General features: G+C 47.3%; 2 protein-coding genes and 2 pseudogenes across 11 annotated transcripts; 2 read left to right on the top strand and 2 right to left on the bottom strand.

Moving 5' to 3' along the window:
- The first annotated feature begins 42,842 nt into the window (after positions 1 to 42,842).
- On the top strand, positions 42,843 to 163,739 carry WWC3 (WWC family member 3). Of its 7 annotated transcripts, none has more exons than XM_089904808.1 (24): positions 42,843 to 43,454; positions 83,958 to 84,067; positions 87,656 to 87,859; positions 98,714 to 98,790; positions 99,943 to 100,022; positions 112,842 to 112,971; positions 116,035 to 116,181; positions 119,823 to 119,896; positions 131,986 to 132,228; positions 135,104 to 135,193; positions 136,011 to 136,576; positions 141,780 to 141,900; positions 142,782 to 142,856; positions 143,559 to 143,645; positions 144,742 to 144,934; positions 145,863 to 146,027; positions 146,445 to 146,596; positions 147,723 to 147,888; positions 154,950 to 155,114; positions 157,184 to 157,276; positions 159,066 to 159,198; positions 159,235 to 159,293; positions 159,476 to 159,567; positions 161,007 to 163,739. In XM_089904808.1, exons 1-24 carry the CDS (start codon positions 43,171 to 43,173, stop codon positions 161,071 to 161,073), a joined length of 3,573 nt encoding a protein of 1,190 aa, XP_089760934.1. In that variant the 5' UTR covers positions 42,843 to 43,170; the 3' UTR covers positions 161,074 to 163,739. The 7 variants fall into 7 exon arrangements, with proteins under 7 accessions (XP_089760934.1, XP_089760933.1, XP_089760932.1 ...); XM_089904807.1 differs by having other exon boundaries at positions 159,440 to 159,567; XM_089904806.1 differs by having other exon boundaries at positions 159,066 to 159,293.
- On the bottom strand, positions 103,089 to 103,653 carry LOC115804217 (V-type proton ATPase subunit G 1 pseudogene; annotated as a pseudogene).
- A 3,981-nt stretch (positions 163,740 to 167,720) lies between the features above and the next one.
- On the top strand, positions 167,721 to 248,042 carry CLCN4 (Cl-/H+ antiporter 4). 4 transcript variants are annotated; one of them, XM_022559807.2, is made up of 12 exons: positions 167,721 to 170,226; positions 203,127 to 203,281; positions 207,262 to 207,361; positions 211,584 to 211,771; positions 220,185 to 220,307; positions 226,743 to 226,949; positions 227,056 to 227,136; positions 228,111 to 228,656; positions 230,069 to 230,255; positions 230,747 to 231,145; positions 237,774 to 237,990; positions 244,801 to 248,042. In XM_022559807.2, the coding sequence occupies exons 2-12, from the start codon at positions 203,138 to 203,140 to the stop codon at positions 244,889 to 244,891; spliced, it is 2,283 nt and encodes a 760-aa protein (XP_022415515.2). In that variant the 5' UTR covers positions 167,721 to 170,226; positions 203,127 to 203,137; the 3' UTR covers positions 244,892 to 248,042. The 4 variants fall into 4 exon arrangements, with proteins under 4 accessions (XP_022415515.2, XP_089760937.1, XP_089760938.1 ...); XM_089904811.1 differs by lacking the exon at positions 167,721 to 170,226 and adding an exon at positions 171,596 to 171,668; XM_089904812.1 differs by lacking the exon at positions 167,721 to 170,226 and adding an exon at positions 177,782 to 181,614.
- Positions 205,530 to 205,651, bottom strand: LOC115804221 (U4 spliceosomal RNA; annotated as a pseudogene).
- Positions 248,043 to 256,810: the final 8,768 nt, after the last annotated feature.

Raw genomic sequence — 256,810 nt, 5'->3', positions numbered from 1 at the left:
AAATATACATAGAAAACTATACCACCCAATTAATCACTACTCGAATTCGATCGATGTTAATTGTTGCCATTTTTACTTCAGATATTTTGAAGAAAGAAAAGTTTACAGGTAGGGCTGGAGGTCCCCATGTCCAACTAACTTCTCTCCTTCCATCCCCAGAGTCACCTCTGATCTGAAGCTGCTGCTTATTTTTCCTATCCTTCATCTCAGGCTTTCATTACAGAACTATGTTCTGTAAACAATATAGTACTGTCCTGAGCTTTTAAATTCTACACGTAAACGCAATCACCACGGCATGTCCTACATTTGCTTAACATTACGATTTACCCCCTGTTGATTTAGACCTAGTTGATTTTAACTGCTTTAAGGTATTATAAGTTATAAATAGGACTTATTAACACATTCCCTATCGATAAGCCTTTAGGTGGTTTCTAATCATTGAGTCTCACTGCTCCTTTGATGGGGCAGGTGCGCACAGCTTCTCTAGCTGTTTTATACCTAGAGAAGAATTAAGTTTGGGACTCCAGCAGAGGAATGGCGGGTTCGAAAGGGTCATCCCCTTCAGCTCTACTGGCTACTGCTGAATCACACTCCTGAACTACCAATTTTCAATGCAGCGGGTCGTGAATTAGTCCCGTTTCCTCACTTCCTCTTTGTGGTAGGAGGCATGGCTTTAAGCATCTCGGACGTTAAGCATCTCTTCATGGCCACTGGCAACAAGGTTTTGTCTTTTGTGAATCCATTGCCTTTGCTTACTACCTGCTTGGGTTCTTTACCTTTTTCTTACCGATTTGTCCAAATTGTGTATCTATGTCTGATTGAGACCGGGTGTCTAGAGGAAGCACGTGGCATGCACAAACCGGGTAATTTAAGGAGAGCTTGGGCTTCCCTGGTGGTGCAGTGGTTAAGAATCCGCCTGCCAATGCAGGGGACACGGGTTCGAGCCCTGGTCCCGGAAGATCCCACATGCCACGGAGCAACTAAGCCCGTGCGCCACAACTACTGAGGCTGCGCTCTAGAGCCCGCGAGCCACAACTACTGAGCCCACGTGCCACAACTACTGAAGCCCACGCGCCTAGAGCCCGTGCTCCGCAACAAGAGAAGCCACCGCAATGAGAAGCCCGCGCACCGCAACGGAGAGTAGCCCCCGCTCGCCGCAACGAAGACCCAACGCAGCCAAAAATAAATAACATTAAATAAGGAGGGCTTAATACAGGGACTGTTGACAAACGCACGGACGGGCTGGGGACAAGCACCGAGGGACAGTGCAGCACCCGAGCCGGGCAACAGTGGGTGGTGCTCACCACTTCCCACCTCAAGTGCCAGGGCCAGTGTGGGCGACCACTCTCCCTAGCTTCCCGGGCGTTTCCGTGTGGATGGGAGGACAGCAGCCAGCCCAGAGAGCTGGAGAGAGAGAGCAGCTAGGACAGACGAAGCACGTGGCACTCCCGGAGCCATCCGGGTCCCTCCGCCTTCTCCTTCTCAACCGGGAGAACTCTGCTCGCCTTCCAGGGCAACAAAGCTGCAGAGCCTCCGGCTCAGGCCCTGGGAGTTTGGCTTGCATCCCAGGGAGAGTCACCTCTCCGCGGGAGAGGAGGGCGGGCCAGCAGCAGCCCTGCTGACAGCTCGGCTCCTAACTCAGGGCTCCTGTGCTCTGCCGCGTCCCCACCACGGGCAGGTGATGGCGCTCTTGTTCCGTCGCCCCGTGGGAACCGGGGAGCTGGGTGTCACGTCAAGACACTGCTGGGGCTGCCGCCTTTTGCTGTAATGAAGTCCGTGTCTCTGACCAGGGCTGAAGGCCAGGCAGGCTGACTCGTGAGCTTGCAGGAGGGTAACATCACAGCGCCTTCGCACTTTCTGACTTGTCGGGGACGAGCAGAGCCCAGGAACTGAGCTGTAAGCCTAGGAGCTGAGCCCTGGTGGAGGGACGGGGCCAGCTCCCTCCGCAGGGCGGGAGCCAGGGGGTCAGTCCACACCGCCTGCCTTCTCCCCTCCCCCTGAAGCCCCCACCGGGAAAGCAGCGGGGATGTTAGGCGTCCGGCATTGTGGACGGTTTTGCGCTCCGCAAACTTCTCTTGGAATGGGGTTTGCCTTTCCCTCCATAAGCATGGTCTGTCTGATATTGATTTTTTGCTATGTGTTCAGACTTGCTTTGGGTCCTTTTACCAGGGCCGTATTTGTATTAGTAAGTGCTCCACGTGTGTACTGACTGGCTGTTGTGTGCCGGCTTCGACGAACGCCCATTAGCTCAAGAGAAACAGTGACAATAATAGTGAGTCACTGGAGCAATGTCGGGGGTGGGGCTGGTTTAAAAAGAAAACAGAAACGCAACCACAGTCCTCGACAGTAACAACAGGCCAGAGGGCGGGCGTTTCCATGAGAATATTTGGGGCTGCAAGTGTCAGAAACCGTGACTCATGTGGATCAAACAATAAGGAAAGTGGACACTTCCATCTCTTTTAATAGAAAGTCCAGATGTAGCTGTCCTCAAGGCTGGCTGAATCACCATCTTCATGATGTCACTATGCCTGGACTTCCACATTTCTCTTTTCTACCATCCTTTGTACTAGTTTCATCAACACGTTTGAAGCAAGACATCTGCAGCAGTACCTCATCCAAACTTGTCAATGTCAAGAGGAAGAGATAAATAATATTGTCCTATGACTCTGGGTTAAAAAGAGGGGAAACTTCTCCCAGAAGTCTTCCCATCAGACTCCCCACCACACACCCCCGTCACCTAGCAGCAGCTGGCATTGGGTCACACTGGTTTTCCTGAAGACGTCACCAACGAGGCAGAGGTTAAGAACGTCAATCATACTGAGTTGATTCTTAGGGCAAGAGAAGGAGTTGGCTTTCCCTTCAAGAAACACGCCGCGCAGTGCAGGGGTGGATACCTGACCAACATTTGGATTCCCTTAGGTAGACTGGAGAGTGAGGGGAAGCTGGGGAGGCAACCCAAAGCCTTCAGTACTACAGGCGGGGCCAAACGAAAGCAAACTCTCACACCTCAACAGAAAAAAACAAACAATCCAACTGGAAAATCGGAAAAGATGTGAAGAGACATTTCACTGAAGAGGATATACAGATGCCAAACACGTGAAAAGATCTTCGACATCATTAGCCACTTGGGAACTGCAAACTGAAAGCACAATGAGATGTCATTACACACCTACCAGAAAGGCTAACATTTAAAAAAGCATACTGACACCACCAAATGCTGCTGAGGATGCGGAGAAACCCGCCTAGACATCTGTAGTAGCGACACGGAACGGTACAACCGCTGTAGACCATGTTGCGGCAGTTTCTTAAAAATCTAAATATACACTTACCATTCGCCCCAGCAGCCCCACTCCAGGGTGTTCCCGAACCAGGCTTGTTTGTCCGAAGCGCAGCGAAAGCCGAAACGCTGAGCCGCCGAGGTCTGCGGCAAAGACAGGGTTTACTCGCAAGGTAGCCAAGCGAGGAAACGGGAAAACTAGCGTCACATCCACCTCCCTGAAGGCAAGGGCATAACTAATAAAAAAAAAAAGCAGAGGGGGGCTTCCCTGGTGGCGCAGTGGTTGGGGGTCCGCCTGCCGATGCAGGGGACGCGGGTTCCTGCGCCGGTTCTTCGGGAGGATCTCACGTGCCGCGGAGCGGTTGGGCCCGTGAGCCATGATGGCCGCTGCGCCTGCGCGTCCGGAGCCTGTGCTACGCAACGGGAGAGGCCACAGCGGTGAGAGGCCCGCGTGCCGCAAAAAAAAAAAAAAACCAAAAAAGCAGGGGGGTGTGAGGCGTGGAGAGCGCAGGGAGCACGGGGGGAAGGTGATTAGAAAAAGGTGCGGGAATTGTCCGGGGCAGGCGTAACTAAGCTACAGGGCTCTGCGGGGTCAAAAGGTCACTCGCGCATGCCCAGTTGGAGGGTCGGTGGTCCTATCCAGTCTTAACCAGCTCCGCTCTAACTAGACACAGCTGATTCCAAGTTCCCGGACAACAAGTCGGGCAAACATCTTATTGTTTAGGCTACCTGCTGCTTGGAGGGCAGGCAAGTCCTCAATTAAACAATTAAAACGACCTTGGTTACTGAAGGCAGGTTACAGGTGAAATGGAGTGAACTAACGGTTACCCACTGTTTCGTGGGCACTAATCCCAGAGAAATGAAAACCTGTACACAATTATTCAAAGCAGCTTCACGTGTGATAGCTAAAAACTAGCAACGGCCAAAAATGTTCTATGACACGTGAATAGTTAAAGTGTCGTACATTTATACCATGGAATATAACTTAAAAGTAAAAACAAGGGCAAAAATGAACTATCGATCCATGAAATGCCCTGGATGGATCCCAAGGGCCCTATACGCTGCATGAAAAACAAAATCCCAACAGTTCCATATAATGTAACCCCATTTATATAATATTCTTGAAATGACAGAATTATTGCGATGGAGAAAAGATGAGTGGTTGCCAGGGGTTAAGGATGGTGTGGGGGAGGGGACTGGGATTATAAAGGGGTAGCAGTAGAGAGATCTCTCTAGTAACGGAATAGCTCTGTATCTTCATTGTGATCACACAAATCTGTACACGTGATGGCACAGAACTATACACACTTTGTACCAATGTTAATCTCCTGGTTTTGCAATTACATAAGATATAACCATTGGGGGCTTCTGGGACGGTGGCAGAGTAGGAAGCACCAGGGAGCTGTCTTCCTACCTAAACAACAGTTGCCTTGGCAGAATCTGCCTGATGTAGCTATTTGGAACTCTAGTATATGGAAGGCTTGCAACTTGCAGTGGAAGGCTTGGAGGGTAAATTGTGGTTAATTTCGGTCACCTTCCGCTCTTAGTGCAGTAGCAGCTAAGGGTTCTCAACCCGGAGCCCTAAGGCAGGCAGCTGAGCAGTGTTCCTGGAGCAGCTTGCACAGAGCCTGTGGGAGCAGAATGGATAAAAACACTTTATCCAACTATATGCTGTCTATAAGACTCTCACTTTAGGTCCAAAGACACAAATAGATTGAAAGTGAAAGGATGTAAAAAGACAGCCCCTGCAAATAACAAACAAAAGAGACCAGGGGTGGTTCTACTAAGAGCAGACAAATAGACTTTAAATCAAAAAAAGTTTACAAGAGATAAAGAAGGGCATTATATATTAATAGAAGTTCCAACAGAGCAAGAAGATACACCAATTATAAACATTTATGCACCTAATGACAGGCATCAAAATAGATGAAGCAAAAATGGACAGAACTGAACAGAGAAATAGACTTTTCTACAATAACAGTCATAGACTTCAATACCCCACTCACGATCATAAAACAACCAGACAGAAGACAGCAAGGAAATAGAGGACTTAAAGAACACAAAAAACCAACTACATCTAACAGAACACTCCACCCAACAACAATGGCGTACACATTCTCAAATGTACATGGAATATTTTACAGGACAGACCATATGTTAGTCCACAAATTAAGTCTCAGTAGACTTAAAAAGACAGATGTCACACAAAGTATCTTCTCTGACCACAACGAGATGAGGTTAGAAATCAATAAGAGAAGGAAAACTGGAAATTTCACAAACTTGTGAAAATTAAACAACACTTTTAAACAAGCCACGGATCAAAGAAGAAATCGCAGGGGGAATTAGAAAATACTTGGAGACCAGTGAAAATGAAAACACAACATACCAAAACTTATGGGACACAGAAAAAGGGAGAAATTCACAGCTATAAATGCTTACACTGAACAACAAGAAAAATCTCAAATCAACAACCTAACTTTACAACTTAAGGAGCTAGCAAGAACGAACAAACCAAATCCAAAGCTAGCAGAAGGTAGGGAACAAAGATTAGAGCAGAGATAAACAAAATAGAGAATAGAAAAACAACAGAGAAAACCAATCAAACCAAATGTTGGTTCTTTGAAAAGATCAACAACATTGACAAACCTTTGGTTAGATGACCTAAGAAGAGAGAAGATTCAAATTATGAAAATCAGAAATGAAGTGAAAGTGGGAACATTACTACCGACTCTACAGAAATAAAAATGACTATAAGAGAGTACTACAAACAACTGTTCACCAACAAAATGGATAACTTACATGAAACGGACATATTCTGAGAAACACAAAACCTACCAAGACTCAATCATGAAGAAACAAAAAATCTGAATAGACCTATAAACAGTAAAGACGTTGGGTCAACAATCAAAAATCTCCCACCACCACCAACAAAAAAGCCCTGGACCTGATGGCTTCACCAGTGAATTCTACCAAATAGTGAAAGAACTGATACTGTCCTTCTTAAACTTTTCCAAAGAAAACTGAAGGAGGGAAACACTTCCTACTCATTCTATGAGGCCACAATTGTCCTTATAGCAAAGCCAGAAAAAAGACACGACAGGAAAACTGCAGACCAATATCCCTTATGAACACCGATGCAAAAATTCTCATCAAAATACTAGCAAATTGAATTCAGCAGCATATTAAAAGGATTATACACCATGACCAGTGGGATTTATAACTGGGATGAAAGAATGGTTCATCATATAAAAATCAATCAATGTGATACATACACCACAGTAAGAAAATAAAGGGGAAAAGCACATAATGATCTCAGTGGGTGCAGAAAAAGCATTCACCAACTTCAATACCCTTCAATGATAAGAACACTCAAACTAGGAATAGAAAAACTCTGCCTCAACATAATAGAAGCCATATATGAAAATTCCACAGCAAATGTCATACTCAATGGTGAAAAACCCAACGCTTTTCCTTTCACATCAGGAACAAGGCATGCTGCCTACATTCACCACTTCTATTCAACAAAGTACTGGAAGTTCTAGCCAGTGGTATAGGATGTGCACTGAGTCACAGAAGACGTGTGTGTGTGTCTGTGTTTGCGTGTGAGTGCTGCTATAGGCGGTTCATTGGGTCACAGTGAGCCATGTGTGAGTGCGTGTTTGTGTGTGTGTGTGTGTGTGTGCTGGTATAATCTGAGCACTGAGTCACAGTGAGCTGTGTGGTGTGTGTGTGTCTGTGCTCGTATGTACTGTGCTTTTAGCCACAGTGAGCCGTGCGAGTGTTTCTGTGTCTACGCTGTTATAGGCTGACCATTGAGTCACAGTGAACTGTGTGTCTGTGTGTGTGCTGGTATAGGTTGTGCATTGAGTCACAGTGAGCCGTTTGTGTGTGTGTGTGTGTGTGTGTGTGTGTGTGTGTGTGCTGGTATAGGTTGAGCATTGAGTCATACTTAGATGTGTGTATGTGTGTGTGTGTGCTGGTATGGGCTTTGCATGGAGTCACTGAGGTCTGTGTGTGTGTGTGTGTGTGTGTGTGTGTGTGTGTGTGCTGGTATAAGCTGTGCATTCAGTCTACACTGAGCCGTGCCTATGTGCGTGTGTGTGTGTGCTGGTATAGGCTAAGCATTGAGGCACAGTGAGCCGTGGAGGGGGGGAGTAGTAGAGTCTGAGCATTGAGTCACAGTGAGGTGTGTGGTGTGTGTGTGTGTGTGTGTGTGTGTGTGTGTGCTGGTATGGACTGTGCACTGAGTCACAATGAGCCGTGTGTCTGTGTGTGTGTGTGTGTATGTGGTGGTGTAGAGTGTGCACTGAATCACACTTAGGTATGTGTATGTGTGTGCTGGTATGGGCTTTACATGGAGTCACTGAGGTGCGTGTGTGTGTGTGTGTGTGGTGCTACAGACTGTTCACTGGGTCGCAGTGAGCCGTGTGTGTGTGTGCTGGTATACGCTGTGCATTTAGACACAGTGAGCCTTGTGTGTGTGCGTGTTTGTGTGGTCTGTGCTGGTACACACGGTGAATTTAGTTACACTGAGGTGCCTGTGTGTGAGTGTATGTGTTGGTATGGACGGTACACACCGATAGTCAATTAATTTTTGACGAAAAAGGCCAGAATATACAACGGGAAAAAGTCTCTTCAGCAAGTGGTGCTGGGAAAGTTGGACAGCTGCATGTAAATCAATAAATTTAAAACACACCCTCTCACCGTACACAAAAATAAACTCAAAATGGCTTAAAGACTTAAACGTAAGACATGACACCATAAAACTCCTAGAAAGGAGCACAGGCAAAACGTTCTCTGACATAAGTTGCACCGATGTTTTCTTAGGCCAGTCTCCCAAGGCAATAGGAATAAAAGCAAAAATAAACAAATGGGACCTAATCAAACATTCAAGCTTTTGCGCAGCAAAGGAAACCATTAACAAAACGAAAAGATGACCTACAAAATGGGAGAAGATATTTGCAAACAATGCAACTGAGAAGGGCTTAATTTCCAAAATATATAAACAGCTCATACACCTCAACAACAAAAAAGTAAATGAACCAATCAAAACAGGGGCAGAAGATCTAAAAAGACATTTCTTCAAAGAAGAAACACAAATAGCTAATAGGCACATGAAAAGATGCTCAAAATCACTAATTATCAGAGAAACGAAAATCAAAACTACAATAAGGTACCATCTCACACTGGTCAGAATGGCCATCATGAAAAACTCTACAAATAACAAATGCCGGAGAGGGTGTGGAGAAAAGGGAACCCTCTTACACTCTGGGTGGGGATATAAATTGGTACAGCCAATTTGGAGAACAGATGTGGAGGTTCCTTAAAAAACTAAAAATTGAATTACCATATGATCCAGCAATCCCACTCCTGGGCACACACCCAGACAAAACTCTAATCCAAAGAGATATACATGCACCCCTATGTTCACAGCAGGACTATTCACAATAGCCAAGACATGGAAACAACCTAAGTGTCCACTGACAGATGAATGGATAAAGAAGAGGTGGTACATGTATACAACGGACTAGTACTCAGCCATAAAAAAAGAACAAAATAATGCCATTTGCAGCAACATGGATGCAACTAGAGATTATCATACTGAGTGAAGTAAGTCAGAAAGAGAAAGACAAATACCATGATGATATCACTTACATGTGGAATCTAAAATATGACACAAATGAACATATCTACGGAACAGCAACAGACTCATGGCCATAAAGAACAGACTTGTGGTTGCCAAGGGGGAGGAGGCTGGGGGAGGGATGGCATGGGAGGTTGGGGTTAACAGATGTAAACTGTTATACATGGAATAAACAAGGCCCTACTGTAGAGCACAGGGAACTATATTCAGTATCCTATGGTAAACCATAAGGGAAAAGAATATTCAAAATGAATGTATGTATATGTATAACTGAATCACTTTGCTGTACAGCAGAAATTAACACAACGTTGTAAATCAACTACACTTCAATAAAAAATAAAATAAAATGACCGAGAGAAAAAAAAAAAAGGATTGGTGTATTTTACTCTGTGTAAAGTTTACATTCAAAGAAAAGCACTGTAAACAAATATGGCTCACTAGTTAATGCCATGCTTGCTGAAATACTTAAGGAGACATGTACTGATGTCTGCAATTTACCACAAAATGCATCAAGGGATAAGGTGGATGGGGGCTTTCCTGGTGGCACAGTCGTTAAGAATCCACCTGCCAATGCAGAGGACACGGGTTCGAGCCCTGGTCTGGGAAGATCCCACATGCCGCGGAGCAGCTAAGGCCGTGCAGCACAACTACTGAGCCAGCGCACCACAACTACTGAAGCCCGCGTGCCTAGAGCCCGTGCTCCGCAACAAGAGAAGCCACTGCAGTAAGAAGCCCACACACCACAGCGAAGAGTAGCCCCCGCTCACCGCAACTAGCGAAAGCCCGCGCTCAGCAACAAAGGCCCAACACAGCCAAAATTAAAACAAATAAAATAAATTTTTAGAAAAATAATGAAAACCAAGATGCATATGAAGCATAATTCCAACTTTAAAAATATGAGCTGAAGTATTTACAGTAGGCAGGACACTGAAGCAACCTAAGTGCCCATCGACAGATGAATGGATAAAGAAGATGTGGCACGTATATGCAACGGAATATTACTCAGCCATAAAAAGAAACGAAATTGAGTCATTTGTAGTGAGGTGGATGGACCTACAGACTGTCATACAGAGTGAAGTCAGTCAGAAAGAGAAAAACAAATACCGTAGGCTAACACATATATATGGAATCTAATTTAAAAAAAGGTTCTGATGAACCTAGGGGCAGGACAGGAATAAAGACACAGAGGTAGAGGATGGACTTGAGGACACGGGGAGGGGGAAGGGTAAGGTGGGACGAAGTGAGAGAGTGGCATGGACATATGTACACCACCAAATATAATATGGACAGCTAGTGGGAAGCAGCCGCATGGCACAGGGAGATCAGCTCGGTGCTTTGTGACCACCTAGAGGCGTGGGATAGGGAGGGTGGGAAGGAGACCCAAGAGGGAGGGGATATGGGGACATATGTATATGTATACCGGATTCACTTTGTTATAAAGCAGAAACTAACACACCATTGTAAAGCAATTATACTCCAATGAAGATGTTAAAAAAAAAAAGTGAGCTGAAAAAAGATGGGGAGCAAGTGGGCTAAAATATTAACTGTGGTGGAATTAAACATGGTTTTGATTCACTTTTTCATCTTCCATGCACTAACTAACCAAGTTCTCTTTTTCCGATATCCACATGCTAGGTTCTCCATAATAAAAGCAGTATCACCTGCCCTCTTGCCCAAGGGAGAAAGGCCCGCTGGGCAGCAACGGCTCCCCACTTGTGCTCCCCTCCTGTGACCGCGGCTTTGAGCACCTGATGCGGCCCCCAGAGCGCTCTAATCACAGCTGTAGAGATGTGTCCTCGTTGGCTTCACACGGATGACCAAGCCTACGGCTGACTTATCTGATTTGGTTCCCAGGTTCCCAGCCCCACCCACCCTGTCTTCATCTTTGCCCATCACGGGCGCTAACCCCCTCCCAACTTCTTCCAACCACACCCTCTAGCTTCCTAGCGTCTTGTCGGTTATCTGAATTTCTTATTTTAAGTCATCTTTGTGCAGAAGCTAAAAAGGGAAACTTTATACAATTTCCTATGTAATGATGTAAAATCCCTGCATGGCAAAAATAAATAAGAAACTAACAAGGAATTATGAAAAGACGATTGAGAAATACTTGGAAGATACAGGACAAAGGGCCGATTCACCTACTTTATGCAGAGCTCAAAATCAAAAGTTAAAAAAAGAAGATGAAAAAACCCAATAGAAGACAAAGATGAAGTAAGCAAAGGGTACAAAGAAACACCAATCACCAAAAAGCAGGGGGAAGTGTTGAACCTCACTGGTAACAAAAGAAATGAAAGCCCAAACAAGAATGGAATGTAATTTCTTAACCTTGCAAACTGCCGAAAGGTCAATGAAAAAGTTGGATAGCCTCCAGTTTGAGGATGGGCGATCGGAAAACGAGTGCTCATGCGCTGCTGTGAAAGCATAAAGTGATGCAACTTTCTGAAGGGCAACTTGACCATCTCTAGTAAATTTATAAATGCATGGAGCCACTGAGCAAGAGCCTGTTTGGAATTTCTATTGTAGAAATATTTATAATTTCACCAAGATTATATATAGGATGTTCATCGCAACCTTTTTTCAATAAAAGTATGAAAGAAAGAAAGGACAGAAAAAGAAAGAATGAACTTGAAGCAGTCTCCGAACAAGGGTCAAATTACCAGGCATTTGTAAAAGTAGAGGCTTGAAGATAGGTAAACAAAGCAAAAATCGAGTATCAAAACCAAATTCTAGGGACTTCCCTGGTGGCACAGTGGTTAAGAATCCGCCTGCCAATGCAGGGCACACGGGTTCGAGCCCTGGTCCAGGAAGACCCCACATGCCACGGAGCAACTAAGCCCGTGCGCCACACCTACTGAGCCTGTGCTCTAGAGCCCACGAGCCACAACTACTGAGCCCGAGAGGCAAAACTACTGAAGCCCGCGCGCCTATAGCCCGTGCTCCGCAACAAGAGAAGCCACTGCAATGAGAAGCCTGCACACCTCAACGAAGAGCAGCCCCCCACCCCCGCTCGCCGCAACTAGAGAAAGCCCGCGCGCAGCAACGAAGACCCAACACAGCCACATAAACAAATTTATTTTTTTAAAAAATGTCTAGGTTAGCACTCCAATAGCAGAAAAGCTGACTTTATACTGAACGAACTACTACACCCTCATCTTGTTTCTCTCCCCTGCCCAGGAACTCAGAATCCTGAGCTAATAATAAAGTGAGATTATGGGTGAGTTTTTCCTTTCTTTGTATGTTTCCGGGTACTTTAAGTTTTTTACATTGCACATGTATTTATTTTTAATAAAGCTATATAGTTATCTTTATCAACATGTGAAGAACACATCTGCATTTTATAAATTGCTCTACGTTCAGAAGCATTCTTCTATTTCTCCATCGGAGGGCAGCATAAGCACAGGAAATAGCAAAAATAATTTCAAGGCGTTCGGTCTGAAATTGAACGCTGCTCTTCAGCTGTTCATTTTGACAGGCTCCTGGTACAAATTAATCATTAGGTTGTTTATTTTTCTGATAAGTGACTATACATTCATTGTAAAAACTGATATACTGGAGAAAAGACAATTCACCTCTAATCAGGGACCATGTGGCATTCATCTCCACATGTCTATGTGTGACGAAAAGAGGAAGGTACATCTTTTTTTTTTTTAAAGTCTGCTGACAAAAAGTCCCCCATACAACAATTTTCTAATCTACGCTTCACATCAAATGTCCCTTGAGCACTTCCCTGCTTCCCTAAGTTCTCTGCCATGGTGGTTTCTAAAGGCCGCCTGGTGTTCCAGTCTGTGGACTCGTTGGACCTTGCTTCCCTGATTTAAATCGGTCATTTAGGTGTTTTAACTGTCTTTAAAGTATTAAAGATTTCCCATGTGTAAAATATACATAGAAAACTATACCACCCAATTAATCACTACTCGAATTCGATCGATGTTAATTGTTGCCATTTTTACTTCAGATATTTTGAAGAAAGAAAAGTTTACAGGTAGGGCTGGAGGTCCCCATGTCCAACTAACTTCTCTCCTTCCATCCCCAGAGTCACCTCTGATCTGAAGCTGCTGCTTATTTTTCCTATCCTTCATCTCAGGCTTTCATTACAGAACTATGTTCTGTAAACAATATAGTACTGTCCTGAGCTTTTAAATTCTACACGTAAACGCAATCACCACGGCATGTCCTACATTTGCTTAACATTACGATTTACCCCCTGTTGATTTAGACCTAGTTGATTTTAACTGCTTTAAGGTATTATAATTTATAAATAGGACTTATTAACACATTCCCTATCGATAAGCCTTTAGGTGGTTTCTAATCATTGAGTCTCACTGCTCCTTTGATGGGGCAGGTGCGCACCGCTTCTCTAGCTGTTATATACCTAGAGAAGAATTAAGTTTGGGACTCCAGCAGAGGAATGGCGGGTTCGAAAGGGTCATCCCCTTCAGCTCTACTGGCTACTGCTGAATCACACTCCTGAACTACCAATTTTCAATGCAGCGGGTCGTGAATTAGTCCCGTTTCCTCACTTCCTCTTTGTGGTAGGAGGCATGGCTTTAAGCATCTCGGACGTTAAGCATCTCTTCATGGCCACTGGCAACAAGGTTTTGTCTTTTGTGAATCCATTGCCTTTGCTTACTACCTGCTTGGGTTCTTTACCTTTTTCTTACCGATTTGTCCAAATTGTGTATCTATGTCTGATTGAGACCGGGTGTCTAGAGGAAGCACGTGGCATGCACAAACCGGGTAATTTAAGGAGAGCTTGGGCTTCCCTGGTGGCGCAGTGGTTAAGAATCCGCCTGCCAATGCAGGGCACACGGGTTCGAGCCCTGGTCCAGGAAGACCCCACATGCCACGGAGCAACTAAGCCCGTGCGCCACACCTACTGAGCCTGTGCTCTAGAGCCCACGAGCCACAACTACTGAGCCCGAGAGGCAAAACTACTGAAGCCCGCGCGCCTATAGCCCGTGCTCCGCAACAAGAGAAGCCACTGCAATGAGAAGCCTGCACACCTCAACGAAGAGCAGCCCCCCACCCCCGCTCGCCGCAACTAGAGAAAGCCCGCGCGCAGCAACGAAGACCCAACACAGCCACATAAACAAATTTATTTTTTTAAAAAATGTCTAGGTTAGCACTCCAATAGCAGAAAAGCTGACTTTATACTGAACGAACTACTACACCCTCATCTTGTTTCTCTCCCCTGCCCAGGAACTCAGAATCCTGAGCTAATAATAAAGTGAGATTATGGGTGAGTTTTTCCTTTCTTTGTATGTTTCCGGGTACTTTAAGTTTTTTACATTGCACATGTATTTATTTTTAATAAAGCTATATAGTTATCTTTATCAACATGTGAAGAACACATCTGCATTTTATAAATTGCTCTACGTTCAGAAGCATTCTTCTATTTCTCCATCGGAGGGCAGCATAAGCACAGGAAATAGCAAAAATAATTTCAAGGCGTTCGGTCTGAAATTGAACGCTGCTCTTCAGCTGTTCATTTTGACAGGCTCCTGGTACAAATTAATCATTAGGTTGTTTATTTTTCTGATAAGTGACTATACATTCATTGTAAAAACTGATATACTGGAGAAAAGACAATTCACCTCTAATCAGGGACCATGTGGCATTCATCTCCACATGTCTATGTGTGACGAAAAGAGGAAGGTACATCTTTTTTTTTTTTAAAGTCTGCTGACAAAAAGTCCCCCATACAACAATTTTCTAATCTACGCTTCACATCAAATGTCCCTTGAGCACTTCCCTGCTTCCCTAAGTTCTCTGCCATGGTGGTTTCTAAAGGCCGCCTGGTGTTCCAGTCTGTGGACTCGTTGGACCTTGCTTCCCTGATTTAAATCGGTCATTTAGGTGTTTTAACTGTCTTTAAAGTATTAAAGATTTCCCATGTGTAAAATATACATAGAAAACTATACCACCCAATTAATCACTACTCGAATTCGATCGATGTTAATTGTTGCCATTTTTACTTCAGATATTTTGAAGAAAGAAAAGTTTACAGGTAGGGCTGGAGGTCCCCATGTCCAACTAACTTCTCTCCTTCCATCCCCAGAGTCACCTCTGATCTGAAGCTGCTGCTTATTTTTCCTATCCTTCATCTCAGGCTTTCATTACAGAACTATGTTCTGTAAACAATATAGTACTGTCCTGAGCTTTTAAATTCTACACGTAAACGCAATCACCACGGCATGTCCTACATTTGCTTAACATTACGATTTACCCCCTGTTGATTTAGACCTAGTTGATTTTAACTGCTTTAAGGTATTATAATTTATAAATAGGACTTATTAACACATTCCCTATCGATAAGCCTTTAGGTGGTTTCTAATCATTGAGTCTCACTGCTCCTTTGATGGGGCAGGTGCGCACCGCTTCTCTAGCTGTTATATACCTAGAGAAGAATTAAGTTTGGGACTCCAGCAGAGGAATGGCGGGTTCGAAAGGGTCATCCCCTTCAGCTCTACTGGCTACTGCTGAATCACACTCCTGAACTACCAATTTTCAATGCAGCGGGTCGTGAATTAGTCCCGTTTCCTCACTTCCTCTTTGTGGTAGGAGGCATGGCTTTAAGCATCTCGGACGTTAAGCATCTCTTCATGGCCACTGGCAACAAGGTTTTGTCTTTTGTGAATCCATTGCCTTTGCTTACTACCTGCTTGGGTTCTTTACCTTTTTCTTACCGATTTGTCCAAATTGTGTATCTATGTCTGATTGAGACCGGGTGTCTAGAGGAAGCACGTGGCATGCACAAACCGGGTAATTTAAGGAGAGCTTGGGCTTCCCTGGTGGTGCAGTGGTTAAGAATCCGCCTGCCAATGCAGGGCACACGGGTTCGAGCCCTGGTCCAGGAAGACCCCACATGCCACGGAGCAACTAAGCCCGTGCGCCACACCTACTGAGCCTGTGCTCTAGAGCCCACGAGCCACAACTACTGAGCCCGAGAGGCAAAACTACTGAAGCCCGCGCGCCTATAGCCCGTGCTCCGCAACAAGAGAAGCCACTGCAATGAGAAGCCTGCACACCTCAACGAAGAGCAGCCCCCCACCCCCGCTCGCCGCAACTAGAGAAAGCCCGCGCGCAGCAACGAAGACCCAACACAGCCACATAAACAAATTTATTTTTTTAAAAAATGTCTAGGTTAGCACTCCAATAGCAGAAAAGCTGACTTTATACTGAACGAACTACTACACCCTCATCTTGTTTCTCTCCCCTGCCCAGGAACTCAGAATCCTGAGCTAATAATAAAGTGAGATTATGGGTGAGTTTTTCCTTTCTTTGTATGTTTCCGGGTACTTTAAGTTTTTTACATTGCACATGTATTTATTTTTAATAAAGCTATATAGTTATCTTTATCAACATGTGAAGAACACATCTGCATTTTATAAATTGCTCTACGTTCAGAAGCATTCTTCTATTTCTCCATCGGAGGGCAGCATAAGCACAGGAAATAGCAAAAATAATTTCAAGGCGTTCGGTCTGAAATTGAACGCTGCTCTTCAGCTGTTCATTTTGACAGGCTCCTGGTACAAATTAATCATTAGGTTGTTTATTTTTCTGATAAGTGACTATACATTCATTGTAAAAACTGATATACTGGAGAAAAGACAATTCACCTCTAATCAGGGACCATGTGGCATTCATCTCCACATGTCTATGTGTGACGAAAAGAGGAAGGTACATCTTTTTTTTTTTTAAAGTCTGCTGACAAAAAGTCCCCCATACAACAATTTTCTAATCTACGCTTCACATCAAATGTCCCTTGAGCACTTCCCTGCTTCCCTAAGTTCTCTGCCATGGTGGTTTCTAAAGGCCGCCTGGTGTTCCAGTCTGTGGACTCGTTGGACCTTGCTTCCCTGATTTAAATCGGTCATTTAGGTGTTTTAACTGTCTTTAAAGTATTAAAGATTTCCCATGTGTAAAATATACATAGAAAACTATACCACCCAATTAATCACTACTCGAATTCGATCGATGTTAATTGTTGCCATTTTTACTTCAGATATTTTGAAGAAAGAAAAGTTTACAGGTAGGGCTGGAGGTCCCCATGTCCAACTAACTTCTCTCCTTCCATCCCCAGAGTCACCTCTGATCTGAAGCTGCTGCTTATTTTTCCTATCCTTCATCTCAGGCTTTCATTACAGAACTATGTTCTGTAAACAATATAGTACTGTCCTGAGCTTTTAAATTCTACACGTAAACGCAATCACCACGGCATGTCCTACATTTGCTTAACATTACGATTTACCCCCTGTTGATTTAGACCTAGTTGATTTTAACTGCTTTAAGGTATTATAAGTTATAAATAGGACTTATTAACACATTCCCTATCGATAAGCCTTTAGGTGGTTTCTAATCATTGAGTCTCACTGCTCCTTTGATGGGGCAGGTGCGCACAGCTTCTCTAGCTGTTATATACCTAGAGAAGAATTAAGTTTGGGACTCCAGCAGAGGAATGGCGGGTTCGAAAGGGTCATCCCCTTCAGCTCTACTGGCTACTGCTGAATCACACTCCTGAACTACCAATTTTCAATGCAGCGGGTCGTGAATTAGTCCCGTTTCCTCACTTCCTCTTTGTGGTAGGAGGCATGGCTTTAAGCATCTCGGACGTTAAGCATCTCTTCATGGCCACTGGCAACAAGGTTTTGTCTTTTGTGAATCCATTGCCTTTGCTTACTACCTGCTTGGGTTCTTTACCTTTTTCTTACCGATTTGTCCAAATTGTGTATCTATGTCTGATTGAGACCGGGTGTCTAGAGGAAGCACGTGGCATGCACAAACCGGGTAATTTAAGGAGAGCTTGGGCTTCCCTGGTGGTGCAGTGGTTAAGAATCCGCCTGCCAATGCAGGGCACACGGGTTCGAGCCCTGGTCCAGGAAGACCCCACATGCCACGGAGCAACTAAGCCCGTGCGCCACACCTACTGAGCCTGTGCTCTAGAGCCCACGAGCCACAACTACTGAGCCCGAGAGGCAAAACTACTGAAGCCCGCGCGCCTATAGCCCGTGCTCCGCAACAAGAGAAGCCACTGCAATGAGAAGCCTGCACACCTCAACGAAGAGCAGCCCCCCACCCCCGCTCGCCGCAACTAGAGAAAGCCCGCGCGCAGCAACGAAGACCCAACACAGCCACATAAACAAATTTATTTTTTTAAAAAATGTCTAGGTTAGCACTCCAATAGCAGAAAAGCTGACTTTATACTGAACGAACTACTACACCCTCATCTTGTTTCTCTCCCCTGCCCAGGAACTCAGAATCCTGAGCTAATAATAAAGTGAGATTATGGGTGAGTTTTTCCTTTCTTTGTATGTTTCCGGGTACTTTAAGTTTTTTACATTGCACATGTATTTATTTTTAATAAAGCTATATAGTTATCTTTATCAACATGTGAAGAACACATCTGCATTTTATAAATTGCTCTACGTTCAGAAGCATTCTTCTATTTCTCCATCGGAGGGCAGCATAAGCACAGGAAATAGCAAAAATAATTTCAAGGCGTTCGGTCTGAAATTGAACGCTGCTCTTCAGCTGTTCATTTTGACAGGCTCCTGGTACAAATTAATCATTAGGTTGTTTATTTTTCTGATAAGTGACTATACATTCATTGTAAAAACTGATATACTGGAGAAAAGACAATTCACCTCTAATCAGGGACCATGTGGCATTCATCTCCACATGTCTATGTGTGACGAAAAGAGGAAGGTACATCTTTTCTTTTTTAAAGTCTGCTGACAAAAAGTCCCCCATACAACAATTTTCTAATCTACGCTTCACATCAAATGTCCCTTGAGCACTTCCCTGCTTCCCTAAGTTCTCTGCCATGGTGGTTTCTAAAGGCCGCCTGGTGTTCCAGTCTGTGGACTCGTTGGACCTTGCTTCCCTGATTTAAATCGGTCATTTAGGTGTTTTAACTGTCTTTAAAGTATTAAAGATTTCCCATGTGTAAAATATACATAGAAAACTATACCACCCAATTAATCACTACTCGAATTCGATCGATGTTAATTGTTGCCATTTTTACTTCAGATATTTTGAAGAAAGAAAAGTTTACAGGTAGGGCTGGAGGTCCCCATGTCCAACTAACTTCTCTCCTTCCATCCCCAGAGTCACCTCTGATCTGAAGCTGCTGCTTATTTTTCCTATCCTTCATCTCAGGCTTTCATTACAGAACTATGTTCTGTAAACAATATAGTACTGTCCTGAGCTTTTAAATTCTACACGTAAACGCAATCACCACGGCATGTCCTACATTTGCTTAACATTACGATTTACCCCCTGTTGATTTAGACCTAGTTGATTTTAACTGCTTTAAGGTATTATAAGTTATAAATAGGACTTATTAACACATTCCCTATCGATAAGCCTTTAGGTGGTTTCTAATCATTGAGTCTCACTGCTCCTTTGATGGGGCAGGTGCGCACAGCTTCTCTAGCTGTTTTATACCTAGAGAAGAATTAAGTTTGGGACTCCAGCAGAGGAATGGCGGGTTCGAAAGGGTCATCCCCTTCAGCTCTACTGGCTACTGCTGAATCACACTCCTGAACTACCAATTTTCAATGCAGCGGGTCGTGAATTAGTCCCGTTTCCTCACTTCCTCTTTGTGGTAGGAGGCATGGCTTTAAGCATCTCGGACGTTAAGCATCTCTTCATGGCCACTGGCAACAAGGTTTTGTCTTTTGTGAATCCATTGCCTTTGCTTACTACCTGCTTGGGTTCTTTACCTTTTTCTTACCGATTTGTCCAAATTGTGTATCTATGTCTGATTGAGACCGGGTGTCTAGAGGAAGCACGTGGCATGCACAAACCGGGTAATTTAAGGAGAGCTTGGGCTTCCCTGGTGGTGCAGTGGTTAAGAATCCGCCTGCCAATGCAGGGGACACGGGTTCGAGCCCTGGTCCCGGAAGATCCCACATGCCACGGAGCAACTAAGCCCGTGCGCCACAACTACTGAGGCTGCGCTCTAGAGCCCGCGAGCCACAACTACTGAGCCCACGTGCCACAACTACTGAAGCCCACGCGCCTAGAGCCCGTGCTCCGCAACAAGAGAAGCCACCGCAATGAGAAGCCCGCGCACCGCAACGGAGAGTAGCCCCCGCTCGCCGCAACGAAGACCCAACGCAGCCAAAAATAAATAACATTAAATAAGGAGGGCTTAATACAGGGACTGTTGACAAACGCACGGACGGGCTGGGGACAAGCACCGAGGGACAGTGCAGCACCCGAGCCGGGCAACAGTGGGTGGTGCTCACCACTTCCCACCTCAAGTGCCAGGGCCAGTGTGGGCGACCACTCTCCCTAGCTTCCCGGGCGTTTCCGTGTGGATGGGAGGACAGCAGCCAGCCCAGAGAGCTGGAGAGAGAGAGCAGCTAGGACAGACGAAGCACGTGGCACTCCCGGAGCCATCCGGGTCCCTCCGCCTTCTCCTTCTCAACCGGGAGAACTCTGCTCGCCTTCCAGGGCAACAAAGCTGCAGAGCCTCCGGCTCAGGCCCTGGGAGTTTGGCTTGCATCCCAGGGAGAGTCACCTCTCCGCGGGAGAGGAGGGCGGGCCAGCAGCAGCCCTGCTGACAGCTCGGCTCCTAACTCAGGGCTCCTGTGCTCTGCCGCGTCCCCACCACGGGCAGGTGATGGCGCTCTTGTTCCGTCGCCCCGTGGGAACCGGGGAGCTGGGTGTCACGTCAAGACACTGCTGGGGCTGCCGCCTTTTGCTGTAATGAAGTCCGTGTCTCTGACCAGGGCTGAAGGCCAGGCAGGCTGACTCGTGAGCTTGCAGGAGGGTAACATCACAGCGCCTTCGCACTTTCTGACTTGTCGGGGACGAGCAGAGCCCAGGAACTGAGCTGTAAGCCTAGGAGCTGAGCCCTGGTGGAGGGACGGGGCCAGCTCCCTCCGCAGGGCGGGAGCCAGGGGGTCAGTCCACACCGCCTGCCTTCTCCCCTCCCCCTGAAGCCCCCACCGGGAAAGCAGCGGGGATGTTAGGCGTCCGGCATTGTGGACGGTTTTGCGCTCCGCAAACTTCTCTTGGAATGGGGTTTGCCTTTCCCTCCATAAGCATGGTCTGTCTGATATTGATTTTTTGCTATGTGTTCAGACTTGCTTTGGGTCCTTTTACCAGGGCCGTATTTGTATTAGTAAGTGCTCCACGTGTGTACTGACTGGCTGTTGTGTGCCGGCTTCGACGAACGCCCATTAGCTCAAGAGAAACAGTGACAATAATAGTGAGTCACTGGAGCAATGTCGGGGGTGGGGCTGGTTTAAAAAGAAAACAGAAACGCAACCACAGTCCTCGACAGTAACAACAGGCCAGAGGGCGGGCGTTTCCATGAGAATATTTGGGGCTGCAAGTGTCAGAAACCGTGACTCATGTGGATCAAACAATAAGGAAAGTGGACACTTCCATCTCTTTTAATAGAAAGTCCAGATGTAGCTGTCCTCAAGGCTGGCTGAATCACCATCTTCATGATGTCACTATGCCTGGACTTCCACATTTCTCTTTTCTACCATCCTTTGTACTAGTTTCATCAACACGTTTGAAGCAAGACATCTGCAGCAGTACCTCATCCAAACTTGTCAATGTCAAGAGGAAGAGATAAATAATATTGTCCTATGACTCTGGGTTAAAAAGAGGGGAAACTTCTCCCAGAAGTCTTCCCATCAGACTCCCCACCACACACCCCCGTCACCTAGCAGCAGCTGGCATTGGGTCACACTGGTTTTCCTGAAGACGTCACCAACGAGGCAGAGGTTAAGAACGTCAATCATACTGAGTTGATTCTTAGGGCAAGAGAAGGAGTTGGCTTTCCCTTCAAGAAACACGCCGCGCAGTGCAGGGGTGGATACCTGACCAACATTTGGATTCCCTTAGGTAGACTGGAGAGTGAGGGGAAGCTGGGGAGGCAACCCAAAGCCTTCAGTACTACAGGCGGGGCCAAACGAAAGCAAACTCTCACACCTCAACAGAAAAAAACAAACAATCCAACTGGAAAATCGGAAAAGATGTGAAGAGACATTTCACTGAAGAGGATATACAGATGCCAAACACGTGAAAAGATCTTCGACATCATTAGCCACTTGGGAACTGCAAACTGAAAGCACAATGAGATGTCATTACACACCTACCAGAAAGGCTAACATTTAAAAAAGCATACTGACACCACCAAATGCTGCTGAGGATGCGGAGAAACCCGCCTAGACATCTGTAGTAGCGACACGGAACGGTACAACCGCTGTAGACCATGTTGCGGCAGTTTCTTAAAAATCTAAATATACACTTACCATTCGCCCCAGCAGCCCCACTCCAGGGTGTTCCCGAACCAGGCTTGTTTGTCCGAAGCGCAGCGAAAGCCGAAACGCTGAGCCGCCGAGGTCTGCGGCAAAGACAGGGTTTACTCGCAAGGTAGCCAAGCGAGGAAACGGGAAAACTAGCGTCACATCCACCTCCCTGAAGGCAAGGGCATAACTAATAAAAAAAAAAAGCAGAGGGGGGCTTCCCTGGTGGCGCAGTGGTTGGGGGTCCGCCTGCCGATGCAGGGGACGCGGGTTCCTGCGCCGGTTCGGGAGGATCTCACGTGCCGCGGAGCGGTTGGGCCCGTGAGCCATGATGGCCGCTGCGCCTGCGCGTCCGGAGCCTGTGCTACGCAACGGGAGAGGCCACAGCGGTGAGAGGCCCGCGTGCCGCAAAAAAAAAAAAAAACCAAAAAAGCAGGGGGGTGTGAGGCGTGGAGAGCGCAGGGAGCACGGGGGGAAGGTGATTAGAAAAAGGTGCGGGAATTGTCCGGGGCAGGCGTAACTAAGCTACAGGGCTCTGCGGGGTCAAAAGGTCACTCGCGCATGCCCAGTTGGAGGGTCGGTGGTCCTATCCAGTCTTAACCAGCTCCGCTCTAACTAGACACAGCTGATTCCAAGTTCCCGGACAACAAGTCGGGCAAACATCTTATTGTTTAGGCTACCTGCTGCTTGGAGGGCAGGCAAGTCCTCAATTAAACAATTAAAACGACCTTGGTTACTGAAGGCAGGTTACAGGTGAAATGGAGTGAACTAACGGTTACCCACTGTTTCGTGGGCACTAATCCCAGAGAAATGAAAACCTGTACACAATTATTCAAAGCAGCTTCACGTGTGATAGCTAAAAACTAGCAACGGCCAAAAATGTTCTATGACACGTGAATAGTTAAAGTGTCGTACATTTATACCATGGAATATAACTTAAAAGTAAAAACAAGGGCAAAAATGAACTATCGATCCATGAAATGCCCTGGATGGATCCCAAGGGCCCTATACGCTGCATGAAAAACAAAATCCCAACAGTTCCATATAATGTAACCCCATTTATATAATATTCTTGAAATGACAGAATTATTGCGATGGAGAAAAGATGAGTGGTTGCCAGGGGTTAAGGATGGTGTGGGGGAGGGGACTGGGATTATAAAGGGGTAGCAGTAGAGAGATCTCTCTAGTAACGGAATAGCTCTGTATCTTCATTGTGATCACACAAATCTGTACACGTGATGGCACAGAACTATACACACTTTGTACCAATGTTAATCTCCTGGTTTTGCAATTACATAAGATATAACCATTGGGGGCTTCTGGGACGGTGGCAGAGTAGGAAGCACCAGGGAGCTGTCTTCCTACCTAAACAACAGTTGCCTTGGCAGAATCTGCCTGATGTAGCTATTTGGAACTCTAGTATATGGAAGGCTTGCAACTTGCAGTGGAAGGCTTGGAGGGTAAATTGTGGTTAATTTCGGTCACCTTCCGCTCTTAGTGCAGTAGCAGCTAAGGGTTCTCAACCCGGAGCCCTAAGGCAGGCAGCTGAGCAGTGTTCCTGGAGCAGCTTGCACAGAGCCTGTGGGAGCAGAATGGATAAAAACACTTTATCCAACTATATGCTGTCTATAAGACTCTCACTTTAGGTCCAAAGACACAAATAGATTGAAAGTGAAAGGATGTAAAAAGACAGCCCCTGCAAATAACAAACAAAAGAGACCAGGGGTGGTTCTACTAAGAGCAGACAAATAGACTTTAAATCAAAAAAAGTTTACAAGAGATAAAGAAGGGCATTATATATTAATAGAAGTTCCAACAGAGCAAGAAGATACACCAATTATAAACATTTATGCACCTAATGACAGGCATCAAAATAGATGAAGCAAAAATGGACAGAACTGAACAGAGAAATAGACTTTTCTACAATAACAGTCATAGACTTCAATACCCCACTCACGATCATAAAACAACCAGACAGAAGACAGCAAGGAAATAGAGGACTTAAAGAACACAAAAAACCAACTACATCTAACAGAACACTCCACCCAACAACAATGGCGTACACATTCTCAAATGTACATGGAATATTTTACAGGACAGACCATATGTTAGTCCACAAATTAAGTCTCAGTAGACTTAAAAAGACAGATGTCACACAAAGTATCTTCTCTGACCACAACGAGATGAGGTTAGAAATCAATAAGAGAAGGAAAACTGGAAATTTCACAAACTTGTGAAAATTAAACAACACTTTTAAACAAGCCACGGATCAAAGAAGAAATCGCAGGGGGAATTAGAAAATACTTGGAGACCAGTGAAAATGAAAACACAACATATCAAAACTTATGGGACACAGAAAAAGGGAGAAATTCACAGCTATAAATGCTTACACTGAACAACAAGAAAAATCTCAAATCAACAACCTAACTTTACAACTTAAGGAGCTAGCAAGAACGAACAAACCAAATCCAAAGCTAGCAGAAGGTAGGGAACAAAGATTAGAGCAGAGATAAACAAAATAGAGAATAGAAAAACAACAGAGAAAACCAATCAAACCAAATGTTGGTTCTTTGAAAAGATCAACAACATTGACAAACCTTTGGTTAGATGACCTAAGAAGAGAGAAGATTCAAATTATGAAAATCAGAAATGAAGTGAAAGTGGGAACATTACTACCGACTCTACAGAAATAAAAATGACTATAAGAGAGTACTACAAACAACTGTTCACCAACAAAATGGATAACTTAGATGAAACGGACATATTCTGAGAAACACAAAACCTACCAAGACTCAATCATGAAGAAACAAAAAATCTGAATAGACCTATAAACAGTAAAGACGTTGGGTCAACAATCAAAAATCTCCCACCACCACCAACAAAAAAGCCCTGGACCTGATGGCTTCACCAGTGAATTCTACCAAATAGTGAAAGAACTGATACTGTCCTTCTTAAACTTTTCCAAAGAAAACTGAAGGAGGGAAACACTTCCTACTCATTCTATGAGGCCACAATTGTCCTTATAGCAAAGCCAGAAAAAAGACACGACAGGAAAACTGCAGACCAATATCCCTTATGAACACCGATGCAAAAATTCTCATCAAAATACTAGCAAATTGAATTCAGCAGCATATTAAAAGGATTATACACCATGACCAGTGGGATTTATAACTGGGATGAAAGAATGGTTCATCATATAAAAATCAATCAATGTGATACATACACCACAGTAAGAAAATAAAGGGAAAAGCACATAATGATCTCAGTGGGTGCAGAAAAAGCATTCACCAACTTCAATACCCTTCAATGATAAGAACACTCAAACTAGGAATAGAAAAAGTCTGCCTCAACATAATAGAAGCCATATATGAAAATTCCACAGCAAATGTCATACTCAATGGTGAAAAACCCAACGCTTTTCCTTTCACATCAGGAACAAGGCATGGCTGCCTACTTTCACCACTTCTATTCAACAAAGTACTGGAAGTTCTAGCCAGGGAAATTAGGCAAGGAAACATCCTTCCAAATTAGAAAAAAGGATGATCTGTATTTGCAGATGTTATGATCTTATATGGGCATACACTGGAGATATTGCAGGTTTGGTTCCAATCCACCACAAAAAAAGTGAATATCGCAGTAAAGCCAGTCACATGAATTTTTTGGTTTCCCAGTTCGTATGAAAGCTGTGTTTGGGGACTTCCCTGGAGGTCCAGTGGTTAAGAGTACGCGCTTCCACTGCAGGGGGCCCGGTTCGGTCCCTAGTCGGGCAAATAGGATCCCACATACCATGCGGCACAGCCAAAAATTAAAAAATTTTTTTAAGTTATGTTTGCACTATACTGTAGTGTATTAAGTGTGCACCAGCATTATGTCTGAAAAGCAGTGTTACATACCTGAAGTGAAAAATACTTTGTTGCTAAAAAAAATGCTATCATCTGAGTCTTCAGTAAGTTATAGTAGTAACATCAAAGATCACAGATCACCATGAAAATATTATAACAATAGAAAATATTACCAGAAATATTAACAGAAATATTGCAAGAATGACCAAAATGTGACACAGAGACACAAAGTGAGCAAATGCTTTTGGAAAAATGGCACCCATAGACATGCTTGATGCAAGGTGGCCACAAACCTTCGAATACCGCATTATTGTAAAAACGAAAACAAGGCAAAGTGCAATAAAATGATGTATGCCTGTATGTAGAGAACCCTAAAGATTCCACCGGAAAAACCTGTTAGAACTAATAAATGAGCAAAGTAGCAGGATACATAATCAAGACACAAAAATCACTTGTATTTCTCTACACTAGTAATCAGTGAACTGAAAGGGAAATTTACAAAAACAATTCCATCTGCAAAGACATCAAAAAGAATAAAATACTTAGGAATTGATTAAAGAGGTGAGGAACACGTGCAATAAAAACTACAAGACACAGCTGAGGGACATTAAAGAAGACATGGGTAAATGAAAACACATCCCACGTTCATGGATTGGAAGACTTAATATTTTTAAAACGTCCCACCCCCTCCCTTGGAGTGCCCACAAGAGACGAAGTTCCTCACTACCTCTTTTGGGAGGATGAGACCTTTCCCTAGTCCTCCCTTTCATAAAGGAGGCAGGAAGTTCTTGTTCTAGCTTTATGCAGGGGTGTCAATTCCAGCCTCCTGTCTTGGTGGGCCAATGTCATGTCTTTTATTTCTGTGCTGGTATTAAAACCGCAGCTCCTAATGGTGAGGGTCTATATGGGCATACATTTCCATTCTGACCCAGGAAAGTGATGCTTCTCTCTAGCTAGTCGGTGTATTTCATATTTGTATCATATTTTATACAGCAGTCTGTGTATTTGTAGAAATATGAGGAGCATGGGGTGCATTACGTCAATCCACCCAATTGCCAAAACTGAAAGTTGGAGTCTGCTTCCAATTTTTCAATATTATAAATAATGCTATGAGGAATATCTTTGCCCATTAATCTTCATGCACATCTCTGGTTATTTTCTTTGGATAAATGCCTAGAAATGGTCAAAGAGTATGAACGGTTTTAAAGTATTTGATATATAATGCCCCACTGGCAACCTCAAAGAATGCACCACTTTACATTCCCTGAGAATTCCTGTTTTCCTGCACCCGCATCAACATTTGGAAACTTAAAAAAAAAAAAAAACCATCTGCTTGGACTAAACACATAGCGTAAAAACAGTATTTTTAAAATTTTAACAGGTTAGAAAAAAAATCAAAGAATAAAATAGTGTGACATGAGAATTCTATGAAATTCAAATTTCAGTATCAATAAAGACAGCATTTTATTGGTACACAGCTAGATCCATTCGTTTACACGTTATCTATGTTGCTTTCAAGTTGCAATGGCAGAGGGTAGTTGTGACAGATCTATGGCTTGCAGTGCCTAAAATATGCATGGAAAAGGTTTGCTGACCCGTGGTTTAGATAAAATCCGCCTATACACAAAGACATTGCGGTGTCATCGTACACTGATACTAACCATCCCACACCAAATGAACTACAACTACACACAACAGAGTGAATGACTCTCGCAAACATAAAGTTGAGAAAAAGAAGCCGGAAACAAAAAATTACATGTAGTATGCATGTTCCTGATAGAACGTTGAGAAACAGGAGTCAGGAGAGTGGTAACCCGAAGAGGGTCAGTGTAGTAACTGGAAGAGGCCAGGAGGGGGCATCTGAAGTGCTGATCTGGCTGTCAGTCTGATGCATGAGTTTGGTTTGTAAAAATTCTTGGAGGTTTACACTTAACGATCTGTGCACTTACCAGTCAATAAGTTATGCTTTAACACAAATTTTAGAAAGAAAAGAAGAGTGATGGGGGTGGGCACTGCTTGGCCACATCTGGGACCATAGAGTTACATCAGAGCAGGCCAACTTGTCTTTGGTATTTTCTCATTTTCTGTTTTTATCTCTTCTTCTATAGCTCAGTTTTCCTTGCTTTCCTCATCACTTTTCTCCTCCTGCTTTAGGGGGAGAAACTCCTCTTAGGTTGGCAGATCTATTCTGTGATGAATAGGAGGTAAGCGGCTGTTAGACAGGTCCGTGCATTTGTCACAAACATTTATTGCTATGTGACAAATCACCTTCAAGATTAATGGCTTAAACAACAATATTTTATTGTTTGCTCATGATTCTGTGGGTCAGGCAGGACTCAGCGAGGGGATTCTTTGGCTGCACGTGGCATGGGCCACAGTCATGCACGGGGCTGCGCAGCTGTCTGGGATGGATGGTGCAAGAAGCCTTACCTCCCAGAGTCTGGCCCCTCAATGCTCCTTTCCACATGGTTCTCCTGGGCTGCTGCACGGCGGGCTCAAAGTCATCAGACTTCTTACATGGTGGCTGACTCCTAAGAGCAAGAACGTTGAAGCACCCGTTCTCTTAAGCCTGGGGATGGAAGTCCCAGAACTTCACTTCTACCATATTATATCAGTCAAAGAAAGCCATGCGTGTGCTCATTCTAGAAGACAGGAAATATTGCATGTATGTGACGATGTCGTAATAAAAAGCAAGATAAATAAGCTAAAAATTTTTTTAAAAGGAAGAGGGGAAATGGACTCCCTTCTTGACATGAGGAACAGAAATGCATTTGTGACCTTCATTAATCTACCCAGAACTTTATCTAGGGTGATAGTAGCTGAGTTGGCTGGAGCTCACCACACTTCCTGGAGCTTCCGGGGTGCTAGGGCCTCAATGGATTATGATACCCCCCACCTCTTTCCATATCATGGGAGACTTCTGTCCAACTATTACTGTGACATGTTCATGTTCCAGTCACCCAAGTGCCATTTGTGAGAACTCAATATACACACATAAGTTAATAATTTGTAGAGACAATTTACAGAGTTAACTGAATTGCAACTTGTCATCTTTTCATTTAAAAGAAATAAATGGAACTATGTCGTCTGCTGAGCAGGAGACTCAAACAGCACAATATCACTGCAACAGTGATTACTGTTACCTGAATTCTTGTGTAGACCAATGCTTCGTAAACGTGAACGTGCGGAGGTCCGAGTGAGGCCAGATGGTGCTGCTCTGTGGACCACAGAGTGTGACTCTCACTGTGGTGGGCCACGATTAGACCACGGTAGAATTCAACCAATCAGAGCTCAGTACCTTCCAAAGCACGTACCGGCTGCAAACAGGGTTATTTGGACCCTCCATCAACACTCCTTAGTTAAACTGGCATAGAGTTAAGCTGGCCCTTTATAAGGAACATAAATTAGTTGGTTGGGAATGAAATAATTTATTCAGATGACAACCAATCACACACTCATGCAAATCCATAAATGGATGAGAATATGACAAAGGCAGAAAATTAGATTCAGAATATGTAAAAAAAATACGGAAACAAGCATCTTAGGAGGAATGCATTTTGAATCATATGAGAACTTATCAGCTCTATGCAGGCTCTGGAGGGCTGAGCAAGGTTTCTGAGTTTGGGTGGAATTTATTTGGTAAACAATATTGGTATTTGATCATATTATTGGCACAGGGTTGCAAAGATGGACTTGTGATTTTTTTTTAATGTAAGCACAGTAATTTGGACATTGTACAGCCCTTCAGAAGTGATTATAGCCCTCAAAAATGGTGTGTGTGTGTGTGTTTGTGTGTGCACAAAAAAAGATCTACTCAGTTTACAAATCTGATAGTCAACTTATTTAAGTTATAAGTTCAAATGCCTACTTTTCCCTTAACTCTTTTTTTTTTTTTTTTTTTGCGGTACGCGGGCCTCTCACTGTTGTGGCCTCTCCCGTTGCGGAGCACAGGCTCCGGACGCGCAGGCTCAACGGCCATGGCTCATGGGCCCAGCCGCTCCGCGGCATGTGGGATCTTCCCGGACCGGGGCACGAACCCGTGATCCCTGCATCGGCAGGCGGACTCTCAACCACTGCGCCACCAGGGAAGCCCTCCCTTAACTCTTTTTCTAACATTTTTTATTAAAGTGTAGTTGCTGTACAATATTATATAAGTTACAGGTGTGCAATGCAGTGAGTCACAGTTTTTAAAGGTTATACTCCATTTATAGTTATTATAAAATCTTGGCTATATTCCCCACACTGTGCCATATATCCTTGTAGCTTATTTACTTTTCTTGGCGGCGTCCCACAGCTTGTGGGATCTCAGTTCCCCGACCAGGGATTGAACTTGGGCCACGGCAGTGAAAGCCCGGCATCCTAACCACTAGGCCACCAGGGAACTCCTCCTTGTAGCTTATTGTATACATAATAGTTGTACCTCTTAATCCCCTACCCCTATATTGCCCTTCCCACCTTCCCACCCCCCTTGGCAACTAGTAGTTTGTTCTCTATATCTGTGAGTCTGCTTTTTTTGTTGTTATAGTTTGTTGTATTTTTTAGATTCCATATATAAGCGATATCATACAGTATTTGTCTTTCTCTGACTTTTTTCACTTAGCATAATAACTTCCCAGTCCATCCATGTTGCTGCAAATGGCATTATTTTGTTCCTTTTCATGACTGAGTAGTATTCCATCGTATATATATACCTCATCTTCTTCTTTTTTTTTTTTTTGTGGTACACGGGCCTCTCACTGTTGCGGCCTCTCGCGTTGCAGAGCGCAGACGCGTGGGCTCAGTGGCCATGGCTCACGGGCCCAGCCGCTCTGCGGCACGTGGGATCTTCCCGGACCAGGGCACGAACCCATGTCCCCTGCATCGGCAGGCGGACTCTCAACCACTGCGCCATCAGGGAAGCCCCCTGATCTTCTTTATTCATTCATCTGTTGATGGACACTTAGGTTGCTTCCATATCTTTTTTTTTTTTTTTTTTTGGCTGTGCTGGATCTTAGTTGCGGCATGTGGGATCTTCTGTTGTGCCGTGCGGGCTTCTCTCTAGTTGTGGTGTGGGGGTTTTCTCTTCTCTAGTTGAGGCTCTGTAGTTGTGGCACGTGGGCTTAGTTGCCCTGTGGCATGTGGTATCCTAGTTCCCTGACCAGGGATCGAACCCACTTCCCCTGCATCGGAAGGTGAATTCTTTACCACTGGACCACCAGGGAAGTCCCTTCCATATCTTGACAATTGTAAATAATGCTGTTATAGCACTGGGGGACATGTATCTTTTAGAATTAGTGTTTATGGTTTTGGGGGGATATATGCCTAGCAGTAGAATTGCGGGGTCATATGGTAGTTTTATTTTTAGTTTTTTGAGAAACCTCCAAACTGTTTTCCACAGTGGCTGCACCGATTTACATTCCTACCAACAGTGTGAGAGGATTCCCTTTTCTGTACACCCTCCCCAGCATTTGTTATTTGTGCTCTCTTTGGTGATAACCATTCTGACAGGTGTGAGGTGATATCTCCTTGTAGCTTTTCCTTAACCTTTTAAGTTCAGCCTAGAAAATTGATTATTCTTTTTTAAAATTCATTTTTAAGTCTAGCAAATAATAGCAACCAATTTTAAGAGGACTTTGGAAAATATTTGATTCCACTTGCAAACTCAGATAATTGAACACTTTCATGAATTTTAAAGTACATTTAAAACCCTTAACACATTACACCCAGTTCCCTTTTTAATCACTTCAATTGTCTCAATTAACAAATACATTCCCAGGTATGCAAATATCCTTAAAATCTAATAAATTAAACTTATAAATATAGTAAAATTTAAGCTCTTTTAAAATATTCCAATACTATATAGTTTTCAACTAAAATCACGTTTAGATGAATTACCCAATTATATATTTTACAGTGGTTTCCAAAACTCAGAAATTCTTTGAAACTTTACAAATGCATAAAATACCAAATACGCAGAGATTCCTTCTTTACCCCAAATATGAATCCTATATTTTGATTCTCTTAAAAGTTTCTGTACTTTTCCCAAATCCTCCTGGAGCTGAGAGATTCGTTCCATTACAGATAGTAATTACCATCCCATGACTGAGCCTGCATACATTCCCACGATTTGGGCTGCCCCTAGCTAGATTCTTGTCAGTGACCCTAATGGGACACTTGAAGCCTATAAATGATTGTTATGTCCAGGATGCTATACTTCACGGGAGGTGCTCTCAAGACCCTGACTCTTAATTTTAATTAAGCTGTACACATTACTGAGTCTTCCATGTACCCCATGGACATTTGTAGGACTGGCAGCTTTATCCTTGATTGGATTTTGCAGGTCTGTGGTTCTCAAAATATGTACTTTTCTCTCTGGCTCTAAAGACCTTTGCACTAGAGGAATCCTAAGATATGTAAATACCCTTTTATCTGCAAATAAGATCTTTGGAATCCATGGAATCTTTCCAGAGGCTTTGATCAGATCGGGTTTGGATTTTAGGGCAAAATTGTCTCATAGGTTGGTGGTGTTTTCTTCCCTAGAGGCACATCAGGTCTTTGGTGTCTGTCTTCTTGTGATTTCAGCAGGAACACATAGTTTTTTTGATATTCCGGATTATATTCACTTTTGGATATAATTCGGTGACTAAGCTGTGGTCACCGAATTTGAGGTCGTCTTATTGATGAGAAGGTGTAATGTATCTTATTAGCAAGCTAATTGTTTATTCATTCAAAAAATACTTCTTAATTTCTTGCTCTTTGCAGATACATTGTGGAGAATATAACGTGCGCTTTTCCTTCTGTTGCTCCTTGCCCAGGGTTGCTCAACCTCAGTACTAGTAACATGTGGGGCTTGGTAGATCTCTCGTTCTCTGCGTTGTATGAGGTTTAGCAGCCTACAATACATGGTCTCTACCCACTAGATAGATTCCAGTAGCACCGCCTCCTCCCCCACTACCCTCCCCGACCTTACCTCCTGTCTTGACAATGAAAAAGGTCTCCAGGTATTGCCTGAAAAAGAATATATATATATATATATTCTAAAAACTTTGCTGTACGACAGAAATTAACACAACATTGTAAATCAACTGTACTTCAATAAAGTAAAACTTTTTTTTTTTTTTTTTTTTTTTTGCGGTACACGGGCCTCTCACTGTTGCGGCCTCTCCGGTTGCGGAGCACAGGCTCCGGACGCGCAGGCTCAGCGGCCATGGCTCACGGGCCCAGCCGCTCTGCGGCATATGGGATCTTCCCGGACCGGGGCACGGACCCGTGTCCCCTGCATCGGCAGGCGGACTCCCAACCACTGCGCCACCAGGGAAGCCCAAGTAAAAGTTTTTTAAATGTCTCCAGATACTGCCAAATCTCCCCGGGAGGCAAAATCACCCCTGTTGAAGTATGCAGAAATCATAACCGGATGTCTCTGTTTTGAACAAAAAAATGTTGGTAAATGTCGATCTGAGATACCTGGTAGGCAGAATAATCCCCCCGCCAAAAGATGTCCAGACATGTCCTAATCCCCAAAAGCTATGTTTCCTTACATGACATATGTTACTTTACATGGCAAATGGAAGTTTGCAGATGTGATTAAATTAAGGATCTTGGGATGGGAAGATTGTTCTGTATTATCCAGGTGAGCCCAATGTAATCAAAAAGGTCCTCATATGAGGGAAGCAGTGGGTCAGAGCCAGGGAAGGAGAGGTAAGATGTAAGCTGAGGTGGAGGAGGGACATGATTGCTGGAAGGGGCCATGAGCCCAGGAATTCAGGCAGCCGCTAGATACTGGGAAAGGTAAGGATGCAGAATCTCCACTAGAGCCTCCAGAAGGAATGCAGCCCTGCCAACACATTAATTTTATCATGATGAGACTCATTCTGGACTTCTAATGAATTTCTATACTTTCAAGTCACCATGTTTGTGGTAATTTGTTACAGCAGCTATAGAAAACCTATAGACATAACACCCAAAATTCAGATTCTATCCACTCAGCTGTTTTTATGGCATTCCAATGGAATTTTCAAAATTTTTTATTATGGACATTTTTAAGCATATATGAATTGTAGAGGTTTTATGACGACCCCCATGACCCATCACCAGCTTCAACAATTATCAATTTACGATGACCTTGTCTCAAATCTATTCATTCCCACTCTCCATCACCCATGTTATTTTTAAACAAATCTTATATATAGATCCCATTTCCCATAATTATTTCCAAACGTGTTTCTAAACTATATGCCCTATTTAAAAAAAATAACTGGAATACCATTATCCAACCTAAATTTTAAGAAATAATTCCTTAATATCATCTACTACCAGGGAGTGTTTACATTTCCAGTTGCCTCATAAATATCACAGATGTTTTTTTCCAGTTGTATGAAGCAGGATTCAAATACGGCCCACACCGTGCTGCTAGTTCCTATGTCTCTTTAGTCTTTTTTTTCATCTACAGGCTCCCTTTCCATCTCTCCGTTCCCCCCCCCCCCGCCTTAGAGTTTATTTCTGAAAGAAACAAGGTCATTTGTTGGATATCAGCTGGGATTTTGCTGATAGCATTCCCGAGATGTTAACTATTCCTCTGATGTCTATATTTCCTGGAAGCAGGTAACCAGATCTACAGGCTTTGATCCCTCGATACAGGTTTGACTTTTTGACAAGGCTACGTCATAGGTGGTGTGTTTTTCTGAGGAAGCACATCAGGTCTGATCCTCTATCTTTTTATGATCTTAGCAACCGTTGAAGCTCAGCGCCAGGATCCAGTCAATCCCTGGGGAAGGGGTCTTCACTCTAATTCTGATTCCATCACTGCTTCTTTGGGATTAGCTGAAATGTTTCCATAAAGAGACATTACCCTCATCTACAGGTTGGATACCCAGTGGTCCAAGGTAAATCGGAACTTTGTGCAGCACATGGTAAAACTGGATACTTCTGGTCTACGTTGGATGTCAGCTCTTACTGTTTACCGAGTCAAGCATGTCATACCTGGGGCTCCTGGGTTTGGTGGGATTTCTGGAGGCGGTCATGGAAGGCTTCTCTTTTCTGGGATTTCTTGGCACTGATCAGGACACTTCTATAGATTTCAGTCTTGCCTGAAGCAAAAGCAAGAGCCTAGGGACAAGTTTCCAGGAGTATTAGTTTCCTAGGGCCTCGGTACGCCAAGTACCACAGACTGGGTGGCTTGAAACAATAGAAAGTTATTGTCTCATGGTTCTGGAGGCTAGAATTCTGAAATCAAGGTGTCAGCAGGGCCATGCTCCCTTTAAAGGCTTTAGAGAATGGGACTTCCCTGGTGGTACAGTGGTTAGGAATCCGCCTACCAATGCAGGGGACACGGGTTCGAGCCCTTGTCCAGGAAGATCCCACATGCCGCCGAGCAACTAAGCCCGTGCGCCACAACTACTGAGCCTGCACTCTAGAGCCCGCGAGCCACAACTACTGAGCCCATGCGCCACAACTACTGAAGAACGTGCGCCTAGAGCCCGCGCACCGCAAAAAACAGTAGCCCCCACTCGCTACAACTAGAGAAAGCCCACGCGCAGCAACGAAGACTCAACACAGCCAAAAATAAATAAATATATTAAAAAAAAATATATATATATATACACACACATAAACACGAGGTGTTGCTGCCGATCTCTGCCATTCGTTGGCTTGTAGACATATCACTCCAGTGTCTGCCTCCATAACATGGCCTTCTTCCTGTGTGTCTGTCTCCTCTCTTCTTCTAAGGACACCAGTCATATTGGGTTAAGGGTCCACCCTACGTCAGTATAACTTCATCGTAATATAGCTAATTATATCTGCAATGACCCTATTTCCAAATAAGGTCACATTCACAGGTACTAGGGATAGGTACTTGAACATATTTTGGGGGGGACATAATTCAACCCTCAACACCAAGGAGCCCAGGGCGTAGGAGCAGGGGACGTTCTTCCTGCCAGCAGTATCATGCTGACGTTGGAGAGGTAGCTGGGCTGGCAAAGAAGTCCTGGGGAACAAGTGGTGTGATTTGCTGGGACAGGGCCTCTTTCCCCAAAATGATCTTCTGTGCTATCGCTGAAAATTACTGTCCCTTTGGAATGTTCAAAGGACACAATGACTAGAAGTCAAAGGTATGGACAGGGCCCTGTGCTCTGAAGGGCTTGTGCTTGTTTTAATTGTCTACCATCTTGAAATTATTAGTATTTTTTTAAACAAGGGGTCTGCCGTGGTCTGAACGTTGGTGTGCCCCCCAAGTTCATGTATTGAAGTCCTAACCCCCATGTGATGGTATTGGAGGTGGGGCCTTTGGGAGGTGCTTAGGTCATGATGATGGAGCTTCACGAATGTGATCAATGTTCTTTTCAAAGAGACCTCACAGAGCTCCCTAAACCCGTCCACCATATGAAGACGCACTGGATCATGCTGGCACCCTGATCATGGACCTCCCAGCCTCCAGAACTGTGAGAAAGGAATGTCTGTTGTTTATAAGCCGCTCTGTTTAGGGTGTTTTGTGGAAGCAGTCTGAAAAGGGTCCCGCCTTTTCATTTGGCACTGCAAAATGTAGACAGCAAACTGTGTAGCCAGTCCTGGGTGGGGATACCAGGCAGGGGAGAGGCAGAGGAAACAGGCAAAAATCAAACATTGCTGACAGCATGGTTGGCTCGGGGCTGCCTTTTGCCCATTTCTACTTCTGTGCCAGGTAAGCCAGGCTGAAGTTCGCGGAGGCTTGGCCTGCGGTTGAATGACACACAAATGCAGACTGTTAAATATGCTTCTCATGCAAAGCTGAGTAGCGCTTGGCACCTCTTAAATGATAAAGAAAGCCCTATTGATTATGGAGTTGAGTAACGGAAACACTAAGCAGATGGCTCTCTGAATCAATATAGTAAAATCGTTTTTTTAGATGCCCGCACCCCCGCGCCACCCCCTTCCCTGTGTGTAACATAGCGCTTCACAAACCAATGCGTCCGGGTTGGCCGTTTGGATGAGTTCCCCCGCGATGCTGATGCTGCCGTCCATGAATCACTCTGCGGACATAAAGAGTTGTAGAAACACAGAGCAACTGGTTATCAAGTCAGGAGGTGTAATGGGGAGTTTACATGTCCACCTGACTGGACCACAGGGTGCCCAGATATTGGGTCAAACATTCTGGGTGTGTTGGTGTGAGTGCTTCTGGATGAGAGGAAAACTTGAATCAGGAGACTGAGGAAAGCAGATGTGGTGGGTCTCATCCAACCCGTCAAACGCCGGAGTAAAACAAAAAGATTGACTCTCCTGTGAGTCAGTAAGTAAGGGGGAACTCCTCCTGCCTGACTGATTGCGCTGGGTCATCCGCTTTTTCCTGCCTTTGGACCTGAAGTGAAACATCAGCTCTTCTGGGGTCTCCAGCCTGCTGGCCTTGGACTGCAACCATATCATTGGCTCTCCTGGGTTTCCAGTTTGCTAACTCAACTTTTCCTTACTCAACCTCCATAATCACATGAGCAAATTCCTTATAATGAATCTTGGTATATGTATCCTATTGGTTCTGTTTCTCTGGAGAACCCTGACTAATACAGAGGTCAGATGGGATAGCTGAGCTTTGATCTCAGGGCTGATGCTTTTTAGCAGTGGCCAGATCACATTGGCCTAGTTACTTACATTGTCTGGGCCTTGATTTCCCCACTAAAAGCCTAGGTAGAACAAATGTTACCATCAATTACACGTGTATTACAGGGCTTCTCTACATCAGCACTGACATTTGGGCTGGATAATTCTCTGTTGTGGGGTTGTCCTGGGCCCTGTAGGATGTTGAGCCGCAGCCCTGGCTTCTACTCACTGGATGCCCGTAGCAAACATCTCCAGGTGTTGCCAAATGTCCCCTGGGGACCACAGTCGCCCCTGGTTGAAAAGCACTGATACATAACAAACATCTCGGGGTTGTTGTTTCAGGATCTACCGACGTTGCCTGTGTTCCAAAACTGTTCCATTCATGCTACAAAAGGGACTAATTTATAATGCTGGCGTCATCAAATGTTAATAACCCAGAGACTGCTCATTTCTGTGTCAGATAAATCCGCCTTCCTGTTTCTGTAAGCCTGAGACTTCCAAGCTGGTCTGCTTGGCTCTTAAAGCAGAGGTCTGCAGTTGAAGAATCTGTTTTTCCAAATCCACAGGGGACCAGAGTCGTAATCCTAAACAGGAGAGAACCCAGCCAGGAGGAAGCATCGTGTAGTATGCCGGCTCATGGCAGCTGTGTCTTCTGAAAATTATGGTTTGCCTGGAATACATTTCCATTTGGCTCATTACCATTTTGTGCAACACAACCCAAGGGCTGGGAAGGAGAAGTAAAAATATAGCTTTGGGAGGGGAGACCTGGAGAGGAAGCAAGTGGGTGACAGCAAATATTCTAAGTTTGGGAAAGAAATTGGTCTTACTTTTTTTTTTTCTGAAAACTGAAGTTTAATAACCCAGGTACAAATGCCGAGTCCGCCTACAACATGACAGCCATGAACCAACGCCAAGGGCATTGCTGTACGCGAAGAAGCCAACACACAGCAGAATAAAGCACTAAAATGACCAAACAGACGGCCTGGTTTATTCACACAGCTGACTCTTTCAGAATACTCTGTATCTCTTTGGAATGGAAGATCAGGACATGAGAAAAACCTCATCTCAAAACTGCACAAATCTACTCAAGTCAAGGAAGTCCCACTTGAGAAAAATGCTCCCAGTCTCCCCGTCCACACTCAAAAGCCAAACAAGGGCGTTTCCGATCACAAGTCAAATAAGTGTCTAAAGTTGAAGACTTAAAGTCGGGGAAAAAAACCCTCAGGGAATAGCCCCACCCGCCCGCTTTTCGTTCCTGAGCCTGGGGAGAGGTCTCGGGTTAGGGATCTTGGCATTGCTCTGTGCCTCTGCAGACCCTAAACCGGCAAGACAGGAATTAGCCAGAGCTCCAGTTGATCTTCTCTGCAGCTTGTGGATTTGCATTATTTAAATATATGGGAAGCGCCCATAATTGAGTAACTATTCCAGCATTTAAAGAATGCCAAACAATGAGCCATTTCTTCTTCAGACCCACTCTGGCCCATTTCCGTTTTCCTCTCAGCACATTGTGTAGAATTACCCACTGTGTCACTTCCTGGAACACGCGATTGTTTATACAAGCAGGCAAGACTTCTCCAGCAGTATTTATTTCTCTCATTTTCGACATGACGATTGCAGCCCTCCCGGTGCTCTCTTTTCCAGAAGCTTCCCAAGTATTGAATGTGGATAGAGGCAATTTTGTACCTTCCTTGCTAACTCAAGGTTATCCTTTGGGAAGAGAAGGCGGAATCCGAGTAAAAATCTTCAAACTTTGGGCATGCTTGCCTGGCGTGCAAGGAGTGTGTTGGATTTACTCCTTAAGAAGCATTTTAAAGAAAATATTCTGCAAGCTCCACTTGAGGGCATTTTAACAGTTTGCGCAAGGGGATTCCCCAAAGGGTCTGCAAGGAGAACAAGTATCAATATTTGCATCTCCAGTACCCAGGGCCTAAGTGGATTTTTCCTGAGCTGTTTTTCCATCAGAAATCTTGGTGGGAGGAGAGGTCGCTACAACGTTTGTACTTTTCGTTGTTGGCAAGGCTGTGGTATGAATATGGAGGCAATAAAGAATGCATAATTGTGCCTTCGGCTCAGACGAAAGCCTCCTTTCCCTGCAGTGCTTTGTGTATGCTTGTGTTTTTCAGTCCAACATGGAAAGCCCCACTTGACTGTGAGAAGGACAGGCCTTATTCTCCCTAACAATTAACACACGCACACAAGACTTCCCAATATATGGCAAAGCTGGGGAGGCAAGATTCCCCTCAACCCCCCCACCAACTTCTCTACCATCCCAATGCCCCGCACAGGTCTTTAGGGACCATCCGTTTCTGCCTGGGGCAAACATTACAAGGGAAGATGGAGGCCTCGGTCATCCCAAGTTTTGGTCTCTTCCTTTTGTTGGCTCATTTTAGGAAGACAAATGCGGCTGGCCTGCTTCACTTCTCTGACTCAGAGAGGTCCAGGGGCCGTGGGTGGGCCTGTGGATAAAGCCTTTTCAGTGAGGGGCTTCCGTCTGTCTCCACTGGCACGCCGTGTGACATTTCTTCCCAATTCTCCTCTGTTAATGTGCAAATGAAGTTAGGACTATGTGTAGATGTCGTCACGATGGTCAAACGGTTTATATTTGCTAAATGCTTGGAAGAATAAGCACAGCAGACTCTCTGGGGTCAGCCTCCCTAGAAGCAGTGCTCAAGGAGGGGTAGTTCTCATGCAAGTGATGGATGGGGGTAGGGGAGGCAGGCTAGAGAGGAAAGGAGCTAGCAAAGCCATGGTAGCCCAGGTGGGGGCCCTGGAGGGTGAGGTGCACTACACTTTGTCCCACCAAGGCCAGGGGTCTGGTCTGTCATACTGCAGGAGCAGTCCTGGGACCGGGGGGTTGGGGGTGGGGGTGGGGGTGGGGGTGGGGATGGGTGCGTGGGTGGGGAGTATCACCTCTCAGACATCTGTCAGCCAAGGGTAATCCTCTCAGAAGGGTGTGCGCCCCAGCCAGGGAGATCTGGGTGAGGTGCCGTATCTGCTAGTAAATCAGCAAGTATTTGGTGACTGCGGCTACACGTGCCAAGGGGCAAGGGCTCAGGACTCGAGAATCTAAGGACCGGAGCCTCAGCTTCCTCATCCAAGCCATCTTCCTTTCGGTCTCACAAGGCCTCCCCTGAGTTCCCGGTCTGAACTGGCACCCTGGCTTGGTTTGTAGACAAGCCACAGTCCTAAATGCCTATTCTCGGTTTAGTCCCCGACTTGCGGGCTGGGGGTGCACAGACTCTTTCCTGGTCTCTGCAGCATCCCAGCGCCCAGCACAGTGCCTGCCTATGGTAGGTCTGCAGCCAGTCTGAGGAGTCCAGAAGATCTCGTCCTCAGGGAAAGGCCCAGCAGCACTTGCCTCTTAGCTCCTCGTGGGGTGTAGCTTCCCCCACCCCTTATTCTTTATCTGATACTTTTTCATCTTGCCTTTCCTTCTGTGAGTCCTTTGACGTGTGTGGCTGTTCTCTCTCTCTGTTGAGGTTGGCGTCACTCCAACGCACTCCAGCCCCATTCAGGATAATTTTTAGTGATAGCGCCCAGATTTGCGAAATTCTGAAAGGACAGGATGCCTGGCAGGGAGGGCGGGATTGCAGCTTCAGCCCAGCCATGTTGGGTGGTAAGGTGACTGCAGCGTGGGCAGGGAGAGAGGGACAAGGCAGTGGCAGCTTCCTTGGTAATAAAGCATGCCGATCAGAAGGGAAGATGTCAGGGTAGGGACACTCAGCACTTGGGCATCTGGAACATGCAAGATCACAAAGTATTTGCTTTTTTGATACGCTCCATCCCTTTCCCTTGGACATTTAATAACTGTGCATGTGTGACTAAAAGGACTCCCGTGGTGGAATTTCCGGCATATGATGTTCGGGTGGGGGCAGATTCTTGGGGAGCAAGGAAGTTTCTGTGTTGTGGTGGGAGAAGAGGAGGAAAGGCCTCCCTCGGATATGTCCCAATTACAGTCTCCATGCCTTCACATTCTTTTTTAAAACAACTTTTCCCCTTATAAAAGTAATATAACCCTTTTACAAACAATTTAGACAGTAAATACAATAATTAAAAAAAAATCATCCCACTGAAGGAATGCAAACTGCTGTGAGCATTTGGGGAGGTTTTCCTCTAGTCTCTTCCCCTATGTAGCTAGATATGGATTGCTGTTAGGGTTTTTATCAGATCTTTTTGTATCACGGTAACAGTGTTTTAAAACCTCCCTGATACGTTCCTGCACTTCCCAGCATTAAGTCTTGTGGCCGGGGATCTGGAACATGAAGTAGTAGCTGGCAGATTTGGAGGAAGAGAGAGCCCCATCTTTGGACTTCAGTTTCTCCAGCTATGAGATGTGAGTGGAGCATAATTACCAATTACCATAGAGGTTTCATGTTTTAGGAGCTGACCTGGCTTCCGCCCGAGCAGTGGCCTATTTGGGTCTCCACTCACACTGTTGGATCCTCCAGACTGGAAGATGCAAGAGCTCAGGGCAGGTCAGGGGGCGTGGCCCAGAGTGGGGACTTCGGATCAGCCCTGCTGGGGCTCTCCTGGCAGGGATGAGAAGTGCCCACCTGCCCAGCTCCCCACTTCCAGGTGTGTCCTCCAGGTCCTACCCAAGAGGACCGGCATCGGGTTCCTCCTCCAGCCACGGAGCCCCCTCGGCCTCCCTTCTGGGGACTTACCCACCCTCGCGGGACCATCCTGGGTATTCGGGAGACCCAGGGCGCAGCTCCCCTCCCCCACCAAGTGGGCAGAGAGGAGGACCCTAGACATCCAAGGCCTGAGAATGGGTGCAGTGAGGTGACCGCCCTCTCCCCCGGGAATTGTTTGGGCCCCAAGAGTCAGCCCCCGGCAGGCCGCGCCTGCAGCCCGGGTGGGGCGCAGTCCTCCCGGCCCTCCTTCCTCTCCGCGGTGGCCCGGGGGCGGACGGACGCGGCGGCGCCCATCCTGGCTCCCGTGCGGTTTCCCGGCGAGGCCCAAGGAGGTGGTGGAGCGGGAGAGAAGAGGGAGGAGCGCGCGGAGCAGGAGGGGAAGACGGAAGAACACTGAGCGGGGTTGGGGGGGGTGGGAGCAGCCGGCTGGGGAGGAGTAATAGAGCAGCGGGCGGGGGTGGGGGCTGGGGGGCACAGGAGCCAAGAGACGAGGAGCCCCCAGGAGAGACAGGAGGCGGAGCAGCCAAGGGAGATTGAAGGGCTTGCAGCAAGCGGGGGAGGAGCCGCCAAGGGAGAAGGGGATGGGGAGGGGCGGGCCACACGCGGGGCGGGGCCTGCGTAGCCCCGCCCCTACCGGGCCGCGCCGAGGAACGAAGATGGCCGGGCGCGCCGCGGGAACTGAGGGGCCGCCGGTAGCGGCTGCGGCAGCTCTGGGGCTGTGACTCCACGAGCGGCGGCGACTCGAGTGACCCAGGCGGCGCGGGCGGCGGCGCGCAGGGCCGGGCGGCAGGCGGGCGGCAGGCGGGCGCCGGTGCGCGGGCACCGGGCGGAGGATGCACCGGGCGCGGCGGGCGGCTCCCCGCGGCCGCCCCCGCGCCCCGGACGCCTGGCCTTAGTGCTGGCGGAGGAGGCGGCGCGCGTGGGGCGGCCGGGCGGCGGCGGGGCCCGCGCCGTCATGCCGTGGCTGAGCGGCGGCCGGCGGCGGCGGCGGGGACAGCCGCGCGAGGCCCCGCGGGAGTCGCCTCAGCCCGCGCAGCCCCCGCGGGAGCCGCCGCCGCCCGCGCCCCCCGCCGCGGCCCCCGCGCCCCCCGCGCCCTCCGCGCCGCCACCCCCACGGGCCCGGGAGAGCGCCGAGCTGCCGCTCCCCGCCGGCTGGGAGGAGGCGCGCGACTACGACGGCCGCGTCTTCTACATCGACCACAACACGCGCCAGACGTCGTGGATCGACCCCCGTGACCGGTAAGGGGGGCGCGGGCCCCGGCCAGGATTAGGGCGCCCCATACCTTGGGCCCAGGGAGAGGATCGAGGACCCGGGAGGCCTCCGGGTGTGGGCGAAGATCGTGAGTCCTCCGCGCCCGGCGAGGATCCGGGCGCCCCCATCCCCGGACCCCTGGCCGAGGATCGAGGCTCCCCCTCTCCCGGCCTCGAGCCCCAGGAGTGCGGAATCCCCGGCCTCCACCGCGAGGCGGACACTCTGACTTGGTTCCCTCACGGCACCCGCTGACCGACGCCTGGGAGCTGGGCGCCTGGAATTTCCTCTCCAGGGGCTGACGGATGGCCCTCTCTTCCTTTTTCCTCCGCGGTCTTGCCCATCCCTGTCGGGCCTCCGCGGCCCACCGCCACCCGGCTATGGCCCTACAGGCGCCCCCGACCTCGCGGTGGCCAGATGAGCTGTCATCTTGGAGCACAAACGTGCGCCCCAGCCTCGTGGTGTGGGTTCCTTGTCTGGCGGGCTGAACCTAGTTTCCATTCGAAGACTGTGCCAGATGGGACACTTCAGGGATTCCCGATTCTTTGGAGTAACCATCAAACTTGTGACGGTTACTCTTTAGCGCCTTAAAAATGGAGTTAAAATTCTGATTGAAAAAGCCTGTGTACTGCGGTCAGAATGGGCTATGATTAGACCCATATGCTTTTGGAATAAAGGGAAAACAAGAGTTGAATTTTAGGTTTCCTTTTTGTGCAAGATCCGAGTAGAGCATTAAATTGCCTTATTATTCACGTAAATAAATCCTACGGAGTGAAAAACGGATGCTTCTAAAAGCACCAGCAGATTACGATTAATTAAGTTCATGTAATGACTTCTTCGTTAACTTTTTGTTCGATTGTCTGTTGGTTTCAGTGGTTCAAATGCTTTTGGGGAGAGGCATTTTTTTGTGGAGTTGGAATTCTGTTGAAACCAAGGGATTACAGTGATGATCTGATATCTTGTCCTATCTGGAGCAACTTCTTTCCACACTGGGCCTGAGTGCCAGAAAGGAAATACTGCAAGCGTCCCAGTGATTTTGAGACTTGAAAAGGCCCAGCGTGGTGGCAGGCTCCTGCTTCCTCCTACCTGCACTGGAAAGGCAGCGCTGCATGGCACTAGCGTTTGAAAATAAACCTTTGGGGAGGGAAGCTGCTAAATTATTGTTTGAAGATTTCTCTGGGTTCAGATAGGGAAAAACAAAGAAAGGCAAAAGGATCATGGTTCCCTAACATTCTCTTTGAACATGGCAAGCTTCTGGACTCAGAAACTTAGAGAGATTATAGCACAGTTTATTGGCTTAAAAAGATGCATAGTTATTTTGAAAATCAGGTGAGATCATATTATAATTTTAACCAAAGGCTAGAGCCACAGCTGTCTGATCAAGCCTTGGATGGTTCTGGAGTTGGTAGAACTGCTTGGAATGTGGTGCCCTTTTATGCTGTATGTCTGTTAGAAATCCAAACAACTGGAAAATGAACCAATTAAAAAATACTGTTTTGCTTAGAAAAGGCAAAGACTCATTTTATGAGGGTAATATAAAACAGTTGTGGTTACATTGGAGTGTGGATTCATGATGAAAAGTGTAAATGTAAGAGTTTCCATTTTAATGGTACAACCCAGGCCATAGGTGAGCAGACCCCACAGAAGACAGCTTGTAGAATCTTCCTTTCCATGTATTTCATACACATTTCCTATGTTCCTCTTTCCAGAAATCTGTGTTATTGAATGACATTTTATACATCACTTATGCTACAGGTTTTTAAAAAGCCCTGTTTCTAATGCTAAAATTGTCGGTGGAGTGAACAAAAGTGGACATTTTACATTTTTGTGTAAAGTAAAAACGTGTACACTTTTATGAGACACTGTTTTTATAGTTAGTGAAAACTCAGCAGGGGACAGCTTGCACTTCAACTCCCATAATACCTTGCCCGAAATATGTATGGAATGCTCAGCGAGCCACAGACATTTAAGTGGAGTCTACGGAAGGGTGTAAATGCTGTAATAGTCATTCTTCTTCTTTCACAACAGAACCCTGATTTTTATAGGTGACCGGTTATCCTTTAAAGTTGTAATTGATTTTTATGATTTTTATGATATGGAAAAATCCGTGTGTCAGAGCACAGCATTTTCTCCATGTGCATCTGACAGTTAAACCCTTTTTGAGTTGCATTTGATTCACGACTGGAAAATGGTATTCAAAAAATGAGGACTTTCGGGTTTCCCTGGTGGCGCAGTGGTTGGGAGTCCGCCTGCCGATGCAGGGGACACGGGTTCATGCCCCGGTCCGGGAGGATCCCACATGCCGCCGGGCGGCTAGGCCCGTGAGCCATGGCCGCTGAGCCTGCGCGTCCGTAGCCTGTGCTCCGCAACAGGAGAGGCCACAACAGTGAGAGACCGGCGTACCGCAAAAAAAAAAAAAAGAGGACTTTCCCCAAACAGCTTCCAAATGGAGAACTGTCAGGAGAGGCAAAGAAATAGGTTTTTAAGGAAAATGAAATTATGGAGGAATAGATGAATGTAGTCGGTTAGGCGAAAATTGTTGCCGACTGAAAACATCATTTCCTATATAATTTATTAAACCTAATAGCATAAAATATGCTGCCATAAGCAAGGTTACCGAGGGCCAAGGTTTGTAAACAAACTCTTCTAGAGTTTTATAGTAATTCCATTCAATGTTGTATTTAACAACATTGGGTCTTGCCAGCTCAGGGTGTGTTGGTGAATTACTGTAGCTGTACTTTCTTTTTCAAGTTACAACAAAGAGGTTGCAAACGTGAGGAGACATCTTTACAGATGTGGCTACAGATGTGTAAGAAAAACCTCAATATTTTCAAAACAGAATTTCTTTAGTTGGAGTATGAACCCACCTTCGGTTTAAATTCACTGTGTCTGCAGATCAGTACTGTGCATATAATTTTCGTGGTTAGTTTTCTGGGAATCATACCCAAAAACTTCGTTAAAAAATATAAAGTTGGGACTTTCCTGGCGGTCCAGTGATTAAGACTTCTCGCTCCCAATGTAGGGGGCCGGGTTTGATCCCTGGTCAGGGAACTAAGAATCCCATGTGCTGCATGGCACGGCCAAATAAATAAAAAAATAAGATTAAAAATAAAGTTAATTCACCATTTTTGTGACTGGTAGTTTCTGTGTGTGAGTTGTATGTGGTTTACATTAGTGACACATATGTGTTCCACATACATCAACTCAGAGTTCAATGGCCACTTTATAAAAAGGTATTTACCATTTAGGTGGATAATATGGGAAGAACTTTTTTGCCTCTTTTGGAAAAATTCAGTGCCTTTGACATGTATATGTCTGCTTCTTGCAGGGTTGTATTGATATTAACCTATAGGTGGACTGACCTGTTGAAACTTAGTGTTCTGTTTCCGATAGCTCAGTTGGGGTTGTACGTTACTGGAAATGCCAACCTCGAGCAGTTTGAGTGGTGGACCATGTCACATTTGAGATCAAAGCAGAGTATTAAATGATCAGGATGATGGTGGAAGGCCCAGACTATATCATGACAAAAGATTTTAGGGATCCATTTGTTCACGAGATGGGGTTTGACCTGCGCCACATGGAGAAATTCTGTGATATATTAAAAATCTTTTGAACAGGCTGTTGCTTTAAGGAGAAAACAATCCATGGTTCTGGAATTTGCCAGGTTGGAGCCCCACATAACAGGGCCAGATGGCATCATTGCTACCTTCTTGGAACCTTTATTCAGTGTTAATTAATAGGAGGTTTACTATATTTACCCCGCAGAGTCTATTTTGGGATTATATAAACTTTCTGATAAGCAAATAATGATTTTTCCATTTTTCATTCTTTGAGATTATAGGTAGTCTCTGTATACATGGGGCAGTGTCTTGCTTTTCAGGCTATAAGGAGTGGGCTTCTGTAAGAATCTTCTTCCATTTAGATGATCAACAACCACTTCTTGGTTTGTTCTCCGTCTAATACCTTTCTTTCTTTTCTTTTCTTTTTTTTTTTTAAGAGGAGTGAATGGAAAAGTCATTCATTTCCAAAAATAGCTCCCGGATGTTTGGAAATCTCTAAGTTTCCTTTTCTTCCCTTTCGCTCTGATTTTGGAAGTGGAAACTGTGTTTCACCTCTGGTAGGTTCTAGTGCATAAACCGTTGGGTCAAGTGACATGTTAAAGGTCACCGGGTGAGCCCGGTGAGCTGCTTCTAGCCTGGGTCCTTTTGCTAATTGGCTGCCTTTACAGTAAATTCAGTAAAATTAATCTGATGGCATATAAGCAGAGCTAAAATTTCCTGAGTTCAGTTATTCCCATTCAAATCCAGTAAAATGAAGTAATAGTTATAGATTCTTGGCCTCCTGTGTGCTGGGATGGTGGATGGAGACCAAGTTTGTCTGGGAGATGGGAGACACATAAAATGGAGACAGTGATGGTCACCAGGCACCATTATCAGGTGGTGATGGCTTCAGAGAAAGGAGGGCTCACTGGAGGCTGGGGGTTCTTTATCCTTGTCCATCATCTCCTAGGTTGAGCATTTCTCGTGCTTTCTCAGTGCTGGGGCTGAGAAGGGGAAATGTGAGGGAAGTGCTGCGGAAGAGGAAGTGCTAGGTGCGTTTGGAATAAGAGAGCAAACCGTTCAGTTTGACTGACCCCGAGTCTTCGTGTACAGCAGGTCAGGCTCGGGCAAGACCACGCGTGGCTTGAATCCTCCAGCTTTGTTCTTGGAAGAGCCAGGGCCGCTTCCTTCAAACCCCTCATCTTGTATATGAGGGCTGTAGCCAAGGCGTGCGCCCCACCGGCTGTGGGAAGGACAGGGACTTGAGCTGAGTCTTCTGACCCTGATGCAGTGCTCTGTCACGTACGCCACCCCACTGCCCAGTCCCTACTCAGTTTAAGCATACCGCCTCTGTTCATTTGTTCATTCGATCACCCATTCATTCGTTCAGTAACTGTTGCACAGCCTCTCCATCTCAGGCACGCTTCCGGGTTCAGGACTCCAGTGGTGACCACCAGCAGACAGGTCCCTGCCTCCATGGCGCTCACACGTGCCCGTGTCCTCTTCCCTGAGGCCTCACCGTGCTGTTCCTGCCTCCTGTTCTCCCCGCTGGGATCCCTTGGGTCTTAGGACCACGTGGAGTGCTTATCGTGTGCCAGGCACTCTAGGCACTTGGTGGATGCTCTCCCTGAAAGCCCACGAGGGCTGCATGAGTTGTAGGTGGACAGGTGATGGAGCTGAGGCCAAGGGGGTTGACTTAGTAACCGCGCTTCCCAGAGCCAACGAGGAGGCATCTGTCTGACTCCGGAGTTGAGCCCAAATCCACTACCTAACCTGACCTTCCTTCCCTTGGCTAGGTAACCGTGTGCCCGTTGTACTGTGTTATACCCACTGGTTACTTTTATCTTATATTCACTGTTGTTTGATATTTAACAGACACCTCCCCCCCGCCCCGATAGAATAATGGCCCACCAAAGATGTCCATGTCCTAGTCTCCTAAACCTGTTAATAAGTTACCTTCCAACACAAATGGCATTTGTAGGGGGGATTAAGTTAAGACTCTTGAAATGAGGTGATCATCCTGGATTATCTGGGTGGGCTCAGGGTCATCAGAAGAATCCTTACAAGAGGGCAGCAGGAGGGTCAGAGTCAGAGAAGAAGATGTGACAGCAGAATCAGATGTTGGAGTCATGTGGCCACGAGCTGAGGAATGCATGCAGTTTCTGGAAGCTGCGAGAGCCAAGGAGGTGTATTTTTCCAGAGCTTGCAGATGGAACACGGCCCTGCTGACACCTTGATTTTGGCAGAATGAAACTGATTTTTGACTTCTGACCTCTAGAACTGTGAGGTAATAAATGTGCGTTGTTTTAGGCCACCTGGTTTGTGGCAGTTTGTTACAGCAGCAGTAGGAAACCGATTCGCCCCATGTGTTGTTCTCCCAGAGACATGGAAGCATGTGGTCAGCTTGGTGTCCGTTGATAACAGCCACGCTAGCTGGTATTTGTCGGGCGCTCAGGGGAACTGCGCCGGGCGTTTTATATCCGTTCTCTTGTTGCCTCCTTACGCACTCCTGGGAGGCCTGCACCTTGTGGATTGAGCTTGGAGTTTCACTCACGTTAGGCACCACGTCTTGTTTGTTGAGCTAGCCAAATATGAGTGATGGACAGGGTGGAATTCTGAGAGAAGAGGCCACTTGGAAATTGTCGGAGGTTTCAACAGATACCGACGGGCCTAAGTTAGAGATATCTGGGGCACTAGGACTAGAGAAGTCAGGAATTATATCAGAGAAATTGTGAAGGAGACAAGTAGGGCACAGGACTTAGCTGATGCTTGAATTAAGGCACGTGAAATCAGGAGCGGGGTGGGGGGAGGGTGCCAAAGGAATCTTTCCGACACCTTAGGAGTAGCTGGGACTCACCAGGGGCCAAGCTGAGGCCTCCTATTAACCCCACTCATAAGCCTTCACTGTTTTTGCCACCGTTGTTGTTGATGGTGTATGTTCAGTGAGTCGGTTACATAGAGAAACATGTGGAGTCATTCAACTTACTGTATTGCTGACAGGCAGTGTCCTAAGAGGTATCCAAACTGGGCAGGTGTTACTTGAGAGCAGGGTTTCTCTGCCCTGGTACTATTAATATTTGGGGGTGGGTAATTCTTTATTGTCACACTGTCATGTGTAGTGTAGCATATTTCGCAGCATCCCTGGTCTCTACCTAGTGCCTGCCAGTAGCACACCCCTCCAAGTCATGACAACCAAAAGTGTCGTCCGACATTGCCAAGTGTCCTCTGGGGGCCAGATGGTCTGATGGAGACTCGCTGAACTCCTTCTATCTACCTGGTTGCAATGATTCACATTTAGGAGCTGAATTTGTTTCGAGCAGATTGGTGGTTACTAAGATGTTCCATAACAGGGGGTAAGACCACAGAGACCTGCTGTCTGTTTTTTCCATGAAGAACGGACGTTAAACATATTTATGTGAAAACCCCTGAATTTACTAACCATGCAAATGGTAATACGAGTACATGAAACTTTGGGAAAGTAGTATGAATGTATTCTTCAATTTGTAGAATATTCTCAATCAATGGGTAGATACTGAATGTCGAGTGTATACAAGTGTGTATGCAGTGGAACAGAAGAAAATTAATCTTGGGACTTCCTTGGTGGTGCAGAGGTTAAGAATCCGCCTGGCAATGCAGGGGACACGGGCTGGAGCCCTGGTCCGGGAAGATCCCACATGCTGCGGAGAAGCTAAGCCTGTGCACCACAACTGCTGAGCCTGTACTCTAGGGCCTGCGAGCCACAACTACTGAGCCCACGTGGTGCAACTGCTGAAGCCCGCATGCCTAGAGCCCGTACTCCGCAACAAGACAAGCCACCACAATGAGAAGCCCGTGCACCACAGCAAAGAGTAACCCCCGCTTGCCGGAACTAGAGAAAGCCCGCACACAGCAACGAAGACCCAACACAGCCGAAAAAAGAAAATGAATCTGTTAACACTTCAGTGTTCTGCAGTAACCCAGAGAGAGCTGGCCTGGCCTTCTGCATGTGTGTGTCTGCGTGTGTGTGTGTGTGTGTGTGTGTGAGAGAGAGAGAGAGAGAGAGCGTGAGAGCGTGAGAGCGCGCGAGAGAGACGGGGATCAGGTTGCCTGGGATGCCCCCAAGAGACATCCCCATCCCTCTGTGGACAAAGGAGCCACCGGTGAGAGGATGGCCTCTGCCTTTGCTCAGAAGCTCTAGAAAGATGGGGCAAGGGCATCCTGAAAAGTTGCTTGTGGAGCTGTAGAATCCTCAACATTTTCCATCTGGAGGGCCCTCTTTTTATTTCCTTAAAGCTCAAGGGGTTCAGGGAGGGAGAGGGAAAGAAGAAGGGAGCTGGCTGGGCCAACCCCTGGGGGACAAGCCCCACAGTTCAGTGGGTGGGACATTGAGCCAGGCAGAGTTCTCCTGAGCGGCTCCTGTGTGCCAGCCTCAGTGCCGTCAGGAGATCGGACACTGCCCCAGTGAGTGTGACATTTCCAGGCCACCTGGAGCTCGGGCAGGACACCAGAGAACCACTGCAGGAGGTGAGCTCCGTCCTGTGCAAAGGTGCCTGTCTGCAGTGTGGGGCAGCCCTCTAGTGTATGGGTCAACTGGATTTGTCCTGAAAATTACCCTGGTTTTTAAAAATTGAGATATGCTTCACATACCATAAAATGTGCCATTTTAAAGTGCCCTACTTAGTGGTTTTTCATGCACTCACAAGGTTGTGCAACCGTCACCACTGTCTAATTCCAGAACATTTTCATTGCCTCAAAAAGAAACCCTGTGCCCTTTAGCAATAACTCCCATCTCCCTCAGCTCCTGGCAACCACGAATCTGTTCTTTGTCTCTATAGATGTGTCTGTTCTAGACATTTCATGTACATGGAGTCGTGCAATCTGTGGCCTTCTGCGTCTGGCTTATCTCACTCAGCATCATGTTTTCGAGATTTGTCCGAGTCGCAGTGTGGATCAGGGCTCCATTCCCTTTCATTGCCAAATACTGTTCCCTGGTGGGGCTGCACCGCGTTTTGGAAGCCGCCCTGAAGCGCCCTCCCTGTCCAGGTGTCCTTGCAGAATCTAGGAAATAGCTATGTCTTTAATTCCATGATGTCAACTCCCAACCGTTTTACTCAGAGAAAAATGACCATTCATAGGTTTACAGTGTCAAGATATAAACACGACCTCGTGTACTCCGTGAAAAATACGAGGTTTCAGGCTTGCTGTGATCAGCTGTTGTCTGTCCTCAGTCTGTCTGATGCTTGTTTTGGCTCCTTGAGAACTTGGAGTGGTCTTCCCCACTGGGGCTGTGCACAGTGGCCGGGAAGTTCAGGAATGCTGACGCCTCCCCACATGGGCCAGGTAGCCCCGAGTTTTAAGCTCCCCTGGAGATTACAGTGTGTAGCCAAGAGTCACAGTTTTGTGCCAGGGCTGGTGGAGGAGTGAGATATAGGAGGTGCTGATGTTTAACAGAAGTGGAGATGGCAGTCTCAACATTGCGAGACTTGGTGCCTTTATTAATTTTTCTCTGCAAATTGGACAAAGACGGTCATCTGTCTGATTTTGAAGGAGGAGAAGGTGCCCTCGTCCTTGGCTCATTGCTAGCACGACTGGCAGACTGGCAGGTCAGGGACAAGGCCAGGGTCACACCCAGCCAGCTCGCCGGGCTCCAGTCTCCAGGAGGGGGCCTGGCATTCAGAGAGCAGTTCAGGGATGGTCTGACTGCAGCCACCCATGTTCGCATCCTCCCCTCCTTTCTTCTTCTGTCTGGAAATGCCCCTCGCACACACTGGCCTTTCTCTAAGAGAAACTTAAAGATTGTAAAGAGGGGGTGATACTGTCCTGACAGTAGGCCCTCTGAGGCCTGTTGTACTCATTTCTGAAGCTCAATGCACTTCATGTGATTAATCAACTGATGGATGCAGCCAGAGGAGCAAGAAACTTAATAAAAATTAATTGTTGGACATCCTGGTGCCCAAAAAGCTGCCTGATTGAGTTTTTCTTTGCAAGCAGCTGTGCTTCTCTCCTGAAGACCCCACTTTCGAGTCTCTGTTGGCGCTGTGCTCTGATGCACAGATGTGCGTGGTCCTGACGGTGGATGCCCTTTAAAATGTTCAGACCCACAGGGACCTGGGGTGTTTTTCTATTATACGGGAACCCACTGAAGCTAGAATGACACAATGTGGAAGTATGCAGAACACAAGAAAATCCCTGCCTGCCCCTTCCCCGGCTAACCAGCATTATAATAGCTTGCTCTGTGGCCTGCTCGTCCCTTCTCTGCACCTCTGCGTAAGTATATGCGCAGAAGCCCGGATACTTGTTTTGGAAGTTTACATGAATGGGATTTTGCTATCAATTTTTTTTTCTGTGACTTGCCATTTTCATTTAACAATATGTCTAGGCACTCTTTCCACCGTCAGAATGTACAGATCTACCACCATTCTCTAAAAAACCTTGTTTTTATTGGGATAAAAGTCACATAACAAAATAACTCATTTTAAAGTAAACAACTCAGTGGCATTTGGTATATTACCAGTGTTGTGCAACCACCGCTCTGTCCAGTTCCAAAACATTTCCATCACCCCAGAAGGAAACCCTGTGGTCATTAAGCAGTCTCTCCCTGCTCCCCTCTCCACCCCCAGCCCTGGCAGTTGCCAAACCACCAATCTACTTTCTGTCTCTATGGATTTGCCTGTTGCAGGCATTTCATATAGGTGGAATTCTATATTCCATATTTCATATCTCTGTAGCTGTATACAGATGGCCTTTTATGTCAGGCTTCATTCACCTGGCCTAATGTTATTGAGGTTCATATGTGTTGTAGGGATCTGGTTTTGTGCTTTTGCTTCTTGGTTTAATGCAGAGGACACACCATCATGTGATCCTAACTGAGGGCAGCCGTGCGAACTTTGCCCACGGAAGCAGCTGTCACCCTTTAAGAAAAATCAGTTGAGGATCAAAGAAAAGAGATCAACTTAATTTAGCTTTTAGTTTGTCACTTTAAGAGAGCAGTATAAAATATTTCACATTCTTTCTAAAATTAGGAACAGGTAGCCAGAAGCGAATATATGGTAGGATTTTTATTAATCTAGATGCTAAGTCTGTGCCAGGCGCCATGGAGGGTAACACATAATTAATATCGCCTAGGCCTTTTCCTCAAGGGGATGAAAATGCAGCTGGGAAAACAAAAAGAACCTACATGAAATAATAGGCCAACAGTGCAGCGGTTACCAGCCTGCTGCCGAGGGAGCAGGGGTGGCTGGTGGGGGGAGATGGTCAGCCCTGAAGTCAGAAGATACAGAGGGTCCAGGTCCGCTCCTGCACCTGCACCTGCAAGTCCCCACATTTCCTTGTGGCTGGATTTTCTTACATGTACAAGAAAACAATACTTGTTGTCAGTTGACGAACTGATGCTTGTTGAGTGTAAACTGTTTCCCACATGTGATGACTGCCCCTGGGAGATCTTAGGACAGGGGTTGGCAAACAGCGGCCTACAAGCTGAATCCCGCTGGCCACCTGTTTTTATACAGCCTGCAAGATAAGAATGGGATTTTCGTTTTTAAATGGTTGAAAAAGAATCAAAAGAAGAGTAGTATTTCATGAAAGTTATATGGATTTCAACTCTCAGTGTCCACAGGTAAAGTTTTATTGGAGCACGGCCACAATCGTGCAATTAGTTATTGTCTTTGGCTGCTTTTGCGCTATAAGGACAAAGTTGAGTCTCTGGACAGAGGCCATGTGGCCCGCAAAACTGGAAATATTTACTGTCTGGCTCTTTACAGAAAACGTTTGCTGACCTCTGATCTTAGGAGAATACAGGGTCTATTCAAGGTAACTATTAGTCACTGGGGGTGGGGTAGATGGGGGCTGGGATGGGGGACACAGGATAAGAAGACCCCAGCGGGAAGTTTAACCAACTAGAGAGAAGGGGCTCAGAAAGATAAAACCCAGCGGGGGACCCTTTAGTCAAGGAAACCTAAATAGAGACTTCTCTCCTCCCCCTGAAAGGCTGCTGCATCTGTCATAAGACAAGCAGGGAAAGTTAGATTAGATTATTTAAACAACATGCCAATTAAGACTACAGTTGAGGGATTTCCCTGGTGGTCCAGTGGTAAAGAATCCGCCTTATAATGCAGGGGACGTGGGTTCGATCTCTGGTCGGGGAACTACGATCCCACATGCCACGGGGCAACTAAGCCTGCATGCCACAAATACTGAGCCGTCGCGCCTCAACTAGAGCCCGTGTGCCCTGAGCCTGTGCGCCACAGCTGGAGAGAGAAAACCCTCGTGCCACAACTAGAGAGAAGCCCGCGCACTGCAATGAAAGATCCCTCACACCTCAACAGAGATCCCGCGTGCCAGAACGAAGACCCGACGCAGGCAAAAATAAATAAAATAAATAAATAATGAATAAATCTTAAAAAAAAAAAAAGACTACAGTTGACTCTTGGGCAACTTGGGTTTGAACTGCATGGGTCCGCTGGATTTATTTCAGTAGTAAATACCACAGCACAGAACTGTGGATACGGAAGAACTGTGGGTACAGAGGGCTGACTATAAGTTATATGCAGATTTTTGACTTTCTGGTGGGTGGGCACCCCTAACCCCTGTGTTGTTCAAGGGTGAACTGTACTTTATAATAAGAAGACAGGAAAATAAGCACTTTTAGAACGATTTTCATTAAAAATACACAGTTAATTCTGGGGATCTAATGTACAGCATTATGATTATAGCTAATAGCACTGTATTGTATACTTGAAAATTGCTAAGAGAGTAGATCTGAAATGTTCTCACCACAAAAAAGAAATGGTAATTATATGATGTCACGGAGGTGTCAGCTAACCCTACTGTGGTAATCAGATTATTGCAATATATAAGTGTATCAAAATTAGCATGTTTGTGCACCTTAAATTTACACAGTGTTATATGTCAGTTATATCTGAATAATACTGGAAAAAAATACACAATTAAGAAGCTAAGGTTCAAAGGTACAAAACGTTTTAGTTCCTGAAGAATTCGGGTATAGGGACTCTCATTCTTTTGTGCTCCTAGGTAAATGAGGCTCCCCTCCCCTCATCTGTGCTTTAGGAACTTGTGTGGGTTTTTTTTGTTTTTTGGGGTTTTTTTGCGGTACGCGGGCCTCTCACTGTTGTGGCCTCTCCCGTTACGGAGCATAGGCTCCGGACGCGCAGGCTCAGCGGCCATGGCTCACGGGCCCAGCCGCTCCGCGGCATGTGGGATCTTCCCGGACCGAGGCACGAACCCGTGTCCCCTGCATCGGCAGGCGGACTCTCAACCACTGCGCCACCAGGGAAGCCCACTTGTGTGTTTTTTAAAGGCCAGTTACAGGAGTTGTGCATGTGCACATATGTACCTGCTCAGAGCTGCTCTCCACCTCTCCCTACAGACTTGGCAACACAGAAAGACCCCATGGGACTGGTGTCACAGGGAAAGCCCTTCATTAACCTGCTCCCCTTCAGAGGAAACCGAGAGGTGCTCAAACCCCGTTCCACTGTACCATTCCAGGCAACACAGTGCACAGAATGAAATTGGTAGGACTCCGTTTATGTAGCATCCCTGAAATAAGAAAACTATAGGTAGAGGATGGATCAGTGGTTGCCAAGGATTACGGGTGGGGGACAGGGGTGGGTATGGCTGTAAAAGAGTGGCATGAGGGAGGCTTGTAGTGGTGGACCGTTTCTGTATCTAGAAGCTACACACGTGATAAAATGGCATGGAACTACACACACACACACACACACACACACACACACACACACACACACGGAAGCACGTGAACTCTGAATAAGCTGTGTGGATTGTTCCAGTGTTGGTTACCTGGTTTGGGGTTGTACTGTATTTATGCAGGATAGGACCTTGGGGGAAACTGGGTGAAGGGTGCATGGAACCTCCCTATACATTTCTTTGCAACTTTCTGTGAATCTAATTATTTTAAAATGTTAAAAAGGAAATTGGAAAATGAAGGAATCAAGCAGAGATCTAGTTATTCATAGGTTTTTAAAAAAAATTTTAACTACCTCCTTTCCTTTAACTCACTTATTTACATTTTATTCTGCTTTTTCTGTACAGTACCTAGCACATAGCAGGTTCTCAATAAACGTTTGTTTCATGTAATTATGCCTGTAGAAACAGGTTTTATTTATTCATAATGATAACCTTGTGTTTCTGTATTTCACTTTCTTATATATTCTAGAGTTCTCAAGAGCAGTGCCTTCTTGCCAACTGTCAGAGCCCCTGTTTTGTTGGAGTGGCCACCCTTGTCTTGACTCAGGGAATGTGACCCTCTCAGCAGCTCCTGGTGAAGTCTTGATGGCTCTAAGCCAGTGGTTCTCAACTAGGGGTAATTGCCCCCCCGCCCCAGGGGGCACTTGGCAATGTCTGGAGACGTTTTTGATTGTCACAACTGGAGGTGGGTATGGGGTGCTACTTGCATCTAGTGGGTAGAGTCCAGGAACGCTGCCAGATATTCTGCAAAGCACAGGATGGCCCCTACCACAACAAAGAATAATCCAGCCCCAAATGTCAGTAGTGCCTCAGGTGGCCCTAAGCCAGTCATAGAGCAGCTAGGCCTGCGGTTGGCGGAGGCAGGAGCACATGACCCAGAGCTGTCCAGCGAGCTGTGAGGGGAGGTCTGAGACAGGCATGGTTGAGCAGAAGGCTCCTTGTTCCCATAGACCTACATAGAAGTAACTCCCGCCAGTTAATGTCGTGTCTCCACCTAAACCTGGAGCTGGGCAGCCAAGTTGCTGCCGTGAAAACCAGCAGGGAGCTGCTGAGAAACCGAAGGTGGTGGAGTGGAAAGGCTGCATCTTTGTTAAGGTGGGTGGGTAGACATAAGGTTCTGGAGCTGCCTGCCTGCAGCAGCTTTTCATATGTGAAATGTAAAATAGCAAAGTCTCCTTATCTTTTAAAGCCAGTTGAATTGGGGTTTCTGTTACTTGCAGCCGGCAAAGGCATCCTCACTTCTGTGTCTCTATCCCCTGTTGCCCTGTGTTCTCGCCACTGGCGTTCTTCTTGGAGGTAGAAGCTGCCACTGAACAGCTGTGCTGTCGTTTATTAAATATCCCTCTGTTTTCGACCATTTAGATTATCCCTGATCTGTATGATTATATAAGTACTGTAGTTATTATGCTGCTAATGTGCAGTTATTTTCTCTGTAGTGTTTTGTTTTTTTTCCATATTTGCCCTAAGAGATCTAGGCATGGGATAAATGCAATCCAGTGGTTGTTGATTTGCTGGAATACACTTCTATTTTGGAGTGTTTTAGAATTACAGAAAGGTTGCAAAGATAGGATAGTTTTCCTCACTGTTACTATTTTATATTAGCATAGTACACTTGTCAGAACTAAGAAGCCTACCTTGATACGTTACTATTAACCAAACTCCAGACGTTATTTGGATTTCACCAGTTTTTCTACTAATGTCTTTTTTACTACTACAGTGGTCTTTGGAACTGTTAAATTGTTGATGTTTATATGGTTGAATTCTAATATTTGTTTTTCCTTCATCTCTCTTTTGTGAGTATTCGTGTGTCCTTCATGCATTTGACAGACTTGGTAGACGTGCTCTGAGGCTGGGTTGAGTGCAGGGACTCTAAAGCACTGGGATCACTGGCCCCAGGAAATTGGACCCAAGGTAGAGGTTCTGACTTTGGAAACACGCGCAAGCACACAGAAGCTTGCATATGCTTTCAGGAGGATTGCAGACCTCTCGAAGCCCATCTCTGCTTCCTGGAATAACAGAGGCTTCATTTGAGAAGGGCAGGCGCCCCCAGAGGTGCCTGCCATGCACACTATGCGTGTCATTGACATAAGGGATGCATGCGCATGTGTTTGCTAGCACTAGCCCAGGTACATCATACAGCAGCCATTGTACAGTGATTTGTGGAGAACCTTCCACATGCTTTCTCTAACTCTTCCCAGCCTCATACCCAACCCGGCATTAAACTGTGGTGTGCAGTCACTAGATATCAGCCCCAAGTACTGGATAGGTTTCACATGAAAAGGGAGGTGATGGATGAACCTCAAAGACACTGTGCTAAGTGAAAGAAGCAAAAGACAACACGTTGTATGATTCAACTGATACACGATGTCCAGAAAAGCCAAATCCATAGAGGTAGAAAGTGGATTAGTGGTTGCCTAGGGCTGGGGGTAGGAAAGGGGAGTGACTGCTAATGGGTACCAAGGGTGTGATTGGGATGATGGAAATGTTCTAAAACTGGATTATGTGTTGCACAACTAAGTAAATTTACTAAAAATCATTGAAATTACACATAAAATGGGAAGATTTTATGGTTTGTAGATTATACCACAATAAAGTTGTTTTTAAAAGTCTTTTAAAGTGACTCTGTTTTTAAATTCAGGTGGTTGCCTTGTCTTGATAATTGGACAGACCAGGCTATGTAAATTAGACTTGGCAGCCTCTAACCGTGCAAAAGGCTTCTGGGCTTCTTAAAACGTTCATACAATTGCCAGGGACACTTACCAAGAAGCCACACGTTAACATTGCCCAGGAGTTTGGCCAACTGGAAGGGGAGAGTACTACCATGTTACAACCTGGTAATCATTACTAGGTTAAAAATATAGTTGGTTTCATGAAGGAAACTGCCTCTCATTCAGAGGAATTTATCTTATAGAACAACTTAGTAGCACTGCTGTTTGTTTACAAAAGTTGATGTGATATCTGATTATGTGGCAGCCTTTGGGGTAAAATGAAGTTTGTGGATAAAGGACCAATTGATACCTGGGACTTTCAATATCAGCATTTTTATCTTTCACACGTTTTTGAAAGAACCTCTTAAAATTGTATTATATGCTTTTTATTTCTTTTTGGATATACTAGAATGTAACATTTTCGGGACTTTCCTGGTGGCGCAGTGGTTAAGAATCTGCCTGCCAATATAGGGGACACAGGCTCGAGCCCTGGTCCGGGAAGATCCCACATGCCACGGAGCACCTAAGCCTGTGTGCCACAACTACTGAGCCTGCACTCTAGAGCCCGTGCTCCACAACAAGAGAAGCCACCGCAGTGAGAAGCCCGTGCCCCACAACAAAGAGTAGCCCTTGCTTGCCGCAACTAGAGAAAGCCTGTGCGCAGCAACGAAGACCCAACACAGCCAAAAATAATTAAATTAATTAATTAATTTTAAAAAAATGTAACATTTTCTTGATAGTTAAGGTTTGTATGAGTGAACATGGGCATTGGTATGTTCTTGGAATGTACCAGTAACCACACGGGCCACCCGGATGTGGTTAGCCTTGATTTTAGGCATGGATGGTCTTGAGTCTGACTCGAGGCTCTGCTGTTTCACCTGTGCCCTAAGGCAGCATTTGGACTCTGTGAGCCTTGGTTTCCTCTTTTCAGAAAACGGGGACACTAAGGTCAATGTCTAGTGTAGTAGACACTCATATTTTCATTGTTCTTGTGGTCGTACGGAATAAATAGTCATTCAGCTTAGTGATTCTTCAAGGTCTTTTCTCTTCTACCTGTCAAATTTTCCTCCCTCCTTTATGTCACTTCTGCTTCTGAATTGCTTCCTTAGTTTCTTCCTACTTGTGTAGCACTGGAGACTCACCAGTGTAAAGAAGCAGTCAGAGTGCGTGGTGACTGTTTTTCCTCTCTGCTTAGAGCTGTTCTTTGCATTCCCTTGGTTTTGTGGCTGGGTACATGAAGTTGCTGGAAATGACATGTTATGAACAGATTAGAGCAGAGCCATCATGCTTTTTGGGTAAAGGGCTAGATAGTAAATATTTTAGGTTTGGCGGGGCCATAGGGTGTCTGTTGCAACTGCTCAACTCTGCTGTTGTAGCTCAGAAGCAGCCATAGGCAATACCTAAATGTGGATGTGCCTGCCTGTGTTCAATAAAAACCTATTTACAGAGACTGGAGGCAGGCTGGATTTGGCCTTTGGGACTTAGTTTGCTGACTTGTGATCGATGTCATGCTTGTTTGTGTGCTGTGTTAACACCACCAAAGCGTTTGCATCTTCAGCTTTCATTGTAGTTTGTATTAGCTAGGATGCAAATCTGAAAAAACCCCAAACATGTACAGAATTATTGATTTCCAGGTATGGATGTCATCGTGTTCCGGAATTTGGTATTTGTAGTACTTGGTGATGTTAGAGGTTTTACAAATTCACGTCACGTGATTAGACCTTGTTCCATAATTAATAGGCACTTAATACTGGACAGATAGTAAGAATAAGAGAAGTTGATTCAGGGTCAAGATCTTCAGCTATATCTTCTTGGCTACCTTGTGCAATACCTACAAGACAGTTTTCATATGTGTATTAACAGCTTTTGGATGTACATTTAAAGGCACAGGTGAACTTACTTTTGGGTTGAAGTTAAGTTTACCCAAATCATTGTGCTGTTTGGTCTTGAAAGGGAGCTGTCAGAACGCATGTCTATACTGATGCCCCTGGAAAGTCCTCGCTCTTGCGGGGCTCGCATGCCAGTGGTGGGATATGGGAAAGTTGCTAAAACGGGGTTAGGAAGGTGGTGAAAGACGTTAAGTCACTTCAACAGTTAACTTAAAGATTTTCCTAGCAGCCGGTGCCCAAAGCTGTAAGAGAGATTCCCACCCCAGGCTCTCGGATTCCACTCCAACAGTGATTCTCAGCTAGGGGCGACATCTGGAGACTTTTGTTTTTCACAACTTGTGGGGAGGGCTTGGTACTGGCATGTAGTGGCCTGTCTGCGTCACCCTGCCTCTGGATCCTTGTGGGCTGGGGGAGTGCAGGGTTCTGCCAGCATCGGCACAAGGAAGCCGGGCCTTTTCCCTGGACTGTCCTCAGCTTTGCTGACGGGGCTGCGAGGAATGTCATGAACGGGAACCGCTGTGCAGCAGATGTGTTTCGTTTTTGTTATTTTAGCAGTTGAGGGGTGTGTTTAAAGAGTATATCTTTAGAGAAGATTTACATATGCTTTGGGAATGCCCATACAATGTTGTAAATTCTTGTTTTAGAAATGAATTTTTAATTATTATTATGACTAAAAAAAAAAGTGAGTAGTTACTTCCTAATGGTTGGGTGGTTTGGGGTCTAAAATGATGAGGCTGGAGTCCACAGTGGCCAGCTCTGCAGAGCTCTTTCACATTGTGACTTTTCCTCAGGAAAGGCACGTAGCCGACCTGGCAGTGCTCTGCTGGCCGTGGATAGACGGACTGCTTCAGGAAGCATCTCACATAAATCATTCTGTGATTGGTCCGGCCCAGGTCAACCCGCGATTGCCATCTCATTCACCTCAGCAAGACACTGGAAGCCAAACCATCTCCCCTCCAATATCATAAACCTCCAGGATGTCACCATGTAGATGGCATTTGACGAAAATGTCAAGGATTACCAAGAATAGCTTCTTGCATTTCCACGTACTTAAGGGAGAAGGACAGAGCACCATTTGCATTTTAAGTGCCACCTTGGTGGCCAGAACCAATAATTCCCGTTTGAGCAACTCTCAGCTCTATCTTGGGGCTTTAGACATTCTTTCCATTTCAAAATAAGAACTCATGTACTTACTTTACCTTGAAAATTATTAATAGAATTCTTTTTCTTATGCCATTTATCACCTGGCTCCTTTAAAAATATGGATCAGTATAAAGTTTTATGTAAACATGTAACTGATAAAATCCTTGTTTTTCCTGAGTCATTGTCAGCATCTCAGTTCTAAATCCAGTGCCAACTCAGTAAATATTTGGAATCCAAAGTCTGCATTTCCTTCAGCCGGGCTAACTTTTATTTTGTTATGTAAAGTAGAGAAACATAGGCTTTCTTTCCGTCTGTTTGGGGTGCTTAGTAGCCACTCTTTCATTGGTTGGAGTGGGTGGCATCCCTTTTTTTGCACCAGTGGAAATAACACCCTAGCATATCATTTCGGGGAGGAGTGCTACTTTTCCCATTTTCAGTAAAACCATGTGGATTAATCCCAGGCAGGTTGTGGGGCAGGAGGAGGAACTAAGTTCTTCCTGGTTTTTCTGCCGTCCTGAGCTGCGAGGTTGGTGTGTGGCCTGCTCTCCAGACTTGTGGGTAGTTAAAGTCAACTTGGATTGCACGGGAGCTCCTCACTGATTGTGGACCAGAAAACACAAGCACGCCTTTGTGTCTTTCCTCTCTTTCCCGTGATCTTTTTTATGTTTCACTGGTGTTTGGTTGCTTTACCTCTCCACCTGGAGTTAAAAGAGGTGCCTTGACCTATTCCAAATTACTAAAATAAACAAAAATTGGGAAATTTTCCGAGAAGCAAACCAATGACATAACGGTACCACAGGCATACGAGTTACTGGAATTGGTTTTGTGAAACAGTTGGCTGGTACTGTTTGCAAAGCTGGGTTTTTTTCTCACCAAAAAGGTAGCCCTACGTAAAGTTAATTGTTCCCGTATTAAGTTCTTTTTTTCCCCCCTTGAAAGTAAAGGTGAAACAGAAGTGTGACCTTTAGGCCATTGTTCTTTTGATAATCAGGCCTTAGACTTACTGGAAAGATGGATCAAAGTCAGAACTTTCCAGAAGCAGGGAAAGAAAGGTGCTGGCGAGTGTTAATTGTAGTGCAGTTTGTTTATAAGGGAGCAAATGAATACTACGTATGGTGGTCCCTCCATGGTAACTCCTCCACTCCGGTGGAATTGTGCAATGACACAAAACGTCACCATCTCCAGTCAGGATTACTGAAGCCAGATTTCTTTCTTTTTTAAAAATATTTATTTATTTATTTTGGCTGCATTGGATCTTAGCTGCGGGATCTTTTAGTTGTGGCCTGCAGACTCCTTAGTTGCGGCATGTGGGATCTAGTTCCCTGACCAGGGATCAAACCTGGGCCCCCTGCACTGGGAGCATGGAGTCTTAGCCACTGGACCACCAGGGAGGTCCCTGAAGCCAGATTTCTGAAACACCTCCAGGAACCGTCACAGTGAACAGCATTGGAACATCAGAGGCTTGAAGCCACAGGCACCATGTCTGTTCCGAGGGGGGTCTTGCACCTCACACGCTCCCGCAAACATTGCAGCCTGAACGTGGGCCGTCAGCAGTCAGGCGGCCGGGTCCCTTCTGCCTGATGACATCTCTGACCACGGAGTGCCAGCCAGCTCAGAGTTACATCGTTCTTTCTTTTGTTGAGCTGGCCTGGGGGGCAGCTTCAGTTTCACCTTTCCCTCTGGTCCTTGTCAGCTCTCGTTAGGGTCCATTAACATTTGCCCTTATTTGGGTGTCCATAATGAGCACACCACGGTCCGGTGATGTTGAGGTCACCTCTCCAGTTTGTTTTGTGTTCATCTCTGCAGACTACACTCTGGGTCCGTCCATCATTTTGGGGGCGTGATTTTGAATCCACACACTGTCCTGGTTCCGTTGTTTTTGAGTGCCTCGTTGCCATGATTTTGTCATTATTTTCGTTTTTCTGAATGTTACACATCTATTTATGCTGTTTTAAAAGGCGTAGTTTTGGAACTTCCCTGGTAGCGCAGTGGTTAGGAATCCACCTGCCAATGCAGGGGACAAAGGTTTGAGCCCCGGTCCGGGAAGACCCCACATGCCACAGAGCAACTAAGTCCGTGCGCCACAACTACTGAAGCCCGCGCGCCTAGAACCCGTGCTCCACAACAAGAAAAGCCACCGCAATGAGAAGCCCGCGCACCGCAACGGAGAGTAGCCCCCGCTCGCTGCAACTAGAGAAAGGCCGCGCGCAGCGATGAAGACCCAACGCAGCCAAAAATAAATTAAAAAAAAATTTTTCTAAAATGCATAGTTTTTTCAGAGAGAGGGAGGGCAGCATGTCATACCCTTTACCCATGATGAATATAGCATCAGGTAAAACCCTGAGGTCTTAGCCACAGAAATGCTCTCGGTTTTATACTAATTTAAGGTGGTATATATATGTATATCTCCCCCCCAGGATATTCTGATCAGCAGGGCCCAGGAAGCCCCCTGATATCCATTTTCTTCCCATTTTTAAAGATTGAGGTGAAATTCACATAACATGAAATTAACCACTAACCATTTAAAATGGTTAATTCAGTGGCATTTAGTACATTCACAGTGTTGTGCAACCACTGCCTCTGTCTAGTTCCAAGATATTTCCATCAGCGAAAAGAAAACCTTATACCCATTAAGCAGTCACTCCCCATTCCTCCCTCTTTCCAGCCCCAGGCAACCACTGATCTGCTTTCTGTCTCTCTGGTTTGCTGATTCTGGACATTTCTCGTAAATAGAATCATAGAATGTATGGTCTTTTGTGTATAGCGTAATGTTTTAAGGCTCACCCATGTGGTGGCACGGATCAGGACTTCATTCCTTTTCAGGGCTGAATCCCATTTCATTGTACGGATAGAGCACATTGTGTTTATCCCTTCCTTTGTTGATGGGCATTTGGGTTGTTTCCAACTTTTGGCTCTTGTGAGTAGGGCTGCTATGACACGCATGTACAAGTGTCTGTTTGAGTATCTGCTTTCAGTATTCTTGGGTATATACCTAGGAGTGGAATTGTTGGGTTATATGGTAATTTGATGTTTCACTTTTTAAGGAACCATCAAACTTTTTTTCCACAGCAGCTGTACCATTTTACATCCTCACTAGCAATGCATGAGGGTTAGTTTCTCCACATCCTTACCAACACTTGTTATTTTCTGTTGTTGTTTGTCTGTTTGCTTTTTTGAAAAAACGACCATCCTCGTGGGTGTGAAGTGGTATCTCATTGTGGTTTTGGCGTGCATTTCCCTAATGGCTGATGATGTTAAGCCCCTTTCCATGTGCTTTTTGGCTGTCTGTATATCTTGGAGAGATATCTGTTCAATTCCTTTGCCCATTTTTTCATTGGGTTGTTTGCCTTTTTGTTGTTGAATTTTAGGAGTTATTTATATGTAACGAATACTGGACCCTTGTCAGGTATATGATTTGCAACTGGTGTCCGTTTTTGAGAAGTTCTCCTAGTGAGTTCAATTAGCAACCAAGCTCAGGAACCACTGATCTGGACCAGTGATTCTTGGGGCTTCCTGCAAAACACCTGGGAAGCTTTCTGAAAACAAACAAACGCAGCCCCTTGGCCCCTAACCATGGGGTTCTGGTAAGCCCCCTTTCCCGCACAAACAAACAACTACCTGGTGAAACAGTAGTTTAGCTAAGGTGACTGACGACCTGACTGAATGGTTAGGTGTCATCAAAACAGAGAATCCAGCAGCTCCATAAAGGATCAGCCGGCATCAGCTCCCTGCTCCCCTTTCTCCAGAATGTTCTGTGCAGAGCATCACACTCACTCACATTACAGGATGGCCTGGCCTCCCTGGAGTACCACCAAGACTTGCCATGTCGTCAGGCCTCTCAGGAGGTGACATGTCATCTGCCTGTTTCTCCTGTGCCCATGGTAAGGGCACCTCAGCATTCGTGTGTAAGATGCTGAGCTGTGCGCTTACTGTTTCGTTTTGGTTTCTTCTGATGGGGAGAGCACGATTGGTGCTTGCATGCGGTGTTTCCGCTTCAATCACGGTAATGTGGAATGTTGCGGTTTTCCACTCTGAAGAAAGTATCATCAGTCTGTTATCCCCCTACCTCATGACCCTAATTCCAAAGGAGGCTGAGGGCTTGGCTCAAAACTGAGAAGGTGGGATGGTCGTGGGATGGTTGGTGGAGCTTTCTAGTCGAAGTTCTTATCTGATAGGAGGCTGAGCATGGGGGCAGGGCAGGGCGTGCTCCCTAGGGCTCTCTGTGTCATAGGAGTCTCTTCCGCTGACCTGGCATTGTTTCCCACAGCATCCTGCATCACCCTGGTGGGTCCCTTCTCGCCCCTGGCTTCCCAGGGGCCGAGGCCCTGCCGTGTTCTTCCTTCCTGTACCTTCTGCTGCATTGTGCCCCCTGGCCTCCCCGGCCCATGTCTCCAGCTGGTCGAAAGTGACTTACTTCCATGCACACTTTGGCAACAGCGTAGGGACTCCTAATTAGAACGGGTTTTGATGGGCAGAAAAGCAGAAGAAAAAGGTCACCTCAGAGGGATTCAGTTCCATAGAAGTGCGCATGTTTTATTAAATTCCAAGTTAGGGCACGTGGTATATTTTGCTGGGCAGTGTTTATAGGATCATTTTACTTAAGTGCCGCATCACATTCACCCTTAGAAAGAAGGCAAAGGAAAGTCTGTTTCGAATAGTCTCCTGGTCAGCTGTATGTCTCATGCTTAGCACGTGCTCTGTGTACCAGTTTTAAAAATTGATGACTGTTTTAGAACCACCATCTCCCTCTGAAAGAGGAGAAACTGACCGTGGGATGAGCGTGGCATTTTACTCTTTACCACACACAGAAGCGTATCGTCGTGAAATGTTTTTAGTGCATGTATTTGGCTGGCAGTTTTCCGTTCTCTCCTCTTTCCCAGACTGTACACTGTCTGGGGCCTGCCCTCATCCCTCGTGTTTCCCAGAGCTTTTCTTGCACTTGCCGAGTGGCAATGCCATCACCCACCCCTGGGCTGAATAAATAATTATTTGATTAGAGTTCTAAAGGCTCTTTAAATATTCTAGGTGGAATTCTCAGTTTGAAAAGCAGATGCTGCTTAAAGTAACTGATCCTGTGCTTCCCGTATATAGTTCCTGACTCCTCTCACCTCCCATCTTCCCTCTCTGTGGAGGTGCCCCCGTCCCCCAGGGGCCGGATGACTATTTACTTGTGAGAGCTTCACTTATACGAGTTGGCTCAAGCCAGACTTCAAGTTATAATTATCTAAAGAGCATTTAAATCTACTACTGCTCGTGCTCCCCCACAGATCAATGAGGTCCAGCTTCCGGGGTGAACCCACACGTCCCTGCTGATTCTCCTTGCAGCCAGTGTGGAAATCCACTGTCGTACGCACCCCATCTTGTTCACGGTAATGAATGAGTATTTGTTGATGATTTCAATCTCATCATAAAACTCGGGCACATAAGCCTTGACGTGAGAAACCAGAAACACTGAGGTTTGTGAAGGGGAACGAAAGGTCGAATAGCTAGCTGTAAATGCCGTTGTGTTATTGCTTTGGAGCAGTGACGGGGCCTCAGGGTTTGATGTTCTGCTGAACCTAAAAATCACATATGTTTATGTTGCATCGCTTCCTACTCTGAGCTTCCATCGCCCTCTGTGTGCCCCTCCCATTGAGGGAGTTTGTCAGGTAGTGGCTGTTTGTTATTTATTTGCTCCCTGGCTGAGCTGAATTCCTGGAGGTTAACTCCTGGCACTTGGCATCTCAAATAGCTTTCCTGTAGTGAGTATTGAAACAAATGAATAGCCCTTTACAAATTTCTTAGAGCTTCTCCTAGGGTGGGGTCCCCAAGCTCTCTTATCCTTAGCCAAGATTACCTGCCTGCAACCACAAGCATCGTTTATACCAAGCCTCGTGCCTAGCTCTGCGTGGCAGGAGCTCCCTGTGCGTTCCGTCTGTTGGCTGGGCCATGCTCCAGGAAGGGTTTGCCCACCTCTGCACCTCACCTTGGTGTGGTGACTACAGCCTCAAACACCTACCGGCGCTGGGCCCCCAACCAAACTGCCAGATGTCAGAGGTCACAGGGAGTGGTGGGGACTGTGGCATGCTAGTGAGTGGCCCTTCTTAAGGGGATGGCCCTCATCAGCTTTAGCCGTTTTTGTCTTTGGGGACTCTTATCCCCACGTGCCAGCTCTTCCTATTTCTAAGGGAGTTGGAAATTCAGGTATTTGAAATGAAATCTGCTGAGGTTAAATGTTGGAAATCCACTGGGGTTTTGGTAGAATATCTGAGGGCCGACACTGCAAACCGGATAGAACACAGCTGCAGGCTGAGTTGGCTCTGGGACAGCCTTGGAGTCACGTGCTTCCAGCTCTCACTGTCTGGTTTGCCCTTCTTCTAGACAGAGAGAAGCAGGAATCCGGGGAGAATTCAGTGATGGCCGCACTTGTCCGATGGGATCATGGGAAGAGGAGAGGAGAGGAGGCCGCTTTGGGTTCTGGGTAAACACTCTCTCATACAAAATGGCTTATTTTATTTGTATAGACATCCCACAGTCCCCTCCAGCTCTCTACCTACAGTTACTGTTGTGTTTGAGTGTTTTCTGTATCTAGTCTTTTTTCTTTTTGTAAGTAAAGAAACCAAAATGCAGTGATATATCAAGTAATTTTATAGCCACCCTTTCTCCCTGACCAGTAACCAAAGCCCTTCCAAGTTATTCCAGTGTCTTATTAAACACACTTTAAACATTATCCCAGGTAGACCTCACAAGGAGGAGAGTTCTGTTTTGCTGTTTGCTCCCTTGCCCACAGTGCCTGAGCAGAGCCTGGCGTGTGGTAGGTCCTCAGGGACTAACTATTACATGATTGTTGGTGGGCAGTAATTTATTGGGTCCCATCCGTATTGTTGGCCATTTGGCTTGTTTCCTTTTTCCTGTTATTGTACCTAGTACTGTGATGCCCCTCTTTATACATTAAGCTCTTCACCTATTTTAGATCATTTTTCATAGGTGTTGCTATTGACATTTGGGCTTGGGTGATTCTTCATGGTGGGCTGTCCTGTGCACTGTAGGATGTTTAGCAGCATCCCTGGCCTCCACTTACCAGACTCAGTAGCACCTCCCCTCCACCCTTGTGACAACCAAAAATGTCTCCAGACACTGCTAGGTGTCCCCGGGAGGCACAGTGTCCCTTGGTTGAGAACCACTGTACTAGTGGGATTAGTGAGCCAAAGTGTCAATGTATTTTAAGATTTTAAACCTTAAAATACATGCTGCTCGGAGAAAATACTTCAGTGAGCTGTTGTCCGCTGCCTCTCTCTACCCCATTTCACCCAGCCTCCTTCCCCTGGGAGATCAGCATCCTCCCACTTCCCTGTGACTCTGGAGCAGTGCCGTCCAGTAGAACATTCCGTGATGATGGACATGGTCCATGTCTGCCCTGTCCAGTATGGCAGCCACTAGCCACATACATTTCTTGAGTACTTGAAATGTGGCTAGTGCAGCTGAAGAATGAACTTTTAATTTAATTTTAATTAATTTAACTTTAAATAGCCAGATGTGACTAGTGGCTTCCTCAGTGGACAGTGCAGGAAAGCCCCTCTGTGTGGCACCCCCAAATCACCCACCCTTTCTCAAAGTAGCCCTGATGAGAATCAGATCAATAGCAGGTTTTGAGGTGACTTCTCCTTGGTTGGTGTTTGGTCACTGTTGAGTTCAGCTCCTTCTTTTGTTACCTTCCAGCATCCCAGTTAGTGAGGAAAGCAATCTAAGGAAATAAAGCCTAATTGAGATATGAAGGAACTGGGCTGCCCTCTGGCCCTCTAAGCCTGCCTGGAATGTGTTTGCCTATAAATCCTAAGGGGCCTGATTTGGGAATTCTGACTTGCAGGAGAGACCCGATAGGACGGAGTTTTCCCTTAACTCAATCCGTTTGTTTCCTACTTTTCTAGAAGTTTCTTCCCCACTGGCCTATATAGATGAATTCTTCACCTCTTTATCCCTCCCTTTCGCCCTCCATTCTTCTGTCCATCCTTCATCCATCCCTCTGTCCACCTGTCCATCCCTCCATTCTTTTGTTCATCCTTCATCCATCCCTCTGTATATCTTCCCTCCTCCCTCCCTCCCTCTGTCCCTTCCTCCCTCCGTCCCTTCCTCCCTCCGTCCCTTCCTCCCTCCCTCCCTTCCTCCCTCCCTCCCTTTCTCCCTCCCTTCCTTCCTTCCATTGACCCATCTACTGATCCAACTGTTTATCCGTCTATCCATCCCTTCATCAATCCCTTTGTCCATCCTTCAGTCCATGCATCCCTTCCTCCATCCATCCTTCTCTCTGTCATTCTTCCCTCCATCCTTCCAGCTCTCCCTGTCACTCCATCCCTCCTTCCATCCATCTGATCTCAGTGCACTCCTGCTGTAGGGTCAGGGTCTGTGCCAGGTACTGGGGAGGCAAGACCTCTAGGATCCTTGACTTCGTGATGTGCACAGACTAGTTGGGGCGTCTGAAGGCACTTGCCCTTCGATGAAGATTCAGAGCAGAGTCTTGGGAGCAGGATTGCCTGGGCTCGCGGTGAGGTAGCCTCTGCAGGGAAAGGGGGCTGTGGACGCTTGGAGTGAGAAGTTGAGTCAAGGTCACTTCAGGGTTGAGAGCACTGGGCTGGTTTGGGAGAGGATAACAAAGACAGAAGGCCTGCATCATTGCGGTCTCATTCTCTGTGATTGGATTGCTGGGCCATGATGTCCCAAAGCCGGACAGGCAGAGCCCTTTAGTCTTCCTTGGTTTCTGGTCCCGGGAAGAACTCCTTCCTTCACTTGTGTCCCCTGTGCCATCATGAAGCAGACCCCAGGCACATGAGGGGAGCAGTGTTCCAGCGATCGAGGGGCCAGTCCCATTTACCGTAAGAGTGCTCTTTGGTGACAGTTCTGAGCTCTGCCCAGGTGGGCTCAGGCGCCGAGCGCTGGTGGCTTGGTCTTGGGGATGTGCACCGACAAGTTTGACAGAACAGATGTATTTCAGAAAAATCGCAGGTTACTTGTTCTAGGTGTTGCTTTCCGTTTTGGACACAGCAGCCAGCGGTCCTGCCCAGCCCAACGACCCCTGCTCCCCCGGCCAAGGCTCCAGGGGGGCGCGTGCAGCAGCTGTTGGTGTCCCTGTCAGCAGGGCTGAGGGGACGGTCCCACGGGCCTCCTGGTGGTGGGAGGAACCTCGGGAGAGGGCTGGAGCGTGGGTTCTGAGGGAATGAGCTGGAGCCCAGCCCGCGGCCGTTCTGGGGGCCTGCACGTGCGTTTCAGTGAGGGCACTTGAGAGGCTCGGTGTAGATGTTAATGGCCTTCTAGAGGCTTTAGGGTGCAGAAAGCTCAGCCAGAGTGGCGGGGGCGTGCGGATGCTGACCGCTCTGGCTTGTGGCCACGCGGCGGGGAATTTCCAGTCGCTGTTGTCACGCAGTGTATTTACTCAGCTCCTCCAGGTGGGAACCTGGCCTCTTTTCAGTTCTGAAGGAGAGTTTGGGGCTCGCTCTTAAGCCACTTCAGGGGGCTGCCCAAGTATTGTTACCCACAGTCCTGCTCTGAGGATGTTTTAAACAATTTTTATGACTTGATATTGAGCAAAATGACGGAGTCCCTGCGCCAGTGCCTGCAGTTTGGGGGGCAGCTTCCTACGTTACAGGACACCCTCACTCGAGCCAGTAACACCCAGCCTGCCTCGCTCGTGCCTGTGGTCCTCGCCCGAGCTGGCCCGGCAGGGAGGCTGCCGCAGAGGCAGCGATGACCCGTCCTGCCTCCTTGGAGAGTCTCAGGGAAGCCCTGCGTTGTAGAACCTTTACAGTGAGAATGAGTTTCCCGTCGGGCGGACCCACGTTAGTGCAGAGGTGCCTCCCAAGACCTTAAGCTCACCACCTTCCTGATGTCACATAGAAGGGAACGCAGCAGGGTCCCGGAAATAGCAGAAGTAGTTACTCCTGTTACCCTTCCCAGAGCGTTCAGCTCAGGTGTCCCCTCGCCATCAGCACCGGCCTGGTGAGTGGCTTCACCGCGACTCAAGGACCTGCCCCCGTCACTGAGGCCCAGCGCTCCTCGGGCCTCGACCTTTCCCGCCCAGCCTCTGCTCCCCCTTCCTGCTGTCCACTTTCTCTGTAGCCCGAGGGACCTTCCTCCGAAACAGATCTGATGCCCGCGCGCCCGCCTCCATTCCTCAGGCCTCCCTGCCGCCTGCAAACTGCAGCCTTGCTCTTTGTCAGGCCGGCCGGCCGTGCCTTCAGGGGGCGGGGCGGGGGGGAGAGGCTTCCTTTCGCCTCACCTGTTCTCACCCCCCCTGCGTGAGGCCTGGGCAGGTCCCCTGTCCTCCCTGGGCAGGTCAGAAGCGGCCTTGGTGCTCCTCTCTCTTGGGCCTTGAACCCACCGCCAGTGAAACCGGCCCTTCCTCCAGGAGCTGTGTGTGCTCTCTCCCTGGTGCCTCTTCCCCTGGGCAGGGAGCTTTGGGAACAGGGTTCCCGAAACTGGACTTCCCGGACAGGCAGCATTTCGTGTATATATGAGGGCAGCATTTTGGGTATATGTGTAAACATGTTTTTCTAGGGAGGAGATCGATGGCTTATCTCAGATTCCCAGAGAGATCCAAGACCTAAAAGAACCGCGAGCACTTGCCATTCCCTGCATCCTTTCCTGGCACGTTTCTTCATCAGAGCTTGATGGGTGTCTGAATGTCTTAGATGTTCAGGCATTTTCCCCTCTGCTTTTGTTCATGGATTCAGATGGCGATATATGCAAAGAGGCGTCTGTAAAGAATGGAATTCTCATGCCCAAAAGAAAACAGATTAAGTGACTGCTAAAAAGTGGTGTGTATGTCTGGGTTTTTTTGGTGGGGGGAGGTAATTAATACAAAAAAGGGCGGGTGATAAAATCCTTTAGCTCTTACTCTTACAGGCCTGGCACAGGACTTCTGCAACTGGGAGCAGTACGCAGGGGCGAGCTCGATCTCGGCAGCATTTGCGAAGCTGAAACTGAGATCACAGAGCCGAGTTCTGTGCCGTCTCTGCCACTGTATGCCTGTGTGCCGCTTGGCTGAAAGGATGGCCAGACTGTTCCGGGTCGCCTCCCCCTGTGATGCCATTTCTAAAGAATGTTATTGTTGGGCCTCTTTGCTCTCCTTGGCCAGTGGTGTTTTCCTCTCGTATTTCAGTTGAACTTTCTTCTTCCGTCAATTGTTACTATTTCTTTTTTTTTTTTCCCCCCGAATCCTTTCTTAAAACCTCCTCTTTTAATTTTTAAATATCCCTTCCTGTCTGTGATATTCAGTAGTAAGTTAAGAACCAAATTTTTATAACACTGTATTTTATTCTTAAAGGAGTATTTTAAGTCTCTCTTCTATTGTTTTGGCCATACTAAAAATAAGAAGATGGCCATTAACTTCCCAAACTGTACTCTCCTCTGAGTAATCATCATTAGCAGTTTGTCAGGAGAGTAAGGAGGATAAAAATTATTTAAAAGCGGAATGTGGTGCGTATATGAGTATCCTTATAACAGTAACACAGCATCTTTATTTCCGCTCTTTTCCTCAGGGATGGTGGTTCCTGCCTCACTGGCAGGAACCCTTTCATTTTTGCCTGGAATCCCTCCTCTGAGCTCGATGGGAGTGCAGAGAGCCGCTGGTGACCCGAGCAGGCTTCTCCCCCCTGGTCTTGCCACTTCTTAGGTGCCCGTCCCTGAGCTCAGTTTCCTCCTTAGGTAAAGTGGGGGTGGTTATGAGGGACACACCTTTTTAAAATTGTCGTGCTGATTAAAGAAGTTTCTCCCGTCCCTCTGAGCACAATGCGGGCTTTGCCTGGGGGGCTGGCGGCTGTGACTGCACACTTTCAGCAGTGTCTGCAAAACCTACAGGTGGTAGGCGGCAGCCCTGTGCATTAAACACGGTGGTTCCTGTGTGACTGGATGCAGCCACCTACAGGTATATCCTGCCTGGAGCGTTGCCTTGCCAATTACTGCTCCGGAAAGTAGGAGACCATTCTGTATCACATGTGCAATGGAAAGAAAAGTGTCATGACATAGCATGTACGTTCTACCCTTGTGAGGTATGATGTGCTCCAGTATTTTCTTTTTAAACCGAAACACTGATTGGGACCTACTCCATCAATTTCACTGCTCACTAATGGGCTGTGGCTGTAGCATGAGAGCGTGACGTAGAGTAACGTGACAGATGAATACAGAGGATTGGGAATGATGGTTTAGAGAATGTTTCAATATGTGTCCAGCTATTTGGAAGACGTCCAGGACATTGATCAGCCATGACTTAGAATTTGTGGATCAACATCGCCAGATGTGTGTAACAGTTTGACGTGAGTGAGATGACAGTCACCTACGTCCTTGGATTTTTTTTTCTTCTCCCCAGTGTTTCATATGACTTGGAGTCCTGACATTGTTTCTTCCTACTGTAAATGAAGTACTTATTAGGAATCGCAATGTGTGTGTGTACTTTTTTTTAACACAGCTTTTAGTAAGGTGTAATTTACATCCCACAAAACTCACCATTTTAGTGTAGTTAAATGAGTTTTAGTAACTATATGCAGCTGGACCACCATCACCAAGATGTTCGGTTTTAGAACATTTCCATCTGCCGTCCCCCACTTTCCCACTCTGGTCCCTGATAGCCACTGATCTGCTGGTCTGCTTTCTGCCTGTGTATTTTGGAATGCCTGCTTTTCTGGTTCCTCTTTATAAAAGGCGGGTTCCGGAAGTCACACTGTCCTGGGAGTTGTTGTTTCTCCACCCACCCATGCTGAGAACCGCATTGGCTGGGGTTCTCCCTAGTGGCTAGTCGGCCTGGTCGGGAGCCCAGGGAGGAGGAGCCATTGGGGTCCATTGGGAGGGGGCTAGGTTCTGAGGGCTGGTCTGTGCATGCTTGGGTGGGCGCGGGGGCTTGGAGGGCAGCTGCGGAGTATTGGAAGGCCCAGAGCTGACTCTGGGTCTCCTTGGGAGGGCCCTCCAGCCTGCACTGGCTCTCATTCCTTAGCGCTGTGCATCCAGGATGCCATTCGTAATGCGACAAGCCCGCCTTTCCTATGGCGCTGGTAAACAGATCTCGAGCACCTGTTCCTCCCGTCCCCGAAGAGGAAGCGATGCATCCGTCACACAGCAGCCCACTTTCTTGGATCCAGTCTCTCAAGCCTCAGATCTGCACACCTGCTCATGAGCGTATTCTGTCGAGGCAGAGACGTGTGAGAACAGCTCTGGAACTGCCGTGGACATGCATTTGGTGGCAGGCTCCATTCGCCCTTAATCGGGTCTTGTCTGTGACTCACCCTGTGTGTGCAGCTGAGCACCTACTGGGGTGCGCCCTGGAGCTCTGTGGGGGCAGGTCAGAGCGGGAGGAGATGCCATTCTTGCCCAGAAGGAACAAATGCTACGGGAGATGCGATGTGAACAAATAACCACCTTCTACTTAGAGTTTTAATAACTGTCCCAGGAGGAGAGAGAAAGTGCTGAGGCTGGCCCAAGAAAGGACAGCTTACTTCCTACTGGGGTGGGCTGGGTCTGGACAGGAGGAATCTGGGCCAAATCTTGGAAGACGCATCAGGATTTGAACAGGAAGGGGGCGGGAGGGAAGCATGGGAAAGGGAGAGAACGCTCCAAGTTTGGGAATAGCTGTTCCCGCGGGGCTTGCTGGGAAGGCGGATGGGCAGCCAGGGGCGGAGGGAAGGGAAACAGTTCCCTGCAGGATGTTTTGTGGTCTTAGAAACCTGACTCTTTCCAGATCCCCACCAGGGACTTGTAGAAGACGGTGTCTCAGGCTGGATGTTTCTTAAGTGGTCTCAGTCTCAGCCCGTGGACTTTGCCGTGGTCCTTCGTAGAGTCGGACTGTCAGAGAACGAGTTGAGGTCCCGGAGCTGTGCTGTCCAGCGCGGTAGCTGCAGCCAGATGGGCAACTGGGCGCTTGAGATATGCGAGCCCAGCAGGAAGTGAGCTCACAGCGTAAGACACACGCCGGCTTTCAGAGACTTCATACCAAAAAAGGATGTCAAATATCTCATTTATAATTTTTATAATCATTACATGTCAAGTTGATAGTATTTTGGATGTACTGTGTTAAATAGAAAATATTATTAAAATAATCTCACCTGTTTATTTTTACCCTTTTAAATGTGGCTACTAGAAATTTTTTTAAAATTAATTAATTTTTGGCTGCGTTGGGTCGCCGGCTGCACGCCGGCTTTCTTTTTTTAGTTGCCACGAGCGGGGGCTACTCTTCGTTGCAGTGCGTGGGCTTCTCTCATTCCGGTGGCTTCTTTTGTTGCAGAGCACGGGCTCTAGGGCATAGGCTTCAGTAGTTGTGGCACGTGGGCTCAGTAGTCGTGGCTCGCAGGCTCTAGAGTGCAGCCTCAGTAGTTGTGGCGCACGGGCTTAGCTGCTCTGCGCCATGTGGGATCTTCCTGGACCAGGGCTCGAACCCGTGTCCCCTGCATTGGCAGGCGGATTCTCAACCACTGCGCTACCAGGGAAGCCCTAGAAATTTTTTAGTTAAGTATGTGGTTGTCACTGTAAATATTTCTATTGGACAGCACTGCCCTAGAGAATTCTTTTTACTAACTGGGCTGAAGTTTGTCTTTATTTTAGTCTAAGTTGTATCATTAGAGCCTATATTTGAGGTGAACAAAGTGTTTTCATTTATCTCAGGATTGTGCACTTGATGGGCTTGATGAGAAATTCTTTTTCTGTCATTTTCAAGGTGGAAGACCGTCCTGGGTGAGGTGCTCAGGCAGGTGCCTGCGATCGGCTGCCCCTCTGGCTGTGGTTTCCTTTGGGTGGTAGACTTGCATCTTGGCCTGTGGGCAGCTTGTTCAGCCCTGCATCCTAGCATCTCAATCCCAGGCTTTTAAACTGTGTTCCACTTGTACAGTATTATTCTGCTACATCAGAATAATACTGACATTCCCCCAGTTTTTAGAGGAAAAAATAGCATGGAAGGAAAATGCATGTTTATGGAGTACGTAATAAGTCCCCAAAACCTTGATATTGGTTACAGCCTTTTAGCCCTACCACCCCATAGTAAAGATGAGAAAACTGAGGCACAGCCAGACAGTCATTTGCCCAGGCTCATCCTCACTAGTAAGTGCTTATAGTTGCCTCAGTTGGAAGTTTTTCCTCCCATGATGTTTTTACAAGTTGTTGCAGTATCTGTCCATTGTCATCGTGATTCAACAAAGCATACACTGTACGACTTTACACTTTTTCGGTTCACCAGTGTCTGGGATTACCCTGGCCTCCTTTTGGTAAAGAAAATGTGTTCAGAACCAGCGTTTACACATAGACACAGAGAACAGAGTACTGGTCACCAGAGGGGGAGGGGGTGGGGGGAAGGGCTAAATCAACGCATGTCAACTGTATGGTGACGGATGGAAAGTAAATTTTTGGTGGTGAGCACGCTGTAGTGTATGCAGAAGCCGAAATATGTTGTACACAGGAAACATATTGTTACAAATCAGTGTTACCTCAATTAAAAAAAAAGCCTCACCATTAGAAAGATTGTATATCATCCAAATAAATTCATTTGCTTTCATGGATTGAACAAAAAGAATCAGTGCTCATGCTTTGCTCTCTTCTCTCTGCTCTCACCTTCTGCTGCCCACGTTTACTTTTCTGCAATTCAGGGCAGTCAGTGTCAGATATTCCAGCCCCTGAGCGTGGCCGGGAGGGAGGACATGGCTTTTGAGGCACTGGACCATCGCCGCCGGCTCCACCCGCTGTCAGCCCTGCAGTCTAAATAAAGGATCTTGCAACGGGGAGGTGATCCTGGATGATCTGGGTGGGCCCAGTGTAATCTCAAGGGTCTTTCTGAGTGGAAGAGGGAGAACCAGAGAGATGGCATCCTGAGAAAGACTCTACCAGCCGTGGCTGGCTTTGAAGATGCAAGAAGCCGCCGCGGATGCCAGTAGTCTATTACAGACACTGGTTTTAGTTCACTGAAATCAATCGGACTTCTGATCTCCGGAGCTGTAAGATGACAAATGTGTTGTTTAACGCCACCAAGTTTGTGGCAATTTGTCACAGCAGCATGAGGAAACTAATAGTGTCTGAAGCAAGTCTGTTGGAGGTTGAGGGGGAAGCAGGAAGGGGAGTGGATGGAGCTGGTCTCCACGCTGTAACTGAAGAGGCTGCACCCAGCCAGCATGACCCCGTGAGGTTGGTCGGATCACCCCCATTTTTTTTTTTTTTAATGTTTATTTATTTATTTGGCTGCACCGGGTCTTAGTTGCGGCGTGCAGGATCTTTAGTTGTGGCCTGCATGTGGGATCTAGTTCCCTGACCAGGGATTGAACCTGGACCCCCTGCATTGGGAGCGCGGAGCCTTAGCCCCTGGACCACCAGGGAAGTCCCCACCCCCATTTTAAAGATTAGGAAACTGAGGCAGGCCCAGAGAGAGAAGGAATGACTCATGCAAGGTTTCATGGAAGTAAATGGCTCTCTGGGAACTGTTGCTGGCTGAGATGGCCCAGTGCCACTTCTTAAAGAGCCCCGCAGGATGCAGCAGGCAAAAGGGAACAAAATGAAGCCCGTGTCTGTGTCCTCCAGCATTCTCTCCCTTCTTGTGGACCAATTCTGGTAAGAACGGCCAGCAAACCATATTCATGTCCTCTGCTGAGGCCAAGAAGAGCCGTTTGTGAAGCGGGGAATCTACGGTGGGAAGGTCTGTGCGGGGCGGTTGAGGGCAGGGAGAGCTGGCAGCTCCAGGTTGATGTCGCTCAGATAGGAGGAGACCAGTGAGAACTGGCCGCGTGGGGGCCTTCATGTCCCACTGCAGAGCGGACTTTGCTGTGGGAGGACACTGCTGCCCGGCTTCTCAGCTCATTGCACACTTCCCCCACAGCCTGAAAATGCCGGGGAGCTTACGCTGCACTCCCTACCTGCTTGTTCTTTGAAAGTGAAGCACGCTCGTGCCATCCAGATTTGTCCCGAGCCCTTGAACAAATGCATTCAAGATATCCCCAGAGGGTGATGAGAAAGGCTCACTTCACTGTTAGGAGTGTATGCTGATGCTAAAGCACCTTGGCAGTATACATCAGGTGTTTGCTGTGAGCTCATGTCCATGATTTACAAGAAAGAGCAGAAAATTGGAACATACCTAAATAGATGACTTGAGGTGTGCCTGGTAAAAAAGTTATGGTTTACTGCACATGACGGAAGGTTCTAAAATGATAGAAAGCGATGGTGACAGAGACTTAAAGGACATGAGGAAATACACAAATGAAAAAAATTAGTGTGTGAAATTGTATCTAGTATGATGTCAGCTGTGGAAAAATGTAGGAAAATAAGCTAAACCATGAATCCAGGGCTTCTGGATTTTAGGTGATTTTATTTCCTATGCTTTATACTTTATGAATTTTTTACATTGACTTCACAGTAAGGAGAAAAGACCTTCATATCCTTCAACCCCATAAATTTACTTCTGGGAATCTTTCAAAGAAAATAATTGTAAATACAGATTACGAGCTATATGCACAGGGATGTTCCTTTCGTCATAGTTTTTTAAATTGAGATGTAATTCACATATACTATGAAAATCGCCATTTAAAGCATGCTGGTTACTAGTTTTTAGTATAATCACAAAGTTGCGCAACCATCATCCACTATCTAATTCCAGAACATTTTTATCACCCCCCAAAGGAAGGCTAACCCCTTAGCAATCACTCCCCATTCTCTCTTTATCTCCAACCCCTGACAACCGCTGATCTACCCTCTGTCTCTGAATTTGCCTGGTCTGGACATTTCTTGTAGATGGATGCATACAACATGTAGCCACTATGTCTGGCTTCTGTCACCCAGCACAGTGACTTCAAGGTCCATCCATACTGTAGCATGTGCCAGTACTTCGTTCTTTTTTTGTGGCTGAGTAATATTCCATTGTATGGATAGACCATGTTTTATTTGTCCATTCATCAGTTGATGGCCCTTAGTTGTTTTCACCTTTTGGCTATGGCGAATAATGCTGCTGTGGACATATGTTTTCGTTTCTCTTAGGTATACACCTAGGTGTAGAATTACTGACCCATATGGAAACTGTGTTTAACTATATATTTGAGAAATTGCTGAACTGTTTTCCAAAGCAGCTCTCATGAATATTTACACTAGTGGAAATTAGGAAATAGTGTAGCTATCAATAGTAGGAGAGTGCTTAGGTAAAACGTATTAATCCCCTTAACGAACTGTTTGTAAAAATGCAAGTTATTTATTCTTAGACCGGGTGCTGGGGGTTCAAAGGCAGCTGAGACAGGGTAATTGTTCTCAAGGAGCTTAATCTATTCAGTTGTTCCAGGTGCTGTTTACAAATAATTTATAACAAGCGGGGACAGAATACTTAGGCTATAGTGTTAGGCCACCTTGAGTAATTTTTGGAGAGACTCAAGGTATGAATTATTAAGTAAACATGTTACAAACTTAAGTGGAAAAGGCAGGGGAGAAAATTGTGTATACTGTATGATCATGACTATGTCAGAAAAAGACGAATAAAGAGAACATATAGAAAAAAGATGGAGGAAGACACATCAAAATAGGAATAATGGTTGTTTTTGAGTGGTGGTGTGCATGGACATTTCTCTCCTATTTAGGTGTATTTCCTAAACTTTGTGTAATAGAAACAAAAATACCCTGGCGTCTGTGTGTGGTGATCGTAGGAAGGAGTTGGTGGGAAAAATCTAGCATCAAGTTTTTGGGGAGATGAGAACTCAAGAGCCTGGACTGGCATACCTGTGGGTGACAGGACAATAAATTTAGATATCCTCGATGCTCTTATTGAAAATCATGCCCAAATTTGTCTACATACAATGAAGTTACAGCTGTCTGGAAGTCTGGAGCGTGTGTCATCCTGATAAACAGGTGGATGAAGCAGAAGCGCAGCATAGATGTTTCACGGTGTGATGGATGAAGCCAGGGAGTGGGTGTTTCTCCCTGCTGTCAGCTGCTTCCTTTGCTGCCTTCTTCCTGCCCAAGGGCCCCCTGTCCTTGCCTTCTAGTTTACCACTTCTGTCTTTTGGGAGCTGGAAAACTTCTTCATTGAGCCTGTTCGAACTGCTGTCAAGTGAGTAGAAGGTCTCCAAGTGTGAGCCCTGTGGACAGAGGAGATGAACGGCAAGGACTTGATAACTTCTCCTCCTTGCTCGCGGTGCGAGCTGGACTCCAAGAGGCATGACTCGTCATCTGCTTGCTTCAAAGTACTGATTCTGTGGATGATCATGCAAAGTCCATGCTCTGTTTAGAGAAGTGGAATCAGAGACGTACGGATTCTATATCAGGCCAAAATAAAATTTACCAAAATGGTAGATGTGTCAGTTTATTTTTAGAAGAAAGAGTATGGAAGTGTTATTTTACTTACTTGCGTTGTTTATTGGATAGAAAATTGAAAACTATGAACTTGCAATAGTTTTATAACAGTTGTGAGTTGTAAAGTAAATGAATTGGGCTCAGCAGTGCTAGAAGGTCAGGCTTCCCACATATGTGTATATATATATATATATATATATATATATATATATTTTTTTTTTTTTGTGGTATGCGGGCCTCTCACTGTTGTGGCCTCTCCTGTTGCGGAGCACAGGCTCTGGACGTGCAGGCTCAGCGGCCATGGCTCACGGGCCCAGTTGCTCCGCGGCATGTGGGATCTTCCCGGACCAGGGCACGAACCCGTGTCCCCTGCATCGGCACGCGGACTCTCAACCATCGCGCCACCAGGGAAGCCCTATACATATTTTTAATTAATTTATTTTACCTTTAGCTGCGTCGGGTCTTCGTTGCTGCACAGGGCTTTTCTCTAGTTGTGGTGAGCGGGGGCCACTCTTTGTTGCGGTGCGCGGGCTTCTCATCGCCGTGGCTTCTCTTGTTGCAGAGCACAGGCTCTAGGCGCACGGGCTTCAGTAGTTGTGGTGTGCAGTCTTCAGTAGTTGTGGCTCACGGGCTCTAGAGCGCAGGCTCAGCAGTTGTGGCGCACGGGCTTAGTGGCTCCGCGGCATGTGGGATCTTCTCGGACCAGGGCTCGAACCCGTGTCCCCTGCATTGGCAGGCGGGTTCTTAACCACCGTGCCACCAGGGAAGCCATTCCCACCTATATTTGTCTACTAAATGAGATCACGTATGTCAGGATGCTTAGAACGTGCCCGTGCTTGGGCATCTTTCTCTAGGCTTATACGTGTATCTAGAATAGCAGAGTTGTGCTCAGGACTCAGTTTATCTTCAGGTAGCATTTGTTGTGGCTTGGTCCCATTCAGGACTTGAGTCACGCACAGCAGTCTGCTGTTACCTGTTTGACTTGGAACCACGCCGCCACCACACCATTCCTGACCCGTAAAGGAACTGTGCTGCGGACACTGGTGTTTGGGGCTGGGACCGGCACTATGCAGTAGGCTCATCTTGTGATGTTGTGGGGTTTTGAGCGCATCGTATTTGAGAGGATTTCCATGGTGTGTTTTGCCTTCTGTATATGTATTTCTGTTTTGATATTGACTCTAACTTCTTAAAACCATTATGTTTAAAACGAAGATGAGTTCAATCAGTGCCGTTCTGATAGTGTTTATCAATTTCTAAAAGCTCCTGGGAGAGACAGAGCTTTGTTGTCGAACCAGTTTGGGGAAATAACATGTTCAAAATTCATACTTGTCTTGTGGGGCTTGGCGTTGGTTGTGGTGTCTCACTTTCCTGGGGCCAGAGACTGGAACAGAGATGTGGGAAGACTGAGTTAGTGAAATTTAGGTTATCAGATTCCCATGCATACCAGTCAATGTGCATTTATAGAGACAACTGAATAGATAGCTGCCTGGACTCAGACGATTATAGGGGCGGCTTGTTTTATGCCACAGCTGTCTTGTCAATCAGTGTGATCGTGGGGTGTAGGGGCGGGGGAGGTTCTACTTAAACCCATCTGGAAAACCTTTCCTTTATCTATCTGTGTCAAGCCAAGCTTTCCTTGATCAGATTTACTTCAAGGAGGATACTTTGCAGTTTCTGATTCCTTCTGTGTAAAGAATACAGGCAGTATTTAGTAGGCATCTCCTTGTATTGTTACCATGCTTGTTTGGCTTTTTGCCTTTGGTCAGTGGTTAACATTTAACTCCTTCACTTATGACCACTGGTAGATGAAACTTACAAATACATTTTAGATACATTTAAGCTGTAATGTACAGAAGCTGAAAGTTGTGAGGGGGGAACAGTTGTCAGGGAATGAGAACATAGGTGCTCTCCTGTTGTTGTGGCAGAGCGACATTCCATTGTCATCACCTCATTAAACATACAGCTTGGAAGAAGATGCTTGTTTTGCCTGTTCTGTAACTGTCAGTGTCGTTTTTGCTGGTCTTTAAAGTTGCACTGCGGGATAGTAACGCTTTTCACTGTGAGCGCACTGATATTGTTACTGATGATTGTTGAGGCAAAGCCAGTGAGTTAATTTTCCAACCACATAGTTGGAGCAAAAGCAGTCAATTACATAATAATTTTGTATTGAAACCGAATTCTAGAGTCGATTCAGCAAACTTACATGAAATTGACCTCACTTTCAAATTTGCTTTCATAATTTTATTTTGCAGGATAACAAAGCCATTGACCTTTGCCGACTGTGTTGGGGATGAACTTCCGTTAGGATGGGAAACTGTATATGATAAACAAATTGGAATTTATTACATGGACCACATAAATAGTAAGTACAGTGCCACACTTGAGTTGTTACATATGGATGACTTTCCATATTGATCCCCCGGTAGCTAGGAACTCTTTTTGTAGAGTGAAACAATTGTTACTCTCCAATGCAGCATTAAACTGGATTTTTATCAGTGTCATCAGAAGTGTTGATTAGCTGAGTTCTTCAAAAAGTGAAGCAGTTGTGTAGCTACCTGGCTTGTGTGTTGCTCAGGACTGCATGGAATATGTGGGATGCAGAGTTTGAATACCTAAAAGAAGGAATAAATTTCCCAGGCAGTTTAGTAATAGAAATCTCTCTCAAAATGAGAAGGGTGTTTCTAGCAGAGTGAAGTTTACAAGTTCTTGGAACAATAAATGCCCAAGTGGTTACCTTAACTTCATTTTGTCTTATCCCTTTGATTTTAGCTTTAATATACCAAACATTTTGGAGCTTTGTGAAGGGAGAAAATGATGTAAAGACCACAGCTAAAATAATGGGTCCTTGACCATGCCAGCCTTCTTGGTAGAATTGTCGGGAGCGGTGGTTCTCACCTGGGGCTGGTTTTGCCTCCCAGGGACACATGGTAGTGTCTGGGGCATTTTTCATGGTCATGCCTGGGAGAGGTGCTCCCGGCATCTGGTGGGTGGAGGCCAGGGATGCTGCTCCCCCTCGTGAAGTGCCCAGGACGGCCCCCCGAAGAGGCTGAGCCGCCTGGAGTGTCCGTGGTGCCTAGCTGACGCGCTGCTTCCCGCCCTCCTTGCTCTCTGCCGCCTCCTCAGCCTTCCTCCATCTGGGACCAGCTGGGGACCCATTTCTCTCTCAGATTCACATTTCTTCACTCCCCCCTTTTCGTTCTAGCTGCCTCGTGTTTCTGTCATCGTCATTACTACTGGGGATCCGAAGTTCCCCTTGGTGTGCTTTCTGTCCTTCAGGTTGTTGAGTGCGGGGGAGGCCGGGGGTGGGGTGCCCAGCATGTGAGTGACGAAGCTCCTCCCACGCTCAGTCCCACGGCTCCTCCTGTCCCCTTAGTGTGATCGACCCGGGCTGGTACCTTTAGGGCTGATTCCTGCATTGTCACCTGCCGGCCGGCCTCTGAGTTCAGCGTTTGGAACTCTGAATGGCGAGGCATCCTGGCTGGCTCCTGGGGCAGGGGAGTTTCCAATCCGTACCCTCAGCCTTCACGTGACTGCGGCTCTCACCCAGGGATTGGGCAGGGGGGTGAGTGCCGCCCTGGCCCTGCTGCCCTCCCCGGCGGTTATGCCAGTGGCAGGAGGGCTTCCGGGTGGGTCTGCCGCCCTCCCTCTGGCCCGGCTGGCCCGGTGCCCCTGGGCTGCGTGTGGCCGGGCTGTCTGGCCCTTCTGGGCCACCTTCCCTGTGCTGTGGGCCTCTCTGGGCCCGGGCGGCAGTGCTGAACGGCACAGGCATCCGCCTTACACAACGTTTTTGGAAGCCGCCTACCTGCCGCCGAGGCCTCTGGCTCGTCTCTCGTAAACCCCAATTGCTCCTCCCTCTGTGTCCCCTTCTTTGCCGCTGGTGTGCCTTGCTGTCCTGCTGGCTGAGTCACAGCGAGTGTCACAGAGCACCTCTGTATGCTGGCCACTCTTGAGGCCCTGGGGACACAGGAAAGTGAGACCCAGGCTCCACCATGAGGATTCAACATGACATGCTGGACTTGGCCATGAACCCGAAAACCGAAGAATCACCACGGACTTTCTTCCGGCCCCCTTGAGTATAACGGGTGACCCAGCACCATGGGGGATGTGGCTGAAGACATCAGCTCCAGGGTCATACCACCTCCTCCCTCTGAGGCCTTCAGGGAACCCAACTCTTTTTTTTTTTCCCAGGAACATAAAAGATTATTATTGTAACAATTAGTACATGGGCCAGAGACCCCATTCCAGAAAACTTGCTCCTGAGAATCTAACTCTTGATAGCACAGCTTTATAGCTCTCTAAAGGCACAGGACCTGGGGAGTCAAATATTAAGTTGGAACTGTGCAGATTGATGGTGACGTGAGGGACCGGAGGGGCCCTGCGTGGATCACCTGCAAGGTTCCCAAGACTCTCGGGTGCACTGGACAGAGTGCGAACGATGCCTGTCGGCTGGGGTGAGTCTCATGGCTGAATCAACGTCAGAGACATCCGGGCACTTATAACAGCTGTGACTCTGCCCGCGCCCCCTCGGCCCACTGAATCTGGACTCCGGGGCTAGGTCAGGACCCCGATTTTTGTTGTCTTTGTTTTTTATTTCCCCATGGGAGCTTTTAAGGCCCAGGGAGGCTTTCTAGGAGGGGCCCTGGGGTAGCAGTGTGAAGCGGGGTAGGGGATGTTGCTGGGAGGGAGTTTAAAAAGGAAGGACTTACTTGAAACATCCTAGCAGGTGCTGTGTGTGTATGGGGCAAAGATAACCTAAAATTTACATTTTTAACCATTTTGATGTGAGTTGCACAGAACGTAAAGTTCACTGTTTAAAAGTCTGCAGTTCAGTGGCAATTGGCGCATTCACAGTGTTGTCCAGCTTCCACTTGTATCTAGTTCCAGAGCATTTCGTCACGCCAAGGTACAACCTTGTGCTTTAAAAAAGGCCATGTGTTAGAGAACCGGAGGCAGAGTTGGGAAGGTCACTTTGGTGAGCGCACGGAGGATGGCTTTTGGCGGGATGAGGCAGGCAGCCTGCGTGTTTTTGGAGAGAGATCGTGAGGGTCTGATTGAAGTAAGGGGAGAAGGAGAGAAGGCGTACGTCGGCCACTGTGATACGCAGGGGCAGGAATTGCCAGTTGTGGATGACCCATGGAATACTCTGTGTGGGGAGAGGAGCGCACGAGTCCTCTGAGGGCGAGTCCCAGGCTGGCTCAGTGGGTAGATCCAGAGGAAGGCGCTTACTCAGAGGGGCAGGCGGGAGACGCAGGCGCTCGTCAGCGTGGCTTCCTCTGCTTTGCTTTGGTTTGTGTAGTGAAAGGGCGCTGTGTGAGAATGAGTTCTGCTTTGGACGAATGACTCAGAATTACTTTGCGTTCGTCCAGGTGGAGATGCCTCTAGGAGGGAGGAGGAAGGAAAGGATGGGCGCTCAGGGGAGAGGTTGGAGCCGGAGGTGGGCGTGAGCCCTTACGGGAGCTGCTAGAGTGAGAGATCCAGAGCGGAAAACGGGGGATTTATGGGAAGTCCAGGAAGAATGCAGAAGGACGTCGTCTGGCGTGGGAGGTGGGAGAAGGGGAGCGAGCCAGTCACGGGGACAGCAGAGCCCACAGCAGCCTGGCTTGAAGAAGGCAGGGAGAGGAAGCTTGGACGTGTGTCTTAGTTTGACAGGGATGACCTCCTTTGGGTTCATGTCCACTAACATTTACTTAGAGTGTGAAAAGTTGCCTGGTACCGTCTTCCCCTCCATGGAGCTATTGCATGTCTACAGAGCTTTCTTCTCCTCCCAAGCGTGGATATGTAAATAGGACGTGATCCGCACTCTGGGAGGTTCGTTATATAGACGCTTCCATAATGTACCTCCTGGTAGTTAGTTAATTTTCTCATCGACTAGTCATATAACTGCATGATTATTGGTCAATGTAAAGATTTTACTTTGAAGTCCCTTATGTTCTTACCTTTTCAATTTCAGAGCTTACCCAGATTGAGGATCCCAGAGAACAGTGGAGGCGGGAGCAGGAACGGATGCTGAAGGAGTATTTAATTGTAGCCCAGGAGGCCCTCAACGCCAAGAAAGAAATCTACCAGATTAAGCAGCAGCGTTTCGAGCTGGCCCAGGAAGAATACCAGCAGCTGCACAAGATGTGCGAGGATGACGGCCGCTCGTACGCCAGCTGTGAGTTCACCGTCCTCCGCGGTTAACACGCGTGACTTCCAGAGCTGTCTCTCTGCTAGGCTTTTTGCAGACACTGAGCTTGAGTCAGGCAAGACAGCTTCCTAAATTTTCTAATCGCAGATTGTTAGGTAGTCAGCCTTCCACACTGGAATCCGACGGCCATTCACTACCGCTCCTTCAGCAAATGTTGATCAAGTGTCCGCCTTGTGCCCAGGCACTGCAACACGGGGGGAGCCCAAGAAAAGAGAGGCCCCTGCCCTCCCGGAGCTTCCATGCGGGTGGGGAAGGGAGAAAATAAACAAGCATGTTTCAGGTAGTGACACGAAACAGCCTCCTGGCTTCTGTTTGTCAGCGTGGAAAAGGGCTTCACCCAGAGATCTCTGCCGTTATTCCTGCTTGTCTGGGGTGGTCCCTGGGAAGGCCATACGATGGTTTTGTTGGTCCTGGATGGAAAGATTCAGGAGCCTCCACACATGTCAAGCCCCTGTCTCTTTGTAGCATACTTTCTTGGGCAAGACACTGAAGGTGGGGGAACTCAGTATAACGTGGGGAATCAGGGGAACTCTGTCTGCCCCTCAAGTGAGATGGGTGCACACTGACGTCTTCCAAAGGGGACCCCTCCGAGTTTTGGAGGCTGCCGGACGTGGCCTCCTGTTTCAGGAGGACTCAGCAGATGCTCAGGAATTGAAGGAATCAGGTCCAGTCGCAGAAGCCAAAGCCTCTGGTTACTGACCCAGTCAGTCACTTCCTGAGCCGGTCCCTTCCCGACAAAGTTGTCACGCTTAACCAACCACAAGCAGGTGCTTGTGGCCATGCCTGTCCCGCGTGCCGGTGAGCTTGGGGAGAGTGTATGAAGTCGGTACTGCTAGGTTTTATTGTATAAAAACCTAAGTCTGGTTGAGACATGAGGGACTTACTGTGACGTGACTGCCACGTTGCCAGGTATTTGGCTCTGGTGACACAGCTTTGAACGTTAAGGACGTGGTCAAAGCTTTATCCCGTTTTGCAGGTCAGAATGGAGTTGAGGCCAAGGGGCCAAACATCTTTTTCACTGCAGCATACAAGCTGTGAAGAAGAGAGCAGTGGGGGTGGGCTTTGCCTCCTGTAGCAGGAATTGAGATGGCTGTGTCTCCATGTGCCATGAGAGAATGCAGGCTCAGGTATGATGGTATGTTGTTTCCAGGCTGCTTCATCTCTTGTTCTTTAGCTATTGATATGTACTAGGTTTTTTTCTTGTTTGTTTCTTTTTTTTTTTTTTTTTTTTTTTTTGCAGTACGCGGGCCTCTCACTCTTGCGGCCTTTCCCGTTGTGGAGCACAGGCTCCGGACGCACAGGCTCAGCAGCCATGGCTCACGGGCCTAGCCGGTCCGCGGCATGTGGGATCTTCCCGGACCGGGGCACGAACCCGTGTCCCCTGCATCGGCAGGCGGACTCTCAACCACTGCGCCACCAGGGAAGCCCTTGTTTGTTTCTTTTTAACTGTCCATCAGAATGTGATGGGTCAGCTCAGTGCTAGTTTTTAGAAAAGTCTGGTCTCTTCCTAGTTTTCTTTACTTGTAATGTCTTTCTCTGATTTTGGTATCAGGATAATACTGGCCTTACAGAATGAATTGGGACGTGTTCCCTTCTCCCCAGGCTTTGGAAAGTTCGTGTGGGATTGGTATTAATGCTTTCTTAACAGTTTGATAGAATTCACCAGAAAAGCCATCTGGACCTGGAGGTCTTTGTGGGAATGTTTGTAACTATAAATTCAATACCTCTAATAGATACAGGGCTAGTCAGATTTTCCTGTTTCTTCTTGAATCAGTTTTGGTATTTGTGTGCTTCAAGGAATTCGTCTCTTTCATCTAATCCAAAAATCAGTAATCTTTTCTGTAAAAGATCAGATAGTGTTTTAGGCTCTGTAGGTCATATGATCTTAGATGCAGCTACTCAACCCTGTTGTTAGACTGCAAAAGCAGCCAGAGATGATACCTAAATGATGTGTGTGGCTTGTTCTGATAAAAGTATAAAAACAGTAACAAGCTGGATTTGGCCCACGGGGAATCTGCTGAATGCTGATCCAAGCTGTCAAGTTTATGAAGTTTTTTGTAGAATTCCTGCATGATTCTTCAATGTCTGGATGCTGAGCTGGTGTCCCTTCTCGTATTTGTGGTATTAATAATTTGTCTTAATCAGCACAGCTCAATGTTTATTGATTGTGTGTAGCATTACAGCGAACTGGCTTTTGGTTTTCTTTTTTTTCCCCCCAATTTCTTGTCTGTTTTCTATTTTATTGGTTTGTCCTTTATTATTTCCTTCTTTCTACTTAGTTTGGCTTTAATTTGTTCTTTTTCTACCTTCCTAAATTGGGAGCTTACACCATTGATTTCAGACCTCTTTTTTCTCACATAGCCTCTAAAGGTATAAATTCTCCTCTAAGTACTACTTTAACTGCATCCCACAAATTTTGGTATTTTCATTTTCAGTAAGTTCATAATATTTTCTCATTTTCTTTGAGATTTCTCTCTTGACCCATGGGTTCTTTTAAAAGTAAGTTGTTGGCTTCCCTGGTGGCGCAGTGGTTGAGAGTCTGCCTACCAATGCAGGGGACACGGGTTCGTGTCCCAGTCCGGGAGGATCTCACATGCTGCGGAGCGGCTGGGCCCGTGAGCCATGGCTGCTGAGCCTGTGCAACCGTAGTCTGTGCTCCGCAATGGGAGAGGCCACAACAGTGAGACGCCCGCATACCGCAAAAAAAAAAAAAAAAAGTTAAGTTGTTGGGGGAATTCCCTGGTGGTCCAGTAGTTAGGATTCCTCGATTTCACTGCCGAGGGCCCGGGTTCAGTCTCTGGTTGGGGAACTAAGATCCTGCAAGCCGAGTGGCATGGCCGAAGAAAAAGTAAGTTGTTGGAACTTTTTAAAGGTATCATGTTGTTGATTTCTAATTTAATTCCATTGTGGTCAGAGACTAGACGTATAAGATTTCGATCTTTTGATATCTATTCAGATGACTTTCGGGGCTCGGCATATGGTCTCTTTTAAGTGATCTCATGGACTTGGTGCCTCGAGGTCACACTTGGCTGAAGCATTGGCTTATAACTGTTTCTGAAAGCATATAGTTAGCGATTCTAAACTTTTCCAAAAGTTACTTGGTAGAAGTAGATTGAACCATATACAATTGTCATTTATGTAGCTTAAAAAGGCCCAAGTATTGGCAATTTCGTATGATTCAACCTAATAGAGTATTTCTTCCTAGTAGCCTGTAGGCACCTCATCTGTTCCATGGTCAGGTTTGGTTAGGTCTCCAAAGAGGCTTTCCAGTCAGTCTTTCTAAGATGGGAGAAGCACATATCAGAAAAACCTGGCAGGAAGTTTCTTGCCAGTCATTGAAAGGACAAACTTCATCAAGAGAAGGTGTGTTTTATGTACTGGTTACTGTACTGGTGCAGCCAGGACTTCAGTTGCAGTGAGTGTGGGGACTCGGGATTGGAGCCCTTGAGGATGCAAATATAGGAGGACCTAGTTGCAGCCTATCGGGTTCTATGCCCAGCCCGAGGGGAGGAGTCGCATAGCAACGTGGAGCCTAGAGGGTGAGGGCATCCAGAACTTATAGTCCTCTGGAGCTGGGACTTCCCTCAGCATCAGTTTTTGTATTTCCACGGGCTTTTCACTCCGTTGACATTTGGGCAAGTAGGGAATTGCACTCAATTTCATTCTTCCTGTGCTCCGTAGAATTTTATTAATGCCCAGTAAAAAAGAAACACTTGAGATGCTGTCTTTGAAATCATATATGAGGAAACCTTGAGTCAAGGAAGGTGATGACTCTGGGGTGTTGACTTGAGATCCTACCATGAGACTCCACTCCCCAACCCGTGAGAGGTCCCTGCGTAGACGCGATCTCTGCCTCTACTCGTGCAGGTGGCATTGGAGGCCAGCTTAGGCCATTTTCATGAAGGGCTGGAGATGCCAGTGGCTCTTGCTGGAGCCTGTCTCCTCAGGGAAAAAGACTATGAATGGAAGCTAGGAACTAATTCAAGCATTTTATCAAGTTGCTGCTATCCCTGCGGTTTTTGATCAAGCTCTTTCTTTTCTTTTTTTTTTTTTTTGCGGTATGCGGGCCTCTCACTGTTGCGGCCTCTCCCGTTGTGGAGCACAGGCTCCGGACGCGCAGGCTCAGCAGCCATGGCTCACGGGCCCAGCCGCTCCGCGGCACGTGGGATCTTCCCGGACCGGGGCACGAACCCGTGTCCCCTGCATCGGCAGGTGGACTCTCAACCACTGCGCCACCAGGGAAGCCCGATCAGGCTCTTTCAATTTGCCATTTAACCTGAACTTCATTGAGGATAATTCTGTTAGATATGACTCAAATGAACTATTTCTGGCCACAGGCTAAAGTTCAAGACAATGATCCTGGTGGCTTGTGCTCTAACAGATGTCTCCTACAGAGGTCCGGGCCCACATCAGGAGCTGCTGGTGGCAGGATCCATGGCACACCTGGGCTCCAGTTGGCCACCTGGGTCTGGCACAACCCAGGTCGCTCACATTGTTAGTCATCTAAAGCAGGGCTCCTTGCTCGGGTACTGGGAACAACAGAGGGAGATTTGGACTTATTTCCCATTACTTCCTTCATTGACAGTGACTCCAAGTGAAAGGAAGCAACATCTAATGGGCTAGTGTTTTCCTGCATTGTTGTGATTGCAACATCGTGAAGCACTGTAACATGGTAATGTTATTTTCGGTGTACACACAGAAACAATATTGGGTAGGCTAAGTTACTTCTTGAAGGTTACATCCCTAGTAAACGGTAGACCTTGGATTTGAACCCATATCTTTTTGTGTAGCTAGCCTTCAGTGCTGTGTAGTATTTCCGAGACATGGAAGAGTCAGCTCAGAAGAACTGATCATGGCTTTGGAACAGGCTGCCCTCCCATTGTTCAAGTTACCTGGAAATAAGGACCCATTATAAATTGACAAGTCCGGCAATTTCACAACACTTGAAGGGGCACGTGGAAGGCAGAACGCCTTCTGCTTCTTGATTTTCTTGTGGCCCACTAAACTAGTCATTTAGTTTTCAACAGATATTTCCTTAGCGCCTGGTGTTGGGGACACGATTTATCCTGAACGGCTGATTGTAGGGGAAAATGAGGCAATAATTGTAAACAGAGGAATTCACTAGAAAGTCATTTCCAGTATTGGAGCAGAAGGGCATGGGGGAGGGCAAGGGGAGGGGAAGTGCTCTGTTCCACACCTTTCACAGATTTCCCCCTGAGTTATGGAAGTCATCAGAATAAAACTCTGTTCATTGGAGAGGAAAGATTTTGTGTCAGTGTTGGGCCATCTGGTGCCTGAGAATATCCAAGCCTTAACTTTTTTGTCTCTGACCAAAACAAAGTCATGCTTTGCTGGATTTGAGCACACATCCCCGTGAGACTAAGACCCCAACTCTGCTTTAGTTCTGTTCGCTTATGAGCTAGCTGCCTTGGGCCCAGTCCTGTCCAATGCTCTGTAGAACCCTGGCATGGAACTCTTCACTACAAAGGACTCAGTCTCTAAGACGCACCCAGTACTTTCTCTGCAGCTCCATTTTGTAGAGTTTTCTCCTACTTTCTTCGCTGCAATATTTTCTTCTGTTTGCCTTCTTTTTAAACACTGAATACATTGGTTATTTCAGAAACTTTTTTTTCATTGTTCCTGAGAAACTCTGGCCTCCAGATGCGTTCAGATGAAGTATATGACCAGTTGCAGGACCTTTTAGAAGGAATTCTTGCTTGGGGTAAATTATAGTCTGAACCACAGGTCAGCGAATTTTGGCCCGCAGGCTGAATCCTGTCCACTCTGGGTGTTTTGTAAATAAACTTTTATTGGGACCTAGCAAGGTCCATTCACTTACCCATTGTCTGTAGCAGCTACAGTGGCAGAGTCGAGGAACTGAGACAGAGAGTGTATGGCCCACAAAGCCAGAAATATTTACTATTTGGTCCTTTGCAGAAGAATCTGCACCAGTGGTTCTCAACCCTGGCTGCACTGGAGGAATCTCCCGAAGGGCTTTTAAAAACTCTTCTGTCTGGGCCCCAGTGCCACCCCTAGAGATTTGGGTTTAATTGGCCTTGGCTGGGGCCAGACACTTTTTTTTTAAAGCTCCCCAGGGGATTCCCAGAGTTGAGATCTACTGATTGTGATCCTTTCTTCCAGCAGCAAGAGTATGACTTTGTTTGTTACCCTGGCTCCTGGGAGCTCCCAGAAGCCTACAGCCAAAGTCTCTTCGGGTGCCTGGGAAAGAGTCAGCCTTATCTCCGGTGAGAAAGCGCTGACCCGCCCTGCATTCCTGGCTCAGGGGGCTGGCTCGGGCGGTGGGGAAGCTTGACCTTATCAGTCCTCTGTCCGGCCCCGCATTCTTTCTGAGGCTCCAGGCCCATCCCACAAAGACTGTCTTTCCTTGTTTCCCTGGTTTCTCATCTCCTGCCTAGCTGAGGATAAGGGCCACAGTCCATCCATTCAGCCCTTCGTTTTCCTGCACGCAGGCATGTTGGAGCAGGCAGGAAAAAAATGGCTCACGCAGCATCTTCCCAGGTATTAGTTGGCAGGACTCAATCTCGAAGGTTGTCGCAGAGCACACATGTTTACCAGATCTCCTCGTCTGCCCTAGAGAGGGAATTCTTGGTTTGGATTTGGTGGGCTCTTGTGTTACTTCTGTAGGTTACCTCTCAGTGGGCTAGTTTGATTTTTTTGTTCCTTTGCTTCTAGTACCTTTAAAAAAGAGGTCATGCCCTCTTTAGTTGGCCTCGGTTGTTTACAGGCATGCCTTGGTCGGCTCTGGTAATTAGTACCTGTCAGCACGGAAACTGTCCAGGCTTGCCGTCCTCTGTGCCGGAGTCCTACTGGGCTCCCTCCAGCAGCTCGCTGCAGCGCCGATGCCTGGAAGGCGTACACCTGGTCTTAAGGAGCCGTCAGCCTGCCCAGAGGAGGTCTTTGGAGAAGGACTACCCTCTTTTAAAGCATGTCATCCGCCTGGGGCGATCTTGGGTTCTCACGGTCCAGAGGAGCCCTGTGTGTAAGAGGAGATGGACACAGAGGCAGACATGGACACATTTCCCCCTTTTAATAACCCATAAAATCGAAATCCAAAGTAATTACTGGGGTCTGCAGCATTTTGAGTGCTAAATAACACAGATTGAGTTCTGTTGCGCACCGGGGAGCCGGAGGGCCATTTCTTTTTAATTTGGAAAAGCTAATGTGAGCCACAGGAGCCCAAGTTCTAGACAGAAGTCCCTCTTTGACTGATGGCAGAATGTAGGTCAAGTCACTACACACTCAGCCTTCATTTCTAAAGTGGGAAAACGTAATCGTCATCTCTCACAAAGATTTTATGAGGATAGATGAAATAAATGTGACAGCTACCCTATAATAGCAAGGTATAGTAATTTACATTGGTGAGGTCCAGTTAAGCTATAACCTTCCTATTATATCATCCAAAGCAATGCTGTATGCCTGAGCGGCCTCCTTAAGCTGTTTAATAGCTCTGCCCACTCAAACTCTTCAAGTGAGAAGAAAGCTTCAGAGGTGAAAGTCTCGTATTTATCCTAAACCTTGAGATTGGAGACGTGTCTTAACAGAGGAAGATGTTTCTTTTTCTAAGTGTTGTGGTGTATGTGCCATTAAAAATGAGGTCCAGGGCTTCCCTGGTGGCACAGTGGTTGAGAGTCCGCCTGCCGATGCAGGGGACACGGGTTCGTGTCCCGGTCCGGGAGGATCCCACATGCCGCGGAGCGGCTGGGCCCGTGAGCCATGGCCGCTGAGCCTGCGCGTCCAGAGCCTATGCTCCACAACAGGAGAGGCCACAACAGTGAGAGGCCCGCGTACCGCAAAAAAATAAAAAATGCGGTCCAGAGTCTTGAGCTTTTTCCTTGGACTCCACAAATGGGTTCCATTAGACTTACTGGCAGACATCAGGAACTGAGAATCTGTCTTTATAAACTGAATTATATCATTAGAAGATCTGCCAGTGTTTATCACTCTCCTTAGCATTTGAAGATAAAACATACTCACTGTCTTAGGTACTTGAGTTGCCTTTTACCTCATTCCAGTCCTGGAATTTTATAGCTCTAGAGACCATGGCAAAGGTAACATGAGTGGTATCAATACGTAAAACCTTTTACCATTTAGGATGTTTTCAGCTGTAAGTAGCAGAAAAGACTAACTCCCCTCGGCCTGGACAATAAGGCTGTCATTGTCACTTAGCAGCGTCCTCCAGGGGGTGGTGGGCCTCCCCATCGGTGGAGTGGGCAGCTCAGCGATGTCGTGGTTTATCAGGACCCCCCTCCAGGACTGGTCCAGGCTGAGTGTCCTGGGGGAGAGGCGGATGCCTAAGTGCCTCAGGGCTCTGTTAGTTATGCAGGAGAACTGGGGGCAGGTTGCCATGTATCTGTCCATCTGTACCCACTACACCTCCAGCGTGCGCTTCAAGGCTCTTTGCTAATTTTCCCTATGAAACTGCACAGACAGAAAGAGTTTTGGCAACGATTTCAGATCACTGTTACTGATGTTTAACGTTGCGGTTAACTTCCCTGGACTTTGGTGGTGGGGTTACTTTCTACCCGGAATGGGAAAGATCCCAGGTGGTAACTGTTGGCATTGTCTTCCTCAGCTGCACGGTGACAAGTGGCCCCACGTGGAAGGAGTCAGCAAGCCGTAGGTTTATTTGCATGTTGTCTGGGCCCCAGTGGAAGCCCCTTAAGCTCAGGCTTGGGAACCTTAAGTCCCAGGAGTTTAATGTGGAGATTTTACAGAAATAACTTCTGCCTCTTAAGGGCATTGTCTGAGGTGTTGCTTTCATTACTGGTCTTAAATGAGACCAAAGAGTCAGGCAAGATGGAGGTTCTAGGATTTGGAAATAAACATTCTTCGTCTTAGAAAGAATTCTATTTAAGAAACATTTTACTCTGTGTTTTTGAGAGATTAGAATTCTAAATATAAGAACATTTGAGATAAATTTGGCAGACAGCTCCTCCAGGTATTTATTTCCAGTAGATTCTGACTGGGGCTTAGAATAGTAGATTTTCCATAGAACTGTATTTTTTAAAAAACAGGAGATATCTGAACAGCTCAAATTAAGTTGGGATGTGGTCCTATTTGAGGATATTAAATACTCTTGCTGTTTAAACCACTTGATGGCTTTCTAAAATAAATTTATTTATTTATTTTTGGCTGCGTTGAGTCTTCGTTGCTGCGCGCGGGCTTTCTCTAGTTGCGGCGAGCAGGGACTACTCTTCATTGCGGTGTGCGGGCTTCTCATTGCGGTGGCTTCTCTTGCTGCGGAGCACAGGCTCTAGGCGCGCGGGCTTCAGTAGTTGTGGTGAAAGGGCTTAGTTGCTCCGAAGCATGTGGGATCTTCCCGGACCAGGGCTCGAACTCGTGTCCCCTGCCTTGGCAGGCGGATTCTTAACCACTGCGCCACCAGGGAAGCCCCACTTGATGGCTTTGAGTCAGCTTCTCCAATATGAAATCAGGAGATGATTATAAACTAGTTTCTAGATGTTGACATGTAAGTTACCTGAATGACAGCCTTTGGTACCCAGATCAAAGGAGTAAAAGAATGGATGCTGGCCCTGCTGATGGGTCTTTTGAGCAGGTGAAACTAATGAAAATGACCCGGAGGCAGATTACACCAGTGTGGGGTGACTCTCAGATGAAGAAAGAGGAGCCTCCACAACTCAGGAAGGGACAGGAACCAAGTCACTGCAGCTCCAAGGCCTAAGAGAAAGGAGACAGGCATCAAGAAAAAGGGATGCAGAGAGGTGGATGGGGCGATAGAAATTAGAAATGGCGGAAATGGGAAGGAAATCCAAAAAAACGTGGATATATGTATATGTATAGCTGATTCATTTTGCTGTACAGTAGAAACTAACACAACATTGTAAAGCAACTATACTCCAATAAAAATTAATTTAAAAAAATAAAGAAAAAGAAAGAAAAAAAGAGAGAAAGAATTAGCAGCAAGCTGCTTCAGTTGCTGAGACAGCGGAGAGGGCTTGGCTGACTGTGCTTAGCACACAGCTGGATGGCTGAGCGCACCTCATTCACCCCCAGGTATTAGCCGTCTGTAATCACGATGCTGTGTCTGTTAAAAGGCTTTAAATCATGTGTGCTGCACCGCTGAAGAAAGCATTTATCTACGCAATGTGATTTAGCTAAACATCCCTCAAAAAGAAGCTGCTTAGAATAACAGCGTGGGTGCTTTGCTTCAGCTTTCGGGGAACCAAAAACGTGGAAGAATAGCTTTTCCTCAAGCCTGCCAGATACTGATACGTGACTAGAAAGTTGTCTTTTTCATTTTACAAATCTTTGGGGTTTTTTTTCTTTCTTATGTCAAAAATCGTTCATGTGGAGACTATAGATATGAAGAGAGTGAATATAAAATCTTTTGCAATGAAACCATTGAGAATAGCAGTCAAATTTTGGGTTCTTTTCTTCCAGTGACTTCCATGGGTGCATGCATTTTAAAAGGAAGTAAAAATGGGTTCATACTGTATGTACTGTTTACATAGTTAGAATAGTTTTCTATACCATAACTGTACCCCTCCCCCCGTGTATATATGGTTTTTAACCCTAGTAGTTTTGCAGTTGAAGTAAACAGTTTTGATTTACCTATAGCCATATATTTTATTATGTGGAATCACGTAGAAGGGCCTCATGCAGAAATCAAACATCAGGATTCAAGGTTGTAAAATGTTAATTCTTCAGGAGCCAGCGCCAACTTGGAAGTCTGAGACTGAGAATTAACTACTTAATATGGTGAATCAGAAGTTCCTATCTATGTGTATTTATTTACTTTAAAGGATCCATTATAAAATAAAATATTTTCCTTCTGTTTAGCCTTCTTTGGATATTCAACAAATACAAAGTACGACCCATACCAAATTAAAGCAGAAATAGCAAGTCGTCGGGATAGGGTGAGTAAAACGAATATTTTCACAACTAGAAGCCCCGTATGTCTTTTTATGTAACGTCACTTATCATGGTTCATTTTATGGTGGCCAGTGTGTATAACACCCATATTTTAGTAAGATTTTCCATTTCATGAACTATTACCACATTTGGTTTTACTTTCCACCTTTTTTTTTCCGATAGGAAGGGAAAAGTTTCATTTTAAAGCCTCAGCCCATCTAACAAAAAATCACCTGTATCCCTCAGTGTGTTTCATGGGGCTAGATTCACCCCCTGTTTGGAAAGATTTGGTGACATTGGGGCCCGACCTCAGAGGGCTGCTTCCCTGTATTAGTGGGCTGCCAGGCCTGTCCCTCAGCAGCTTTAGCAGCTGCTGTTCTTCCCTGGTGGCTGTATTCCCAGAGAAATCTTGCCTACGATGGCGTTTGACCAGAAGGTACCGGTGCTCCCTGCCAGTGGTGCCGGGTTCTTTGTGTGCCACCGTGTTCCATCCCTTCAGCCCCTTGTCTTGGGTGTCTGGAAGCGGGGACGGGAGATATCTTAGAGGCCAAGCCTCCTGTCCTGGTGTCTCAGTCCCTAAACCAGAGTGTCTCTTTTAGTGCCGTGGTTCTCACATTCTAGTACACCAACGAAAAACACCTGGGACATCAGTTCAAAGTGTGAGCTCCAGACACCCCCCGCCTCGCCCCCACCGAGTTTTAACAAGGCCTGGAGTGGGTCCTATCATCTCTTTAAATAAGCACTGCAGGCGACTGACTTCCAGGTAGTGGGAAGCCATGCTTTGAGCAACAGGGTTTCCTAGGTGGGATCTGTGGGTAGTAAGCAGAAGAGAGGATGAAAAAAGTATGACAAAGTTTGCTCATTGCAATGTGTAAATCAATACCTTGAAAAAGAAAATCATTGCTGGTTCCAGGGCTCCACGTGGTAGAAAGCTGTTCGTGACCCGGGCCTTTTGTGTCTAAGCGAGCCGGCCCCTCTGCCAGGGCTGTTTGATATGCCAGGGCTGTTTGATATGCCAGGGTTGGAAGGTCATGGAGAGAATGGGTGACCCTGTGAATTGCAAGGTAGTCAGAAACTTAGATGACAATGCTAACAACTGTAGAAATCATTTTTCACAGCTTCTTTTTGTGGAAAAAAAAAATGTAATTTGTCTTTAGCTTTCCAGATTAAAACGAGAGCTGACCCAGATGAAGCAAGAACTGCAGTACAAAGAAAAGGGGGTGGAGACCCTGCAAGAGTGAGTGGCCTGCAGTGACAGAGGGAGAGTTTCCCTGCGATTTCCTGTTTGGTGCCAGGACATGTGTCCTAAAGCTTCATGGGTGTTCACTTTTATGCTTTTATTTATGCTTATTATTTGCCAATCCTAAGGATCAGATCTCTCTTTTCCCTGAAGATAGTTTGTTCTTGTTTCCTTGGGAAATAAGACCTTTATTTTATATTTACGCACATTCTTGATAGCTGTGCTGTCTGAAACACACATGGCTATTTACATTTGAATTCCTGTTTTGTTAGTTTTAATCTCTTAAATTTTTTAATTCTAAAGTTTAAATTAATTGAAGTTAAATAAAATTAAAATTTTAGTTCCCAACCTCAGTAGCCACATCTGAAATGCTCAGTCACATGTGACTAGTGCAGGTTTTCTCCACCTCAGTGCTTGTGACATTTTGGACCAGATAACTGTTTGTGGTGGAGCTGTCCTGTGCACCAGAGGATGTTTAGCAGCACCCCTGGCCTTGACCCCCTAGATGCCAGTAGCACCCTCTTACCCAGTTGTGACAGCCAAAAATGTCTCCAGATATTGCCAAGTGTTTCCTGGAGGGCATGTTTGTCCCAAGTTGAGGACCACTGGGCTAGTGGCCACTGCATTGGGCAGCACAGATAACATTTCCATCCTCACAGTACTTTCAGTTGGGCAGCCTGATCTATAGGTCTTCCTCCTATAAAATTGACATCTTTACAATTAGAACTTTATCCCTACTAAGAGTTTGGGGATGAAGTTCTTATCATTTGTGAGTTATATGAAGTGAGCAAATTCAATGAACAGGAGTTATTTTATAAATGGTGATATTGGTGGTCTGAAAGAATTAATTTTCCTAAGAAAGGGCATTGTATGCTTGTTGGTCCAAAGTATATTCCCTTTTGATTCAGAGCCTGGTTTCACTTGCTGAACTTGGGCTTGTGCTTCATACCTTCTGTTTTGACTCTTCTCACGTGTCAATGGGGACTGTCGTAGCTCGGTTGCTCTGACAAAATACTGTAGACTGAATGACTTAAAGAGCAGACATTTACTTCTCACAGTTCTGGAGGCTGGAAGTCTAAGGTCACGGCGCTGGCAAATTCATTATCAGATGACTGCCTTTTTGCTGTGTCTTGACATGGTGCTGTTTTTGGGTGGGGGGCTCTGGTCTCTGGTGTCTCTTCTGTTTCTGTAAGGACACTAATCCCTTCATGGGGCCCCACCCTCATGACCTCATCTAAATCTAATCACCCCCAAAGGCCCCATTTCCAAATACCATCCTATTGGGGGTTAGGGCTAACCATATGAAGTTTGGGGGGCATGAACATTCAGTCCATAGCAGTGATCATTGGGCTAAATTGTCCAAGTGCAGCACCAGTGCCTGCTACATAGTCAGCCTTCAGCAAATGGCAGGAATCCACGTGGCTACGATTTCTTGGTAAATGTGAGCAGCGTGCCACTCTCTTGCATCCTGTGTGCAGACACAATGACAGTGTGTCAAATGTGATTGCAGTATTACTCTTTATAGGGAAGTTACACAGAATGTGTTTGACAAAGATAATGATCCCACCTCACATAAAGGGTAATTAACGGGCACGTCAAACCCTGTTGTTTAACATGAGGTTGACATTCACTTTGTTAATCACCCAGGATTAGTTTGGTTGATGATTCGTTTGTCCGCTTTTTATTAAGGACATATTATAGACACCAAGGGAGACACAATAGAAAGGTGAGCTGGGTCTTGCCTGGAGGGGCTTGGCTTTTCTGGCCCTGAGACACTGCCATGCCCCCTGCAGGTCCCCCATGTGGCAGGGTTTGGTAAGCTGTCCACGTGCTTAGCATGAGCTGCAGGCTTTTAACCTTACAGTCAGCTTTTTGCTTTCTCTACCACTACCTGTAGCAGTGTGTGTGTGTGTGTGTGTGTGTGTGTGTGTGTGCACATTCTCTGGTGATTTGGATCTACAATGGGAGTTCCTTTAATTATCCCTAGTCAGTACAGCTTTTTATTTCTTTTTTTTTTTTTGCATGCCAGAGAGTCTTTACTTTTAAATGATTTTCAGTACACCACGTAGTAACATGTAGCAAGTTCTTGAATTCCATCATCTAGTAATTTTTTAAATTTATTTTTTATTGAAATTGATTTACAGTGTTGTGTTAATGACTGCTGTGCAGCAAAGTGACTCAGTTATACACATATATACATTCTTTTTCATATTCTTTTCCATTATGGTTTATCACAGGATATTGAATATAGTTCCCTGTGCTATATGGTAGGACTATCATCTAGTAATTTTGATTAAGGGAAACTAAAAGCAGCCCAAACAATGATACTAGTATCCATTATTCTAACTCTTAGCCGGAAAGGACTATTTTAAGGCTGGCTGCTGCATCACATAGGTTACAAATAACTATTTACTATTTTTTCATAGATAAAGCCCCTGACCTTCAAGAAAGATTTAGGGAAAAAAAATTCATCTCTTTCTTTCTTAAGAAATTTTTTTTTTTAACTACATCTAAGAAAGAAAAAGTCAGTATTGATATATATGCTGCTTGAGCAAAAAGGCATAAGAAGAAAGACAGTGTATACCCATTAAATTTCCAAGAAATATGAGGTAAAAAGATAAAATCTTGGGACTTCCCTGGTGGCACACTGGTTAAGAATCCACCTGCCAGTGCAGGGGACACGAGTTCGAACCCTGGTCTGGGAAGATCCCACACGCCGCGGAGCAACTAAACCCGCATGCCACAGCTACTGAGCCTGCGCTCTAGAGCCCGCGAGCCACGACTACTGAAGCCCGTGCGCCGCAACTACTGAAGCCTGCGTGCCTAGAGCCTGTGCTCCGCAGCAAGAGAAGCCACCGCAATGAGAAGCCTGCGCACTGCAATGAAGAGTAGGCCCCGCTCACGACAACTAGAGAAAGCCTGCACACAGCAACGAAGACTGAACACAGCCAAAAATAAATACATAAATAAATAAGTAAATATTAAAAAGATAAAAACCTTTGGATAAGCCCTAAGTTTGTACAAAGAAGCTAGATTTGCTGTTCTGCAGAAAGTGAAGGGATCTACTATATAACATACAGAAATAATTTAATGACTTTTCGCAAGACTATGACTCAAGCCTTGCTAAAGCTTCATATTCCATGAAGGGATCGAAAATGCCAATCCATGCAACAACAGGTGTTTTTTTTCTTCCTTTATCTGTTTTTGTGGTAGTTTTTGTGGATTTCTGGCTGGATGTCGCAGTCAAAGGCCAAGAGGTTATCCAGGAGTTCATCCCTGTTCTGCCGGAAGTAGGTCTGGAGGATGGTCATCTTCTCCTGGGGGTCCTCCACTTCAGTGCTGCAACTGCCATGGGATCCCAGAGCCGCGGCCTCCTTGGCCTTGAACTCCTTCTCCCTCTGCAGGCGGTACTGTTCAATTCCAGCCTGGGCTGCTGCTTTGGCCTGCTTCAGCCTCCAGTTCTTTTCTTGTGGTCCTCGGCCACCTCCTTGGCGGCCCGCTTCTCGGCCTGGAGCAGCTGCTGGATGCCCTGCGACCGACTGGCCATGGTGGCGGCGATTCCAAGGCGGCAGAGAGCGGCCTAAATCGGCTCGACCGTCCCCTCGGGTCAGTTGACCCAGCCGCCCAAGCAGTACAGCTTTTTAAAAAAGTTTTGCTTAAACAAATCAAACTGCATTTTCAATATCGGCTACTGGTTTTGTTACTCATTTTGTCCATCTGCCGTGGTGCTTCCCGGCGCAGCAATACCTGTTCTGTGATTTTACGCCATACAGCCCTGCCTGCCTCCAGATGCTCCCATGCCTGCTGGGTGCTTCTCTGTGCACCGTGGCCGTGCCTTCCTGTGTCACTTCTGCTAAAGGACTGGATCAGAAAAAAGCAGAAGCAAATCATTTAATTTGGCAGGTCTTCACAAGTTGCTTGGACTGTCCAGTTGAATTGGAGATTGATTTCCTTCTTTCATTTGGCCACACTGTAGCTTTCTCTCTTCACCAGGGCGAATCAAGACTTCCCAGCATCTCTAGATAATAGTGACTTTTCATGCTGGGCCTCATGCAGTTAATTTAGCTCTCACTCGCTGAAGCTCTGGTGCAGGTGATCGGGTTTCAGGGTGGTTCAGGAACACTGAGGTCACATGGGATCCCCGAGCCTCAGAGGGGAGCCCCAGCCGGCACCTTTCCCCACTGGCCCTGGCTTCTGTAGCAGGATTGCTGGGCCCAGTGCCTTTTCCTCTGCTTGGCCTCCATCACTCTGGCCACCTCCATTTCTTTGTGTGAAGACAATGGTTATATTGCAACGTCAGCTTAAGACTGAACACTCTCAGAAATAAAAGATGTCAGGGCTCAGGTGACAGAGAAAACCCCTTCCCCTTAGCATTGCTAGGAAGTAAATTCATCTCTTGTAGTCAAGGTAATTTTAAGACTAGGAAAAGACGGCCTCAGTTGCTCCGGGTTTATTGGATGGGAAGCAGAAGCTGGTCTGGGAAGAGTTATAACTTTACACCTGCACCCGGAGCGGAGTATGAGTTGTGCACTTGCAGAGAGAAGGGCCAGTGCTGTTTGATCTTCTTTCTGCTTTCCTTAGCAAGAATCCTTAGCGATGGGAAACATGCCCCCTGCCAAGGGGACGGTCCTCACTGCTGGATACCCACCCTCCCCAGTGGAGGCTGAGGGGTGGCCTGAGGGAAAGTTCTGGACCTGGCCTTGGTCCTGGGGGACCCAGCCCAGCTTTCCAGATGGAGCTGCCTCTCGAGGCAGCTTCTAGTTGGTTGCTGTGTTGTCACTGCAAGTGGTCGGTCACTCTATGCTCTGACACGAGCTCATGGGAAGGAGAGGAAACGAGGGTGCTTGTGCCGTGCTTAAAACGCTTTGCCAGTGAAAAGTAGACTGATACCTTCCTCTGAGTTACACAGGCCATGTGTGAGATGAAAACAGCCTCTTTATTTATCTGGTATTGCAGATTGGCTCTTGTGTTTGGATCAAATCATGCAGACAGGTATTATTTATTGAGAAATTTGGAAAACCTCTGGTAAGCATCGATAATGTGATTTCCCCACCCCTACTGTGAAATCCTAAGTCTGAGCACAGATAATACGTGAGCTGTTACATGTAAATGGGCTTCTCAGATATTATTTCCAACATCAATTTAAGGCAGAGGCCCTAGATTTTCCTCCAGAAAATTTTCTGCTGTTCTTGCTTCCCAGAATAGCCCGTGTATTTTTTTCCAGAGCACCTCACCGAGAGTTTGGCTACTTATAACATTTTAAACTCGACTTGTTTATCTTGGTGAACTTTCCTGGCTAGCAAGGAAATCCATCATTATGCTTGGGTCCAAGTGAGGAAAAAAGAACCTTTTGTATTTTTTTTTAAGTCTATGTATGTTAATTTTTGTAGATGGGAGCTGGCCGTGAACACATTCTCTGGGTTAATGATAGAACGCGTGTGTGTGTGTATAATGTATATAAACTTTTAATGATGGAAAATGTCAAATATACACAAAAGTAGAGAGAATGGTATAAGGGAACCTTTCTGTACCCCTCACCCTGCTTCAACAACTAACCACACAATGGCCAGTCTTGTTTTGTCTGTCACACAGCCTCATCGCCCAAGCTCTTACCGTATTATTGAAGCAAATCCCAGAGTCATGTTTCATCCATAAATGTCTCTCCTAAAGTAACGGACTCCTTTTGAAAACATAACTATAATACCTGTGCCACTTAGTAGCAATCTCTTAATGTTGTCCTTTCTCCAGCAAGTGTTCCCATCTCCCTGGTTTGTTTGGGTCCGGGTTCCGACAAGGTCCACACCGTACGTTCGATTAGTGTGTCTCTTAATCTCTACCCTCCTCTTCTTTTTTCCTTCCTTTCTCCCTGCTGACATCTTATTTGTTGAAGAAGCTACTTTGCTTGTCCCAAAGAATTGCCCTGATACTGGATTTTGCTGCTTGAACGTGCACGGCGTCACTTAACACGCTCCACTGTCCCCTGCTATTTACGTAAACGGGTGTCATTAATCCGAGAGGCTTGATCTGACTCAAGTTCAGTTTCATTTTCTTTTCCTTTTGGTCAGGAGGTGCACACTCTCTGGTTGTCTCTTTTTTTGTGTGGTGTGAAGATTATTAGTGGGGTCTGGCATTGTCAGCCTGATACATCCATTTGTAATGTTTCCCATCAGCTTTTCACGTAATGCTGTGCACGTGTAGACACAAGAGGTTTCAGGATAAGTTCTCGAAGGTGGGTTTGCTGGGTCACAGGGTAAAGGCATTGTCCGTATTCTCCTCGGGAGGGTGGCACCATTTTGCATTCCCACCACTAGTAGATGCGTGTTCCTGTTCCAGCCACGTGGCCAGCAGAATGTGTTGTCACTCACGCTTTTGCATTTCTACCAGTCTTATCGGTGAGAGATAGTGTCTCAGTGTCGTTGTAATTTGCATTTCTCTTGAAGCCCTTTATAAACGTCTTCAGAAAACAGGAGCAACGTTTACAAGTCATGAAAGTCTTCAGAAAAATCAAACTTTTCCAGTGAGAGAGCTACTGGGTATCGCTGCCCCAAAGTTTCTGAAGCTTGTTTTGAAAAATTGTCTTCATGTAACTCATGGTTAGCACCCGGGGGCAAGGGGGGAGGAGCTAGAATGAGGATGTCCGCAGCTTCCCAAATGGGTGATGCCCAAGAACGTGCTGGATGTGCCAATGGGTGGGGGAGAGCTCCCTCTTTAGTGACGCTAGACCTCCTGGGCGTCTGGAATGTTCCTCCTGTTCGACTGTGAGGTGTCCTGCAACCGGGAAGCTCGTTTAACATCACTTCTCCCTGAGTTTCCCGCGCTTCTGTTCCACCAGAGCTTTTTCCCGCCGTGCCACCTGTAACGTCCCCAAGTGCTGACGTGGTGGCTGCTCGTCCTCACACCAGCCATGGGGTTCTTGTAAAGTGTCTCCGCTGCGTGGCCCCTGGTGGCTCTCTCACTTAGAATATGATCCAGACTGCAGATGAGTTGGCCCCCATCCTCACCTCGTTCCCCCAGTGTCCCCCTCACTCACCTGCGTCAGCCCGCAGTGCAACTCGCAGCTCCTTGTGCCTGGAACTCTCTCCCCAAGTCTCTCGTGCCTGTCCCCTCCCTTCCATAGTTCTCTGGACAAATGACATCTCGCCAAGGTCCCTGCTCACCACTGTATCTAAAAAGCAGCCCTCTCCCCACCCTCTATCCCCACACCTGGCTTCGTTTTCCTTGAACCACCAGTTGCTGCCTGACCCGGTGGTTTCTTTCTTGTCATCTGTGTCCTCGCCTAGTGTCACGCTGTGCGAGGATGCGGACTTGGCCTGGTTCCATACTCGGTCCTTGGGATGCAGCCAGCTCCGGGTGCAGGGCAGGGCTTGGTGGGGTGAGGGGACCAGCCCGGGGGCCGTGCGGCACTGCTCCTGGGTCACCGGGACCCCCTGGGCCAGGGCCTGGGCTGCGAGCATTGGGGAGGTCGCTGCATCGGCCCAGGTGCCTTCTTATTAACTGCCCTCTAGCGTTTCCTTCTCTGCTTCTTACTGTGTTATATTGTGTTTTAAGAAATCCTATTTCTATCACTGCTGTTCAGATCCAGAAAGGGGTGCTCGTTAAACGCACCAGTACCCACTTTCCGTGAGGTGTGTTCTTAGCCCCTGGGTCAGCCTCTTTGCTTTGAGCCTTTTAATTGCTTGATGACATTCTTCCGCTTTGGGATGCTGTGATGAAGTTAAGCCCGTGTGTCTCCTGCAATAAGAGAGAGTGACTGCACTCTGCGGACCATTCGATACCACAACGAGGCAGCATTAGACCTCGGAATTAGCATTTTCTGTCCGAGGGGATTTAGTGGTTTCAGAAGAGGACGGGATTGTTCACAGGTAGCGCAGGCTTGGACCAGCAGTATCCCATTACCGTAGCACAGAAGCTACAGCCCATGCTAAAAGGCCAGCGCTCCTCAGATAACAGTAAAACATACAGAAATGGGGGCGGAAACAAAAAGAGCGTTGTTCCCGTCGTGAGACGGGTCTGGCGTTCCACGCAGGACCGGCTGCTGATAGAAAGCTGCCGGAAGCTTTGTGAGGGTTGTTCAAGGCCCCCTGCCAGGGCTGGTGATGTAAAAGGTAGAGTTGTAACAACACTTCTCATTCTTGGGGCTTGTAATGTGTGGTATTAACATGGGATATCTTTCGAGGCCTGGCAGCCCTTTTCTTCAAGATGTGGGTTTAAGAATCCATTTGGTTTTACTTTTGTCAGACCAGTTCTCTTGACATCTTTTTTTTTTTTTTAATTAATTAATATTTATTTTTGGCTGCGTTGGGTCTTCGTTGCTGCGTGCAGTCTTTCTCTAGTTGCGGCGAGCAGGGGCTACTCCTGGTTGCGGTGCGAGGGCTTCTCATTGCAGTGGCTTCTCTTGTTGCGGAGCACGGCCTGTAGGTGTGCAGGCTCAGTAGTTGTGGCTCGTGGGCTCTAGAGCGCAGGCTCAGTAGTTGTGGCGCACGGGCTTAGTTGCTCGGCGGCATGTGGGATCTTCCTCGACCAGGGCTTGAACCCGTGTCCCCTGCATTGGCAGGCGGATTCTTAACCACTGCACCACCAGGGAAGCCCTTCTGTTGACATCTTAAGTTGAACAACAAATATGGACACTTGAGGGTAGTGGGAGGGGGAGGTTGATGAGAATCATCTTGAAGATGCTTCCTTAGCGGTGTGTGGTCAGCATTTGAAGCTGTGCCTTCTTTTCTCTCTAACCGTTTCTTTCAAAGGCAGCCAGTAAAGAGCACCAGTTTACTTTGGGACAACATTTGACTGGCTATGTGGGTGGCCCTCAGATTTGACACAATGCGAGTTTGGAGGCCTTGACCCTGAATGTATTGCTAGCCCGGCAACAGAAGAGGATGAGTGTGGTGTGAGGGGCCTCAGTGTGAAGCTCACTGTGCCTCTTATTGGCTGTGTGACCTTGAGCAAGTCACTTAACCTTCCCGAAGCTGCTGCAAAATGTTGAGGGGTGAAAAGTAAAGGCTGTGTGGTCTGTGTCCTGGGTTTTTTTTTTTTACACTGGGTCTTAGTCCATTCAGGCTGCGTAACAAAGTGCCATAGACCGGCCGGCTTATAAACAACAGAAATTCATTTCTCATAGTTCTGGAGACTGGAAGTCCAAGTTCAGGGTGCCGGCATGGTCAGGTTCTGTGTCTGGTGAGAGCCAGCTTCCCACTTCACAAATGGCCATCTTCTCGCCGTGTCCTCACATGGCGGAAGGGGCAGGGGAGCTCCCTGGGGCCTCTTTCATAAGGGCACTGATCCCATTCATGAGGGCTTCTCCCTCATGACCTGATCACCTCCCAAGGGCCCCGCCACCTGATCCTGTCATCCTGGGCATTAGGATTCCAGCGCGTGGGTGCTGGGGGGACAGAAGCATGCACATCACGTCGCACTGCGTAATAACTTGTGTTCTTACTAATGCCGTCTTTTGTTGAGCCCTTGTCAACTTTCCGTCATCTTATTTGAGATGTATAAGCACTGTTTTGAGCTCTTAATTAAAATTAAAAAAAGAAAAAGCTCTTTGGCAGTCACAGATGTTATGATTTTCTTCACGAAATGGAATATATTAATATTTTAGAAAGTACCAAATCATTGAGTATATCCTCCGAATTTGACCAAAGTTTTAGAGGGAATTTGGAAAAAGGGAGAAAACTCCCAAATAAGTGAATTTTGCAGATGCGATGGAAGAGGGTGCCTGTCCTTTGAAGTTTTTGCTAGATGATAAAGCAGGTGGGCCCTATCTTGGCCACTGTGAGCAGGAGGGCACCCAGGGGTAGCAAGGGCCATCGCTGCACCTGGTGATCCAGTTCGGGCTTGACACCTGGGAGGTGTAGGTTTGAACCTTGGCTCTGCCAGATCTCAGCTTGTCCTCTTGGGCTACTTAATCTCTCTGAGCCTCAATTTTTCCATTATAAAGTCTGAGAAGATTGTGCTCATCTCATAAAACTGTTGAGGGGATTAAATGAGATGACAGACATAAAGCATGCAACAAGACTCTGTCACCTAGTAGTAGGTGCCTGATACACTGAACTATTTTAATATGCTATTGATATAATTATATGATTTAGTCAAATAATATGTACTGTATCAAATATGGCTATATAAGGTTATATTTATATAATAATAACTTTTTACATAATTATATATTCTACAATAATACGTAACTATTTTTAAACAGTAGTGTTTCAGAGATTCCTAGAACTTTGAGATCATCTTCTCTAATAGCTTTCACACCTTTTAACAGTGGAATCTTTTCCCCTTTCCTTCCCCTCAAATGACACCTTCTGTGGAAGCAGACTGTCTGAGACGGAGCAAAGGGACGGGGTTGCCGAAGCAGGGGTGAGGGTCCCCGAGCCCTGTGTGGGTTCTCCCTTTACTCCAGCTCACCACTCCAGGACACCCTCGGGACAGAGTGAAAACAGCTGCTCTCGGTCAATCTTCATTCCTTTTCGAGGTCTCAGAGCCACCTGGGTGGAGCTGAGGTCAGGGCCCGGGTCCGTGGCCTTAAAGTTGAACTTTGGTTCTCCGACGCGCTTTGCAGTGTCTGCCGATGAGAGGCATTACAGGGTTGCGGATCCCTCTCCCTGATGGGAATCGGGGCCTGTTTTCCTCCAGGTAGCGGCCATTCCCATTGTAGATGCTGGTGCCTTGACAGGCAGCTGGCGCAGCGCCTGGCTTTACTGATGGCTGCACTTAGGCTCTGTAGCTGCTAAAAGCTGTAAGGAATTCACAACACCTAAGTACGAAGCTGGAGCTGATGTGGTTAGCATCTTACGTCGCGGCCTTAACAGTGGTTGTGTGTCTATACTCTCTGACCATTTGATTAGCACTGATGGTTAAGGAATTGAAAACATTTAGTTCAGTGCAGTAGAGTTTCATTTCTCTATGTGGGTGTCAGTGTCAGGTGACGATCCATTTGCTGTATTTCTCATTCTGGAGGAGCCAGTAGGCCTGGTTAGCAAAGGCATTGGTCATTAACTGTTACAGAGAAATCACACTTTTTTGGCCTTGGGTTTTTTGTATGGAAATGATGTAACCCTTTTCTACAGACTTCATCAACCTATGTGGGTTGTGGTTTGTGACATTAAGTGAGATGTATTGGAAAGCCTTTTATCAGAAGATGGATATAAGGAGATATTATTACATAAATGAGTCTAGATTCTCTCTGCAAGAAAAGTTGGGCCACTTCCTAGACAGATGCAGTGCTGGGAGATGGATGGCCTTTGTTCCTGCCTTGCATTAGAGACTCCTGGTTCTCCATAGAACAGCTGAAATGGAAAAACACATGGCCAGGTCATGCTGGGATGTAGGGGTGTCACCATTCAATGTGTGGGGTCCCCCAGTGCGTCTGTATCTGCTCTCCAAGGAAGAGGACTCGGGACCAGGTTTCATAAATATTTTGTTTGTTGCAGATGGCAATCATAGCGGTGCTGTTGAGCCCTGAAGCCCTATTCCGAAGGGAGGGCATGATTTCCTGCTTGTTCTCTCATCCCAGTGGTGCTGATAGCTCAGATCAGCTCTGGTGCTGAGTTTTGCTGTGAGTTGTGACATTTGTAGCCAGGAATTTGTTAATGATGATAAAGTACCGGAGTTGGTGCATTTTTTTTACTTTTTCTCCCATGAGTAAGTAGACTGAGCATTATCCTGGCAATAATAATCAGTGCAGACATTATACGCCAGGTCTCTGCTAAGTAAGCCCTTTCCTTACATTTCTCATTAAGTGGGAGGGACATTTTTAGTGTCCTCATCTGAGGCATGAGGAAACTGAGGTTTAAAGAGGTGAAGTGTCTCGCCCAGGGTCCCACTGTAGAGCTGGAGTGTCACCTGTACTCACCAGCATGCCAGGATGCTCTTGTGAGTGGAACACAAGGGCGTTTGCGCTGGCCGTTAAGCATCTGGATTTTCGGGTAACATGGGGGAAGCAGTTTAGAGCTAGAATCTGTGTCATGGTGACTTTCCAGAGAAGGAGTTCATTCTGTTTCTGGACCAAAGTCTCTTCTTCAGCCCCGAGGGCTTCCAAGGCTTAAGACTTAGGTATGGAAGATGTGACCAAGGACGAGCTACAGGAGGCTGCCTGCTCTTTGCAGGCCGGAGCCAAGCCTAGTCTCGGTCAGCGCTCTGCTTCCACCACCCAGAACCAGGCCTTGTGCGCCCCGGGGTGGGCTGGCTGGAAGGAAGGATGGATGGAAGTTAGCTTGAATGGGAAGCATGAAGGAAGGATGAATGGATGTTTGAGTAGAAGGGGAGTAGTAGATTGAGAGAGTGATAAATTAGAACCAGAATAAAAGAAAGATAGAGGAGCCATAAGAGTTTCCAACTTTTGTACAGGGTGTCCCTGTTGAAAGTTCACTACTTTTTGCTGTTTCCCATATATTCTTCTTGTACACAGATTTCATTTGTATGTTTATTTAATAGACATTTTTGACCACTAAGCCAGATGCTGGGGATAAACGAATAAGACATGATCCTGCTCTCAGAGAGGGAAATTTAAAATTTCAGGAAATTTTTAAGCCAGTGAACTCATTGCCTGAGCATTAGTAGAGAACACGGGAACCCTGCCTGGAACGTCCTCACCTGCAGAGGATGCTCTTGGAGCAAAGGGAGCCATCCACCAGCAGTCTCATCTGGTGTTCACCACAAACAAGGAAGGTCTTATGGGATCTTTGTTTTTCTTTGTCAAAACATTGTTTTTAACTGTTTCCCACCTTTCTCTGAAGCTTTTAAGTTTTGGGCTGTTATTGTTTAATAGAATGTTGTAATCTCGCATAGAATGACTCATATTTCTTTTCGAACCAGGATTGATCGTAAGATGTCAAGTGCTCACACCAATTACAAACTGGATGAGGCTCAGGCTATAATGAGCGAGCTCAGGACCATCAAGAAAGCCATTTGTACAGGCGAGAAGGAGAGGCGGGATCTGATGCAAGTAAGAGGCCCGGGTGCTCTTCAGAGCCCACGTCCGTCTGTCTGCCCACCTGCTTATCTCTTAACTTTATTTAATAATTTAAAAAAAAATATATATATATATATTTACTATATATATTATATATTTATTATATAATCATACATATTTTAAAGACATACATGTATGTATGATATATGTGTATATATATATCTTCTATATATGTGTATGTACATATTTATAAATATTTAAAAATATGCGTATTAGTTTCCTAGGGCTGCCATGACAAAGAGCCACAGACCAGGTGGCTTACAACAACACAAGTTTATTCTCTCCGAGTCTGGAGAACAGAAGTCTGATATCAAGCTGCGGCAGGGCCACGCTCTGTCTGAAGGCTCTAGGGGAAGCTCCTTCCTTGCCTCTTCCAGCTCCTGGGGGCTGCTGGCAGTCCTTGGTGTTCCTCGGCTTGTAGACGTATCACTCCAGTCTCTGCCTTTGTCATCACGTGGTTTCCCGTGTCTCTGTGTATGAATTTTTTCTTCTTATAAGGACACCGATCATTGGATTAGAACCTGCTCTAATCCAGCATGACCTCATGTTAACTTGATTCCATCTGCAGGCCTTCCTTCCAAATAAGCACACATTCCAGGTTCTGGGGGTTAGGACTTCAACATATCTTGTTGGGGGACACAATTAAGGCCACAACAATGGGTGATACATTTGTATTGTTAAATAATCAAAATAATTCAACGTCTGTTTTAAGAGTTGCTGTCACCCCATTCTCTCACCTCCTGTAGCTGCTTTCATTAGCTTCTTGTACACCCTTCCAGACACTTGAAAGTGTGAACACGTGGCCAGCTGCCCTCGCAGAAAGCCGGGCCTGTGCCTGCTGCCCCGCGGTAGCTTCCGCACCTAACCGTTATGCCCTGTACCTTTTCCCGTCTCTGGACTCAGGGTTCCCTCCTTCCTGGATATGGCTGCATAGTATTCCACTGTGAGGACAGACTGTTTTTTCATTGTAGCTTTATATTCCGTTATTTTTTTGCCCCTTGAACTCCTGCAGTTTCTGTTATTTTTAGAAACAGCTGAGTTTTTTCAGAGACCCATGCCGGGCTCCTGCTCGGTGCCGGAATGCATCTGATGCTCTCTGTTGTGGCTTTTCTTTTCGCCTCAGCACACCGAGTGAGCACCTGGTGCTGGGAGGCATTTGTCTCGATTCTGTAGCATGTAAGACACAGAAGGACATGGGAGCAAAGCTCAGACTCGTAGGCCGAGTGCAACAGGTGCGCACATGACTGCCTTGCCCAGCAGTGCTTCCTAACGTCAAGGGCGTGAGGCTGGAGTGTCCCTAGGCTGCTCGTTCAATTGCAGATTACCAGACCCTACCCCAGGTCTCCTGGATTAGACTGTCTGGGGTTGGGACCCAGAAATCTGTATTTTCAGATGCCCTGTATTTCCAGGTCATGAGAGGTAAACGGTCAGTTGTTAGATTTTCTCCGAGGCCTGGTAGCAAGGAGAACAGCGGCCGTCTGCCAAGGCCTCTGTGTGCCGCACTGGGTGAGGTGCTCTGCGGACATCACCCATGTGATCCAAGCCCAAACCCTGGTGTGAAGCAGGTGGTACTTCACCCCAGGGACATGGAGGCCTCGCCCGGGACGTGGAGCTGGTGTCCCTGCCCCGTTCTTTCTGAGAGTGCAGAGCTGGCCAAGCCACCCAGTTGCCTTGAGTGGGTTCCCCACCACGGAGGCTGGAGATAGAATTTCTGGAAGAAGCTTCAGACCCCAGCATCTTCTCTGAGATGCTCCAGGGAGACGCACAGGCAATGTCTTCATCTAGTAAAATCAAATAAGTTGTTTCATCTTTGTTATCTGACTGTAGCAATCTTGGCCCATTCCAAGACGCCTTTGTCTAGATCCCGAGGCAGCTACCTGGGGTACACTGCACGTGGGCGTCTAGTGTCTGCAGGAATATCTGCTGAATGTGAATGCATTCACAAGTCTTTTATTTAAAAAATTTTTTTTCATGTTTTTCTCTTATTTTTTTAGATTTCTTTTTATGGGGGTATAGTTGCTTTTCACAGGTCTTTTAAAAATCTTAGAAAATCTCATTTCTCTTTAACTTTTACCCAAAAGCGTTCCCTGTACCAGAATTTACGCTTACTCTAATTTTTGGTAAACTGACATCCATGTAAGATAACTTTTGACCCTGTAGCATTGTGACTGAAAAGCCAGGTTATAAGAATATGTAAATATCGTCTGGGAGCTGTTTTCACCTTCTGTGTGGTACTGAAGACCTCAAGGCGGCATTCGTCTCTGTTGGACTTATTTATTGATAGACTATTTTGGATGGAAATACTTTCCCCCCTCCCCTTTGCTCTATTGAGGTACACTTGACAAATAAAATTGTATAAATTTAAGGTGTACGTGATGGTTTGATATACACATCTATTGTGAAATGATTACCACAATGATTACCACAATAAGTTAACACATAACTAACACAATTAGTTAACACATCCATCACGTCGCACGGTTACCTTTCTTTTTACATGGTGAGGACTTTTAAGATCTACTCTCTTAGCAACTTGCAAACATGCGCTACAGTATTGCTAACTATACTCACCATGCTATGGACATGAGGTTCATGAGATCCGGGGACTTATTCCCCTTACAGCTGGGACTTGGTACCCTTTGACCAGCATCTCCCCATTTCCCCCAACCCTCCAGCCCCTGGCAACTGCCTTTCTACTCTCTATTTTGAATTTGGCTTTTTTGGAGGGAATGCTTATTTTTTCTTTAGGAAACACAAAGGTTTAAAAAACCGTAGAAGTGGTACCACAGTTGTTCTCTATGTTATTCACATGCTGCCAGGAGGACTCAGTTGCCGTCTGATTTAAATTACTACGAGTTTCATGAAAGGTGCATGTGCTGATCGACATTTCTTTTGAATCTCGTGAGAATGGAGTTGGGGCCGGCCTGCTCTCCAGTAATGAAGCTGCCGACCTGGAACGGGAAGGAAATGACCGCTGTGAAAGGGAAGAGAAGCATCGCCATCGCTGCTCAAGTCTCTTGTTTCATTCTGTTTCAGAGCCTGGCCAAGCTGACCGATGGCTTCAGGAATAGCTGTTCTCTTACCGACCCTCTGCAAGAGCTCCCTCCCAGTGCAGGCGCGCTGGGCGAGTCTTTACCTCACCAGTTCTGCGATGCTGGGTCTCAGACTGAGGTCATCGGCGAGGTACGCTCACTGGGCAGGGGGAGGAACCGAGTGTGCCCAGAGCGAAAAGGACTGCTTTCGTGTGGCCGTCACCCATTTCTTTAAATTTTCCACTTTCCCTTCAAAAATGTTTTGGCTTTTGTGCCATTAAGTTTGAAGAAAGAATATTGTTTTCCACTTCTAGCCATCTTGAAGGTTCAGGGGCCTGGGAGGCAATTGAATGGCTTATTACCTCTATCCTTGTGATTCGCATTCTTAGAAAAGGCAGAATCCTTTTGAGAGTTGAGTCTAGATGTTTCTTGGCAGACCTATGACTTTTTAGAGCATGGATCAGCTAACCTTTTCTGCCAAGGTCCAGATAATAAGTGTTTTAGGCTTTGCTGGCCATGCAGTCTCTGCCATAGCTACTCAGCTGTGTTGTCATAGTACAGAAGCAGCCGTTGGCCATATGTGAATGGGTGGGTGGGGCTTGTTCCAGTAAAATTCCAATAAAACTTTATTTACAGAAAGAGGTGGTGGGCCGGATTTGGCCTTCGGGCCATAGTTTGCTGAGCTCTGGCTTAGGCCAGTGATTTTCAGAGGCTTTGTGGCTGTGTCACTCTTGGCTTATACTTTGATGCTATTTCTTATTCTTCTAAGAGAATGTCAGGAAATTGAATTGAATTGAAATTAATTTTGTTTGGGACTTGGAAGAATTTCATAATGCCCCTTTTGATAATTAGTAAAGCCTGGAGTTAGCCACAAAAACAAAATTGGCAACCATCATTTGAAGCAGGGTGGTGAATACTTAAAGACACTACTGTTGTAATGGCATTGAGTGAAGTTTTACATTTATTTGTTAGAAATGGAAAAACAGTTTGGATGGCTTCTTTTTCTTAGGGCTTACTAAGTAAAGATGAAATATCAATGGAATGCAGAATGCCTTCCTAAAATTAAATAAATAAAAAGAAACAAAAAGAAAGGAAAACCATTGACTAAAAAACTCTGGATTTTAAATAATTAGCTGATATTTTAAAATGTCGACAAATAGTGCCTCTTTCAGGGGAGTATAATATAGGAAATAATGCCTCTGTGTCTTGGATGTCCTGAACTGCCCTATTTGCTGTGTTCCCCTCATTGTTCTCAAAAGTACACTTGGACATTTTTGGACTAGGTATCTTGGTTTAAAACAGAGAAGAATCTGTAAGTCAAAAATGTCTGGCATTTTTGCCTAAAGATTTTGGCATGAGAGACGGAAAGAAGTATGATACTTACTGAATTCCATGAATAATTCATTGCTGCTCAACATAAGGTTAGAATTAGAATTTTTAGAGACTCTTAACTAGTTTGAGAGCAACAGGTAAGATCGAAGGTTCTGTAATGATTTAGCTAAGACTTTCTAAAAATGTCAGGTGGGGAGTGGCTGGTTATACAGCTATAATAACTTCAGCAGTAAATTATCATTGTTTATGAGTTTACTGGGGCTGGCCCTGGCAGCTTCATGGCTGTTACCTCAATTTACGTAGTGGTTTCCATCTTCTTTTGACAGACGAGGGGGTCAAGGTGCCAGGTTACCTAAGGTCATGTAGCCAGGGAGAGGCAGGTCTGGGTTTGAATCAATGTCTCTGATCCCTAAACCTCTGTGTTTTCTACTACATCATGTTATAGAAAAATATATCAAAAGGCTATAACTGCATTAGTTAGCTATTGCTGCATAACAAAACATCCCCAACCTAGCATTTTAAAACAGCACACTTTTATTATCTCACATTTATACTGTGGATCAGGAAACTGGGCTGTGTCCTCTGCTTCAGGGGCGCTCAAGAAACTGCAGTCAAGGTGTCAGCCAGGGTTGCAACCTCATGGGAAGGCTTGACTGGGAAGGGTCCACTTTCAGGCTTGCATGATTGTTGGCAGGATTCAGTTTCTCACAGGTTGTTGGACTGAGGGCTTCTGTTCCTTACCATATAGACCTCTCTAGCACGGCAGCTTGCTTTGTCACAGTGTGGAAGCCAAGAGAGTCTCCAGCAGGAAGGAAGTCACAGTCTTTTGTAATCTAATCACAGGAATGACTTCCCATCATCTTTGTTGTATTCTTTTGGTTAGAATCAAGTCATGGGTCTAGCCCACTCTCAAAGGGGAGGGATTTCACATGGGATGAATCCCAGGAGGTGAAGGCCATTGGGGGCCGTCTTAGACGTCTGCCTACCTCATGTAGTTATCACTTTGAGTTAGTTTTGTGGGATGGGCACTGATGTAATCAAACATGCTTTTGGAGCCCACGGCTTTGCAAGCACAGATTTGTAAGCAGTACAAGCCTAATGTTGGAATTTAGCAGTTGGGGTACATGTTGTAGGGCTATGTAGGATCCATGAAGCAGGAACCTGTTGGATCCGTTTGGCTGTAGGCTTTTTTTTTTAATTAAAATGTCCATTTCATTCTCACAGAAGAGTGCAAAATCAGAGCTTAGAGGTTCATAAATAGCATTGAGAAGATGTTTAAGAAATGACATTTATTTGTCTTGATGGTGAGTCGGCTTTAGGGGTCTCTAATGAACAAGGTGACAAGTAGCTCAGATCCAGTGTAGAGAGTTTCTGCAGATGCGGTGCTGCAGCCTAAATGCATTTACATTGAGGACACTGTGGAGAGAGGCCTTGGGTGAGGCTGCTGAAATGTGTAAAATCGTGACACATCTCATTGGCGAATGCTTATAGTCTCGTATAAGGCATTTCTTCTTGCCATTCAAGGCGATAAAGATATAAGGAAATTCCCCATTGACCTGTCTCAAAACTCGTATCAGTGAATTCATTGCCAGTCATACAAGTAGAATATTTCCAAATATTTGTTGACACGAGGTCATTTAAAAAAATAAAGACTTAGTAGTGGCCGTAAGGTATGGCCGAGTAAGGTCAGATCTACAGATGGAGCCGATTTATTGAAACTAGAGTCATATATTTCCAGGAATGAAGGAAGAAGTAACCAAGGTGAGCTGCAGTTACCTCTCATACAGGTCTTGTTTGTTTTGTTTGGGAATTTGTTGGCTTCAGTGTAATTGGTATGAAAATATTTAGGTGCAACTAGTGATCGCATCAGAGCTCCTCATTTCAACCCTTGACTCCTGAGGCGAGGCGGCCAGTCCCAGGCTTTTCCGTGCCTTCCTTCCGTCCTTTCACCTTTGATTCTTTAACAGGCTGCATAGCAGTCGAAGGAGTCCCGTAGCCAACACCTCACACAGCTAGTCCGTCTTCTTCGGATCTTGTGACTTTTTAGGAGAACACCATTGTTTTGTGTTGATTGAGGAGTGAGAGCATATACTACACTAGGCGGGATGATATTTTTTGCTTTTCTATCAACTTTGAGGAATTCCCTATTTCTTTTAAAACTTAATTTGTTGTTGTTGCTTGGAATCACACAATAGATGAATATACTTCCACTGGTTTAAAAAAAAAAAATCCACCAGTGTTGGGACAGCAAAAGTGTTCCCAGCCCCACTCCCAGCCTCCACTGACCAGAGGTGGCGGCTGTTATGCGGTGTGTTTCCTTCCAGACCTTTGAAAAGTGGAAATTGGAAGGTGAATTAAAATATTCTTCATTGTTGCTGGAAGTTTAAGTGAATTTTCTATTTTGAAAATATGTTTTTAATGTGTCTCCCCCATTTTTTTTCTTTCTTCTGTTCCACAAAGTTCGTCTTTGATGATAAAGCAAGGCTCGTGGACCGAGTCAGGCTTAACTGGCAGTATGAGGAAGCCAGAAAGAGGTAAGAAGCTCCTTTTTCAAACCTTGCCTCCTGCTTACTTCCTTTCTCCTGTGGAAAGCGGTTTCGCGGAGTTGCAGCGTGTGATTTATCCACTTCTTATCAGAAAGCAGTGTCTGATAGAGTACAGAATTAAGGTTCTTCATTTATGCGTAGCTTCTGAATACATGTGACAAAATTTCATGTGCATTAAAATGTGAAACTCAATATTACAAACAGTTATGAAGACGGGATTTAATAAAAACAGAGACTTTTCCGGCTCTCCTTATCCTCTCAGGTAGTTCAGAACCCCCTCCCTGCCTTCCGACTGAGCATCAGTCCCTCAGACCAGCTTAAGCAAACCTGGTTTTTGAATATGTGGCTGCTTATTCCATAGGTTAACAGAAAAAGCCACGTATCTTGGGTTAAAAGACAGTTTAGAAAGGATTAGGTCAACGGGTGATGGCGGTACCTAATCTACATCATTTTGATGGAGAGAATTGAAGCTCAGTCGCTTCTGTTGACCTGTGTTGTCCATCACCCGCCTTCTGAAAATCAGGACTTGACCTTGTGTGTGCATTTTCAAAATGTGTCTTTCCCTCCCTCCCTCCCGGTCTCAGCCAGGGTTCATGGGCAGCACTGCCAGGTGAGCTGCCGGCCTCGCAGGCACAGTGTCTTTAGCCTGTCACCTTTCTACCCATGTGCACCGTGTTCAGTATTCTGACCCTGCCCTAGCTTTCATGTTCTTTTTTTAGGGACTTTCTCTCTTTTGTGCCTTCTGGAAAGAGTCTTAAAACCAAATTATTTCAAAATATGAGCTTCGGAAAGCTGTGAAGCCTATCTTTTTCAAAAAGTTTTGTTTTTTTTTATTCTTCTTAAAAAATATGGAACGCTTCACGAAAACCTTTCTTTAGTCACATATGAACTGCTGTCTGGGGGCGCGGGGAGGAGGAGCGAATGCCACGCAGGGGGCGGGCAGGGGGAGGGCGTGGTTCTGGAAGCGAAATAGGCGGGCCGCTCAGTATGGTGTATCATTCAGGGATGTCTGGAAATCCGCTTTGTTACCTTTTTAGCAAATGTAAAAATAGCAACAGAAGCAGATCATCTGACTGCCTGCTGGAGGGCCGGCTTGAGCTGCTGCGGCCTCTGCCCAAAGCACCTCTGCCCGGTCCTCCCGGCTCTTGCTCTTCACGATGTCCTTGATGCGCTCAAGGCGGGCACTGCACTTCCACGCAGACCGCTTCCCTCGGCGCCTGCTTCCCCAGCCTCACACATCCCTTCTCAGGAGCTCGCTGGCTGGCGTTTGTCAGCCGCTGTTATCTCTCCTCAATATTCCTCGGCTCCTTCCTGCATGTTTCTGCCGCACTGTGTGGGTGTCGGAATTTGCTGTGTTGCATTAAACTACAGAAAATTGACAGTTGCTACACTTGACGTAATCGTCACTGTTCTGCTGTGACATTTACCTACCACAGCGAGTGATTTCTTTGTTTTCCAGAGATGACGTCGGTACAGAGTGAGTAACTCTTTAAATATCGAAATAATACATTTGGGCTGAAAGTCCATTATTTAAGAAAGTTATGCAGGGGAGGACACTGCACTTCATCAGTATCTTCCAAATGGAAGGAGTATTTCAAGGTCACCAGAACCTTGTTAGGAAATGCGATGCAGCTGCAGAGGAGGGTCCTGTCCCCAGTGCTTCAACCTTTGTGGGACAGTAGGGGCTTCTCAGAAACGCCTTTCTGGGCTGCGTTGGCCGCATTTAGAAATCAGATGCGTTGTAAAGACGCCCTGGGGTCCTGGGTTGGCTGACAGAAGCACTGCCTTGTTCTTTTCCCACTAGCACAATGGTTCCCAATTGTGGGGCGGGGAATGGGGGAGGGGTGCGACGGCCCGACTTCACACCCGGCCCCCGGTGGACTTCTGGCCATGTCTAAAGACGTTGTTAGTTGTCACAGCTCTGGGGTGGGTGCTCCTGGCATCTAGTGGGTAGAGACCAGGGATGCTGCTCAGTATACTGCAGTGCACAGGACGGCCCCCAAAAGAGAGTCATCCAGACGTCACTGGTGCTGAGGCCGAGGGCCCCTGCCCTGTGCTGGAGGATTGTGACGTCTTAGCCGGGCAAATCTGTATGGGTGACCCCAGCAGCTTCACACACATCCCGCAGCAGTGGGCACAGAAGCTGCTGCAAGGCTGGGAGATTATACTTCTGCCCAGCACCTGCCCTGTTCCAGGTATTGCAAAGAAATTCCGTGGTTTATGTGATGTCATAAAGGCATATGGTCTTTGGGACTTCCCTGGCGGTCCAGTGGTTAAGACTCCGTGCTTCCAATGCAGGGGGCCCGGGTTCAATCCCTAGTCAGGGAACTAACATCCCACATGCCGTGCAGCTCGACCAAAAAAAAAAAAAAAAAAAATATATATATATATATAGTCTTTAACCTGTTTGGGAGATAAACTCCCCCACAGCTAACAGAAATATGTGAGGGTGCCAGTGGTTCTGCCTGGGGGTGGGGATACCCCAGGCGGTATCTGGGGTGTGTGTGTGTGAGCACACACAGTACATATATGTTAGACACACAGGGTTCAGAAACATGCACATATATGCTTGTACATCTATGTACACATAAATAATACATGAATACATTGTTTTTGTCAAAGATGCAATCACTGGAGACCTCCCATCTTATCCTCCTCTCTAATCCTACCTCTCACCATTAATGATTTGCTATGAAACCTTCCAGTTCTTACCTAAACATTGAAATAAATTAAGCTCAATATAGTTAAATACAGTATATGATGCATAGCTTTTACAATGGTTATAGCCATCCTCTGCGGATGGACATCTAGATGATTCCAGTTTTTCCTTTTCACAAATGGTGCACGTCTATTTATAGTCCCCAGCCTTGCAGAGATGGCTGTTTCCTTCGACAGATACATAGCAAGGGAACGTATGGGTCTAAAGACATGTCCATTCAAAGTTCGGATAGATACCAGTGAATCGTCTTCCAAAGTAACTTACACACTTTACACTGCCACCAATGGCAGTTGAGAGCCCTGATTTCTGTATCTCCTCCTCATCGTTAAATACCACCATTCTTTGTAAATTTTTCTGGAGTGATGGGCATAGATGTTCTGTCACTTGTCACGTGCTTTTTCCCTGGTGAGAATGGTGGACTTTTGCACTCATGGTGCAGTTCAGCATAATTTTGTGTGACTTTTGGTTAGTTAAATGCCAGGTCTGAATTTTTTTCAGACAAGTGCTCCTTTCAAAACGTGTTAGATCCCATCATCCACTAAGGGGTGGGGGTGGGTTTTGCGCCCCACCCCCCACCCCCGGGGGGATGTTTTTGGTTCTCCTGACTGGAGAGAGGGTACTGCTGGCATCCCGGGCGGGAGCCCAAGGACGCTGCTAAACAACGCACAATGCGCCGGACGGTCCCCCCAGCAAAGATGTGGGTAGCCCAGAGTTTCTTTTTGCCTTCGAGAAACCTTACTCTTGAGCTTCTTATCTTGCTCCGAAATCCCTACTGTGTGTGGACATCAAGGGCTCAGGAGCAGGTCTTCCACGGACTCAGGGTGTTAGCCTCGTCCAGCCACGTTGGCCCCCCTGCATGCCAGGCCTCACACCGTCCAGGCGCGCTCCTGATTTAGTGCTTGGAGTTGGCAGAAAAATGCTGCCCCAGATGGCCTAATCCGCAAACCTGTGACTCTGTGCCTTCCATGGCAGAAGGAACTTTGCACATGGCCTCAAGCTAGAGATCTTGAGATGGGGAGATGACCCTGGATTATCTAGAGAGGCTCAGTGTAATCACAAGGGTCCCTATAAGAGGGAGAAGCAGAGAAGGAGATGTGAGGGTGGCAGGGCCTCGAGCCAAGGAATGTGGGCAGCCCTTGGAAACAGCTGCGAAATGGCTTCTTCCTGAAGCCTCCAGAGGATCACAGCCCTGCTTGCCCATTTTTGACTTCTGACATCTGGAACTGTAAGGTAATCACGTGTGTGTTGTTTTAAGCCACTAAGTTTGTGGTAATTTGTTACAGAAACAAAAGGAAACTAATACAGTGCCCCCTGCCCTCCCTCGCTGTTTCCTCTGCCTGCAATGGAATGCTTGGCCTCAAATGGTCACGTGGCCTCTGCTCTCCTTCTGGTCACTGTGTCAGAGACACTTCTCTGATGATCCTGAATAAAGTTGCACTCCCATCCCCACCCCCATCACCCTGATTCTCCCAGCAAATGTAATCACCCAACCTGTTCTGTACTTATGTGTTTGCTTTTTTATCGTCTGTCTTTCCCTGCGAGAATGGGAAGCCCATGAGGGGCAGGGGTTTTTGTCTGTTTAGGTCATTGCTATAATTCCAGCAGCTGAGTACCTGGTGAATATTTATTGAATGAGTAAACAGGGGTCTGCTTTGGTCACGCTTGCTCTTTGGCCTTCACGCCTGCGAGTGGGCGAGTGGACAGAGTCCTGGGGCCCAGTCAGCTCCGGGCCAACTGCTGTGTTCCTGGCTCCCTTCCCCAAGGCCCTCGTCCTGGTGTGAGCCGTGGGATATGTCCCCTTGACTTAAGAGGAGAAAGGGCATCTAGACATGCATGTCTAGGGATCTGACGGAGGCAGGGCACAGTCACCTCATACATCATCATTCCAAGCTCGGCTTATGCTTCCTGGGCCTTCACGGTCATTGGAAAGGGCTTGTGGTCTTGGAACCCCCTGTGATGCGTCCTGTTCTTAGGTGTTGGAGAAAATGGCATTGGAGCTGGGCCCTGAGGGATGCTGGAATTCCGGCTGCCCATACGTTGAGGAAGGGCTTTCTCAGTCCAGGGGGAGCAGGGATCAGGGCGGAAAGTTGTATAATGGCAAATTTCTTAGGGGTCAGGGAAGAACGGCCCCAGAGAGAGTTCTCTGGGGCTCACTTTATGGTCGACCACTTAGAAGATGGATCTCAATTTTTGATAATCAGTTCGGTGCTTTCATTGTACCTTCTCCTGCTTAAAAACATCCTTGAAGGGGCTTCCCTGGTGGCGCAGTGGTTGAGAGTCCGCCTGCCGATGCAGGGGACACGGGTTTGTGCCCCGGTCCGGGAGGATCCCACATGCCGCGGAGCGGCTAGGCCCATGAGCCATGGCCGCTGAGCCTGCGTGTCTGGAGCCTGTGCTCCACAACGGGAGAGGCCACAACAGTGAGAGGCCCGTGTACTGCAAAAAAACCCAAACAACAACAACAACAAAAAAAAACATCCTTGAAGCGTTCTTGTTGTTGCCAAGTCGTTGATTACAGCACCCTGTGTTTGGCACTCTGGATCTGGTCCCCTGATGTGGTGGCAGTGCCTGGCTCCAGTCCCTGTGGGGTAATCATATTTGGCCTCCAGTCACTGAAATTGCTTACAATTAAGGCTTGACTGGAAGGTGAGTGAGTTCCTGACTTGTAACCTACTCAGCTGTGGTCCTACAAGTGCCAGCCACATCTTGCAAGACGCTAGACTCAATACCCCTTGTAGTGTGGTCAGGACAACCCTACGATCCCCGCTCCTGGTGTACATGTGACAGTTAGGGAGGGTCATGGTCATCAGGTGTCAGGAACATAGCCACCCAGCACCAGGTCAGGGATTTTATTCCAGTTGCCTTTTCTGTGTGATTTTCAGATGCCTCTAAATGAGACACATGATTAGAACAGCGTAGACTTGGGAAGGGAGCAACAGCAAGCAGGTCTTTGCCAAGAACTAAATCTAGAACCAACGTTAATGTTCCAAAACCTGAGTCATGAGGACCACAGTCAGAGCACAGTGGCTTTGAGGTTCTGTCCAGGGACTCTCCACGTGGCCACCTCCATGACAGGCATCATTGGAGAAGGGTGTCCCACATACAGGAAAGCATCATGCCCCCCCGTTCACCCACCAGTGCGTGGAAGAGAAGGCATCACTTCTAATGGCAGTGTTAGCGCAGAAAAACGCGTCCTTCCCTTCTCTTCCACTCCAAGGCTTTCATTATTTTAGCGCCACGTTCGGTGTTCTGTCTTTTCCTTCTGCTGCCCCACCCTTAGATGTCAATCTCCCAGCTCCCATTTCTGAAATCATTCCATCCTGCGAAGTTTAGCTTTCCTACCCTCTGCAAAAGCTCCTGGGCTTTGCCACTTCTAAGTGGAGAGAAGTTGATGCACTTATGTATTTCCTTGTATATCTAGATTCGAGATTGTTTCTCAGAGTTGGGAAATCGTCAAAATGCAGTAAATGTTCTGGACAATGAGGGTTTCACGTACATTCAGATTTAAAGGAAGTTTATGGAAGTGGAACTTATAATTCCAAGCAGTGGTGTGATTTCTAGAGAATTCTCTAGACCAGACCGCCACTATCACGGTGACTAGTTTTGTGTTTTCAACTCTAGGTCATGTGAAATGTACCCAAACAACTGCTTATTCCTTTCCCTTTAGGAACATGGCTTTGGATTCCCAAGGCAGACCTTATGATAGGAATATTTTCACATTATTGGTTAAAAATTTGAGAATTTTTCAAAGCCAGTTTGGAGGAGCTAGTCTTCTTGAAGCAATCCTGATGACTCAGATGGCTCCTTATTTTTATTTTATTTATTTATTTATTTTGCGGTACGCCGGGCTCTCACTGTCGTGGCCTCTCCCGTTGCGGAGCACAGGCTCCGGACGCGCAGGCTCAGCGGCCATGGCTCACGGGCCCAGCCGCTCCGCGGCATGTGGGATCCTCCCGGAGGAAGCCGTGTCCCCTGCATCGGTAGGCGGACTCTCAACCACTGCGCCACCAGGGAAGCCTGGCTCCTTATTTTTAACCTAAGAGCACTTGTTCCAGAAAGTGGAACCGTACAGTGCACAAACTAGCTGTTTCCATAGAAACACTCGCGGTCCTGATAGGAACAAAACATTGGGCCCGTCCGGTTTCTCCGTGTCTCAGTGTTTGTTGCCAGGACGGGCCCTGCTGTTCCTCAGTTGTCGCTGGTGTAGTATTAGGGTTCCAGCTGAATTTGATCAGATCGTTGGACTTTCCCTTCATTTCTCTAATGACTGTGTGTTTGGGTTTGGGAGTGGGGCACGGCTGTGAGAAACAAAGGAACGCACCTTCTCCATTCAGGCCAAGAGAAAGAAGCCTGGAGACGATCTGCTTTTCACTTAAAGAACTCACTCTCTGAAGATCTGTTCGTTCAGAGGGGACAAGATGTGAGGGCAGGGAGGGATGTTGGGGTGTTCGTAGGCCCTTCTTATGCCACACTTCTAGATTCAGACTCCGTGAATCTCCAGTGTAGGATAAAGAGTTGAGCTGAATGGACACTGGTTTATCGATATTTAGTTCGGTGAGCTGAAGTGATTTCACCATCCATCTGACTCAGATATCAGCTGAGACTTTGTTGAACTTTTGCTTTTCATTTGGATGGATATTTGCAAAAAAGAAAACTAAGGAGAGGAAACATAAAGGTATCAAATCTGTAGCTGTAATTGACATCTGAAGGCACGAGGCTCCAAGCTGGGACCATGTCCTGGAACATGGCATTGGGATCCACCACGTCCCATCACGACCAGTCAGGGCCATGGCTTGCCTGGAGTTCCATTTCTATTCCAGAAAGCAGCAGTATTTTAGGAACATGCGAATTTATATTGTAGGTCACAGAATTTAGGTATAAATTCAAATACCTGGGGGTTACTCTGGATATGTAAAATATTCCTCAAAACTGTGTAATATTAAAAGTGCATTTTCTTCTTCGAAAAAGAAGTCATATTTAAGATTTCCAAGGGTCCAAGCAGTTTCTGCGGCATAAATACAGGTTTCCATTCGTGGTTTAATGGTGCCTGGGTTGTAACAGAAAAGGTGTTTGGGCAAAAATAGTAAGGGAAAAATGATTCACATTTGGCTTCTGTCTACATTAGGCCTTTTCAGGGGGATGGAATTTAGAAATCACACAATAAATATGAGACCAAAATGCTTGATTGAGGACTTGCTTTCATTTCTTCACTATCCTGAGCACAGGGACATGTGTTTTAAAGCCTTTAAAGACATTTGTGAGAGGATATATATATGTAGGCCATAAAAGGGATTACCTATCAAAAATAAGAATCAGTAAAGAATACAGCTGACTCGCAGGGGAAAAAAAAAAACCCTTGCCAGTTTTAAATTGATCTCGGTTCTCTTTATTATTTTTTAAAATTTATTTACTTTTTTTTCTTTTAATTGGAGTAAAATTGCTTTACAATGTTGTGTTAGTTTCTGCTGTACAGTGAAGTGAATCAGCTATATGGATACCTATATCCCCTCCCTCTTGGACCTCCCTCCCACTCCCACCAATCCCACCCATCTAGGTCGTCACAGAGCACCGAGCTGAGCTCCCTGCGCTATACAGCAGGTTCCCACCAGCTATATTTTACACATGGTAGTGTATTTATGCCAAACCTAATCTCCCAATTTGTGCTACCCTCCCCTTCTCCCACTGTGTGCACATGTCTGTTCTCTACGTCTACGTCTCTATTTCTGCCCTACAGATAGTTTCATCTGTACCATTTTTCTAGATTCCACATATATGTGTTAATATACAATATATTTCTTTTTCTCTTTTTGGCTTACTTCACTCTGTATGACAGACTCTAGGTCCATCCACATCTCTACAAATGACCCAATTTCATTCCTTTTAATGGCTGAGTAATTGATCTCGGTTCTCTTTATAAATGAACTTGGGGAGTTCCCTGGCGGTCCATCTCTTAAGCATCCAGTGGTTAGGACTTGCCGCTCTCACTGCCGTGGCCCTGGGCTCGGTCCGTGGTCAGGGAACTAAGATCCCGCAAGCCGCGCAGCACGGCCAAAAAAAAAAAGAACTTGGAAAAGATTTTTTTTTTTTTACAAAGTGTAATCGTGACCTTGCTTTGTTTCCATGTATTTAATTTTCCTGAAAAGGTATTTCAGAAGACAGCCTTTCTGGAAATGGTTTTTCCTGTATTACCCAGAATTGAACTGATGGCGCTTGCAGGAGTGGGGTTCCAACCTGTACTACACGTCAGCTGTTGGGCGTGGGTGTAGAAGGAAGGGACATCGTAACTGTACATCTGTATGTGGTCTGAGGCGGAAGGTCTGTTCCCTCCAGTAACCCTAACACACGAAGGGTCCGCCTTGCAGGTGGCTCGTTTCCCAGCCAGCAGCACGGTAGACAGGGCTTATTGTTTCAAAGGTAAAGCCATTCCATCTGTTCCTTGGCAACTGTACTAGGAACCGCTGAAGGAATCCTTTTAGAGCTTTTGGCTCCCAGTACAGACAGACAGACAGACAGACAGACATGTGCTTCTCTCAACCTGGCTGAGAGCATGACCCAAATGTCTGCCTCCAGAGTGTGGATCTAAAGAAACTGCACTTTCCAATATATGCCAGTATCCTTCTAGATTCTTAGGCACCTCTGAGATGAGTATGCAGTCATTCACGTTGTTGTAAAATTTAATTATTAAAAGAGCACTGTTCTTAAGCACAGTGTGCTTGCCTAGTACTCAGTACAGCCCAAACAACTTTTCCAGATGGGTTACATGAAGTCAGCTTCATCCAGGTTGTCTCTGCTATAGAAGTCATCCCTCACCATGTGTCCTTACATACTTTTCTTGTGAGCTCTGGAAAGTTACAGAACACTGTTTAATTCTGGCCACTGTACTATTTCTTTTATGCACACAGTGGGCAGACCTTTTAAAATTTGCCCTTTGCTTCTCCTCCCTCTCATAATTCAGTTTTTTCCTTATTCTTTTTTCTGATATTACTTGAGATTACTGGAAAGAATAGGATTATCTAGGACTGGATCTCCAGCCACCCTCAGCAACTTGAATCCCTGTGAAATGGCAGCTAACCTGGAGCTGGCCAACTCAAATGGAATCTTGATCTCCTTACATGTAAACTTCAGAAAACTCAAAAGGAGTGCTTTGAAAAATATGTCTGCCTGTAGTACGAGAATTATTAGAATATATTACCAGGTAATGCTGCTAACTTTACTTGTGCTCATATAGGCTTTCCTGTGGATCAGATACTTTGAAATGAAAAATTATGAGGACCCAGTGCATTTGCTCACTGTACATCTCTTTTATATTTATTCCTTACCTTTGACTTGGCTTGATCTACCGTAGAATGTTCCAGAAATTTCATTGGGTCTGATGTCTGATTTGGCGCTAATTTATGAGTCTGCTTGGAGTGTTTCCTTGGGCTTCAGTTATATGCCTGCCATAAATTTTAATTACGCTAATTAGACAGAGGTGGATGCCTAAGCCCAGTTGGATTCCTAACCCTGTTCAGCTGCATCTGTCATTAGTTTTTTCAGTGACATGATTTGGCACCATTTTCCAACACATTTTCAGAAAACTAGTTTTAAGTTAGAAAAGAACTTGCCTAATAAAGCTACTGACATTCAGCTATTTTCTTTACCTTCTTGGGGAACTGGGCGTGAGTAAAATGTGTGCATTTAAACTATAACTTGTATATTCTTTCCTCTTCATGCCTGTGGGTTATCTGATTGGTTTGGTACTTGAAGAAGGAGTCTTGCCCAGTCCTACAGCCAGGCTGACCAGTCCCGTGCTTATGTCTAGTTCAGGAAGAGTGTGGATTGGTGCAGGGCTGGCCGACAGCCCTAAACACGTGGACCAATGCCAGCTGACTGGCATTATCTGCAGGAAGCACAGTGTTGAGGAGGATTCTGAAGTCTGGACCCAGCAGGAAGGATGCCAGCTTTGATCAGTGACATGTGCCCTGGGCACGGGACAGTGCAGTCTCAGAAGCACTCTTGCCATTCCTGTTTTAGTGAGGATAATCCCATCCGTGCCTAATGCAAGTCTCTAAGAGCTCCAAGGCCAATTAGCATCCTCCAGACCAGGCTGGGCTGCCTGAACGCAGAGGGTGTCAAGCATCAAAAACTCCTAGAGGGCTTGTCAAAACCCAGGTTGCCCAACCCCAATCCACAGAGTGTGGCATTCAGCAGGTCTGGGGTGGGGCCTGAGGTTTGCATTTGTAACAAGCTCCTAGGTGATGCTGAGGCTGCCAGTCAGGGACCCCACTTTGAGAACCGCTGCCTTAGAGACTAGAGGGCTATGTGCACCTGCCACTTAGCTGTCCTCACAGCTCTCTGTCACCTCAGAGAAGTCTTTGGATTTTGGTTTGGGGCCCGTGTGCCAATCTCTGTCCTCCACAGCGCTGGGTTCTGGTCAGGTCTGGAGTTCCTTGTTTCTGCCTGGAAATAGCCCTCATCCTTAGCCATATGTAAACTTAAAGGGCTTAAAACATTCTACTCCTGGTATGAAAGGATGCTCTGAAAATACAAGTCACATCTCTTTCACTTACTCTGCATTCAGCACCGCCTCAGGGCACCAGTCTGTCTGCCAAGCGGGCACGCGGACATTTAGGCACACGGGGAGTGACGAGAGCCATAGTTTTACACCTTGAGGATGGTCGTGCTGACACAGTGCAGCTGACCGGTTTGTATCCACCCAGATTACCCCACACCACATCCACTCTCACCAGGGCTGAGTCCCATTCTTTCATATCCTTGCTGGCGTGTTTATTCTCCGTTTCATGCATTTAGCTTTTGTTGAGTATCTGCCCTCTGCCAGGCGTTTTGAATTTCATGCGTGGTCAAGGCGTCTGGCACGATACAGAATCCTGTGATGGGCGCATTTCTCTCCTGGGATTTTCTTAAGGCGGGCTCAGCAGTTAGGCACGGCAGAGAAGGCAGGAGGCCAGAAGCATCTCTCGTGTACAGCATGGTGTTTAGCTACTGCAGAGGGAGGGGCACAGAGAGAAATGAGCCGGCTCCATCCCGCTCCAGAACAGTACACAGAGGAAACAGCACCGTGCACGTGGGCGAGTTGGGGTCTGCCAGCCTTTTGGTCAGTTGTTTGAAACAAACATGATATGGTTACTGTCATCCTGAATCTCATAGGCTGGGGCATATGTTGCAAAGGACTTACACATCATTTTTGTTACACCTCATTTCCAGATCCTTTATTTTTGTCGTGTGAGGTTTTACTCAGTGCAATCATTCCCATATTTATCGGACTGAGTTTCTAGAATCCGTGTGATGGTGCTGAGGATGTGTGAAGACGATGTTTTTTCATGAAGCTCATGGATTTTTCTGTGTCCCTGTCTCGCAGAGTCTCAAGTATCCAGAGGCAGCTGGCCCAGTTTGAGAGCGAGTCCTGGCCGGGCATGGCCGAGGCCGACAGGGACCGGCTTCAGCTCATCAAGGAGAAGGAGGCCCTGCTTCAGGAGCTGCAGCTCATCATCCAGCAGAGGAGGCCGGCGGAGGACGTGGCCCGGCTGGAGGAGGAGCGGCGGCGCCTGGAGGAGGAGATCCAGTGCTCCCGGGCCACATCCGTGCAGGGTGCCACGGAAAGGTGGGCTGGCTGGGCGGGCGGGGCCGGCTTCCGGCGGAGGAGCAGCTGGCAAAGCCGAAGCCTTGTTACTCAGGCAGCTACGGCCTGGCGGGAGGTGGAGGGAGCCGGTGCCTGCCGTCTGCAGGGGGTGCCCAGGGCTCGGAGGCTCCCGGTCCCTATTACAAGTGGGAGGTGGTCGAGAACCGGATGGAGTAAGGAAGACTGGGGAACCCACCACTTAGACCCCGCCCACTCCCGCTGCAGGTGCCGGGTGCACCCGCCCCCTGTGTTTTCAGGACAGCGCCCAGGACAGGTGTCGGGTCTCCAGCCAACAGGGGGCTGGAGGCAGGTGGTGGTCGGCTCCGTGACCATGGAGGAACCTCGTTCCTGACAGCAGCATCTCCGTTTCCGGAGTCTACCTCTTACTTTTATCTCCGACTTTGATTTCTTGCCAGCAAAGCCTGTCCTTTTGGCAGCAGGAAGTCTCCGCTCTCTCGCGTGTCTTTCTGAACGTGCGTCTCTTCAGTTGGTCTTGGGGCTCTTTCCCAGAGTGGGACACATGAAGCCAGCACACAGTCCTTTGTCCTCTGTTGCTCGCCCTTTCATTGTGTGCCCTGTCTCCTGGTTTGCGTTTGCTGTGTGTGATCACAGATTGCTGTGTGATCACGGATTGCGTGGAAGGCTGGGTCTGCTTTCCACGTTGCACAGCTGTTAGAAGTTTGGGGATATTTGCTGAGCTTTGGAGAGCCCACCGCCCATTTGATAACATACTGGCTCCTTAAAATTCACTGTATTACCAGGATCATAAGCTGTATCTCTGTGAGCATTCTCTAGGTAGAGTTTAATAGTCACCTGAATTATTTGGTCAGTACAGATGCCCTTATAACGATTATTTCATCGAATGTTAGGACTGTCCTCTGTTTTTGCTGGGGGTTGTCTCTACTTGGATATTCATTGTTAATTGATAGATCTGTGTTGTGTCCTGAGGGGCTAATGTCAGCGCTGGAGGAAAGCAATGGTGATTGGAGAGTCCAGTGCATAGGAATGGGCAGAGAGCATGTTAGTTTGCCTGACGTGGTGGCGTACCCTGTCACCTCGCTCAAAATAAACCCAGAGCAACGGGACTATGAAATGGAAGTTTCATCTGTGCTCTTGTGCTTTTGTATCGTTTCAGCTTAACATCACCTTCCGTTCTCCCCATGCTGTTCTCTTGTGTATGTTTCAGGTCAGAGGGCCTGGGAGTTCTGGTTGGTTTTCTCTTAAGGGGCGAGGATTCAGTCCCACGAACACCACATGTCCACCACATGTAGCAGGACCCCACACCCATGTACCCTTGAGTGTTTCTGCCCTCACCACGTGGAAATCCAGAGTGCAGGAGTGCTGTGGTCCCAGGGCACAAATCCGTGGAACCCCACAGAGCTGGTTTTACCCTGATGCCTGGGTTCAGGGCCTGGGTCACCCAAGCTCGTTCACCTGACGGGGTCTCTTGTGGAACCGGCCTGGGAGCTGCATCCTGGGGCGCAGGGCCCTCAGCTGGGACTAAATTGGCCCCAGGTGTCTCCTGAATCTGGCACTACATGGCCTTGGGCAAGGAGGGCCGTGCACAGGTGCTAATAAGCACCTTTCCGGCCAGGTGATGGGGCCAAGTGCCCCATGAGTGTTCCCTCGGCGGTGACGTTCTGGGCCTAGCGGATGCGGGCCCGTTTCTCCCTGCCGCCTGGGGCCCGGAGGCGGGGGGCTTTCCCTGGGATCAGGCTGAGGGCGTTAGAAGAGACCCGGTCTGGGAGGAGGGAGCCAGGCAGAAAGGTATGGAGGTACGTGTCTCAGGGCTGACGTGTGCCAGCTGTTTGGCCAGGCCCAGTCTTTGCCCGTCTTGGTTTCAGTGACATCATTGTCAGATGGAAAGTTTGAGCCAGGTTAGTGAGTATTACTGGGGATTGGGGGGATGTAAGTTTTTTCCTCTTTCAAAGGAAAGAGCAATTGTTTTGTAGGGTGCCTACTTGGCCATATGTTAAACTGCCATCATTTTGAATTGTAAACGAGAACTGTTTTGTTCTAGAAGCAAACATATTCATTTGTATATTCACTTAATAACTATTTATCGAGTGCCTATCCATGTCGGGCTCTATTCTAGGCAGTGGGCGTAGCACTGTGGGGAAAAAAATTTCATTTTAGAAAATAATAAAGTTGAAAAAAGTAGGTAGAAAACTACCTCCAACACTGTGGCAGTTGTTTTTTTATTTTATGTGTGTTTAATCTTTTAATTCTGTAGATTTTAGAACTGCACGTAGTTTTGCCTGGAAGGGGGCTTAGCATGAGGGAACCTGATTTGTTCCAAGGAATTCCAGTAGATTACTGCATGCTGTACATTTGTATCCATATTCTAGTCTAGTCTCCCATCCATCTGTTCATCCACCCACACCCATCCTTCCACACATCTCAGCCATCCATCCGTATGCCCATCTGCCTGTCTGCTATCTGTCCATCCAATCCACCTGTTCACCTATCCGTCTGCCTGTCCCTCCTCCCACCCCTGCATCCGTCAGTCCATCCAGCCACCCACCCATTGATTTATCCATCCGTCTTTCCACCCATCCATCCACGCATGCATGCATGCATGCATCCATCCATCCACCCACCCATGCATTCATCCGCCTATCCACCCATGTGCTGAACTTCTACAGTGTATCAGGCACTGTTCAGGCAGCCAGTGGTATATTTTTAAGCAAGACAAAAACAGTCTGTTATCTTGGTGTTTATGACCTTGGATGTGCTTTTTTAGAATTTAGTCATTGACACCTCAATCAGTTTGGGGGAATTTACAGTTGAATTTCTTGTTAGGAAAATATACTTGGCATCTTTGAAATCCACCAGTGGACTCTTTTCGTACCTACAGGATTCTACTTCAGGAAAAAAGAAACTGTCTCCTGATGCAGCTGGAAGAAGCTACCCGTCTAACGTCCTATCTCCAGTCCCAGTTACAAAGGTGGGTAACTTGTTATCATCTTATAACGACGTGGCCGTGAACTTCACAGTTCCCTTTGGCTTGGTTTTCTCTCCTAGAACTTGGAACCTGCAGTGGTTGTAAACACTGGACAGGGAAGTGTGGATACACAATATTTTTAAGAGGAGCTACTCATATATGATCCAAGGAATACGAGGAGAACCAAGAGTGACTTCAGAATAATGAATCATTTATCGAAGGATTTTGTAACTCACAGCATCAGGAGTGTATATATCCATCTACATAGATGCACACATAGACTTTTAATTATTTCCTTTTAAGATATTCATTTTAATTAGGCATGAATATCTTTAAAATCCGATTTGGATGCTCAGTAAGAGCTGCAGTTTTCAAGCACTTACCATGTCGTGAAGTGTAGTGTTAAGGGCTTTCTGTGTATTATTTTCTCAGTTCTCCCCCTCACAGCGCCTTGAGGCAGGAACCGCTATCATCCCAGCGCCGGGTGAGAAGGTGGGAGGCTCGGAAAGGGCAAAGCCCTTGACCAAATCAAATGCATTCAGCTAGTCTTGAGTGTGAGCTGGAACTTGAACTCGAGCAAGAGCCCTTGACGTTAACTACTGCTCTCGACTGACATTCAAAGAAACAAAGGAAATGTTTACGAAGGGGCGGGGGTGGGGGGGTGTCTTAAAACGCTCACAGGTGCTCAGAGGTGTTGAAGAGGCGCCGGGGTGAACGGGCCCGAGGCAGTTTTGCTCCTCTGGAGCAGACCGGAGGCGCGGCTCCCGGTGGGGACGGGCAGGCTCCAGCCACGGGCTCCATCCTGCTCTTCTCGTTTCAGCCTGTCCGCCAGCACCCTGACCATCTCCTCGGGGAGCAGCCGCGGCTCCCTGGCCTCCAGCCGGGGCTCGCTGGCCTCCAGCCGGGGCTCCCTGAGCTCCGTCAGCTTCACCGACATCTACGGCCTCCCGCAGTACGAGAAGCCCGACGCCGAGGGCGGCCCGCTCCTGCGCTTCGACCTCGTCCCCTTCGACTCCCTGGGCCGAGACGCCCCCTTGGTGGACGCCCCGGGCCCCGCGGGCCTCCACAAACAGAGGCGCTCCCTGGACACGCCGCAGTCCTTGGCGTCCCTGTCCTCGCGCTCCTCGCTGTCCTCGCTGTCCCCGCCCAGCTCGCCCTTGGACACGCCCTTCCTCCCGGCCTCGCGAGACTCGCCCCTGGCGCAGCTCGGGGACGCCTTCGAGGTGGCGGGCGTGGGTGCCCTGGACAGGCTGCGAGCTCAGGCCTCCGCAGTGGGGGACGAAGACACGCCGGGCGCGGCGTCCTTGCCGCCGCATGGGTGTCCCGGGGACGGGGAAGGACCTCGTGAGCGAGGACCCCAAGCGGCTGCCGCTCCCACGGCTGCAAGTACGTACTGATGGGTCCGGTGGGTGCCCCGGGGCGGGGGAGGAAAGGTCTCGAGTTCAGGGAGGAAGCCGTGCGTCCGCATAGAAGCCAGCTGGCTCTGCTGTGGCCTGGTGAGCCCTCAGCTTAGGACCCTCCAGGGCAAGAGGAGGCCCGCGCGCCCGCTCGCTCGCTCGCTCGCTCGTTCGTTCTGCGTTCTTTGGCCCTGGGTCCTTGAAATGTCATGGAAACTGGCAAAGTAGTCTTTTCCAGGCATTTGGCTTGTTTTCAGAATATACTTAATTGTCGAAAATGAGACAGTTCCTCCACATTCGGAGGCTGATAAAGAAGTACTCGGGCCTTAACTCTCCAGGGCGTGTGCCCAGATACAGCGTTGTGTGTGTGTGCCCGCCTCAGACCAGCCTTGGGACTGCTGTCTGGCTGTGGCCCGGCAGAAATCTCTGCTTCCGTTGGCCCTGTGACTTCATCTCTTCATCCTTTGTCCTTGTACTTTTTTTTTTTAATTTATTTTTGGCTGTGTTGGGTCTTCGTTGCTGTGCGCGGGTTTTCTCTAGTTGCGGCGAGCAGGGGCTACTCTTCATTGCGGCGCGCGCGCTTCTCATTGCGGTGGCTTCTCTTGTTGCGGAGCACGGGCTCTAGGTGTGCGGGCTTCAGTAGTTGTAGCACGCGGGCTCAGTAGCTGTGGCTCGCGGGCTCTAGAGCGCAGGCTGAGTAGTTGTGGCACACGGGCTTAGTTGCTCTGCGGCATGTGGGATCTTCCGGGACCAGGGCTCGAACCCGTGTCCCCTGCATTGGCAGGCGGATTCTTAACTACTGTGCCACCAGGGAAGCCCTGTCCTTGTACTTTTCAAGGACATAATTCTATCACGGAGGGAGTGAAAATATCAGTCCTTTCTACCGAATCGATTTCTCTGCTGCTCTTGAAATCCAGAAACATGTAGCCATGAGAATTTCATCTGTCCAGTTGGTGTTAATTCAGCTTCTGCTTGGTGCCAGCGTCTGTCAGCTTGTAGCCCACATGGAAAGCCAGACTGCTGTTGTGGGGAGTATTCTGGCTGATGGCTGGTGCACAAAGCAGAGTCTGGGCTTCACCCTCCTTATCTTCACCCCGAGTGCTTTTGTGAGCCAACCTCTAGCGACTTTAACTTCCTTAATTTTAAGAGAAGATCAGAACAGGCCTCTCATTCCTGAAGTTCAGCCCACTTAATTTTTATTTGCACAGCAAAACTGTTTTTAGACATTCCATTTAGGCGAACACTAGATAATTTGTATAGCATAGTGGATCTCAACCAGGGGTGTTTTTGACCCCTGGAGACACTTGGCAGACATTTTCAGTTGTCACACTGTGGGGCTGGTGAGGTGCTACTGGCATCTGGTAGGTGGAGACCAGGGGCAGTGCTCAACATCCTACAGTGCACAACATGGTCCCCATCGTGGCTGGAATGATCCAGCCAAAATGTCAAGAGTGCCGAGGCTGAGAAACCCTGGTCATGTACTGTTAAGCAGTCAGCAGCAAAAGGTGGAAATAAAACGTGAATACAAAACCAGGGTGATGTAGCAGAAATGGCTTCGAACTAGCAGCTTATACCCAGATTCTGTTCCCTGCCCTGTTGACTCACTAGCTGTGCGACCTTGAGCGCAACCTTAGATGGAGCTGAGTCTCAGCTTCTGTGCCCTTGAATGAGGTGATCTTTATGGGCTCTTCCATTCACCACCATTCTGTTACCTGTCGGGTTCTTTTATGTATACCCACGCGGGTTATTATATATATGTAAGATAATAGTGTCTTGTAGCATTTACGTGTTTAACCAGAGATCCATTATGTTCTGCGGCAGCCCCGAGCCTTTTTGGCATCTCTGTTATTTTGGTGTCTCCCCCTCTGCGTTTGCAAACACACCTTTCATATCCCCAGATACGTCATTTCTGTAATTCACATGTACAGGGGAACTTTATTCGCTTTGTTCTTTGTTGCAATCACAGGTTCAGTGCTCCATGTTTATTCAAAAAAGAAAATACAAAATAAGGACTGAATCGTGCATCTGTTGCTTGAGCTTCCTCTTCTCAGTGTCCAGCCCCCCCGTACCAACTTTTCTTTAAAGGCTGAGATACAAGAGTGTCTGTCTACTTATGCAGGAAATCCACACAAGGTCCAGCACCGCTTTTGGTCCAGGGGAAAGACTGGGTGGGAAGGGGAAGAGCTGACTTAATTTCTGATCCTGATTTCTTTATTTTTCTTTTCTACTTTGTGGTGGATGTTATAGTGCTTCAAGCTTAGACTGGGAGGTCTTTGCTTATGGTGTGGTCAGATACTGCCACCTCGTGGTGCGTTCATATATGACACTCTGGGTAGAATACAAACTAGAGGTACTTGACTTAGTGAATGGGTCTTGGTAGGTGCTCTCGCAGGGCTGGGTTGGGTGAGCAGCTTCAGGCATGGACACAGGGTGACTCCTTGCCTCCCGTGATGCTTATGAAGCCTAGAGTCATCGCAGCTTCATAAAGTTGGCGACGATCTCAATACTCGTTATGTTAACCCCACCCCTCATTTATGATGCCCGAGGTCACGTAGTTCCCTCCACTCTCCAGTCTGAGTAAGAACAATACAGTCTAAGTTTGACTCAAGGAAGCTTTAGCGAGAAAAATTTTTAGTAACATAAAATTCAGAATTGCCCATTGTGTTTTAAATCAACCTGAGGGGACAGAAGGTGGGGCAGGGGAGTGGGGAAATAAATTGTCATCTTTAACAGTTTTTACATGTTTACTACAATTTTATCTTCCCCACATTTTGAAAATCAAATGTGTCATGATTTTGAAATCCGTTCCCATTTTCATTTCCCACTGGTATTTGGTAATATAAGTCGGTAAATATTTTAACCTTGTTCATTTGTTTATTGATGTTTTTTATTACATTCAGACCCTGTTTAAAATTGTTGGCTTAAATTCTACAGTTTTTTCACTTTGTGCTTTTTTTTTTTAATCTCTTTTCTCATGCGGCTCGACAGAAACGTTCACTGTAAGTGACCTTGGACTTCTCCTTCGCCTTGCTGGTCAGGCTGTGCCACATCTTTGTGCAGTGAATCAATGTATTTAGGATGGTCGGGGTGTGGTCAGGAAGGGCATAGCTCATAGCTGTGCTTTAATGTAGCTCAACAGTTGCTCTCATTATTGTTGTTGTCGTTTGAACGGTATTCATCCTGGCTATGAAAGTTGTGTAAGAACTTTTCTAAGAGCTTGACGTATTTTTTCCTTCTTGCGTTTTTTCCCCAGACTTTAACACTTTCGTTATTTTAATACGCCAGCTGGCAGCTTTGCCCACGATGTGATTCTCCTTATACTTTCCTCCCTTTTGTCAAGCAGCGTTGCTGTCCTTAGGTCTCAGTGTCTGTTTGTCTGTGTTTAATGATGGAAAGGTCTGAGGTTTATAAAACGAACGTGTGGAAGCTTGTTTATTCCTTACTTCACTGGCGTTGCTCCCCACTCTCTGTCTCGTTGCCTTGAAGCCCAGGAGCAGATGGTTGCAGTGTGTACTGTGGGGTGTGCCGTGTGCTTTCTTTCTCACCAAGGGCAAGTGCTGACCGTACCTCCTTCTGTCAGTTGCATCCAGTTGCTCCTTGAATGTGCTAAGCCCAGGATCACTGAGGATTGATTCCCCCATTTCCTTTCTCTCTTCATCCACTTTCATTGCAATGAGAGAGAAATTTTGGCAGTCACACCATTGGGTTGCCTGGAAGTTAACTGGATCACTGTGTGGTGTTACTTCCTTAAAGGCATGTAGGGCCGAGTGTCAGGGCTGGGAATGGAAGTAGTGAGCCATTGTGTTTGCTGGGGTTCCATGGAGCAAACTGAGGGCTTCTATCTGCAGTTTAGAGCTGGAGGCTCTGGGTCCTTCCATGGGGCCGGGGTGGCGAGCAGAGCTGGACTTGGGAGTCGTCATCTACAATCTGAGAGTCGGTGCCTCCGGCCACCCCAGGACGGAGCCAGCTTCTGCCCCTGACCGAGGCGGGGCCGGTGGCCCCCACGCTGGGCGCTGCAGGCCTTTGAAAGGTCGGCTTTTGTCTGCAGTTAACATCGTGAGACCAAAGGCCACAGCCCTGTCTGTTTTGTACCCCGATGAATATATTTGGGTTTAATTGTTCTGTGAATAATAAATTGGTTGAACAGAGAGACGGTCATTGGTGGACTCGCTATTTCCCTCAACTCAGGGGTGCACAGGTGTCTAGATTTTCAATTTCTAGAGCTTAGATGTCTGGAGAACATAGAAAGACAAGAGGGACCTGCATTATTAACAAGAGGCATCGTGATGCCAGAGTGAGGCTCAGTTTGGGGCTTCATGCTTTAAGCCTGTGTTCTAACCGTGTGTGCCTCTCTCAGAAGCGTTGAGGTTCCTGTGTCCATCGTCACATTTAGCAGCGGGAGACGGCATGCCTCTTTCTGTTGCTTTTGTTAAAAGAAACTTGTTGCTGTGAGGGAAGGAGTAGAAAGAGTTGATGAAATGATAAAAGGGAAAATGTCAGTGGTTGTCTTTGGCTCTTGGTTACAATAGATACGAGACAAAAATAAGCCGCCCAGTGATGGTCCTTTCTAATCCCAGGAGACAGTTCTGGAAGCCAGTGTGGCCCCAGGGCTGCTGAGGAGGGCGCTGCAGTTAGAGCGGCAGAGGGGTCACGGAGACGTTGGCAAAGGCCCAGTCTGGGTGCATCTGTGTCCTCTTGACTCGAAAGTCACTCCATTTTGTTGGGGGTTATTTGATGATTTTTAAAAACTCTCTTTTCTGATTATAAAGCAGTGTAGCCTGTATTCCTTGTATAAAGTATGGAGAATACCAAGCAGCGTCAAGGAGGAAACACCCCCCACCTGCTTCTCGGAGAGCGCGCTGCCGTCCACGTGCAGGCGAAATCTCTCTCCAGGCTTTCCCGTGTGACGCTCTCTCAGAGGGCCACGCCAAGGGCCTTCCCGCCACCTTCTGACCTGTGTGCTCATTAAGGAGGTGAAGGGAGATTGATGATCATTTAAAGAGCTTTTAAAGAAGTAGCCAGAAGCCTGTTTGTTCCATTTTCCAATATAAGGAAAGACTCGAGCAGAGTGCATGTAAACACACATCTGCACACGTGCTGGCCTGTCTCTGCCACTTCGTGCCTTTGTCTCTGCTCTGCCCTGGGCTCCCGCACTGTCGCCTCCTGAGCCCGGCCGTGTCTCTCGCCTGCAGCAGCGACCCCCCGAGAAGACAGCACCCAGAGGCTGGAGCGGAGAGCGCGCTGCGTGTCCGCCTGCCTGTCCGATTACTCGCTGGCCAGCGACAGCGGCGTGTTTGAACCTCCCACCAAAAGGTTAGAAGCTGACCTTCTCCCCTGCCTGGGCTGACTTCCCAAAAGGCACCCCTGCCGAGACCTGTCTGGCTTGACACTCTGTGTGTCTCCGGGGTGCAGCTCTCCTGGCTTCTCTCCATGCGGGAGGGGCCCTGAGCATCCCCACGGACCCCCTCTGCTCCCAGGTGGTGTCTGGGGAGTGGCCTGGCTTCGGGCATCTAGGATGACTGCTTTCTCTCCGGCCCCGGGGGTTGGAAGGCATGAGCCCAGTGGAGCCGGAAAAGGAGAACCAGTGTGCGAGGGAGACCTGCTTTTCTAGAAAGGACGTTCACTAGAAATGGATGTTTCCCCCGCCCCCTTTCCTTAGCTGGAGGAATCACTTTGCAAGGACAAAACCCCTTGTGGGCTTTATTTTGTTTGAGACCTTTGATGTCATTTTTTCAGCTCAGATATCTGTATACATTTCACTTATCGCCAACTTTTTTTTTTTTTTTTTTTTTTTGGCTGCGCTGCTCAGCTTGCGGGATCTTAGTTCCCTGACCAGGGATCGCATCCGCGCCCGCTGCAGTGGAAGCGCGGAGTCTTAACCACTGGACCGCCAGGGAAGTCCCCCCTGCAAAGCTTTTAAGAGTATATGTTTTTGATCTTTGTCGTAAATATCACATGTGGTTTTGAGAGGTATTTTCTCAAAGAGGCCACTTCGTCAGCAGGTACCCTGGGAGGTGACGTCATGGATCCTGGGGACCTGCCGTGCCCTGCCAGTCACTTAAAGCATTTATTTATGTCGCAACTTAATAAAGCCCTTCTCAGTAAGAAGCACCCCTAGTGTGAGAGAGCTTCTGCCGAGCCCGAGGTAACCAGGCCCCCTCGGAATAACGCGGTGCCTTTCCGACTGTGTTCAGGAGTGAGGATGCTGACGACCCTGCGCGTGGAGATGCTTGCGGTAACGAGGGGCCCCAGATCCATGTTGGATTTTTGTGAGTACAGAAGACTCCTTCCCTGTTGCTCGTAAAGACGATGGGTAGATTGGGGCCCGCCCGGCGACTCACACCTCCACACACAGGCCAGGAGGGATGGAGGGACCCGCGTGATCCGGCTGCTGCTCCCTGGCCTGGGTGTCCCCGGGCCCATCTCAGCGGTCTCAGGTGAAGGGACAGAGGTGGCGGGAAGGAGAGATGGGCAAGAGCGGCTCCGTTGCCGTCCTCCAACAGCGAGTCACAGCCGGGGACTCTCACCCCATGGGCACAGTCAGGCCCTCGGGGAAGTTCCCGCCGGAGCTGGGGTAGCCAGGTGCTGTGCAACACTAAGCGTTCTGGTTTCTAGCTACAGTGTCTAGAAAGGCAGTAACCAGCAGTGTTCAGACGAACAAGGCAGGATGTTCACATCCCAGCAGCTTTCTTTTGCTCACTCTTGTCATCCTAGTGTTTCTCGGCACTCGTGACGTTCGGGCTGGGTCACTCTCGGTGGGGGGCCGTGCTGTGCCCTCTGGCGTGTTGAGCAGCAGCCCTGGCCTCCACCCACTACACGCAGTAGCCCCCCTCCACTCAGTGTGACAGTAAGAAACGCCTCTAGACTGCACAGGTCCCCTGGGGGTGGGGTGAGGACCACTGCAGTAGTTCAAGCAGGATTTCTGCACCGTGGGGCATTTGTAGTCTGTGAACATGCATTTTATTTTCTAGGCACGACAGTGCCAGCGAGTGTCTCCTCGTGAACGTGCTCCAACTGAAGAACTTTGCTGGGCTGGTGGTGAAGGAAGACTGCAAAATGTAAGCTCCCGCGCCAGTGGGGGCCGTGTCCTCCCCCCGGGCCCTCCTCCACACGGCACCACTGGCTGACCTGCTGCACGTGGCAGTTTGGGGAGGGAAAAGACTGTCTTGGAACCTGAATTTACAATAATACGCTAGGGGGTGTCTGTCTGAAATCTAAAGGATTGTACGTTTTAAGAAGAGGCTGGTTTATTATTTGAGGCAGGTGGAGTTACTGGAGCCAGGCTGGTCATGTGCCGTGGCCATGCTGACAAAGTGCCGGGTGCCCATCATTGGCAGCGCTGGGGCTTAAAACGTCCATTCTGATCACAAGGCTGGTGGCGACACAGTCACACTCGGCTCTTGCGATCTGATGAGGTGCCTGAAGAGGCCTCAGGCTGGGCTCAGGCATCCTTGTCCGAGCAGGGAGAAGGAAATCTGTGTTGTCCCCAGTGGGGAGATGGGTGCCCGATGGGGGTGTGAGGTCCCACTTACCCTGGCGGGTGAACCCACCGGTGATGGGTGTTCACGCCCGACGGTGCCCTCCCCTTCCGTGAGTCGTCTTTGTAAACTGGCCTCCCGAAGGCCTTGGAAGCAGCCTGGTTTTCAGCAGCTGAGCGTTCGCCCTGGGATTCTGCTCGCCCTGGCGTGTACTTCACTCCACTGATGCTGGAGCTTCTCCTGGATGCTGGCTTCCACGCTGGGGGTGGATAGGGCCGGGAGCCCAGCCCGGCGGGTGCCTGGGTGGGCAAGCACTCTGAGAGGCAAGGCAGGTAGGGCTTGGAGAGGGAGCCAGGGGGCCGTGGAGAGATCAGTGCAGATGTTTTCCCACAAAGATGGTAAAAGCAGAACCTCCGTTTGAGTCGCCCTGAAGTCCTAACCACTGACTTGGAAGTCTTCTCTTTGTGATTGGGTTTTTCCCCCGATCTCCAGGGGCACGTAAGTTCTTTGGGCTTACTCTTAGTTGAGAAAAGGATCTTTTCCAAAAGACATTAAAATTCTGCACATGGGCAGTGGAACAGGGCGGCGTATGTGCACACGTATGTGGTCCATGCGTGTCACGTGCAGATGTGTCAGGCTGCCTCTGTCTGCTTTTTCCTTCCTCTCTTGGTTCCAGACACATCCGCGTCTACTTGCCCCCGCTTGACTCCGGCACGCCAAACACTTACTGCTCTAAGGCTCTGGAATTGCAAGCCCCCCTGATATTTAATGAAGTTTTCAGAATCCCTGTGCATTCAAGCATGGTGACGTTGAAGTCCCTTCAGTTATACGTGTGCTCAGTGAATCCGCAGCTGCAGGAAGAACTGCTGGTACGGCGCCCTCCTCACCCTCTCCCCCTCCCTCCCCTCCTTCCGGTGTCCTGATGTCAAGTGATCTCTGTAGCTGGGAGGACAGAAAGGGATGATAAGACCCCTTATCTTGTCAAGTGTTCTGTAGTTTAAATATATTATCTCAGCTAATACTTGCAAAACTCCTGTGCAACGGCTTCTGCATTATCCCTGTCTTGCGTTGAGAAATTTGGTAGATAGAAGTATAGGATGGTCACTTAAATTTGAATTTCAAAGAAACTATGGATGCCTTTTAGTGTAAGTATGTCCCATGTAATATCTGGGACATACCTCTATTTAAAAAAAATCTGTTTATTTGAAATTGCAGTTCACCCAGATGCCCTCTATTTTATCTGGCAACCTTATAACTGGGCAGGTCAGCAGTCCGTCTTCACCCCGGCCAGCCAGTGCAGGGCCAGGGCTTGGAAGCCAGGGTGCTTTCTTCCCAAGGTTGGAATTTTCCCCCTTGGTCCCACCCCTTCAGCGGCAGAATTAGAGATTGGAGAGTTCCACCAATCCTCTCTCTCTCTCTTTTTTTTTGGGGGGGGGGCGGGGTTATTTATTTATTTATTTATATTATTTTACACCAGTCCTCTGTTTTTTCAAAAATTCCTGCTAGAATCAGCGGCTCTCTGAGTGGCAGATCCTGAACCTGACCCACCATTCCATGTCGTCCATTCTCTGCCCCTGTTCCCCTTCTAGCACTTTCTGATTGGGCTGAACAAGCAAGCGAGGAGCCACCCCCATTACGATCCTTTTTGATGACTTTCATTTTACTGCAGTCCTTTGAATAGCAGTGACACATTGTATGGCCTTTCTACTTAAGATTAAAGGGTGACTTTGATGCCCATTGGTTGTTAAGGTGTAGTCATTCAGGGCCTGTTCTGCTCTTTTTTTAAACACCACACAGGGCATTGCTCAGATTAACTTGGCTGATTACGATGGTTCGAGTGAGATGCAGCTGCGCTGGTACTCGGTGCAGGTGTTCACCGGCCCTGAGCCCCCGCGGCGGGAGGACGAGCGGCTGGGACACAGCGACTCCCGGGATCCTGTGGCCGCCACGTCTGGAAAGACAGTAAGTGGCCTGGCTTTGAGACGGGCTTTTCCTGGAGACATTGTTTCTAAGAAACGCGTGTAGACTTAGAACACAGTGGCGACGAAGAAGCAGGGTTTCAAGGGAAGTAATAAAAACGGACTATAGTGATTTATGTGGCCATTCATGGTAATATTCTTTAATGCAACTTGTTCATGATCATGAGTGATACATTGGTTGCTTTAAAATCTGAGTCCTCAGAGCCACATGGAAAGGCCAAGTTACTGTCTTGCTGCCAGCCGGGGGTGAGCTGCTTCCCTGCTGGAGAGCAGCCGGGGACGGCCACCAGCCCGGCAGCAGGGATGCTCCCCACGGGCCGTGCACGCGCTGCTTTCCGCTTTGCCGCCCGCACGCCGCTGGCCTCGGCTGCTTCTTAGAAACGTCCCTTTGGTCCTGTAGGACGCGGTGACGGTGCTGCTGGCGAGAACCACGGCCCAGCTGCAGGCGGTGGAGAGAGAGCTGGCCGAGGAGCGGGTGAAGCTGGAGTACACGGAGGAGGAGGTCGTGGAGATGGAGCGCAGGGCGGAGCAGGCCGAGGCTGTGTCCGAGAGGTGAGCGTGGCCAGCAGCCCCTCGGGGGAGAGGCCGCCGGGGTGTTCGTCAGGCGCCACGCTGCGTAGAATGTGTGCGGCGGGCTCTTCGGTACCTTTGCCCAGAAGTCAGGATTCTCACAGGGGATCGTATGCCAGTCTGCATGAGGGCAGTACATTGACCCCAGCTCTACGCATAGGCTTTTCACCTTTCCCTCTGTTCCCCGAATTTCTCTTAAAGGGGGGGACTGTTGAGGGACTCCCTCTGCCCAGATTGAATACAATAGGGCCCTTTAAGTTTTGTTTTTTTCTTTATTAACTGCTTTATTGGGATATAATCTCCCTACCATACAGTTCACCCATTAAGTGGACAATTCGGTGGTTTTTAGTACAGGCACAGAGCTGTGCCCCCAACATCACACTCAAGTTGAGGGCGTTTTCATCGTGCCGAAAGGAAACCCCATACCCATTACCAGTCCGCCCAGTCCTCCCAGCCCCTGGCAACTGCCCGTCTGCGTGCCATCTCCAGGGATTTGCCTGTCCTGGGCCTTTCTTGTAAATGGAATCATGCGATGTCCCTTTACGTCTTCCCCGGAGCAGCCTGTGGGTGAGCGCTGGACTCGGGGCAGACATGTCTGCAGTAGAGGAATAGCTCAGATGGGCAGGCACCGCGAGGGAATCGCTTCCCGGCGGGTCCTTTCCAGCAGCACTTTCGTGTTGCTTTACTTCCACGGTTTTCCATAAAGAGCATCATGTTTCCAAAGCTTGCTACTTCTTCCTAACAGCTTTCTCTGGATTTATTTTCAAGAGGAATTTATTTCCGAAAGAGAAAGTGCACGGCAGAGGGGAAAGGGTGTGTGTTCAGGGATGGGCAGGAGGCTGGGCGGGCTCGGGGAGAGGGGGTTCCAGGATGCTGGCATCTTCAGCGGCTGCAATTGGGCGATACACACAGACAGACCCTCTTAATGAAAGGCCTTGTAGCTCTGTCTTCCCTACGAAACAGAACTGCCTTTCATTTTATAAGAAAAGCAACTGTCTTCAGTCACTGGAAGCAAATATTGGGTGTGTCTGCTGCTGTGCTCTGAGTGCAGCAGTAAAGTCAGTGCCCTGATGAACATTTTGGGGGCTTTTGCCATGCCCGCCTTCAGGAGTTGGCAAGCCGACTCGGTGGACAGTGGCTGTAGCAGCTGCGCCCAGACCAGCCCCCCGCACCCAGAGCCCTGCTGCGTTGGTGTCAGCTCCATCCAAGGACACACGTTTGCTGGCCAGGCAGACCCTTACGGCCCGGAGAAACTTCAGCCCCCACCTCTGAAGGTAAGCAGAAAAGGACAAAGGATTTCGCGGAGCCCCTGATCTTTTGCCTCACAGCACCAGGTGCTGCCCTGGAAGGAGGGCCTGTGTGCCCTACATGAGGGAACTGAAGTGAGTGGCCTCAGGTCTGTAAACAGCAGGTACCATGGAAACGTCTGTCTACTTTAAATTAAAAGGAAAGGACAATTAAACGGGGTGGATTTTTACTCCTTCGTGTGCCATCTTCAGGGCCGCGTGTGGCTCAGGGTGTTTTGTGGGTCCCTAACGTTTTGGACGCTTGTCGTTTTTCTCCGTTTCTGACATTAAGAGCAGTGAAGCATCCTTTTGCCCCTTCTGTTCACCCGATCCTAGTTGTGCCCATCACTGTATCTCCACTGGGGAAATCTTTCAGGTTTGTGGTGACAAATGTCTAAGGAACGCAGTGGGGTTGGGAGACACTGTATCAGTGCTCGATTGCAACTTCGTTTCCCAACTGTTCAACTCATCAGAACATCTACCACCACAGCCCCTGATCTCAGTCCAAAACACAGGTCCTGAGAGAAGTGAGAGCTGCCTGCTTGCAGCCTCCCGCACTGCAGCCCATGCAGTGCCTCGGGCGGAGAGATGTTCTGGGCGCGACTGCCGGTCATGGCCATTATTCCTCTTTCTAAGAGTTTGACAAGCGTTGGCCCACATCAGGGGCAGTAGCTGTGGGAGGCTAGCTTGGTGTGTCCGCCTCCCTCAACTTTTAATTTTGAAGCACTTCAGATCTACAGAGAAGTTGCTAGAATAGTACAACACATACTCGTATCCCCTTCAGCTAGACTCCCCAGTTGTTAGTTCTTCACCACATTTGCATTATCTCTTTCTACGTGCATGTGGTAGCTGCCAGGCATTGCAGATGCAACAGCAAAGTAACAAATGGAAAGTCCTGCCCTGTGGGTAACAGGGTAAACCAGTAAAATACAGCAGCATTTGTGATAGTCAAAGGGGCTACTGAAGAATGAGATGGTAGGGAAGCAGGGTTTGCATTTTTAGAAAGATTTACCATTTTAGAAAGGGTTACATTTAGTAATGTAAATTGGCATCTACAAACATCAGGACTGTAAAATGGTGCAGCCGCTATAGAAAACAGTATGGAGTTTCCTCAAGAAATTAGAATTAGGACTTCCCTGGTGGTGCAGTGGTTAAGAATCCACCTATCAATGCGGGGGACACGGGTTCAAGCCCTGGTCCGGGAAGATCCCACATGCCGCGGAGCAACTAAGCCCGTGAGCCACACGGCCCGCGCGCCCATGCTCGGCAACAAAAACAAGCCGCGGCGATGAGAAGCCCGCACATCGCAACGAAGAGTAGCCCCTGCTCGCCGCAACTAGAGAAAGCCTGTGCGCAGCGCCTGTGCGCAGCAGTACAGACCCAATGTAGCCAAAAATAAATAAATCTATTTAAAAAAAAATTAAAAATAGAATTACCATATGATCCAGCAATTCCACTTCTGGGTGTACATCCAAAAGAGCTGAAAGCAGGTCTCCAAGAGATACTTGCACATCCACGTTCATAGCAGCATTATTCACAGTAGCCAAGAGGTGGAAGCAGCCCATGTGTCCATTGACAGCTGAATGGATAAGGAAAAAGTGGTATATATGTACTATGGAATATTAGCCTTGAAAAGGAAGGAAGTCACGTCACAGGCTACAACATGGATGAAGCTTGAAGACATTGTGCAAAGTGAAATAAGCCAGTCACAAAAGAATGAATCCTATACGATTCCACTTATATGAGATTCCTAAAGTAATTAAATTCATAGAGATAGAAAGTAGAATGGTGGTTACCAGGGGCTAGAGATGGGGAAATGGGGCGTTGTTGAATGGGGACAGAGTTCAGTTTGGGAAGGTGAAAAAATTCTAGAGATCTCTTCCACAACAATGTAAGTATATTTAATACTACTGAACTGCACAATGAAAAATGGTTACAATGGTAAATTTTACTTATTTACTTATTGTTGGCTGCGTTGGGTCTTCATTGCTGCGTGCGGGCTTTCTTTAGTTGCAGAGAGCAGGGGCTCTCTGTTGTGATGTGCAGGCTTCTCATCGTGGTGGCTTCTTTTATTGTGGACTGTGGGCTCTAGGCGCGCAGGCTTCAGTAGTTGTGGCGCGCAGGCTCAGTAGTTGTGGCGCACGGGCTTAGTTGCTCTGCGGCATGTGGAATCTTCCCGGACCAGGTCTCAAACCCGCGTCCCCTGCATTGGTGGGTGGATTCTTAACCACTGCGCCACCAGGGAAGTCCATGATGGTTAACTTTATGTATTTTTTATAATAGAAATGAAAGGTCATAGAAGTCTCACTGAGAAGGCAGTTTTTGAGCAAAGTCCTTAAGGAAGGAGTCTGGGAGCCTTGTGTGGGGCTGGGTATGGGCATTCAGGTGCAGGGAGCTGCAAGTGCAGGTGGGGTCGGGGTAAGGAGGCATCAGAGCTGAGGACAGAGGGAGTCAAGGGGCCACATCATATAGGGCCTACTCAGGACTGTTGATTTTTCTCTGAGAGCATTGGAAAACTGGTGGATAGTTTTGAACCCAGGGGTGATGTGATCTGACTCACTTTTTAAATTTTTTCCTAGAATAATTTATTGACATGAAATTCTCATGAAATGAACCCTTTCAAAGTGAACATTTCAGTGAGTTTGAATACATTTACAATGTTGTGCAACCACCACTTGTCTCTGGTACCAAGACGTTTCTTTCACCCCAAAGTAAAACCCCATAACCATTAGCATTCACTCTCCCTTATCTCTCCCCGGCCCCTGGCAACCACCAATCTGCTTTGTTTCTATGGATTTGCCAATTCTGGTTGTTTTGTGTAAATGGAATCATCCAGGGTTTAAAAGATCAGACTCCAGGGGATCGTAGCCAAGATGACAGAGTAAGGAAGAGCTCATCTCCACCCACAGGTGTACCAAAAGTACGACTGCAGTTGACCCTTGAAAAACACAGGGGTTAAGGGTGCTGACCCACCTCACAGTTGAAAATCTGCATTTGGGAGGTTTTTTTTTTTTTTAACACCTAAAGGAACTAGAAAAAGAAGAACAAATAAGATCCAAAGTTAGTAGAAGGAAAGAAAGAAAGATCAGAGCAGAAATTAATGAAAGAGACTAAAAAGAACAATAGAAAATATCAGTGAAACTAAGAAGTGGTTCTTTGAAAAGATAAACAAAACTGGTAAACCTTTAGACTCATCAAGAAAAAAAGAGAGCCTAGATAAATAAAATCAGAAATGAAAAAAAGAGGGGACTTCCCTGGTGGTCCAGTGGTTAAGACTCACAGACTGCATGGCATAGCAAAAAAAAAGAAAAAAAGGAAACGAAAAAAAGAAGTTACAGCTGACACCACAGAAATACAAAGGATCATAAGAGACTACTATGAACAGTTGTATGCCAGTAAACTGGACAACCTAGAAGAAATGGATGAATTCCTAGAAACATACAATTTCCCAAAACTGAATCAGAAAGAAATAGAAAATATGAACAGACTGATTATTAGTAATTAAACTGAATCAGTAATTTAAAAACTCCCAACAAACAAAAGTTCAGGATCAGATAGCTTCACAGGTGAATTCTACCAACATTTAAAGAAGAGTTAACACTCATTCTTCTCAAACTATTTCCAAAAATTGAAAAGGAAGGAGTGCTTCTGAACTCATTCTATGAGGCCATCATCACCCCGACCAAAACCAAAGACACCACAAAAAAATAAAGCTACAGGCCAATATCACTCACGAACATAGATGCAGAAATGCTCAACAGAATACTAGCAAACCATGCTCAAGTGGGATTTATCCCAGGGATGGAAGGATTGTTCAGTATCCACAAATCAATCTAAGAGATATACACCATGTTAGCAAATTGAAGAATAAAAATCAAGATCATGTCAGTAGATGCAGAAAAAGCTTTTGACAAAATTCAGCATCCGTTTATGATAAAAGATCTCCAGAAAGTGGGTAGAGAGGGAACATAACTTGACCATATATGGCCATATGTGATAAGCTCACAGCTATCATCATATTCAATGGTGAAAAGCTGAAAGCATTTCCTCTAAGATCAGGAGCAAGGCCCACTCTCACCACTTTTATTCAACATAGTATTGGAAGCCCTAGCCACAGCAATCAGACAAGAGAAAGAAGTAAAAGGAATCCAAACTGGAAAGGAAGAAGTAAAACTGTCACTGTTTGCAGCTGACATGATACTGTACACAGAGAATCCTAATGACGCGACCAAAAATCTACTAGACCTCATCAGTGAATTCAGTAAAGTGGCAACATTTAAAGTTAAGGGATATAAAATTAATATACGGAAATCGTCTGCAGTTCTATACACTAACAATGAACTATCAGAAAGAGAAATTTTAAAAAAAATTCAGTTTACAGCTGCATCAAAAAGAATAAAATACCCAGGAAGAAATCTAACCAAGGAGGTAAAAGACCTGTACTCAGAAAAGTGTTAAGTCATTGATGACAGAAATTGAAGACAACACAAACAAATGGAAAGATACACCATGCTCATGGATTGGAAGAATTAATGTTAAAATGACCATACTACCCAAGCCAGTCCACAGATTGAATGCAATACCTATCAAAATACCAAAGGCATTTTTCACAGAACTAGAAAAAATAATCCAAAAACTGTATGGAAACACAAAAGACCCCGAATAGCCAAAACAACCTTGAGGAAGAAGAATAGAGCTGGCGGTATCATGCTCCCTGATTTCAAACTGTACTACAAAGCTACAGTAATCAAAGCAGCATGCTACTGGCACACACACACACAAAAAAGACACATGGGTCAATGGAACAGAGCGGAGAGCCCAGAAATAAACCCACACTTATATAATCAACTAATCTATGATGAAGGATGCAAGAAAACACAGAGGGGAAAAGACAGCCTCTTCAATAAATGGTGTTGGGAAAACTGGACAGCTACATACAAAAGAATCAAACTGGACTACTTTCCCATTCAATTTTAAAATGTTTAAAGGCTTAAATGTAAGATCTGAAACCATAAAACTCCTACAAGAAAGCATAGGTAGGTATGCTCTTGGACATCAGTCTTAGCAATGTATTTTAGGATATCTCTCCTCAGGCAAGGGAAACAAACAAACAAAAAACAAATGAGACTTTATCAAATTAAAACGCTATTGCACAGTGAAGGAAACTATCAATAAAACAGAAATGCAGCCTGCTGAATGGGAGAAGATAGTTGCAAACGTTATATCCGATGAGGGGTTAATATCCAAACTATACAGAAAACTCAGACAACTCAACATCAAAAAAACAACCAACCTGATTAAAAACTAGGCAGAGGACTTGAATAGACATTTTTCCAAAGAAGACGTTCAGATGGCCAACAGACACATGAAAAGATGCTCAGTGTCACTAATCATTAGGGAAATGCAAATCAGAACCGCAATGAGGTATCACCTCATACTTGTTAGAATGGCTATCACCAAAAAGACAACAAATAACAAACATTGGAGAGGATGTAGAGAAAAGGGAACCCTTGTGCACTGTTGGTGGGAATGTAAATTGGTGTCACCACTGTGGAAGACAGTAAGCAGGTTCTTCAAAAAGTTAAAAGTTGAACTGCCACACCATCTTGCAGTTCCACTTCTGGGTATTTTTCTGAAGAAAGCAAAAACGCTAGTTAGAAAAGATATATGAACCCCTATACTTATTACAGCGTTATTTACAATAGCCAAGATGTGGAAACAACCTAAGTGTCCATTGTCAATAGATGAATGGGTAAAGAAGATGGGGTATATATGTGTGTATATATGTATACACACAGACACACATATATACACATACATATGTATATACATAATATGCAGTGAAATACTGGCCATAAAGAAGAAGGAAATCTTGCCATTTACAGTAGCACAGATGGACCTAGAGGGTATTATGCTAAATAAGTTGGAGAAAGAGAAATACTGCATGATTTCGCTTATATGTAGAATTAAAAACAAAACAAAACGAATGAACAACCATAACAAAACAGAAACAGACTCATAGCTACAGAGAACAAACTGGTGGTTGCCAGGGGGGTTGAGGGGGTGGGGATGAGGGAAATAAGTGATGGAGATTAAGAGGTACAAACTTCCAGTTATAAAATAAGTAAGTCACGGGGATGTCCTGTACAGCATAGGGTATAAGGTCAATAGTATTGTGTAAACTCTGTATGGTGACAGTCGGTAACTAGAGTTATCACGGTGATCGTTTTGTAATGTATTAAAATATGTAATCAGTATGTTGAACACCTGAAGCTAATACAACATAGTAAGTCAATTATGCTTCAGTAAAAATTAATGAATGAATGGCTCATACAGCATGTGGCCTCTTGTGATTGGCCTTTCACTCAGCCTAATGTCTTCAAGGTACATCAGACTGTAGTATCTACCAGCACTTCCCTCCTTCTCATCGCTTGCATGAGTATGCCACGTTTTGTTTATCTTCTCATCCGCCCGTGGATGTTTGGCCTACTTCCACCTTTTGGCTGTTTGAGTAAGGCTGCTATGAACATTTGTGTGCAAGTATTTGTTTGAACACCTGTTTTCAGGTCTTTTTGGTATACACCTAGGAGTGGAATTGCTGGGTCTGACTTCAGTTTTTACCAGGATGTCCCTGGTGCTGTGTTGAGAAGGGTTTGAAGGGAGGAGGGAGGCGTGGAATCCAGGAGACGGGTGAGAAGCCTCCTGCGCTAATCAGGCTCAAGACGATGGTGACCCCAATGGAGGGTTGGTGATAGGAGGTCAAAACATGCTTAATCTCGAACACAGAGCCAACAGGATTTAATCTTGGACCAGATATAGGGTGTATGAAAGAGAGCTGGGTCCAGAATGACACGAACCCTTTTTTTGCTGGAACAAATGGGAAAGTAGAGATCCTTGGCAGAGGGAGTATCAGAAATTCCATTTTGGACGTGTTAAGTGTGAAATGCCAGTTAGAGCTCCAGTGGCAATGGCAAGGTTGTTTGGTGACTCCACTAATTTAATGCTTGTGTTCTAGAAAGAGTCGTGGTAAACAATAAATTACTATCTAGGTTGATAAGGAAACCAACACAGAAGATCTCTTCCCGGAAGAGGTGGTGAGTCTGCCGAAGGAGAGGCCCAGCCGCAGGGCCCGCGGCTCACCCTTCACGCGGAGCAGCACCGTTGTCCGTTCCCAGACTTTCTCGCCCGGAGCGCGAAGCCAGTACGTTTGCAGAGTAAGTCGGGAGTCCTTTGCCACCTGCCTGGAAGGATTCTTCATCGGTCGCGGGCGGGGCTGGGCAGCAGAGGGTTGGAGCTCCCGGCAGATCCTCACCTGCACGCAGGGTTGAGAACTCTGAGACAGGTGGAGGGGGAGACCCCACCTGCTGTGGTCCGTGGAGACAGGACAGCAGGTTGGAGGTTGGCCGGCCGTGGCCGTGTGACAGTGACGGCACGGACTAGCAGAGACGAGGCGCTGTTGAGGATAAGTGCTCACGACGCGGCAGACTGGGGCGCCGTTTGGCTCGAGCAGAGCTTTGACCCTCCCGCTCCTCTGACGGGGCTCGTTGGAGAAAGCATCTTCCCTTGAAAGGGCTACCACGGAGCCGCTGCATTAGGGCAAAGCCAGAGTTTGATCATATGAGAGAGGCAGACCCTCAGGCCTACGTGGGAGACACTGAGGGGTCTCCAGGCCCACCCTCAGGCTCAGAAATTGGCTAGGACTCACGGAACTCAGAAAAGCCGTCGTATCCACGATGATGGTGCGCCGCAGGGAAGGGGTGCAGACAGACGCGCAGAGGGAAGAGGCGTCGGGCAGCGCTCTGGAGGGACCGGGCAGAGCTTGCAGCCCTTCTCCCGCAGCGGAGTTGTGCGGCAGCTCTCACCTCTCGGAGCAGTGGCAGCGTGCCCGGAGCATAGCCGACCAGGGATGCTCACCCGAGGCTTGGTGCCCAGGGGTTTTGTAGGGGTGGTCACGGGGCACAGCTGGTGGCCGGCGTGGCTGATCTTCCTCTGCAGCCCCTCCAGGGTCAAGCTGGTGGCCCAGGGCCCCCTTCACATTGTCAGCAGAGACTGTGCGGCCGGGCCAAGGTCCCCAGGTAAACAGAGACCCTTAGAACGTTCTAGGGACTTACAGGTCACTGCCCAGGAGCTGAGCAGGGAGCCCACCTTTCTTGGGCAGGGAATCCTTTACTCACAGGAGGGAGCAACAGGGGCTGGGGCCCGGGTGGCCACGTTTGCGAGGCCTGCAGCTCCTCTCCCCACGCAGTGACGTGTCCCGGTCGCGCTGCCCCGGGCAGCCCAGGGTCAGGCGGGGCACTCCTGCCCCATCAGGCTGCAGCCCTGTGGGGCCTGATGCTTCATCACGCGGCTGGAGGTGCCTGATCGAAGGCCATCCTTCCTTATCCTAGACTCTTGCTGAACCCCTGTGGAGCAGGCTCCTGCCTGCTTGCTGAGGAGGATAGGGCGGTGAAGGAGGAAGCCCTTCACCTCCCCAGAGACAGGCCTCCAGCGTCTGCACTGTGCTTTGCGCCCTGCACAAAGGCACACGCACTGACCGGCGATGCTTCTAGAGGCCTCTGTTTTTATATGTTTGTGATGACTGGGAGGCACGTAAGTGCAGTGCTGCAACATTTCCTGCTATCTGGGGTTCATTGGCATGGAAAGTAAGGCCGTGAAGGCCAGGACTTTGCTTTCACACAGATACATGTTGATCCTGAAATGAAAACCTGCCGCCAAATGAAATACGTAACGTCTCGGCCCCCGTGAAGTCGGCATTATTTATTTTTCTTTTTAAAGACAGGCCTTTTCCCTTGACGGGCAGGGTGGGTGTTAGTGGTGTGGGCTTGTCCTGCCAGGAACGAGGTTCTTATCTGGAACGCCACTCTTCCCAGCTCTCGCCAAAGCTAGAAACACAGCAAATGAGAATGACTGATAAAAAGTGAAAGGCGCTGAGGGGAGTGCGGGGTTTTCATGAGCGTCACACCGTACCGAGTGGCAGTTGGCATTGACAGGACCGAAATTGTGTGGCTCAATTAGCTTGGAAAACCTCAGCTGGTTCGGTTGATGGACCTGAAGCAGGGGTGGGGCTGGGGGTTGGTCTGCTTATTTGGTTTGTCTTTGTTTGGCCTGAAACTCCTGTGTAGGGTTTTCTTGTAAGCGAAACCCAAAGTCTTGGTAAAAGCTCTAAACGTCATAACTGTTTGAGCACCTGCTCGAGAAACAAAATAATCCAGTTCAGAGTACACAGAGAATGAATGTTGAATTCTTGAGGAAATGTTTCTGAACCTCCGTCTTTTTGGTGTAGCTTTATCGTAGTGACAGCGACAGTTCAACGCTGCCCCGGAAGTCCCCCTTTGTCCGAAACACTTTGGAAAGACGAACCCTTCGCTATAAGCAGGTATGTGCCACGGAGACTATTCTGCCGTCTGTATGTACGCTGGGAGTTACTTCTACAAACCTGAAGGGGTAATATTTTAGGTAAGATTAATTGAAAGGTAATATGTGTATTTCCTTGTTTACTTAGATATAATTTTTAGAAGTGTATATAGTGTCAATATGTTACCCATATTTGTTAATTTCCTAAGATAATGTCATAATCTAAGATAATACATGATCTTTACATTTTAAAATATAATAAATTAATAAACAGCCATTCTGTATAAGAGATTCTTCTTTCTTTTTTGACAAGGGAGTATATACAGTTTAGAAAATTTGGGTCTTTCAACGTGGCACATTCTCCTACATAGGACTGTTCTACAGTTTTCCTTTATATACACCGGATTTTTTCTCCACATCACGCCAGTTTACACAGTTTTGCTCCTTTTAATTTGTAAGGTAGTGGTTCCCTGACTTTCCCGGGCAAGAATTCTTTGAAGGAAAAAGAAATTCCCAGATCTCCTTGTGGTGGTTGTATTTAGAGTAGCCGCTGACTGAGAATAAGAAAATACATGACTCAGTAACAAAAATATTTCTCAGCAACCATGCTGTTGGCATTTTGGCCTAGGTCTGTCTTTGTTGGGGGCTGTCCTGTGCACTGTGGGCCGTTGAGCTGCATCCCTGGCCTTGACCCACTAGTTGCCAGTATCACCCCCCCACAGTTGTGACGACCAAAAATGTCCCCGGAGGGCCCAAGTCACCCGTGGTTGGGAACGAGTGAGCTCTGCTATGTATTCAGCAGAGCTTTTAAATGAGTTTGTGTTTATTAAGTCACTTAGGTTTGCATTTAACTTCTGTATATGTGCAAAATAGTGTTATGGGTGTGTAAAACGCATACAGTTATTCAGTCCTCCCAGCAACACTGATAGGCTCGTGGATTTGTGATTTTGTTGCACTAACTGCCTTCCCTAGCGTTGTTAGCCATGGCGTGGGAAGTACTGCTCTCAGCTCCGTGTACAAAAGTCTATTCTCGTCTTAGAGCTTTCTTGAAAACAGGAGACTTGGTTACTTCAGGCGTGTATGGGGAGGAGCGTTTTTTGTTGTTGTTGATGTTTGGCCTCGCTGCGCGGCTTGCAGTTGTAGTTCTCCGACCAGGGATTGAATTTGCACCCCAGCATTGGAAGCGGGGAGTCCTAACCATTGGACTACCAGGGAATTCCCTGGGGAGGAACGTTTTTGACAGCTTGTGTGTGTTTAACCAGAAAGCCCTCAACGTGGTTTATAATGTGCTTTTTTCCCGTTATACAGTAGGGCATTAAGATTTTGCCATGTCGGTGTATCTTTCATCTTTTTACAATAGCTGCGTTTTCTGCGGGCCTTATAATGTATTTGATCACTTTTCTCTTGTCAGGTATTTAGGACTTTTTCTGTCATAAACCTTTTGCACATCATCAGCTGTGCCTTTCAGATCCAAGTCAAATGAAATTTCAGAACCAAAGAAAACACAACATTTTGTGGCTCTTGCTTATATTGTCAAGTAGCACTTGAGAAAGATGACGCCCTCCTGCCCCGTGTGAGAGGGTCTATCTCTCTGCGCTTTAGCCAAAGCCTAGGTCGTCATTACAGCGGACAGCTTGCTGTCACTGGCTCGTTACCGGAGTGGAGGTTTGAACCCGTGTCGCCCACATCCGTGTTGTGTTGGCGTCGGGCCACGCTGCGGGTGTCTCCCTCCAGTGGGGTCGGTCACTCGGGGAAGAAGCTGCAGGCAGGGCGCGGGCGGGGTGGGCGCGCTCACGGCCGCCGTCTCGCAGCCCTGCAGGTCCTCCCTGGCGGCGCTGGCGGCGCGCACGTCCCTGGACCTGGAGCTGGACCTCCAGGCGTCGCGGACGCGGCAGCGGCAGCTGAACGAGGAGCTGTGCGCCCTGCGCGAGCTGCGCCAGCGCCTGGAGGACGCCCAGCTCCGCGGCCACGCCGAGCCCCCGGCCTGGCTGCTGCGCGACGAGCGCTTCCGGAGCCTGCTGCGGGAGGCCGAGAGGCAGGTGAGGCCCCGGCCCGCCAACGGGGGGAGGGGGCAGGCGGGCGGGCCTTTCTCGCCTCCCGGTGCCCGGAGCTGGCAGGGGCTTCCATCGGTCTTCCTTAAAACTGGAAGCAAACCCGTCTGGTTCACCCCGCGTTGCTGTTCCAGACGAGACAGACCAAACTTGACTTCCATCAAGAACAGGCAGCTGAGAAGATGCTGAAGAAGGCCTCCAAAGGGGTGTGCCAGCTGCGCGGGCAGAACCTCAAAGAGCCCATCCAGGTGCAGGCGTTCAGGTGGGGAGAAGCCCAGGCCTCACTCTCCCGCTTGCTTTTTCCTGTCATACCTTTGTCATTATAAAGAGTAAAGTAAGTATTGAGAAGGACCCACAGGAGGTCGAGGACAAAGCAGGAATCTCCCCTGCTGTTAGCATTGTGCGGAGTTTCTTCCGATCTTGTTTTCTAAACACTGTTTTTTCATGCTGCTTGTAATCACAGTGTGGGTTCGAGTTTGCATTTAGCTCTTTTTAAATTAAAATACCCCATGTTGCCACATCATCTGTTGTCTTTTTTGGCTGTAATGTCTCATCTAACAGATATAATTTACCTATTTTATACCCTGCTTCTTTCCAAATGTTTGCTCCTGTAAACAGCACAGTGATCTACATATAGATACATATGTGTATCACCTTTGCCTTTTTAGTTAACTTTTTTTTAAATTTAGTTAACTTTTGATTGAAGCATAATAGACATACAGGAAAGCATGCATATCGTCCTATATATGAAATATTTCAGTGAATTGACATAAACCCTACATGGCAAGAATCAAATGTTATCAGCACCCCCAGATTTCCCACACCAGAGTAACCACCATCTTGAATTTGAATAGTGTAGATTAGCTTTCCCTGTTTTTATTTTTTATATGAGGAAAATCACCCAGTCAATCTATTTTCTTTTGTGTCTGGCTTTTTAAAAAATTGAGGTGAAATTCACGAAGCATAAGATTAACCATTTTAAAGTGAACAATTCCATGGCACTTAGTACAGTCACAATCTGTATTCAGTTCCAGAACATTTCCATCACCCCAAAAGGAAACCCTGTACCCCCGGTAAGCAGTCACTCCCCATGCCAACCTCTCGTCAGCTCTTGGCAGCCACCATTCTCCTTTCCGTCTCTCTGCGTTTGCCTTTTCTGGACCTTTCATATAAGAGGAGTCATACAGTATGTGGTCTTTTGTGTTTGGCGTCTTTCACTTTGGATAGTATTTTTAAGGTTCATCAGTGTTGTAGCATGAATCAGTGCAGTGTTCCTTTTTAGGGCTGAATAATGTGTGCCTGACGTCTAGCCTTAATTTTTTTATACCTTGAATTTTTACCTCCCCATCATGAAAGAGTATAAAACACTATAGCTATCTTCCTTCAACTATGATTTAGAACTCCGTGTATAGTTTTTCATTTATTCATAAAGAAAATATTTGCTGAGCATCTACGTATACCAGGCACTGTTCTAGGCACTGGAGACAAACTCTTGCCCTCATGGGGCTTTGTAACTTCTATTAAAATTTAGAGAGGGGGCCGAGGCAAGAGACTTTAGAGGGTTTGTATACAGATGTGCCCCTGGGGATTGAAATTCAGTGTGTTCTCTGAGTCAGAAAAGCTGTCATTGATGGCAGAGCCTCTTGCCACCTTTCGCTGCATTTCTATCAGCCTCTAACCTGTAATTCTTTCCAATCGCAGGGAGAAGATAGCATTTTTTACAAGACCAAGGATTAACGTACCTCCTCTGCCCGCCGACGATGTTTGATGTAGTGCTTTGTACACATAAAGTATTTATCTGCCTGTTTTATTTTCATGAAGTTCTTAGACTAGCTAAATTTGTCTTTAAAATATTTGTGCAAAGCTATTAATATACACATTTTGTAAAAAATAAATAAAAACAAAACACATATATCTATACATATATATTTTATAATAGTGACGGCAACAGGGCTTGGTTTTTCCTTGTTGTGAAATTGACATCTCTGAAGACAGGTTATTTTATAAGAGATCAATTATCACGTTAAGAGTGTACAGTTTTTACGCTGTTTTATTTGACTTAAAGGCTGGAAGACAGAAACGAAGTGAGTTCAGGCAAATTCACTGTATTGTAATTTATTTATAGTACTTTTTTTTTCCTTGAAGGAAAATACTGACTTTAAGATGTATTTTAAGACTGAAATTTTGTTCTTCAGTATTTGTCATGCGGTAGAATGGAACTTTGGGGCCGGTTTTGTGTCTGACATCGGAAATGCAAACACTATGTGCTGAACTCGTCACTCGTCCCGTTTCTCCTGTGTGCATTTATCATGTATATTGTACACTTTCGCACCCTTTGTGTTCTGTTAAGATGCCACCTTAGGGGCTCAGGTCCTAAGTCAGTGCGGGGCGCGCTTTGCGGAGCTCGGTCTCCCGCGCGGGCTGGGCACCCATAGCCCCTGGTTTCCGTGCACCTTTCCGTGCCCACCCCGGGGTCTGAGGCTGGTCACGGAGCCCCCGGCAGCCACACAGCTCACCCTCACCCGGCCTCGGCAGCCGCGCCTGCCTTTCCAGTCCGCCCCATCTGATCCTGACCGACAAGGAGGGCGGTGGTGGAGCTTCTGCTCTGCTGCTCTGCCCTGCAGGAAAGTGAAAAGAGAAGAAGGAAGGTGCGTTTTCACTGAGTCACTGGATCCGCTGATGGATAGAGCAGTCACGACATGGACACGATAACCTTTGAAGGCGCTTTCTTGAGGAAGCCAGCTTCCGTGGGAACTACAACTACCCGGCGAGTCACTCACAGGAAAGCATGTGCTTTCGATCGGAGGGCCCCCGCCCCATACTGGAGTCGTCCCAATATTTCGTAAGAAATCTTAGAACTAGCTCATGAGGAAGAAATTCTTTACATAATAAAACTACACCATCCTTTAAAAATGCCAGGTGGTATAGTTTGCCTAATACGTATTTATTATATATGAAATGCACTCTCCTTCATGAGGCCTCAGAGAAGTAAACGAGGTGAGTCACACAAAATGTAAGAGAAAACGGAACCCTCCCCCTGGGTCTTTGTGCCCCTCCCTTGAAAGTGCCCCTCCCCCCTTAGCAGCATCTCTCTTCTCCTTGGTCTGTAAGCACTCCCTTGTATAACCCACCTTCCTTTTCACATTTATTAAAAATGAATTTTGTAAAAGCATTTCATTGATATGTGACCTATCACGGACAGTGAAGTTGTCTGTGGTGGTAAGGCTGAAAACTCTGTGCTTTTTCACACTTGTCACTTCTTGCTATGTATTTCTGCCTCTAGTCCCGGTTTTTTTTCTTTTTTCTTTTGCTAATTTCTCTGCATATATACCCACAACAGAGGTAGAGACACAAAACACATGAGTGCTTGCCAGAAGTGTCCCCCCAGGAGACAGCGTTGCTGCTCGGGTCAGGTTGGTGGCAGGCCCTCTCTGTCCCTAGCTGTTGAAACTTCAGATTGATGGGTTGGCTGCCGCTGGACTCGGGGGTGTGTGGAGAGCAAGTCATATGCGTCTGAGGTACATGGCTCCCCAGACGTGGGAGAGCCCCGGCCGCGTTGCCGGGCCTGTGTTTAGGCACTGCCACTTGAAGCTCTAAGTGGGTGGAAGGGTTGAGGTAGCTTTCCTGCTAACCCCTACAAAGTAGCAACGTGGGAAAACCCACTGTGCCGATACAGAAAGCCCGCAAGGGTTTTCAAATGTCACTGCCCACTAGACACAGGTTTCTGTTTGGAATGCTTCCCCACCCCAGAGTTAAAAAAAAAAAAGGAAAGAAATCGCTCCTTTGCCCCACCAGAAACAAATGCAGCCCCAGCTTTGGTGTCAGTTCAAGGAGCGCTGTGTTTTGCGCCTTTCCCCTGTGCTTCTCCGCCTCCCTCCTGCGTCTGTCTGCTTTCGCACCTGAATGGGACCATAGTCAGAAAGGAAGGAAAAGCTAGGCTGATGAAGGACGGGGAGGTGACGGGTCCGTGCTACTCGCAGGCTGTGCTGGAAGTGGCACGTGGACAGCGACAGAGGCCAGGCCAGCAGGCAGGGCACGAGGCACCCTAACTGGCTTCTCTTTCGTGATCGATTGTGCAGCTTCCGACTAGTTAAGACTGCCACCCCCTGGAAAATATCCCACATGTCCGAAAAGTGAAGTCCTGTCGTCTTAAGGGGTATTTTCGTATGTTTAAGTTTGCCCATAATCGTGCCTTGGACAATCCGAAGTCTGCCACCAGGGTCCTTTAGAAACAGTGTGATGAGTAAAAAGGGAATTCGGTCTTCACTTCATCTGGTCACGTAATTGTCACCACCAAAATAAGTAACCTTCTGTTGTGGGAATAAGTTATAATCAGTATTCATCTCTATTTTTGTCACTGTTCTAATTGTGTCATTTGTATTGTTTGAAAGTATTTCTTCTACAAAATTAAACTAACCTGCCTTAAGAACAGAATGGAAATGTGTGATTTTTTTAAAAAATGTAATTAGAGACTTAAATATATTAAAATGTTTATAATTTTTTTCAACATAAAAGTAGAGGTATGGGGGCTTCCCTGGTGGCGCAGTGGTTGAGAGTCCGCCTGCCGATGCAGGGGACGCGGGTTCGTGCCCCGGTCCGGGAGGATCCCACGTGCCGCGGAGCGGCTGGGCCCGTGAGCCATGGCCGCTGAGCCTGCGCGTCCGGAGCCTGTGCTCCACAACGGGAGAGGCCACAGCAGTGAGAAGCCCGCGTACCGAAAAAAAAAAAGAAACCCTGTTCCGGTTAACCGTCACCCCCATTTCTCCACCTCCCCCCCCTCCCCGCCCCCGGTAACTGCTAATCTTTCTCTCTCTGTGGATTTGCCTATTGTGGACGTTTCCTGGAATTAGAATCACATGCTATGTGTGCTGGCTTTGTTCGCTCAGCATCATGTCTTCTGGGCTCGTCCACATTGTAGCCTGTGTCAGGACTTCACTCCTTTCTACTGCTGAGTAATATTCCTTTGTGTAGATTGACCACATTGTGTTTGTTTGTTCGGCAGTTCGTGGCCATTTGGGTTGTTTCCACTTTTTGGCTGATAGGGATAATGTTGCTGTGTACATTTGTGTACAAGTTTTTGTGTGGACATAGGTCTTTGTTTCTCTTGGGTCTATACATAAAAGTAGAATTTCTAGATCATATGGTAATTCTATGTTTAACCATTTGAAGAACTGCTGGACTATTTTCCAAAGCAGCTGCCCATTTTATATTCCTACCAGCAGTGTACGAGGGCTTCAATTTCTCCACTTCCTGGCCAACATTTGTCATTTTGATCATTGTCATCTTCATAGGTGCACAGTGCCATCTCAGCGCAGTTGTGTCGGTTTTTAATTCACAGGATCCATCCCCCCTACCACACACACACCTTTGTAATTTGTGTGTTTTCTGATCTCCCACAGCCTGGACTTGGCTCATTGTATCCCTGGGTGTAGTTTAACATGTTCCTCTGAACTTTATTTCCTAAAAATAAATGCTGAAAAAAAGCTGCTGTTGAACCTAAAAGCTTGATCAGATTCCAGTTCGTTTTTTTCCTTTCTTTTTTGGGGGCTGGGATGGGTGGCAAGACATATCTTCATCCATCAGGTAGCTTATAATGTTTTTATAGGGTTTGCAACTATTGATAATCAATACCTAGATCCATTAATTCACTAAGGGTTGAAAAATGACGATATTCTCTCAATTCTTAAAACATTATTATTTACTTTGAAATGCCTTTATAAAGAGAAACTTACTAGTCTCTTTGGTTATCCAGTGGTACAGTTTGTATGGGAAAAGCAAGATAAATGCTTGATTTTTTTCTTTATTGACCAGTTTTGAAAATAATTGTTTCCCCAGCAGTGTTACAGTGGTGACCAATTTTTTTTTGGTTTTTGGAAATTTTTTTTTTTTTAGTATCGTTATTATTAACACAAATTTAAATATGTTTGGTGTGCTTTAATCCATTGGAGTTGTTATCCTTATTAACGCTCACATTCCGTCCTCTGTAGCTGGGGCAACCTCTACTGGTTGACTGCTGGGTCCTTTTTTATATGTCCCCAGGACTCTGAGATGGCTTCCTTGCTACTGAAACGGAGCGGGACCCTACAGAGCCTTTCCGGGGACAGACACTTGCCCAGGCCCCGTGTCCCCTGCCCACCTCTTGTATGTAGAAAAGCTTTAGCATCCTAGACCTTCCCTGAGTTCCAAAAAAAAAATTTAATAGAAGAAAAAAAAAACCAGAAACCAAAGAAAATATTCAAGTAAGACTAATAACAGTTTAGCCATAAAACAAGGTCAAGGGACTTTAGTTCTTCCTCAGGGGCTATAGATAATACCCTGGGCCGTACCCTTCAGTTGTCTGCAGGCACTAAAACCTCCACCAGGTGGAAGAGGTTAATTGCGTGCTGGTCACATAGACCCCAGACCAGTTGGAACCAGAGGTTGATGATCGAGATTCCTGATTTTTTAAATCACCCTGTTACCTCACCATCAACCAGTGAGAGAATTGTGCACGAGCTAGCTGATCACACACCCTGTCACCCTCTCCCTCACACTGTCTTTAAAAACCCTTCCCTGAAAGCCACTGGGGAGCTCGGATCTTTTGAGCTAAGCCGCCAGTTCTTCCTTGGCCTTGAAACAAACGCTGCGCTTTCCTTCACCACAAGCCGGTGTCAGTACATTGGTTTTGCTGCTCCATGGGCGAGGGGACCAGGTTTGGTTCGGTAACACTACCCTGCTTGACCAGATGTTTGTGACCTGGAAATGGTCATTTCTCCAGGGAGACTTGGTTTCTTGGTGGTAGGAGTACTCGTTACTGCTGGGTTAGTCATTGTTTTTAGATTTATTGTCTGTCTCTGTTAAGTAGACTGACAATATTTTCTTGTCACGCATCTCAATTTTTGCTTTGAAACAAGTGATCAGACACTGCCACCTCATTTTGGAGCAAGATTTGCAGGCCCTTGGTTACATCCAAAGGCAGAGGCTGCACGTCCTTTGGTTTGGAAACATCGTGTCTGGGACCTGTGGCGAGAGGCACGCAGCCTTTTGGAATCTGTGGTTTTCCGTCCTTCCCACCAACAGACACTCTGGCCAGATTGCTTTTCCTACTCTGCAGTTACAGGCAGAATCCCCTGGGTAATAAACACAAATTGTTTTATTGCAATGGAATTAGTTTAAAAGAAACGCTTCACAGCACTGCCCAATAGAACTATGTGCAATGATGGAATTATTTTATATCTGCACTAAAATATAGTAGCCACTAGCCACATGTGGCGATCAGGCACTTGACATGTGGCTAGTGTGACTAAGGAACTGAAATTTATTTTAAAAATATTTTTTAATTTAAAAAAATATTTATTTATTTATTTAGGCTGTGCCAGGTCTTAGTTGTGGCGTGCATGTGGGACCCAGCTCCTCGACCAGGGATTTAACCTGGGCTCCCCGCATTGGGAGTGCAGAGTCTTACCCCCTGGACCATCAGGGAAGTCCCTGAATTTTAAATTTTATTAATTTAAATTAATTTAAACTTGAATAGCAGCTTGTGGCTAGTGGCTACCTTATTGAAGCAGTGCAATTTTACCCTGTATTACTGTGTAAGGGGAATAATTATGTCCAACTGGCCAGGGGTTACATGCCCTGCTTGTCCCCGTGGGTGGGTTTATGTGAGTTGACAATGGTGTGCAAATGAACTGGGCCACATGGGGCTTTATATATAGGTGTGTGTGTGTTAGATTGTGAGTCTTTATAACTTTTTCCACTTGGCTCAAAATATGCTAGGTATTTTGATAAGTATATATAGGGGTACACATTTTTCCTTGCGTCTCAGGCTCCAGTAAGGCTCTGCAAAGCACTGCTTACTCTTTCCAGAGCCCTCACTTAAGCCTCAAAACGCCCCCAGGTGGTGGATCCTTTTACTACCTCTACTGCTCCCCACTTTCTAGAAGGGAAAATCGAGGCTTGCAGAAGCTTGACAAATAGCACAGACAATAATACTGTAATGTGGTTGTTATGTAATACTTCAAGATGGTGTCTGAGAACATCTGAAGACATTGTTGGTTCTGGTGTAACACTGTATCCCAGAGACAGTTTTTTTTTTTATTTTGTTTTGTTTTTTACCATGTAGTGTGCTTCCATGTCTATGAAAACTTCCCTTCCCTCTCTGTGTCCCAGTCACTGGGTTCCGCTCCCCAGAGATAACCACCCTTTGCAGCTTCCTGTGCATCAATTCTGAAATAGTCTATGAAGATACAGGCAATCGTACTTCCCACGTGCCAGCAGTACCACATTTAAGGGATTATAATGAAGCAGAGCTTCCAGCATGTTATACAATGGTGAACTCTTTAAAATGACTGGGAAGGGCCTGCCCTGGAGGTCCAGTGGTTAAGACTCCGCGCTTCCACTGCAGGGGGCCTGGGTTTGATCCCTGGTCGGCCGGGGGATTAAGATCCCTCATGCTGTGGGACTCGGCCAAAAAAAAAGGAAAAAAAAAGCCTGAGAAATGGAAGATTTGGGTGAATCAAATTATACTTTATAAGCAGGGTTTCTCTGCTTCGGCACTAGTGATATTCTGGGCTGGAACCTTCTCTGTTGCAAGGCTGTCCTGGGCACTGTAGGTTGGTGAGTAGCATCCCGGGCCTCCACCCACCAGATGCCAGGGGCCCCCCGCCCCCCGCCCCGAGGTGTGGCAGCCAAAACTGTCCCCAGACAGTGTCCAATGTACCAGCAGCAGATAAGAGGAAAAAAATGTAAAAGATTCAAAGGGATTAACAAGTAGAAATCTGTGAAGAAAACAGAAGGTGCCAGTATGGAGAAATTAAAGCTCAACGGTTATTACATAAGTGTTTGAAGAATCTTTTCAGGAAGGATGTTAACGGCTATCTTTCAATCTTCGCACATAGCAGAATAAGAAGTGAATTTAAATGGAAGAGAAATTAAGGCTGGACCTACAGACGATGAAACGGTAACATCAGTTCTGAGCTGCCGTCTTCCTTCCTGAAGATTTTTATGAGCAGAATAACCTAGGATGGTTAGGAATTGTTCTCTCCGGGCTTTGCGGTTAAGATTTGAGAATCTTCAAGGAATGAAATCTGCGTTAAAAAGTAGCAAAATGTACATAATCCATGATCATGTCTCCTACAGTGCTTTAAAAAAAAAAAAAGCAATAGCTGTTTCTTGTTACAAAAGCAATGCATGTTAATCGTAGAAAAATTAGAAAATGCAGCTAAGCTAAAAAGAAGAAAATGAGAAATACCCTTAATCTCACTAATGAGTGAAATACTAAGGTTGATACTTTAGTGAATTTGCTTCCCAGTTGTTTTCTCTGTTCAAAGGTATTTGCTTGCGAAGACATAAATATATTAAACTGTAGGGGGGGAAACTCTTCCCTTCTTCCCCTCTAGGTTTTTTGACTGGTCTAATAATTAAATTGACATAAAATGGACGAACAGGAGAGAAACAAATTTAATTTCCTACGGTAGGAGAGCCCATAGAATTCTGAGACTCCAAGAAGTCACCAAAGCAGGCAGCTTTTGTACCTTCTAGACAAGGAAACCATAAGTTTGTGAAAAATTGGAGAAACAAAGGGGTTTGGGCTTGGGCTAGCAAATTAGTGCAAGTAACAAGGTTTGTTTATACCGCCTTCCAGGTGGTGAATCCCTTTCTCCGTAATAAGGATGCCTTTTATCCACCTGGTGGGGGGCAGGGTACCTTCACATGCCTTTGGGGGGACCAAGGAAGGTCAGAGTGTCTTTTATTTGCACAGGCTGTTTCTTAAGTAACTTTAATTCGAAATAATCAGTATGCCAAGTGGCCTATTTTGGGGGTGGCATCTTGTGCTTCCCTTCAACACCTACATACATTCGTCGGATCATTCAGCACATAATGCTTTGGAGCTTGCTTTTTTTCATTTAAGACACCGTGAATGTCCTTCCATGTCGAAAAGTATTACCATACCTGTTTTAATTCTTGTGTTGTACCGATGTCTTATAAACTTAACCTACCCTCTGTTCCTGGCCACTTAACTTGCTGCTGGTGCTTTGAGGTCATAATATTGCAGCAATTCTTCCTTTCACGATTCTTTCCGTTCCTTTCCTTTTTTCCTAATGAGGTTAGTTCCTGGAGCAAATGACAGCAATAGCTGTTGGGGCCACTCTATGTTTCAACCCGCGCATATTTGCAAGGTTTTTGGTAGGAATTGCTAAACATCCCACCAGGAAGACTGTTCAATTTACATTCTTATGGGGGGGTAATCTTTTCTTTTTTTTTTAAGTCCTTGCCGAAAGGACAATTTCATGGGTGGAGGTGGAGGATGTCGGAAGTGATCTCATTCTGTTGAAAACTGTGCGCCCCAGTTTTAGGCTTTTCCTTAATTGCCTGTTTGCTGTAATGTTCTTCACACTTGAACAATCACCTGGAGAAGAAAAGGTGAAACCTACTGGCAAAAAAGTCGCCCCACGACGAGGAAGGTGCCTCTGCTTGAGTCATTTCCGCCGAGCCGGAACACAGAGCAAGTCATTTCGGACCTCGGAGGGCATTTTATAGACCGCCCCGCGTCCCAGCTCCCGTCGATTCTTGGAACTCCCACCACCGTAGTCCCGGCAGCCCAACCCCAGCGGGCAGCACGTCCCGTGTCAGGGACGCGGGGGTTCTCTGTGCACCCGGAGGAACCGACTGTATGAGGTTTGGAAGGGCCGGCCTCCAGAGCCGAGGTGACCCAGCCTGCCGGGCAGGGCTGAGTGGCTGGACGGAGCACGTGACGCTCGCAGCCTGGCTCTCGGCTCGGGGTAGTGGGGGCCCGCCCCGCGCGCCGAAGGCTGAAATCGGCTTCTGCCTCCGGCAGGAAAATGACCTTGTCAGTGTCTTTCTCTAGCGGACCCTCAACCCACTGGAGCAGGGGATTTCGGTAGCATTTAAATTTTATATCTCAGGAATCTGAAAGCAAAAGGTAAGTTGCTTATCACTGAGAAAAACAAATGAGAGGAAGGACCTGGAATACTGTACGGCCACTTTGTTGATTTTTAAAATCGAGTTGAAAATAATCGATCGCTGTGCGAGACAAGGGCCATTATTTAGCCCCAAATTAGAGACTGACCTTCTGAACAGAAATGTGGTTAATCAGGAGGGGATGGTGGTAAAAGGGCCCGGGGTTAAATATAGAAGGACATGAAAGCTGCCGGAATAAATAGCAAGTAAGTAACTCTGGCCTGCTTGTGAAACAACCCATTTCACATCTCTTTCGGGGGCGCCAGCGAAGGGAATGTTAATATTGCAATTTGAACTCAAACGAAAGGAAACTAATCTATATGAAACTGGAATACAAATAAAAAGAGTTCCTGCTTTTGCTCTTTCACATTTCAAAAACGTTTGTGTGGTTTGGCAAGAAAGTTGATATCTTCACAGTTTAAGTCTGAAATATGCCATTTCAAATTTATGAAATGATCACAGTTGGAATTTTCTAAGTCCCTCTAGGCAAGGCTGTTTCAGTTGTGAATGAGAAATATTGACATTGTACATATTTTCTGTAATAGAAGACTCACTTCCACAGAATGTGATAAAAATTAGAAAACGTACAATAATGAGTTATTGCGAATTAACTTTCATGTGTGAGAGATCAAATTCTTTGCCAGAAGATTTAGGAAAACAGACACAAGTACAACCATGCTCATGCACTAGCGCTTTACTTTAAACAGTCAAATGTTCAAGTAAGAAGTATAACTACGTGGTGTCACTGTTGTTTTCTTCGGCAAAAACACGTTGATATTGGAATGCAGGTATCGAGAGTAATTAAAAGCATTATTCATCCGTGCAGTTGGTATTACATTCCACAATGAATATGCTTCAAATTAATGCATTTGATATACGGTTTGAAACATGGACCCTCTATGCAAAATATGTATATTCACTCTGTATTTTAACTGTCATTTTGATTTGCACAAAATAGATTTATTTATTTAGTTCTCCATTGCATTTGATAAAGACTTTTTAAAAATAAAAGACTAAATTATTTCCTTTCATTACTAATCCCCTTATTGAAATCCTATTCCTGCGTGGAGCCTGGGGTCATTTGGGTCTCCCCTTCTGTGTGCCGTTTGTTTCCCACAGTTGGTAGAAGGCTAGGCCAGCTGCCCACACCAAACACACCGCCCTGAAAGGAGGCCAGAGCGAGGCTTCCCGGCCACTCGCTCCTCGCCTACAGGGACTTCCAGGGTCTTCCCCCGCCCCCCTCCCCTCCTCGCCCCCCCTCCCCTCCTCGCCCCAAGGGCGTCACGTGGCGGCGTGGGCCCGCCTCCCGGTGACGTCAGCGCGCTCGTAGCCGTTGAGCCGAAGAAAGGATGCTCTAGGATGCGGTGCAGGTGGGCGACCGGCCTGCGCCATGCGGCACTGCAGGTAAGGGACTCTGCAGGAGGAGCCCCTGCAGCCCGTCGGCGAAAGTGGGGTTTCTGGCTGCTGCGGCTGCTGCAGGCACCAGGCAGCAGGGGGGCGCGGAGGGCGGTTGCTGCAGGCTCACGCGTGACTTGGGTCTTGGCAGGCGCACCCTGGGAAAGTGGGCACGGGCCAGACTGAAAGACCCGGGCCTCTTTCACAGGAGGGGAAGAAAATCAGGAATGATCACAGTACAGGCATTGTAAGGAGAGACAGGGGCTGCTCGTCAAAGATAACTGTCTACCGACGGTCATTGTGCTTCTTAAATAATGACACATTTACTGATTCTCCTTACAGGGGTTTGTCCTCAGTAGTCAGCCTGATTTCTTTCAAAGCCAAGCTGCTTTGCTTGAAATGGAATGGAAACTTCTTGGTTAGCATTTGAAGAGCTAGATGTGCGGTCTAAATTGTTTGGCATTATTTTGCAAGGTTCCGGCATTTAAAGGGGATATGTCAGAAATGTGTTTGTTTTCTCCGGGTGTTTTAAATAGATTAAAAAATAACAGTATCCAATAAAATAAAATAAAGCTTCCAATGTGCGTGTAGGAGAGTGCAAACCAGCTACATCTGTTAAGAACAAAAAGGTCTTTAGAAGGGGGTGGAGCTGGAAATGAACACCAAAAGCCATGAATTTCCAGTGTTCTTTTTAATTCCATTGCTAAGTAATTTGCTTGCTGAAAGAAGGGGCTTGATGACGCAGTGGCAGATGGAGGGGGATCAGCTGACTTCAATTTTAGCAGGACAGGAGGTGGGATTTTAATGGACTCTTTTGAGAGTTCAGGCCTGTGTTTACATTCCTTTCTCTGGTTCGCATACGACCCGAGGCCAGGACATGTGTGGGTACCCTTAGGAGGAGAATGTGGCGTTCTTTCCTGTAAAACGTGACCCCTCTGGAAGCCGTGGTATCACTGAATTGTATTGGAACTCACACCATGGATCATTTGACCCATCCAGCAACTGTGGGGGGACCTGTAAAACAATGGTATTTTAGTTGATAATTAAATAAGGCATTTCTTTCAGCCTTTGGACACCCTGATGTGTTGCTGCAGTAATTCAGTAATTAATTTACTGCAGTTTTCTTCATTTGGTTCAGGTTGGCTATTAGAGTCAAGGTCCTCAGGCCCCTACCTTCCCTTGTCCCCCAGCCCAACCCTAGACAGAGCAGATGAGAGACAGATGTAGTAGAGACCTGATTCCACTTCTGGCTTTGGGACTGTGGAACCTGAGACAAGTCACTTTGTGTCTTTGGGAGTCAGTTTTCTTGTCCCCAGAGTGACCAAGGAATTTATATCAGGGTTTCTCAGCCTTGGCACTATTGACGTTTGGGGCTGGATAAATCTGTTTGTTGTGGGCACCGTCCTGTGCTCTGGAGGATGTTTGTTTAGCTGCATCACTGGCCTCCACCCACTAGATGCCAGTGGCACCCGCCCGCCAAGTTGTGACAATGAAAAATGTCTCCAGACCCTGCCACTTGTTCCCTCGTGGGGCTCCATTGCCCCTGGTTGAGAACCACTGATTTGGACGATCTTAGATGTTCTTCTGGCTCTGGTGTTCTAGAATTCGTTTTCCTATGATTTGTTTCATGCTGAGCCCTAGGTCAGAGATCCGATTCCCTTTCATGATGTTGTCAATGCGGAGACTTTTTTATGCTGTGGGGTTCCAGAAGTAGCTTCAGTCAAAAAGGGGAGGCCTGTTTTGTGTGCCAGTCGTAGCTGGGAAGCTAGCTTGCCAGAGTGTCAGGGAAAGAGGGAAGAGCACAAGCAGTAGATCAGCGTGTCTGGAACTGGGGTAGACCAGAGTCCCCATCCTTATCTGCAGGAGTGGGAATAGGACCTGTGTGGAGGTGTCGAGGGGAGGGAGTGAGATAACGCGGGTGCTGGTGCCCGTTGTGGCCGTCACGGTCACGCGCTTTACGCTCCAGTGTAGGACTGGCCGCTAAAGGTCTGGCTCTGACACTTCAGAGAGCGGCTTTTGCTGCACCACTTCACCTCTTGGAACCGTTGCCGAAAATGTAAATGGGGCTACTGTACTTGCTGGTCCTGCTTTGGCTTTTGGGGGGATCAGATGGATGTAAGAGGGTCAGCAAGCTGGAAACTCCCGGGAGACAGGAAGCAGTCATGGCAGTGGCATTGCAAGGCATGGGCTATGTGTAGTGGGTTTGGGGGAGGGAGCTTATAATGATCAAAAAATTATCCTTGTCCTCACCACGGGCCTGGGACTGTGGTGTGCCCCTACCCCAATACCCTTGCCCTCAGCTCGCTCTCTCTGCCTCTTCCTGGCCCCATAAAAATTGCTCTCCTGGGGGAGGGTTGGTTCTTTAGCGAGAAGGAGCCAGTGTGCAGAGGCCGGGGCACAGGCAGCCTCCTTTGTCCACTTCCAGCCATTTTCTGTACAGGTGGCGCCCACAGCCGGCCAGGTAGCTTGTCCCCAGAATGGCTTGGCACGCTATGTGGGTCATTGGGCGCTGTCTCTGCACCCAGTCAATGATGTGAAAGAAAATGAAAAAGGAGGAGGGCTTCCCTGGTGGCTCAGTGGTTAAGAATCCGCCTGCCAATGCAGGGGACACGGGTTCGAGCCCTGGTCCGGGAAGATCCCACGTGCCGCGGAGCAACTAAGTCCGTGCGCCACAACTACTGAGCCTGCGCTCTAGAGCCCGTGCTCCACAACAAGAGAAGCCACCACAATGAGAAACCCGCGCCCCGCAATGAAGAGTAGCCCCCGCTCGCTGCAACTAGAGAAAGGCCCCGCGCAGCAAGGAAGGCCTAATGCAGCCAAAAATAAATAAATAAAATAAATAAGTTAAAAAAGAAAAAAAAGAAAATGGAGGAGGATTCTCCATCAAAAGAGACTTAAGAGATGGAATCACTGTCCTAGGCAGCTCTGCTGCTGTGACAGAGTACCACAGACTGGGTGGCTTATCAACAGAGACATTTATTTCTAACAGTTCTGGAGGCTGGAAGTCTGAGCTCAGGGTGCCAGCATAGTTGGGTTCTGGTGAGGGCTCTCTTCTGGATTGCAGATGGCTGCCTTCTTGTGTCCTCGCGTGGTGGGAAGAGAGCTCTCTGGCCTCTTCTTATAAGGGCACTAGTTGCATCGTGAGGGCTCCATCTTCATTGCTTAATCACCTGCCAAAGGCCCCACCTCCTAATACCATCACATTGGGGATTAGGATTTCAATATATGAATTCTGGGGGATACATTCAGTCCATGACAATAACCAGATATAACTTGTGCCCTTGATTGGATCCTGGCTTGAACAAACATCAGTACTAGGCTTTGGGGACACCTGGGTTATTTTTATGTGCCTGCCTCCTAGATCACGTGAGGAGACTTGTAAATTTGATTAGATGCCATAAGCTTGTGGTGTGGTAGGCACCCAGCTCAGCCACTCCTCATTCCTGACACAGAAACAGTGAGATGAGACATGGTTGTTTCCTGCTGCCATGTTTCAGGGTAATTTGTTACACAGCAGTAGATAACTAGCACGTGTATATGTACAGGAGTCTTATTTTTCAGTGATGCATGCTGAAGGAGTTAGGGGTGAAGTGTCATGAGAGCAATAAGTTACTTTTAAAGTTTTTGGTTTCTTTTTTTTTTTTAACATTTTTGGAGATCTTTTTAATGTATGGCTGAATAGAAGACGGATGAATTCTCAAACCTGCTTCTGCATTCAGTCTGTTGCAGTATCACATGTCATGTAGCCTCTGGAAAATTCCACTGTGCCCTCGAATGAGAACGGAAAAAGGCAAATAAAAATTTACAGTTATTATAAGAATGTTTTTGGCAGCATGGACCCCCTTAAAAGGCCTTGGGGACCTCATGGTGTTCCCAGACTACACTTTGAGAACCACAATAATTTACTTTTAAACGGTTCAATGAATGGAGAGAGAGCGAGAAGAGGCAAATACAGTCAAATAGGAACACTGGTTGAATCTGATTGGTGTTATTAATTGGACTCTTCTCCATAATGTGCTGTGTATTTGAAAATGTGCACAATAGAAAGTTCAAAACAAGGTAGAAAAGAAATGTAGACTCTTGGACATGTGATGGATTCTGATTGAGATCTGAGGGTGAAGCCCAAGGGGAGCATTCTTTTTGTTTTTTGTTTTTTTGCGGTACGTGGGCCTCTCACTGCTGTGGCCTCTCCCGTTGCGGAGCACAGGCTTCTGACGCGCAGGCTCAGCGGCTCACGGGCCCAGCCGCTCCGCAGCATGTGGGATCCTCCCGGACCGGGGCACGAACCCGTGTCCCCTGCATCGGCAGGCGGACTCAACCACTGCGCCACCAGGGAAGCCCCAAGGGGAGCATTCTTAACCTGAGCTCCAGGTGCCCTTGACCGCACGAACCTGAGGCCCCAGGTGAAACCTGCTGGCCCGGAGGTTCCCAGCTTGCCCAACAGCCCTCCAGCCCTGCACCCTCCCAAACCAGACCCAGGGGGATTAGTTAGTGGCGAGGAGGGTGGGTGTATGAGCCCTCTGCAAATTCTGACGTGTGGTGGCCTTATTATCAAACCCTTGCTTGACTGTATTGTCAGGGGCTGGCCAGAGATAAGTTGTCCTTTCTAAGGGCAGGGGTGGTTTCCTTTCTAGAGAGTGATAAGTAGTTTTTGAATGACTTGTCTTCCATCGAAATAGTAATGGATGCTTTCTGGGAGGATTTCACGCAGGATAAAGGTTATGGAAAGAAAACAAAGTCTCTTTCCCATTCCCGGTCCCCCATCCCACTTCCAAAGGCAACCACTGATAACTGTCTTATATACTGTTTCAGAAAATGTCTGTGCAAATACATCCGTCTATAGAATGTACGTAGCACTTCCCTTTTTCTTTTTTCTTCACTAGGATGTAATTTACATGGAATGAAATGCATGGATCTTAATTCAGTTGGTTTTGACCAACTGAAGAGAACATTCTTGGTACTCCCACAGGGCCTCATCTTGCCCTCCTTTAGTCAAATCCTCTGGCTGGAGGGTACCACCATGCTGAGGTCTGTCAGCACAGTTTACTTTCGCCTGTTCTTGAACTTCATATACCTGGAGTCCTGTGATCTGTACACTCTTATGTCTGGCTTCTGCACTGAGTGTGATTGTGAGATTCGTCTGTGTTGTATCATGTAGCACCGATTCATTCATTCATTCCATTTTCTTGTGAAAGTACTTGGGAGAGTAATATACTTGACAGACCTCGTTTCTCTTGGTCCTGCTGTTGGGAAGCTGTTGTACATCAGCTCGCTCACAGCATGTTCCAGAGTGTGGACGGTGGGCAAGTTTACTTAACCAGTCCCCTCTTGATGGGTGTGTGGATTCCTCAAGCTTTTGTAATCAGTGCTTGTGGTATTATGCCAATGTAAAAATGCCAAACAGGAAAAGACCTCTGGGATTAATTAAATGCATAGAATTTAGATGTTAGAAGCTAGCTAGCTTCAAAAATCAAAGGAACCCTTATATTTTACATATGACCAAGAGATGTCCCGAGAAGTCAGGTGACTTGCCCAAGGTCACGTGACCAGTGGCGACAGTTGGGGAACAGCCCAGGTCCCCAGATGCCTTGTACAGAATGTTCTTTTTTGCACTGTAGGCTCTGTGAGGGAAGGAGCCGTGCGTGCTTTGTTCAGCACTGTAAACCCAGCACATAGCACGTGGCAGAGTAAGTGCTCATTAAATTTTCGTTGGATGAAAAATTAAGTGAAATGTTAGTACCCTGAGAAAAGACCACCGATATCCTGAGAACTGCAAAGGCATTTCCGTGAGACGTGAGCCTCGATATTCATTCATTCATTCACTCCCTCATTTACTTCTTTGTTCAGCCAGTATCTGTTGGGTCCCTGCTGTGTGTCTAGGCCAGGGTTTCTCACCCTGGACACTATGGGCTCTCGGGCTGGATGATTCTCTGTGGTGAGGGCTGTCCTGTGCACTGTAGGATGTTTAGCAGTGTCCCCGGCCTCCACCCACTCGATGTGGGTTGCAACCACTGCCCCGTTCCCCACTTGTGACAGCTGAACTCCAGACATTGCCAAGTGTTCCCTGGTGGGCCAAATTGCCCCCAGTTGAGACCTACCAGTCTAGGCACTGGGGTTTACCGGGTTTACCAAATGGCCAAGGTTCGTGCCTCGGTGGAAGTGACATTCCAGTCGAGGAAAGAGAAGATAACTGATAGGTTGTGCTGTCGCATGAAATATAGCGGGAGGCGGAGGGTGGGCAGTGGTGGATTCAGAACCCTGGTTAGACAGGGCGGTCACGGAGGCCCCTCTGAGGGCTCACACGTGACCAGGGACTGAGGGGGAGCCACGTGAACATCGAGGGGGCAGAGAGCTCGGGCTGAGGGAACAGCCAGTGCAAAGGCCCTGAGGCGAGGCAGCAAGGAGGTGGGCGTGTCCAGAGGAGAACCACCCAGAGAAGCGTGGTGGGAGAGGTGCTTGGAAGGGTGGCTGGGGGGACCCTGTGAGGACTCGGAAGGAGTGGCACCAACCCTGGTGACTCTAGGTGCGATGGCAAGCCACTGGGTGCTCTTGGGTGGGAGAGTGACACTTCTGGACTTGTGTTTGAAAGGATGGCTGTGGCTGCTGTAAGGAGAAAAGTCAGAGGTGGGTGAGAGAGGAAAGCAGGGTGGCCAGCGAGGAGGTGGATACGGTGGCCACGTGAGCAGTGACCTGGGTGGCCAGGTGAGCTGTAGCTTAGAGGACCGTGCCCTTAACTAATTTAGCAGCCATGTCGTGCTTGGAGCCAGGCGGGCCTTGGACATCAGAGGAGCACGTGTGGTCAGGTCACACTGTGAGTGTGTGATTACAGCGCCTCGAGCTGGAGGCCACCTGCCGCACCTGTCAGGACAGTGTCACCAGTGACGGGCGGCAGTTCGCAGGGACAGCAGAGGCGACAGCTCTTGTATTCCACGTACGACACTGGAAAGGCTCCCGTTCCGGCCTCCTGGTGTGGATGAAGTCGCTCGAGCTTTCTCGCAGGCCCTTGAGCCCGCCGCCTGCATCTTTCCCCGTGAACTGGCTGTTCTCTGTCTGGAGGGCTACGCCACCCCCCGTGCTGGCCAGCCTGGGTCACCCACGGTCCACTGTCGCCGAGCCCTCCCGTGCAGGTCCTTGTGCCGGTCCTGAGAGCAGGGAGCAGGCCGTCGGTTGGACTGATGGAAGTTTGAGACCAGAGCCTTCCCTGTTGGAGGTGACTGTCCCCCTCCTGGGGTCCCGTGCGGGGAGAGCCCCGCGGGCTAGGCCGGGCCCTCGACCCCCCGAGGATGCTGCGGGGCCCACTCCCACCAGCGGCAGCGCTGATCCGGGGGTGGGGGTGGGGTTTGGCTGGAGGGAGCGTGACACAGACACGCGGAGTTCTGTTAATCCCCTCGGGAGGTCTGTTCCTTGCCCTGGTGCCCGGGGACCTGCTGACTCATTTCTCGTGGCTGCTGTTGCTTCTCCTGGGCTCGCCCCGCACTTTTTACCACGTCTCTGGGGGTGGCCGGAGCTTACCTCCTGCCGGGATCTTAGCCTCCCTTCTGGGTCGCGATGGTCAGTGTAAAATTTATTGTTTCCATCCACCGGAGCCCTTGGAGGTGCTGGTTGGGTTAAGACGAGAGGGGCCACCGCAGCGATCCCAGACACATTATTTTCCTCTTAGCTGCGTCAGGCCTCCCACCAGCCCCCTTTTTGCCCAAAACATAGGAGTTGACTGACATTTCAGCCCTCACCTTGGTAACTCCGCTGGAATACGGTGAAGCCACCCTGTGGCCGTGTTGCCGCTGTGGCCTTGCTCTGAGGACACTGCGAAGGACGCCTCGAGGCTGCATTGGAGGAGTCCGTGCATTTAACCTTCACGGAGATGCTAGTTGTGAGTGTCTGTGACATTGTTTTCATCCACGAGGGGGAGTAGCCCACATGAGCAGGAAGTAGATTGTTGCGGAGGAAGATGGTCTGCAGAGGTCCCAGGAGAGGGAGGGACACCTCGGCCTTTCTCACGAGCATCGTGTTCAGCCGCTGTTATGGGCTGATATTGTGTCTCTCAGAGCTCACATGGGTGAAGTCCTAATCCGTAGTACCTCAGAGGACGACCTTACTTGGAGACGAGATCTCTGTAGAGGTAATCAACTTAGAACGAGGCCACGAGGGTGGCCGCAGTCCAGCGTGACTGGGGTCTTTATAAGAAGAGGAGGTTTCTGCACAGACAGGCGCAGAGCGAAGAGGGTGTGAAGGGGCGCGAGGAGAAGATGGCCGTCTACCAGCCAGGGAGAGAGGCCTGGGACGGATCCTGCCCTCACAGCCCCCAAGGAACCAATCCAGGCGTACTGTCGCCTGGATCTCAGGCTTCTGGCCTCCAGCATTGGGAGACAAGAAGTTTCTGCCATTGGAGCCACCCGGCCTGTGGGGCTGGTCAGGGCAACCCAGGTGAACTAATGCAGCAGTGTTTTCCGGGGCACACGAGCCATCGCCCACCCGGGAGGTTGGACGGTAACCCAGCAGCCTTTACTTGAGTGCTTTCCGCACAGCTTAGGAGAGGCTTGGCGAGCAGTGCCCTCTCCGTGGAAGCAGGTAGCTCTTGGGTCCCGAGAGGAACGAGGCGTGTTCAGTCCTCTCACGACCCAAGAGGAAGGGCCCTCGGGGCCCCGGTGGGAGTCTGGCTCCCCGCTCACTGTCTGTGGGACTTGGGCTTGAGACCTAACCTCCCCTCTGCCTCAGTTTGCTGATCTGTAACGTGGGCCTGAGGGTGACGCCATTTACTTCAGAGAGTGTCAGGAGGCCTGGTGGCGGATGCGTGTGAAACGCTTAGGACGGGAGCCCTGTACAGAGTCGTTGTTGTTCTTATTACTGTGAGGAGGGGGCTCTGGGGACGGTCTCCATCCTTGGCCCTGGGTGCCGGGAACGCGGAGAACTCATCGCCATCTCCCTGCCCTCTGCGGGCGGGGGATGTGAGAACACCGAGTCCATTGCGTCACCGGAGGCCGTGTGCAGTTGGCCTCGGCCGCTTCCCAGCACTCAGGCTGTGTTCCGAAAGGGGGCAAATAGCCGCGCAGCCCTGGGGGCCACAGGAGCCGTGCCACGGAGGGCGGCCGCGCCCTGCACCAGCTCGCCAGCCTTGGGGGGCAGAAGGGGTGCGGGGAGGGCTGGGTGCTGGGCAGGGGCCAAGGGGGAAGCAGGAGGGGGAGGTAGAAGTGACCCTCCGCCTCTGTGCCCTCTCCAGGCACCATTTTGAAGCTGACAAACTTTAATTCTCACGTCTCTTTCTGCGCATCCTGCGGTTTGAGCTTTCTTCTCTTGGGGACGCCCGAGGGTGCCGTGGCCCTCGGCCGCTCGCCACGTGGCCACCAGGGGGCTCGTCTCAGTGTCAGCGCCGCTGGGCCTAACTCCCCCGGGGAGCGCCGTGCGGTGGCTGGAGCATTGGCTAGAGGGGCTGGATGAAGCGTGGCCTGTCACCCGCCTAAAGGTGTCTGAATCTTGAAAGCGAGACTCCATCACCTCAAATGAATTTGAAGTTGCTGGGGTTTCAGGTGAGATGGCGAGGGGAGGGGAGGAGCTTTGACTAGTGGGGGAACTGGCCTCCAGGACGGGCCCGATGACTGCCTCCTGTGTTCATGGCCAGGTGCAGCCTCTCCCACACTGAGTCCCTCAGGGCTGACTGCCACCGGCGGGGTGCGCTGGAAGGGACGGCGTGTGACTCGCCAGGCTAGGTCATAAGAGACGGCTGCTTCCACCTCGCTCCCCTGGAGCACTTGTTCTAGAGGAAGCTGACTGCCATGTCCCGAGGACGCTCAAGCAGTCCCGTGGAGGCGCAGGGTGCAGTGGAACTGAGCCCTCGCGCCAACAGCCAGCACTGACTTGCCTTCAGATGCCTGCGGCCCTGGGCAACAACCTCCGGAGAGACCTCGAACCAGAAAGACCCAGCCAAGCTGCTCCTGAATCCCCAACCCATAGATACTGTGTAAGATTATATGTGTATTATTTTAAGCTGCTGAGTTCTGAGGTAGTTTGTTATGTAGCATTCTAGATAATACACCTGGGGAGGAGAGGAGCTCCATGCACGGTTTAGAGTGTAGGTTAGGGCATGTTGATGATGAGCTTCAGTGTGCTGATTTAAGTAAATGGACAACTGTGTATATTTCAGGAAAATGTCTACTTCCCTGTGGATCTTCATAGCCTGGAGACTTAAGTCTCCACTAGCCCGCAAATGCCAGTGGGGTTTGGATGTCTGCTGTCACTTCAAGCACCCAGCATTGCAAATCTGGGATGCCACTTTCTTTGGGAGCATCTCCCCTTTTCTCCCTGCACCAGTGAAACGTGCTCCGGCCTGTAATGCAGCTTGGAGCCCATGTCATGGTGGGTTTGCCAACCCCAGTGCTTTTGCTCGGTCAGAGGGTTTAGACTTTGGACATGAATTATTTCGGTGGGAGATCAGTTTTTCTAGGTAGGTATTTTAAAAGAGAAAGAAAGTAGTTCACAGGCGCTTGAGAGAAGTGTTGCAGCATGCGAACTAAAAAATCTAACTTTTGTACAGTGAGGCGGTGAGATTTAATTCTAGTTGATGGGTCTTTTGGGTTGCCTTGAGTAATAAATCTTTTATTGAAATATATGTGCAGAAAAGTGTGTAAAGTGTAAGTGTACAGGTTGATGAATTTTCACAAAGTGATCACACCTGGGTAACCAGTGCCCAGATCAAGAAACAGGAAGTGCGACTTCCCTGGTGGCACAGTGGTTAAGACTCTGTGCTCCCAATGCAGGGGGCCCAGCTTCGATCCCTGGTCAGGGAACTAGATCCCACATGCATGCCGCAACTAAGAGTTCACACGCCGCAACTAAGGAGCCCACGTGCTGCAACTAAGGAGCTGGCGAGCTGCAACTAAGACCCGGCACAACTAACTAACTAACTAAATAAATAAATATAAAAAAAAAAGAAAAAGGAAAAAACGTGACCAGCCACCAGAAGCCACCCCCATGTCCGTTCTGGTCACTCCTCAGCCCAAGGGTAACTGCTGTCCTGATTAACTCCACACATTCGGTTTGCTTATTTGGAACTTTGTTTTAATGGACTCGTGTTCCTGTGTCTGGCCTTCCCTTGACATTGGGTTTGCGAATTTCATCCTTGTCAGTGAGTGTATGTAGCGGTAGGTTGTTCATCCTTGTGGTTGTGTCTAGTCACATAGTTTTCTCTCTATATAGGTGTCTTTTTTTCTCTTGCTGCTTTTAAGATATCCGCCTTTTCACTGGGTTTAGCAATTTGATTATGCCACTCCTTAGTGTGGTTTTATTCTATTATTTATTTGGGTGCTTGGGGTGTACTGATTCGCTGAGCTTCTTGTATCTGTGGGCTTGTAGTCTCGTAGTTTAAATCCTGTAGAACAGGATTTCCTAGAGTAAAAGTTCTGGGCCACAAATGAAAACATATTTCAGAGAAATTTCTTGAGAGAATTTAAAGGGAGTTTTAAACCAATTTCCCTGTGACCTCCTCCACTTGGATAAGAAATGTGAAGTAGAGTTTGGCTCATTGGGCTGCTAAAGGGGCTGCCAACTCTTGGTGCTACCCCGCTTCCCGCTGTGATGGGTCCAAAGTCCACTTCTTTGGGCTCCCAAGATTCTGGGTCAGATGCCTGTGGTTGGGTGTCAGCCAAGATGTTGGCCGGCTGCACCGAGGAAGAGATCTGTCTATATTTGTCAGCCCAGCTTTTTTCCTGGGTGAAAAGTAATAAGGGAAAAATCAGGATGAATCGAGCAGTTAAAGAAACCCCCCGAACCTAGGAGGGGAAAGCAAGGCATGCCCTTCAGACTCGCGTTGCTACAGAGGATAAAACTGCAGGCCATGGTGCATATGAAAGGCGATGCAGTCAAAGAGACGTGTCCCAACCTCTCATTTTCACGTCTAGTGACTTGAGTATGGTTTTCGTATTCTTTTTGTCCTGTGTATACTCACAGGTAAGCTGTCTTTCTTGTATGTATTTTTGAGTGTGCCTGTGCAGTGATGTCTCAAGCATTGAGCTGACTGCTTGATAGCGTTTTCTATCTCTAGATGGATGTAATTTTGTTTATTTTTTTAAAAAATGTTTATTTAAATGTAGTTGATTTACAATGTTGTGTTAGTTTCAGGTGTACAGCAGAGTGATTCAGTTATACGTATAAATGTAAATATATGTATTCTTTTTTTACATTCTCTTCCATTACAGGTTATTATAAGATATTGAGTAGAGTTCCCTGTGCTATATACAGTAGGTCCTCGTGGGTTATCTATTTCGTATTTTAATCCCAAACTCTCAATTTATCCCTCCCTCCCCCTTTCCCCTTTGGGAGCCGTAAGTTTGTGTTCTGTGTCTGTGTCTGTGGGTCTGTTTCTGTTTTGTAAGGAAGTTCACGTGTATCATTTTTTTGGTTTTTTTTTTTTTTTTGCGGTACGCGGGCCTCTCACTGCTGTGGCCTCTCCCGTTGCGGAGCACAGGCTCCGGACGCGCAGGCTCAGCGGCCATGGCTCACGGGCCCAGCCGCTCCGCGGCACGTGGGATCTTCCTGGACCGGGGCACGAACCCGTGTCCCCTGCACATATAGGTGATGCACATATAGGTGATGTCATATGGTATTTGTCTGTCTGACTTACTTCACTGAGTGTGATCACCTCTAGGTCTAGATGGATGTAGTTTTAATAACGCTCCTTGTAGAGGAGAGATCGTGTATGCGGTGGGTGAAGCTTTTTAGGGTTAACGGATATTGTAACTGTACAGCAGGCTCAGCAAACACTGCCTCAAAGGTGCAGATGGTAGATGGGGGTGAGTAACGCAGGCCTCTGCCCTCAGGAGCTCAGAGGCAGCAAGCTTTGAAACAATGATTCCAGTTTATAAGTAAGATCGATAATCAAAATAGTAGTAATTAAAACACGACGGGAAGAATGCAGGGAAGGAAATGGAGTGGGGAACAGGGAGGGAATGAAGGGTTATAAGGGCCCCTGGTTGTTAAAGCCCGGTCTGCGGGCCAGCAGCAGCAGCAGCAGCCTTCCTGGGAGCTTGTAAGAAATGCAGATTCTCGGGCCTTGCCCCAGAGCTGCTGAAGCTGAATGTCTGTGGGCGGGACAGGGACCCAGCCCTCCCGATTTGCCAGGTCGCCTGTTGCAATCAATAAAGTGTGTCAGCGAGTTTTCCTGCGTTCTTGCATGGATGGCAGGTTTTACTTTGCCCATTAGTACAACTTACCCATTTGGTTTCTTTTAAGGGTCGTGCTTTGGTGTCATCCCTAAAACCTCTGCCTAGCCCTAGGTCACGAAGATTTTGCCCATTTGTACCGGGCCATAAACGTCACTCAGGGATTTACACAGGCAAAGGCATCCCTGGTTGAAGAAAGGGAAAATGGCCTGCGATGCTGCCTTCATTTGGGTTCTCTCGGAAGCGGACCCTGAGACGAGGATTCTGGTGCAGGGCGTTTCTTGGGTGCTGCAGGGACCCTGGGAGGGGCGACTGGGAGAAGAACGCACCCGTTAGAGCCTGGGCTGTTAATGCAGCTCACCATGTGGGCAGCCGGAGCTTAACTGCATGCTTTGGAAACTCTAGGAAATGATGCAGTGTCACGAGCTCCCCAAGGTCACCTGCGGGTTCACTAGGAGGACCTAGTGTGGGTTCACTAGGGGACTCGGTGTATAGTTGTCTTCGCTGCTGTGACTTCCTCTGATGGTAGGGTATAAAGCAAAATCAGCAAAGGGAAAAGGCGATGGGGCAAAGTCTGGAGGAAACCAGGCTCCGGCTCCCAGAGTCCTCTTCCCGTGGAGTCCCACAGGGATGCGCTTCCTTTTCCCACAGTGAGCTGAGGCAACACGGGTGAAGTGCCCTCTACCCAGGAAGCCTGTTACGTCTCAGTGCCCAGATTTCTGTTGGGGGGCTGGTCCTGTAGGCACTCTCTGTCCAGCTTGTATCAAAATTCCAGACTCCCAGAAGGAGAGCAGGGGTTCAGTATCAGTCACAGTATTTGGACAGCCAGTTTAGGTACTGCGAGCCATTCTTATCAGTTCTGGGGATGGTGTCAACCCTCCTGAAATCCACGTTCCCAGGTGCCAGCCGAGGGCCAGCCTTGCCAGCAGGCCTTCCTGAAGAGAGCAATCTCTGGCCTGCAGTGCTAAGTCTTTTCTGCACAGGTATGAAACACATGCCTTGAAATGACCCCATTCAGGGGGCGAGGGAGTGGGAGTATTTATGCACCAGTTCCCGAGACATCGGTTAATACCTGCTCCCAGTAATGCTCTTCAGGCGTGCCACGCCAGCAGAGCCACCTTCCACAGGGCCGGAGGCAGTGACCTCAGGCACACACATACAGCTGGGAATCAGCTGGAGCTCACTGGAAGGTCTTGAGGGATATGGGTGGGGCACTGGGAGCATCAGGTACAGTAGTTATTCTAGAAATTGGGTGGGGACGACAGAGCCGTGTGTCCAGGGCAGTTCACATGTGTGTAGTCATGCGGCAGTATTACAACTGTGGGTGAAACGACCAAGGTCAAGGCTTCCCTCTAACTTCCTTGGGCTGTGGCAGGAATGCTGGGTAGGAGGCACCGGGAGAGCCATGGATGGGCGCCTCCTCCCTGTGTCTGCCTGTTTCTTTCTCTTCTTCTGAGCCTCCCATATGCATATATTTGTTTACTTGATGGAGTCCCATAAGTCCCTTTGTGTGTGTGTGTGAGCGAGCATTGTGGGGGCAGAAGATACTGGTATGTTTAAACAAATGTTTGCTATAGGCTGAAACATGCGTGGCAAAAAAAATTTTTTTTCTTTATCCACACGAGCACATTGGGAGACCCATGTCTGCTGTGTAATTTGAAGTTAGCTGTGAATTTGTATTGGATTGCACTTTTTTTTTTTTTTTTTTTTTTTTGCGGTACACGGGCCTCTCGCTGTTGTGGCCTCTCCCGTTGCGGAGCACAGGCTCCGGACGCGCAGGCTCAGCGGCCATGGCTCACGGGCCCAGCCGCTCCGTGGCATGTGGGATCCTCCCGGACCGGGGCACGAACCTGTGTCCCCTGCATCGGCAGGCGGACTCTCAACCACTGCGCCACCAGGGAAGCCCTGGATTGCATTTTTGAAGCGTGTCACGGTGTTGTGTGCACAGAGATCCAGGGCATGAATAAAGGCAGGCCGGCGTCCCCGCATTCATTTTAAGGTCCTGATTTCCTCCCCCCCGTCAGAGAACTGAGTGGATGGGGAGCTGGCCTGGCTGCCCTAGGAGGAGGGTCTGGGGGGAAAGGGTTTACACTGGATCACAAGTTCATGATGATGATCGTGGTAATGCAGCCCTCGAGTAGAGGTGTGACACTCTTCAAAGGCAGGAGCTCCAAGGCTGCCCTCTTGCCCAATCCCCCCTCCAGGATCACAATCTGCATTTTAATAAGACCCCAGGGGATTCATGGGCTCATCCCAGCCTGGTTCAGGGTCTCACCTGAGAGGCTGCACTTTGGAAGCACCTGGGGAGCTTTAGAAATGCTGATGCCTGGGCCCCCCAGACCCGGATTTAACTACTCCCGGCTGGACCTGGGGTTGGGGGCCTTTGTGAAAGGCCCCAGGTGATTGGGCTGTGCAGCCAGGGCTGGGACCAGCCTGGGACCTGCTCACCGCGCCTCCGCAGAGCTCTCCTTTCTCAGCCCCCAAGACACCTGCCCTCCTGCCTGCCTCTGACCATGAATTCTTTTTTTAAAAAATTAATTAATTAATTAATTAATTTGGCTGCGTTGGGTCTTCATTGCTGTGCGCGGGCTTTCTCCAGTTGTGGCGAGCGGGGGCTACTCTTCGTTGCGGTGCACAGGCATCTCGTTGCGATGGCTTCTCTTGTTGCGGAGCACGGGCTCTAGGTGCGCGGGCTTCAGTAGTTGTGGCACGTGGGCTCAGTAGTTGTGGCTCACGGGCTCTAGAGCATAGGCTCAGTAGTTGTGGCGCACGGGCTTAGTTGCCTCGCGGCATGTGGGATTTTCCCGGACCAGGGCTCGAACCTGTGTCCCCTGCACTGGCAGGCAGATTCTCAACCACTGAGACCCCAGGGAAGCCCCTGACCACGGCTTCTTAATCCGCTTGGGCCGTGATTCTGTCTCTGGCCCCCAGTCCCGCCTGGCTCCCCGCGTTTCTTCTTTTGAGATTCTTTTCCCATATAGGCCATTAGAGAGCACTGAGTAGAGTTCCCTGTGCTGTACAGCAGGTTCTTAACTGTCTGCTAGTGTGTGTATATGTCAGTGCCGATCTCCCAATTCACCCCTCCCTCTTCCCTGGGTTTCTCACTTCAGCCCGGTCCCTTTTCTATATTCAAAGTGTGGTCCGCAGACCGGCAGCAACAGCTTGTGAGAAATGCAGAGTCTCAGGCTCTACCCTGGCCATGCTGGATCAGAATCCGCATTTAAGCCAGCTCCCCAGTGCTCCAAATGTGTGGGAAGGTAGGAGAGGCGCTGCTGTCGCTGTCTGAGCGGGGAGAACTGGTGGGAGGGGCGCCGCTCTGGCCGTCAGGGCCGGGAGAACTGGTGGGTGGGGCGCCGCTCTGGCCGTCAGGGCCGGGAGAACTGGTGGGTGGGGCGCCGCTCTGGCCGTCAGGGCCGGGAGAACTGGTGGGCGGGGCGCCGGTGTCGCTGTCAGGGCGGGGAGAACTGGTGGGAGGGGCGCCGCTCTGGCCGTCAGGGCGGGGAGGACTGGTGGGAGGGGCGCCGCTCTGCCTGTCAGGGCCGGGAAAACTGGTGGGAACGGTGCCGCACTCGCTGTCAGGGCCGGGAGAACTGGTGGGGGGGCGCCGGTGTCGCTGTCAGGGCCGGGAGAACTGGTGGGAGGGGCGCCGCTCTGCCTGTCAGGGCCGGGAGAACTGGTGGGAACGGTGCCGCACTCGCTGTCAGGGCCGGGAGAACTGGTGGGAGGGGCGCCGCTCTGGCCGTCAGGGCCGGGAGAACTGGTGGGAGGGGCGCCGCTCTGCCTGTCAGGGCCGGGAGAACTGGTGGGAACGGTGCCGCACTCGCTGTCAGGGCGGGGAGAACTGGTGGGCGGGGCGCCGGTGTCGCTGTCAGGGCCGGGAGAACTGGTGGGAGGGGCGCCGCTCTGGCCGTCAGGGCGGGGAGGACTGGTGGGGGGGCGCCGCTCTGCCTGTCAGGGCCGGGAGAACTGGTGGGAACGGTGCCGCACTCGCTGTCAGGGCGGGGAGAACTGGTGGGGGGGCGCCGCTCTGGCCGTCAGGGCGGGGAGGACTGGTGGGAGAGGCGCAGCTCTGGCTGTCTGGGCGGGGAGAACTGGTGGGAACGGTGCCGCACTCGCTGTCAGGGCCGGGAGAACTGGTGGGCGGGGCGCCGCTCTGGCCGTCAGGGCGGGGAGAACTGGTGGGAGGGGCGCCGCTCTGCCTGTCAGGGCGGGGAGAACTGGTGGGAGGGGCGCCGCTCTGCCTGTCAGGGCCGGGAGAACTGGTGGGAGGGGCGCTGTCCTCGCTGTCAGGGCGGGGAGGACTGGTGGGAGGGGCGCCGCTCTGGCCGTCAGGGCGGGGAGGACTGGTGGGAGGGGCGCCGCTCTCGCTGTCAGGGCCGGGAGAACTGTTGGGAGGGGCGCCGGTGTCGCTGTCAGGGCGGGGAGAACTGGTGGGAGGGGCGCCGCTCTGCCTGTCAGGGCGGGGAGAACTGGTGGGAGGGGCGCCGCTCTGCCTGTCAGGGCCGGGAGAACTGGTGGGAGGGGCGCTGCCCTCGCTGTCAGGGCGGGGAGGACTGGTGGGAGGGGCGCTGCACTCGCTGTCAGGGCAGGGAGAACTGGTGGGAGGGGCGCCGCTCTGGCCGTCAGGGCGGGGAGGACTGGTGGGAACGGTGCCGCACTCGCTGTCAGGGCCGGGAGAACTGGTGGGAGGGGCGCCGCTCTCGCTGTCAGGGCCGGGAGAACTGGTGGGAGAGGCGCAGCTCTGGCTGTCAGGGCGGGGAGAACTGGTGGGAGGGGCGCCGGTGTCGCTGTCAGGGCCGGGAGAACTGGTGGGAGGGGCGCTGCCCTCGCTGTCAGGGCGGGGAGGACTGGTGGGAGGAGCGCCGCTCTGGCCGTCAGGGCGGGGAGGACTGGTGGGAGGGGCGCCGCTCTCGCTGTCAGGGCCGGGAGAACTGTTGGGAACGGTGCCGCACTCGCTGTCAGGGCCGGGAGAACTGGTGGGAGGGGCGCCGCTCTCGCTGTCAGGGCCGGGAGGACTGGTGGGAGAGGCGCAGCTCTGGCTGTCAGGGCGGGGAGGACTGGTGGGAGGGGCGCCGCTCTGGCCGTCATGGCCGTGAGAACCGGTGGGAGGGGCGCCGCTCTCGCTGTCAGGGCGGGGAGAACTGGTGGCGTTGGCAGGAGCCAGGGAACCCGGCCTCAGGAACTGGAAGGCCCTTGCTTTTTTGTTCAGTTTCTCGGCTGTCGCTCTTGACATTGGCGCGGGCCGTTCTTTGCTGTTCGGCCGTCCTGCGCATTTAGGATGTTTATCAGCATCCCTGGCCTGTACCCACTTGATGCCACTCCCTGGCCTCCCCCGCAATTGTGACATCCGAGAATGTCTCCAGGCACTGCCAACTGGCTGCTTAGGGACACAGTTGGCCCTGGAAGGCCACTTTGGGCGGAAATGACCTGTGAATCCACATGGTTCAAAGGTCACCAGTTGACTCTGGGGCCCCCAAATATAACCCCTGCAGGGACGTGCCCAAAAGGCTCGTTTGGTCCAGTTTTGAATTAAGGCAGAATTTCTCCACCTCAGCGCTGTCGGCACTTGGGGCCGTCCTGGTCACTGTAGGGTGCTGAGCAGTATCCCTGGCCTCCACCCACTAGATGCCAGCAGCACCCCTGTCAGATGTGACAAAATGTGCCCAGTGACCCCTGGGGGCAGAATTGCCTGTTGGGTGCCACTGGTCCATCCATCTTTGGTCTGTGTCGCCCGGTCTCATCCCCCCGCTGTAGACCCGCCGTAGAGGTGGTGGCTCCCAGGGTAGCCACTCCCCTGGAAAGAGGGTCCTCCTTTTCTCTGTCGTCCGCGTGTGGCACTGCATGGGTCCCCTGCTCGCCCCACAGCCAGTCGCTGTGCCTGGCGGTTGGAGACTGTCATTGGCCAGCCTGGGTCACGTGCCCACGGTGGGAAGGGGAAGCTTTGGTACCAAATGGAGGGGAGGGACAGTTCTGGGGGGCGAGAATGGCCTGCTCTTGCATCCCTGTGCGGAGCTAAATGCTTGGCTGCACTGCCATCTAGTCAGTAACCAGCTCGTCTAGCGAATGCCAGGTGCCGGCGTTTCTCTGCCCGTTTCTAGGCCACCTCGGAAGGCGCTCAGCCCTTTTACAGGTGAGCAGCCCATGCTCGGCGGGTCTGGCGAGGCACCCACATTGGCCTGCAGGGCCCAGGTGTCCTAAGCCCCCATGCCCCCTTCAGTTTCTTCCTCCAGGCCTCCCTCCACGGGCCTGTCAGAGGGCTCTTTCAGAGCATCCTCTTCTTCTCCAAACACTTCTGCATCTCAAAAGAAAGTGAGCGTTTTTAGACAGCCCCGAAGTCCCTGCCCATCGAACTGGAGCTTTCCTCCCCACCATAGTCCCCTTCTACCCAAACCTTCAGGACCGTGGAGAGTGGGGAAGGGCTTGTGCTCCAAAGAAAAATGACACTACTATCGCTGGAAGAAGGAACAGATGCGCTGGGCAAAAGCCACAAATGAGAGTCGTGCCTAAGAAACTGCATTTCCTGATGGGCAGCCCACATTTTCAAACACTTCTTCAAATGGCAAAGTATAGCAAACACGTCCCAAAGTGCATAACACCTGGCTGTATGGCTTAATGGATCGAACACGAAGCCTCCGTGTCACACCTAACGTATAATTTATAGGATGCCACGTAGATGGAATCACACAGTGTGGATTCTGACGCGGCTCGACTCTTCAGTCAGCAGGCTGTGTGAGACACACCCAATGCAAGCACACCTTGGGAAGCACTGGAGTCAGAGGGTGTGTAGAAGCCGAGAAGCCACTGAAGGTGACAGAGGAGTGGCCACGGGTCGGAGCGGGAATTGGCCTTGAGTTGCTCAGGGCACAGAGCACAAGCCCTGGGCTGTGGAGACAGGAGTTCCTGTGACCTGAGGCAGGAGTTGGGGCTAAAGGAGGCTGAGGGAAGGATGGCAGGTGAGGCAGGGCAGGGTACTGGTTGGAGCAGACAGAGAGGAGGCAGGCCCCGCCCAGCGGACTCAGCTGCCCCAGGCAGCAGGGCTGCTCACACAGCACCCTCTGGTGGCCCCGTGGTGCAGTGACACCCCCTCTGAGCCCCAGGGAGCCCAGGCTGGTGGCCTTCAGAGGAGCGGCCAGCACCAAGGAGCTGGCGGCCAGCAGACGTCAGCCCTGAGTTTAGTGCCTGCTGTAATCCATGCAGGTTGCAAGAAAAGTGACTTGTGATTGGTTGTTGGAGCTTCTGGAAAATCTGTAAGACATGAAGCTTTTTTCCATATATATTTTTTAGTTGTCATCTAAGGCCTGGCTCTGAACTCAGTGTTCTGGGATCCTCTCCTCCTTGTGTCCTACTCCTTTCATGGTCTCTTGTGAGTATGTGTGACCTCTAGCCCTGATGGCCTTGACCACTTTGTCAAAGTGATGCTATGACCATATTTGTATTCACAAGCCAGGGGCATCTGGTGTCTTGAAGCATTTGGATAGCTAATTTGTTGGAGAAACTTTTCCGATGGTAGGATATCATAGAAACCTTGATGTGTATGTGTGTGTGTTAAGAACTACCTTTTATTCCCTTGAAGCTTCCAGGTTGAAACGTCGCTCGGGAGGTCCTGTGCTTGCATTTGCAGGGTCCCATCCTTCCCTTCCAGAATCCTGTGCAGGAAGGCCATGCCTCTTCATCTTTGTACATTCCCAGTGGATGGTGGTGCTTGCTCTGCTGCTTCTGTTGGTAGGTGAGGCTTGACGGCCTGCCGGTGGCTCTGGCACTGTGGACAAGGGCCTGGCAGGTGGGTGGCAGATGCCCCATGACTGCTTGTGTCAAGTAGCGCCCAGCAGCCCCCGAGCGCGGCCTGTTTCTGTAGGTCGCACGTCAGGGCACACATTCACATGTCTTCTTTCTGCTCTGTTTGGGCTGCTCTGCGCTTCAACGACCGAAGGGCTGACTGGACGAATTGTGACCGAGACTGCATGGCCCCTGAGCTGAAAATATTTCCCATCCGGCCCTTTGTAGGAAACATTTGCCAAGCCCTGAATGGCATTTGAGTTACTGCGAGGGCACAGGGAGGAGAAGGACGGCAAGGCCAGCTTGCTGCAAAGGCTCACGGGGCCGGGATGAGGTTTTGGTGGCAGTTTCTCCCACGCCCACGCTGCCGGAGGAACCTGCTGGAACTCACCCTTGGGGTGACCAGCCTTCCTTGCTGATTGGAGACTTTCAACTTTTTTTTTTTTTTTTTTTTTTTGGCCGCACTGTGCAGCTTGCAAGATCTTAGCTCCCCGACCAGGGATCGAACCCGGGCCCTCGGCAGTGAAAGCGCAGAGTCCTAACCACTGGACCGCCGGGGAATTCCGAGACTTAATATTTTAATCTGGGTGATGACTTTTCATTCCATCTGCCCAAGTCATCTGGGGATTAGCTAGTAGTGTCATGGCTCCAAGTGGGAGACCAGCCAAATGTCCATCCACAGTAGAATGGATAAACTCACTGGGGTCTGTTTGCACCATTGAATACTATAGGACAGGAAGCGGCAAAGAACGTCATCCCGTGGGCCAAATCCAGCTCACTGCCTGAGCCAAAATGAGCTAAGAATTGATTTTTATATTTTTTAATGATGGAAAGAAACTGAAGGAAGAATAATACTTGGTGACAGGTGAAGATTATATGAAATTCAGACTTCATTGTCGATAAGTCGAGTTTCATTGCCACACAGCCCCAGCCATTAATTTGTGTATTGTCTCTGGCTGCTTTTACGTGACAGTGGCGGAGTTGAGTAGTCCCGACAGAGGCCACATGGCCCACGAAGCTAGAGATATTTACTCTCTGGCCCTTAATAGAAAAAGTTCGCTGTTGTAGAGCATAGAGAATGAACGAACGATAGTTAGATAAACTCAACACCATGGGTAGATCTTACAACACAGTGTAGAACAGAAGAAGCTGGAAACAAAAGATCCCATTTGTATAAAGTTCAAAAACGGGCAAAATTCATCTGTGGTGTGAGGATACTGATTACCTTTACGGGTGGGGTAGGGGCCTGGAAGGGGCCGTGAGGGAGCTTCTGGGCGCTGGTCGCGTTCTGTCCTTGATCTGGGAGCTGGTTATGTGCGTGAGCTCACTTTGTGAAAATTTGAGGAGGTGTACACTTAGGACTTTTGCCTTTTTATGGATAGATGTTTATTTCAATAAAAAACTTACTTAAGAAAAGTGATTTCAGTCTGGCAGCTCCTCAAAAGGTTAAATGTAGACTTACCATATGACCCAGTAATTCTGTAGTAGTATTCACCCATAAAAAGGAGTGAAGCACTGATGCTCCAACATGGACAAACCTTGAAAACATTATAACAACAGAAAGAAGCCAGACACAAAAGGCCACATATGATATGATGCCATTTCTGTGACGTGTCCAGAAGAGGCAAATCTGTAGAGAAGGAAAGCAGATGAGTGGTTACGAGGGGCTGGGCCAGGAGAGGGACTGCTGTGGGCATGGGGTTACTTGTAGAGGATGAAAACTTCTGGGATTAATAGTGCACCTCTGTAGCCAGAAGGAGAAGGTCCCAAGATGACAGCCACCTCGCCTGCTCTTTCGTGCTGCCCTTCCAAGCACAGGTGACTCGAAGGTTGACAGGGGGAAGGCCTGACTTCTCCACCAGGTAATCCAGACCTGCCCCCAGATCCAGGCCAGATGAGTAATGCAGAGCAGTTTCCAGAGCGTAAGTAAAATGAGGACGTTAGATTTGCTACTTCTGTTTACTAAAATAGCAGTTGCACGAAAAACAGGGCAAGTTGGAAGATTGTAGATAACTCACTTCCTGGACTTGCCCTGTGATTATGCCCAGGCCAGTCCGGCGTCCCTGGTCTCTGTTTCCCTCTGGCTTGATTGGAGAGGAACAAGCATCTTCCTAGCAGCTACTGGTGTGCGTGCATTTCCATCAAGGACAGGAGCGTGGACTCTTGGCTTCTTGTTGGTTACAAGATCCCCCTGCTTACCTGGGGCTTGCTTTTTCTATGTTTTTAATAATCTTTTCTGAGTTACACTTTTGGGTTCCCATTTCTAACTGTTAAGGGCAATAATGCTCACAGATATCACTACAGCTTTTGAGGATGTGAGATTATCACTCAGATGATCTCAGTTTTGCCAACAGTGAAGAGTATGTTCTTTTTTCAAATGATTTTCTGCTCTGTAATGACTGGTAGAAACAGCTGGCAGTGAAGACAGCTCTGAAACTTCTGGAAAGTTCCCTAGGCTTAACCAATATCTGTGCAGAGACAAAAAGTTTTGATGGGGCTTCCCTGGTGGCGCAGTGGTTGAGAGTCCGCCTGCCGATGCAGGGGACACGGGTTCGTGGCCCAGTCCGGGAAGATCCCACATGCCGCGGAGCGGCTGCGCCCGTGAGCCATGGCCTCTGAGCCTGTGCGTCCGGAGCCTGTGCTCCGCAACGGGAGAGGCCACAACAGTGAGAGGCCCGCGTGCTACAAAAAAAAAAAAAAAAAAAAGTTTTGATGAATTGAAGATTCTTTGCTTGTCCCCGAGCGTGTGGAAGGGGCTGGTACTAAGTTTCAGTCTCTGTGTCATCTGCTCTGGGTGGAAAGCACCTGAGAAACAGTCCAGCCCAGGACTGTAGTTTTTGAGAGGAGGGTGGTGAGGGTCAGCGGGGGCAGCGGAGGTCACACAGCCAGATGGGATTCACGCAAATTTCTCGGTTAGTGGTCTTTTCACTTTGAGTAGATGTATTTCGTTTGAAAGAAAATAGTCTCTAATTAATGTAAACACTTTGAGGAGTTTTCAGGAGAAGATATTTAAAATGCCAGGCATGGATTCATGTTTTAATGGCCTCACGAGTTCTTGGTGAACAGAAATCGCAGCAGGTCCCCCCAAAGTTCAGTTTGACTTGCTTAATCTCCCTCTGCAGAACTGGAATCCATCAGGTCCCTTCTGTGAGCTACAGACATCAAAGGACTGATTAGACAAACTTTGGGAATGAGGGAACATGCAGGGTGGTAAGGAAAATGTGTTTTCATGAAACACTTAAGGGTTTTTTTTTTAAAGATTATTATTTTTTATTGGAGTATAGTTGCTTTACAATGGTGTGTTGGTTTCTGCTGTACAACAAAGTGAATCAGCTATACGTATACATATATCCCCTCCCTCTTGGACCTCCCTCCCGGCCCCCCCCCAATCTCGCCCATCTAGGTCATCACAGAGCACCGAGCTGAGCTCCCTGTGCTGCACAGCAGGTTCCCACTAGCTATCTGTTTTACACGTGGTAGTGTATTCATGTCAAACCTAATCTCCCAATTTGTCCCACCCTCCCCTTCCACCCCCCTTGTCCACATGTCCATTCTCTGTGTCTGCGTCTCTATTCCTGCCCTGCAAATAGGTTCATCTGTACCATTTTTCTAGATTCCACATGTATGCATTAATATACGATATTTGTTTTTCTCTTTCTGACTTACTTCACTCTGTATGACAGGCTCTAGGTCCATCCACGTCTCTGCAAATGACCCAGTTTCATTCTTTGTTATGGCTGAGTAATATCCCATTGTATATATGTGCCACATCTTTATCCATTCATCTGGGTTTTTTAAATATCTTTATTGGAGTATAATTGCTTTACAATGGTATGTTAGTTTCTGCTGTATAACAAAGTGAATCAGCTATACATATACATATATTCCCATATCTCCTCCCTCTTGTGTCTGCCTCCCACCCTCCCTATCCCACCCGTGTAGGTGGTCACAAAGCATCGAGCTGATCTCCCTGTGCTATGCGGCTGCTTCCCAGTAGCTATCTATTTTACGTTTGGTAGTGTATATATGTCCTTGCCACTCTCTCACTTTGTCCCAGCTTACCCTTCCCCGTCCCCATATCCTCAAGTCCATTCTCTAGTAGGTCTGCATCTTTATTCCCGTCTTGCCCCTACGTTCTTCTGACCTTTTTTTTTTTTTTTTTAGGTTCCATATATATGTGTTAGCATACGGTATTTGTTTTTCTCTTTCTGGCTTACTTCACTCTGTATGACAGACTCTAGGTCCATCCACCTCACTACAAATAACTCAATTTCATTTCTTTTTATGACTGAGTAATATTCCATTATATATATGTGCCACATCTTCTTTATCCATTCATCTGTCGATGGACACTTAGGTTCCTTCCATGTCCTGACTATTGTAAATAGTGCTGCAATAAACATTGGGGTACATGTCTCTTTTTTTTTTTTTTTTTTTTTTTTGCGGTACACGGGCCTCTCACTGTTGTGGCCTCTCCCGTTGCGGAGCACAGGCTCCGGACGCGCAGGCTCAGCGGCCATGGCTCACGGGCCCAGCCGCTCCGCGGCACGTGGGATCTTCCCAGACCGGGGCACGAACCTGTGTCCCCTGCATCGGCAGGCGGACTCTCAACCACTGCGCCACCAGGGAAGTCCTACATGTCTCTTTTTGAATTATGGTTTTCTCTGGGTATATGCCCAGTAGTGGGATTGCTGGATCGTATGGTAATTCTATTTTTAGTTTTTTAAGGAACCTCCATACTGTTCTCCATACTGGCTGTATCAATTTACATTCCCACGAACAGTGCAAGAGGGTTCCCTTTTCTCCACCCTCTCCAGCATTTATTGTTTGTAGGTTTTTTGATGATGGCATTCTAACTGGTGTGAGGTGATACCTCATTGTAGTTTTGATTTGCATTTCTCTAATAATTAGTGATGTTGAGCATCTTTTCAAGTACCTCTTGGCCATCTGTATGTCTTCTTTGGTGAAATGTCTATTTAGGTCTTCTGCCCATTTTTTGATTGGGTTGTTTGTTTTTTTGATATTGAGCTGCATGAGCTGTTTGTATATTTTGGAGATTAATCTGTTGTCGGTTGCTTCATTTGCAAATATTTTCTGCCATTCTGAGGGTTGTCTTTTTGTCTTGTTTCTGGTTTGCATATTAAAAGGATCTTACACCATGACCAAATGGGATTTATCACTAGGTGCCATGATGGTTCAGCATCTGAAAATCAACCCATGTGATACACTACATTAACAGAATGAAGAATAAAAATTACATAATCATCTCAATAGATGCAGAAAGAACATTTGACAAAATTCAACACCCTTTCGTCATTAAAAACATTCAATAAGCTAGGATAGCTTGTTGAATATGAAAAGCCCACAGCTACCCTCATACCCTGTAGATCCTTTCTTGCCTTTAAGGATTGGATAAAAGATCTAGGTGTCCTTTGTGTCTTCTGAAGTCCCTGTGTAAATATGGTTGTGTAAGAGAGATGCTCTTTCTTCAGGATGGACACCTCCAGCGTGAAGTTCGATTCCATCCTGTCTCTGTTGCCAGCTGTGTTATCTGTTGCTGCAACTAAGTTAGTTGTCCTCCCTTGCAACTAACTTAGCCATCTTCATTTCTTCTCTCCCTTGGAGCCCACGTAAATCATACCTGTTAAACATTGTTATGATGCTGCTACATGACAACCCTTTCAAAAACACCTGGTGGCTTAAAACAATAACCATTCATTTTTCTCACGGTCTGCAGGTCAGCTGGGTGGTTTGATTGGGTCAAAGCCAGCTGCTCTTGGCTGGGCTCACTCATGAATCTGTGCTTGGCGAGCCTGGATGATCTAGGATGGCCTCAGTTGAGATGACCCACCTTGACTCCATGTGGTCGCTCATCTTCCAGCATCTAGCCTAGGTTTCTGCTCATGGCAGAAGGCCAAGGAAGAAAGCAGAGGCCGCGTCGCCTTTGGGGTCTAGACTCAGTACATGCATGCTGTCACTTCCACTGCATGTCCCAAGGCCAGCCCTGATTCAGGAGCTGGAGAAATAGACTCTACCTCTTAATGAAGAAGAGCCGCAAGGTCCCACTGAAAATGCTGTAGAGGCAGGAACAGGTAGAGAATCTGAGCCGTTTCTGTGTTCAGTCCACCGTGTAGATAGGGAGTCAGCAAACGTTTTCTGTAAATGGCCGAATAGTAAACATTTGAGGCTTTGGGGGCCATTTGGCCTTTGTCATAAATACTCAACTGTGCCGTTGCGATGTGAAAGCAGCCACAGACAATATGTGGAGTGGGCATGGCTGTGTTCCTCTAGAACTTATTTACAAAGCCAGGCAGCAGGCCGGATTTAGCCCACAAGCTGCAGTTTGCTGTGCTCTGACCTCGACGATCCAGACCAAGTAGGAATCTCAGATGCAGGATCTAGGATGCTGTCCTTCCTGAAATCATAAGCAGAGGTGTCCTCTGCCAGCAGAAGTGCTCTTATTGGAGAGAAGAAGTAAAACCAGGTGAGAGGAGCAAGGGCTCCCCTCTAAGGTGCAGATGACTGTAGTTGACCCTTGAACAACGTGGGAGTTAGGGACACTGACCCCCAGCGCAGTCGAAAAGCCGCATCCTGCTCTCACTGCCTCAAAACCAAAGGAATTGATGAATGACTCACCCAAGGGCAGGAAGCTGAAACAGTCTGGATAGAATCAGGACTCAAACCCTAGTTCTTGTGATTCTACATATTGGGCTCTCTAATCGAACACAAACTTTTCCCCTCACGTAGGTAAAGAACTGTAAAACGAAAATACAGGTATGATATTTATTGAAAAAATCCACGTATAAGTGGACCCACCCAGTTCAAACCTGTGTTGTTCAAGGCTCAGCAGTATTTGCATCCCTTTGGGTGCCATATTGAACTTACACAGGTTAAGTTTATTTCTCATCAAGTCCTTGGAGTTCATTCCTTTTTGTTCCTGTGTTTGGCTGGATTCTCATTTCCTATCCATCTATATCTCCCAGGGGATCCCAGATAGAATTCTTTCCATTTTTATTTTCTTTTCTTAAATTTTTTGGCCATGCTGCACAGCTTGCGGGATCCTACTTCCTTGACCAGGGTTCGAACCCCTGCCCTCAGCAGTGAAAGTGCAGAGTCCTAGCCACTGGACCACCAGGGAATTCCCTCTTTCCATTACTTCTGACCTGGATGCCCTCTTCTTACACTTCTGGTCCTCCTGTCTTTCTTAACCCGAGCTTCAGAAGCGAAGTCACCACCTCCTTCTGGGCCCCCAGGGAAAGCCTCCAATTAGATCTACGGATTAGATCATGTTTATTTTCCTTTACCAATTATGCGTCTGATTGTCAGGACCATGACATGCTCCACCAAAGTTTAAAGATACATTTGTTCTCCAGAGTGACTTTTTGTTTCAGTCATTATTGCTTGGAGTTGTTGCTTGACTAGAGATTTGGTTAAATTTCAGGTAACATGAACTTCTTTTTAATAGAATGTCCAAGTGTCTGCAATTCTTCGATCTGCTGGCTTGGTGTTACTTACACGGGCTACCCATTGTGGGTCAGCAGCCTGCCATCTTCTTTTTCCCATCAGAGATTTTCTTTACCACATATAATACAAGGCTATTACCATCTTGTGTTTCTAGAAATGAAATCTTTGCTTTCTAATTTTATTTCTTCCCTTTTATTATTGGTTGCTACTGACTTCTGCAATATGATTCTTCCCTGGGCATTCATCAGTGGGTATAGTTTTCAGCTTGACATGGCTCAGACTTCAAACTTTTAAAGTAGCAAAGTTGCACAGACAGTCAATAAGTCAATAACTATCGCCATTTTATTGCTTGTAAGGTGATTACTCCACTTTGCCTGTAGCGACTTTTCAATTTGATCAAAATGCAGTTTTGTCAGGTCGTGGTTGAGTCCTCCAGATATAAAAATACATAAAGCAATTGAGAGAAGCCTGTGCTCAAATATTTTAATAACTACCCTGCACTTCTTTAACCATCTTATTCCGGCACTTTTGTGGTTCCCGTCGTATAATTCAAATTTCCATCCTCTTTGCCAAAGAAATTTTGATTTAGTGCTTATTCCAACCTCTTGTCTTTGTAAGAGTGTATTATTTTTCTTGCTAACTGGTGGTGAGCATTGGTCCTGCTGCAAAGAGTTTTCTCTGTGTCAAATTATTTCCTGTGTGATCTGTAAATCAGGTTCTGATGGTGGTGTAACATGGAAGATGTCTTGGTTTATTTGAGATTGTTTTCCAGACAAGGGGAGGCAGAATAATAGGAGTGGAATTGTTATCTTAGGCAGGAAAGGAAGAAATCCTCCACTTTGCTACTGCCCTGGCAGCAGGCACCCTTTTGACTGTATTTTAAGGAAAATTAGAAGTGAGGGCCTGCACTCGGGGCTGCTTGTCCGGGGCAGTGTGCTGCCAGCCTGGTATGGCTCTTGGTTTGTCTTAGTCTGTTCGGGCTGCTATAACAAAATACCACAGACTGGGTGGCTTATAAACAACAGACATTTATTCCTCACAGTTCGGGAGGCTGGCAGTCTGAGATCAGGGTGCCAGCATGGTCAGGTGATGGTTCTTTTTCCAGTCACAGATTTCCTGTTGTGTCCTTACATAGTGGAAGGGGCAGAGGAGCTCCCTGGGGCCTCTTTTATAAGGGCACTAGTCCCATTCTTGAAGGTACTGCCCTTATGACCCAATCACCTCCCAAAGACCCCACCTTCTAATACCATCCTTTGGGGGTTAGGCTTTCAATGTATGAATTTGGGTGGGGAGACACACACGTTCAGACCATAGCATGGCTCACGTGGCAGGTTGTCCTGCCTCCTTGTCATCCCCATGGCATCCCCCCCGGCCCCGGTGCAGAGGACCACTCCCTCTGTGGATCACCTTGGCTCCCACCAGTGAGTTAAGTCTTAGCATTTTCACTCTGCTGTTGCTGTACCTCTCGAGTATCCGCAGAGGTTGTCTGCCTCAGTGGTCCACTTTATCTCCCAGGAGAACTGGTTACTGGTTTGACTACAGTGATTTGGTTTTGAGTGGTATGCCTCAACCCTGTTTCCCCCAGGCCTCTCATGTTGATGCCCTGCTTTTGCAGAATGTGAGGTTTTCCAGAAATGGTTATAGTTGACCCTCATTATGAGCGGTTCCGTATTTGTGAATTTGCCTGCTCACTAAAATGTATTTGTAACATCCAGGGCAATACATGGGGCGCTTGCCCGGTCAGTGCACATGCAGAGCCTCAAAAAGTTTGAGTTGCCAGGAATGCATGATCCCAGCTGAGGTTGGAGAAATTGGTGCTCTGCCGTCTTGTTTCAGTGCCCAGACCAGAAACAAGCATTCTTTTCACAGTCTCTTTAGTGCCATATTTTTCGCATTTTTGTGCTTTTTTTATTAGTAATTTTGCTGTTTCCAGTGGCCTTGAAATGCAGGGCAGGAGTGTCTGTAGTGTTTCTAAGCACGAGAAGGCTGTGCTGGGCCTTATGGAGAGAATATGTTTGTTAGACAAGCTTCCTGCAGCGTGAGTGACAGTGCTGTTGGCTGTGAGTTCAGTGGATGAACCAACGATATATATTTGATAAGGTGTCTTTAAACAGAAACACACAAAACAAGGTTGTATATTGATTGGTTGCTGAAAATGTTGTGGCCAGAGGCTCGAAGGAACCTAACCCCGTAATTTCTCTTGGGGACGGTGATTTAGTACTCACTAATTCGGTGGCCATGGTGACTTTATAGCACAAAACTACCACAAATAATAAGAAAGTAACGTTTGTCAGAAACAGACTCACAGACTTAGAGAATGAACTTATGGTTACTGAGGGGAAGGGTGGAGGAAAGGGATAGTTAGGGAGTTGGGGATTGACATGTACACCTGCTGTATATAAAATAGGTAACCAACAAGGACCTACTGTGTAGCACAGGGAACTCTGCTCAATATCCTGTAACAACCTAAATGGGAAAAGAATTGGAAAAAGATACATGTATATGTATAACTGAATCATTTTGCTGTACACCTGAAACCAACACAACATTGTTAGTCAACTATACTCCAATATAACATAAAGAGTTTAAAAAAAGAAATTAACGTTTGTGTCTCCCCAAAATTCATATGTTGAAACCTAATCCCCAGTGTGATGGTATTGGGAGGAGGGGCCTTTGGGAGGTGATGAGGTCATGAAAGCTGAGTCCTCATGGATGGGATTAGGGCCCTTATAAAAGAGACCCCAGAGAGCTCCACCAGATGAGTAGATGGCCATCTGTGAACAGGAAGTGGGCTCTCACCAGACACTGAATCTCTAAGTAAGTGCCTTGATCTTGCACTTCACAGCCTCCGGAACTGTGAGAAATAAATGTGTGTTGTTGATAAGCCACCCAGTCTATGGTATTTTTGTTATAGCAGCCTGTGCTCACTAAGACAGACTATATGTATCTTTCATCACAGCAGAGGTGTCTATGCTGAAATGTCTTTCCTGTGCAGGAAAATAGCACACGTGGATTGTTCTGCCAGGTCTGTGCAGATGTTCTGCTCACGTTTTTAACGACAGGTTTTCTCTCCCAGGTGTAAGTAGCATGGTCAATGCAGGAGCGATGAGTGGCTCTGGAAACCTGATGGATTTCCTTGACGAGCCGTTCCCTGATGTGGGGACGTATGAGGACTTCCACACCATCGACTGGCTGAGGGAGAAGTCACGGGACACCGACAGACACAGAAAGGTACATGCTGTTCATAAGGACACTGTGAGGGGAATCCCTTCGGAGGGCTGGGGGCCATGCTTTTATCAGAGAGTCACTGAGCTAGAGCTTGGGTTCATGTGTTGTGTGCTGAGCTAGGTTCTAGAGAAGAGAAGGGCTAGTGGGAGAGGCAGAGATGTGGACAGGTAATTCTAATACCAGGTGCTTTGGGTGGAAGGCTATGTCATACAGAGGTGTAGTGTGGAGGGCAAGGAGGGGGGCTCTGGAAACAGACAGATTGGGTACATCCTGACTTTGACATCTTTAGGCTGGCTGACTTTTGGGGTGCCATTTCTGGACCCCATCTTCTCATCTGTAAGGATGGAGTTAATTATACCAGAAGATTAAATGGGGCTGTATGTGTAGGAAAGCACATATTACAGTGCCTGGCCTCTTGTAGGCAGTCAATATATATTTTTATGGGCTGCAGTAAAGTTATGTATCAAGTGCTGTGGGATCATTTAGGAGGGATGGTTAGGGAGGGAGTTTTTAGAGGGCGTGAGATTTCAGTGGGGTCTTGAAGGATGACTAAGAATTTGCCAGGCAGAGGAAGGGGAAAGGATTCTCATCAGGAGTGGCTCATTTAGGCAGTTCAAGGAGCTCTAAGGTTTGGTGGCAGATTCACGGAAGGGGAGAACTAGAGATGAGTCCGGCCACGTGGGCGATGGGGCCACATTGGGAACCACTGAGTAGACCATGAAGAGGAGTTTAGATTTCCTTTTTTTCTTTTAAGATTTATTTTATTATTTATTTATTTATTTAATTTATTTATTTTTGGCTGCAACGGGTCTCAGCTGCAGCACACGGGATCTTCGCTGAGGCATGAGGGATCTTTTTGTTGTGGCACGTGGGCTTCTCTCTAGTTGTGGTGGACGGGTTTTCTCTCTCTAGTTGTGGCGCACAGGCTCCAGGGCGCATGGGCTCTGTAGTTGTGGTCTGTAGTTGTGGCGCACGGGCTCCAGGGCGCGTGGGCTCTGTAGTTGTGGCGCACGGGCTCCAGGGCGCGTGGGCTCTGTAGTTGTGGTCTGTAGTTGTGGCACACAGGCTCCAGGGCACGTGGGCTCTGTAGTTGTGGTCTGTAGTTGTGGCGCACGGACTCCAGGGCATGTGGGCTCTGTAGTTGTGGTCTGTAGTTGTGGCACACGGGCTCCAGGGCGCGTGGGCTCTGTAGTTTATGGCACGTGGGCTCTCTAGTTCAGGCGCACGAGTTCAGTAGTTGTGGTGCGTGGGCTTAGTTGCCCCGCAGCATTTGGGATCTTAGTTTCCTGACCAGGGATCGAACCTGTGGCCCCTGCACTGTAAGGTGGACTCTCCACCGCTGGACCACCAGGGAAGTCCCTGGATTTCCTATTTATTTATTTATTTGTTTGTTTGTTTGGTTTTGGCTGTGTTGGTTCTTCACTGCTGTGCGTGGGCTTTCTCTAGTTGCGGAGGGTGGGGGCTACTCTTTGTTGTGGTGCGCTGGCTTCTCATTGCGGTGGCTTCTCTTGTTACAGAGCACGGGCTCCAGGCGTGCGGGCTGCAGTAGTTGTGGCGCGCGGGCTCTAGAGCACAGGCTCAGTAGTTGTGGCACACGGGCTTAGCTGCTCTGCAGCATGTGGGATCTTCCTGGACTGGGGTCAAACCCGTGTCCCCTGCAATGGCAGGTGGATTCTCAACCACTGAGCCACTGAGAAAGCCCTGGATTTCCTTTTCATGGCCACAGGATACAAGAGAGGTGCACTGCCATGCTCTATATGGCTCCTTCTGTGCTACAACAGCAGAGTCCGGTAGTTGCCACGGAGACCAACTGACCTGCCGAGCCGAAAATATTTACTTTCTGTCTCTTTACGGAAAATGTTTGCCAGCCCTTGCTCTAAAGGGTTATGAGGGGAATGATGGTCTCAGGAATGTAGGATTCTGTTAACACAGGGAGGCAAACGGGTGCTCTTACGATGTGTTTAGATGCAGCCATCTGCCTGGAAAGCGTGATCCAGGCTGGCTCCTTCAGCCTTCTTGCTGTTAATCAAAACTACAATGAGGTATCACCACACACCGGTCAGAATGGCCGTCGTCAAAAAAGCTACAAACAGCAATGCTGGAGAGGGTGTGGAGAAAAGGGGACCCTTCTACACTGTTGGTGGGAATGTAAGTTGATACAGCCACTATGGAGACCAGTATGGAGGTTCCTTAAAAAACTGAAATTAGAGTTATCATGTGATCCAGCAATCCCACTCCTGGGTATGTATCCAGAGAAAACTCTAACTCAAAAAGATACATGCACCCCAATGTTCATAGCAGCACTATTTACAATTAGCAGTATCACGCCTCAGATAAACCTCATTGGCTATGATACTGCCACTGCACAAAGCTAACAGCACTATTCACAATAGCCAAGACATGGAAGCAACCTAAATGTCCACTGACAGAGGAATGGATAAAGAAGGTGTGGTACATATATACAATGGAATATTACTCAGCCATAAAAAAGAATGAAATAATGCCATTTGCAGCAACATGGATGGACCTAGAGATTGTCATACTGAGTGAAGTAAGTCAGAGAAAGACAAATACCATATGATATTGCTTATATGTGGAATCTAAAAAAGTGGTACAAGTGGACTTATTTACAAAACAGAAATACACTCACAGACATAGAAAACCAATTTACAGTTACCAAAGGGGAAAGAGGGTGGGGGAGGGATAAATTAGGAGTTTGGATTAACAGATACACGCTACTATATATAAAGTAGATAAACAACAAGGACCTACTGTATAGCACAGGGAACTATATTTAATATTTTGTAATAACCTATAATGGAAAAGAATCTGAAAAAGAATATATATATAGGTATAACTGAATCAGTTTGCTGTACACCTGAAATTAACATTGTAAATCAACTATACTTCAATTAAAAAAAGAAAGTTCGGGGCTTCCCTGGTGGCGCAGTGGTTGGGGGTCCGCCTGCCGATGCAGGGGACGTGGGTTCGTGCCCCGGTCCGGGAGGATCGCACATGCCGCGGAACGGCTGGGCCCGTGAGCCATGGCTGCTGAGCCTGCACGTCCAGAGCCTGTGCTCCGCAACGGGAGAGGCCACAGCAGTGAGAGGCCCACGTACCGCAAAAAAAAAAAAAGTAAGTTCTTGGAACTTCCCTGGTGGCGCAGTGGTTAAGAATCCACCTGCCAATGCAGGGGACATGGGTTTGAGCCCTGGTCTGGGAAGATCCCACATGCCACAGAGCAACTAAGCCCCTGTGCCACAGCTACTGAGACTGCGCTCTAGAGCCCGCGAGCCACAACTACTGAGCCCACGTGCCACAACTACTGAAGCCCGCACGCCTAGAGCCTGTGCTCCGCAACAAGAGAAGCCACCGCAATGAGAAGCCCGCGCACCGCAACGAAGAGTAGCCCCTGCTCGCCACATCTAGAGAAAGCCCGCGCACAGCAATGAAGACCCAACACAGCCATAAAGGAAGGAAGGAAGGAAAGAAAGGAGGGAGGGAGGGAGGTAGGGAGGAAGGAAGGAAGAGAAAGAAATTAAGTTCGTTCTTGTTGTTAACATGTAGCCTGGAAAATGAAAGAAGGAATTGAAGTCTTTGTCAAAGAGGGTCTTTTGTGAACAGACCTTACGATTTAGGCTAAAATAATGATTTGTATTCAAAACGGTGACACCAAAGTGATGTCTTCCTTCAGAATGGCTTTGAAATAATCAAAGATCACATCACACTTAGTGAGGTTTTTTTAAGTAAGTGAATTTTTTTGGATTCTTTGGAGACTACAATGGCATCTTTATAGCTCTGTGAACTAGAAAGCCCATTTAACCACTGTGCTAGGTAACTGAAAGAATCACGTTAGCGGCAGTCTAGTTGCTTCATTATATTTGTTTTCTCAACCACTGTGTTTCCTGAGGAAACAGTTTCAGAGAAGGAAGCCTGAATTGGAAAGTGTATCCACATCAGCTCCGATATCTTTCTGCTTCTAGATAACCAGCAAAAGCAAGGAGTCCATATGGGAGTTCATCAAGAGCTTGCTGGACGCCTGGTCGGGATGGGCGGTGATGCTGCTCATTGGCCTGCTGGCAGGTACGTGGAGTGTTTCTCTTGTACTTCAGGCAAGGGGGCTGTTACTTGAAATACCTAAGGGCACAATACACGACGATACACTTAACATAAATCTATCATCAGTAAAGCAAAAAGACCCCAAGGCACGGACAGGCCCAGGTACGGTCATTGGAGCGCGGTACCGAGAAGGCGGGTTGGCCCTTTCCACACTGTACAAAGGTTTACTGCCATGCTGGATTTTATTGAAAACACACATTTCACATTCTATAGTACTTGGCCACGTAGAAGGCGAGAAAGGACGGGAACATGTTGATCTCTAAAAATAAAACATCATATGAGACTGGCCTTTACTAACACCGGCAGGCCCTGAGATGAATTGTAAACATCGAGAGACGCTCACAGTAACGCGAGACACCACAGGGTCTGAGGTAGGCCCGGGGCGGGGGGGTGCCTCCAGCCCTTGGGTTGTTCTGACCCTCAGGGACTCCGTGTCCTTCATTTTTATAATCCCAGCACCATGTTTGTGAGCAGTAGCTGTTTCCAGAATGAATGAATGAGTATCTGGAGGGGACACCTCCCCTTTTAATAGCAAATGCACAGCCCTCCATGGAAATTGTTTCCTGAAACTTACTTGCTTTTAGGAGGCTGTGAAGGTTAATGTCTAAGGAGAAAAAAATTTGATCATGCTGAAGAGATTCCCTTAAGAAACTCCCCCTGCCTGTAGTAACACGCTAGTTCTGGCTATAGGACTGATCAGAGAATGGCTGTGTGATACAGGTTGAATATAGTACATACTCGCAGAGCACCTGTGGGGCATAGGGTAAAATTTTGTGATTAGAGGACTTTGATTTCTGGCTGCCCTGTCACTCGTTACATCTGCAATGGTAGGAGGGGCCTGGTTGCCGGGGAGGGGCTCCCTCTGCCTGGCATGTCCTAAAGGGCCCAGGAGAGTGCTGAAGGGGCAGTCCTCTCCTTCCGGCCACAGCAGCTACCCACCCATTCCGCCCATCCTGTCCTTCCCCTCCCAGTGGCGCTCCCGGTATATATTGGGAGCAGTGCTGGGAGGGAATTCGAGTTCATGGACATATGGCGTTTTGCCACCCATTCGTTTGGCTCTATGAAGTCCTTTAAAGGTAGGTGGGGGGGGAGGGCGGGGAGGGTAGTTTGCTGCGAACTTTGATGTCCTTCTTTAGCATAGATTTATAAAACTGTACCCTGTGTTATTCTTGGCTCCTGGGAAGGAGTGATGAATACGGGAAATGAAGGAATCAGAGTAGATGTCTTGGCGTCCTGCTGGAGTCACGCAGCATAGATTTATCAACTGATCTCAGAGCCCTGTCGGGCTCTCTTTAACAAGTCAGATACCGACCATCGGGCTTCACTGTTAATCCGATTTCCATCAGTTCTTTCAGGAAGAATCACCTGGGGAATTAAAAAAAAGTGCTGCTGCCCAGGCTTCAGTTAAATAGTAGCTCCCTGGAGATGACACCCTATCATTGAGTAAAGCCCCCTTTCCCCTGTGATTCTAATATGCAGCCAGGGGTGAGGACTGCTGGAGAAGGGCGATCCCATGGTCACATTAGCAGATGAACATAGGAGGGAGGCAAGAAAGAGATGATCTTGGCAGTGAAGGTGGCGAAAGTGTTCTTTTGATCTGGATGAAGGAGAAGTCAGAAAACTGCCCCATTCACTTCCCCGTTCCCCAGTGGAGAGCCCCAGGGGTCCCACTGTCTGGCCTGTCACCTCCGTAGTGGCAGGCAGCCCGGCATTATATTCCGACGCCCAAGAGGGAGAGGCCCAAGCTGCGGCTCCTCTGCAGGGCGTTAACCAGGAGCCACCACTGGGTGTCGCTGTTGTTCCACACAAGGCAGTTTTTGTTCCAATGTCGTCATCTGCTTGAGGTGTTCTCTGACCACCTTTTCTAAAAGCACGTCTCCCTCTCTGAGCCTCGTCGCCCTCGCCCACTATATGTATGTATGTGTGTGTGTGTGTGTATGTAACAGCTTTATTGAGATATAACTCACATACCATACAGTTCACCTAGTTAAAGTGTACAACTTGGTGGTTTTTAGTGTATTCACAGTTTTGCAACCGTCACCAAGGCCAATTTTAGAACATTTTCATCAGCTCCCAAAGAACCTTCCTACCCTTTAGCTATCAGCCCCAGTGTCCCTAGCCTCCGCTCAGTCCTGGGCAACCGCTAATCTACTGGCTGTCTCTGTAGATTTGCCTACTCTGGACATTTCATAAAATGGAATCATACAATATATGGTCTTTTGTGACTGGCTTCTTTTACAGCATAACGTTTCCAAGGTTCATCCATGCTGTCGCATGTGTCAGCGCTTCATTCCTTTTTGTTGCCATTGTAGGTGGACCACATTTTGTTTCTCCATTCAGCAATTGATGGGCATATGTGTTGTTTCCACTCTTTGGCTTCTGTGAATATGCAGTTGTGAACATTTGCGTCCATGTCTTGTGTTGGGTGTATGTTTTCATTTCTCGTGGGCAGATGCCTAGGAATGGAAGTGTTTGGTCAGGTGGTGACTCCTTGTTTAACTTTTTGAGGACGTGTCCGACTGTTCTCTTGCACCATTGTAGGAAATGGCTGCCATTGGAACGTGCTGTATTCTCCTCTCTAGCACCTACCACCTTCTGTTGGAGCCCCTCATTTACTTACTTATTCAGTCTAGTGTCTTCTCGCACAAGCTGAGATTCCGTGAAGGCAGGGACCTGAGTTTGCTTTGTTCACTGCTGTACCCCAGGGTGTGGAACAGTACGTGGCACGTAGTACGTAGGTGCTCAATAAATAGCCCTTGAGTGAATGGATGGACCTGAGTTTCCTGATTTTCATTCGTTTGTTGCTCTCATTCATTCAACATGGATATATAGTTCCAGCTATGTACCTGACGTGAATACAATGGCCCTTGCCCACTTAAAGGGGACACAGGGTCTAGACACCTGGCTTGATCCCCACTGTGGCACACAAACCAGACAAGAGACTCCCCCCACCCTTATAGACTAGTTGGAGTGTGTGTGTGTGCATGTGAGGGGTGTGTGTGTGTGTGTGTGTGTATACACATATATATAAATACTGATCATATCAGGATGTGATAGGTATGGTGATGAGGAGTGCCTGGGAAGTATACTTAGCCCAGACTTAGGAAATCAGGGGAGGCTTCCTGAAGGAGGTGATATAAATGCCAGCATCTGGAAGATAAATAGGAGCTTGGCAGGTTGGGGGAGGACAGTGCTATCTGAGGCGGTGCAGAGAGGAGGGCCTGGTGTGCCAAGGAACACTGTGCGGGCAGGGTGTGGGATTCGTGATGGAGAGAGAGGAGCCTGGAGAGAAACGTGGGAACGGCGGTCAGAGCCTGCACGCTGCTGAGGATTCGGGTGTTCTGGGTAGAACAGTGGGCGACTGCTGATGGAACCAGGAGAGTGGCAAGGCCAGGTCGCCTGAGGCTGGCGTGTGGCTGCCTTTGGGGAATTGATGTTCTAATAAGGATCCAGTAAAAGTGTGAAAAGTTTGGTAGCGCAAAGGTATTCCCTGCCTTTGTAAAAGACTGGAATGGGTTATTCTACAAAGAGACCTAAAATGGCCTTCTCTGACCCACTGCACACTCGATTTTATCCCACTCCTATCGGCCTTTAAAGTAGTTACTTACTTATGCAGCTCCTCAGTCCTTTATCCATAATTTTTTAAAAATCCAGAAAGTTCTAACAAGTAAGATTTTTCAAGCTGGATTCCATTTGATGGGGAAACTTTATTTCAATGACGAGGCTGTTATAAATCGTTTTGTCTCCATTTTGTCTGAATTGTCAGGTTTCCTGGAGGATATTCATGTGTGTGATCCCAGCATCCTGCCCCAGAAGCCGCTGAGGGGGTTACATGATTTATAGGGTGTAGGTACCCTGTTTCTAAGATTCGGAAGGGCTGGGTTCTGAAAGCCGCTCGGCCCCAGGGGCTTGCGGTGGGCTCAGTGCTGCGGGTCTCTCCCTCCCACCCTATCGAAGCCCCCCGAGGACAGCGTATCATTGGCCTTTGTGTCTCACTGGGCTGGCCACCACTTTTGCCACACCTGGTGCCCTACCACTCGCTCAGGTGACCTCAAGACTGAAGAAAGAGAGTTCCTGGGTGCGTGGCAGCCTGGGGCACAGGCATCTCCGCCTGGCCCTCCGGGCGCACGTGCTACCCTGGCCCATGCCGGCCGTCCTTCTGAGTGGCTCTCGCTGCTTCTTCCAGGCACCCTGGCCGGGGTCATCGATCTCGCCGTCGACTGGATGACAGACCTGAAGGAGGGCATCTGCCTGTCCGCCTTCTGGTACAGCCACGAGCAGTGCTGCTGGGCTTCCAATGAGACCACGTTTGAGGACAGGGACAGGTGTCCCCTGTGGCAGAAGTGGTCGGAGCTGCTGGTGAAACAGTCGGAGGTGGGTGCAGGGGCGGGTCCTGGCTGGGAGCCCCGTGGCTGGTGTGGGGGGACGTCCGAGCTCTCACCTTGCAGTGTCTGTCCTGACCGTCGTCGTGGCTACTACGAGTGCCACTTGCCACTTGGCTTTTTCTAGCTCTAGGGTTCAAACTTCACTTGGAAAATCCTTTCCCACTGTTTCATGTGCACGATGTGTGTATTTCCTTTAAACCCTTTTGTTTGGCTTTATTTTTCTTACTGAGAGTGATCTCTTGATCATGCTGAAGAAACAGGGTTGCAATGCGATGGCTTTTAGGATATTCAGAGTTGTGCCACCATCACCTCGATCTAATTTTAGAACTTTTTTTTTAACATTTTTTTCATTCAAACAGAAAGTCACAAAAATTATAATCATCGTCATCAGTTCACTCAGTCCCATGTAATTATTTTCATCTTGATCTTTGGTTAGCACTTTTATGAATGCATCAGTTTTCCATTAGAGTTCTGAACATGCTTATTCATTCAGTTCAGCAGTATAGTCAGTTACCAGAAACCTGTACTTGTCAGAGTCTTTGCCATGAGTTCCTTGAAGATGAAACCCTTTTATAGGAACGTTTTTGCAAAAGCATCAGAGTACACCCAGAACGGTCTGTAAATGACAGAAGACTTAAAAATGGCCACGGTTAAAGATGTGATGAAAGTTCATAATGATGCAATTGACAAGGAAACTTAGTTATTTCTGAGATATACATTTTAAAGTAATAACTAGAATTATGACTTATAACATTATACCAGAACATATAAGATTTTTAGGAATTTCATGTAATGTCTGAAACATTTATATTAACATATTTGCATACAAATAACCCAAAGAAAGTTTAGTATTAGTTGTTTTTTTTCTTTTTATACAACACGTTCTTATTAGTCATCAGTTTTATAGACATCAGTGTATACACGTCAATCCCAATCGCCCAGTTCAGCACACCACCATCCCCACCCCACTGCGGTTTTACCCCCTGATGTCCATACGTTTGTCCTCTACATCTGTGTCTCAACTTCTGCCCTGCAAACCAGTTCATCTGTACCATTGTTCTAGGTTCCACCTACATGCGTTAATATATGATATTTGTATTTCTCTTTCTGACTTACTTCACTCTGTATGACAGTCTCTAGATCCATCCACGTCTCAACAAATGATTCAATTTCGTTTCTTTTTATGGCTGAGTAATATTCCATTGTATATATGTACCACAACTTCTTTATCCATTCGTCTGTCGATGGGCATTTAGGTTGCTTCCATGACCTGGCTGTTGTAAATAGTGCTGCAATGAACATTGGGGTGCATGTATCTTTTTGAATTATGGTTTTCTCTGGGTATATGCCTAGTAGTTGGACTGCTGGATCATATGGTAATTCTATTTTTAGTTTTTTAAGGAACCTCCATACTGTTCTCCATAGTGGCTGTATCAATTTACGTTCCCACCAACAGTGCAAGAGGGTTCCCTTTTCCCCACACCCTCTCCAGCATTTGTTGTTTGTAGATTTTCTGATGATGCCCATTCTAACTGGTGTGAGGTGATACCTCATTGTAGTTTTGATTTGCATTTCTCTAATAATTAGTGATGTTGAGCAGCTTTTCATGTGCTTCTTGGCCACCTGTATGTCTTCGTTGGAGAAATGTCTATTTAGGTCTTCTGCCCATTTTTGGATTGGGTTGTTTGTTTCTTTAATATTGAGCTGCATGAGCTGTTTATATATTTTGGAAATTAATCCTTTGTCTGTTGATTCGTTTGCAAATATTTTCTCCCATTCTGAGGGTTGTCTTTTTGTCTTGTTTCTGGTTTCCTTTGCTGTGCAAAAGCTTTAAAGTTTCATTAGGTATTTGTTTATTTTTGTTTTTATTTCCGTTACTCTAGGAGGTGGATCAAAAAAGATCTTACTGTGATTTATGTCAAGGAGTGTTCTTATGTTTTCCTCTACGAGTTTTATAGTGTCCGCTCTTACATTTAGGTCTCAAATCCATTTTGAGTTTATTTTTGTGTATGGTGTTAGGGAGTGTTTTAATTTCATTCTTTTACATGTAGCTGTCCAGTTTTCCCAGCACCACTTATTGAAGAGACTGCGTTTTCTCCATTGTACATCCTTGCTCCGTTGTCATAGATTAGTTGACCATAGGTGCGTGGGTTTATCTCTGGGCTTTCTATCTTGTTCCATTGATCTATGTTTCTGTTTTTGTGCCAGTACCATATTGTCTTGATTACTGTAGCTTTGTAGTATAGTCTGAAGTCAGGGAGTCTGATTCCTCCAGCTCCGTTTTTTTCCCTCAAGACTGCTTTGGCTATTCGGGGTCTTTTGTGTCTCCATACAAATTTTAAGATGATTTGTTCTAGTTCCATAAAAAATGCCATTGGTAGTTTGATAGGGATTGCATTGAATCTGTAGATTGCTTTGGGTAGTATAGTCATGTTCACAGTATTGATTCTTCCAATCCAAGAACATGGTATATCTCTCCATCTGTTGGTGTCTTTAATTTCTTTCATCAGTGTCTTATAGTTTTCTGCATACAGGTCTTTTGTCTCCCTAGGTAGGTTTATTCCTAGGTATTTTATTCTTTTTGTTGCAGTGGTAAATGGGAGTGTTTCCTTAATTTCTCTTTCAGATTTTTCATCATTCGTGTATAGGAATGCAAGAGATTTCTGTGCATTCATTTTGTATTTTGCAACTTTACCAAATTCATTGATTAGCTCTAGTAGTTTTCTGGTGGCATCTTTAGGATTCTCTATGTATAGTATCATGTCATCTGCAAACAGTGACAGTTTTACTTCTTCTTTTCCAATTTGTATTCCTTTTATTTCTTTTTCTTCTCTGATTGCCATGGCTAGGACTTCCAAAACTATGTTGAATAATAGTGGTGAGAGTGGACATCCTTGTCTTGTTCCTCATCTTAGAGGAAATGCTTTCAGTATTTCACCATTGAGAATGATGTTTGCTGTGGGTTTGTTGTGGATGGCCTTTATTATGTTGAGGTAGGTTCCCTCTGTGCCCACTTTCTGGAGAGTTTTATCATAAATGGGCGTTGAATTTTGTCAGAAGCTTTTTCTGCATCTATTGAGATGATCATATGGTTTTTATTCTTCAATTTGTTAATGTGGTGTTATCACATTGATTTGAGTATGTTGAAGAATCCTTGCATCCCTGGGATAACTCCCATTTGATCATGGTGTATGATCCTTTTAATGTGTTGTTGGATTCTGTTTGCTAGTATTTTGTTGAGGATTTTTGTATCTATATTCATCAGTGATATTGGCCTCTAATTTTCTTTTTTTGCAATATCTTTTTCTGGTTTTGGTATCAGGGTGATGGTGGCCTCATAGAATGAGTTTGGGAGTGTTCCTTCCTCTGCAATTTTTTGGAAGAGTTTGAGAAGGATGGGTGTTAGCTCTTCTCTAAATGTTTGACAGAATTCACCTGTGAAGCCATCTGGTCCTGGACTTTTGTTTGTTGGAAGATTTTTTTCTTTTGCGGTATGCGGGCCTCTCACTGTCGCGGCCTCTCCTGTTGCGGAGCACAGGCTCCGGACGCGCAGGCTCAGCGGCCATGGCTCACGGGCCTAGCCGCTCCACGGCATGTGGGATCTTCCCGGACCAGGGCACGAACCCATGTCCCCTGCATCAGCAGGCAGACTCTCAACCACTGTGCCACCAGGGAAGCCCTTGTTGGAAGATTTTTAATCACAGTTTCAATGTCATTACTTGTGATTGGTATGTTCATATTTTCTATTTCTTCCTGGTTCAGTCTTGGAAGGTTATACCTGTCTAAGAATTTGTCCATTTCTTTCAGGTTTTCCATTTTTTTGGCATAGAGTTGCTTTTAGTAGTCTCTTAGGATGCTTTGTATTTCTGCAGTGTCTGTTATAACTTCTCATTTTTCATTTCTAAATTTATTGATTTGAGTCCTCTCCCTGTTTTTCTTGATGAGTCTGGCTAATGGTTTATCAATTTTGTTTATCTTCTCAAAGAACCAGTGTTTAGTTTTATTGATCTTTGCTATTGTTTTCTTTGTTTCTATTTCATTTATTTCTGCTCTGATCTTTATGATTTCTTTCCTTCTGCTAACTTTGGGTTTTATTTGTTCTTCTTTCTCTAGTTCCTTTAGGTTTAAGGTTAGATTGTTTATTTGAGATTTTTCTTGTTTCTTGAGGTAGGCTTGTATAGCTATAAACTTCCCTCTTAGACCTTCTTTTGCTGCATCCCGTAGGTTTTGGATCATCGTGTTTTCATTGTCATTTGTCTCTAGGTATTTTTTGATTTCCTCTTTGATTTCTTCAGTGATCTCTTGGCTATTTAGTAACGTCTTGTTTAGCCTCCATGTGTTTGTGTTTTTTACGTTTTTTTCCCTGTAATTCATTTCTAATCTCATAACGTTGTGGTCAGAAAAGATGCTTGATATGATTTCAGTTTTCTTAAATTTACTGAGGCTTGATTTGTGACCCAAGATGTGATCCATCCTGGAGAATGTTCCATGCACACTTGAGAAGAAAGTGTAATCTGCTGTTTTTGGATGGAATGTCCTATAAACATCAATTAAATCTATCTGGTCTGTTGTGTCATTTAAAGCTTGTGTTTCCTTATTAATTTTCTGTCTGGATGATCTATCCATTGGTGTAAGTGAGGTGTTAAAGTCCCCTACTATTACTGTGTTACTGTCAATTTCCTCTTTTATAGCTGTTAGCAGGTGTGTTATGTATTGAGGTGCTCCTGTGTTGGGTGCATATATATTTATAATTGTTATATCTTCTTCTTGGATTGATCCCTTGATCATTATGTAGTGTCCTTCCTTGTCTCTTGTAACATTCTTTATTTTAAAGTCTATTTTATCTGATATGAGTATTCCTACTCCAGCTTTCTTTTGATTTCCATTGGCATGGAATATCTTTTTCCATCCCCTCACTTTCAGTCTAGTTCTGAAGTGGGTCTCTTGTAGACAGCATATATATGCGTCTTGTTTTTGTATCCATTCCACGAGCCTGTGTCTTTTGGTTGAAGCATTTAATCCATTCAAATTTAAGGTAATTATTGATATATACGTTCCTATTACCATTTTCTTAACTGTTTTGTTTTCATAGGTCCTTTTCTTCTCTTTTGTTTCCGACTTAGAGAAGTTCCTTTAGCATTTTTTGTAGATGGTTTGGTGGTGCTGAATCCTGTTAGCTTTTGCTTGTCTGTAAGGCTTTTAATTTCTCCGTCGAATTTGAATGAGATCCTTGCTGGGTAGTTATCTTGGTTGTAGGTTCTTCCCTTTCGTCACTTTATCATGCCACTCCCTTCTGGCTTGTAGAGTTTCTACTGAGAAATCAGCTGTTAACCTTATGGGAGTTCCCTTGTATGTTATTTTTCCTTTTTCCCTTACTGCTTTCAATAATTTTTCTTTGTTTTTAATTTTTGCCAGTTTGATTACTATGTGTCTTGGTGTGTTTCTGCTTGGGTTTATCCTATATGGGACTCGGTGCGCTTCCTTTACCATGTTAGGGAAGTTTCAACTATAATCTCTTCAAATATTTTCTCTGGTCCTTTCTCTCTCTCTTCTCCTTCTAGGACCCCTATAATGCAAATGTTGTTACGTTTAGTGTTGTCCCAGAGGTCTCTTAGGCTGTCTTCATTTCTTTTCATTCTTTTTTCTTTATTCTGTTCCACAGCAGTGAATTCCACCATTCTGTCTTTCAGGTCACTTATCCGTTCTCCTGCCTCAGTTATTCTGCTATTGATTCCCTCTAGTGTATTTTTCACTTTAGTTATTGTATTGTTCATCTCTGTTTGTTGTTTAATGCTTCTAGGTCTTTGTTAAACATTTCTTGCATCTTCTCGATCTTTGCCTCCATTCTTTTTCCAAAGTCCTGGATCATCTTCACTATCATTATTCTGAATTATTTTTCTGGAAGGTTGCCTATCTCCACTTCATTTAGTTGTTTTTCTGGGGTTTTATTTTGTTCCTTCATTTGGTACATAGCCCTCTGCCTTTTCATCTTGTCCATCTTTCTGTGAATGTCTAGAACATTTTCATCGCCCCCCAAAAATCCTTGTACAGAACGGCAGTCACTCCCCATTTCCCCCCAAGTCTGCCAGCCCTAGGCAACCACGAATCTACTTTCTTGTGTCTGCAGATTTCCCTGTTCTGGACATTTCATGTAAATGGAATCATACAATCTGTGGACTTTTTTTTTTTTTTTTTTTTTCTGTACGCGGGCCTCTCACTGTTGTGGCCTCTCCCGTTGGGGAGCACAGCCTCCGGACGCGCAGGCTCAGCGGCCATGGCTCACGGGCCCAGCCACTCTGCGGCATGTGGGATCTTCCCGGACCGGGGCACGAACCCGTGTCCCCTGCATCGGCAGGTGGACTCTTGACCACTGCGCCACCAGGGAAGCCCCTGTGGACTTTTGTGTCTGGCTTCATTCACTTAGCGTAATGTCTTCCAGATTCGTTTGTGTCGTACCATAGATTGGTACTTTACTCCTTTTCACGGCCAAATAACATTCCATTGTCTGGATAGAGCACATTTCATTTCTCCACTCATCAGCTGAGGAACATGGGTTGCTTCCACTTTTGTGCTATTATGAATGATTTTGCTTTGAACGTTTGTCTACAGGTTTTTGTGTGGACATATGTTTTCATTTCTTTTGGGTAGATACCTAGGAGGGGAATTGCTGGGTCACATGGCAACTCTATATTTAACCTTTTGAGGAGCTGCCAGACTCTCTTCCAGAGTGGCTGCACCACTTGAGACTCCAGCAGCAGTGTATGTGGGTTCCAGTTTCCCCACATCCTCACCGACCCCAGTTGTTATCTGGTTTGGATTATAGCCCTCCTAACAGGTGTGAAGTGCTGTCTCATTGTGGATTAAGTTACCATCTTCCAGTGCATCTTAGGAACACGTTACAGAGGATGTTTGTGGGCCTTCTGTGATGGGAATATCCCAGGCCCAGGGGATGTAGCAGTGAAGCACAGACCTGTTGCTTGCCTTCATGGCACTCCAAGCTTCAGATCCACATACACATCTTAGCTGGGGAAAAGGGTTAATTTCTAACCGAATTCAGTGGTTACCACAATGACTGTGGGTCATCGACAGATCAGAAGCCCAGGTGAGGGGGAGTTAGGTTGGAACGATTCACATTAGGGGCAATGTGAGGACCATTCAAGCTAGAAGTGTTCTTGGAATATAGATGTGATCTCTTTATTCTCCTCTTCCCTCTCCCGCTCTCTTGCCCGATTGACTTAATGCAGCTGAAGACATTTGGAATGCACTTTGCCATTTGCTAAACCTCTTTCTCAGTGGAGCTGAAAATTAATTCCTTCAAATCTCAGAAGTAGACCGGGATCTTGAAATCTCACACATTCTCAGTGCTCTCCATTACTTCCAAAAATACAAAAATAAATTCTCTACTTGAGTTGATGGAGGTGGGCAGGCAGAATTGGCTGGGCACCATGTTTGATTTCTTCTCTCCTATTTTGGGGGGAAATATGGCTGTCTCGCTTTTCAGCCATTTCTAAGATTTATACTTTGATTCAAAGAATTACTGTTAGTAAGGGTGAGACGTTATTTTTAGTCTCAAAAAAGTCCATTTTTCACTAGGTGAAATGTATTTCTCTGTCTGATTTCTCACCACATAGGGTGTGAATATCTGTGATTGTTAAGGCTAGAGCCGTCTCCTGGAGCGTGTTTTTGCGTTTTACAGGCACACGTGCAGCCGTGCCCACAGCCTGGCTTGTAGGTGCCCTCACTTTCCCTCTCCATCACGTGCGGCATCCAGATGGTGGCAAGAAGCTGAGGCCTGGAGAATTGTGGTCTCTGCTCGCAGACCAGGTCCTCAGCCTCAAAGACCTCAGACTGTGTGTTTGGTTCAGAAAATGTTCCCCACACATCAGATAATTTGAACTATTGGGGCGGGGCCTGAGACTCTGCATTTCCAGCCCATGCCCAGGTCCAGGGACCACATCTGGGTAGCAGTATTCTAAAATGCAGTTCCCACACTTCCTCATTGGCAGGGCAGCTGCGTGCTGCGGCACGGGTGTGGCCTTCATGAAAGCAAAGAGGCTGATCCACCATACACGAGACCAAACAAACCTTCCCGGGGCTCGAAGGCAGAATTTTCTGTTACACCTTTCACTAACTTGAGGGCCTGGAGCGATTAAAACCAAGCCTCGTTCACAGTTTCTGTGACTGCTGAGACCTCACCTGGTAGAAGGTGTGTGTACACAGCTCCCGGAGAAGCAGCCGGCGCTGTGTGTGTGAACCGACTGTAGCATAGCAGCAGCTGGTAAAGCCAACCCTGCCTCTTCGCTGACACAGGACCCGGAGAGAAGCTGCCTGGCGGAGGGGCAGGCGCGTCGCTCGGCTCTGACGTGGCTCACGTGTTCTTTCTTGTTCTGTGTCTCGTTTAGGGTGCCAGCGCTTACATTTTGAATTACCTAATGTACATCCTGTGGGCGTTGCTGTTTGCGTTTTTGGCCGTCTCCCTGGTACGAGTATTTGCGCCATACGCCTGTGGCTCTGGTATACCTGAGGTGAGTGGAAGCTGAATGAATTTCTTTTGTGCCAATAATAAGAATAGCAAATGTTTACGTGGCACTTCTGTGCTAAGCACGGTTCCAAGCATTGGACATCTGTTCACTCATTTAGTCCTCACAGGGAGCCTATGAGGTAGGTACTGTTATTCTTCATTTGATGGTTGGGGAAACTGAAGCACAGAGAGGTTAAGTAACTTGCCCAAGGTCACTAAGCCGGTGAGCTGGGAGTCGAATCCAGCTGTCTGGCTTTATACTCTGTTGCTTCTCAGATGCCTAAATTCTTGTCTTTACAAACCAGGCATCACTCTTAAAGCCTGTGGAGTCAGAGTCCATTAACCACACACACACAAACATGGCACTCTAGTAACTCATAAGTGCGTCTGTGATAGAATGTGAAAGAGGACAACAGTGGAGGTTTACTGCTCAGAAAGCTTACTCATGAGTAAACTCCCTTGCCACGTTTTGCTCTTCTGGTGACAGGGTAATAGCAATCTTTAAAAAATGAATTCCACGTTCAGTACATGCGCCGTGAACGCACCCTTGTGAGTTTAGAGTTCTTATAAATATTTTTCAGCACTTTCTTGTAACCAGAGTATGAGGGAAGTGACCTCATCGATCAGGAGGAATGCCCAAGACCAAACTTCAGACCAAGGAGATCTGCTGGGTTAGAATAATGATACTTGAGCAAATTCCCGAAAAGCCCAGACAGTAAAACTTTTAGCCAGAAATCATTTTAAAAGCACTTAGATGATCATTCTAATCATTGCTGTTCCATTCTCCTTCAAGTCGGTGCTTCAGCAGTGCCCGTAGACGGCGGAGATGCCGAGTTGATAAAGATGTGAGCGGTCATGGCAGTGCACCCACACTCTTTGGCGGTGTCGCCAACACCGCTGCTGGTCTGGGCAGTTCATGCAAAGGGCTGGGGTAATTAAAGGATCATCGAAAGGAAAGCTCAACATTGTCTTGATCCAGGAAAAGATAAAAAAAAAAAAGACTATTTCATGCTGAACTTTGGATGGTTTATTTGAGCGTGTTGCTGCAGGAGCCTGAAAAATAAGCTGCAATAGCATCCTGTTTCCTCGGTACAGCCACTGCTTCTCTAAGGCACCATATGCATTCCTAAAAATCACAAAACTGCATCATCAAAACCACACAGCTTGTGGGGAAGATGGGGCGAGCGGCACAGGACTCAGAAACTTCACTGGTGACACATGAAAAAGATGGGAACCTCATAAAAGCAGTAGCAGAGTTAGACACACATTAAATGGTTAAGAAATGTGTGAATACTCCCCTAGTGCATGCGTGAGCTGGGAGTCGTCTGAGACGTGTGCCTGTGTGCATTTTGTGTATCCCTGCACGGCTCGATTCGCAGCTGCAGTTTTCCGCCTTGTGTTTCTCTCAGATGAAATTGTGCAGAAACAGATGCGAAATTGGCATTATGCTCAAGTTCTGCCCTGACGCATGAATCACACTGGAACAAATTTGGGTTTTCCAAACAAGTGTTCAGGCAGAACTGACTGCGTTTTATTGGATATCGAAGACCGAAGGCACCCGGGACACTAAAAAGAACAGATTACTGTTGGCATCTCGGTTTCTGATCGCAATGCCCAACAGCACGCGCTTTTGGACTCCAGCCGCCTATCAAAATAAGGAGATGGCCAGTGGGGAACTGGTGGGGAATTTAAAGCAGCAATAAAAGATGTGGGGGCAATCCCATCTTCCCCTTCCAAGAACCAGAGGTGCGTGGCTCAGCTCGTAGACAGACAGGGAACTCTATCTGGGAGGGGCTGGCTGGACCTGGTCTTCGTCCAGAGCGGGCATCTTTATTTGTGACAGCTGAACTCAAAAGGAATAAACTACTGAGTTGAGCATTGTTTCCCGTGTGACAAAGCACAAGGAACACATTGACGTGGATAAAACTCATAAAAGCGGTATCAAGTGAAAAAAGTAAGTTGCAGAAGAATATCTAAATAAAGTATGAATCTATTTATGTAGAGTCCCTAAAACAGCCAAAATGAAACAAGCATACTGTTTAGTGATATACATATGTGCTAAAGCTATAAAGAAAGGCAAGGGAATGATTGGAGTGGGGAGGAAGAAGGTTCCACTGAGGAAGCAAACACAGGGCTTTCAAAGGTACCTGCTCTTCTGTCCTAAACTTGGTAGTGGGTACATGAATATGCTTTCAGCCGTATATAATATGTAACAGGTTCATGTCTCTATTTATAAAAGAGTTCACAATAATCTTTTCAAGTACCAGGAGCCCAATGGAGATTTCATAATTAAGCTTTGGTTATTATGACTCAGTAGTAGAAATTTTTCCCTATTATTATAGTAGAGCTTGAAATTCCTAACCTAAGGGTGCAATACCTACCCCAGTTCTTGGAGGAGAGGGGCAGAGTGAAAAGTAAGCGCAAATAAGTAGTTCCTGGATATAAAGAATGTCCTTCCAGTTAAAACCCAACGGACCATGCAAAAGCTCTACTCAGTTTGAGATACAGGGCTATTCTTCACTTCAGGAAAGATACTAAATGAGATCTTTAGAAAATAAACTTCCCATCGTAGGAGGTGATTGGCAGTGTCAGAACAAACTTTGAATGCAGTGCACTTCTGAACAGTTTAAAAATCACTCATCCGGGCTTCCCTGGTGGCGCAGTGGTTGAGAGTCCGCCTGCTGATGCGGGGGACACGGGTTCGTGCCCCGGTCTGGGAAGATCCCACATGCCGCGGAGCGGCTGGGCCCGTGAGCCATGGCCGCTGAGCCTGCGCGTCCGGAGCCTGTGCTCCGCAACGGGAGAGGCCACGACAGTGAGAGGCCCGCATACCGCAAAAAAAAAAAAAAAAAATCACTCATCCTTTATAATGTTTGCTTCTGAAACATTTAGATTACTTTGGATGACAGTGTTACTGACCAGGGTTCTTGACCTCCTTGATCAATAGAAAGTGATCAGAGGCCAGGCAAGAAATTCAGGCAAGGCTTTATGGGGGCCCGAGCTGCAACAGGCGGGGAGGGAGAACAAGTACAGGTGCCCTTGCTGGCTTACTTGCTGGGGGGCAGAGCGAGTTGGTTCCTGATATGCGGTGAGGGGAGGAGTGTGTCCAGGGGTCCGGCCGCAGGGGAGGCTTAGGGGGTCTGCCCACCCCTTTGGTGGTGTTGAGTGCAGGGGGCATGCGCAGTGCCCTGCTTTTGTTTCCGGCTCTTCAGAAGTGGCAGTGGGGCTTTTTGGTCTCTTTGTACCTTGTTGTCCAGAATTTGCCCCAACTGGGCATGCATGCAGTTACTTTTAGTCCCTTATACTTTCTTTGTATTTTGTTGCTAGGTGTTTGTCCAGGTGCAAGCATTGCAGCACTGCAGCAAAGGGTCCCAGGTCCCAGCCAGTGTCAAAAACTCCTTTGAAACATTAAAAAAAATACAAATTTAGAGACCATTTCTTTTCTGTGTAATAAATGCTCTTGTATTAGCTCTACAAAGCACATTTAAAAGTCCACACTAGTTCTTGGGCTTCAGAACTTAGAGCGAACTGGGCAAGGATGACTCTACTACTGTCTGCTTCATTCATAGAACCACTGTGGACCGTATAAGAAATCATGTCCTCCTAGGGACTTGCCTGGTGGCGCAGTGGTTAAGAATCTACCTGCCAATGCAGGGTACACGGGTTCGAGCCCTGGTCCGGGAAGATCCCACATGCCGTGGAGCAACTAAGCCCATGCACCACAACTACTGAGCCTGTGCTCTAGAGCCCGCGAGCCACAAATACTGAGCCTGCGTGCCACAACTACTGAGCCCGCGTGCCACAGCTACTGAAGCCTATGCGCTTAGAACCCGTGCTCCGCAACAAGAGAAGCCACAGCAATGAGAAGCCCGCGCACCGCAACAAAGAGTAGCCCCCGCTTGCCGCAACTAGAGAAAGCCCGCACGCAGCAACGAAGGCCCACCGCAGCCAAATAAATAAAATAAATTAAAGAAAAAAAAAGAAATCATGTCCTCCTAGAACTTACTTTGAGTTGATGTTTCAGTTCTATACAATGTGAACTCTCTCACAAATATTTATTTGCCAGAGAGGTTTTAAAGTTACCAGCGTCAAGTCACAAATGTGCTGCAATACATCGCCCTAAAGCCCTGCTTGACTCAGTCTCTGTTGATCCAAATTAAAGCAAGCGATTGGATTCTGGCATCTACTGGGAATGAATTTGCCTTCTTTAGTCCCTAATTTGATCATGACAATTTTATAAAGTCATTTTAGAGAATTACAAAATACCTCTTACATTGTTCAATTCACCACATGTCATGGCTGGCAAAGGCTCAGGTAATTTAGATGCTTGTAATTTTCTAAATGGTATTACGCTCTTCAACTGTACCCTGGGGTCCAAATCCACATTAACTAACTGACAAAAAATTATAGATAATTTTATTCTAGGCAACACAAAAGGGCAGGATTGTGGCAGGCATACTGAAACGTCCCTTAAATAAAGGGATCTGAGATCCCCAGAGCACAGGCTCAAATAGGCCCACTAGCACTAGTTAAAGACCAGTTTAACCACCGCTAGTTTGTCTGCCTTTAGTTAAAGGCTAGTTCAAGAAATACCATCTGATTGTAGAGCTGGAAGCCCTCACTCGTGTTCTCTAGGAAGGATCTTAGTGAGTTCTTTCGAACAGATGCCCACACGCTCGCTCACTGTTGGTCTTCCTCCTTGAATTAAGAAACAGAACTCTATCAAGAATTCCTGAGATGGAGATGGTCCAGTCACACCCCTGTAAAATTGCTAGGATTAGTTCACTTCACGACCCTCTCCAAATCATCACAGGTGACATGATGCTAAAGAGTGTTTCAGGACCGCCCTTAAATATTGAGTAATTAGGAATACCTGTACTGCTCTTCTCAGGACGAGAGCAGTGCTTCTCTACCTGGACTGCATTTTAGAATCACCTGGGGAGGCTATAAACCTCCTATGCCCAGGATACACCTCAGACCAGTTACATCAGATCTCGGGGTGGGGGGATAACTCGTCCTCACTGGTGCCTAATTAATTCTCCAGGTGATGCCAGGGAGCGCCGGTGGAGGACAGTAATAGCTATTTGAGAAACTGATTTCTTGGCGCCCACTAGGAGGCTCTTTGACGTTATGTAAACATCCTGACGGTGACAAGAGCTGAGACTGTCCCATTATGTATTATACAATGGGAAAACGGATACTGACCATGAATTTCATTAGCTGACTCACTCAGTGTCTAATAAACCTCTGATTACAGGCTTGTAAATTGCTAGCTGGGCAGTAAACATTCACTCCATTTCAGTCAGTCGCGGGAGAGGTTGAAGGTAAAATGTTTCTTACCCATTGGTGATGCTTCCGTATCCAGAAGAACCCTGTTTTGGGGGAAGAGGACTCCAGTAGATGAAGTTAATCACTGAGATTGGCACCCCATTGAATTCTAAAAGCGTTATGCAAATTCACGTGCACATTTAGGGAGAAAGCCATTATTTGGCATTTACAAAACAGTTGCAGGTCTGAAAGTGGAGCACGAGGCAGCTCCACCTGTAGTCAAAGTACTTTTCAGTACAAGGGGGCAAGATTCAACGGAAGGAAAGGGGTTGCCATGGATTCAGATACCCTTACATCCCCCAGAGGTGCGTTATTAGAATGTTGAGCATCTTCTTTTTCCAATATTGTATTAAGAATATTTTCAAACATACAGGAAAGTCAAAAGAATTGAACACCCATATACCCCTGGCCTGCTATCAGGGGTTGGCAGACTTTTCCGATAAAGGGCAGAGAGTCAATATTTTGGGCTTTGTGAGTCAAGAGGCAAAATTGAGGAGCTATTCTCACTAAAAGGCTGGTAGTCTTGTTTACATATTACATTTAAAAACATTAAAAGCCCTCTTAGCTCGTGTGTCATACACAACAGGCCGTGGGCTGGATTTGGCCCATGGGCCATAGTTTGCTGGCCCTGATCTAAAAGTTCAATTGATATTTTGTTGTATTTGCTTTGTCACATAGCCAGCCAGATGTCCCTTTATCTTGGCCATCTTTCAGTAGTGAAAAATTAACAGTTAAAATCAATAGATACAGAACAGTTAAAATCAATTTTCAACACAACAGAGGGTAAAATGCACAGGATAAATGCCATAAATAAAATGAGACTCTGATAATTACTTATTCAGTCCTCGTTATGATCTCTCATTACTCTCGGAATTATTAAGATTTACTATGCATTGAAATTGTTTCAGGGTTCCATTAATATATAAAATTAGGCGTTAATATAAATTCTCAATATAAAATTATAGCTAAATGAACAACTAAAGCAGCCTGTCCTCCATATGATTTAGTGAATCTCAGTTTGAAAGATGCTTCTCAGAGGAGGGAGAAGTTACTTTCCTAGCCGTGGCGCTGAAGCGGCTCACTCCCCATCGTTCTCCATCCTGTGTTTCAGATAAAGACCATCTTGAGCGGCTTCATCATCAGGGGCTACTTGGGCAAGTGGACCCTGCTGATCAAGACTGTCACCCTGGTGCTGGTGGTGTCCTCGGGCCTGAGCCTTGGCAAGGAAGGGCCGCTGGTGCACGTGGCATGCTGCTGTGGCAACTTCTTCAGCAGCCTCTTCTCCAAGTACAGCAAGAACGAGGGCAAGAGGCGCGAGGTGAGCAGGTGCAGGATGAAGCGCCCTCCCACCCTCTCCAGGCTCACCAGTACCCGCTGATTTGCCGGAAAGGCCTCGGGCTGACGGGGAGCTCTTTGCTTCGCAGGTGCTGTCAGCTGCGGCCGCTGCTGGGGTCTCTGTCGCCTTTGGTGCTCCGATCGGGGGTGTGCTTTTCAGTCTGGAAGAGGTGAGCGTGGGCTCTGGAGGGCCCCGTGGTTCTGAGCGCCGAGGAACACATGGGGGGGTCGGGGCGGCAGGAGGCTTCCCTCTCTAGCCCTCTGAGGACTAGATGCGAAGGAGGATTGAGAGATTCCTGCAGCTCATTAAGGAGCCGCAGTGTTCGCCATGAAATACGTGTTTTCGAGTCCTGTTGAAAAATTGCCAGTGTGATTTCTGGGGGGAGATTTGCAGTCTCCTCTCTCTTTTTCATAAACAACACAATGAAGCATTTTTATGTTTTGCAACGCAAATGGATCTAGTCCAGCAGTTGGCCCACGTTGTCTGTAAAGGGCCAGGTAGCAAATATTTTAGGCTTTGCGGGTCTCAGGGCTCGGTCGCAACCACTGGGCTCTGCCCTTGTAGCGTGGAGGGCGCTGCAGACAACACGCACGTGCGCGGCGTGGCTGCCTTCCAACAAGACCTTCCCTATGGGTGCTGAAGTTTGAATTTTATATCATTACCACTTGTCACTAAGTCTTGTTCTTTTGAATATTTCACATGTCACAAAATAATTCTCTCTTCCCCCACCCATTTAAAAATGTACAAACCGTTCTTAACTCATGTGCCCTCCAGATACGTTTGCTGGGCCAGGGGTTTCAACCCATGATCTGTTGCCTGGAGAATCAAATCAGAGATTTCTTTTCTTTTAGGAGGGTCTCTGTGCCATAAACAGAACTATGATGAAGTGTTCTCATTTCTCTTAAAAAATAGCTCAAACACACCTTGACTAGTATCCGTTCCAATTTTAGACATAGAGTCCTTTAAATATCTTTGTTAGTGCATTTGGGCCATACGCACACCTAGGTTGAGGAAGTGCCCATCTTTGGTCTTGAGTGTGACTTTGTGGCCTATGTCAACAGGTGGCTGCTGATCAGGGGCTGGGGCTCTGGGCAGCTCTTTCTTCCGCCAGTTTCTGATTTTCCACCTGTTCGTTGGTCGCAGGTCAGCTACTACTTTCCCTTAAAGACCTTGTGGCGGTCCTTTTTTGCGGCCCTGGTGGCAGCCTTCACGCTGCGATCCATCAATCCCTTTGGAAACAGCCGCCTCGTCCTCTTCTACGTGGAGTATCACACGCCCTGGTACATGGCCGAGCTCTTCCCCTTCATCCTGCTTGGGGTCTTCGGGGGCTTGTGGGGAACCCTGTTCATCCGCTGCAACATCGCCTGGTGCAGGAGGCGCAAAACCACCAAGCTGGGGAAGTACCCGGTGCTGGAGGTCATCGCGGTGACCGCCATCACTGCCATCGTCGCCTACCCCAACCCCTACACGCGCCGCAGCACGAGCGAGCTCATATCCGAGCTCTTCAATGACTGCGGGGCCCTCGAGTCCTCCCAGCTCTGTGACTACATCAATGACCCCAACATGACGCGGCCCGTGGACGACATCCCCGACCGCCCGGCCGGGGTCGGGGTTTACACGGCCATGTGGCAGCTGGCCCTGGCGCTGATCTTCAAAATCGTCATTACCATATTTACCTTTGGCATGAAGGTAAGTGAAGGAGAGGGAAGGTGTCAGAGGAGGGAGGCAACCTCTGTCCTTCTGGGGATAGCACCCTAGTCCCCAGAATAAGACTGTGACGAGGGGAAAAGGGGAGGTGACCTTATTGAACGTTCTCATGCGCAGGGCACTTGACATTGTTTTAATCAACAAGAAACAACGCTTGTGATAAACAGCAAGCCTATGGAATAGAGATTTATAACCCCATTTTACAAGTGAAGAAGCTAAGGCTTGGAGTATATCATTCATATGGAGACGTGTACAGCTTGGTGAATTCTCACAAAACATACACGCTTGTGTGACCAGCACCCAGGGTCAGGAGCAGAACACTGGGAACCCTCCAGAACCCCCTTGTATTCCATGACTGTTGCTTTTTGTGGTATTCTTACGAATTAAAAAAAAAAAAAGTCTAGGGACTTCCCTGGTGGTCCAGTGGTTGAGAATCCGCCTTCCAATGCAGGCGACATGGATTCAATCCCTAGTGGTAACTAAGATCCCGCATGCTGAGGGGCAACTATGCCCACCTGCCACAGACTACAGAGCCCACGCGATCTGGAGCCCCCATGCCACAACTAGAGAGAAGCCCACGCGCAGCAATGAAAGATCCTGCGTACCACAACTGAGACCCGACACAGCCAAAATAAATAAATAAATATTTTAAGAAGTCTGAGAAGCTGTGCACTTGGGTGCAGTGGTCAAACACAAACCTGAATTTTTGCCTTAAGAACAAGGAAGGATGAACGTTATTAAACAGGTGACTGTCTCTGATGCAAAGGTATTTATTTTCTTCTGGTGCCTGCTGGGAGAAGTCTGCTTTGAAGTTACAGGGGATTAAATGATGGGGGGATAAGGGGTGCTGAGAAAGGAACAATTTCCTCAGGAATGTCTCACACTCTGGAAATCACACCTGAGAATCCAAACTTAACTTGAATTTGGGTAAAGATCCACTTGCATCCTCAGGTTGATGACCTGTGAACAGTTGAGGCCTTGCTTTTCCATTTTCATGCTGTGGCTTGACATTTAATTTTAAAAGCTAGTCTGAATGGCACGTGAGGGGAGAGAGAAAGTGGTGAGTATCTCAAGTGACAGATGTGCAGTTTGAATGTTATTTGTAGTGGGGCTTATCATTCTTTTATCCACAGCAGGCAAACTAGGCCAGCTTTTGAAGGCAAGGAAATGAAAGTGTAAAATTGCATTTTCTTCAAGTCACAGTAGATACGAGCAAGCAGGTGAAATCACTGGTCCCATGGTTTCCCAGGTGACCCATGTTTTGAAGCATTGCCCCTCCTTTGAAGACCGAAGCAAAATGCAAGCTCGTCGAGGGGGGCCTGAGTTTCCCGGCGGCGGGGCGGTGGGAACGGGGCCCCCTTCCCTCATGCTTCTTTCCCCTGTGCTCCCCGCAGATCCCGTCCGGTCTCTTCATCCCCAGCATGGCTGTGGGGGCCATGGCAGGCAGGATGGTGGGAATTGGCGTGGAGCAACTGGCTTACCATCACCACGACTGGATCATCTTTAGGAATTGGTGCAGGCCCGGAGCAGACTGCGTCACCCCAGGGCTCTATGCCATGGTGGGAGCTGCCGCCTGCCTAGGTACCGTGTGTGTGTGTGTGTGTGTAATGTGAGTAGCAGAGGGCTTTTCTCTGCTCAGTCATCCAGGGACCCAGGCTGATGGGGTCTCCACCATCTTGCAGCTGTACCATCTACAGTAGTGGATAGTCTCTGCAATTTTCCAGCTCGAGGGGTTCTGGTAGAGAGCGATGCTTGCTGAGTCAGAAACCTGCAAAGCCCAAATAGGCTCCACTCACCAAAAAGCAAGGCGTGTGGTCCTGGGTGAATAGACAACTCGCTGTCCCTCATGGGAGAAAAGCCCCTCAGGGAGATGTGACTTACGGCTCCTGATGCAAGGCTGTGTTTACCGAGCCTGGCCTCTGTCCCAGAGGTCCGAGCCTGGGCGCCGTGTTGGACTGTCTCAGTAGAACAGGTGCCAGGAGGGTAGAGCCGGCTTCTTGGTTTCCACAGTTCATGTCCTCTTGCGGGCGTGGAGTCGAGTCCTGCAATTTCATTCCTCCCTTTGGTTGCAGGTGGAGTTACCAGGATGACGGTGTCGTTGGTGGTCATCATGTTTGAATTGACGGGTGGCCTCGAGTACATCGTGCCCCTGATGGCGGCAGCCGTGACCAGCAAGTGGGTGGCTGATGCCTTTGGGAAGGAAGGCATCTACGAGGCCCACATCCACTTAAATGGGTACCCGTTCCTGGACGTGAAGGACGAGTTCACCCACCGCACGCTGGCCACCGACGTCATGCGGCCAAGGCGGGGGGAGCCGCCGCTGTCCGTGCTCACCCAGGGCAGCATGACCGTCGAGGACGTGGAGACGCTCATCAAGGAGACCGACTACAACGGCTTCCCCGTGGTCGTCTCCAGGGACTCGGAGCGCCTCATCGGGTTCGCCCAGAGGAGGGAGCTGATTCCTGCTATAAGTGAGTAAAGCAGGGAGGCTCACGTTTCACGGAGACGAATGGCACCTCTGTGCCCCGACATTCTCAAAGAGGTTCGACGGAGTGCATGAGGGTCGGAGGGCTTCAGCCCAGGGTCTCTCACGCTTTAATGCTTATTCGTTTCACCTGGGAGTCTGGCCAGAATGCCGTAGGTCTGGGGTGGGACCCGAGACTCTGCATTTCTCCCGAGCTCCCTCTCAATGCTGCTGCTGCTGCCCCCAAGTCACACCGTGAGGGACAGTGTCTTGTCGGAGGCAATTCTTGGCTGGACACCGACCACCACATTTGCAAGCAGCCCCCTGGGCCGCTCCCGCTAGGACACACGCGCTCCGCCTTTTAGGGACTTACTGGGCGAAGCTCAGCAGGAAGCGGTAGGAGAGCTTGGGCTGGCCGGGCCAGCTGCTCGCAGAGACAGACTTCCAGGCAGGCTGACCGACTCAGATGCTGAGCCCTTTGCCTCAGACGCCTCCCTCGGCGCCGCTCAAGCCCTTCACTTCGCCACGATGTCCGGTGCCATCAGTTAGAGACCCACGTGGGTGCAGTCAGTTCCGTGGGATGCTTTTCCTCCTCGTGCGCTAACTGGATCAGCTGGGCTGAGGGGCAGGCTGTTGAGTTGGGAGAGCAGAGAGGGGATGATGCCCAGCCGGATGTTCCTGACACGGGCGGCTCAGAGAAGCCCGGGGCTCCCGGTGGCCCAGGGATGAGCGCCTTGGAAGGGGAGCAGGACGTGGGAGCATTCCACAGGCAGAGGGCCGGGTGTGAGTCTTTGGAGGCCCAGGAGGGAGGGGCAGCAGGCCTTAGCGGGGCTCCCCCAGGGTGGTCCCTCCGGACTTCCTGATGCAGCACGGGCAGGGAGCCGCAGAGCGCATCCGCGGCGCATGGTAAACACTAATGCGCGCCGGCTCAGCACCCCTGCATCTCACGGTACACCGGGGCCCACGACATGGCTCACGTGTTCCCTTGATGACTGTACTTCCACGGCATTTGTGAAGTTTGCCAGGGAGACTTTTTCAGGTATGATGGTAGAACGCCCCACCGGGAACACACCTTAGCTTATCCCTGCCCTTTGTTAACTATTTCTTAGGCTCTCCCTTTGAATTTCTAAAACCTCTTCGCTATGTTAAGTAGCTTGTAAAATGTTTTTAAAGTATCTTCATCAAAGGCTTTATAAAAATAAGTTTAAATAAGCTATATAGCCTCTAACTTTAGCTTGTTGCTCAAACATATTTCCCTCCCCCAAAGCAACAGTTGATTTTATGTTTTAGACACGAAAGTACATTTGTGCTTTAAGTGCTCCATGATGCTTCTCTTTATTATACGTCCTGTTGCTTAACAGGTAGGTGCCTTTAGGCATGACCGTTGCCTTATAAATAGTGAGATTTCTTTTAAAAAGCTGTATAGTACGGTTGGGTTTGTTTTAAATTAATGTAATCAGCGGGCTTTAAAAATTTATTCGATCCTTAAAATCTTTTAAGCAAAGGTTGAAATTTAAACACTCTAGTGATAAATGTCACGGAATCCATTACCTATTGTGTAGCTCCAGGCACACCTGCTAAGAGAGAGCTTACTGATTTTGCTGAAACCCATTACTGCAATCAAGTGGGAAGCAGTAATTGTCATCAGCCGGTTAGAGAAGAAATTCAAGCTTGCCAACCCAGTGCCCTCCTAGAAGCTATGTTTGGAATGTCTGAAGAGGCAACACGCGGTGTAAATAATACCTTTATGCTTTCCATCAGACCGATAAGAGTGTGGAAGCTGCCATTTACATGGTTTGCGGGAAAGCAAGGAGTGTTTGGCTGTGAGCAGTGAGAAAAGCTGTTTTCCTGCTCCGTGGATATAGAAAAGTCCTGTACTCCGGTGGAGAAATTCATTACCTGTATTTGCAGACTTAGACGCCCCTTTGCGAATATAGAAATAGGACGTAAGCATTTAGCTAGTAACGATCCCATGCCAATTTCCCTTTCAGGGGACTGAGGAGCAGAGATTTTACATAGATCCAAGATAAGAAAAGAGTAGTAAGTGAGGCAAAGATTTTTTTCTCACGTGTCATGTTTAAAAAGGTGTCAGTTGCTCCTGTGAAGCTGAAAATGTCTTTTCAGCCTATCTCTGGAATGCCAAACCATAGCTGTTGTCTTTGCTGGAGAGCCATTAGTCACAGCACCTCGGAAACGTGGCCCTCTCACCATCACGTACTCACACGTAGGGCCATATGTGGCCCTTGTTCAAGTTCCTGGTAGATGGGACTTTACCTCTTGGTGCTCTCTGCAAACATGAGGCTCTTTCTGTGCTCAGCAGGCTCAGGCTCCTCTAGTCTTGAGTTCCACAGTTAAGTGAGGCTGGATCCAGAAAGGACTCAGTGGGAAGCCGCAAAGATGATTAAAGGGATGGAAAGTTAGAGTCATGGGCCAGAGTTAAGGGAACTCTCATTTTTTTCGCCTGGTGGATGATTTGATGGTGATTCTCCAGCATGTGGAAGAGGCCCACTTGCAGAAAGTGATCTATGTCCAAAACTGAACAACAAGATACGTACGTATCAGATCTGTTGGACGGGTTCTTTAGGGATAAAGAGGCTTCTTCCTGGGAGAGCTGTTTGTTAATGATGGGGATAGGCCGTGGAGAACAGTGGCGGCATCTGCTTCTTTCTGCTGGGGATGAAAAAATACATGCAGAGGGACTTTTCCATGCCTTATAAACTATAACTAGTCAGAAAATCATCGGCTTTTTCTTCTAAATAGCTTTTACTTTTTTACCGCAGCACCTTTGTACTGACCACCACTATAGTTGCTTCTAATTTTCCATTTTAACCTTTCTTGTCAATTACGTCTGTTTTATGGAAGCATGTTTTTAACCTTTGATGTCTGGCATCTGCCTAAGCTTTTTTAAAATTAAAAAAGATTTTTTTATTTTGATTTTCTTACTGAAGTAGAGTGGATTTACAATGTTGTGTTAAGTTCTGCTGTACAGCAAAGTGATTCAGTTATGCCTATAGATACATTCATTCTTTTTCATATTCTTTTCCGTTACGGTTTATCACAGGATATTGAATATAGTTCCCTGTGCTATACAGTAGGACCGTGTTGTTTATCTATGGAAGCATTTTTTTTCTTATTTTTTTTTAAATTAATTAATTTATTTTTGGCTGTGTTGGGTCTTCGTTGCTGCGCGTGGGCTTTCTCTGGTTGCAAAGAGCGGGGGCTACTCTTCGTTGCGGTGGGCTGGCTTCTCATTGCGGTGGTTTCTCTCCTTGTGGAGCACGGGCTCTAGGCACGCAGGCTCAGTAGTTGTGGCTCGCGGGCTCTAGAGCGCAGGCTCAGCTGTGTGGTGCACGGGCTCAGTTGCTCCATGGCATGTGGGGTCTTCCCGGACCAGGGCTCGAACCCTTGTCCCCTGCATTGGCAGGTAGATTCTTAACCACTGCGCCACCAGGGAAGTCCCTATGGAAGCATTTTTAACGCACAGGATGATAGCGTATTACCTCCCTAAAAACATGATTAGAGTTTCTCAACCTTAACGCCATTAACATTGGGGCTGGATCATTCTTTGTTGATAGGGACTGTCGTGTGCACTGTAGGATCATCCCTGGTCTCTACCCACTAGAGGCCAGTAGCAACCCCATCCCCCCAGTTATGAGACCCCAAAATGTCTCCGGATATTGCCAAATGTCCCCTGAGGGTGGAGGCAGAATTACTCCCAGTTGAGAACCATTGCTCTAAAGCCACTGTAATCACTTACTGGATATGTGATTATTTCCAGTCTTTTAAAATTTCTTGGCCTATCACAGTTTGTGGAATTCACTTTATCAACACTTTCCTCATTACCCTCCCTGCACCTGGCATTATGATCTTACTGCTGCTAGCAAGTGGAATGTCAGGTTGAATGTCCTTAACAGGCGCTCGTAAAAGGTACATCATTTTTCAGGAGCTGCAGCCACTGATGGTAGTTGTGGTAGAATAGAACAGCAGACCACCAATACTAACAACAATTTAAAAAAGTCTAGGGGCTAACAAAAGTTTAGACGTAACAAAAATGATCTTTACAACAAAAATGAAGTTTATTACATTTTTTAAAGTAAAAGTAATACTCAGAATGTTGGGGAAATCAGAAGCAAAGGGAAAATTAAAAAGGTGCCCACATTTTCAACACCATAGAAGGCTCTGGTTAATATTTAGCGCTTTTCTTATCTTTTAGGCCTTTTATACATGTAATGTTGGGCTATCTTTTTTTTTTTTTTGGCTTCTTTTCTAACACAGGTTCCCATGAGTCCCTGGGGTGTGGGAGCCTATACTCTCATAGCACTGGATCATGTGCTGGGTGAGGGCTTGGTTTACCCTTTCGTACAGGAAATATTTCGTGTAGCATCCACCATGTGCTGGTGCTGTCCCGGGAGCTGGGAGCACAGCGATGACAGCAGCCAGGCTCTGCCCTCTGTGAACTTTCATGCTTGAGTTTGTTGCAGCCATTTTGGTGACAGATGATTTCTTGTCCAAAGTGGGAGTAGATGGTTCCCCCAGTAGAGAGATGAGGAGAGCTTTCTTGCTGATTCTTCCATTCACCAGCTTTTGGCTGTGCGTCGTACCTCCACGCCCAAAGTTCAATCAAGGCTTTAAGATAGGTCTTTATAATAGAGCTCCAAAGTGGCCTCACAGACAGCCCTTCTGGAGAGAGCCACAGCTGCTACTCTTGGAGTACCAAGGAGCGCTGCTCAGGTCTCTGGCTCTGACCCCAGATGTTGCCTTTGATTCTTGTTTGGCAGTGGCTAGCTCAGGGCTTTCCTTCCTAATGCCTCCTTTGTGAGATAGGCTCTGTTCTACATGACAGGCAGAGCCAAGGACACCGATGTTCAGTAGACTACCCACTCGTTCATCCACTTGTTGGTTGACTGACGCATGTGTGCACTTGGCAAATACCTGTCTTGTGTCTGCTGTATTCTCAGCATTGTGCAGGCACTGGGATTGCAGTGCTGAGCAAGAATTCACGGAGCTAGGTACTGTTCGAATCAGGGCTTCTAACTCAATCGGTAGATTCAGAGGCAATAGAAGCTTGTTATTCATTTCACCAAGTGAATTGACAGTTGGCTAGGTTGTATTTGGTTTTATGAGGGGGCTCAGCAAATCCATGTGATCAGTTCTTGATTGGGTTTTGTGGCTTGATCCAATCCTGATGTTCAACTGGATTGTTGAAATAGACGGGATTCCTGTTACATGGGACTTTTAGAGAATCAGTCGGTCTATGAAAATGGGCGATAAGTGTGTGTTGGCTGTTTGCTGCCCACCTTAGCATTTCAGGACAGAGCCATCTCGATTTAGGAGAGAAATGCACAGTGTGTACTGTGTGGCGTCTACGGCTGAAAACATGTGCATCAGTGTCATCTGGTATTTGTGGTTGAATTGTACTCCATCTGATGTAACTCGATTGAACCTGACCCACATACTGTGCAGGCATTTGCCCAGCGGGCCCTCTGTTCCCCTTTTAAACACAGACCCTTTTTCAAACTCAGTCTGACCCCGAATGCTGCCAGTTTTCCATTAGAGTACTCTGTTGCAATAAATAGCTTTAGAGCCAGCAGTTAGAATTTTATTTTTCAAAGAACAATATAGGTGAATAGTAGTCTTTGAGAAGGCAAAAAAAAAAAAAATGTATTATAGAAAGCAGGATCCATTTTAAGGCAAGCCTTGCTGTACATGTTCCCTAACCTTTTCCCATGAAGCAAAAGAAAGATTAAAATTCCAACAGAAGGAAAATCGCCTTGGAGAAATATCTTGAGACCGATGGATTTATTTCATGTGTGACTTAAAATAGCCTAGGTTTCTAGTACCGCATAAAGCTGTATTTCTAATGAGTTCCTGTTACCCTACTTTTCTTCAGCTTTCTTTCACGTGGGCCCGCCTACAGATAGAAATAGGCTAATTGTTACCATAACAGTTTTACTATCTTTCTTTGAGAAATCCACCAAATGGCCCATATTTAAGAGAAGCGATCCAAGGAGTGGGGGGAATGCAGCTTTTCTAGGGTTATTTCTTTGGTCCCAAGGGTCATAGTTAGACTGAACTGTGTTTCTGGGCTCTGAGCCTAGGATGGTCCTCTTGGTTTCTTGTTCCTTTCAGGATTTATAATGCCATCTGGGCCAGTTATACGTTAGTTTGTTAAAAAAAAAACCAAACCATGTATTAAGGTCATTGGGCAGCTAAGTGAGGTTTCTTTTCACGTCAAACCTCAGCCCCTGATGAGGTGAAGGTGTGTCAGGAAAGCAAGGGTGGCAGGCCCTGGGCCAGCTGGGCGCCCTGGCCTCCAGGCAGAAGCAGTGCATTTCGCTAAAGGAAGTAGCCTGGTCAGGCCCGCGTTGCAAGACTTTGGCAGTGAATGATCAGGTCACAGCAGGGGGGTCTCGCACAGCATTAGCTTGAGAGAGAGAGATGCCAGTTTCACAGATGTTTGGCTGAAGCTCCTCGTTAAGAATGTAGAGTCTGCCTTCCGCGCCCCTCCTCTGTGGGATTCTAGGCTGCTGGGGGACGGAAGCCGCATGTTGCTGTGGGATGGGGTGGGATGGGGTGGGGGAAGGGACTCCGCAAGGGAGTGTCGTGAGGCTCACCGTCCTGCTCGCCCATTGCAGAGAACGCCAGACAGAGGCAGGAGGGCATCGTGAGCGACTCGGTCATGTACTTCACGGAGGAGCCCCCTGAGCTGCCAGCCAACAGCCCGCAGCCCCTGAAGCTGCGGCGCGTCCTGAACCTCAGCCCTTTCACCGTCACGGACCACACCCCCATGGAGACGGTGGTGGACATCTTCCGGAAGCTGGGGCTCCGCCAGTGCCTGGTGACGCGGAGCGGGTGAGTGGCGGGACCCTGGGGGGAACAAGATGAAGGGGACGCGGGCTCAGACCTTGGGGGACTGGCGGGGACCGGGGCAGGGGGGTGGGTGGCAGTGCTCGGAAGAGATGTCAGTAGGTGAGCCCAGGAGGAAGAGTTTCCAGCGAGCTTGGGACTCAGGCTTCCAGGTGGGGCTGCTGTCTGCCCTGAGGTTGAAGGTGGAGTCCGAGGGGAGAAGCCCACGGGGAGGGGCTGTGGCTCCCCCGCCACCCGCAGTGGTCCTGGCTCTGGGAGAAGGTTCGGTCTGTCCTGCTGTGACGTTGCGATGTGACGACACTTTCCTCCACATCACGGTGCTCTGCAGAAATGAGCAACAAGGATCTCAGGGCTGATGAGAAAAATAGGGTTAGGTGCACAACGCTCGAACACTTTGTCAGTGACAGATCATAAAAAACAGAGATGGCAATCTCATGAAAGCGGTCAGACATTTACACACATTAAATGGTTGAGAAGTGTATCAAAAAGGCCGTTTACAGCCCCTTCACCTTGAGAAAGCCCCACGGTTGGCTTGTGGAAGCGGGCATTGCGAGGACTGCAGCTGAGCTCCCGGCCGGGGCATCTTTCTCTGTCCTCCTGGACTTTCCTGTGGATGAAATCACCCATAAGCAAACGTGAGGTTCACAGTATGCTCAAATTACTCCCTAATACATTGGTCGGTTCGAAACAACTTCACGTTTTCAAACGTTATCGCAGAGCCGAGAGATTTGGTGGCCCATGGCATCGTCTCCGCCGCAGCCATATTGCTTTCGCTCTGTGTTATCACGAACCAGGAAACCAGCATTGCAGAGAGCAAAGGTTCGTGATGATGTGAGAGGTGCAGTGCTCCGTGGGCCGTGCTTAGGCTCAGGGGCTCTCCCTAAATTCCACGGCCTCAGAAGCTTGGGTGGAGCGAGAGATTGGCTGGGTCCAGGTAGCCCGGAACCTAGGATTCTCTGCCCAGTTGATTCCTTTATGGGCTGGGGGCTGGGAGGTGGGGTATGGGCTGTGGAGACATCGGTGCCAGGCTTTCCTCCTGCCGCCCTGCTCATGGCTCTGCAAGGAGCTGAATTTGCACTTGACCCAGAGAACTCTCGGCCAATGGGACGAGTGTCCTTCTTAGCTCTGACTGCAGCTGGGGTGTATCTTGCACATGGAGAGGGGCAATCAATAAGGAACAAATAAATAAGTGTTTGAGGCTAGAGGTCATTTCTGCTGGTGTTTTTTTTTTTTTTTGCGGTACGCAGGCCTCTCACTGCTGTGGCCTCTCCCGTTGCGGAGCACAGGCTCCGGACGCGCAGGCTCAGCAGCCATGGTTCATGGGCCAAGCCGCTCCGCGGCATGTGGGATCTTCCTGGACCGGGGCACGAACCCGCGTCCGCTGCATCGGCAGGCGGACTCTCAACCACTGCGCCACCAGGGAAGCCCTCTGCTGGTGGTTTTTATAGGAACTCAGTGGTTCTCAAACTTGAGCAGGCGTCAGAATCCCCCGGAGGAGTAAACCTCTAGGTTAAACCCAGAGTGCTGGGCCCCCCTGCAGCTACTGACCCCTCCGACCTAGGAGGGGGCCTGAGAATGTGTATTTCTAACCAGCTCCCGGAGGTTACTGCTGGTTGGGGTCCCCACTTTGCAAACTGCTGAAGCCCACCGATGAACCTGAATTTCCAGCGCTCGGCAGAAATACCACCGTGATCACCCGTGTCGTCTCAAGTGTATAGCAGTTTCTCTTTTCCTTTAAAATAATAATCCAATGTCAGTTATCATTGGAATCTCCAGTTCTGGCAGGAAATGCTGCCCTCAACGCCCGCTCACACCTCACGGAGCCCCATGAGGTTTTCCTGTGAAGATCTGGGTGTCGAAATTGGCTCCGAATGTTCTGCGAGAAAACAATCGCACCCTCTCTCTCGCTCTACGTATTTTAAACAAACACAGATGCTGATACATTAGTGCTGGCAAGAGATCCTTGTTTGCGGGGCCTTTCATCTTCTCGGGCTTTGAGCCAGGGCAGGCACGGCTCAAGCCAGCTCGCGTTTTTGATGTATTCCGTCGCCATGTGCCTTCCCTGCTCTAGGCCGAGCACTCAAGCTCGTACCCTTGACTTGCGTTGTCTGCAGGATTTCTCAGGGCCTGGGCTCCCAGGTGATCCTGAAAGCAGACCAGGAGCCAGGGAAGTCTTTGTCTCCCTAAGGCCAGAGTCTAGGAAGCCTCCAGTGGCGAAGAGTGAATTTGGGATTTTCTCCACAGAGGATCTAGAAAGAAAAGGCGAGCAGGGGAGATGGTGTCAGCTTCCACCAAGCCCTGCTAGGTGGGCCTTGGGGCGTGGCCTTCTCACAGGAGCCCAGCTGCTCTAATGTGAATTATGTTCATGGTCATAGATGGACTGTTTATCATTCCACAGGTTCACTCGAACTGCTACCCAAAGGGGCTGGAAGTTTAAACACTTGATTTATATCAAGTAGGACATCTCATACCACTAACAAATCCCACTAGATTTAATGCTGCCTCCTTTTGGGAGGACGTTCAACTTTCTTCTTTTCTGATACTTATTGTCGCAGGCTAGGCACAATTTATGCCAGAACCCAAGGCAGCTCCTGAATTCATGTTTCCCCAGAGCCATTGTAACCAGCTTGACTTTCAGACATAGTTACCAAGCTTTAAGACGGGGTTGTCAGGACTGCATGTGCCTGACCTTTTGATATTATGTCCAGGATGACTGTAAGGGAACAAAACCCAGGCTTTATAGATATGGGAGGGTGTCTGTGTTAACAAGTCGTTTTTTCTCAAAGCGGCATTGGTTTCGTCAGCATCTTACTGAGCTCTATGTGAGGGAGAACTGGAGGAGGCTCAAAAAGCCTTTAAAAAAAAAATCAAGGAGCTTGTCATCTACCGAGGAACATGGACGTCATCCAATCTGAGTGGTGTTCCCCAGGTGTTCTGGAGGGCAGTGTCCTCAGCCAGGCTTTCAGGTAGAAAAGAAATGTCCGCAAGAACAAAAGAGCCTTTTAAGCTGAGGGAGTGTCTGCCAGTTGGTGGCCGCCAGCCACGGAACTCCTCCCACCGCGGATGAGAAGGTGTGTCACCTTTTCACGTGCTGCCACTTCTCTGATGATCGCAGCTTTCTTAGTGGTGTATTTTAGGCGTAAGCTGCTTGCCTTCTAACTATTCCTTTTTGATTTTAAAGGGAGTTGAAGGACCGTTATGGACTGAACTCTGTCCCCCCCACCCCATCCCTGAATTCGTATGTTGAAGCTCCAGCCTCCAATATGACTGTCTTTGGAGATGGGGTCTTTAAGGAGGTAGTTAAGGTTAAATGAGGTCATAAAAGTGGGGCCCTAATCTGATAGGACTGGTGTCCTTAAAAGAAGAGGAGGGGCTTCCCTGGTGGCGCAGTGGTTGAGAGTCCGCCTGCCGATGCAGGGGACGCGGGTTCGTGCCCCGGTCCGGGAGGATCCCACATGCCGCGGAGCGGCTGGGCCCGTGAGCCATGGCCGCTGAGCCTGCGCGTCCGGAGCCTGTGCTCTGCAACGGGAGAGGCCACAACAGTGAGAGGCCCGCGTACCGCAAAAAAGAAAAAGAAAAAGAAAAAGAGGAGACACCAGGGATGCTCGCACAGAGAAAAAGGCCATGTGAGGACACAGCAAAAGGGTGGTGTCTGCAAGCCCAGGAGAGAGGCCTCTGGAGAAACCAAACCTGCCAGCACCTTGATCTTGGCCTTCCAGCCTCCAGAACTGGGAGAACATACATTTCTGTTGTTAAGCCACCTACCTAGTGTATGGTGCCTTGTTACAGCAGACCAAGCTAACTCTGTCAGGACACAGACTCAGCTTGGCAGGTTTAGTATAATAGCATCTTGTTTTATGGGGCATCTTTGATTTTACTGTATTTTTATAAATTTTAGAAATGTGTTTGAAGTGATCTATGAGCACTGTTAAAGTCAAGTAGCTCTAAATAGCTGGAAGGAACAATTCCTGACTCTGTCCTCCTTCACCACCCACCCCCTTCACCACCCACCCCCTTTCAGGCAACCACTTTCTTCCCCCTAAGAATTTTCTGTTCTTGAATTAATAGACTTTATTTTTCAAGCAGTTTAAGGCTTACAGCATAATTGAGCAGAATGTACAGAGTTCCCTCTCTGGTCCTCTCTCTGTTGCCCTTACTGTCAAGTCTTGCATTTGTGTGTTATATTTGTTGCCGTTGATGAGCCAGTATTGAGATGTTATTATTAACTACGATCCATTGTTTACATTAGGATTCGCTCTTGGTGTTGTACGTCCTGTGGGTTTGGACAAATGTATAATGACATGTATCCACCATTGTAGTATCATCAGGAATAGTTTCACAGCCCTTAGAGTCCTCTGTGCTCTGCCTATTCATCCCTCCCCCGCCTTACCTCCTGGCAACCACTGATCCTCTTACTGTCTCCATCATTTTGCCTTTTCCAGAATGTCTTAGAGTTGGAATCACACAGTGTGTAGCCTTCTCAGATGGCTCCTCCACACCTTCTCCTGGCCTGATGGCTCATTTCTTTTTAGAGCCGAGTAATATTCCATTGTCTGGATGGACCAGTTTGTATATTCACTCACCTACTGAAGGACATCTTGGTTGCTTCCAAGTTTTGCCAATTATGTATGACACATACATCTTCTAAGACTAAGGACATTCTTTTACATAACCACTGAGCCATAATTACACAAAATTAATGGTAACTCAATATGTCACTCAATACCTAGTTCATATCAAATTTCAGTCCAGAGTTCCTTCAAGGTTCAGACATCGCATTTGGTTGTTTTGTCTCTTTTGTTTTTTATCTAGAACGGCTCCCTGCCTTTTTTGTTTGATATTTATGACATAGTTTTTTTTTTTTTTTTTAAATCCAGACCAGTAGTCCCACATTTTGAATTTGATTGATTGCTTCCTCATGGTTTGATTTGGTTTAAGTAGTTTCGAGTTTCGGGCAGTGTTCCAATGTAGATGATGTCATAACGTCAGCTTTTCTGACTTTGCTGGTGATAAGCTCCATCAGTGGGATGAGGTGGGGATGGCCAGAGCCCTCTGTAGTAAAGGGACATTTTTCTCTTTGTACGTAATCTGTGGAGGGATACTTTGAGACCATGTGAATTTTCTGTTTTCCAGCAACCATTTACCTGATGGTTTTGGAATCCATCGATAATTATTGGCTAAACTAATTATTACATTGGGGGTTGCAAAATGTTGATTTTCTAATTCTTTTGTGCTTGCTACATTTTTTCCCCATCTTTTTTTTTTTTTTTTTGATTATCATGTTAGTCATGGTGCTTTCTTTCAGTGTTTTGTCATCTGTATTGTCATTATTCTTTTTGTTTAGCGTGCTTTTAAAGGCCCTTTTTGCTATTTTCCTATCACCTGAAGATGTTCCTATAGATGGAGGGGCAGAGGTAGTATCTGCTGTCTCCCCCGGTGTGATAGATGGGGAAACGAACACAAGAAATCAATCGCTTTTTCAAGATTAAGGTCCAGTGTGGTCAGGGACAAGGAAGTGAGAATTCTGGCTGACAGTTTCACTAACCAGTGTCCCTTTCACCAGCTGTCACTGACTGGAGTACTGCTCCAGGTACTTGCGGCCCCTCTTCATGTTCACTTCCTATTAGTAAGAGATGAGTTTCATAGTTTGGCTTTAATTAAATAAATGACAGTGTATTACAGTTGTGTTTTCTGATTTTTTTGGTATATCATCATTTTACCCAGATACAGAGTAGAAACCTGTCATTTCAATAGCCGTACAGTATTCCAGGGTGAGACTGCCGTCCTTTACTTCTCTATTCTCCTCTTCTTGGGGATGATGGAGACATGGTGAGCAGCGTTTTGCAAACTAATTTGGCAATGGAACTTCTTTTCTCTGAAGAACTTGCAAACATCCCCTTCTTTCAAACATTTCACTTTCCCCAGGGGCCATGATTTGACCCCAGCAGGTGGTTATTTAAGTATTTAATAAAATCGAGAGTGAGGCATGATCCAGGGGCACTGTTTACGTTGTCGAGTTTGTCAGTGGTGCTCCCTGGAGTTGGGCAGTATACAGTATAGGTGTCTCTATACCAGGGTCCCTGAGAAGTGGCATCATTTTTGTAAGTTGAAAGCCATGGAATTTTGGAAGAGCAGGTAATTTACATATATGGTCAGAGATGAATGTCAAACTTTACCCTTCCAGTAAGATAGATTTAAAATAGAACCAATTGTTATCTTATACTTAAAATTTCTTATGCTTAAAATGCCCCACGCTTGGAATTTCTGCGGTGTGGTCACGTTTTGACAATGGCTTTTGTAAGCCCTTTTTAATTGATTATAGTCTTGGAATTTAGGGGAGCATATTAGTCATCATAGGCTTACTTCTGTAATAAACAAGCCTGCAATCTCAGTGGCCGAACACAATAAAGGTTAATTTTTCTCCCACGTCACTCACATCCAGTGTGAGTTGCAGCAGGTGTGGGCTTTGCACCACACAGCCATTCCAGGACCCAGGTCTTTGAATATGGTGACTCCTGATTCAGTCCTCTGTGACCTCAGAGCCCTTCACTGGCTCCTCTGTCTTGGGCTGGCAGATGAGGAGAGAGGAAATGTGCAGGAGACTCGGGAGGGGTATCTCTCACCTCCACCCACACGCCATTGGCTAGAGCTCACTCAGTTAGACCCACCCATCCGCAAGGGAGGCTGGGAAATGTCTCTCCTTGTGCTCGGGTGGAAAGGGCGCTGGGGATTAGGGACAGGCATGAGTCGGTATTGCGAGGCTGACCTCTTTTCTCTATTTTGTTTCTTCTCCAGGAGACTTCTTGGCATCATCACGAAAAAGGATGTTCTGAGACATATGGCCCAGATGGCAAACCAGGACCCTGAATCCATCATGTTTAATTAGAAACAAGATGGCAGTTTCTTTGAGAAAAATACAACTGTGTCATTTGAAAAGAAATAAACAAATGATATGTCATCCTAATGAACGGTCATGCACTGGGGGCAGCAGAAACAAAAGCTTTGTTTAAAAGGAAGGGAAGAAGAATGAAACTTAGAAAAAATACATTGGCGAGTAGGCATTTTATAGCTTTAACCCCTTATGAGTTTCAAGCTGTGTTATGAGTTTAGTAACTACTGTGGGGGCACGTGGGTGGGTGTAAATGATATGGTTTGTACAAGGACATGGAACACAATTGCTGAGTCAAGAAACATTTGCCCCTCCTGTTGAAGGCTGGTGTTGGTGAAGCTTTGAGTCTGAAAGGCCAAGGGGTATTGGCGTGTCAGTGTCCTTATTTATTGGTTCCTGAGGTTTGGCTGTTATGTTACTGAATCAGATTAAAGATATTTGCACTTACTTTGTTGGAAAAGAAAAATTAAATGTGAACGTAGTGAAAGCTGCAAGTATGCTAGTGGGTTCACTCGTGACCAGCCGTTGCTGGCTCATGTATTCAGCCTGTTATTTTGCTTATCCATTGCTTTCTGAACCAACATTGGGTCACCTGCCATGTTGAGTATGAAGAAATCATTTCTCTATGCAAGACCAGCGTCTTGGGACTGCGCGATGAACTGTCGAGCATTTAGTGCTGCACTGTTTCCTGCCACGAAAAGGGATTCGTGCTTATTTTGAGGGTATACATACCCATCATTGATTTGCATCCCCATCGCATTTGCTTCATTTATTTGTTGCTGTTGCCTGTGCATTCTTAAATATTGATCAGTCTAGCGCTTTCAAGGGCCATGTCCTATATTCTGCCAGCTTGCTGTAGTGGCTGAATTTCCAAATAGCATATACAAGAGTCATAACAGGCTACCCAGTGTTACTACTTATTTTTCCTCTCAGATCCTATTAAATATGGCTGCCGAGAGGGTGAGGCAGACGAGTTCTCTGTGGGAACTCCTCCAAATGGGTTGCAAGAGAAATGCTAAATTGATTCTAAATCTGTTCCATCCTCTTCTCTGTAGAGTGCAAAACATTCATCTTTAAAGTGTGAGCATGTACTTTCATATTAGCAATCAAAGCGCAGAAGGACAGAGTAAAATTCCAGACAGCCAATTTGAGCACTGGGTGTCTTTGAACTGAACGTTATGATACATTTATTCTTTTAGTCAGGACTTCTGTCTTGCCCGTGGGAAGGAAGTTGTGTTTCTTAGGTCCACTGGGTGATCTCTGTAAGACTGATCCCCCTTGCCCGTTCACTTTCGTCTTTGTTCTTCCCTTTTCACCGAGTCATCCTCATCCTTTTCATTCTCATCATAGGGTATTGATGTGTCAGGTGTGCATTTGGCTGCAAGTAATAGAAAACTGAACACACAATGAAGAGCTGCATAAGAAACCTGGAGGTGGGCACTCAGGACTGTCTCCGTAGTATCGTCGACGACTCACAGTCTTTGGTAGTTTTTTCCTACCATCCTTGCCCTTTCTCCTTTGGGTCACTGCCTTGTAGTCACAAGATGCTCACTGAACCGCCAGGTCCGGTATCTGCTTTCTAAGCAGAAAGAGAGAGGAAGAGGCAAATGACAAGGCGCAGTGTCCGTGTCGGGAAGGCAAAGCTTTCCCTGAGATGCTCGGCTTTCCTCCACTGGCTAGACTTCTGTCGCGTGGCGCCCCCAGTTGTGTGTGAGTCTGGGAAGGAAAATATTTAGCTACGTAGGCATATTACGCTGAATGAGACTGAGTGAGGAAGGGGAGGGGGGTGTTGTCTGTTGGGAGGGGATGTTGTCTGCCCTGTTGGACGCTGTCATCGTGTCCCTGTCATTGTCCTTCTCTTTCTCACTGACCCCCTCCAAACACTCTCCTGTGACCTTATAGTCCCCCACCCCTCCTCTTGGCTTTGACGTAGAACTCCCAGTCAGATGCCATCGTTTCGTAGCCCTAATAAAAATGTTCATTCTGGATAAAAACCTATCTATAAGAGGGCTACTGTGAAACTTCTAGTGGATACAAGAAAATATACGGATATGTTTAACCTGACTGAAAACTTAAAGGAGTTTAAGTCAGATCACGCTGACAAATTATGGAAAATATGTTTCTGTAATTAATTGGCCTCCTCCCAAATAATATCAGATAGCCACTTCGGTGTGGAAAGGTCAGTCTATACTAGAGAATGTAATCTTCGGTCCTATAAGAGAATGAAATTCGTTGTCTCACAGCACCTAAGTACTGAGTAACGGATCCTAACATTTTGTTGCTATTGAGGTTTCCACGGAACAGTGCGAGTGAAGCTGGGTTCTCCTGGACTTTCAATCCTAAGAAGTCTTCATGTACTTCCCTTCTTAACTCCCATGTAGGCTCTCGAAAGAGTCTTAGTCGTAGCCTCGATTTTTATAATCCAGGACACCCTGTTAGACGAAACAAGGAGCTTCAGAAGGGAACACGCAACAGTGAACAGACAGCCAAAGGTCAGTAAAACCACAGAATTCCCCCTCCTCCAGCTGAGGCCTGGGAAGGGGAGGGGAGAGTTGACTCTGGGCCGAGGTCACCGATGGGGCTTGTGTCCTCTCCCCATTGCTTAGCATGGAGACGTCCGTGGGGTTCAGAGGGCCAGCATCAGACAGGCAGGTCGAGGCCGGGATCAGGGGCTTGCGGCGTCACTGCCAGAGCCCATTGCCTGCCTTCGCTGGAGCCCTGACCTGTAGCCACCGGCCCGGGCCTCAGACACACTCACGGGGAACGCACTGCTGGGCCTTTTGTGGCACTTTCTCATAGAAGTATGTGGATGGGGATTCTGAAGGTGTTGGCTGTATTCAAATGTAGAACTTCATCTACTTTACCTGGTGATCTGTTGAACGAGATAAGTAGATCTGGAATGTGGACGTGAAACCAACATTTCTTAGAATACTGTTTTTGTTCCATTTTCCAGAACCAAAGGCTGTAGACATTCGTTGAACTTTCTGGATTCTTTCTGAATTGTTTTTTTAATGTAAATAAATATAAGTACATAATGGAAAAGGAGTTCTGTATTGCGGTACATCAACCTACTTCTTGCTCTTTTTCTATCACTAAGGGAATGTGTTATAGAAGGACAGATGGCAAATAAAAAGCATCCTTAATGTGACATGTGGATTTCTTGTGTTTTTCAGCGCATCCCCTGGGAATGCAGATGTGCATGTGGCTTTTACGGAAAAGCAAGTGTGCTAGAAGCAAATCTGTATTCAGTGTTTGCTGTTCCTTAGAACCAGTCAATCTTAAAGTTCTCTATTTGACATTTCCTGACGACTTGATAAAGGAGAAGACATGTCAATACATATTTTTTTGGCCCTAATAAGTCACAGAAACTGAAAAATTTCCAGCAGTTTGTTTCACTTAGGTGAGAATTGGTTCCTTTAAATTATCAACACATGCGAAATCTGTTCAGTATTCATTGTATTTCTTATTCAGATGCTGAGCTGGAACAGGTGAGAAACCCAAGGAGGAGAACTATTGAATTTCAAGTAATTATATTATGTCTTCATTTTCATTTCGCGTGGGCAGTGTTTTATCAGACTCGGCTTCTAACCTTTGAAATATGGTTGACCTGAGCGGGGAGCCTGTCTATCTAAGTTGGGAAACATGAACCAGACTCCATTTTCACCGGCGCAGTCCTAACTATTTATTTGCCATCCTAGTTGTGCTGGGAAAAAGATATATTCGCTTTTGGTGTTGGAATGATGACATAGCAATACGGTTTGTTTTTGTTTTGTTTTTTTTTTTGCGGTACGCGGGCCTCTCACTTCTGTGGCCTCTCCCGTTGCGGAGCACAGGCTCCGGACGCGCAGGCTCAGCGGCCATGGCTCACGGGCCCAGCGGCTCCGCGGCATGTGGGATCCTCCCGGACCGGGGCACGAACCCGTGTCCTCCGCATCGGCAGGCGGACTCTCAACCACTGCGCCACCAGGGAAGCCCAATGCGGGTTTTTTTTTAATTTATTGTAACACTCTGTGTAAACGTTGGAACCTTTCTAAATATTACATGTTTGTGCTCTGTTTTTTTTAAAGGAACTATTTATTTTATTGGAGCATAATTGATTTATAATGTGTTAGTTTCAGGTGTACAGCAAAGTGATTCAGTAATACATATATTCACTTTTTCAGATTCTTTACCCATATAGGTTATTACAGAATACTGAGTAGAAGAGTTCCCTGTGCTATACAGTAGGTGCTTGTTGGTTATCTATTTTATATATAGTAGTGTGTATATGTTAATCCCAAACTCCTAATTTATCCCTCCCCCCACCTTTCCCCTTTGGTAACTGTAAGTTTGTTTTCGAAATCTGTGAGTCTGTTTCTGTTTTGTAGATATGTTCGTTTGTATCATTTTTTAAAATTAGATTCCACCTATGCGTGATATCATATATTTGTCTTTGTCTGACTTACTTCACTTAGTATGATCGTTTCTAGGTCCGTCCATGTTGCTGCAAATGGCATTATTTTCTTCTTTTTTATGGCTAATATTCCATTGTATATATGTGCCACATCTTCTTTTTTTTTTTTTTTTTTGCCACATCTTCTTTATCCGTTCCTCTGTCAATGGACATTTAGGTTGCTTCCACGCCCTGGCTATTGTAAATAGTGCTTCAGTGAACATTGGGGTGCATGTATATTTTCAAAGTATGGTGTTCTCAGGGTATATGCCCAGGAGTGGGATTGCTGGGTCATATGGTAGCTCTATTTTTCATTTTTTAAGGAACCTCCATACTGTTCTCCATAGTGGTTGTACCAATTTACATTCCCACTAATAGTGTAGGAGGGTTTGAACTCTATTTTTCTTTTATAAATTTATTTTATTTATTTTTTATCTTTGGCTGCATTGGGTCTTCGTTGCTGCATGCGGGCTTTTCTCTAGTTGCAGTGAGCGGGGGCTACTCTTTGTTGCGGTGCGTGGGCTTCTCATTGCGGTGGCTTCTCTTGTTGCAGAGCACAGGCTCTAGGTGCGTGGGCTTCAGTAGTCGTGGCTCGCGGGCTCTACAGCACAGGCTCAGTAGTTGTGGCACACGAGCTTAGTTGCTCTGCAGCATGTGGGATCTTTCCGGACCAGGGCCCGAACCCTTGTCCCCGGCCTTGGCAGGTGGATTCTTAAACACTGCGCCACCAGGGAAGTCCCAGAACTCTATTTTTTAAAATGAAACAAGCACAGAGTCCTCAAGAAGCATGTTGTAAATTGGAAGAGAGATCGATTTCCCAGCCTGTTGCTACACCGTGGAACCTTTGAAACCTGATTCTGGTGACTGGGAGGTACTTGTCATGTGAGATTGGGGCTTCTATTTGGCTCACCTTTTTTTTTTATTTATTTAATTTATTTATTTTTTGGCCACGTTGGGTCTTCGTTGCTGCACGTGGGCTTTCTCTAGTTGTGGCGAGCAGGGGCTACTCTTCATTGCGGTGCGCGGGCTTCTCATTGCAGCGGCTTCTCCCGTTGCAGAGCACGGGCTCTAGGTGCCCAGGCTTCAGGAGTTGTGGCTTGTGGGCTCTGGAGTGCAGGCTCAGTAGTTGTGGGGCACGGGCTTAGTTGCTCCGCGACATGTGGGATCCTCCCGAACCAGGCCTCGAACCCGTGTCCCCTGCATTGGCAGGCAGATTCTTAACCACTACACCACTAGGGAAGCCCTGGCTCAGCTTTTAAATCCCTTGTTCTTAGCCTGGTGGGTTTGAATTATGTCCTTCCTCACCAGTTTTGTATTTTGAAATTGTCAACTTTACAGAAAATTTGAAAAAAAAAACAAAACAGCACAAAGAATGCTCACATATCTTTGACCTAGAAGAGGCAGTGAGGGGAGTCCCCTCCGACAGGGGGGGGAGCCAGCCCCGGGACCCGCAAGAGCGACTGTCCCGTGGGGAATCAGGCTTGGGGTGAAGCTGGGGGCCACCAGGGGTGAGTGCCTGCAGGCTGTGTGGTGCCTGGGGAAGGAGTGGGGGTTTTGAAGTTGGTTTCCTTTTTCCTGTTCGGGAAGGGGAGACACAAGGAGGTGCTTCGGGTCATGGAGGGCCAGGTACAGATACAGAATTCATAGGAAGGACATGATTTGATTTGCATGGTACACGAACCATTTTGGCTGTTGTATAGCAAGACCAGGAGTCTGGCTGAGAGGCTATTGCAAATAGGTGAGCTCTGATGGAGGCTTGCCCCAGAGAAGTTCTTGAATTCTGGGTGTATTTCCAAGGCAGAACCAATAGATTTGTCATGGGATGGATATGAAATGGTACAGCTAGGTCACCATTTACTGAGATGGAAGTACTACGTTGGAGATATCTGTTGGACATTCAAGTCCAGAGTTCAGGGGAATTGTTAGGGTTGGCGATGGAGATCAAGCCATAGGCATATCCGTGGTATTAAAGCCATACCTGGAAATTTCTGTGGCCTAGTGGTGTCCGAGGAACAAAAAGAACCAACATGCTGACAGAATTTCAACATTGAGTTTCTAGGGATTCACACTGACTTAGATGCCTGTAGGACTGCCCTTGAATTCCAGCTCCATTACCTCTTGGCTGTGTGACATTGTCAAAAGATCGCACCTTTCGGAGCCTGGGTTTCCCCATTACTGTATAGCATGCCAGTGCCCTTGACCAGAGGCATGGCTGTGAGAGTTACTCACTGTAAAGCACTTGGCATGGAATAGACCATGCAAATGGTAGATATTATCATCTTCTCACATTATGATGCCCTCCCAGTAGCTTTAACTGGAAGTTACTTTAATTTTGTGTTGTTAAAGGACATATTACACTTTAATTATAAGACTGCTAAAACAAACAGAGGTTGAGCTAACCAGTTGCCTTTCTCTCCAACTCTTCCTGCAGTCATTCCCCCTCCAAAACAAAATGAAACCAAGCAAACAAAATAAACAAAATCTCAGATCTCTTAAGGGATGTCAAAAAAACAAAAAACAAACAAACCTCACTGACTCCAAATTCATGGGAAATTCTTAGGAAAGAAACCACTTGGTAGGAAAGTCCATTTCTCTGTGGCTTTATATTGACTTTAAAAAAAATTGTAGTATAGTTGATTTAATAGTTTCAGGCATACAGCAAAGTGATTGTTTTATATATATATATATATATATATATATATATATATATATATACACACACATACACACACACACACACACAGACACGTATACATAGATATTCTTTTTTATATTGACTTTTGAGCAGAAAAGCATAAATACACATGATGCTAAACTATTGATTAGCTTCATCTTTGGAGCAAGAATTCCTGAAACAAGACTGTGTGTAACTTGCTTGTTTTCAGACAATGTAAAACCCAATACCCACTGCACTTGCAGACAGAGAAGACTCTCTCCGGCATGGTGTTAATGTAGAAATAAGTCTCATTAGTCAAACTCATGAAGACCAGCCTTTCATAGGCCTTGGATGTTTCCCTTCAACATGATGTACAATAGTTAAAAGCCAAAGGGGGAGAATGAACTAACAGGATTTGTCCGAAAGGTGAAAACGCATCATGTTTTAACTCTGGGGGCTTAGCTAGAGCTAACCAGAAGGGCCTTGCAAATAAATGTCCGGGTTAGGCAGGCTTCTTCCTGGGCTTTCATGAGTTGAGACAGGACCAGAAACTTCCACGTCCTCCCCCCGGGAGTACGCTCTCTGGTGGAGCATGGCGGAGCCCGGTGTGCCTGTTGTTACAGCGCTTCCCCAGTTTGTTGGTAGTTAATTGGCTAGAAAGAAGCTACCATATGGGAAGGCAGATAGGGAGCATCTATTTCTGGCAGTTCCTCAACACTGCATTTCATTAGAGAAATGGCTTTTTCTTTCCGAATGAGCAATAACCATAGAGCACCTTGCCGGGATTTCCGAACCCCTTTGGTCAGGGTTTGGCTCCCAGAACGAAGGGAGCAATTTCTATGTGATTCCAGCATTTATGATGGAACACATATTTCAAAGATTAAGCAGCCGTCCTCAATCCAGACAGATTCTGTCAGAGAAATTGAAAACGCGTAAATTCTCATTCTGCAGGCTGCCTGACAGGTTGAGGCCCGAGGATGCTGCTACAAGTAGGACATCCCTTCCTTCCTTCCGCGAGGCTCCGTGTTCATTTCACGCCCTCACGTTCGCTCTCGGGGCTCCCACCTGTCTCCCACTGAGGATGCTGACCCAAGTGGAAATTGGAGCTAGCTCCCTTGTGATGAACACTTTTCCTTTTCTGACATTTCTCGAACATCAGTCGCTCCCCAGAAATACCAGAGCGTTTCCAGGACTGGCTGTGGGTGGTTGACTTGGTCACTGAGGAACTCTCTCCAGGGAGTTGCCCAGCATCGAGTTTTTTCTCCATGGGGTCGGAGTCTCAAAGAGCAGGTCTGCATGCAGTGGGGATGCGCTTCCCAAAATGTTTCCAAGGTACAGTGTTTCTGCAGGATGCTGCTAGGTGCCCGAGGAAAAGAGTGGATTCTGAGCTTCCCTAAATTGCAAAGTTCCATCTCATGGGACTGGGGTTCCAAAGACCAGTCTTGGGGAGGCACTGCTATGGCGTCAGGAGTGTCTCTTTTTTAGTTTCTTTTCAGAATTTCTATCTGAGCGACCTGGAAGAAGTGAGGCACCTTTACTGAACTTCAAGCTCATCACCTGTGAGGCAGTGACCTTTCCTTATGCTTGATAACCAGGACGATGTCTAGGGATTAGCCATGCCTGCATCCCCAGAGCTGGTTAGAAATGAGTTCCAAGCCCCGCCCAGGTCTGCTGAGTCAGAATCTGCATTTGAGCAAGACCCCTGGGGACTTGTGTGCAGAGTCAAGTTTGAGCAGCACCTAACCTAGGTGATGGGTCTGAGCAAGGGGGTCTCCTGAGTTTACTTCCAGCTCTAAGATCCAGAGTTCTCCAAGATTCTCTCACTTCCAGAGAAAGAGACAGTGGTGGCTGCAGTGATTGAGTCACTGAAGGAGCCTGTCCAGAGAAACAAGGTGGAGAGAAACTTGCCATGAGGTCTCTCAATCCCATTTTCCAGCCCCCAGACTTCCCCAGTCACCACCGCACTGAGGGTTTCTCAGCATCAGCGCTAGTGGCGTTGGGGGCTCCGTCCTTCTTTGTGTGGGGCTGGCCCGTGCACGGGAGGATGCTTGGCTGCATCCCTGGCCTCTACCCACTAGATGTCAGTGGCAGCCATCCCGCTGGTTGTGACAACCCCAGATGTCTCCGGATATTGCCAGGTTGTGTATGTGTGAGGGGCAAATCCCCCCTTTCCTGCGCTCGAATTGTACATCAGTGAGCACTGAGATTTACGGAGCATGGACAAAGGGAACATACTATTTTGGTGAGATTTTCATTGAGGTGGTGGGGGGAATGCTTCGTGTTAGGCAAGGACAGGGTGGGGAATCCAAGGCCTGGGGACAGGCATTGGTGTGTTGGGTGGCTGGGGAAGAGTGTCCCTGCACCTTTAAGCAGAAAGCACCAGTTTAAAGGGAGGGGGGACATTTGCCTTTTTAAAAATTTCATTGAAGTATAGTTGATTTACAAGGTTGGGTTAGTTTCAGTACAGCAAAGTGATTCGGTCATACATATGCATATCTTCATTCTTTTTCAGATTCTTTCCTCTACACGTTATCGCAGAATATTGAGTTCCTTGTGCTACACAGTAGGTCCTTGTTGGTTCCTGAGAACCTAATGTGGTCCACCGGGCAAGGCTGTAGTCACCTTACCGTGGCACACAGCTCACACCAAGTGGCGATTTTGAAGCAGGTGACTTGATGTTCAGCCGGCTGTGTCATCTGCCCTGTCCTCCTTCCCCAGATGTCTCCCACTTCTGGTCCACACATGCGACCATGGGTAGAAAATGGCTCTTTGCTTCTGACATTTCATTAGAGAGATACCGGCTGCTTTCTTGAGTCGACTTTGAACATTTTTGCGTCTTGATTGCAAGTTTAGAGCAGTGGTTGGCAAACTACAGCCCACGGGCCAGATCCAGCCTGCCACCTGTCTCTGTAAATAAAGTTTTATTGGCCCGCAGCCATGCCTGTTCATTTCCGCATTGTATGTGGCTGCTTTCGAGCCACAAAGGCAGAGTTCAGTGGTCGCAACAGAGACTGCATAGCCTGAAAAGCTTCAAAGATTTCCTCTTTGGCCTGTTACAGAAAAAGTTGGCCGACTCCTGGCTTAGAGTTAATTAGGGTCACCGAACCTCTGGAGAGCCACCAAGAGTAATTTAACTTTCTTTCTTGCACTGGGTGGAAAACATGAAGAGATGCTTTCAAAACAGAAGCAAGGAGAGGCTTGTGTATTGGTGGAGTAAGATGAATGTGTTAAAATGCTTTTCTCTCCTCCAAGTTTCTCCAAGAGTTTAACTTGTGCCAGAGATATCTGTCCTGACTTAGATATTAGCAGAGATATTGGTGACCTCAGGTAAGAGTTAAATGTTTTCTGCCCGGGAAACTAAGATTTGACTGGCGCTTTGTCATTTATGAAGGTTGAAAACATTGTTTTTTAATTTTTTTAATTTCATTTTATTGAAGCAGAGTTGATTTACAATGTTGCGTTAATTTCTGCTCTATAGCACAGTGACTCAGTTATGCATATATGTACATTCTTGTTCACATTCTTTTCCATTATGGTTTATCACAGGATATTGAATGTGGTTCCCCGTGCTCTACAGTAGGACCTTGTTGTTGATCCATGCTCTATATAATAGCTTACATCTGCTAACCCCGAGCTCCCAATCCATCCCTCCCCGACCCCCCGCCCTTGGCAACCCCAAGTCTGTTCTCTATGTCTGTGAGTCTGTTTCTGTTTCATAGATAAGTTCATTTGTATGGTTTTTGGGGTTTTTTGGGGGTACGTTTCTGTGTTTTTTATTTTAGATTCCACATGTAAGTGATATCATAGGTATTTATCTTTTTCCTTCTGCCTTGCTTCACTTAGTATGATAATCTCTAGGTCCATCCATATTGCGGCAAATGGTATTATTTCATTCGTTTTTATGGCTGGATAGTATTCCATTGTATATATGTCCCACATCTTCCTTATCCATTCATCTGTCGATTGACATTTAGGTTGTTTCCATGTCCTGGCTATTGTAAATAGTGCTGCTATGAACATAGGAGTGCATGTATCCTTTCAAATTAGAGTTTTGTCTGGATATATACCCAGGAGTGGCATTGCTGGATCATATGGCAACTCTATTTTTAATATTTTTAGGAACCTCCATACTGTGTTCCATAGTGGCTGCACCAATTTACATTCCCACCAACAGTGTAGGAGGGTTCCCTTTTCTCTGCACCCTCTCCAGCATTTATTGTTTGTAGACTTTTTTTTTTTTTTTTTGGCTGCGTTGGGTCTTCATTGCTGTGCGTGGGCTTTCTCTAGTTGCGGTGCGTTGGATTCTCATTGTGGTGGCTTCTCTTGTTGTGGAGCACGGGCTCTAGGTGCACGGGCTTCAGTAGTTGTGGCTCGCGGGCTCTAGAGCGCAGGCTCAGTAGTTGTGGCACACGGGCTTAGTTGCTCCGCGGCATGTGGGATCTTCCCGGACCAGGGCTCGAACCCGTGTCCCCTGCACTGGCAGGTGGATTCTTAACCACTGTGCCACTAGGGAAATCCTTGTTTGTAGACTTTTTGATGATGGCCATTCTGACCTGTGTGAGGTGGTACCTCCTTGTAGTTTTTGTTTTTTTTTTTTAAAGATAAATGTTCCTGGTTTTTTTCAAAGATTTTTTTTTGATGTGGACCATTTTTTAAAGTCTTTATTGAGTTTGTTACAATATTGCTTCTGTTTTATGTTTTTTTTTTTTATGTTTTTGGTTTTTTGGCCCCGAGGCATGTGAGATCTTAGTTCCCCAACCAGGGATCAAACCCCCTGCACTGGAAGGCGAAGTCTTAACCGCTGGACCGCCAGGGAAGTCCCACCTCA

The sequence above is a fragment of the Delphinapterus leucas genome, chromosome X (genome assembly GCF_059928025.1).
Source record: "Delphinapterus leucas isolate spDelLeu-1000000601 "Yukka" chromosome X, BTC_Dleu_Yukka2, whole genome shotgun sequence".
Lineage (NCBI taxonomy): Eukaryota > Metazoa > Chordata > Mammalia > Artiodactyla > Monodontidae > Delphinapterus > Delphinapterus leucas.
This window is presented reverse-complemented; position numbering and strand designations above follow the sequence as displayed.

Bases quoted from the DNA above. Each gene is read 5' to 3' on its own strand.
- WWC3 (XM_022559862.3), top strand. From the start codon at position 43,171: ATGCCGTGGCTGAGCGGCGGCCGGCGGCGGCGGCGGGGACAGCCGCGC. The intron at 144,935-145,862 runs GTACGGCGCCCT...AACACCACACAG, and splicing joins AGCTGCAGGAAGAACTGCTG to GGCATTGCTCAGATTAACTT. The intron at 159,568-161,006 runs GTGGGGAGAAGC...TTCCAATCGCAG, and splicing joins ATCCAGGTGCAGGCGTTCAG to GGAGAAGATAGCATTTTTTA.
- CLCN4 (XM_089904810.1), top strand. From the start codon at position 194,481: ATGAGTAATGCAGAGCAGTTTCCAGAGC. The intron at 230,256-230,746 runs GTACCGTGTGTG...CTTTGGTTGCAG, and splicing joins GGGAGCTGCCGCCTGCCTAG to GTGGAGTTACCAGGATGACG. The intron at 237,991-244,800 runs GTGAGTGGCGGG...TTTCTTCTCCAG, and splicing joins TGCCTGGTGACGCGGAGCGG to GAGACTTCTTGGCATCATCA.